Here is a 288,358-nt window from a genome sequence, read left to right as displayed (position 1 = left end):
CTAGCACCAACTGTCAATAGTGCTGAGATTGAGAAGCTGCATTAGAAAGGAAATTCCTGGAGGAAAAGGACTTTGTCTTGTGTGTTGTTATTCCCAGTACTTATAATAGCACCTGGCACATGGTAGGTACTCGATAAGCATTAGTTGAAGGGTTGATCATCATTGAAGTCTTCATTTTTCCAGCCTGAAATAAGAATCAGTTTCTCCTGGCCTCATATATGCTCCCAGCTATAGGTCTGTCTCCAGTCTGGATCAGAGCAGCAACAGAAAACATGTGAAGAGATTCCTTCCCCATGCATCCAGGCCAGGAGGCCTCTTCCACATATTTCTCCCTGAAAATCCCCTCTCTTTACTCTGTACAGATTTCAGCACGGGACTGGGACAGTTAGAAATATTGCAATAAATATCCCACCTACTTAATTTGGAGGTTTGCAAAGAGTTCTATCCATGCTTACCCTTACGTAATTGGGACAAAAGAAGTGCACAGCAAGCATATTGACAACTGACCAAAGCCGTGCCTGCAGTTGGGGCAATGAGTTCTAAAAAGCCTGCAAACACGAACCTCTTGCCCCAAAGCCCTCTAACTACTGACATCCAGCCACAGGCCAAGGTCATATTTCTTCCTTGGCCCCAGGCCATTCTTCTAAGAACACTCCTTGGGGCTGACAGACTTTTTCACTGGCATTAGTAGCAACGTACTACACAGTTCAGCACCATCATGCCTCGCCAACTTTCAAGAAAGCTACAATTTATATTTCAGAATTTCAAGGAACTGTGTCTAAAAGTTAACCTGGAAGGACGTCAGAAAGAGAATCCAACAGTAGAACACAGTCATTTTCAAACTACCCACAGGTACTCTCCCATTTATAAAAGCAATATTATGATGAGAGGAGATAAAAATCTTTGTTTTTCATTTAACGTATGTGGAAAACAGTATGTTAGTTTGGACCAAAGACCAAAGAATTTGACCATAACAACTGAGGAACCATCCCAGGAAACAGCTAGTCCACACAATAATCCAACTTCATTAGCTGAGGTCAGGACATCATCAACTCCCCTTTGGGTTACCTGATTTTCTTGCTGGTCCCACTGAAATAACTGCAGAACCTGACCCAATTCTTGCTGCTGTTGCTTCAGGTCCTTGTCGAGTTGCCGTCTCCTATCTTGTAGAAGCTCAAGAAGGCTGTCAATCTTCAGACAGCTGTTATGAGCTCCCTGAATCAACTCAGGATTCACATTAGGTCCATCACACTTGAATTTTTCTATGAAGTCAGTGAGCTGTTGACTTTTGTTTAAAAGGATTAGAGATCGTTCTAAGAGTTCTAGAAGAAAATTAGAAAGAAAAAAGAATAGTGACATGAGCAAGCTTTTCTGTAGTAATATTCAAACTCTTGTATAATTTAAAACATATATAACCTTTATGTTAACAATAAATTGTACTATAAGGAATCAAAATGTGTAAATAGAAAATGTCTGTGATACATCTGGTCAGATAACATGACCTAACAATTTCTGTAGCATTAACTGCCAAATGATAGGTTGCTGCAGTTTGGTGACAGTGTAATTCAGTAAGGGAGGGGAAAGATCATGGGACTTGAGCACTGTGTCAGTTGGTTTTTAGTGTTGTGAGGCTGGTTAAGGTGCCTGCCACCCTTGATGTGTTCTATGTTCTGAAGTGAATGGACTAATTCTGAAGTTTAAAGGCTATGACCAGGAGTCGTCCATGACACATTCCTCTCCCTTATTACCAATATCTGTCAATTCCACCCTCTATCTCTTGCGTGTGTTTACTGCTCTCTTTCCCTACTACAGAAAACATTATTTGCTGCCTGGACTTGTGCAGCCACCTCTTGCATCCTTCTCCAATCCATTCATCTATTCTCCATATGTTAGCCAGACAGATCTTTTCTAAATACACTACATCATATACATGCACACACACACACACGATGGCTTTCAATTGCCTTAGAATTAAGGACAGACCCCTTGACATGATTTTAGGTCTGGCATGGTCTGGTTCCTATCTTCCCTTTCAGATTATCTCAATCTCTCTACTCTTCATCCCTCTCTTTTTAACTATATCACAAATCTGACATTCCCTTCTGCCCCAGAACTTTTAACTGTGTCCTCTGCCAGGGACATCTTTTTTTTTTTTTTTTTAAGATTTTATTTATTTATTTGACAGAGAGAGAGACAGCGAGAGAGGGAACACAAGCAGGGGGACGGGGAGAGAGAGTAGCAGGCTTCCTGTGGAGCAGGGAGCCCGATGTGGGGCTCGATCCCAGGATCCTGGGATCATGACCTGAGCCAAAGGCAGACGCTTAACGACTGAGCCGCCCAGGTGCCCCCAGGGACACCCTTCTTAATTCCTTCCTTCTCCACCATTACTCTGCTCATACTTTAGGTCTTACTCAACTGCCAATTCCTCAAGGGATAAACCAGACTGAATCAAATCCTATACCAAATCAAATACTATTAATTGTTCTCATTAACAGCTCTTATCACAACTATAGTTTTATACTTATGTGTTGGGTTAGTTGATTAAGGTCTCCCTTTGCCACCAGGCTCCAAGGCAAAATGAAGACAGTGACCATGACAATATCCCCAGCACTTAGCATAGTGATTGGCATGGGACAAATGTCCAATAATTTCTGCAGAATGCTTGAATGAGATCAAATGTATTAAGAAAGAGGGAAGAATTAAGAGAGCTATAAGTGCTAGAGATCAGCAGTTCTCTAGAGATGTGAAAAAGATTTTGAGAAGGCATGAGATTTTGTGATAGGAAAGTGATGGAAACAGAAGCCAAGTTACCAGGTTGAGAAGTGGGGACATAGTTATGAAGTGAAGTCAACAAGACAGGGCAATCTTTGAGACATTTGCTGTTAGAGGGGAGAAAAAAAAAGATAATATCAGCAGGGCTGAATATACTGTTTTTTTTTTATTTTTAGGACAGGGAGAACTATGAAGAACATCCAGAGACTAAGTACCTTACCTAGCATCACACAACTAGAACTGGACTAAGCAGTCCTAAAAGCCACATGTTCTGATTAGAAGCTCAGTGTTCTTTTCACTCTCCCATGGCACTCTGAACAGTTTTCTAACATTCGGCAGTTAACTGCACAGCAATAATGAGGCTGTGGTAGTTGGGCCAGTTATCTCTTTTAACTTGACACTTTTTTTTGGAGAGCTGGAAGAGAGAATGAGATAAGTGAAGATATTGTGAAGAGAGAGTTTGCAATGAAAAGGAAAGAATTTGAAGTAGTTTGTGTCACATGACTTAGATCTGTCCAATGAAGTATTCGATGGTGTTATCTGTTTAGAGTGAGGAAGGTGTGATTATGTGCACTGGGCAATTTTATTGGGAGTTAACGATGCAAAGCAATGAACAACAAAAATAACTTGAACCAAAAAGAGGATGAGATCATTCAAACAGAGTAAGAAAAGGCAGGGATAACATTAGAATAAATCTCTCAAAGAAATGGAAGCAAACATTAACAAGATGGGAGAGGCAGGGGCAGAAAAAAAAACCTACCTATCTAGAGCAAGTTCTTATGTGGAAGGGAAAAAAATAACTTGAAAACAAGCTGAAGATAGGTTATAGAGGGCCTTGTGTAGCAAACTGAAGAGTTTTAATTTGTTCATCTTATGCTAATCAGTATACTGATTCTCTCTATATATGTATACATAATTCCTTTGCGTTGAAGAGTTTGTTATGATATTGTGAAAAGTTACACACACACACAGGAAATGTGGGCAAGTGGCAGGGTTTCCACATAGTACTTCTTTTCTTCCTTTCCATAACTAGTTCTTACACACTAGACTTTTCAAATGAGAGAGGGAAGCATAGCTCTAAGGGCAAGGGCATTGCAGACTGACAGTAGAACAGGCCAACCTGTTCTGGTTCCTACAGAATACATACAATTAGCCAAAATTGCCATTTGCAATCTTTTTCTGGTTCTCTGTTTCACATCTGCCAAAATAATATAACTACTACCATAGTACCACTAGGAATGGAGTCTCTGGCCAAGGCTACTTGTAAACTGTACCCAGGCTAAAATCAGTCTATCACTGCTACCATGATAGTCATTAAAGTGGACAAATATTTCCCTCAGTTTCCTCTGTCAGTCTCCGGTTCTTCCTCTGTTGATTTCTTATACCTTAACTTTTTTATTGTTTGTGATTTCCTAGTAATTTATTCCATCAGTTGATCATACAAAGTGATGTATTTTTCCTCAAAGTTAAACCCTCTAGATAGAATATCATGAACTTCAAGAAATACAAAATCTCTATGGTATGTTTATTTTAAAGATCATATTTTTGCATACATAAAACCCTACTTTCTGACATAATGCCTTGTGATGTGAGGCAAGTAAATATTTAATAAATTTTTGTTATTTGTTTTGATTGTCATTATATCTAAGAAAGTTTATATTAAAGTAGATTTTATACTAATACCTATTGTTTGCCATACTTAAGTATAAATTACAAATTCAAGATGGATAAATGAGGGATGTACATAACTTAAGTGAATTTATAACTTGCTAAGCAATATTTTTAAAAGAGTAATTTCTAAAAAGTATCAAAGTCACAGTCTTGGCATTGAGATCATGGGTGATATTTCTTCCTAAAATTTTTTTAAATATTCTAAATGTTCCTCAGTGGGATGGTGTTTCCTAAACTCATTCAAATATACTTTCAAATATACACAAAAGTAGAGAAAATAGTATAATGGACTCCAATGAACCTATATCTCAGCCACATATAAAATGCATATTTAAGAACATTTAAGAACAAGGAAGTGATAATATGATTGTTCCCGAGCAGAAGCTTCTTAGGTATTATGTTCATTTTAAGAAGACTTTGGAAAACTGGAGGGTTCAGTTGTGATCCTTCAGGGTTTAGAATCAATTTTTTCCTCCTTAATGTCCCTGTAGTGCCTTGTTTATTGCTCCAGTTTATATCATTGTATTGTGTCTTACATTGGAATTAAATACAAATAACACTCAATAAACATACTTCGGGTTGGATGCTATTCTACATCATGGAGATTCAGATTGTACTAATTCCTGCCTTCCAGAGTCTCCCCATCTGGTGATAGAGACAAATATGGAAATGAATTGTTACTACATAGTAAGCTGGGTGGTGTAACAGGGACCCACAGGTAACCCGCCAATAAATGTGTACATGCCCCAACCAAACTGTAGGCTTCCTGAGGAAAAAGTCCACTATCTCCCCCTTTTTTAATAACTATGATAGTGAAAGATGATTTTCCTTATCCAGAGCTGTTATTTAAAGGCTGATCTTCATTTCCTGACCCTGAGAAGGAACATTCACTGAATTCAACAATTTATTCAACCAAGAAATATTTCCTGAGGATCCACCATGTGCCGACACTGCTAGATGCTGAGGATACAAGGAAGAACAAGGTGAGAACGGCCTCTGATCTCAGGAGCTAAAATCTAGCAGACTGAATAACTGACTCTCTGGAGGCTGTTCTCTAACATCCCCTTAGAATCGTTTACAACTATGTCTTTTTTGAAGCAGATGACCAAAAATAAAGCTTTATGTAAACTTTCTTGGAACAATTTGAGGTATAAACAGATAAATTTAAAATACATTGTCACACATGAGCATTCTCACATGAACATATTATAAAACCTTTAAAAACTTATGTGAGGAATAAACATATTTCTTGCCTTTGGTATGATGTTCGTGAAGCTGAAGAAGTGATTTTAAGGACTCAGCACTCTCAAACTCCTGGGTGTTCTGGAGGAAATCTTCAGCTTGGTCTATTTTAATAGCAAACTACAACACAAATACAAGGGAAAGACATTTGAAAAAATGAAAATCAGTGTGCCACTTTGGGTGATTTGTAGATGTTTTTCATGAATTCATGACCTAGCTGACTGTATATGTGTTTGTGTGTTTACATGATGATGTGTGTGCTTGTGTGTGTGTGGGGGGGGGCTGAGGGTGTTTGTATGAGGCCGTGTGTTTACATATAGTCAATTTACAAAGTGCGAAAGAACTTTCTTCTTCCTTTCTATTCCTTTCATACATGGATATATGTCATATATGCAGAAATAATTTAACTTGTTTACTGATAAGTGTCTATTGAAATTTTCAACTAAAATTATTGTGTCTATGTAACAAAGCAGCCACTTCCAGCATATAAAGCAGTTTGTCAAACAATAACCAGAAAGTTTGCTAAAAACAAACAAACAATAAAAGTTTGGTTAACCAGTAACCTATGTAATTATAAGTAAATATAATTTAAGAACCCACTTAGAGGGAAGGTTGAAATACAATTAATGTTTTCTTCTGTGATTAGACCTAGAACCAAAAAATGTAACTTTCAAAATAACACAAGTCTAATCCCCTTACTACACTGATCTTAACAAAAAGGCTAAGAAGTAATGTCTAATACCATTTCTTATACAAAACAAGAAAGTGATCTGAAGAGATACACACCAAGGGATTACCTTTATGAGAAGGAATGAGATTAAGGATGGGGGGGTGAACTTTTACCTTCTAAATCTATAATTTGTAATTTTGTTTGTATTTTTATCAATGATCTTATGCATTCTTTATATAAATAAAAATGAGATTAGATACAGCAAAAATAAAAAAAGGAAAATTTTTCCTCTGTTTAAAAAAAAAAAAAAGAGCTATTTCGCATCCTAAATGGTGAGGAATATGACCCATCTCTCTTTCTCCTTGGAGGAAATAGGAAGAAGAGGTATTTGAAATGCTGGTAAAATTCTCAGGGGAATAATCTTAGAAAAAATTTTAGAAGAGGGTGAAACATATTTGGTTCTACCAGTACAGTACATCCATGGTAGTAGACATACTAGTAGTCTAGCTAGACAGTATTTGCTTTGTTTTAGAACTCAGATTCAAAAGTTTAATCAATAGGTTTACCTTTGTATCAGGTATTGAATAAACTCATAAAGGTAAACTATCAGTGAGAAAGACACAAAAGCTTATCACATGCTTATCTCTTTTTTCAAGTTTTCTCCAAACTATCATCTATGAATTTAATGATTTTTAATATTTTTTATAATTATTCGATTAACAAGTTCTACTACATTTTGATTATTACCATAGCCACATAAAATCCAGTTATAAATGGCATGGAATGATGAGAGAGAGACTAATGAGCATGTTCTCTTTGGAAATATGGAGAAGGCCTCCACTATCGTGTTAGAACAATCTGGTGGATACCAGCCACTGTCGCTTAGGGACAGTGTTCCTAATGTGCAGCATAGTGTCTAATAAGAGAATAACCTGTCTGATGGTTAAGTCAGTGAATCAGAAACAGTTCCGTAATAATTATCAACCATGCAATAAGAAGTCATTTCATATTTTTATGGAACTGCATGCATCATAGTTCAATAAGGGAATCCTATCCACACATCATTTACAACTTTAATTCATTCCATTTCTGATAGCTTATTTTAAGGGTATTCTTCAAAGAGAAGTTTCAAAACAAATAAGCAAACAAACAAAACCAACCCTAGAAGGTGATTTGATTTTTCTCTGTAGAACATTACAAAAAGTTTTGGAGTCACTGTATAACTTATAACATATTTCAACTGTTATTTGAAATTAAAATAAATAAATAAGCAAACAATGTGCTACTCAGAAAAATTTTCCCTAAAGTTCTGTTAACTTTTACCTTATGGATATTTTCTATTGCCCACTTTTCTTTTTGCATCTTGCAGAGGATAGAATTAGCAAGAGTGGAACACTTTGCAAAGACCCTATTCTCATTATTATTATTATTATTGTGAATCAGTGATGAAAATAGTTTGGCAACACAAGGGGCAGGAAAGGAGTTTGCCTTCAGCTTAGTACTAAGTGACCCACAAAACTGGAAGCAGGATAATACAAGAAACCATATCTTTTCTCCAAAAATCAGAGTGATGGGCTGAATTATGAGTTGGCTTAGTATGTCCTTTTACTTCATGCAATATCTGGAAATAATTTCTTATCAGAGAGAAAATCAGCTGGCATTAATGCTACTACCCCATGAGAAACAAATATTGGGCCTAATGTCTGAAGAAAGATAATTTCCTGTGCTCAAATGAGTTGAATTTCAAGGGCAGTTGACATCTATACCCCACTTACTGAGATGGAATGAATCAGATGTATCTACAATTTGACCCTGTAGGTGCATTTCACCTGATTTCTGTTCAGGAAAGAAAACTACATGTGAAATTTTTCCCAAGATGATCTGTAAAATGAACCATAGTTGGGCTTCTTTATGCAAACTGTGGAAAACAAAACTTAAAAGTTACAATAAGGTTTTGGCTCCTTCTTTTTACTTTTAAACGAGTTCATGATGCATGAGATTGTCTACCCCAATTTTTATGTTCTATTACTAATCTTCCTTCCTTCATTATTTTGGGTTTAAGATCTGAATTTTGAGTTTGGAAATGTCATATTTTTCAAAGCTAGTGCTTTATCATAATGAAGCAGTGCTCTCCCATCAAGATGAATGTACTGCCACTTGACAGAGAAGTCAAAAGTGAAATTTCCAATAACTGTCTTACACCAAATACAACACCTCTTTTGATAATGTTCTTTGAATCTTGCATTTTGAAATTGGGAACTGCGAAAACATCTCAGAATTCAAGAAAAGTCACAGGAGGAAATGACCTTCTTAGGTCCAGGAGTTTTCTTTCGTTAAATTTTTAATGAGTTCAAACTATGAATCCAACTATATGCCTTTGGAAAGTACTCTATAAAATGCTATGCAGGGCGCCTGGGTAGCTCAGTCGGTTAAGCGACTGCCTTCAGCTCAGGTCATGATCCCAGGGTCCTGGGATTGAGTCCCGCATCGGGCTCCCCGCTCTGAGGGGAGCCTGCTTCTCCCTCTCCCACTCCCCCTGCTTGTGTTCCCTCTCTCGCTGTGTCTCTCTCTGTCAAATAAATAAATAAAATCTTTAAAAAAAATAAAAAAAATAAAAATAAAAATAAAAAAATAAAATGCTATGCTTACAAGTCAATTATTCTATGGAATATTCCTCAATTGCCTTTTCATAAATAGCAGAAGAAATTCTATCTTCCATCTTTAAGTCAACAAGAACACTTTAGACCAACATTTCCTAATAATGTAAAATTAGGGATAATTGTTTGATTTAGTAACTGTATTACCATTTTCTAAAGAAAGTAATAAATCATAGTGACTTATGGATAAGAGTTTCTATTTTTACTTAATATTTTACTTAATTTTAATTAGCTGTACTTAGGGGTTTTTAAAAATATTTTATTTATTTATTTGAGAGAGAGAAAGCACAAGCGGGGGGGAGGGGCAGAGGGAGAAGAAGACTCTCCACTGAGCAGGGAGCCCGACAATGCTGGATTATATCCCAGGATCCCATGATCAAGACCTGAGCCTAAGGCAGACCCTTAACTGACTGAGCCACCTAGGTGCCCCCTTAGGGTTTTTTTTTGAAGAGCTACATTTAAAATATTAACAATTTTATGTTTTGGCAATCAAAAATTAAATGCATTGTATATAACTTGGTCATTCTGCCATTTTAAAAACTGATTGTAATATCTATTTGTAGAAATAAAACATCTTCAGGAGTGCTATCTATTTGCTCTGATGTGAAAGAAGTTTTTTTAAACACAAACCTCCAAGGCATTTTCAAAAAATTCAGAGCTCAACCTGAGGAGCTCCCTTCTTCTTTCAAGCATGGAGACAAGGGCTGCCCATGCTTCACCCAAGGTGTTGGCCATGGCATCATAGACCTGACTCTGATCCTTGTTCTCTTCAGCTGTCTTGTCTGCTTCCTGCAAGAGTTCCCATACCTGATCTTCCAAAGCCTAAGTGCAGGAAAGAAAAGAGTGTCATTCAATGTAAGAACCTGGAATCATATTTTAAACATTTGGACATTTTAAATTGCATGTGGTCTAAGAAGGTTTAGAAAGAATTTATAAACAAAAACTACAATGCAGGCAGATAGATCAAGTAGACAGAAGGGAGCAATGGAAATTGCGATAAGCTAGAAAGCATGGCCGGGCTAAAGGCATTCACTTTTAAACACTGTTCAAACACTGTAGGGATTTATCAAAGGTACACATTTACATTCCCAGAGGTCCAGAATTCTATGTTGACCTCACATTTCAAAAAAAAGGAAAATTAATTGGAACACATCTGGAAGAGAGTGATAAAGAAAAAAAATTATGAGAAATGAACCTAGTAAAACTCACTTTATTCTAAATAATTATTATTGTTAATATGCTTGTGAAGCTTAATATAAATGCCACAAACAAGTTCTTAAAAGAGAATATTCAAAATATAAAAATTAGAATATCTATAACCGGTAATACAGATTTTTTGAACAAAATATGGAAGATAAAGGGGACCATGTGTTTACATAATTGTTTCATTTAGGGATAGGAGGAGGAGCTCACAGATTCTGTTTCATTCTTAAAGTTGGCACCAAAAAATGGGAAAGGCTTTACAAATATAATAGACTAAAAATAATATGAGTAAATTCTAAAATATCAGCAGAAAAGGGGACTAAAATGGGATAATGCAAAAGAAAACAAAAGACATAAAGAGCATATTTATCAGGATACAAAAAAAAAAATAAAACATAATGACAGGACTATGATTAAATACCAGTTAACACCAAAAAAGTGGATGCATTAGCTTTCTCAATTAAAAGACAAATATTACCAGGTTAAGCTTTAAAAAATGTCAACTAATTTATGTTTGCTAGAGACATCCCTAAAGACATAACTTTAGAAAATAAAAAGATGCGCTATACCAGGCAAAGACAAACAAAAGAAAAGAAGGACTAATGACGTTAATGGCAGACAAAATAGAAATGTAAACAAAAAAACATTGGGATTTAAAACGGCATTTTATTTTGATAAATGGTTCAATCTACAGTAGATATAAGGTACTTGTGAATCTTTATACTTATGGCATCAAAATATTTAAAGTAGATATATCTAGTCACAATGCAATAGGTAGAAATAACAAGAAGTCCAGGTAATAAAACAAATCTCTTAGAAATTTTAAGATAACACTTTAAAGAATAATTCTTAGATCAAATGGAGAATAAAAACTATTGCAGTCTGTTTTGAGAAAAATAAATAATGAGGCTATTATGTTTAATAACTTAAGATATCTAGCTAACTTTAGGCTCATATAAAATTCATAGCATTGAACAACTTTGTTTTTAAAGAAAAAAACTTAATTAATTAAACATTCAAGTCTAAATTATGGAAAAAGAATAAAATAAAATAAGAATTAAGAGACATTAATTAAGTATAAAATTATAAATTAATAAATTAGAGAAAAATATAAGAATTAATTAAAAAGAAGTTGGTTCATTGGAAAGCCAAATGAAATATAAAAATATCTGACAGATGTACATAAAAATAGCAGAGTAGATGGCCCAAATGTTTTATCCCTCTACAAAAACATTGAAAAAGCAAGCAAAAACTGTCTTAATCAACATTATTGGAACTCTGGAAAGTAGTCAAAGGTTTATAGCAACTGGACAAATTTAAAAGAATAGAAGCCAAAGTATGCTTTCATACCTAATGGAATTGAGGTAGAAATCAGTAACAGAAAGTTGGACAATTCTAAAACATGAGTATGTTAAACAACACACTTCTAAATAATCCCTGAGCCAAATAAAAAGTCTCAAGAAAAATTTAAAAATATTTCTAATTATATAAAAATAAAATACAACTTCTCAAAATTTGTGGGGTGCAGCAAAAGCAGTGCTGAGAAGAAAATTTATAGCATTGAATACATATATATGAAAAGAAGAAAGATCTAAAATCAATACTCTGAGCTTCTGTCCTAGAAAACTTGAGAAAAAAAGAGTAAATTAAATATAAAATAAGCAGGAAAAAAGAAGTAATAAAAATTAGAACAAAAATCAATGAAAGCAATAGAGAAAATCAATGAAATCAAAAGCTGGTTCTAAAATCAATAAAATTGTTAAACTTCTAGCCATGCTAAACAAGAAAAAAGAGAGAAGAAACGAATTACTAATATCAGAAATGAAAGAGGGGTCATAATTACTGATCCTATAAACATTAAAAGGATAACAAAGGAATATTACAACTTTGATAACTTAGATGAAATAGACAAATTCCTTGAAAGACATAATCTACCAAAACTTACACAAGGAGAAACAGATAAATAAATAAATTGAATCGATAATTTGTAACTTTTTAAACAAGAAGGCCCTAGGCCCAATGGTTTCACTGGTGAATTCTACTAAAATGTAAAGAAGTTATAGAGCTAATAAATTTAGCAGGGCTGCAGTACACAAAATTAATACACGAAAGTAAGTTGTGTTTCTTTTATACACCAAAAATAAACAATCTAAAAAGGAAATTAAGAAAACAATTCCATTATAATATCATCCAAAAGAATAACATATCTAGGAATAAGTTTAACCAAGGAGGTGAAAGACTTGTATACAGAAAACAAAAACAAAATCATCACTAAAAAAAATTAAAGAAGGCCTAAATAAATGAAAAGACATCCCATGTTCATGGATTAGAAGATTTAATGTTATTAAAATGGCAATACTACTCAAAGCTAACTATAGATTCAATGTATCACTATCAAAAATCTAATAGCCTTTTTTTTTTTTTTTTTTTTTCAGAAATCAAAAAGCTAATCCTCAACTTCATATGAAATTGTAAGGGGATCCTTATAGCCAAAACAATCTTGAAATAGGAGAACAAAGTTGAAGGACTCACACTTTCAGATTTCAAAATTTACAACAAAGCGACAGTAAACAAAACAGTGTTGTACTGTCATAAGGATGTACATATAGATAGATCAATGGACTAGAATTGAGAGTTTAGGAATACACCCATACATCTATGGCCAATTGATTTTCAAGAATGGTGCCAATTCAATCAGGTAAAAACAGTTTCTTTAACAAATAGTACTGAAACTACTGGATATTATGGATATCCATAATTATAAGAATGAAATTGGACCCTTAACTTACACCATATAAAAAATTAACTCAAAATGGATCAATGATTTAAATGTAAGAGCTAAAACTATAAAGTTATGAGAAGAAAACAGGGGTGAATCTTCATCATCTTGAATTTAGCAATGCTTTCTTAGATATGACCCTGGAAGCATAAGCAACAACAAAAAATAGAGAAATTGGACTGCTTCAAAATTAAGAACTTTTGAGTATCAAGGACATTATCAAAGAAGTGGAAAGAAAACTTACAGAATAGAAGAAAATATATGAAAATCATTTCTCTAAAAGGGTCAAATATGCAGAATATATAAAGAACACTTCCAACTTAACAATTAATGAAAAATACCTCAACATCATTAATCATTACGAAAATGCAAACCAAAACCACAATGAGATGACACTTCACACCCACTAGGATGACCACAAATGTTTTTTACAAACAGAAAATGGTAAGTGTCAGCAAATGTGTGGAGAAATTGGAATCCTCATACATTCCTGGTGGGAATGTAAAATAGTGCAGTTGCTAGAAAACATGTTGGCAGATAGATGGTGGAGAGGCTTGGGAGGGGAGAATAAGAAGTCACTGCTTAATGGGTATGGGATTTCATTTTAGTGTGACGGAAATATTTCAGAACTAGATAGAGGTGGTGATTGCACAGCATTCTGAATGTACTAAATGGCACTGAATTGTACACTTTAAAATGATTAATTTTATATTCTATGAACTTCACCTCAATAAGAAAAAATTTTAAAAACTAACAGATTTAAAAAGGAACAAAATGACATATAAATAATAAAATTATATAATATTAAGATTAAGGGATATAAATGCATATAGTAAGTTTTGGATTTATTTTTAGGTATAAAAGAAATATTTTTGTTAATAAATGTCAACTGGGATAAAATGGAAAGTTTCCTTAAAAAAATATGTTAAGAAAATTGTCCTAAGAAAATCTTACCACTATTGCCCTCATCATCACTATCATTACTACCATCACCAAGGAATATATTGAATAATTTCTCAAGAAAGTATGTCCCCAACAGGTACAAATCCCAGAGAGTTTTTGTGCTTTTTCTTTTTTTTTTTTTGGTCTTGCTTTATTTTAAGGCAAATCCCAGCTACCTCCAAGAAACAGAGACAGACATTCTACGCTGCTTAATATTCTTTGGACATAAAAAAGAAACATTCTCATTCATTTAAAAATGCTAGTATGATTCTGATGTCAAAACTTAACAAGACAGTACCAAAAATTATAGATCAATTTTACTTATGATTATATTATTCTAAATAAAATATAAGCAGATTAAATCCCACAGTATATTAAAGTATAATAAACACACAATTGTATGCATTTGTTAAAACTCAACAGCAAACAATGAATCACGGAACACTACATCAAAAACTAATGATATACTGTATGGTGACTGACATAACATAATAAAAAAATAAAACTCAACAAGCCATGTACTTAAAAAAGAGTGAATTTTACTGTACATAAATTATACCTCAATAAAATGGACTTAAAAAAAAAAGAATACACCATGACCAAGTAGGGTTTAGTCCAAAAGAGCAAGGTTGGCTCAATATTTGTAAATTAAATTAGTAATATAATACTTTAATAAAAATAAGAAAACTCGCACTGAAAAAGTCTTGGGAAAAATACAGCATTCATTTCTAATCAAAATTCAACTTGGGAGAAGAAAAAGAATATATTGTTCCTTAATTAAAAAGAATAGTTATTTGATTCCAAGATCAAGTATCTTCCTCACTGGTAAAAATTTTAATCAGTCAAGGGTACCGCCAAGAATCCATTCCTGCCTATTAAATATTGCTTTGGAATTGTCAGTCCATGTGATTAAGTTAAAAAATGTGCAATATGATTGTTTATCTGGCACACCCAAGAAAATCAACTAAATAATTATGTAACTAATTCTAAAGTTCAATAAATAGGCTGGTTACAAGATAACTAAGAATCTCTGATACTTGTCAATAATTCAAAAATTAACTTTAATTTTATAGTTTGCATGTAAGAAAATGTATCATCTCATACTTCTCAAAGAATTTTGGCAAATGCATACATTTAAGTAACCATCACCATAATAATTCTATTACCCCAGAAAGTTTGCTTATAGCCCTTCCCAATCCACCCTGCCCACTTCACGCCCCAGGGTGCCACTGATATACTTTCTGCCACCTTAGATTAGATTTTCCTTTTCTGGAGTTTCGCATAAATGATATCACACAGCATGTAATCTCTCCCATCTGGCTTCTTTCAATCAGCGTAAAGTTTTTGAGATTCATTCATGCTCTTGCACGTATTCTTTTCATTATGGAGTAGTATTCCACTGAATGAATATACCATAATTTATTTAGTTACCTGTTGACATTTGGATATTTCCAATTTTAAGCTACAATGTACAGACCTATTATGAATGTTTATATATAAGTACATATATATGTATATGTATGAATATATTTTTTCATTTTGCTAGGTGTTTACTTAGATGTTTTCTACTGAATTTTACTTTCTTATTTATGCCATCTTGTATGTTTTTAATTTTTTATGAGAATGTTATTTTTATTATTGGGGAAAATGTGATGTTATTTTTGCAACTATATAAAATAGAACTATTCTGAAAAAAGCAAACAAAAAAAGCTATGCCATTGTTTTACTGGAAACAGGGGACCTGAGTTACCTCCAGCTAGAATTCTAGAGGAGTTCTTCTCTTCCTTACACTTTCAAATTATACCCCAAGACACATTATACACTTTAATTGTATTATTGTTCCCAGTTACTTGCTATTTCTCCCTGTAAGAGGATTATATTCTCATGCCTCCTAACATCAGACTTGTTCATGTGATTTGATTAAACTAATGAAATGTGAACAGGAGTTTTGGTGCCACTCCTGAGCAGAACTTTTAAGAACCAACGAGTGAAAAATGAAGGGGGGGAATCAGAGGGGGAGATGAACCATGAGAGACTATGGACTCTGAGAAACAAACTGGGGGTTCTGGAGGGGAGGGAGGTGGGGGGATGGGTTAGCCTGGTAATGGGTATTAATGAGGGCATGTTCTGCATGGAGCACTGGGTGTTATACGCAAACAATAAATCATAGAACGCTACATCAAAAACTAATGATGTAATGTATGGTGATTAACATAACATAAAAAAAAAAAATAGAACCAATAAGTGACTCCACCATTTCTCTTTTCATAGAAGGGAATGCTCCTTCACCCTGGATCTTAAAATAAAGAAGACATGCAAAACTGAACTGTAATTACCATGAAGGCAAGATGTAATATGAGTAAGAAATAAAATCTGTTACTCTGAGCCACTGCTGCTGGGAGGTTGTTTGTACCCTAGCGCTGCCAGATACATTCACAAAGGTAAAATCTTGTATTATACATCCAAGTTTCTCTCATGCTTAATAAAGAAGGAAAATAGAATTCATAATGCAAGAAAAGAAAAAATCTAGGCCAGAGCCTCACAATGTCATCGTTAACCCAAAGTCTCGGGCACACTGTGTTGAACATGCTAATGACCTCTTCAGAGACATGCACTGCAATGTATGTTCTGATCTCCTTGGTGTTTAGGCTAAACCAGACAAATCCTGGTCTAAATTTCCAGAAGAATTAGATGAAATGTGCATACATTCTTATCTAGCTATTAGAAAGCACAGTATCTGGGCATTTTCTTCTTATGTGACAAGTTTTAGATTATCTTGAGGGCTGGTTAGTTTTGTATTGTGCATGATTTTCATTTTATATTTTTTTGTCATTAAAAGGGAATAACTTGGCCTTAATTTCTACTTATAATGGGTATTAGCTCAAGAGTATGTAAGGAGAAGAAATAGATTATATTAGGAATTTTAAATTCAAGATACCTCGTTGGATGACAGACTGTATTAAGAACTGAAAGTAGGAAAACTTGATCATTCCAAGGCAGAGATTCAGGGAAGAATAAGAAATGGGCAATGAATTCATTCTAGACCAAACAAGTGAACACAACCTTTTAGTGATATTTCTCAGGTTTGATAGAAAGGTGATAAGATAAATCTGAAAGTTGGCTATTTCTATATCTAATAGGGTTGTCTTTAGAGGTGTTTTTTTAGCCTTGTTAATTACATATACAATAGTATCTCTTAATACTGTTCTTTTCCCACTGAAGCGATACTTCATAAATCAGTGATGCAGAGGTTTTGGGGACAGTTTGAAGGACTATAATTCTGGCTTCCAATATTTCCTTTGGACTCTCCCATGACCTCCAGTGTGAACCACAAAAATGTTCTATTCACTGTAATCCAAAGGCCAGAACATCCTTGCAGAACCCTCTGGGTTTAATTTGGTACAAGTTGCACTTGGGATTTTCTCCAAAAAAGCCCATAGACAGTCTGCTTTGAGGACTGGCAGAAAACCATCTGCTCCAAATTCTCTTGGAATTTAGAGCACTCTTGGGGTGCTGGGATCAGAGGCCAGGTACAGTTCAATCCTCCCCAGGGCCTCTCAAGCACCATCCAAAATACTGGAGGAGAGGGATCCCAACAGTGAAATAGGCAGGATTTATGGAACAGGGATATTTCTCAGCCAATTCAAGATCTCAAGATAATGATCAGTTGAAGTATATTTCTGTTAGATTCCTGAAATGGATCATGATCTGAATCCAAAGCCAAAAATCCACCATCCAGGTGTTTGATGTTTAGCACTTAGGTCTCTGTCTTCTTCAGCCCTAAAGATCTTAGGAAGGCCATGTGATTCTTTTAGTGTTTTCCAGCTTTCCATGGTTGCCCATGTACATGACACCCTATTAGCCAGCCTTCCCTTCCGAATCTGGTGCTATCTCAGATGCTGCCAGCACTCAGGAAGTACTGTTTATTTTTAATGTAACCCCCCTATGGAGACCACCTCTTTCGTCTCTCTTCTCAAGAAAAGCAGTGCATCAGTTAGGTAGCCTGAAACATAAATCCAAGTAATGTGCTGATGAAGAGGACTAATGAACTGTGCATGCTAATCATAATGATTTCAAGTCTGTAAAGGAGACACAAGAGACCTATGTATGGTCTCATTCATATTTAAAACTCCACCATCTATCATTGGTTCTCAACTAGAATGCCCCAAAGGAGTGTCTGGAAACATGTTGAAGCATTTTTAGTTGTCACAATGTGTTTGTGTGGTGGGGAGTGGTTTGATGAAGTATTTTGCCACCAAATAGAAACCCTACTAAGAAACACTGAATGCCCTGCACATAGTGGGGGCCCAATAAATGTTTGCAGCAGAATGTGTGGGAGAGATCTAAGAGGTTTCTTTCACTTTCTTTTTTTTTTTTTTTAAGATTTTATTTATTTATTTGACAGAGAGACACAGTGAGAAAGGAACATAAGCGGGGGAGTGGGAGAGGGAGAAGCAGGCTTCCCGCAGAGCAGGGAGCCCGATGTGGGGCTCAATCCCAGGACCCTGGGATCATGACCTGAGCCGAAGGCAGATGCTTAACAACTGAGCCACCCAGGCGCACCTCTTTCACTTTCTCTTGAAAATCATTTCACCTTATTCCTTCTAGTTGGGGCGCCTGGTTGGCTCAGTTGGTTAGGCATCTGCCTTCAGCTTAGGTCATCATCTCAGGGTCCTGGGATCCAGCCCCACGTTGGGCTTCCTGCTTATTGGGGAATCTGCTTCTTCCTCTCCCTCTGCCCGCTCGTGCTTTCTCTTTCGTGTTCTTGCTCTCTCTCCAAGTGTTCTTAGACTGGACCAAAATTAATTTGTCCCCTTATTCCCTAAAATGCCACCCCCTCAGCATTTCCAACAGTGGGAAAACCCCTGACAATACACTGCAGGTCTTCTCCATCTCACTTCTTATTTAGACCTGAAGAGTTCCTGTAAAAATGTCATGGGGTTTATTTACTATGCAAGTGAAACCCAGGCAACCCTGAGGATATAATTCTGACACCTGAAGTCAGCCGATGCTGCTCCTACCTTCACCCTATCTCTCTAACTTCCTCTCTCGGTTGCTACTGGCTATAGATGGACTTCTTGTCTAAAGATAGAAATAGCTCTTCCATATTGAATACTATCAAAAACCGTGAGGTAAAAAGATAAATTAGTACCTGAAAATACACCTAAAAGGGGAGAAAACTCATTTTGGCCTGTCTTATTTATCATTGCAGTAGTAATATTGCAATATAAATAATGTTTATATAGTGCTTTATAGTTTAAAGATTTACATATTATCCCTAAGGTACTTATAACATCCTCAGTCAACAGGGCACTGTAGAAAGTAGTTCACTTGAATGGAAAGAGTGCTCTTTATTCTCCATTAAAGCTAAAACCAAACTGTCACTTGTTCAACAACGATACAATAATACTCTCAATGACTCTTATGGTTCAGAGAAGATAATACCTAATGGAACCTGAAGTTATTCAAGAATGTATTCACACATCCATGCTCTCACCCATTCAGCAAGAATTTTCCAAGCATCTCTTAATCAAGTCATACAAACTGTGGTAGCAGATATGAAAGACTGGGGAGGGGACATCCAGTTATGATTGTATTGTTTTCTTTTCTTTGATACTCTAGCTTTTTCTAAATACCCACCCACTTCTCAACTCACCTCTGAGGGGCTTCCATCCCTGCCAACTTACTGAAATATTCTTGTATAGTTCCATGGGGACTTCACATTTGTCAATGCCAACAATCCTCATTTACTTTTTTATGATTAATACTGTTACCTGCTCCTTAAAAATTTTTTTCTTCCATTGGCTACTACTGCACTCAGATTTCCGTCTGTGCTTTGTTTCTCTCTTACAAGTCCACTTTCCCTTCCTAATTTTACATGTCTAGGTGTTTCAGGAGACCGTGGTCTTTACTCTTTTCTTCTCACCACTCAGCAAGTAGGTATCAGGCCTGAGCTGGGGATATTATAACAAAATATTTGTGTGACTTTTCAAACTATACTTAACTTCTTCCAGAACTTAAATGTGGTCTTGTGGACAGAAGGCAAGTGATCCCAAAGTTTGGATGGACTATCACAATGAGTCATAAGTATTGATTAGATTGTGTCTCCATATAATCCATGGGTGGAAGGTAGAAGAGAAAAAGAATCATTGCTCAATACCTCTTTGCAAGTGAATGCATAAGTTCTTATAACAACAACCACTGTTTATATAATTTATTTCTCCTGATTTTTAAACTCTACTGAAAATCTTCACCTAAATATCCAACAACTACCTCAAACTCAAAACATCTAAAACTGAATGAAAAGGCAACCTACTGAATGGGAGAGAATATTTACAAATGACATATCTGATAAGGGGCTAATATCCAAAATATATAAAGAATTCATACAACTCAACACCAAAAATACAAATAATCCAATTAAAAAATAGGCAGAGGATCTGAATAGACATTTTTCCAAAGAAGACATACAGATGGTCAACAGACACATGAAAAGATGCTCAACAACATCATTCATCAGAGAGATGCAAATCAATACCACAATAAGGTATCACTTCACACCAGTCAGAAGAGCTAGTATCAAGAAGACAAGAAATAATGTGTTGGTGAAGATGCAGAGGAAAGGAACTCTCACGCACTGCTGGTGGGAATGTAAACTGGTGCAGCCACTATGGAAAACAGTATGTAGGTTCCTCAAGAAACTAAAAACAGAAACACCGTATAATCTAGTAATTCTACTTCTGGGTATTTACCTGAGAAAAATGAAAACATGAATTTGAAAAGATATATGCACTCCTATGTTCACTGCAGCATTATTTACAATAGTCAAGATATGGAAGCAACCTAAGTGTCCACCAATAGATGAATAGAAAAAGATGTGGTATATAAACATAATGCAATATTATTCAGCCATAAAAAAGAATGATATTCTGCCATTCACAACAACATGGATGGACTTAGAGGTTATTATGCTAAGTGAAATAAGTAAGAGAAAGACAAGTACCATATGATTTCCTTAGATGTAGAATCTAAAATACAAAACAAATGGGGGCGTCTGGGTGGCTCAGTCTGTTAAGCATCTGCCTTTGGCTCAGGTCATGATCTCAGGGTCCTGGGATCGAGCCCCACATTGGGCTCCCTGCTCAGCGGGGAGCCTGCTTCTCCCTCTCTTCCCCACCTGTGCTCTCTCTTGCTATCTCTGTCACTATCTCTGCTCTCTCTCTCAAATAAGTAAATAAAAATAAATAAAAAATCTTTTTAAAAAGGAGCAAACAAAAGAGAAATAGACTCATAAATACAGAGAACAAACTAGTGGTTGTCAGAGAGGAGGAGGGTGGGGGGATGGGCAAAAGAGGTGACGGGAATTAAGAGGTACAAACTTCCTGTTATAAAATGTATAAGCCACAAGGATGCAAAGTACAATAATTTTGTGTAGTGACACATGGTAACTACACTTCTCATGGTGAGCATTTCATAATGTATATAATTGGCAAATCACTATGTTGTACACCTAAAACTAATATACTATTATAGGTCAACTATATCTCAATTGAAAAAAAAAAGAATAATGAATCAATCTTGTCTACATTGTGTCAGCCAGGGGCACTTTAAAAAAAAGAAAATCTAAAACTGATCATGTCATCTTATCCACCAAATCTCCTACTCACCTGGCTTTCAGGAGCAAAAAAAAGGAAGACATCTGTTATTTATTCTTCTCTCCCCCACATGTCCTTCAGTTCCAAGATGTGATCAGTTCCAAAGACCTAGTGAGTCAACCTCTTACATATCAAACGTTCTCCTCCTTCTACTTCTACCCCTCACCTCTGTTTAGTCTCTCATCACTTCTCACCTGAATTTCTACAATAGCCTCTCAGCTTGTCCTTCTGTCTCCAGGTTCGCTCTTAGCCAATCCATTCTCTGTCCTGAGGCCATGCAGATCTTTCTTTTTATTTTTATTTTTTTTTTTTTAAAGATTTTATTTATTTATTTGAGAGAGAGAGAATGAGAGAGAGCACATGAGAGGGGGGAGGGTCAGAGGGAGAAGCAGACTCCCTGCCGAGCAGGGAGCCCGATGCGGGACTCGATCCAGGGACTCCAGGATCATGACCTGAGCCGAAGGCAGTCGCTTAACCAACTGAGCCACCCAGGCGCCCGCAGATCTTTCTTTATCAGAAATATGATCATGTCACTCAGCAACTCATGAAGTTTTCAGTGGCTTCCAACTGATTTTAAGATAAAATTTCAAGTTTAAGCATAGCGTTTAAGACCTTCAGTGCTTGATTCTCTATTTAATCTTGTTTCTGTTCATTCTCTCACACTGCTTTCCAGCTCTCCGAACTTTCTGTGGTTCCCTGATTCTCCCATGTTCTAATCTTCATGTTTCACACTAGAATGCTCTCCCTTCCTGCCTCCACTTTCCCTGCCCACCTCTGTGATTCATCTATGCCTGAGTAATTCTTCATCATCCTTCAATACAACTGCTCAGGGGTTGACTCTTTCAGCAAGCCTTCCCTCACCCCCAACCTCCGTGGGTCTGGGGTATTTGCCCCTTTATTTATTTATTTATTTTTAAAGATTTTACCTATTTATTTGAAAGAGAGAGTGAGTGGGGGGAGGAGCAGAGGGAGAGGGATAAACAGACTCCACACTGAGCATGGAGCCCGATGTGGGGCTCGATCCCATGACCCTCAGATCATGACCCCAGCCAAAATTAAGAGTTGCTCCTCAACCAACTGAACCACCTAGTGCCCTGTATTTGCCCCTTTAAGGGGATTTCCACTGGGGTGCCTTTGTGGCTCAGTCAGTTAAGCATCTAATTCTTAGTATTGGCTCAGGTCATGATCTCAGGGTCATGAGATCGAGCTTTCGCTCAGCCCAGAGTCTGCTTGTCCCTCTCCATTCCCCTCTTCCTTTCTCCCCACTTGTGCTCTCTCTCTCTCTAAAGTAAATAAATAAATGAATAAACAAATAAATAAAAGTGCTTTCTACTAGTATAACAATTATTATACCAAATTATTTTTCTATTTTTCCGATTATGAAAATAATGTAATTTCATATTAAAAATGGGGAAAATAGAAAAAATTTTTAAAAAACATAAATTCCTTATAAACACACTCCAGAGATAACCACCATTAATATTCATATGGCTTTACAAACAAACACACACACACACACACACACACACATATATACATAATTAGAATCATATGGTGTAGATCAGGGAGTAGCAAACTGGCCCCCATCCAAATCCAAGCTGTAATCTGTTTTTGTATGGTCTACAAGCTAAGAATTGTTTCTACATTGTTTTACGTTTACATTTTACATTTACTTTAAGTAGTTTCAAAACAAAATTTCAAAAAATACTATTTCATGATACATGGAAATTACACAAAACTCAAATTTCAGTTTCCATAAATTTTTATTGGGATACAACCATGTTTATTGGAACAAAACCCATTTCTTTATGGATTGTCCTTGGCTGCTTTCACACTACCATAGCAGAGTTTGAATAGTTGCAACTCACATAGTAATATGACCCACAAAGTTTAAAATATTTACTATTTGACCCCTTACCAGAAAGTTTGCTGACCTCTGGTACTGCAGCTGTGCTGTTTTTCAGCTTCACATTATATTATGAATCCTTTCTTTTTCAATATTCTATAGAAATGTTATTTGTAGTGGCTGTTTAATACCCCAGCAATAAGGCCATAATTTATGAAAGTATTCCCCTCTTATAAATATTAATTCTGGGCTCCATTTTTAACTATTATATGTAATACTGGGCTGAGCTAATTCCAACAATTCTCATTTCAGTTGACTTCCTGATCCTTTCATATAAATCTCTGTAGTTCTCTCCATAGAACAAATTCTGAAGAGTAGAATGATTAGGTCAAGTATTAACCCACATTTTCAAGGCTCTTGATGCCAACAGCTAAGTTGTTCTCCTGAAAGTTAGTACCAACTGACTAGCATTATCACAATATATTAAAATTGTCTTTTTATGTATCTGACTTCCCCACTAACCCTTAAAGACAGGAACTTTTTACATTCCCAGTGTGTAGCAGAGTGCGAGGTTCACAGGGATTACAAACACAATTGATGTATGAGGAATGAGTAGCTAGGCCTGAGTGGTTACTCATTTATCCAGGCCCATTTCAGCACAGTAGAGCAGTGTTTCTCAATCTCGAGAATTCAGGAACTCAGGGAACAAGTCTGTGGACTCCCAATTTGAGAAAATACCAGAAAAGTCAAACTGCCCCTCCGTTGGAACCAATGAAATAAAAAACACAAACACAAGTATAAGCTTTGAAATTTGGCCGCTTATATTAAATATTTTAAAATAATTATCAAAAATTTGAAACCAGGGGCACCTGGGTGGCTCAGTCAGTTAAATGTCTGCCTTTGGCTCAGGTCATGACCCCAGGCTTCTGAGATGGAGTCCCTCGTCGGGCTCCCGGCTCAGCGGGAAGTCTGCTTCTCCCTCTCCCTCTCCCACTACCCCTGCTTGTGCTCTCTCATTCACTCTCTCTTTCTCTCTCTCTCAAATAAATAAATAAAATCTTTAAAAAATTTTTTTGAAATTATTTTAGGCATTCATGGATCTCTGACACTATGCTGAAGAACTGTGTAATCAATACACTCCCAGTGATAAGAAATCACTTCCACATTTCCAGCCTCGTGGTTGCACTTCTTGTGGAAGGTAAGAAAACGGGAGTCACTTTGGCTGACAAAAATCACAGGGTTGAACAGAAAAGGTTGGAGAAGGAGGTATAAAGTAAGAAGAGATATGCTGGATTGCAAAACACCTGTAAATGGAGAAGCCTCGGGAAACAGAGGCAGAAACAGGAGAATTAACAGAGCCAGGAAGATGCCAGTCATGCCAGAGTTTGATGCAAGAAGATTGAGACCAGGAAGGGCAGTTGAATGGATAAGGTGAAGCCCCCAGGAAGCATCACAAACACATCAAAATGATACATCTCACAAACACACAGAGTACTTGATATGTTTCTTGTGGAATCACAATAGCTATGAAGTATGGGTTGCCAAGAAATGTAAGTGAACAGTTGAGCAATTACTCAGATAATTTGATTTATGCAGTAAGCCAATCTGGAAAATGGTATAAAAATCTTTCTTGCTCAGTGCTTGCTTCTGGATTGAATTACCCTGGTATTTTTGTCTGTGTATGTTAACATTTCTTGATGAAATTTAAAATTTTTCTTCTCACAAAGAAGAAACAAATTTTGCTTGTGAAAAAGATTTTGAGGTTATGTCTAGTCTTTCCTCTATGTAGATATTTTAACATCAACATGTACATGGAGGTGTTTTGCCAGTGGTGGAGATGAATTTGCCTCAAATGGCTAAATTACAAAACAGTAATAATGTTTCCTTTGTGATGTATGATATACAGTGTAACAGTGATTCAGACACAGAATCTGGGGCCCACATTCTGACTACACTTAGCTCTGCACATTTTACAAGTTACTTTTTCTCAAGTGTCAGCCTATTACAAAATGGGAATAATAGTGATAGCTACCTTATAAGGTTTTGTGAAGATTAAAGGAAATAATCCATGGAAACTCTTAGCACAGTGCCTGGTATACAGTAAGCATTCAATAAATGTTAGCTATTACTTTAATTATGTTTATGTGTACCTTCTTACTGGGATTGTTTTTATGTATTTATTTATTTATTTTTTTTTTTTTTTTTATTTGAGAGAGAGAGAATGAGAGAGAGAGCACATGAGAGGGGGGAGGGTCAGAGGGAGAAGCAGACTCCCCACCGAGCAGGGAGCCCGATGCGGGACTCGATCCAGGGACTCCAGGATCATGACCTGAGCCGAAGGCAGTCGTCTAACCAACTGAGCCACCCAGGCGCCCTGTTTTTATGTATTTAAAACCACTAGATAAACAACATACTGAGGTCCTAGTAGTAATAAAAAAAATGACCCCATATCCCAAATAGGAAACAATCTGATTTGAAGTGGCTACATGACATGTCAATCACTATAGCCTGGAATAATAATTTCAGGATTGATAAAAGTTCAAAACATAAAATATTTTCATCTGAGTTTAAATAATAGTAATGCACCTCAAAGACACATATATGTTAGAATATATTTTATAAAGAATTGTTTTTTCAGAAAAATTTTCAATCACTCATTTTGTCCTTAAATTTTATACTATTTCCTTATGGTGGAAAACTTTTATGTATGCAAACAATTCATTGTATCACACATGCTCGTATCACACATGAGATGGATAATACAAACATTCACTACTTAAAATGAATGTAGAAATGTAGGAAACTTGACAAAAGTCTATGTTACATGAAGTTCAAGTCTTAGCATTTTGGGTTTCATAGTAAATCCAACTACCTTATCAAATTAACTCCATTAGTTTCTGAAATCCATGTTTAAGTAAGAATAAAATGTTGTATTCTGGAATTTGTAGTTCCTTTGAGCAGAGAACTGTATTGGTGACTAGGAAGACATCAACAAACCCCTTTTTATGCATCTCTGGGGCATCCCTCACTAAAACAAAGTAAACATATGTGAAAGCAAACGTGTTCTGTCTTTATTGCAACCACATTGCCAATTCTGATATCAAATGTATTCTAAATCAATGTTTATAGTCATGTTCTGCCATTTCTACTAATGCTAATAATTGTCCTAACAAACTGGTTTCAAAACTTATCATTCATACTAATGACCAATTTTTAAGAATAATAGCCATTTCCTGATAGGTGAACTGTGTTTAAATATAAGTCTTTGAATCAATAACCATTTGAGTTTACTATCAGTCTAATTCTAATTTTACTGCCAAGCATTTCTGTTATTAGTTATACCATCTCAGAGGCAGGATGAAGATGCCAACTGAAATTTCTATTTTACAGATGAAATCTGAATGTTGATTTTCTGAAGTTTTCTTGACACCATACCTTGTCCTATCAGGTAATCTAAAATACCTCTGAAGTAAAGAAGAGCATAAAATTTAGTCTTAAGAGCCACAAAATTTCCTTTGGTTTCTTGAGAGTTTTGAAATTACCAAACTTACCAAAATTCAGAGAAGATTTTAGGGTATTCTATTCAAGCCAGGAATAGAACAAAAGCAAGTTAATCCAAAAGTGGGATGTATTTAGAGATTCATACGTGATTTATCTATGGAAAAATAACAACAAAGTCATATTGCAATGAACAACACATTGTATTCTAACAACCTTTGTTACCAGAGGTAACAAATCATAATGCAAGAGGTATGGGATGTGTGCTTACTATCCCTACACCTACTTCAATACTGTGTGTGTTTCTTAATATAAACTACCTCTCTGAGGTACTTTGTGTCTTCCTACCTTTCACAGGAGGCAGGACCTCATGTTCCTCTCCTCTGTAATCCCGGTGAGGACACACCTCTATCAGCCACGAGGCAGGCGTAGCTTTGGCATAGGTGTCAACTACCCCGTACCACCATTACCGCAGCTCCAACACGCCCTTGAGGGGCTTGTGCCTGAAAGAATGCCCCATGACCTCCTTCTCTGTCTCCCCTCCATCAATTCCTTGGCCAGAATTCTCCCCAAATTTCCCTGAACAAAGGCCAGCTTGCTCATTTGAGTTTCATTGGCAGGTAATAGTACTTGAGACATCATTCAATAGTAATTTGTTACTGGCATCTTACATGCATGGGGGTGGGAGGAGAGAGAAAAGAAAGTAAACAAACAATGTGAATACTTCTTTGTTCAATGTTATCGGCTTCTAATCACTTTATAAGATGTTAGTACAACAAACTCCCTTGAGAGGAAAATGGTGGGGATTTTCATATGCAAGTGTTCAAATAATGGTTCAATAACCACTCTGAGGATATTGTAGGGGAAGTCCATATCCATCTAAGAGATTAACTAGATGATTTCTATGGTCCCACTGAATTCTATGGTTCTGCAGTGCAATAATTCATTAATTTGCTCAACATTTATTGAGTCTCTACCACTTCCAAGGTACAAGAAGTAGCTGAAATCTAGACACTTTGTATGTGAAATGTTTAACTTTATTTTCTACTACATTTCATACAAGGATTTAATATTAAATTTGGGGTTGGTGAGAGTCTTATAATATTTAAGACCTTATTATAATACAGAAATAGAACCACTGTTTATACTATTGAATAAATACATTTTTTTCTCACTTGATAGAGCAAAATCTGTTTTTGCCATTGAATACTGTACTTCTTCCTTTCCTAGACACACAAACACTAATGCGAAAGTTAAGCCACTATAGCGGGCTTTTTGATTCTTTCTTTTTCACCAATAGAATAGACTTTTTCTTCCCTTCAACAGAACCCTTCTTTCTTGTGAAAAATCCATGACATGTGACTTTGGCAAGGGCCAACCTTCTCCTCAGCCATTAAAAAGGGAAGGCAGTGACATAAGGCTAGCCCACAAGAGTTATCTATCCCAGCTGTGGATCGGTTGGTTGGCTCAAGGATCAAAATGTGATTGATCAGGGATGGAAGATGATCCAAGCCTAGAATATCCAACTCCTCCAGAATTTCTGCTGGAGCTTTCTAGAAAGGCTTTTCACCTGAGTTACTAAGTTGGTAGGACATGAGACTGATGTAACTGATTGGCCATCCTACCAGCTGTGTATAGACAGCTTGTCCAAAAGATGGAGAGACAGCTTTAACAGCATTACTGTGTTCCTGATTCCGGCCATGCTTGATTCTCCTACTGACACAAATAAACACATTTAGAAATTTAGTTCACATTTTTCATGGCTTCTCCAAAACAAAATTACTTAATGAATATGTGCACCAAATTAAAATCTTAAAATCACTTCTGTTCTTGAATTGAGAGTTAACAAAAGAACTGTACGTGATCAATATCATTATTTAGCTACTTTAAAATGCATGTTACTCTGGGATATGGATTTTGAACAGATTGAAGTATTAAATCCTGAAGATCAGGTCTGTTCCCAACATCCACTTTTGGACTGCCCATTCAGCCCCTCCCCATATTCACAATGCCTAAATAAGACTTTTCAAGTAGTTGAGGGTTAGAAATGAAAGACTTAAAAATTTTAACATCTAACAAGAATCTTGGTTTTGACATCTGTAATGAAATGTCAGCTAATGATTATGCAGTGATACTACCTCTGCTTTTGCCAAGTAAGATAACATGTTTCATAACACTTATTTCAAAACATTTGAAATAAACATCATGGGATGACTGTCAAGTTTAGTTTTTAAATGATTTTTCCTATCTCCATTACTTAATGTATGTCTGAATTAACTCTCATTATTATCTCTACCTGTCATCACTTAGATTATCTGTTACAATCACACAGTGGTGATAATTGATTCAGAAGGAGTACCAGGGAATACATTTTCTTAGTTTAGCCCATAAAATCTCAGTGTGGCAATGTTCACAAGGCGACTGATGTCATCTCCTATATTCTGTTATTTTTATGAAAGCAGATATTTTATCAAAATGGCTGAGTCTTTTTTTTTTAAATGGCTGAGTCTTGATTTAAAAAAAAAAAAAATTGCTGAAAAGTCCGATTAAATATCTGGGCTTCAGGCTACCTATATCATTTATTTTAATAAATTGATATTTTTAGAATATTTTGGCCAAAGATACACAACCATAGTGCCAGCCATCTCCTTTGCTACCATTAGGGCTAAGCAAAGCTCATTCATTTGTCAGATATTTGTGGAGCCCTTACCTTGTACCTGACTTTGTGATACTTTCCAAGGACACAAAGTGATAAATGACATGGTGACTTGAACAATGAAGGCTTATGCAAAACCATATTCCCCTAGCATTTGGTACAGTTGTCCTGGGCACTGACCAGCCCTTTGCAAAGACCCCTGCTACTGATTCTCCCTGTCTTCTCTCTACAGGTCAGTGATCCCAAACTCCAGGCAGTGAACTGTTTGTACCAGCACCACATGGGGGAGATTTTTAAAATACAGATTCCCAGGTCCCACTTCAGAGGATTCTGACTCAATAGATTTGGAGTTAAAAAACAAAACAAAACAAAAACAAACTGGAAATCTCTGTTTCTTAAAATTTCCTCACCTGATTCTGATGTACAACCATGTTTACAGAGCACATTTCCACATATCCATTCTTCTGGGGATGGAAAATAGGACATCTATTCATGGGTGAGTTATTAAGGCTCTTAAAAGCCCTCCCTTACAGTAGTTTTTCTAACTTTAGACATTTTTTCTATAAAGTTCTGGTAATAGTGCACAAATCAGGTCTCTCCCTGCGTAACACTTGTCAGTGATTATTCATCAACCATAAGGTAAAGAGAAACCTGCTTTCTATGGCATATCTGGCCCTCCTTGATCTGATCATTGCCTACCTGTCCATCCTATCTTTCCCATGACACTTTTTCCAAACCCCTTCCTAGCCCATGGTCCAGCCATTAAAAACTATTTACATCTATCCTAATGCTCCACACTGTGTTGGCCCTGGGACCTTAGTATATGTATGCTTTTCCTATCCACCCCTTATATACCTGGAAAATAATCTTATGAAGAATTTCCTGATTTCCTCTTTTTTCCCTGTAACTATATTTTATATGGGTTTCTGCTGAAGCCCCTCCAAACTTACTGGGCTTACTTGTTTAAATGCCCAACATTTGATATCTGAAACTTACTTTTAAATAGTGCTCTCCCTACCCCAAAAAGAAAAGTGTATATATATATATATATATATATATATTTCTCACGATATAGTGAGAAAAAGAAAGCAAGTATAGTGCAATGTTAACAATTAGTAAATCTAGGTAAAGGATTTTTGTAGGTTTGAAATGTTCCAAAAGGCAAAGTTGTGAAAAAATGGCCCACCTTCATGTATGCTCCCTGAGTACAAGAAGCATGTTGTGTTCATCTTTGTATTGCCCACATATAATCCAGTACCTTCTTTCATTACCTACTGAATGAATCAGTGAGAGGAATGACACATTAATACCTTTTTAAAAAATATCTACCTTCACACCCATTTTCAGAAATACTACCAATTCTTAAATGTTTGGGGTCTTCTCCAGGTTATCTAGGCTGCTTCTCAGCTTTTCTTATCATGTGTTCAGGAAGCCACTTTCTCAAATCTAGGGTTAGGGTTAGATTTAGGGTAGGCATATTAATATCTCTACCTTTTGATGCATGAATTAACTTTTATCTAGTGGAAAAGAGCTTGCATTCTGGCTGAGGTTGGAGGGTGGGGGGTGACATTATGGTGGAGATTCAGGACTAGAATAGGCTGGACTTTACAAGCTGCTGAGACTCTGTGTTTCTAAAGAGTAGAAGGTGACAGAAATGGTAAAGTTTAGGTGAACTGGCTCCCAGGCAAAATTTATGTCAGCCTCCATGCTTCAAGAATTCTCTCTCTCTCTTTTTTTTTTTTTAAGTGAGGGATAGTGTAGATTTTGCACATGCATAACAATGCATCTGTTTATTTATTTGGAATTTTAATTTGCACATAGCAGAAATATCTGTAAGTTAAAATGATCAAGGTTTCAATGTTATCCAGATACTTTCAATTTTTTCATAATTACTTGCAACAAAATTAAGTGCCTACCAGTGGCCTATTAGTCCAACTTTTACCACATCTTACTCTCTTAATTTGTGTGTGAATAGTAGTTGAACTTTGCGGGGGGAAATAACCTCTACTTCTATCTTTTAACCATGTTGGCTGTGCTAAAGAGCCACATCATTCCATTGCAAACTAGAGAAAACCATCTTATAAAATGAGCTTCTACTTATATCTTAATTTGGGAGAAAGATGTTTTATAAGGGTGTGAGGTGGGTGGTAATCCCTCCTTTCTTTTTTTTTTTTTTTAAAGATTTTATCTATTTATTTGAGACAGAGAGAATGAGAGAGAGAGAGCACATGAGAGGGGGGAGGGTCAGAGGGAGAAGCAGGCTCCCCGCCGAGCAGGGAGCCCGATGCGGGACTCGATCCAGGGACTCCAGGATCATGACCTGAGCCGAAGGCAGCCGCTCAACCAACTGAGCCACCCAGGCGCCCGGTAATCCCTCCTTTTTATCCCCTGGGAGTAAAATACACTGTGTCCCTACCTCTCAAGTCTTCTCTATGCCGTTCTTTAGACCCTCATTCTCTGTCACCTGCTTTAGAGCATAATAAAGCCCTCCCTTCACCTTGGTGCCATCTTTAAATCTGAAGAAAATGGCAGTTGGGTTACACAAAAAAAAATCACAAAGAAAAATTAGACACTGTCAGAGGTGCATACATATATACATGCACTTCAATCTATTTTCAAAGTCTAAAAAAAAAAATCAATTTCTTGTCCTTACTTGGAAAAAAACAGATATTTCATATTTAAAAATTCTCAAATTGAAGAATCCTCAGGGCAGTCACCAAATGAAACACAGATTAATTAACAGTAGCAGTAATAACATGTTTTGGTTTTGTTCTGTTTTGTTTTTTAAAAAAAAGCTAGTTGTTAGAAAAAAACGGAATGCCCAGTTTACAGTGTAAGCAGACTTTGTTGACAATGAGATATGGAGCTTCTAAGATGAGCAATCCATGAAAAATGGCTTGCCTCAGGATTCGGTCAAGGCCAGTTTAATTTAAGTTTTCTTCTCCCACTTGGTTAGTCATTAAAGTCAGGAAAGTATTTTGGAATTGCATCTGAGAAGAAAGACACTCTGGCGAACATCATAAAACTGATTATTTAAAGAGATGCTAAAAGACACTACTTTCTCTTTGGGTTCCAAAAGAATAGGGAACCAAGGCTATTCTATGATACTTGAAAAATGCACTCTGTCTTTTTAAGTGTAGCTTTGAAATCACTGGTTTTAAGTACAGCATATTTTATGGACATTACACCACCTCAACTGCCATGCCGAGCACAAAAAGGATTATGGATTTTCTCTTCAGTGGAGGATTAAATGGTCCCCTGAATAGCAATTTTCTAAAAGAGCAAATATATGTGGCATATCCTGCATATGTTTTCCTGACACGGCAGAGTCTATCTATAAAATAGACTGTGGAGTACAGGTAGAGTCTCTAATGCTTAGAAATAATATTTTTGACCACTAAGCTGAGGAGAATTAGCTTAGGATACTGAAAGCAAAGAATGAAAATTTTGGAAACTTTTGAGAATAGGAGATAGGTATTATTTTGGTCAGTCTCTTGTGGGTAACATCACAGATTTGTTCTGGTGTTTGCTGTTCTTTTTAACTAGAATATTCTACATTTTCACTTCTGCCTATCCAAAACCTGTTGGGCTTCAAGTCCCAATTCCATTGCTGCCCCTGCATCAAATCCTTCGATGCACCCCAGCCAAAAGCAATTCCTCCTTCCTCTGGACTCCTTTGTCACTTTATTTCTACCTTTCTAATTTGGATGTTACATTTCACTGTATAGTACAATTGTAAGTGGGCAAGTTTAAAATTCTGTAGATTATAAACTAGGTGAGAGTGAGAACTGTTTTATCCATTTTTGCATCTCCTACAGGACTATATTTCTTTTTTAAAAAAATTCTTTAAGATGAAGTCACTGCAAAAGGTAAATAGCAAGGAGAGTAAAATCAGAGCTTTAAAATTCATGTTCTGAGAAGATGGGCCATTACAATTTTTTCAGAGAGTAATTCCTTAAAAGCAAATTTTAAAAAACAAACATCCAGGTTCCATTAGATTATAAAGTCCCCAAAGCCAGAGCATGCCCCTTCTTCCCTTGGTTTCACACAGCACCACGTCAGTGTTAGTTATTATTTGGTGGTTCAAAAATATACCTGTGTCCACTGAGCTGATATTACACAGTTTAATGGTTCTGTTTACTTACTACTATCAGACAAAGGTCTCTCTGGATCCCAATACTTAATTCAAATCCAAATACAACATGTCCCAAATATTTCTATCAATCTTGATGGGTCTCCCTAGGGACTCCAGGAACCAATAAAATATATTTATGGCTGTACTACTGATAAGTGAAGCACCTTCATATTAAAAAAATAATAATAAATGATTCCTATAGCCTTGACTTCACAATTACAGAATGTTAATGATGACAGAGATGCATTCATCCTAAAGACCTATCAACACTAAGGCCTCACCACTCTATACTTAAATTACTCAATACCACACATTTCTTTTTCCTGTTTCAGTAATTTTTCTGTCAGTTTGACTACATATATATTTCATATAGAAAAGCTTTTAGCAGTGTTCAGTTGGCAAATCTACTCATAAACTATTATATCTTTTCTTTCACTTTCTATTCTCTTTACTTCACACCTTGCTTTGTACCAAAAGTGAAACGATTATTCTACAGTAGGACATTATACTTTAATAATTAATATTGTAGCACGCACCTGAAAGAAGTGTTAAAATAAAAAAAATAATGACAATACTAAATGCTGATAAGGATGCAGAGAAACTGAATCTGTCAACAGTGCTGGTAGGAATGTAAATGGAACAGCCATTCTGGAAAACACATTGGCACTTCTATATAAAAATAAACATGGAACTACCATAAGACTCAGCAGTTGTATTTACCCCAGAGAACTGAAAACTTATGCCCACAGAAAAGTCCATACATGAATGTACAAATAAAACTTTGTAATAGCCAAAACCTGGAAACAACTAAAATGTGCCTCAGTGGGTGAATGGTTAAACAAACTGGTACATTTATACCATTGAATGCTACTTAGCAATAAAAAATAAATGAACTAATGATACACACAACTTGGATAGATCTCAAGGGCATTCTGCTGCTGAGTGAAAAAAAAAAAAAGTCAATTTTAAGAACTCAAAACTGTATGCTTCCATTTCTATAAAATTCTTGAATGATGAGCTAGTAATGCAAAACATACCCTTGGTTGCCAGGAGTTAGGGACTGTGTAGAAGAGAAGGATACATATGACTATAAAGGGGTAGCAAAGGGAGATCTTTGTGTTGAAAGAATACTCTCTATGTTGGTTGCAGAGGTGTTCACAGTAATCTCAACATGTAATAAGATGATATATATGCACAATGTACCAATATAAAATTCCTCATTTTGATATTCTACTCTAATTGTATATGTTGTAACCATTGGAGGAAACCAAGTGAAGGGTACTCATGTCCTTTCTGAACTAACTTTGTAACCTCCTGTGAATGTAAAATTATTTCAAAAAATAATTTAAAAATTAAAAATATATAAAAATGAAAAATAAAATACAATCTTACAAATATGTTAAACTGGATGGAACTCAGTAACAATAAGTATATACTAGGGCTGTCTTGGGCATCTGGGTTTATATCGTCGTCCATATTTATTTTTTATGTGAGTTTCATGTTATTTGTCTTCCTCTACTAGATTGTAAATTTCAGCAGGGCAGTGACTTTTGTCTGTTTTGTTCATTGTTGAATCCCAAGAGCTTAGATCAGTGCTTGCATATGTAACGTATTCAGTCAAAATCTGTTGAATGAGACAAGTAGAACAGTAGATCCATTGCTTTAGCATGTATGGGCAATAACTTATGGTGATAGATGAAATGATGCTCAGTCTCAGATCCCGATTATGAGAATTATCATAATCATACCACAACACCTTTTTATCTGCTACCTTTCCATTTGATCTTGTGTTTCATTTACCCAAATAATTGCAGGCACACGGTTACTCTGTTGCTTTCATAAGTTCTAAGTAAACAAAAAATGCTTTGTTAGAGTTGAAGTATAACAGCAATGTAAAGCACAAAAATAATTTTTAAAATATAAAGTTCTATTGTATTTAAAGAATAATTATATTTATTTTAAAAAGTTGAAACAATGTAGTTCAAATATGTAACTAATATAGCCCTTAATCTATTTCACAGTGATGGGAAGATAATTTAAATAGATAAGACATGAGAAAATAGCCTTCTGTCCATTAGCAAAATGACTTTCTTGTTATTACTATCACTTATAATTCAAAGAGTTCCATAGAAAACACCTGTGTGTGTCAATACAAATATGTATTTTGTTCTATTCAATTATATACGGAGCTTTCCAGCTAAAATCCAAAAGTATAATTTTACCTAATTTTGTCCTTAGCCCTATATGTCAGTTATGTGACATCCCCCACCAGGTGCCACAGTGCTCCTCGGGGCTGATGCACACCACCATCGCCAGGGGACCAAAGGATCCCCACACTAGAAAACTCCACATTGGCACCAGACTACACATAGGTCACACTTCCTCACTGGCGACCAGGACATCCCCATTGTTGGCTGTGAGGTGACAGCACTTTTCATGGAATCAGGTCTGTACTTCTAGATAGAATGAGTCTTGAGTGCTCAGCAAGTGCCAGGAGGCCTCATGATACAGAACAGTGAAAAGATCATGACAAACTGGATTTTAATCAGAGTGGAAGTCCCAGCTCAGCCAGTTACCACCTCTGAGCAAGTTATCAAACTCAGTTTCCCCACCTGTAAAGGGAGTCCATACCACATTGTCAGCAAAAATGAGACAATGTATATGAAAGCAGTTTCCAAAGTAAATATGTACGCTACATGATTATTCTAACCTAGTTGTTGTATTGGTATTTTACGGAACTATATCAGCAGTATAGCCCCGTTATATGCAATACTTGGTTTTATTTCTATAGGCTGCAACGTTTCCTGATGTCAGACAGATTAGCCATAAATGTTGGTGGAATAAATAAGTAAACAGGTAGTGTGATTTCAAGGGTATGAAGAAACCCTGATATTCATGATAAATCTTTGTTCACGTGCTCGCCAATATCAACAACTATATTAGCAGAGAATATTTGTTTTAATTTAAGACTTTTACTTCTGTAAAAAGGTTCATATTATCTCTCCCCCTATTCCCCTATACTTTTTTTTTATTAACATATCATGTATTATTTGTTTCAGGGGTACAGGTCTGTGATTCATCAATCTTACACAATTCACAGTGCTCACCATAGCCCATACCCTCCCCAATGTCCATCACCCAGCCACCCCATCCCACCCACCCCCCTCCACTCCAGCCACCCTCAGTTTGTTTCCTGAGATTGAGTCTCTTATTGTTTGTCTCCCTCTCTGGTTTCATCTTGTTTCATTTTTCTCTCCCTTCCCCTATGATCCTCTGTCTTGTTTCTCAAATTCTTCATATCAGCAAGATCATATGATAATTGTCTTTCTTTGATTGACTTATTTTGCTTAGCATAATACCCTCTAGTTCCATCCACGTCGTTGCAAATGGCAAGATTTCAATTTTTGATGACTGCATTATATATATATATATATATATATGTATGTATGTATATCTCACATCTTCTATATCCATTCATCCATTGATGTACATCTGGGCTCTTTCCATAGTTTGGCTATTGTGGACATTGCTGCTATAAACATTGGGGTGCAGGTGCCCCTTTGGATCACTACCTTTGTACCTTTGGGGCAATTGCTGGGTCGTAGGGTAGCTCTATTTTCAACTTTTTGGGGAACCTCCACACTGTTCTCCAGAGTGGCTGCACCAGCTCACATTCCCACCAACAGTGTAGGATTTCCTACACCTTTAAAGAGCATCTAGCCTAGGTGTCAACCACAGACCAGAAAACCTTTAGGGCCAAAGGAGATAGAGGATGAGGAAAGAGGAAGCCACTGGCAAAATGTACCGGGATGGGAAGGTGCTTGTTCCACTACTTGTATTTGAGTGAAGAACAGTTTATTAATTATTTGAAAGAATGATTCTCTGATGGTAGAATTTTTGGCAGTAGAAACTGCCTGGATGGGAAGGGCATGGATATGTGAGGGCAAAAGTACCCTCTAAGTACCCCCCAAATCGTACTCTCAGTGGGCCCCGTCATTTGCTGTCTGAGATCTTAGGCAACTGCTCTGAGTCTCAGTTTTCACATCTAGAAAATTGGCATGATAAGAATGCTTTCCTCAAAATAGTGCCGTGAGGACAAAATGAGATGATGCATGTAAAGTGCCTGGCCACTGTTCTGTCCTCCATAAAAGTCAGGAACTATTAGCATCATCGTCATTCCTAATGATAATTAAAATGTGAGATAATAAGTGCTCTGGAAAGTACATACCTCCTTTCCAAGCATTCTATCATTATAGGTTATACCCTCTTCTGTAAATCATACTTTGAATTTTAGTTTATACATACAGTATGGAAGCAAAATGGATTTCTGGCTTAAAATATTTTTCTGATGCAAGAGAAATGAACGTGTCACCACCTAATTCTGGCTGTGAACAGCTACCTGCACTTGCCTGTTTCATGGTGTTTTCACCCTGCTCTATTTGTTTGGGCTGCCCCTAATCCAAACCAGGACACAAACGGCAGAACCAGATTCTGGTTGGCTTCCAGTCTGAGAAGGAAGCGGCAGCTAATGGGCTGCTGAAAACCCTGTGGGCCACAGCTGTCCCGAGTGAAAATAGCCTCTAACTAAAAGCTAGACCACAGCCCTCATTTAATGAAGAATTCTTGTGACAACTCTAACTTCCAGGGGTTTCTATGCTAAAACCAAGTCAGTAAAATATCAGATGATTCTGTTGTAACTAGGAAATGTCAGTAACATAAGCAATGACAGAAAGAGGCAAGATTAAGAAAACCAACTTGGGGAATTCTGACATTGTATTGAATCAGTCAATTTGGATTTTAAAAAGTAAGTTTTTTAGGGGGCAAGGGGGGTCACTTTTCAAACCAGAGCCATTTACTAAGTCACCATAAAATCCATTCACAATAAAAATGCCAGAACAACCTTTAGCTTTCAAAGTTACAACTTAGTCTCTTTATAATTAAATGTAAATGAATCCAGATATTTTCTTTCTTTCTTTTTTTTTTAGAGAGAGAGCATGAGCAAATATGGGGCAGGGGGTGAGGGGGGGGAGAGGCAGAAGGTGAGGGGAAGAGAATATTAAACAGGCCCCAAGCCCAGCACACAGCACAATCTCACCACCCTGGGATCATGACCTGAGCAGAAACCAAGAGTCAGATGCCCAACCAACTGAGCCATCCAGGTGCCCTGGAACCAGATATTTTCTTTTCCTTAATTTACTGCCAAACAGCTGTTGAAAAAAAAAGATTTCTTTCTCATAGATGCAATAAAAGATGGCATTTTCAAACAGATGTTTAAGTGCACCCAATAAGTTCTATCACATTATTTTTCGTAACTGTGTTTTCTTAATTTTTCCTTCTTGGGCATTTTGCATATAAATGACTTTTCCATGCCAGCTCTGTGAAATGAAGTAAATAATGTAATTAGAAATAATATACAGGTGCATGGATTAGATTATTAATGGTGGTTTCTGTTGTTTGAGGAAGTTTTCTGTACCCTTGGATTTGTTTAGATTTACTACCTTTCCTTAAGAGCTCTGTGGCCTTTTATGTTACTGAAAAAACAGAGTTCTGAAGGCTTATCGAGAGTGCCATTGTGCGTTTTACTGGGGAACTTGAACTCCACCATGCTTGAGTTAAAAACAAAAACAATAACAAAGAGAATGACACATTCCCTAAAACTTGATGAAAGCTAGAACATTGGGAAGTTTTTGTACCAAACAGGAGGATAAATAAATATGACTATTAAGCTAGCATTTGTACACAGGATGAAGCCAAAGTGGAGGAAAAACAGTTACTTCTGGCTTAAAGAGTCAGTCCTCCCCCGTGTCCCAGAAACTTTTCTTCTCACACTGCTTACTCCCATAGCCCCATATTTCAAGGTTGACCTTAAATTCCACCTTCACCAAGAAACCACTCTAGCTAAATTAATTTCTCTTTTCCCCTGAATTTGCCTATCAACATTTTTCATCTGGGGACTTAATGAATCATCCAGTGCCTTGAGGCTATGATTTCACTGTTCTTTAATTGCTCCATGGATCTACCAGGGTCATACATTATAAATTGCTGGAGGCTGAGGATGTCCCTCACATTTCTTTCATGTCTCTCTACTCCCCAAAGCCAAGCATAGGGTTAGGAACACAGTAGACAGGGAATCTAGCCTGGTAGAGCAGAACCATCTTGATGCTACTGTGACTTGGTTACTGCAAATCCTCTAAGATCCACAGCCATAATGTTGATAAGAAATTATTGAGTGGTTCTTTTCAGTCAGCTGAGAAGTTACTCATACCATCCCTGTAACCCTCCTGAGCGAGTGGGATTTTATGGTACAGCTAACGGCCGACGGCCATGCAGCACACCCAGCATAGGGACAGCACAGAGGCACGCTGCTGGAGTTGGGAGTTCAGCTCCACTGCTTCCTAGCTTTGTAGCAAATGACTTGTGTGTGCATTAGTTTTCTCATCTGTAAAAATAATAATAGTTAACAATCATTCAACACTATGTATGAAGCCCTGTTCTAAATTCTTTCACTGTTTTAACCCCTGAGGTAGGCACTATTATTATCCCCATTTTATAGATGAAGATAATGAGACAGAGAGAGAATAAGTAACTTTCCCAGAGCTACAAAACCAAGCAGGAAAATTGGGATTCATATTCAGGAAAGCTGGGCTTATGCATTCAAGTTCTAAGGTGCACTGCCTCTCATAAAATTTATATCATATGGGGGCACCTGGGTGGCTCAGTCGTCAAGCGTCTGCCTTCGGTTCAGGTCATGATCCCAGGATCCTGGGATCGAGCCCCACGTCAGGCTCCCTGCTCTGTGGGAAGCCTGCTTCTCCCTCTCCCTCTGCTGTGTTCCCTCTCTTGCTGTGCCTCTCTCTGTCAAATAAATAAATAAAATATTTTTAAAAAATTTATATCACATGGTTATGTAAAGGATTAAACTAATTAATACACCTAAAACATTTAATATATTTAATTTGTTAAATATTGAATTTTAAAAAGTGGTTGACACATAGCACACACTCAACAAAAGTTCACTGTATTATGTTTACATCTAGGTCATAATTTCGGCTCTAAAACACTTTTTTTTTTTTTTTTTTGAGAGGAGGAGAGAGAGAGAGAGAGAGGGATACAGGGAGAGAGAGAATCTCAAGCAGGCTCCACGCCCAGTGTGGAGCCTGATGTGGGGCTTGATCCACGACCCTGAGATCATAACCTGAGCAGAAACCAAGAATTGGACACTTCATTGACTGAGCCGCCCAGGCACCCCAAGGCTCCAAAACTCTTACATGAATTTAGACAAAAATTATCCATATAATAACTGAATATGTGCCAACCCAATCTCTGCCTAGAGGGAAGCTTACACTCTAATGAGAACTGCATACATATGTAAAAAAAAATTAAGCAAACCAGTGTTAAAAGTGACACTAAATGATAGGAAGAGCCCAGGAGAGCTGCAGGTAGCAAATTGCCCTATTCACAGGGAGTCTTTTCTCATAGGGGTCTACATAGCTCCTTTTAACAGGTATCTAAGACAACTCTGGTGTAATTTATTCACAAACTACACTTTAACATATTCATTATATAGGCTGTGCTTGAACAAGTACCACATTAGGGTATGAGACTGTACTTGTATAAGTACAGAGGTGCTGAGAAGCACAGTGGAAACACATGGAGAGAGAGAGACGGGCCTAAGATGGGGCCGGAGCTCAGGGAACACTTCTCGGAGGAGGGGGACTTAGCATTCCAAGATGAGGATATCAATAATTTACTCAGAAACTCATCCTCCAGCTCAGTTAAAAAAAGAATAATGACACAAATCAGAAAAACTAACAGTATTAATATTTTATCAGTTCCACTATGTTCTCTAAGGAGCCCAAATGTTCTGTACATTAATAATTGAGTCTCCTTAAAACCTTCAGAACCATTGTGAGCAAGAAGAGCACGGTGTGTGAATACCATTTAAATAATCACTATTCCATTTTTTTTTTTACTCACAGTCCTTTTATGCATGTTTTTTTGTTAGTTCAAAGAGATAAATGGTTCCTGAAGATATGTAATAGATACATGTACTCATTCCTTCCCTGCCTAATTTATTCACTCATTCTATAAATATTTATTGAATATATAATCCAAGCACAGTACTAGGCCCTAGGGACAAAAATATGATCAAAGTCTAATGAAGAAGACAAAAATGAAACATGAAAGGGCTTTCCATGAAGCAGATCCAAAGTAGAGATAGACAGGCTACAAATTACAGAAGGGATTCAGAGGAGGACGTGGTCAATAGCATAAACGGGGAGCACTCCAGAAAGCTTTCAGAGAGCAATAATAATCTCCTCACAGTCAAGTCTAATGGCAAATTCCGCAAATATGCTGCTGCTTCTAAGCACTATTCAATACTTCTGTCTTGAAATTCCCTTTCCCCCAAACTTTTGTTTGCCTGAATATGTTTGCCTCTAACTTTCCACGGCTTTTTCTCAATTCCACTGACAGCACCTCTGTTCAAGCACTTTAATGTGGTTGTTTAACAGTAGTCGTTTCTTCTGATTTGAGCCAGAGCCTCTTATTCCTCATTGTGCCTCAGAATTACTGCAAAAAAACTCAAAAACATACAGGTGTCCCAGCCTTCCTTTGATTCTTCAGCTTTGGGACCTATATGAGTCCTGTGTTTTCTCTTTAAGTCCCCAGTGATTCCAGCCAGGTTTAGAACCAGCTAATGAGGCCTTCCTTCCTCTTACTGTTGCATATGGAGATTGTTCATTTTCACCATTCTCTCTCAATGGCTTCCTGAACTGCCTAGAGTTCTGGGCCTGGAAACAGTCATCAGGCTAACAACTGGAATAGGAAGTGGCCATCCCAGTCTTCTCCATCCAGGATACCCTAAGATCAAATCCACCATGACCATCTGGAATCTCAAAACTGCCTCATACTCCTCTTATCACTCATGTAAGACCTTCTGTTCATCTATCCTCTTTGTAATCTTCCTCTTACTGTGCCCCTATCCTTCCAAACTTCACAATTATATCTCATGGAAATTCAGATTCATAGTAAACAAACTCCACTGATTCTCACACTCCACTACTTACGTGAAAGTTGCCCATTTCTCCCAACCTTGATCCCTCCCATCCTAACAAAAACTTCCCAGTCAGCATCACCTTCTTGCTTCAGTCAAATTTATTGGAGAAATGGCCTATTCTTGCTATTTCTGATTCTTCTCTTCCTATTTGTTTATTAAACAACTGCAAGTTGGTGTCCAGCATCACTATTCCCTGAAACTAACAAATGATATCACTAACTTCCAATCTGTCAAATATAAAGAACATTCTAATTCAAAATGGCACCTCTTTCGCAATTATGAAATAATATCAGTGGGACATCTATTTTTCTTATCCTACAAGTTTTAAGGTTTAGGATTATCACTGACTTTCACCTTATTCTTTATGTAAAATAAATTATCTGATTCTATAATATTTTATAATTTATGAATTCATCAAAGGATAGCCCTACTGTACATAATATATGATGTTATTACAACAAAAACTTTCAAGTTTAATTCTCTTTACTCTTACACTCAGAACTCTATTCTAAGTTCCAATGTCTAGTAAAAGCTTCCATATACGTCTTTTAACTCCAGTGATTTTCCATCTGAGTCCACGCTGCATAATGTTATAAAGGTAACCTTTCTCAGACTAAATTTTTATCAAATCTTTCCCCTGCTCTAAGAACCTTTGCTTGGCCACAATCAAATCTAACTGTGTAGCCCAACATGTACTGCCTTCCAGCCCAATCTTCATCCACTCTACCAGTTTAACCTCATCTCTTGACATTTCCTGGCAGGGTTCTTCACATACATGCATCTCTTTCTTATACTTGTCTCAACAGCTTTGTTAACACCTTTCTCTGATGTGAATGTCATTTTGACTCTCAATTCTTAGCCGTCACTTCCTTCGAGATCCAAATAAATATTCTCAATTGGGCTGATGGAACTCTTGCATGAGTCATCTGTCAGCACTTTGTATAAAGTTTTCCATATATCATCTGTCAATGGCTGTGTTTTGAATATTAATCCTACCTCTTTAAATAAATTGGAGTCCCATTGTGGGACTTGGGCAAAATTTGTTTTATCATGTGTTAAATGTGAATATTTCCTACCTCACAAAGTTGATGCGAGTATTAAATACCTAATGTATCTGTTATGATGGCTGGCACATCATAATCGTTAAATAGTAACCATTACTGCATCTGCAACTGTTTCAAGAGGTAGGAATTTCTCTTCATTTTGTACCATTTCACACCCACAACACTTTGTGCACCCAATTCTGAGATATATACACAAAGGAGGTCCTATAGCTATATATTTGGTTACTAAGTTAATGATAAAAGTTCTAGTAACTATGGGAAAATTCCATTTTCAAATTTAGCTAGTTTTTTGTAGAAGTATAACCTGATCTCTATTGATGAAAATGAACTGGTCAGGATGGAAATTTCAGGATTGAAAATGTCGTTTAGTATTCCTATGTTTACTTAATCTTTTCTGCAAGCCAGTTTTAAGTCTCAGGTAATATAGGAAGTTTTTTTGTTCTTGGAAGAAAAAAAAATCCAGAATGTATAATTCTTTGTCTTCCTAATCTTGATTAATTATTTAACACTTTTTCCAGGTGGGTGGCTTAGTTCTGGAATGTAGGCTTTACCAAAGACTTCAATCTTAAACCTCTTTTATATAAGTAACAATATACAGACCATGATTCTTTCTTTTTCAAGCCCAAAACATTAACTAACAATAGAAATTGGTAGATCATTTGGTTATTAAAGATCAGGGATAGGGAAGCCTGGGTAGCTCAGTCAGTTAAGCGTCTGCCTTCGGCTTAGGTCATGATCCCAGGGTCCTGGGATCGAGCCCCGCATCAGGTTCTATGCTCAGCGGGGAGCCTGCTTCTCCTTCTCCCTCTGCCTGCTGCTCCCCCTGCTTGTGCTCTCTCTCTGTCTGTCAAATAAATAAATAAAATCTTAAAAAAAAATCAGGGATAGCTCTGATGGACATAGATGCAAAAAAGTCTCAACAAAATATTAACAAACTGAATTCAATAATACATTTAATGGATCATACACCATGATCAAGTGGAATCTATTCCAGGGATACAAGGCTGGTTCAACACCCACATATCAGTCATGAAATAGTTTCATGAAAAGATGATCAATATCATTAATCATCAGGGAAATGCAAATCAAAACCAATGAGATAGCACGAGATACCACCTCACACCTGTTAGAATGGCTATTATTAAAGACAAGAAATAAAAAGAGTTGACACAGATGAGGAAAAAAGGGAACACTTGTGCACTGTTGGTGAGCATGTATATTGATATAGCCACTATGGAGGTTCCTCAAAAAGTTGAAAATAGAGCTACCATATGATCCAGCAATTGCACTACTGGGTATTTACCCCAAAGATACAAATGTAGGGATCTGAAGGGGTACATGCACCCCGATGTTTATAGCAGCAATGTCCACAATAGCCAAACTATGGAAAGAGCCAAGATGTCCATCAACAGATGAATGGATAAAGAAGATGTGGTATAGATATACAATGGAATATTATGCAGCCATCAAAAGGAATGAAATCTTGCCATTTGCAACGACATGGATGGAACTGGAGGATATTATGCTGAGCGAAATAAGTCAATCAGAGAAAGACATGTATCATATGACCTCACTGATATGAGGAATTCTTAATCTCAGGAAACAAACTGAGGGTTGCTGGAGTGGTGGGGGGTGGGAGGAATGGGGTGGCTGGGTGATAAACATCAGGGAGAGTATGTGCTATGGTGAGCGCTGTGAATTGTGTAAGACTGTTGAATCACAGACCTGTACCTCTGAAACAAATAATACATTATATGTCAAAAAAAAAAAGAAGAAGAAGAAGATAACAGGAAGGAAAGAATGAAGGGGGGAAATTGGAGGGGGAGACGAACCATGAGAGACTATGGACTCTGAGAAACAAACTGAGGGTTCGAGAGGGGAAGGGGGGTGGGGGAATGGGTTAGCCTGGTGATGGGTATTAAAGAGGGCACGTTCTGCATGGAGCACTGGGTGTTATACGTAAACAATGAATCATGGAACACTACATCAAAAACTAATGATGTAATGTATGGTGATTAACATAACATAAAAAAAAAAAGAACTACCAGGGGCACCTGGGTGGTTCAGTTGGTTAAGCATCTGACTCTCCGTTCCAGCTCAGGTCATGTTTTCAGGGTCATGACCTCAGGGTTGTGAGATTGAGCCCCAAGTCGGGCTCCATGCTCAGCGTGGAGTCTGCTTGTCCCTCTCCCTCCCCTCTACTCTTCCCCTTCTGCTCCTCCCCCAGGCCACATGCTCTCTCGCTCTCAAATAAATAAATAAATAAAATCCTTAAAAATAAATAAAATAAAATAAAATAAAATAGAACTATCATATGATCCAGCAATTTCACTTCTCTTAAGTCTAAAAAGGCCATCATCTACAAACATAAAAGAAAGCTAGTCACAAGTGAAATATTTATAAATGAATTAAGCAGTATAAAGAAAAAATCTTAAGTTAGTCCAAGTTTTACTAATATCCTAATGGAAGCACATTCCTGCTTTGTGCCATATATTCACCACTCAAATACAAAATATATTGCTAACCAACATTAAGCAAAATTAACCGAGGCATAGTAACAGAATCCTTTTGGCTAATTTTAGAATCTGATTGCATTTGGTCTCCCACATTATTTTTTTTTTCACTTTTTTTTTATTGTTATGTTAATCCCCATACATTACATCATTAGTTTTAGATATAGTGTTCCATGATTCATTGTTTGTGCATAACACCCAGTGCTCCATGCAGAACGTGCCCTCCTCAATACCCATCACCAGGCTAACCCATCCTCCCACCCCCCTCCCCTCTAGAACCCTCAGTTTGTTTTTCAGAGTCCATCGTCTCTCATGGTTCGTCTACCCCTCCGATTTCCCCCCCTTCATTCTTCCCCTCCTGCTACATTCTTCTTCTTCCTTTTTTTCTTTCTTAACATATATTGCATTATTTGTTTCAGAGGTACAGATCTGAGATTCATTATCACCATTAAGCAACATAACCATAAGAAGTTCACTGAGCAATATTTGAGCAATGAAAAAACAATGAACAGCAAATTAATCACATATAAAATTATTAATGAAATATGCAATAATGCTTCCAGAACTCACAACCAAACAATTCACAGTTTAATTACTGCCTTCCACTGTCAGCCTTTCAAACTGGATTAATACAAGGTTTTCTTTTCATTGTTTCAAAATGCCTGATGCGGGGCTCCATCCCAGGACCCTGGGATCATGACCCGAGCTGAAGGCAGACGCTTAACCATCTGAGCCACCCAAGCGCCCCACACATTTATATTTTTTAAAATGTTACACTAGGAAAAATATTTCTACTCCCTCCTATGACAGTGTCTAATAATTGCTTTATTAATTGCTTTCAAAAATTTGCTACTGGAAATAAATTGGGCTGGTTTTCTTTCATTTCTTGTCCCTGAAAGAAATCTCATCTCATAATTTTCTTTTTCAGGCCCTACATATATTGGCTTGGTTATAAGCAGACTTCTCCTGAGCTAAAAAGAATAAAATATTTTTATTCCCAGAAGGATTATTCTTCTTTATTCTCCAAATCCACCTTGTACAATATGATATCCACTAGCTATTTGAAATGTGGCTACTTCAGATTGTGATATGTATGAAGTACATACTGGATTTTGAATATTTAATACAAAAAAATTAAAATATCTCATTAATAATTTTTATAATGATTACATGTTATTTGATAATATTTTTGATATATTGGGTTGAATTAAGCATATTATTAAATTAATTTCATTTGTTTCTTTTCACTTTTTACTTAGCTTATTGGGTGAGTTTTGGCAATTTATGGTCTTCAAATAAATGGTCTGTGGGGTTTACAGTGACGCCTCATCCCTCCTGTCTAACACTGGTCATTTTGTTTTCTCTCTTTTTTCCTTTCTCAGTCAGGCTAGAGGCTTATCGATTTCATTGACCTTTTCAAAGAGCCATTCGTTTCCCTGTTGTTTTCCTGCTTACAATTTCATTGATTTCTGCTCTTTATTTTTTCCTTCATTCTGCTTGCTTTGGTTTTAATTTGGTCTTATTTTTCTAATTTCATAAGGTGGAAACTTAGATTGTTGATTTGATACATTTATCCTTTTTTACTATAAGTATTTTATGCTCTAAAATTTATATGGATATGTATTTAAAATTACATATATTGACTTCCATGTGTGGTTAGCATTATATATTTGTATTTATTGCTCCTCTAATAAGTGTAACACACTAGCAAAGTGGGGTTTTTTTTCCCACTACATCAATAAAAGTTTAATAGCCTATGGGATCACTGAACCAAAGAATCTCAGGCTCTCAGAAAGCAGTGAGCAATAGCGTTGGGTGGTTTGGGTTTCTCCAAATTCAATTATGTAAAAACTTTGGATATGTTTTGAGCTGAAAATTAAAGTTTAGAAAAGTGTCCTATTAAACTGAATCTGAGAGCTTATGGTTCTTCAGAGTTCCCTGTTTACTGACAGAGTAATTGAGCTTTTTAAAAAGAAAATCGGAAAGCCATCTATATAAATAAGAGTTATAGAGTTGAAAGGTGAGATTGCTTCTTCTAATTTCATTGGCTTGACTCAGGGCCTGAAATTTGTACCATGGAAACCCCTTTACTGGTCCTCTGGCCCGAAACCTGAAGCTTTGGTTTACTCATTCCGCCATGCAGTTCCCAGCACTATGTCTGCAGGACCAAACAGTGGAGAGAACAGAGGGAGGAAAAAAGTGATGTAATAAAAAAAAAAAAAAGGTGATGTAAATTCACTGCAAGTTCTGAGACCATAATTCCTCTGGTCAGAGACAGGTTTCTCCCTTCTCAGAGGTTCAGGAACCTGCCTGGTTGCCTCCACCTTCTCCATCACAGCTGCCTCTTGGGGACTGCCTGCACTGGGGAAGAGAGAACAAAAAAGCAAAAAGCAAAAACAAAAGCAGGGTATTTCCTCCCTTTCTGTCGACGCATGGAAGCTCTCTTTTTACTGCTTAGATATGAAAGAGTCTTCACTCTTCTGGAGCTGTTTCCGTCTACCTCAGGGCATACTTCAGGGTGTCAACTTGCCTTTGAATCTAAGCTGGGCAACACTGGAGGGAGAAAACAACACTGCTGTTTGGTGGTTTCGGGATTCTGATCTTTCCCTAATCTACCTGCTAGCCCTTAACTTTCAGCGTACTCTGCATACACACATTCTGCCAGGGTTTATAGCTGCCTGTAATGGAGATAGGGTGAAGTTTGTTTATTCCATCTTGCCTGGAACTGGAACCAGTATTCCATTTTCAGACAATTTTTTAAGACAAAAATTCTAATCTCACTTAAGTCCCCGAACCTCAAATATGTGGTAGGAGAGAGATAGAGGATATAGGTGATTTGGAAGACTGGGCTGACCAAAGAATCAGAAGTTTGTCTTATTTTCCTGAGGACTGATAGCTTACTGAACTTGTCATGAGAATGATACAGCTGTGCCGTCTGAAAAACTCTTGAGTTTTACACATTTATACATTATAATATATCTAAGACAAAATCTATATTTAGAAAAGATACATTCTTGGTTAAGTACGATATATACTTGGGTCTTTTCTAGAGCAGAAGGATCTGTTGCCATCTGGATAGAATGCAAAAGGGATATTTCTATCCTAACATGTAAGCTAACTCAGCAGTATTGAAGATTGAGAGTAGAGGTGAGTGAGTCCTCTGCTACCATTTTTATCTGTTAGCCCTCATTTGTATTTCTTAAGCTATCCGAGTTTTGTCCTGTCGGTCCAAATCTCACACCAAGACCCTTTTTGTGATAACTAATAAGGACTCTGGGTTCTACTTTCAATGAAAATTTTTGTTTGTAGATTTATATTTTAAAGAAGCACTGTTTTCTAATTAATAGCTTGGAGACTACAGGCCTATGATCTAAAAAAAAAAAAAAATGCTAGTTATAATCCTGACTTTTGACCCAGATTTCAAATAAGAATGCATTTAGTGACAAATACCATAAACCCAACCAACATTGGGTTAAACATCTAAGAGTTTATCTATGTCACAACAAGAAGCCTGGGACTCAGCTTAATCTTCCAAAGTATGAAAGAAGCATAAATGGTCAATTTATAAACATATTTCCCTATTGTTGGACATTGTTTTGTTTCCAATTAAATTATTCCATTAAAAACATGTGGAAAGATGCTCAGTATCATAGCAAAAGCATTTTCATATCTATATCCTTACTAGTGCTCTCATTTCTAAGGAGAGATTCTGGGAAGTGAGGTTGCTGAGTCATAGAATGTAAGCATTTTACATTTTAATGCTTGCTAGTTTCCAAAATGATTGTGTCAGTCCAAATTCTCACCAACAGTAGGGTAGAATGTACCTTTCCTTGTATTCTCACTGTCATTGGATATTATAAATATCTTGAATTTTTAATGTTGCATTAGGCAAATCATGGGTTTTTTTTTATTATTTATTTTGCTTCTCGGGCTATTACTGATATTGAGCATCCCTTTTATATATTTATTGGTGATTTGCCTGTCTTCTGTGAATCGTGTGTTTTTTATTGATTTGTTTTTTTGTCTTTCTTATCAATACGAAGGATTGTAACTCTTTAACTTTCATATAAACTGCAAATATATTTCTCCCAGTGCATTGTTTGTCCTTTAAATTTGGTCTGTGGTATCTGGAAAACTCCTATTCATCTCCAGGACAGCCAAATATCACTTTCTCTATCAAGCTTCCCCTGAATTCCCTGGCAGGTAGTCATTCTTTCCACACTCTACCTGTAATATTTTGTGCATATCCCTGTGTGCTGAATTATAACTACAAACCTTTTCCTCCTGTTCAAAAAAGTATACTGAAATGAAAGTCAAACAAACATTATAATAGATACATTTTAGAACCTGCTTTTAATTTTCTAAAAGTAAATGATTTACAAACTTCAGAATTTTCTTGTTGCTTCTCATTAGAACAATCACACCATCTTTCATTTTAGAGAATCTTAGTTCCACTTCTCAACTTTTTCCCCATGAAAACTCTTGTTTTCTTCTTTCTGTATCTTTTGTTCATGAGTTCTGACTTCCAAATCCCTTCAAAATCTATTGCTGTGTGACAAACCATTGCAAATTTTAGTGGCCTAAAATACTTATTTACTTTGCTCACAATTGTCAACTTGGGCAGGGCTTGGTGGGGAAGATTTGTCTTTGCTCCACACAGTTAAGCTTAACCCAGCCTGGAGAATCTACTTCTAAGATGGCTCAGATGGCTTACTCACATAACTCGCAAGTTGGTTGGCTGTTACCCAAGACCTCAGCCAGAGCTGTTGCTGGGAGCCTCAGTTCTTCTCCACATGGGCCTCGACAGTGCTACTTGACTTCCTCACAAGTTGGTTAGGTTCCAAGAGTGACTATTTGAAATTACAGAAAGTATAAGCAACCAGTCTTTTGACGTTCGGTCTGGAAACTTTTACAGCATTATCTATGTTGTAATATTTGGGGCAAAGCAGTCCGAGAGTCTGACCAGTTTTAAGAGAATGGACACAGACCTCACTTCACAATGGAAGGAGTACCAAAGAATTTATGGCCATCTTTAATCTACCATAATGTTCCTATATACTGGGTTCTTCTAAAGTTGTCAAAAAAGTTGTCAGTATTTGCTATAACCAAGCCATGCTCTAGTCCCTACAGAAATATGGAAGATGCCTCTCTTTCTTGCCAACTCTTTGTCACTTGGTGTCCCAGGCCAGAGTAATATGGTGAGTGTCTCGTGTTTCCCATAGGCCCTTGAGCTTCTGCCAAGGAGTCAAGTCCAACCTTAACTACTAAGCCAAGACTGGGGATAATATAGTGTCCTCCCCCAATTTTTTACTGTACAATCTCTGTGCATACAAAATGTTCCACTTACAGACTTCCTTCCCCTCTAATAAATCAACCCCATCAACACTTCATTAAGTATAATCACACTCTGAACTGCTGCTTAACCTGAACTACTAACAAATTATTTGTGATATTGACAATATTAATATGCCTTAACTCCATGTCTGAGAAGCCTATTGTCATAGACTCTCTCTTAAACCAACTTCTCTTATAAAAATAATATTTTATCAGATTGTCCATGGCACTCTCCAATCTAAAGAATTTGAATTTTATTTCACTCCACACCTCCACAGTACTCACTGGAGCTGAACATTTCAGAAAAGAAATACCCCGTAGACTAGAAAAGTGCCAAGCGAGGTAGGGAAAATCACCAGGAAGTTTTACTGTTTCATAATTGTAAGAATACTTTTTTTGTTTTTTAATGGAAAAAGTTCTCCATTTTCAAAAGTATAAAAGAAAAATTAAACTGCCTACTATAGCTCCTAGTAGCTCCTACCTTATTTCAGTGATTTTCTTCAAAATAATCAGTGAAAATATGACAGCTCCTTTATATGTTAGAACACTAAGACACAGATCCCTTTGAACCACCGAGAAAAAGCAATTCTTTTGTACTCTTGGTGGGAATGCAAACTGGTGCAGCCACTGTGGAAAACAGTATGGAGTTTCCTCAAAAAGTTAAAAACAGAACTACCCTATAATCCAGTAATCACACAACTAGGTATTTACCCAAAGAATACAAAAACACTAATTCAAAGGGATATATGCACCCCTATGTTTATTGTAGCATTATTTACAATAGCCAATTTATGGGAGTGTTTGGGTGATTCAGTCAGTCAAGTGTCTGACTCTTGAGCTCAGCTCAGGTCTTGATCTCAGGGTCATGAGTTCAAGCCCCACATTGGGCTCCACACTGGGTGTGGAGCCTACTTTAAACAAATTAGTAAGTTAAAAAAATAGCCAACTTATGGAAAGAGCCCAAATGTCCATCAACTGATGAATGGATAAAGAAGATGTGGTATATATATACAATGGAATATTATTCAGCCATTAAAAGAATGAAATTTTGCCATTTGCAACAACATAGATGGAGCTAGAGAGTACAATGCTAAGTGAAATAAGCCAATCAGAGAAAGACAAATGCCATAGGATTTCACTCTTATGTGGAAGTTAAGAAACAAAACAATTGAACAAAGAAAAAAAAAAAAAAGACAAACTAAAACCAGACTCTTAACTATAGAGAACAAACAGATGGTTACCAGAGGGAAGGTTGATGGGGGGATGGGTGAAATAGGTAATGGGGATTGGGATTACACTTATCTTGATGGGCACTGGGTAATATATGGAATTGTTGAATCACTATATTATATACCAGAAACTAATATAACACTGTATGTTAACAGCACTAGAATTAAATTTTTAAAAAAAATTTTTAATATTGGAATTTGGAAGGTACAAATTAATCTTACCCCTCTCCCCTCAAGATTACAAATCAATTGAAAAATTGACATCAAGGTCAGATATGGATCAAAATAGCTGCTCTCATTGCCATAAAACTGGACCAGAGGATGAGCTGATTGGTTTTCTACTTCTAGTCATTGGGACCTGCCTGTGGAAAGAGTTGGGTCTGAGGCACAGACACACATTCAGCTGCCCTAGAGGGTGAGATTGTAGCCTGCCTCTGGCAGGCAGGGATTTCCAACCAGGTCAGCAGCAGCAGAGAGAGTAAAGAACATGTAGCCCATGGGTAGACAGGCTCTGCAGTGAGAAACCTTGAGGTTGGCTTCCCCATGGCAGCTGCTTCTTTCCCTAGTCTCACCAATCAGGTAACACAGCGCCCCTCACTCCTGTAGGGAAGCAGGAGAGATGGGTGAAGGCATCTGAGAGAGTAGCATTTCTAACTCAAGAGAGTTGAATTTTCTAACTTGTGGGTCTATAGGAAAATAGGGAAAGAGAGAAAATGGATTTCCTATATGAAGTAAACATTCAGGGTAAAACACTGCTATGACGCAGATAAGGTAATATAGGTTAGTCTTCTTCCAATACTGTCCTAAAGGGTTCCATCACATTCTCAACACACATGCTATAAAATTTTCTCTAGTGTGGAAATATATACAATTAAGTCATACAGATTTCCCTTATACTTCATTCTTTTTTTTAAAAGATTTTATTTATTTATGTGACAGAGAGAGATACAGGAAAGAGGGAACACAAGCAGGGGGAGCAAGGGAGGGAGAAGCAGGCTTCCCACTGAGCAGGGAGCCTGATACGGGCCTCTATCCCAGGACCCTGGGATCATGACCTGAGCCGAAGGCAGACGCCTAATGACTGAGCCACCCAGGCACCCTTTATTCTTCATTCTTAAAGGACCTTATCAGGAAAGTGAAAAGACAACCCACAGAATGGGAGAAAATGTTAGCAAATCCTACATTTGATAAGGGATTAATATCCAGAATATATAAAGAACTCCTACAACTCCACAACAAAAAACAAACAACCTGATTAAAAAGTGGGCAAAAGACTTGAATAGACATTTCTCCAAAGAAGATACACAATTGTCTAAACACATGAAAATGGGGTTAACATCATTAGTCATTAGGGAAATATAAATCAAAACCTCCATGAGATACCATTCACACACAGTAGGATGGCTATAATCAAAAACACAGAAAATAGCAAGTTTGGGCAAGGATGTAGAGAAACTAGAACACATGTATGTTGCTGGTAGGAATGTAATATGATGCAGCTGCTGTGAAAAACTTTTGGTGTTTCTTCAAAAAATTAAATATACCCAACATAACTGAAAATAGGTACTCTGATACTTGTATGCCAATGTTCATTGCAGAATTATTCATAAGAGTTGAAAAGCAGAAACAACCCAAGGGTCCATCAAAGTATGAATGGATAAATAAAATGTGGTATATCCATACAATAAAGTATTAGTCATTCATAAAAAGGAATGAAGTTCTGATACATACAACAACATGGAGGAACCTTGAAAACATTATATGCTAAGTGAAATAAAGCCCACCATAAAGGACAAGTATATGAGTGAGTCCATTTATACGAAGCACCTAAAATGGACACATTTGTAGAGGCAGAAAGTAGATTTGAGGTTACCAGAGAAGGCAGGAAGAAGAGTCATTGCTTACTAGGTGCAGAGTTTATATCTGAGGTGAAGAAAAAGCTTGGGAAATAGTGGTGATAGCTGCACAACACTGTGAGTGTAATTAATGCCATAGAAATGTACACTTAAAAATGGTTGAAATTGCAAATTTTATGTTATATATATTTTACCGCGGTAAAAAAATTTTAAATACTACACTTTTAGTGAATACTCAAGTTTATAGTAGAAAATCATGCTATTTCTTATGTAAGGCAAGTTTTAATAAGACTTTTAGCTTTACTAGTAATATATTTTGACTATTTCTCATGCATTCATTTTTAGCTAAGTAAATGGAAATAGGAGAAAAATAAGTATTCCCTGAGTCAGAAATTTAGTTGGAATCAGGGAACCAATAGATTTATAAGTCAAATCAGAGGTGAAATTTAGTACTCTATACTCAAAAGGGTCATTCTTCCCTGGATGCTAATATTGTATACGTACCAATACAGGAGCCAGTGGCTGGAAGTTCGTTTGGTCTGTAAATTCCTTTGGACAATTGCAATGTCGTTAGTTACAGGACAGATGCTGAGGAGGATATTCTCAGCAACATCCTTAACGTCCTTCCAATTCCTCTTTCCTCCGAGAACCACTTAGGAATGAAATGTCAAAAGCAGCCATAGGCAAATCTTAAATCTCTCTCCCCTTTCCCAAATTTCTTCCTTCTCGTTAGAAATAATTTGAGTATGGTTTGAGAATCTAGATGCCTTTTGGGAGTTAATGCTTTTTCCACATGATTATGTTTTCACCACTGAAAATAGGGAAATTATTTTTTCTCTGGACATTCCACTGGAATTAAGTACTATACTGCTGAAAGGAAAATAATATCTTCAGGGTATAGACATTACCAACATTAGGAAAATCTCATAAAAGTTCTGTTTCCAGAAATTTCTCTTTTAATCTAAATTACTAGGGTTTGAGATAATTTTCAATGGAGGCAGAACATTGCTTTTCTATCAAATTAAATATCCAAATTCCTCTGACCTATTATTAACAGAACATTTATACCACTTCTTCTTTTAAAAGCAGCAGGTATATACATATATCATTGCATTTTCCCCCCAAATTTCCATTTTTAGGTGTTTGAGGGTAACTGCTTTTATCATAATTTTTCAAATGAAGAACCTGAAACCAGAGAGGCTAACTGCTATGCCCAAATTAGAGTAGACTCGGCGCTGAACCCTACACCCTCTCAAACACCCCTTACACAGCATTTATCTTTATAATTAGAACAAATTGCAGGGCCCTGTGCATAGGAAAAGGACTGGAATGAACATTAAATATTAAATATTATTGGCTTTTTGAACTACTAATGTTCTTATCATTCAAAAAGCTCATATTAAAACTAACTTGGATCCAACAACTTTGTGCTACAGCTTAAGTTGTGCCTACACTGACGGTGTAATAGCTAATAAATTGGTTAAATTCATGATCTATACATCTGCAATATGGAATTTACCTTTTTATTATTTTTTAATCTTTTTTTAAAGATTTTATTTATTTATTTGACAGAGAGAGCCAGAGAGCACAAGCAGAGGGAACAGGAGAGGGAGAGGGAAAAGCAGGCTCCCTGCTGAGCAGGGACCCCCACCCCACCCCCACCCCCACCCCCCGGCCACCATGACCTGAGCCGAAGGTGACTGCTTAACCGACTGAGCCACCCAGGCGCCCCACCTTTTTATTTTAAAAAGTCTTTTGTCAGCAAATCTGGAACAGACTTCAGACTCCTTGATTTCTTTTTTTTAATCAATAACATTGGAGGATGATGCTACTACTTAAAATTTCTTTGGGGGGTGGGTGGCTAAGTTGCTAGTGATAGATGGGGTCAAGGAGGGTATGAGAGATGGACAGAAAGAGGTCATGGCTAGAGGCCTACGTGAAGCCAAAAGGCCTTTTTACCTGAGACCTCATGTTCTTAGATCCATGTACAGAGAAGGAGAATGGCTCCATGATCCCATGGCACCTTATAGTAAGATCCACAATAGATATGGAGCTTTGATCAATCTTCTCCCTTCATTTTACAGTTAAAAAGCCTGAAGTTCAGAAGGCTAGTCCATAGCCAGAAGACCGGCATAAAAGGACAACAGGACTTTACATTCTGAACCACAAGCATCTTCTGAGGATGGATCCTGTTAAATGGAAAGCCCTTTTCCTCCCCCCGCCCCCCACCCCACTGAGCTCCTGGATTGATTTAGGTATGCAAATTTAAGCATTTAAGCATAGTTGCTGTGGAGCCAAAGTGCTTTGCCTGAGACAGCATTCCCCCTGGAGTTGTGTGGCCCTGGACAGGCATAGGGTTGGGAGAAAGAGGGAGCCTGAAAGACCCATACTTCCGTGAGTTTCCCCACCACTCACATTTCATTAGTAGACCTGCAAATGCTGGCTGGGCATGAAGTGTTAGTGGAAACAGGGGAAGGGATGTAGTTTCAAGTCCAAGTTAGCTTCAGCACAAACAGTTGGCAGGTATAGAAGAAGGAGCTGGGGACACAAGAGACCATGAGAAAGTAAACCTCTAGGGATGAGCAGGAATTTTGAGGAAGTATTGAGTTTCCACAATTCATGGAATTCAGTTTATTTGTGTAGCAGCCGCAGTCAGACTTTTGAGTTTTTAGCTGAATTACACTAGTTAATGGTATAATTAGTGCTAAAACATAGATCTTTTGATTCCTGGTTCAATGCTCTTTCACATCATAATGTGTTCTTTTCTTATATACAAAGGACTTCCTGGTGGCCAGGGATTTCTACTTTGAAAGACAGCCCAGAGCCCAGAGCAAGGAGCTGCCCAAACAGGAGAATAAATTCTGGATTCTAATGGCTCCCTCCTTCAGTACTAATTCTTTCTTCAACTTTCCAGTCTGATATACCCAATTACTTTTACTACTGCCCAATCAGAAAACCACTGTCCATATATATCAGATACGGTTTAGATCTGCTTCTAAACCTAGGAAGCAAGTATACAATCCAGCCTAGGATGTTCAAAGAAGCCAGTAATATTAAAGGACTAAAAACAGAGTCATTGCCGGCTGCCTAATCAAACCTCTTTGATCTTAGTGAAGCCATTCATTTACCTACAAGCATTCTTACTCACATGGCTGGCTGCATCCCTGGGCTCTGTTCTTAGAAGGGTTTAAACTTGGGGTTTAAAGTGACTCTGCCTGTCACTGTTTTGAAATTTTTAATAATTTGATTTCTAAATTTGTGTTTTGTAAGTAAAGTCCAATGGGACAACAGAGGAAGTGCTGGGGAATTGGTGCTTTATCTCACATGGAGCCCTGCCTCCCAGAGAGTCTCTGCTATCCTGTCTGCTCCCCTACCCTTGTTCAGTGACCTCTGCCATCTGCCCTGCTGGGGTCAGGGCACAGCTAGGGAAAGGCTGGGGTCAGGCCCACACCCTGTGACTGAGCCATGGCCGGGGCCCAGAGCCTGTGAGGGTGCGCACTCGGCCAGAATGTATCCTAGGCCTGAAGGAACTAGACATTAAATAGCAGATAAAATACAATGTGACAGGTCAAGAAAAAGCTTTTTCTTGCTTTTTAAACAGGAAGCCCACCTTTTTATTTTGCACTAAGCCCCACAAATTATGTAGCTGGCCCTGACTTGATACCTTATCTGGCAATCTCAAGCTAATGTTATTTTTAGATTCTGACTAAATAACCACACTTATATGGAATAATAACTCTGATTTTACTAAAATTATTATTTGGTTTCAAGAACTCTTAATATTAAACACAAAATCAGATGTTTTCAACAGTTCAACAGAGGGAAAATAAGCTTCTATATTATTCTTGCCAGCAGGTATCATTAGCAACAGAAAGTTTGGATCTGTTGTTGTGACTTGACAGTATAATGGATGAAATGGAAAAATGATGGAATTTTTTTTTTCACTGAGGCAGCCAGGAAAAAAAAAAAATTAGTTATTTCTCCACAGTGGAAATATTATCACTCTATATTTTCTATCACATTAGGGGAAGTTTTTAAAAAATCTTGTTACCTCTCTCGAATGCTGGTATTTGCTCATAAATAACTATAGAGCCTTTCCATTATCTATATGGCAGTATATTACAATGGCAATAGGCCAGTGATGTCAGAGAAATCAAGAGGAAGTATAAGAAATAGCTTTTTATTTTCTTTTTAATTTTGTATCTGCTTCACATTTTAATATCTTACCTTGAGCTTGGCCAAAAGAAGTTCATGATCATGAAGAAGTTTTTTGGTTTCATCTTGACTGCTACCAATTTCTAGAAGATTGGGCTGTGATTCAGCCAATTGAAGTTGCACCCACTTGCCACACTATAAATAAAAATGAAATAAAATGCACTTTTAGTTCCTCTTGTTTCTTCCCCTTTACCCTTCTCCTTTTTCTTCTTTCTTTCTGTCTTTCTTTTTTTCTGTTTCAGTTTTACTGTGAACATTTTATTCTTTCTATAGAGATAGGCCTTCCTGAAATTGAAATATAACAGGTTTAATATAAATCCACGCCCTGTCTTTTTTTTCACTCTTAGGGTAAATTCTTTTCTCTTGGCATATGGTATTTAAATTAAAAATTCTCAAATGAAGAATGCATACAATAGATTGTGTATTATTGAATATTATAAAATTACAGAACATGTTACACAATTGTACATTCTCTCTCTCACAAAACTTAATTCCATAAAAAGAGTGAAATTGCATATAGGGGCAAATAGGATGCAAACTTCAGCAAAGGGGAAAGGTTTTATAAATGCTATTTAGGCTGATCAGTGTCTTTACATTGACCTCACTGGTTCAACTGTGAAGAATAAACAGCAGATGAAGCAACAGATTTTTATCTTACAGTAAAGTTAAAAACATAACATTTTCCAACTTTTGTTGTTGAGTAATCAATAAAGTATGTATGAAAATGTCAATAAATTTAGATGCATGTGACAACAGCTGTATGAATGCAGCCAATTTGTTTTCCACACGTAGGACACTTTCACTGCTCGAAGATATAATTCACCATTGCATTTCCTGAGGAATTGCTTTTCTAAGAAGCAACAACTGATTAAGCAAGAGGAACTGCTAAAAGGCACGTGCACATGGATAAGCAAAGTGTTGAAGAGAAACGAAAAATATGTGTGGCTACTCCAGATCATGAGTGCCCTAAGACCATTTGGAAACAAACCCATACAGATCAGACACAGACACTTCTTTAAGATGGACTTTCTACTCTGAATAGCTTGCGGTTTATTTTATTTGGGACAGCAGTAAGTTAAAGAAGCTGTGGAGGGTGGTCAGAGGGAACATTCTTAGAAACACAATCAAGTTAAAATAAGTATTTCCAGCATAATTTTAGGGTTTTTTTCCCCTGCACTGTCAATTGACCTCTGATTCTCCTATAATTTATCCCATACACATTATTCCTCTTCCTGCTCTAAGAAATGTTTTTTATTTGAGGGAAAGAAAAGTTAACTTTTTTAAAACAATGAGTTTGCCTCTTTTCCCTCACTGCTGAAATTTGTAGTTACTCAAAGCATCATAAAATCACATGCAAATTATCAATTTTTGCTACTTCTGCTTCAGGCTTCTTTCCATGCCCACCTACTGCCTTTGAAAGGACTCAAGGGCCGGGGAATCATCAGAGGTGCTGTTTGCATGGGGCTAAGTCTCAAGAGCACTGGGAATCACATCAGTAGGAACACTTTATATTCAGTGCTTCTAGAGTGAATTGTTTTGCATAGTATCAAGTGCTGCTTTCCTGTTACAACTTTTCATATTAACATAAAATTCACAGCAATTAAGTTAAATTAAACAGGCCTCAGTCCAGGCTTCTAACAAAGGCCAGAGAAGTCATTCAGCTCAGGTTTGTGAGGTCCTGAAAGTAACTGGCTGGTGAGCACCAGCTTGTTTGCCTTGTTCACTTCATTAAACACTGAATTCGTGAAGTAGTGACTTGTCTAAATCCAAGCATAATGCTTCAAGGGTTTTTGCAAGACATTTCATAGGGAATAAAATCATGGATGTCTTCTTCAACCTAAAGGTATGTGGCCATCTTTGCAAATCAGCAAATTACTTGACATAAAATATGCAATAGCCCTAAGCCTCAAGTGGCTTCAACTTCCTGGTGATAAGGGCAAATTTGATGCCTGCCCTTTGCACCTTCCCTGGCAGGGTCTTCATTCCCCCAAAATGTGATAAGGATTTACTAGTGTCTTTACCATGTCAAAAGCAGTGCTGCGGAGGGCACATATCAGAGCCTCCTATTAGGTGTTCCCTGCCCTCCATCATGTTCAAAACAGTGCCAGCCCGTATCTACTGGGACCGTCCTCTTCCGTCCTCCATCACATCCACTCTCAAAAATCACAAACATTTTACAGGTCCCCTTGATTCTCCAGCCTGTGAACTTGCAGTCATGAGTACCTTGCCTTTAAAAATCAAATTGAAAGTATATGGTAGAGTTTTTTGTTTTTGTTTTAATTAAGCTGCTGTAGATGTTTTCTGACTAACTGAAAGAGAAACCATAGTAAGTTGCTTAAACTTACAAGTAAGATGTACTTGCTGTGCTATTTTCTATATGCTGAGTGCTGCTGACTATGTGGAACATTCTTTAGGATTATTAACACCCTGCAAAAAGCCAACAGCCACAGAGAAAAAGGAAAGTTGTCTTACCTTTATGACAGCTATCACGATTCTGGAGTCCCCAGCCTGAACAGCTACTGAACTAACTGTCGTCGTTGAAAACTCCACACCAGGACTTCCTTGGCTGGACATGGTACTTTAGAACCAGAATTTATACTCTGGACAGCCTCTGGACAGATGTGTGTCCGCTGGTCATTTCAGAAGGCAATCACTGGGGTTAGCTGGATTCATTCAGGGAAGGAGCTCAGCTCGCACTGATTACTCTGCCAAAAGGAAAGAACAGGAGGTTAAAAATAGACAACCCCATTGAGTTTATCACGAGAGGGGAGAGAGAGAGAAGAGAATGGGAAAGAATAGCCACACCCCTGGTATGGTAACACTAAGTGCCTGATATTTTTGCCATTATCTTAAATGGGGAGGGCAGTTTCTAGCTCTCTGCCTATCAGTTGATGTTTAATAGCAAAGGGAAAAAAAATTACATCCTGACAACCCAAATTAATTTGGCCATTGAATCTATTATAGCTAGGATGGACTTTGAAACCAGCCAATCATGGACCTGGATATCAATCTTTTCAAGATTTTCAAGTCTCCCTTATGCAAAGAAAACCCCACAAAATGTACTTTAAAAATAAGTTCTAGGGGCGCCTGGGTGGCTCAATCGTTAAGTGTCTGCCTTCGGCTCAGGTCATGATCCCAGGGTCCTGGGATCCAGCCCTGCATCGGGCTCCCTGCTCAGCGGGAAGCCTGCTTCTCCCTCTCCCACTCTCCCTGCTTGTGTTCCCTCTCTCGTTGTGTCTCTCTCTGTCAAATAAATAAATAAAATCTTTTTAAAAAAAATAATAAGTTCTAGTATGTATTTTGGAATTAAGCCACAAAATTGCTTATAATTTTAGACTAATTTGCTTTTCTAAAACTTATTGCCTTTTGTCAAGTTTATGTGGCATGGTCACATTTTCTCAGAGCTTCAGATTTCTTAGGGACATGTAAAAAATATTTCAATGAGCAATTATCGATATCTACCATTTCAGGATTTCTTTGTGATTACTTACTCCACTCACTAGCATTTTCAAATTCAATTATCACAACTACCAGGAAGTAATTACCTTGTTATTACCTTTTAATTGCAGCAAGAAAATGTTTTTTTTGTTTGTTTGTTTAATTAAGGGTTAACACTGTATATTTTACTGCAATTTTTTAAAAAGGATAACAATGTACTTCAGGTTTCATTTTTATTCTTCTCCACCCCCTATGCAGGAAAATTATAGACAGCTTCAAATCAGAGCCCAAGATCGTCAGATTAATCCTCTTGCTAGAAACCCAGCGAGTGTCACAAGCTGTCTGTGGTATTAAACAGCAGCTGTTGGATTCCCTGTCAAAGAACAGCTGAAAATAACACTGCGGTTTAGGTCAGAGGTCAGATGCAAATACATCAGAGATACTGACTCCAAATCTGCGAGAGCCATTGGAAACTTCTGGGACAAAGCCAGAATGGAGGATAAAGCAATAAACAGAGTCAAACTAGTCCACTCACCGTTTAAACCCTTAACTCATCTCAAAAGCATGTTCAGATTCAAGCCTAATGTTCAGAAGACTGAGTTAGCACCATTGCTTTGTTTTGCTAAGGTTCATGATAATATTCTTGAGTCAAAGAGGGCAAAGTGCTTTCACATATACTTTGGTGTTCAGCAATTATTTTTGTTTCCCAGAATATGTCACGGCTGCTCGGCAGTTATATAGCTACTACCCAGGTCTCTGGTCTCAGCACCTGCCTGCTGGCCAGCAAGAGGGAAACCATGCCTGGATCCCAGTTCCGGGGACCCACAATCTTTATCTGATGCCATGAAGGGAGAGGTTGGAGCAAGCTCAGGAGAGTAGATACCAAGAGATACCAGGATGTAGAAAATATCATAAATGGTTTCATTTCATGGCAGAGATGGAGAACCAACCTGACCTCCTTGCTGAGTTTGCCTCAGTGTCGAAAGCAAGCTCCTTCTGCTTGAGCAAGTAGTTAGTCCAAACAAACCAAAACAGAAAAACCAGTTTTCTGCTAATTGCCCTCAAGAACAAACCAAGAGTTGACAGCTGTGTCACATAATACCCACACCCTAAACTAAAATGCCCAAAGGAGTATTGCTTAAATCATTGTGTACATTGCCAACCGGAACAGCAAACAGTGACCTGCACCCAAAATACACAGTGCATTTTTTACTCCAAGTTAATCTTACTGTTAGAAACTGAGTGTGTGTCTAAAAAAGAAAAAAAAGAAAGAAAGAAAGAAAAAGAAACTCAGTGTGTGTCATAGTGTCATAGTGTCATAGTTGTATATAAACCTTCAAGAGGCAAAGGGACCTCTGTCAGCAGGCTGCAAAGATGATGGCTAGGAAAAAAGTGGTTCTGTCCATAAAGCCCCACTTAGGATGGATGATTGTGCAAAGGGTGTGGAGGGCAGGCTGGAATGTGTGGCACCGCAGGTCCACACCAAGGAAGAGGACAGAAAATATGTTTGAAAGTCTGAGAATACCAAGGTTTAAGGGCAAAGGCAATTAGAAATATTTAAGACTTTGTTAAAAGATTAATCCAGCTCTTCAGCAGCAAAGGTAGGGCCTTCTTGTGTGCAGATGACCTTTCTCTGTTAATTAGATGGAGCAGGGCTGGGGTGTTGTGTAAAGAAACTGTTTTCTACGTTGGGAGACATGGACAATAATGCAAACTGCATACATGAATTTAAGTGATTTCAGACTAATATTTTTGAATTTAAATTCTTGGCTTTGAAACCTTTAAAAGGCTTAAATCACTTTTTTTCTCCCCGTCCCTTGCTGTCTTTTCGACTTTTTAGTCCTTTCCCCTACAGAAGTTTTGTAGGTCAGATTTCTCTATCCACATATAGCTCATTTTGAACTTTGGCCTGTGTTTCTTCATCTAGCATAATGTTTAATTATAAGTTGTACTGTTAACTCTGGGAAACAACTTGGAGAATAGTTAGTATGAAATATATTGTACTAAGAAAATTGGTACACTATAATTAGATGGATTTTTTTAAAAAGCTTTTTGAGATACAGTTTGCTTATACTCCACCTCCCCTACCATCACAAAACAAAACAAAACAAAACAAAAAACCAACCAACCAAACAAACAAAAAACCCCAAAAAACAAAACAAAACAAAAAACCTTACAGGCATTCTCCTATCCTTTGAAGTTTATGGAGGATCTTACAAAGGTTATTATGCCTTCTTTGTTTATCCCTCTGGGAAATGCCTGTTTTTATACCAGCTGAATTTTAGTGAAGTATCTTCCATGGGGATATATCAAAAAGCTATAACTGGATTCTGTAGAGTTGCAAATAGCACTTCTTTTCCCCAATTTTTTTTATTATGTTAAGATACATATAACATGAAATTTACCACCTTAACTATTTTTAAGTGTACAGTTCAAAGATATTACACACATTAATTATGTTGTGCAACCATTACACCCACCTATCTTCATAACTCTTTTAACCTTGTAAAACTGAAAATCTATACCCATTAAACAATAGTTCTCCTATCCCTCCTCCCCCAAACCCCTGGCAACCACCACTCTGCTTTCTGTCTCTATGATTTTGACTATTCTAAGTATTTCATATAAATGGGATCATACAGTATTTATCTTTCTGTGACTGGCTCATTGAACTTAACATAATGTCTTTGAGGTTCATCCATGTTGCAGCACCTGTCAGAATTTCTTTCCTTTTTAAGGTTAACTAATATTCCATTGTGTGTGTGTGTGTGTGTGTGTGTGTGTGTATACACCACATTTTGCATATCCATTCACCCATCTATGGACACTTGTACCGCTTCCATATTTTAGCTATTGTGAATAATGCTGCTATGAACACAGGTGTGCAAATTATCTGAGATCCTGCTTTTAATTCTTTTGTGTATATACCCAGAAATGGAATCACTGTATCATATGGTAATTCTATTTTTAATTTTTTGAGGAAACATCACACTGTTTTTCATGGTGGCAATAGTACATTTTAATAAAGTATAGGTAGCTAGCAGTTTGGAAACTTTATCATGTCTTTTTTTTTTAAGATTTTATTTATCTATTTGAGAGAGAGAGCATGAGTGGGGGGAGGAGCAGAGGGAGAGGGACAAGCAAACTCCCCGCTGAGTGTGCATCCCGAGGCAGGGCTTGATCCCAGGATCCCAAGATCAAGACTTCAAACCAAAATCAAGTCAGACTCTTAACCTACTGAGCCACCCAGGTACCCTCGTGTGATTATTTTTTAGCTCTGTCTATGGGTATGACATTAAAACAACACATTTTCTTTACTGGAGTATATGTGGGATCTGCCCATTTCTTCATAGAGAATCCCAGTTGTTTGTCTTAATCAATACTATCATTAGTTAAACTTTATAAAGACAAATTAGATAGACCTGACATAAAAAAAAAACAAAAACAAAAACAGAATGAGTCTATTTATCCAGGTTAAAAATTCAAGGCAAAACTTTCTCTGCTATTATTATTATTAGCAGTAATAATAATAGCTACCATTTAGTGATAGTTATTACATGCCAAGAACTGGGACAAGTTCTTTATACTCTATTCCATTTAATCCACATATGGGTGGAAGACTTATTTTCCTGACTTTATAAATCACACACACGCAGTGATTTACTGATACCCACCACCTCCTGTCCAAACCTTTCTGCCTGGGCTTCAAAGCTATCTATGGCCTGCCCCTCCTACCTGCTCAGTGACATATACCATTATTACCAGGTCCCAAGGATCATCCTTGGTCTCTACCTTAATTTAGTTGTTCTTTGCAGGAGTATCATCCCCTTCCTCCCTTCATCTATCTGAATTCCTCCCATCATTTAAGACCAAGATGAATTACCAACTCCTTTTAAAAGTTGAAACACCTGCCTATATTCCTTTTCTCTAAAATTTGACTATTGTCAAAATTTAATATGTTTATATTACAAACTTGCTTTGTTTTCTAACTATTTCATTTCCATTAGTATTATTTCTCAACTAGATTTGAAGCTCCATATGGAAAGGAGCCATGTCTTACCATTTGGGGGGATCTTTACAGACCACCTTGTAGGGTTATTGGAGAGATTAAAAGAGTTGCTTACGTAAAGTGCTTAGAAGAGGGCCTGGTATTTACAAGTGCCATAGACAGAACACCATACTAGGCACAGAATCGATGCTTATAAATATTGGCTGACTGATTAAATCACATTATATATAGAAAAAAATACACTTTTAATACAATTCATTCAGTCAGTATCTATTCATGCAACCAATAGTTACTGAGCATTTGCTATACCAGGCACTTACGCATTAGAAACACAGCAGTGAGTGAAACAGAGGTCTCTACCCTTGAAAAGGTAACATTCCAATGAGAAAAGACAGATTATAAGCAATAAAATAAGCAACCAACCTAAAAATACACTATGATTAAAGCTAGGGGAATAACAACCAGTAGTAGTTTAAGTAGATTGAATCACATATTTAGAATTTGCCAGAGAAATCAGGGGATATTTTCAGGGTATTTCTATGGAATACAGAGATTAACAGGAATAATAAACTTGATTATGATCACAAAACAACAACAAAATAAATCACACAATATGGCAAAGGCAATGGGGTAGGAGCATGGGTTCTGAAGTCCCACTGCCTTAGTCTCTCTGTGCCTCAGTTTCCTCATTGCAAATTGGGGATAATGGGAATACCTACATCATATATGTTTTGGGGGAGGATTAAATAAGATAATATTTGTAAAACACTTAAAACAATGGTACATAGGTGGTATTCTGATAGTCATATATTATTGTTTCTGAGATGACAACAATATCTGTTAAGGGATATCCTAAATCTAGTAAGTGCCAAAAATTTTGAAATAAATTTTTAAAATTAAGGTGAATTAAAACACATGCTCAGCAACCCAAATGGATTAAATATATTAGAAAGACATAAAATATGCATTACCAGGGAGGAAATTATTTTACTATAATCAGATGGTAAAAACATTTCAGTGAGTCATCATGTCTGGAATACCATCTTTAACACTGACTTTAGCCAAAATTTTTCCTACATCATTCTTTATATTCTTTAATACTCCTCCTGGTCCTTCTAGTTTATTTTAGATTATTAGCATTCTCACTTAATTTCCATCTATAAGTAAATGGAAATTGTTCTTTCCCCCTAAAACAGCCTCCATTCTAGCCATCAGCTCATTCTTCTAGGCATGTATTCACTTGTTCATTCGTCGAGTATGATTAAATACCTACTAAGTGTCAGACACTATTCTAGGTACCAGGCACACAGCAATACACAAAGTTCATGCACTGATGGAGCTTGCCTTCTGGTGGAGGGGACAACACCAAACAGGAAACAAAAAGCACATATAAAATTATGTCAGAATATAGTAAGTGTTATGAAAAAAAAATAAGGCAAGGTAAGGAGGAGAGAGTGAACAGGGGAAGAGGGATACTATTTTAGAAGGGAATCAGAAAAGGTGTCTCTAAGAGTAGATGAGATTTGGTTACAGACCAGAATTAACTTGAAAAGAGCAAGACAGATATCTCAGGGAAGAACATTCCAGGCATCTGGGGCAGGGCATGCTTATGTTATATTTGAAAAGCATCCAGTAGGTCAGTATAGCTGGAGCTAAGTGAGGCTTGAGAGAAAAGGACTCTGATGGAAGATGAGCGGTAGTGGTGGCAAGTTCCTATAGGACTTTCTAGGTAGGTGCTTCTATATCCTGGTTTGCTTGGGGCAATCATGGTTTACATCTGTTGCCCCAGCATAATTTCTCTTAAGGGTCCTTTCACTCTCAAGAATCCCATTTGGACAATAATTTTGTGGCTACCTTGCTGTTAAGCCAAAGTAAGGACTGGATTTCCTACTGAGTGAGATGGGATATTATTGCAGGTTTCATAGAAGGAATGACATTGTTTGACTTAACATTGTTAAAAAACAAAAACAAAATTTAAAAAACCCCAAAAACAACAACAAAAAACCTCTTCATGGAGAAGAGGCCGTAGGAGTCAAAGTGAAAGCAGGAAGTAGGAGGAACTCCATAGTACCCAACCCGCAAATAATAACACAATGCTCCTTTGGGATGATTCTTTACGGTCATCTAAGTTTCACTTCAGAAGAATAGCATATCCAAAACATCATGCTCCTTTTGACAGTTTATCTATACATGAACTTCCATAGATTTCCTTACAATTAAACAAGTTTAATGACATAAATCCCTAGCTTCTCTGTAAGACCTGGAAGAATAATTATAAACAAGCAACTTCTATATCCAGCAAATGTCCTTTCTACAAATGGTAAGGAAAATAAAACAAAACTCAGGCAAGTCCAAAGAAAACTTGGTCAAAAGATCAAAGGTGACTGTATTATTATTATTATTAAGCATAGTATACCAAAAATGATGTGCAAAATATCAATACTTATGTACATCTTTTCTTGAAAATTCTCTATATAGAGCAATGTATGACCTGGAAAACTGTCCAATATATATGTAGGCTTTAGTTAAAATGAACAGTAAACATGTGGCTATTACTGATTTGGGAAATCCTTTTTTTGAAAAAGAGAGCTGTATATAACATTTCAAGCCAGAAAATGTTAAAAAAAAAATCACTGAAAAGCTTTCATGTGCAATGTTTATTTTTTAAATTTTAAGTCACCAGATTTCCTACGCGTGTTGAGCGGTGTTCTTAGGCCCCCAATGTAGCAGGGTTCTTTCTCTGATCCAATTCCTTTTAACATAATCAAGTGTCCTAAGAGTTACCCTTCAGAACAGTGGGTGGTTATATGAGAAGATAGGAGTCTTAGTCAACTTGATTTTGGAAAATTAGATTTCTTTTGTTTTTCCTAACTATTGCTAAACTCTAGTTGAGGCTGAGAATTTCCAGCCCAGAGTAATCCCCAGGGAGGCCTGAAGAGCAGAAGTCCTTCCAGCTGCTTGAGAAGCCAGCGGTGACACTGAGGGTGAGCTGCCACTTCTCCCAGCAGTAAGAATTTTTGCCAAGGAAGGAAAAATAATATAAAAATAAATAATAATATAAATAATAATATAAAAAAATATTTAAAAAAATAATATAATGTAAAACCCAAGGACATGAAAATCAAATACCCCACACAGGATGGTATTATCCATGGATTTTAGGCAGGAAGTATGTAAAGAGTTAAAAAGAAAAAAAGTTGCTTTTTAAAATATGAGGTTTTAGTAAGAAACATGAAAACATTAAGAAATTAATGTAAATATATATATTACATATATAATAATATACATATGTGTGCATATATGTATATTGTGTACATATGTAAAAGTAGTGTTAACAATGGGCTTTCTCAGTTATATGGGGTGATGTTTCATAATTTGTTGGCATCGGTTAATGACAAATCCAGTTTTAATAAAATTCTACTGTAGATTATTTTTTTTTAAACTTAACTGAGTTTCTAAAAATTTATTGTATGGACTTTAAGATCTGCATCCTCACTCCAAGTGAGAATGCCTCATACCAGTGTTCACACAGAAGTCCCTTGCTATGAGAATCTCCATTTTTGTTAATACATCACTCACCCAAGTCATCGAATCCAACATGAAAGGCAATGATTACTGAGAATGTCCGGAAGGATAAAGAAGTTACTAACACCTGCAGGAAAAAAGATATTCATATACTTCAGCTTTTAGGAAAAACAGGAAACAAGATGAGAGAAACTCACAGAGTGGAAAATGGAAACAAAAGTAGCAGCTCATTTGTGCCACACCCCACACAACTCACACCACCCTAAGCAAACCAGTTTCCTATCACAAATTCCACACTCATAAAGGAAGGACTTCAAAAGCAAAGTCAATTTACTTTATGTAGAGTTTAGATTCTGCTTCTGGCTTGTCCCTGCCTTAAGCTCCTGCTATCAGGATGAGCCCATGGCCTCACCACAAATGTTTGCTGAGCACCTGCTGTGCATAGGCCCTGATGTCCTTAATTAGCACCATCCTCATCAAATTCCTTTAGATTTGTAAAACTTGTAACCATTGAATCTGGCTGGGCCCCTCAGGAACCTGTGGGCCCCTCAGGAACCTTGCACTTCTGTCATAGGAGTTGGAGAACTGAGGCAAAAGATCAGTGGCTTATTCAAGTTTATGAACCAAGTGAGTCTACAGCCCAGCCACTTCCCTCTTAGTCTCTTGCTCCAGTACCACAGAGAGTAAGTTCTTCTATCCTAATGTGAAGTCAAAAATTATCAGATGTTCGCACACTCCCTTCACTCAGCTAGTTCACACAGTTGAGCACTTCCTGGACAGAGCCCTGAGTCAGAACCTTACAGCAAGCACTCTTACAAGTCAACAACGGACATACAAAACTCCATCTCTGTTCCCAGTTTTCTCCATTAGAAAACTAAAGATAAAATATACACATGAAGCACTTTGACAAGAAGGCTTTTATAACATAGAAAATATACCAAGCCTAATGTCTTGGAAATGACAAAATCCCTCTTAAAGAACTTCCCAAATCAGGGGCGCCTAGGTCTATAAGTCAGTTAAGAATCCAACTCTTGATTTTGGCTCAAGTCATGATCTGGGGGTTGTGAGATCAAGCCTAGCAAGCCTGTTTGGGATTCTCTCTCTCCCTCTCACTCTGTCCCTCTCCCCCATCTCTAAAAAAAGAAGAAAAAATAAGAATTTCCCAAATCAATGTGAGCAATCACAATGCAGAATAGTTTTATACATGGATATAAATTAACAGCATCATAATAAAGCTGCTCTGGATTTGTGTCATAGTTCTTCCTACTTTTTTTTTTTGGTTGTTAAAATGAAATTACATTATTAAGGAATTTATACATAGAAGAATGGAAGTCAATTCTTCTAATAACATTCACTATAGGATTGTTTAGTGATTTTATAAGCATTTGTATAAATTATGCATTGATGTTCATTTTTCCTATACTTCAAACATGAAATAAAAACGTCTGCTGGGGGTGCCTGGGTGGCTCAATCAGTTAAGTGTCTGTCTTTGGCTCAGGTCAGGATCCCAAAGTCCTGGGATCGAGTCCCGCACTGGGCTCCCTGCTCAGCCAGGAGCCTGCTTCTTCCCCTACCTGCTGCTCCCCCTACTTGTGCTGTCTCTCTCTTTCTCTCTGTCAAATAAATAAAACTTAAAAAAAAAAAATCATCTGCTGTACAAATGTCTGCTTAAAATCTATTTCATGGGCTTTTAACTTCTCAGATTCCTAATTTCTCCATACTATGCAGAGGTATGTTTAAATATAAATATTCAAAATAAGATATATGGCTTCCTTGGATTTTCATTTTTTCCATGTACTTCACTGGTATTTAAGAAAAAAAATCCATGGAGAAAGCAAATAGCTATATCTAGCATTCATTTTGAAATTTGCTGCTATGTTGAATATTCAATCTATATTTATTTTGTGATTTTATCAGATTACTATTTATATATTATTTTTATAAATACATATATATTTATAGATAATTTATATATTACATATTTTATATCTATTTCACTTATATTTTATATTTATTTATATTAGTTGATATATATTTCAATATACATATATTTAATATATATAAAGTGTAGAGGCATATAGGAACATGTGTAAACATTGAGTGACTCCCTGAATATCTGAATCCACTAATCTTCACCTTTCCACTTTTTCAATTCATATTTTAATGTAATGATTTCCAACTTTCTTTAAGCTACTACACTCTGTGGTTTAATCTGTGAAATTACTAATCCATTACTTCCCCCTTTTTGCCTATGGTATATCATATACTAAACTGTGTTGTAATATTAATTGGTTTTTTAAAGGTGTTTAAAAAAACATTTAAATTCTTGTGGAGATCATTGAAGATACTTTGAGGCATCACAAACTTTAGACTTAGAAATATTAGTATTCCAATTATTTTTCAGCTTTATTGAGATATAATTGACATAGGACATTGTGTAAGTTTAAGCTGTACAATGTGTTGACTGCAGAACAATTACCACTGTAGGATTAGCTAGCATCTCCATCACACATATATAATATATATTATATTAACATTTTAATAAATATATGTATCTTTTAAATATATATATATTTAGAGTGGGAGATTGGGGGTGAGGGGCAGAGGGAGAGGGAGAGAGAGAACCCCAAGTAGTCTCCAAATGCAGAGCCTGAGGCGGGGCTTGATCTCACAACCCTGAGATCATGACCTGAACCAAAATCAAGAATTGGACGCTTAACCAACTGAGCCAACCAGGCACCCCTGCAGTGAGACTATTTAAGATGTACTTCCTTAGCGACTTTCACTTATGTAATACAGTATTAACTATAATTACCATGCTGTGCATTAAATCCTGAGAACTTATCTTCTAATTGGAAGTTGTACTCCAAATTAGTTTGGAAGTTTGACCAACATCTCCCCATTACTCTGATCTCCCAGCCCCTGGTAAACACCATTCTATTCTGTTCCTATGAATTTGGCTTTTTTTAGATTCCACATGTGAAATCATACACTATTTATCTTGCTCTGACTTATTTCACTTAGCATAATGCTCTCGAGGTCCAACCATGTTCTCACAAATGGCAGGATTTCCTTCTTTTTCATGGCTAAATGATATTCCATTGTATTTATATCATTTCTTTATCCATTCTTCCATTGACAGACACTTTGGTTGTTTTCATAGCTTGGCTATTGTGAATAATGCTGCAATAAACATGGGAGTACAGACATCTCTTCAAGATTCTGTTTTCATTTCCTTTGGATATATACCCAGAAGTGGGATTGCTGGATCATATGGTGGCTCTATTTTTAATTTTTAAAGAAACCTCCATAGTGGCTGCACTGATTTGCATTCCCACCAACAGTGCACAAGGATTCTCTTTTCTCAACATCCTTGCCAACTCTTGTTATCTATTGTCTTTTTGATGACAGCCATTCTAATAGTTGTGAGGTGATATCCCATTGTTTTGATTTGCATTTCTCTTACAATTAGTAGTGGTGAACATCTCTTCATGTACCTATTATCTATCTGTATGCCTTCTTTGGAAAAAATGTCTATTCAGTTCCTCTACCTATTTTTTAAGTGGATTATTTTTTTGCTATTGAAATAGTTGTATGATTGTGCGTTGTTTTTAGTTTGTTTGTTTTGGCTATATACTTTGAATATTAACCACTTTTCAGATAGATATATGCTTTACTAATATTTTCTCCCATTCTGTATGTTGTCTTTTCATTTTGTTGATTGTTTGTTGTTGTTGTTGTTGTTTTGCTGTGCAGAAGCTTTTTAAAAGTTTGATGTAGTCCCACACTACATAAAAAACTAATGATGTAATGTATGGTGATAAACATAAAAAAAAAACACAAAAAAATAAAAATAAAAAAATAAAAGTTTGATGTAGTCCCACTTATTTATTTTTTCTTTCGTTGCTTGTGCTTTTGCTGTCATATCCAAAAATCATTGCTAAGACCAATGTCAAGGAGATTTTTCCCTATGCTTTCTTCTAGGAGTTTTATGGTTTCAGGTCTTATGTTTAAGTCTACAGTCAACTATGAGTTAATTTTTGTGCGTGGTGTAAGATAAGGTCCAATTTCATTTTTCTGCATGTGGTTATCCAGTTTTCCCAACACCATTTATTGAAAAGACTGTTTTTTCCCTGTTGAGTCTTTTTAGCTTCCTTGTTAAGTATTAGTTGACCACGTAGATGGTGGTTTACTTCTGGGTCTCAAATCTGTTCCATTGGTCTATGTGTCTTATGATAGTGCCATACTGTTTTAATTACTATAGCTTTGTATGATAATTTGAAATCAGGAAGTGTGATGCTTTCTTTCCTCAGGATTGTTTTGGCTATTTGGGGTTTTTGGGGTTATATGAATTTTAAGATTTTGTCTTTTTGTGAAAAATGCTATTGGAATTTTGATAGGGATTGTATTACATCTATAGATGACTTTGGGTAGTATGAACATTTTAACAATATTCTTCCAATCCATAAATATGGGATATCCTTCTACTTGTTTGTGTCTTCTTCAATGTCTTTCATCAAAGTCTTGTAGTTTTGAGAGTATAGATCTTTCACTTCCTTGGTTAAAATTGTTCCTGTTTTATTGTTTTTGATGCTATTATGAATGGAATTTTCTTTTTTAGATATTTTGTTGTTAGTGTTTAGAAACACAACTGATTTCTGTATGTTGAGTTTATATACTGCAACTTTACTGAATTCATTGATTAGTTCTTTTTTTTTAAGATTTTATTTATTTTTGAGAGAGAGAGAGCACAAGTGGGGGCGGTAGGGGCAGAGGGAGAAGCAGACTCCCTGCTAAGAAGGGAGCCTGATGCAGGCCTCGATCCCAGGACCATGGGATCATGACCTGAGCCAAAGGCAGACGCTCAACAGTCTGAGCCACCGAGGCACCCTCATTGATTAGTTCGAACAGGTTTTTTTTTGGTAGTCTTTAGGGGTTTCTTTTTTATATATATAAGATCATATCATCTACAAAGATAATTTTACTTCTTTCTTTCCGATTTGGATACCTTTTATTTCTTTATCTTGACTCAATGCTCTAGTACTATGTTGAATGAGAGTGGTGAGAGTGGGAACTTTTGTTTTGTTTCTGATATTAAAGGAAAAGTTTTCAACCCTTCACTGTTGCATATGTTGTTAGCTGTGGGTTTGCCATATATGGCCTTTATTATATTGAGGTATTTTCCTTCTATACCCAATTAGTTGAGAGTTTTTATCATGAAAGGATGTTGTATTTTTCCAAATGCCTTTTCTGCATCTACTGAGATGATCATATCATTTTTATCTTTCATTCTAGTAAAGCAATGTATCACATGTATTGATTTGATATGTTGAACCATCCTTGATTCCCAAGAGATAAATCTCACTTGATCACGATATATGATCCTTCTAATGTGCTATTGAATTCAGTTTGCTAATATTCTGCTAAGAATTTTTGCATCGGTATTCATTGGGAATATTGGCCTATAGTCTTATAATCTTATATATCTGTCTGGGGTATTAGAGTGATGCTAGCCTCGTAGAATGAGTTTGAAACTATTCCCTCACCCTCGACATTTGGAAGAGTTTAAAAAGCATTGGTGTTAATTCTTCCTTAAAAGTTTGGTAGAATTTACCAGTGAAGCCATTTCCTCCTAGAATTTTCCTTGTGTGAGGTTTGATTACTGATTCAATCTGTTTACTTGTTATTGACTGTTCAGATTTTTTATTTCTTCATGATTCAGTCTTGGCACATTCTATTTCCAGAAATTTATCCATTTCTTCTAGATTATCCAGTTTGTTGGTATATAATTGCTCAGAGTAGTCTCTATGATCTTTTGTATATCTGTGGTATCAGTAGTAATGTCTCTTCTTTCACTTGATTTTGAGTCTTCTTTTTTCCTTAATCTAGCCAAAGATTTGTCAGTTTTGTATCTTTTTTTATTTTTTTAAATATATTTTTTTAAGATTTTATTTATTTATCAGAGAGAGAGAGAGAGAGACAGAGGCAGGCAGAGCGAGAAGCAGGCTCCTTGCTGAGCAAGGAGCCCGATGTGGGACTCGATCCCGGGACCCTGGGATCATGACCTGAGCCGAAGGCAGAGGCTTAACCGACTGAGCCACCCAGGCGTCCCTGTTTATCTTTTTTTAAAAAGAGCTCTTAGTTTTGTTGATCTTTTCTATCGTTTTCTGGCCTCTATTTATTTCTGTTCTGATCTTTGCTATTTTCTTCTTTCTCTTAACTTTGGGTTTAGTTTGTTCTTTTTTTAGTTCCTTAAGATATAAAACTAGGTTGTTCAAGATCTGAGATCTTTCCTTTCTCTTAATCTGGGCATTTATTGCTATAAATGTCCTCTTAGAACTGCTTTTGCAGCATTCTATAGATTTTGATATGTTGTGTTTCCATTTTCATTTGTTTCAGGATATTTTTTTCATTTCCCTTTTGATTTCTTCTTGACTCATTGGTTGTTCAGGAGATTCTTCTCTTTACTTTTAAAATCACTTTTGTCTACCTTGGTTGATAGGTACATGGACAGAATGGGAGGGTGATTTGGCCATATCGTCAGTAACCAATGGATCGTGGGTGGATTTGGCTGAGGGTCCAAGCAGGCCAGGTCAAACAGGTAGTAGAACATGTAAACAAATAATATGGCTAAACAGAAAATCTGAGTTACTACTGCTATGTGATACCCCCCCCCCCCATAATTGGCATCCACAGACTCGTTAGGCTTGAGGACATCTGGGTTGTGTAATATTTGGTTAGTTTTCTTAATTTTCTTCTTCACGGCTGTCAGGAGGCTTGGATAAGTAATGTGGCTGAAGCAAAGGTACATTTCCATCAAACCCAAGGATAAATTCAAATTCATTTCTTCAAAAACAAAACCTTGAGACCAAGAAACTGAAAGGAAGCTCTTTGGTTTAGAATGTATGCTCCAGGATAAAGAGAAGTATGCATTTTATTTAGAATCTCTCCACAGAATTCTATCTCCTAACTACATTTGGATTTGCAAAATTTGCAGAATAAAACAGACCAGCTTATGGAGAATTACAAGGTAGAAGTCTGGTTTTGTGTCCTCACACTCTGTTTCCTCTTGGTCTCCTCTGCCAGGGTGCACACCACCTGCCATGAGCCCCTTGTCTCAGTGCCATCCACTCTTTTCCTTACTGGTTGTTAACCAGTCCCCACCAGGGAGCTGTCTCTTACCTAATGTTTTAGTTGATACTGACTTGAAGTGTGGTCTCTTCTAGATGACGCTGCATTTAGGACTCTTGACAAGAGGAGATGTTTTTACATTTGGAGAGTGGACCTTCAAAAAGCAAACTTGTGGTCTTGTCTACTCTCTCCTCTCCTATCATCATACTTGTAACTCTTAAGGACAAGCCCAAAAAGGATCAAATGGGTTAAAAACAAAACAGAACAGAAATTTGATGGCATATTAGATTCCATGCAAATATTTTTTTTCAACAGATACTTACTGAGCATTTCTGATGTTCTGGATATTGATTTAGGCACCAGGGAAACATAAGGGAAGACACACAGGGTCTTTGCCCTCAAGGACCTTGCAGTCTAGGAAGCTCACAGAAAAAAATGCAATATACAACACTGATCATGTGCCAGCTATCCTCCCAAAGATTTGATAATCTCATATAATGACTAGAAAAACACTGAGGTATTTACTATTAATTTCATTTTACTGAGGAAATTGACCTAGATACAGTAAATAACTTATTCAGAATTACAAAGTTAATATGGCTCTACCATGCCAACCCAAAACCAAAAACAGGTAACCACAGATCTAGAATGTAGAGCCAAAGCTTGTATAACTCCGAAGCCTGTATTTTGCTTTCTGTGTCACACTGCCTAAAGTAAATTCAATTTTGACTAGACGTAGAATTATAAACAAATTTACCAAACTGAAAAATTAAACATCTATTAAGAATTTCAGGTATGTCTAAGTAGGCTCTACACTTGTGAATTCTCCTCATCATCAGTCCGACTCTAAGAAAGAATTGGTTGTGGTTTGCTACTCTGAGGAGCTAGGTTCCTGTCTCAGTCTATTTCATCTGTTATTAATGTTGATATATCATTCTGTTGTTGTATGTCTTTGTTTATTCCTTGGGTTAGGCCTTGTGTGCTTGTATTTTATATGTAAATACACTATATACTTTATATATTTGCAGAAATACTATTATAAAAAGCTCTGTGAATGTAATACTATTCATATCATTATTCTCTTATAATAAATCCTCATGTTATTCCTCCATTTTCCCCTTCCTCTCCATTTTTTTTTTGTGTGTTTTCCTGTTTTGTTCTTTTCTCTTCTACTTTTCATTTTCTGCATTCTGCATAGTCTTGTTCTGGCTCTCCATGTTGGCTACTGTGCCCATTCAAGTAATACACTCCACAGCTATTGCTTCTTCACTTCCCCTTTCCTTTGTTTTAACCATCAGTAAGCATGTAACCTTTTTTCTTTACTCCCCTAAAACTGCTGGATTCCATGCTCATCCATGGAGTTTTCTTTATTCACTTATGCCACCAAAAAAAAATTATTTCAGTAGGAAAGAGCTACTTCTACACAATGCTACTACTTTATTTATTTATTTATTTTGCTTTATTTTAAAAGCACTACTAAAAGTAGTGTGGTAGTGGCAAAAGAATAGACACACCAATCAACAGAACAGAATAGCTGGCCCAGAAGCAGGCCCAGGAGGCCCAGGAACTCAATATATTTTCAAAGAAGTATCAAAAACCAATGGGAGAGACAGATTATTCATTAAGTAATGTTGAGAACATTTTGATATTTGAAAAAACCTATCAGATCATCACCTCACATAACACACTAAAACGGCTTCTGGATTTAAGAATTAAAAGTAAAAATAAAACTGCACAAGAGGAACAAAACTTAAGCTAAAGGAGAAGGATTTTTCTAAGCATTAAGGCAATGTAAGAAATAAAAAAGAGGATTGGTTAATAGATTTCACCATAAAAATGAACATACTAACATGACCAAAATTCATAAAAATAAAAAATAATATGCAACTAATGAACCACTAAATTCTACCTATGAAATAATAATGCACTATGTTAAATTGATTTTAAATAATAAACTAGGAATAGTACTGCTATAAGTGTGATAAAGGATTATTATGCTTATTATATAAAGAACTTCTACACACAAATAAGAAAAAATGCTAAGACTCCAAGGGAGAAGTACACAAAAATAATAGCAGATAAGTTTACCAAGTGGAAACACAATGAATAATACTAAATTACTAAATTATTTTCAGCCTCCCTGGCAGTTAAGAAATATAAAATAAACTGCTTGTTTAAAATTTGCAAAAACTTTTTATAAATAACACTTCAAGCTGGAAAGACTGTCATGAAATGAGCACTCTAGCTTTTGATGGAAGCATAACTTTGCCTAACCTTCTGGAAAAAAATTCAACTATTAAAATATGGATAAATTCCAACACAATATTTCCTATTTCAGGAATCAATCTTGAGGATAGATGCTGTCACAATTAAGTACAAAGATGTTCATATTAGCATTGCTTATCACAGCATTAAGAAAGACCAAAAAGAAGAAATAGAATGAAATGTTTTGCCTAATAGTATAATGGTTAAATTATGATATCTATTTGTTGAATATTAACACAGCCATTGGCTTGCACTAAAAAAAAAAAAAAGATTAAATAAAGGGAAAATTTTATGATACAGTGACCATAAAAATCAGGAAATAAAGTTGAATGCTAGTATAATCTTGTTAGGTAAAATATAAATGAAATGCATCAAATATTAACTGTATTTTCTGCATTGATGAATTATGGACAGTTTTTGCTTTCTATATTTTTCTCTATTTTCTAGGGTACTTTTTAAAAACAATAGCTATACTTCTTTCTTAAGTTTAAACAGAATTTTTTTTTTTTTGAGAGGGGGAGAGAGAGAGAGATAGGCAGAGGGAGAGGGAGAAAATCTTAAGCAGGCTCCATGTCCAGGATGGAGCCAGACGTGGGGCTCAATCTCACAATACTGAGATCATGACCTGAGCCAAAATCAAGAATCGGACACTTAACTGACTGAGCCTCCCAGAAACAGAATTTTAAATAATAAAGCAAAAAGGCACAGTGGACCATAATCATCACTCAGTCATGAGATAGAAATTTCAGTTCAGGCTTCACTGTTTTGAGTTTACTAAAATTTACCACATATGGAATGTGCTTATTTTCCTGAACCTGTTGATTTAATAAATATATTTGATTTCCATGGCCTCTGGATGTAACATACTTCCCCAAAATGCCACCTCTGCATTCTTTTATTTAAATTACAGAAATCAGATAATTTGAAAGATGATCAATGACTTTAAAAGGTTCATATACTAAATTTTTTATAAAAGATATTCTAGAATCTTGCAATCCCAAGTGGTCTGTAGACTGGTGTTATCATCAACATCGGCAAACTTGTTGGAAATGCAGAACCTCAGGTCCTACCCAACTTACTGAATCAGAATCTACGTTTTAATAACATCTCCAGTTAATTTATAGGCAGTCAGATTTGATAATTACTGATCTAGAATACATATTCTAGTTCAAACTACATGTCTACAATGTAACTATGTTCCTCCCTTGAAGCTAAATCTATGTTCATGTCCTAAGTACCAAAGAAATATCTTTGTGGTCTATGAGCTCTAAACATTTTCTTAGAACAAAAGCAGTCTCAGAGTGCCTGGGTGGCTCAGTCGGTTAAGCGCTGGACTCCTGATTTAAGTTCAGGTCATGATCTCAGGGTTGTGAGATTGAGCCCCATTGTGGGGTTCTGTGCTTGGTGTGGAGTCTGCTTGTCCCTCTCTCTCTGCTCCTCTCCTGGCTCGCTCTCTCTCTCTCTCAAATTAATAAATAAAATTTTAAGAAAAAAAAAAAAGAACAAAAGCAGTCTCCAACAACTGAATGGGATATGTTCTAAAAATCTATTGGTAGGTAAGTCAATTGTTTACAACTTGCAACATACAGTAATATTATTAATACTAAACGTCTAGGTCACCCTACAGAGTAGCTTGGTTAATCCACAATGTAGCTGAAGTGGGCCAAATTGCATTTTAATCATTGTTTTTGATGGGAAAATTTGTTCCCAGTCCCAACAGAAGAGTCTAGGAAAGGCTGATCCTGCCATCAATACAGCACTTCCCCATAGATTCAACCATGTAGACAACTGGTAGAGCTAATAGTCTAATTCTGAGAGTGTTGTAGATACAAGAATAAAATGGATAGAAACAGGAATGCTAAGTGTTGCTATTGACTCATTCATGTTGTCTCCCACTCTTCATTTTTACTAAGAATAGACATTGGCAAGATTACTTATCTTTAGGGGTTTGGAGGAACCCTCATCCTGGGACTGAGGGATTTAACCTTTCCAAAACTGGTATGGCTTCATTAGTATCAACCTATAACTAAAGAGTTATAACTGAACTCTCATTAAGAGTATTTTCTTTGCTTGTCCACTCTTAAAATGCAGTTTTGGGGCACCTCGGTGGCTCAGTTGGTTAAGCGTCTGCCTTTGGTTCAGGTCATGATCCCAGGGTCCTGGGATCGAGCCCCACATCGGGCTTCCTGCTCAGCAGAGAGCCTGCTTCTCCCTCTCCCTCTGCCTGCCTCTCTGCCTACCTGTACTCTCTGTCAAATAAATATTTTTTTTAAAAATGCAGTTTTGTCTTACACAAAATAATTTGTTTGAAATAGACCTGAAGAGAGGGATGTAAACAAATTTCAGTGCACATTGTTTTCATGAGGTATTTAAACCATGATGTTATATTCTCCATATTTCAGACATTTATGGCTTCATTGAGATTCACTTTCTGTAACATTTTGAAAATAAAAAAGGTACATTGATTTATACTTTTTAAATTATACTCCCCCAGATTTTCTTATATATTCTTATTTCATCTTGAGAATTCTTGTTGCAACAGATATTTCAGGATAAGAATATACTCGGTAGGCATTTTATATTAGAAGTACTTTTAAAACACCTATTTTAATAGAAAAATTAGAAAATAAAAATGTAAGAAAATTATAATGCTCTATTAATTCCATATCCCAAAGGTAACTTACAAAATTCTACAAATAGCTTTTTTTTCTTTAAAAATGGATCATAATATTCCTAGTTTTGGAAACTGCTTTTCACTCAACAATGTATCATGAATATCTTTTTAATAGACTTCTACCTACTTCAATAAAGTTCTAAAACATTTTCAATGGTATCATAATATTCTTAGAGGATACATTTATTAAAACATTTGGGTTGTTTTCCATTTTTTGTTCTCATAAACATTTATAACTAAATCTTTTCAAGACTAGACCCTTTTCATTAAATAAACAAAGTGGAAGATAAACTTCCAAAGACAGCTAAGTTATGATCTGTTGTAGTGCAAGACTATTTAATAAGGGAGTATGTTTTGTTAACCATAACATTTTATTTAATCATGGTCACAAATGAGCTTTTATGCTTATTGTTCACTTCTTTTCCAGTTTTTCCATCTATTTTTCGTTAGATACTTTTTGACTCCTGTATCACGGTAATTCTCTTCCTTTCGGACCTGGCAAAAACTGGGTATTTCTTGTGCTCATTTTGATTTTCACATAAGAGTTTATGATTATTGGGACACCTCGGTGGCTTAGTCAGTTAAGTGTCTGCCTTCGGCTCGGGTCATGATCCCTGGGTTCTTGGATCAAGCCCCACATTGGGCTCCCTGCAGAGCAGAGAGCTTGCTTCTCCCTCTCCCTCTGCTGCTCCCCCTGCTTGTTCTCTCTCTGTGTGTCAAATAAATATTTTTTTAAAAAAAGAGTTTATGATTATCAGAATACTTTTTGGGTAGATTTTACACATTAGGTGGAACAGCCTTGTGGATACACTAAGTGTCTAATGGGAAATCTACAAGATGTGGGTGAATACTGCAACTAGTAAAATGAAAATGTCTATTGAAAATAAAGGCACATTCTTTTTTATATATGTATTTTGCTTGTATGTTGAACTGTCACCCAAATGTACTTAACTTCATTGGACAAGTATAAGGCTTGCCGATTTCCAATTTTGGCAATTCTAAATTCCTGGTAGCCATTCTGGAGCTGCTATTATTTATAGCGTAGTATGATTAATTTTGTTATTTTAAATTTAGCTAAATTTGTTCTAATATGCTTTTCCTCAGTCCAAATACATTTCACCTTTTAAGTCTTAAAAATGGACTTGGTAGGATCAAAACGGTATTTAACCACTACCTATTGTGGTAAGAACCTAACAGTTTCAGGCAATGTAGGATTTAAAGGAAACCCTGAATTTCTGTGCCAAACCTGTGGGTGGGATGGGGGGCTATTGACAGAGAATGAGAAGCACAAGGGAAAGGTATTTAGCCTCTGTCTTCTAGGACTCCAGATTTCAGAATAAAGAAGTCACATTTTGTTTTAATCAAACATTTTAGAAAATAATGTTAGAAAAAATTTAAAGCTTTAGAGAACATAATTCAAATAGATTCAAAGATGCAGAATTCATCAGATTATATTATAGGAACCAGTATGACTTAATTCTCCCTAGATTTTATGAATCTTTATTAAGAGAAACCAAACTTACTGTCCAAAGTGATAACATATCAAAGAAATACATATCAAAATATGCTGCCATTATTAATAGTTCTTAACATCTTTATTGCATTTACAATGTGTGGAACATTATAGGGATTTACAGTAGAGGCCAAATATCCCAGCCCTTAAAAATTGAATAGGAAAGATTGGATGAACCATACATAAATATCTCTGAACACAAGCATTAGAAACATACATATGATTATAATTTTACAGGCTTATACAAGTAACTGCTATATGTAATATAACAGGCAGGAAGGGTAAAACACAGCGAATAAGAAAGTCACTAGGGTGTGAAATAACTATAGCTAGGTGGTACTAAACAAAAAGACAACACAGAAAATATGATTTGTAAAGCCTAAAATGTCCTGCAAAAACATAGCTATCCCCTATCACAACTGTGAGGTAGAATTCTTCCCACCCCGTTTTCTGGTTTCTTGACCACCAATTGGGGGGCTTTCCCATCCAGATGGTTCTCTCTCACATTGTTGTACTCAGAACAGACTAGTAGTACACATTTTTGATTACCCCTTCTACCCCAACTGAACAGAAATAATCTTTTCTGTTTAATTGGTCTTATTTCACCTACTGAAAACGGGTGGCAAAAGTTAGTAAAATAAACAAACCAGTGCTGTTTCTTCTAGCTAATATATCACCATGCTTGGGAAATGCTTTAATCTTTCAGGAAGTGAAACTAATGCTAACATTTCAGGCATAGGAACCCGTTGGGGAGCTGTTTTGGGCAGACAGGTATTTCTTTCCTCAAAGAACACCAACTGCCAACCGTTAACAATGCCATTTCCTATCACAAACCCACTTCTAATATTTCAAATATCAATCATAAAAATAGTTTACACCTTTCTACACATCCAAAATATAGCGAAAATCCGGGACACAGTATAACCACATTGGAAAAGGTATAGCAGTTTCTTTTAAAACTACCTTATGACACAGAAATTCTAATCCTAGGTATTCACCCAAGAGAAATAAAAGCCTATCTTCACACAAGACTTACATTAAGAATAATCATAGCAGCTTTATTTATAACTACTAATGCTGGAAACAGCCCAGGTATTCATAAATAGGAAAATGGATAAACTGCAATATAGTCATACAATGGAATACCACTCAGCAATAAAAAGGAATGAACTACTAAAACACCTAACAACATGGATATATTTCCAAACCATGGTAAGTGAAGAGGCTTCTAGAAAGAGTACATGCTGTGTGGCTCTATTTACATAAATATCTAGAACAGATAAATTTGATTCTGGTAGACAAAAGAACAGTGGTTGCCTTTGGGAGGGTGGAGTGGGGTCAAGGATTGACTAGAAAGGGCCAAAGGGGGATTTTCTGATAACATTTTATATTTTGATAGCACTGTATGCATTTTCCAACACTAAGAGATGCACACTTAAGATTTACGCACTTCATTGTATGCTAATTTTACATAAAAAATGTAGTAAGCACATACTGAGCTCTAGTTAATGATATGTATGCTGCAGTTATTAGTAGGAAAAGTGAAGATGCCTGCAATTGGATGAATTGATGGATGGATATGTGATAATGCAAGCAGAGTTAATGCTAACTAGCATCCAGGTGATTGATACACTGTAAAATTTTAATTTTTTTAGTATGTTTTAAAATTTTTATAAAATGTTGGAAAAAAAATTCCAGGGTGCAACATTTACCAAATAATGCCACCGAGAATTACATTATTGATCTCATGGCAAGATAATCATCAAATTCTTCTTAAGTGTCAATTTAGAAACTTAAGACCTTGTGAGAAGATATTCCTGAGTGTGAGGTGACCAATCAGCTCTCAAATCTATACTGGCTCAAAACTGTCAGTTACATTTTGATCCCCTCACACCTTCAAAAAATACACATATTGATCATATATTTTCAACAAATTTGTTGGCTGTGTAGACTAATGTAAGAGCTAAGATGAAGAAACATTCTTAAGAGAAACATCAAGCACAGAAATTTTTACCTGACTTCTAAACTAAAAAAGAACTACGGCAACTATAGTAAAAGATGTGTAGACCCAAAACACAAGGTGAGGTTTGATCATACTGCACAGGACCCTATGTTCTGAGTGGAAGGACATCTGAATTATCCTCTGTCTCTCCAAGGAGGGACTCATTTGGGGGCGACCTAAAGTGATGGCATGTAACTTGTAAATACTTCTAAGGTGACTCCTTGAGATTCACTAAGACTGGCTTCAGACTTCAATAGCACTTTGTCAGTAGTTTTCCACATGCCTGACTTAAAATCCATTAACAACACTGTGCTTATTATTTAGTGGCTGGTAACTATCTTCAGTTATTTGCTAAGAATTTCTATATAACTATATAGGGATTATATATATATATATATATATAGCACCTCATAAGGGTTCTCTAACAAAAATAATCTTGATTCTTTAAAAATTTTACTCATTGCTTTCAAAATATTTAGTCACAGTTCTGGCTTTCCTTTGATCTCTAAGTGCTTCATGTTCTAGTACAGGCTCTGCTTTTCTTGAAGCACATAGATTAGTGTTGTAAAGTTTTCAAGTTTGCTTTAAAATACTACAGTCATGTTATTTAGGATCGTATCTACAAACCTTTTTCAGTCTTAAAACATTCCCCTGTATTTATGCTATTTCACAGAGCATCCCTAGTTCTAGCAGTCTATTACAGGACCAGTCTTTGTTATTATCACTGCTCAAGTTTATCAAGATTGCTCTTCTCTAACCATAACAGTACTAATGGTAGTCTCAAGTCATGCTTGTTAATTATTAGAATACTTTTAACAGCTTTGTGCTTTTGTTGTTTCCACCAGCTGGTGCTGACTCTCTGAGATCCACTCTGAGTATGACTTTTACTTACTTATTTATTAATGGCACTGTGTCATGTCCTGTCACCCTCAAAGTAGAAGATACTCCTCACTTGTCTTCCATCTCGCTGGTCTATCATCCTGCCATAAAAGAGTTAATCTGTCAGATTTAAAAGTCTTGTTATTTACTAATGAGCTCACTGACTCCACCCTTAGTATTTCCAGTATGTAATTCTGAATGTAAGGGAAATGGAGCTCAGAGAAGTGAGCATAGTGCCATTTCCCCCATGACCCTATGCTCGTCATCTGAGACAAGAGTGACATTAAAGAATGTTCTATTTTTTATTCTGAAAAGATAATTATAATAATAATTCCTTCCACTTTGGATAATATTGTAGTTTTCAACACATTCTTAAATATGATTGTATTTACAAACCCAGAGAAGTTTAGTCATTTTTACAAAGGTCAGTAAATGGCAAAGCCAGATTTTGAGTCAGATATTCAAACTCCAAACTCTTTCCATTATATTCACTACAGTTCTTACTTTGGCTTTTTTATGATCTTTATTATGCTTGCCATTATTTATGCTTCTTAGCTAAACCTAGACGTTTCTATAGCATACACTGAAGACACATAATGTCAGATGTTAAATCAATACTTATTTTTGCCTCATCGAGGTATTTGTTGCCCTCCATATCAGAAGTATATTTTCCACTTCCAACTGAAGCTGTTTATTTTCAGAACTGAAAGTTAACACTGATAAGTTTACTAATTAGGTAACTAACTGGTCAGGTATGTTCCAGCCTATCTTCTTAATTCTAGGGAATTTTTCCTTTGGGGGTTTAACCAAAGATATCTCAACCACGTAACTCTTGTCACTGATGACATTTACTGATGTTAGTTTCCCATACCATTTTCAATAAGCTCAAGATGTGGAGGACTTTAGCAACCACAGCATGTTTAGTTCTTAGGAACCACAGGATTTTACTATGGTCCTGTGAGGATGGGAAGAGTACACAGCAATATCCAATCTCTCTGGCAAGGATCTTAAATGTAGTAGAGAATTCTGAGTTCTTCCTCTGACTGTAGGCCCTATTGTGAGTTACGTTCAGCTAATCTCACAATAATGCCATTGGTTACAACAGGTTTACAACAGAGTATGGTTTGCTCAGCACTATCAGAATGTAATCATCATGTTCACCTTAAAGCGTATGCCACCAACAATAACAACAAACTAAACAGCACACCCCATATTTCAACTGACAGGTAATGAAACAACACATCAATACTAGTTAACACTCAGGAGCGCTGGCCAATTTAAATGCCTACAAAGTGAGAGTAGTATCCAATCTTCTACACAGTAATGAAGCCTAGACCTGCCATCAACATCCTGGCTGGCGGACTGAGCAGTTTCATCACCATCATCAATGAGTCATCCTAGCAGAATAAGGTCGACAACAATGAGGATTGGAATGAAGTTAATTTTATCCAAAATAAAGTTACCATCTTTGCATCTTAACTCTGCTGGGCCAGACGTGTGAAGAACAGATGTCAAAACTGTTATATACTGAGCTTAAAAAGGAGCAAATATACAGTAAGAAGGCAAGAGGAAAAAAAATCCCCCAAATAAGAACGAACAAATAAAAAACAAAACTAGCCCAATTAACACTTCAAGAATTCCCTGAGATGAGCTGAAGTAATGTAGAAAGTTGTGGCATATACCAATAATGGCAGATAGAAACGATGGTTCTTTCTCCATTTGTGGGCCAACATTAATTCTTTGTACAAAGAACTCATGCTTTCAAACAGACTGCAGTCACTTCCTTCACATGTACTCTAAGTAAACTCTAATGCTATGAAAAAAAAACACATTAGGGCATTGTTGGGTTTTCAGTCATCACTGTATGTATACATATAAAAGTAGCAGCAAATTTACAAATGAAGAGCAACAGTATTCTGTCAAAAGCATATTCAGTTTCATCTGAAATCCTCAAATTACAAATAACATTTCCAGATGATGCCTTATTTTACTCTTGCTGTAGGCTGGATAGCTTAAGGCATATTAAAAATTAACTCACTGGACAATAAGTAGTCAAGCTGATGATAAAACTAAGAGTCCCATTACTTACAGTGCAGTTCCTTTCTAGCAAAGTCTTAATAAAAACATTCTTACTATTCTGAAATTCAGAATAGAGTGTAGCTAAATATCTATATTACCTAATATGTAAGTATCTAAAATACCAAATGACTTCCTTATGAATAGATTAATTGATGAGTCAGTCATAATTTTAGGAAATATATTTAAAACACACTTCAGACTAAAAAACAGAGGGAATTATTACTAATGCCTACAACAGACCATTCACATACAGAGGAAGTGAGCAACTATGAGCAAAAGGCTGGGAACAGGAGAGTCCCACAAGATCCCTTCCCTCAACAGAGATTATAATGTAGCAGGCACAGACATCAATAAACAATTTTAGCATGTGGTTAGCACCATTATGAAAACTGAAATGAAGAATCACAAAAGTTCATACTCAGAAGTCCTAAAAGACTGAGAAGATATCAAATATAGAAGGAATTTCCAGAATGTTCTCAGAAGCAGTAGCAGCTTCTGGGAGCAATCAGGTGTTGCTCCCAGATTTTCTGGCATGTTTGACTAGAAAAAAATTAACCAAAATTGCTCAGAGAGAAGAAAGTGAAAAAGAGGATGACTTCATCTAGGCTGTAATGTTAAGTAGGTAGTTGAAAGTATGGGTCTGACATTTTGGACCAGATATGGAACAAAAAACATTGGGATAAAATAGAAACCCCAAGGATGAGATCCCTCCAGAAGCAGTCTGAAGACAGAATCTGAGAGCGCATTTTAGTAGATACACTTTAAGAGTTATGTGACTGCATTCAACAGTTATGGCAGAGGATGACATCTTCAAGGGACAAGACACCATCTAGGAAAGGTTGCTCAATGGTGTAAATGTTGCAGAGACAGAGAAAGATAAGGAATGCATACCAAAAGAAACAATCGTTCAATTCAGTAACTGAGAGCCCACTGAGAAGAGTTTCACTGAAGTGGCTGTGTAAAACCAGATTGTAAGGTGTTGAACAGTGAGCAATGAGGATGCAGGGGGAATGGATATGGATTTCTCCAAGAGGTCTGACAGTGAAGAAGGCTGGAGAAACCAGCAAGTTCAGTGGAAGTTTTTTGCATTGGAGGATACATGAACATTTTTGTGGACATGAGAAAGGAACCAGCATACAATTCTTTGCATAATTTTGTATTGATCACAGACTAAAAGATTTTAATTTTTTTCAAAAACATTTTCTGAAATAAAAATTAACACAAAAAATATGTACTTTACTATTTAAACTTAATATAAACTTAAAAGCATTAACATTTTATAAATTTTATTTCTAAAAGAGTTGTACAATTTTTGTTATTAGACTGCTTCAGAATTTTGCTTCTAGTCTATCATGAGAAATTAAATTTTATTAACATTTGCTATTTTCATTCCAGAAATATTCCTCTGATATAAAGGATTACACTTAAGTAATTATGTATGCCTTCTTCCCCAACCCTCCTCCCCAAAGACAAAGTATCTTCAGGGTAGTTAATAATTTGGATATTTTTCAACTTGAAGAAGAGAACAATTAGAAATAGTATTCCATTATTTTTAAGTTCTTTAAGATCTAAATTGCTCTTCACAATTATTTTTCATAATTAAACATGCTTATTACATACACATGCTTACATATGAATTTCCTGGCTAAAACACATGCAGCCAACATGAAAAAACAAGTATTAAACCATCCTCACAATCCTAAGAATGCCCTTTGAAATAAGGCACTCATGTTTGGAAATAGGATATAACCACCAAATTAAATAAGATGTTTAAAAGAAGCCTTTTATTAAGCACAAACAACTTTTAATACATTATCAATACAAATAGGAAAATGTCTTTTAATGAATATGATATATCAAAGATCTGGAGGTTTTCTTCATACTGACACAATAAAAATAATCAATTTTGAAGAAGAATTACAAAGTAAATTTTTTGAGTACACCACTGTCTATTAATAACAATTTAACTATAGTCTAAATTTACTACATCACCTGGGGAGGAAGGTCAACCATTTTTTTATATAGAGAATTCCTAAACTCTTATTTAGCACCATTCAAAGCTTATTATCAGTTGTTCATCTACAAATTGACAGGTCAGGTAAAGCTTTAAAGCAAGTTTTCAGTGCAATGTTTACAGTTCCTTCTTTTAAGATACTTGGAGTCTATGGTCTCAAAGCAAGTTAAATAATGATGCCTTGGTAGTTGCAAGGTGTTAACATGTAGAAAGAAATGTAAAATGGAAAGAAATGAGGCTTATCCTGGCTGTGAAATGTATCTTAATGTATTGCGGCTAATGCTGTAGTATGCCAACGACATGCGGGATTATGAACTGCAGATTTGTGGGAAGCTGGTAGCTATTAGCTCTCTGTGGTCATCATTTCGGGATGTCTCAGCTGCTGCCTTTTGAGACTAACCAGTTTCATCCTGTCTCTGATGTGTTCTGCAGTGGAAGCCATGTCACTTGGACTCCCAAAATATTGTTCAGTTCTAAAAATCAAAACAAACAGAAAAACCACAATCAGATTAATAGAAATCCACTGATCACAGCAAATGCAAAAGGGAGCAAAGATTACCATAAATATTATATATGTGATATGGCATTAGTTCACTTGCAAACCATACTGTTTATCTTTGAGTAGTAATTCAGTGGGAGAAACATTTTTAAATGGCATAAAATATATTAAGACATGTTGAGAGAAAAACATTAGTGGTATTAAATGTCGTATCATATGTACTTATGATAATCTCAATAGATCAAAAATGCAACCAAACAATGAAACAATAAAGGAAACAATGCAACATTGGAGATATTCTACTTTTCAGTTTTGGGTGCATAAGCATACACAAATATAAAATTTGTATGTGTTCTTCAAGGATAAGGGCTATGTACACAAAATGTCTAATATAGCTGGCAAGTAAAATATCTGATTAATGTTAAGGCATCATTTGGGACTTTAACAGATAAAATCATTTAATGTTATCCCACTTGAAAAGATACTGTATTCAGAGTCACAGAAGCTTTTAGAGCTAGAAGAGTTCTTAAAATTATCTGGTTAAGCTCTGTATTTTTTAAGATCAGAAAACTAAGGCCTAGAAAATTAAATGACTTAACTAGGATCACACAGTGGCAAAACCAACATTTGAACCGGTGTCTTCAAGCAATGAATCCAGAGAGATCATCTAATTTCTTTTATTTTTCCAGGACAACGTTACATAAGATAAATCTGAATAAGCTTGCTGTCAAACAAACTTTATATAGCATCAACAGGTTATCATATAAATGGAACAGAATAACAATTCCAAATATTAAAGGTGGTGGTTATGAAATCTGAATATACAGTACTAACTTATTTCTCAATCTTAAAAACATGAGGAAATGCTATATGGACTATTTGTAGAACACAGGAGAACTCCCAGCAAAAATCCTTGTTATAGATGCTCCTAGGCTGACCTGAGTAGAATGGAGATGGTGTTAACAACTGGTTATGAAGCACAGAAATGGGGGTGGGAACTCCCTAGAATGGAACAACCAGAAGGCACCCTCTAATATTGTTATAAGCCAAATTTATAAATTTTTAGATTTTATTCTTTTAAACACTGCAGATATCTAATATGAATTTAGGCTACTTCTGATGGTTCAATTTTGGCTATGACCAAAGATTATCTAAATGCAGACTATGAATTATATTCTTTCAAGGGAATAAAATTGTATCTTCCCAAAATCAATTCCAAATAATCATTTGAAGTTCATCACACAATAGCAGTGGCACTTATTATGTGTCAGATTGGGTTTTTTTTGTTGTTTTTTTCTTTTTTTTAAGATTTTATTTATTATAGAGAGAGAGTACAAGTGGGAGGAGGGGAGTGAGAGAGAGAATCTCGAGCAGGCTCTGTGCCCAGCACAGAGCCAGACTTTGGGCTGGATCCCACGACCCCGGAGATCATGACCTGAGCTGAAACGAAGAGTATGACACTCAACCGACTGAGCACCCAGGCGCCCCTGTGCCATATTCGTTTTAAGCAATTTATATACATTTAACTCATGTAATTCCCCTGCCCCTGTAACCTGAAAAGGTATGAATAATATGTCCCTATTTTTAGATGACGGAATTGAGGCACAAAAAGGCTGAGTGGCTTGCCCAAGGTGTTACAGCTAGTAAGTGGTAGAGTTGAGATTTAAACCCAAGAAATCTGATTCCAGAGTCCACAATCCTGTCCATTACACTATACTACAGAGTAAGGATAGATGCATCCAATGATTGGTTTCTCTGTCATCTGAATTTAATATCCTCTGGATTACCTCTAAATTATTTTCACTGAGGTTGAGATCCTCAGGGATGAAGCTCCTTCAGATTCATTTACTGGCCCATTTATTTGCATGAGATTACTTCTTACTTTTATTATTAACTTTTGAAATGGAAAGCAATGTGGGAATCAGGATCCCATCATTTTACAAATGAAGAAATTCAGACTCCATATAGCATACAGGAAAGAGAATGCGTTCGGAGTTGGACCATCCTGAGACTGTATCCCAATTCTACTTAGAAGCTGTGAAATCCTGAGTACCTCACACTTAATCTTTCTGAGGTTCAGGTTTCTACATCTGTAAATCAGGAATAATCATACTGGTCTAGCACTGTTTGGTCAAAAATAATGAGGTGAAGTGTTTAACTTGATGTTTGATATAAGCTCACTAAACATTACACCCTGGCATTCCCCTTCCCTGCCCCGGATAAAGCCCAGAGGCATCCTGCTCCCTCCCATGAGAGCCAAGGCTAGAACCCAGGATACCAACCTTCTACAACAAGCTGTCAAGAAGCACCACATTTGACAGCAGCAAGTACCAACTGCTACTGTTGCTAAGAGCTGAGTTTGTATTTCTTTTCATTACAAACCAATTTATTGTGGAACTGAAGATGGGAACCAAAGCTAACTTACTTGGCTTTTTAAAAAATAGATTTTCCTCTCTTGATGATTTCACTTTAAGACCTCACCAATAAAAAGACAAAATTATAAGAACATGTACCATACCCATCAGGATAAACTACAGGAACAGTTAATCTATCCAAAAGTGATTTCCCAACTGCTTCAATTTCATCAAATTGCTCCTCATCATTAATAGCTTCAGGCTCTTCCGGACAGTCTTGCAAAATCTGCAACAAATAAAATGGCAACATCAATCAAGAGATATAGAAAGGCAATCAAGCTCATGTGAATTCAGTAGATTGAAGGTATTTTTGTTTTGTTCTTAGCATCTCCATGTACACCATTGTACAAGATTGATTACTGGTGAAGTTGGCTCAAAAAACTCAAATAAAATGAAATACATAATCCTTACTAATAATATATAATTGGAGTACAAAAAGTCTACAGTGATTTCCAAGAAAAAAATAATACTAGACTACTATTCAGAAAGTAAGTTCAAACTGTGCTTAAGAAATATTCCTTCATTCATTCATTATTTATTGTACTAAATGTTTATTTAGCAGCTTGGGATGTGACTGAGATATAGAATTTGACCTCAAACAGCTTACAGACGTCGAAAATGAAAGAAAATATAAATTCAAAACAACATATACTCAGAGTACAAACACATAACTGATGGGATGACCTATATAGGCATTTTACAGTTATTTTAAAAAACTGATCTGCTGACTTACCTGATGTAAACTGATAACGTTATAATTCAAATACAGGAAGTTCTACAGTCCTTGATAAAATACTATTTTCCTTACCTATTATCATTTAAATTTAACAAGGGGAGGAGAGGAAGAAAGAAACTGCTATAATTTATAACAGCTAAGTCTATAGGTATTGACCCACACTAGTCAATATAGTAGCAAGCCTAGTGAACACCTGAAAGGTGGCTAGTCCCTCAAATTGAGATGTGCTATAAGTCCAAGATACACACTAGATTATAAGAAAAAAACTGAAAAATGTGGGGAGGGGAGAAGAAAAAGAAGTATTTATTTTTGCAACTATTTTTGCATTATACTTAATCTAATCTGTTTATTTCAGCATTACTCATAAATAACTTTATATAAAATTCTAGATTCAACTTAAATATTTTCCCAGTCATTATACTCTATAAGTTGCTTATAGTTATTATGATTATATTTATGCTTACCAGTATAAAACAAAATGCAATAAAGAAGAAAATAATATCTGATAACAAAAAGCTTTACAAAGGTTTGAGCAGTAAAGAACCTTAAATTGTGCTAATTATAAGCATGATAAAGGCCACGTAGCAGAAGAAAAAGGAACATTAATATTCTATGCAAAAAAACTCTCAACCATTTACATTCTTATATGGCCTCATAAAAAAGTCTAGATCTTAAAATCTCCTTGCAGATACATTTTAAGTTTTTACTTAAATTCCAGTCAGTTAACATACAGTTTAATTAGTTTCAGGTGTACAATACAGTGATTCATCACTTACATACACACCTGGTGCTCACAAGTGACCTCCTTAATCCCATCACCTATTAACCCATTGCCCACTCACCTCCCCTCTGATAACATCTCTGTTCTCTATAGTTAAGTCTGTTTCTTGGTTTGACTCTCTTTTCTTCCCCTTTGCTCATTTGTTTTGTTTCTTAAATTCCACACGAGTAAAATCATATGGTATTTATCTTTCTCTGACTGACTTATTTCACTTAGCATAATGCCTTCTAGTTCCATACGTGTGGTGGCCAAATGGCAAGATTTCATTTTTTTCTAGCTGAATAATATTCCATTGTGTATATACCCCACATCTCCTTTATCTATTCATCTATGGATGGGACACTTGGGCTGCTTCCATAACTTGGGTTACTGTAGATAATGCTGTTATCAACATCAGGGTGCATACATCACTTTGAATTAGTATTTTTGTGTTCTTTGGATAAATCCCTAATAGTGGGATTGCTGGATTTAAGGGTAGTTCTATTTTTAAATTTTTGAGGAAACTCCATACTGTTTTCCGGAGTGGCCTTGCAGATACATTTTGAAAGCAGTATCTTAAAAAGTTATCAGTAGTGTTAGAAATTGGGCCAGTAGTCACCCTTGGACAGGAGGCAGGGGCAGCAGGAACAATGTGATTAAAAGAGGGTGGCAGAACTTCTGGGGTGCTGGTAATGTTCTGTTGTTCAAATAGTGCGCTGATTTCACAGGCATGCTCATTTTGTGAAAATTCATTGAGAAGACCGAATTCAACAAACATTTATGATCTGTACACTTTTCTGTGTTAATATACTTCAATAAAAACTTTTCATTAAAACAATCAGTATGGGTGCCTGGGTGGCTCAGTCAGTTAAGCATCTGCCTTCGGCTCAGGTCATGATCTCAGGGTCCTGGGATTGAGCCCCGAGTCGGGCTCCCTGCTCAATGGGGAGTCTGCTTCTCCCTTTCCCTCTGCCCCTCCCCCTGCTTGTGCATGCTCTCTCTAATAAATAAATAAAATCTTTAAAAAAAATGAAACAATGAGTAGATAAACAAGTTTAAGCCATTTTATATACTTTCACCTTCATCATTGTTACGCCTGTTTTAAACCAACCGAAGCACTGACCTATGGAGTTCAGTGACCAGCTCAGCAAGCGTTGACTATAAACAGTTTCCAACAGAAGTACATTAGAACACTGCCCAATTCCTGAGATTCCTGGTCACATCTCTTCTGTTCTACAGACTAGGCTATATCACATTTACATCTTCAGTTTCTCACATTTCATATTGTATTGAACATCCCCTACACAGAAACTTTCATTCTGAGAGATCAAAACAAAGTTAACTACATAACAAAGCTCCTCTTCAGAGTGGAAATGTAAGGATTGGTGCTATAAATTTTCTCTGAGTTAAGAAAAGGGCTCTACTGAAAATTTGCCTAAATAACACTACATATTGCATTTTTGGTTTCCGGGACTAATGAATTCATTAAATAAATTCTAGAATGAATCTTTAAAGATAACACATGAAAAAAAGGTTTTATTTTCATCTTTATTCTCATTATTTTTAGCTGGGTAGTCTCTACTTTAAACCTTATAAAATTACAAAGTGCCCTTTTAAAAAATTTATGACAATTAGTTGCAGAGGCAAAATGTCCTTTCCTTGCATAATGAAAGTGATGGGAGTTGTGACACCCTAAAGATAGCTCATTCAGGGGGTCAGGTTTGGTAAGAAGAGAAGCACTATTGAGAGACGACTCTTAGATGGTTTTGGATTTCTCCAACCATAGTAAGCCAGCACTAGTATGGATTATACTACCCGAGAATTTGATTTGAACTCTCTAAGACAATATATCTAAACAAACTTTAAACAATGGGATTAATATAAGTTGGAAAAAAACACAGGCTAATCACATAATTATAATATTAAAATTAATACATTTTAAACATACACAGTAAATACTACTGAGACTACACTTTTAAAAAAGCGAACCTTTTCAGCATTTGAGTGAAATGCAATAGCCATTTCCAGCCTATGCACTCTCTCTTCAGATGCTATTGTAAATTGTTTCCATACTCTGTTCAGTCGAGGAAGTGTGTCTCCAGATGACCGAGATGTGCAGCGCAGAGACTGACACAACACAACTGTGGCCTGTAGCAACTGTCTTCCATAGTCATAAGTGCTCTAAAAAAGAAAAAGTAAACATGAAATTATAGTAAAAGAATTCTGAAAAGAGAGTCGGGAAAGTGTGCAGGAAGGATTGTGGTTGCAAATAGGTAACACTACTGGAAATCAATCCTGAATGACTCCACGGCACTTACTACAACAAACTAACTGCAGGCATAAAAAAGGATGGGGAAACAATACTTTGAATTTTTTCTTTCTTGTTAGGCTTTGCTCTCTTCTTCTTTTTTTCCCCATCTCATTCTTGTCAATTCCACAGGCCAAAAAGAATGTCTGATCACTCATTAGCCAAAACAAATGGGTGAAGATGGGCTCTTTATAGGTCACTTTTTATCCCATACAGGAAACCACAATTGTTCACTGAGAACTCAATTATTAGGGAAAATAAATTATGATACTTTTCACACACACACACAAAATCTGTATTGTTAAACTAACACTGGTGAGATACAGAAACTGGGGTTTCTACTATACTGATATTAACACATATTTCTTATTAACTTTCATGAATTAACAGTTGGATTGCCTAAAAAATGGCATAATATAAAACATAAATCAGAGGGGAGCATACAGAACCTGTATTCAGGAAAACATAAACCCTCTCAAGTTTATGCAGGCTACTTTTGATGCACCAGCTGACATTTTCTTAGTTCTGTGATATTTCTGGAATAACATAACTAACCTTCTTGGACTTGGAGGGTTAAGTTACATTATAATCATGCAGAAAGCTATTCAAACACTGAGCTTGTAGAAAAGGAAGATAACCAGTTCTGCACCTGTGCAACATCAACAAATTTTCTATGCTTTTCCAGTAAAACTTTCGTTTCCTGAGCATCATCACCCAATCTGATGTGGGTCTTAAGCAGGGCATCCAGAAGTTCACTTAGCCATTCTACTGCCTAAATAAAAATAAAGAACAGTGAAGCTGGATCCATAACTCTTATTATATCAAAACACCATATTTATAAAAAGAAAAATTACTACCATATGATTAATTAATCTATTAGTTATAACCTCAGTGCTTAATAGCTTATTTCATTAAATGAAAGCTATATGAATTAATGACTTTTCCTCCCCCTCAAAATTTTTAAGATCTAAGGACAAGATACATTAAAGAGAAGCACTTTTTTAAAATTAATAGCACATGATTTATATTAATAGATCAAGTATTCTCCTTAATGTCCAAGCACTGGGTATTATAGAAGACTGATGAATCACTGAAATCTACCTCTGAAACTAATAATATAACACTATGTGTTAATTAACTGAATTTAAATTAAAAAAAAAAAGATCATGTGTTTATATAATATGGATCTTACTGGAATCTAATTACAGATTTATGTTACTATTTAAAATCATAAAGTTCCTCTAGGTCAACCTGAAATGATGTTCTCTGATGTTAACTACACAAAGATAGCATATGGCTCATCTAGTTGAAAAACCCTCTTGCAAGTTAAAAAAGCAATGTGCTATACCAGCCTTAATCCTAGCATGTAACTAACAAGTAAGTCAACAATAATAAATAATAAATAATCCCAATTTCTCACTCAATAGAGGATTTCATTGAGAAGATAAGTCAAATGAGACCAGTAAAATAACTGGAAGTAAAAAAACACTTTATTATTTTAATAAGGTAAACTAGAATTTGACTTAATCCATTTACTTTCTAAGAACCATGAAAAGCACACTTTTTTTTTTTTTTTTTTACAGTTAGGTGAAATCAATCTTTTAAGGAAGACAACTACATCATGTGCCTGATTGATCTTTTACCTGGGCAGCATCTTCTTCACATTTAAACAACTGTACCATCTGAAGCATCTTTAACCTTCGCACATCTACCATGTCTTCACATCTAATAAACCCAAACATAAAGGCAGAACATCATTTCAGTTTCATTAATAACTATTTTAACATCATCATCTGGCACACATGTTTTGTAGTATATTAAAATACTTAATCCTATATACCATGGAGACTTCAACTACTTTGTATTGATTTGTAAGAATTTTAAGGATCAAAATACTTCAAAACTTCAAAATACCTGAAAGACACCTAACTACAAACCCTCTTGAGGATAGAATGGATTCTGGGAAATACTGAAGCAAAGCATGAAGTAGTACACTAAAACCCAAAGAAATCTCTGTTGCCAGTTAACATTAAACAAGCTTCAAAGATAAACATATAAAGTTTCTCAAATACTCATTTTGAGGATGATGCTCCAAGGAAATAAAAAAAGTTATGAGGAAGGATACTATATCATAATTAAAGGGTCTATCCAACAAGAAGATCTAACAATCGTAAGTAATTATGCTCCTAATTTGGGAGAAGCCAATTATATAAACCAATAACAAAATTAAAGAAACACATTGATAATAATACAATAATAGTAGGGGACTTCAACAGTCCACTCACTGCAATGGACAGATCATCTAAACAGAAGATCAACAAGGAAACAAGGGCTTTGAATGATACACTGGACCAGATGGACTTCAAAGATATATTCAGAGCATTCCATCCTAAAGCAACAGAATATACATTCTTCTCGAGTGCACATGGAACATTCTCCAGAACAGATCACATACTGGGTCACCAATCAGGTCTCAAATGGTACCAAAAGACTGGGATTATTCCCTGCATATTTTCAGACCACAATGCTTTGAAACTGGAACTCAGTTACAAGAGGAAATTTAGAAAGAACTCAAATACATGGAGGTCAAATACATGGAGGGTAAAGAGCATGGAAGTTAAAGAGCAAGTTAAAATGTGTCAATTAGGAAATTAAAGAATTCAAAAAATTCATGGAAACAAATGAAAATGAAAACACAACTGTTTAAAACCTTTGGGATGCAGCAAAGGTGGTCCTAAGAGAGAAATATATAGCAATACAAGCCTTTCTCAAGAAACAAGAAAGGACTCAAATATACAACCTAACTTTATACCTAAAGAGCTGGAGAAAGAACAGCAAATAAAACCTAAACCCAACAGGAGAAGAGACTTATCAAAAAGAAAAGAGAAAGGACCCAAATGAATAAAATCATGAATGAAAGAAGAGAGACCACACCAACACCAAAGAAATACAAACATTTATAAGAACATATTATGAGCAACTATATGCCAACAAATTAGGCAATCTCGAAGAAATGGATGCATTCCTAGAAACGTATAAACTACCAAAACTGAAACAGGAAGAAATAGAAAACCTGAACAGACCCATAACCAGCAAGGAAATTGAAGCAGCAATCAAAAATCTCCCAAAAACAAGAGTCCAGGGCTGGATGGCTTTCCAGGGGAATTCTACCAAACATTTAAAGAAGAATACCTGTTCTTCTGAAGAAATGGAAGGAAAACTTCCAAACTCTTTCTATGAGGCCAGCATTAACTTGATCCCCAAACCAGACAAAGACCCCACCAAAAAGGAGAATTACAGACTAATATCCCTGATGAACATGGATGCCAAAATTCTCACCAAGATACCAGCCAGTAGGATCCAAATGTACATTAAAAGGATCATTCCGGGGCACCTGGGTGGCTCAGTCAGTTAAGCGTCTGCCTTCGGCTCAGATCATGATCCCAAGGTCCTTGGATTGAGCCCCTCATTGGGCTCCCTGCTCAGTGGGGAGTCTACCTCTCCCCCTCCATCTGCCTATCCCCCAGCTCATGCTCGCTCTCTCTCTCTCAAAAATAAATAAAATCTTTAAAAAAATTAAAATAAAAGGATCATTCACCACGACCAAGTGGGATTTATTCCTGGGCTGCAAGGGTGGTTCAACATCCACAAATCAATCAACGTGATACACTACATTATTAAAAAAAAGGACAAGAACCATATGATCCTCTCAATAGATGCAGAAAAAGCATTTGACAAAGTACAGCATCCTTTCCTGACTGAAACTCTTCACAGCGTAGGGATAGAGGGAACACACTTCAATATCATAAAAGCCATATATGAAAAGCCCATAGTGAATATCATCCTAAATGGGAAAAAACTGAGAGCTTTTCCCCTAAGGTCAGGAACACAACCGGGATGTCCACTCTCACCACTGTTGTTCAACATAGTACTAGAGGTCCTAGCCTCAGCAATCAGACAACAAAAAGAAATAAAAGGTATCCGAATTGGCAAAGAAGAAGTCAAACTCTCACTCTTTGCAGATGACAAATACTCTATGTGGAAAACCTAAAAGACTCCACCCCCAAATTGCTAGAACTCATATAGGAATTCAGCAAAGCGGCAGAATATAAAACCAATGCACAGAAATCAGTTGCATTTCTATACACTAACAATGAGACAGAAGAAAGAGAAAATAAGGAGTCAATCCCATTTACAATTGCACCAAAAACCGTAAGACACCTAGGAATAAACCTAACCAAAGAGGCAAAGGGTCTCTACTCAGAAAACCATAGAACTCTCATGAAAGAAATTGAGGAAGACACAAAGAAATGGAAAAACATCCCATGTTCATGCACTGGAAGAACAAAGATTGTTAAAATGTCTATGCTACCTAGAGCAATCTATACATTCAAAGCAATCCCTATCAAAATACCATCGACATTTTTCAAAGAGCTGGAACAAATAATCCTAAAATTTGTATGGAACAGAAAAGACCCCAAACAGCCAAAGGAATGTTGAAAAAGAAAACCAAAGCTGGTGGCATCACAATTCCAGACTTCAACCTCTATTACAAAGCTATAATCATCAAGACAGTATGGTACTGGCACAAAAACAAACACGTAGATCAATGGAACAGAATAGAGAACCCAAAAATGGACCCTCAACTCTACAGTCAACTAATCTTCAACAAAGAAGGAAAGAATATCCAGTGGAAAAAAGACAGTCTCTTCAACAAATGGTGTTGGGAAACTTGGGACAGCCACATGCAGAAGAATGAAACTGGACCATTTTCTTACACCATACACAAAAACAGAGACTCAAAATGGATGAAAGACCTAAATGTGAGATAGGAATCCATCAAAATCCTAGAGAAGAACACAGGCAGCAACCTCTTCAACCTCGGCTGCAGCAACTTCTTGCTAGATACGTCTCCAAAGGCAAGGGAAGCAAGGGCAAAAATGAACACTGGGATTTGATCAAGATAAAAAGCTTTTGCACAGCAAAGGAAACTGTCAACAAAACCAAAAGACAACTGACAGAATGGGAGAAGGTATTTGCAAATGTCTTATCAGATAAAAGGCTAGTATCCAAAATCTATAAAGAACTTATCAAACTCAACACCCAAAGAACAAATAATCTGATCAAGAAATGGGCAGAAGACATGAACAGATATTTCTCCAAAGACGACATCCAAATGGTCAACAGACACACGAAAAGACGCTCAACATCACTCATCATCAGGGAAATACAAATCAAAACCACAACGAGATACCACCCTCATACCGGTCAGAATGGCTAAAATTAATAAGTCAGGCAATGACAGATGTTGGCGGGGATGCGGAGAAAGGAGAACCCTCTTACACTGTTGGTGGGAATGCAAGCTGGTGTAGCCACTCTGGAGAACAGTATGGAGGTTCCTCAAAAAGTTGAAAATAGAGCTACCATATGATCCAGCAACTGCACTACTAGGTACTTACCCCAAAGATACAAATATAGTGATCTGAAGGGGCACCAGCACCCCAATGTTTATAGCAGCAATGTCCACAACAGCCAAACTATGGAAAGAGCCCAAATGTCCATCTACAGATGAATGGATAAAGAAGATGTAGTATTTATATAGAATGGAATACCACTCAGCCACCAAAAATTGAAATCTTGCCATTTGTAATGACATGGCTGGAACTAAAGGGCATTATGCTAAGCAAAATAAGTCAATCAGAGAAAGACAAGTATCATATGATCTCATTCATATATGGAATTTAAGAAATGAAAGAGAGGATCATAAGAGAAGGGAGGGAAAAATAAAACAAGATGAAATGAGAGAGGGCACAAACAAGAAGAGATTTAATCATAGGAAACAAAATGAGAGTCACTGCAGGCGGGGAGAGGTGATGGGATGGGGTAACTGGGTGATGGACATTAAGGAGGGCATGTGATGTAATGAGCACTGGGTGTTATATATGATGGATGAATCACTGACCTCTACCTCTGAAAATAATAATACACCATATGTTAATTAATTTAATTTAAATTTTAAAAAGACAGTGAACAATGTAAATGTCCAACAGAAAAATGAAAAATTGTGGAATATTCATGGAAAACATATTTTATAGCAGTGAAAAGACTGACCCACTCATGAATTATTGGTTTTAAATCTCTCAAACATAATCTGAGCTTTTTCTTTAAAACGGCATTTTAATAAAGCTTGCAAATAAAAAAAAGTTAACACTTTTCATTATATTACATTACCCAAAGTAATATCTAATTTTGAATTAAAAAAAAAAAAAAAAAAAACACTCCATCTATGTTCCAAAGAAGAAAAAAAACTCTATTGATCTCTGGGTGTAGAGAGACACAATTCAGTGTTTTAAAATTTTACAGTGATGTACAGATTGAACTTTCAAGGTGACTTTAGCTAACTCAGCTCTGATCCATTCCCTTCGTCCTCATGCAATTCCATGTACTTTAGAGGAAGAGGGAACTCACTACAGTCTCAAACACTAATGACCAGTTACCTAGAAGGCACTGAGCTCCACGACAGTCAGTGTTCTTAAAGAAGCTGAATAACAATATAGAAACCATTGTCACAAGGGTATTTTTTATAAGAATGCCCTTTATAAAAGCCCATAACATAGTACTAAAATGAATTTGGTTAAAGTAATTCTAACAAGGGACTAAAAGGAAGTGATGATGAGAAGTACTTTTACAATCTGAAGACATTTTAATGATGAAGATGATATCGTAGATATATTTAATGCGTACTGTCAGGTGTCAGATAATGTGCTTCACGGTCTCAACTATTAGGTTGGTCCCATTTTGGGCAGCAGACTTTTAAACAAACAATGTGGTGAGTGCTACTGCAGAGCTATGTAAAGAGTTCTATGGGAGCAGGGAGGAACAAGTAACTAACATGCCTTACAAATCTGAAAAGCCTTCCAAAAATAAGTATCTCTGAGTCTTGAAAAATAAGTAAGAATCCACCAGGTAGAAAGTGAAGAAAGAAGTATTGTAAGTCATAGATTCATGAAACAGCACGATGCATTCAGGAAAATAAAAACAACTGTGTCTGTATGGGAAAGCTGTAGGAGATAAGATTATGCAGGATTGAGTTATGAAGAGTCTCCTACACTATTTCAAGGAGACTGAACTTCATCTGAGAAAACAGGAAATCACTGAGCGGGGTTTTATGATTAGATATGCACTTTACAAAGATTATTCTCATGTACAACAGACTAGAGAGGATCAAGGCCAGAGGCAGGTAAGAGAGAAGATCTTAAATAGAAAATGTTCAGGATTCAGAGACAGCAAAACTTAAGATATTTGATCAGGCTATACGGGATGAGGAAGAGTATGATTTTAGGATAAATCCCAAATTTGGTAGCTGATGGTAACTTTAACCTAGATAGGAAATTAAAAGAGAACAGCAAGTATCTGGACATACTAGGTTTCAGGAATGTGTGGGGCATCCACCCAAAGATACTAGTAGGCCAAGTGTAATTATGGGTTCAAAGCATAGGACAGGAGTCTGGGTCAGAACCATAAATACTCAATCACAATCAAATAAAAGAAAGTCATTCAAGTAGTGAAACTGTCCAGGGAGAACACATAGAATAAGAGGACTTGGCCTCAAAACAAACCCTGAAAGCAGTGAAATTAGCTAGAGGACAAGAAACCAGTGAAGAAAACTAAGAAGAAACAGAATGCCAGGATCATGAGGGTGTTTTCAAAAGAAGACAAAGTTGTCAGCTAGTTTCAAGAAGAAAAAGTCAGTTGTGTCCAATGCTATTCAGCGTGATCAAGCAACATGAAGACCAAAAGTACTCCCTGGATTTTGAGCAAGATCAAGTATTTATTACATGGTAATTACAAAGTCACTGGTGACATCAGTAAGAGCAAGTTCAGTGAAATGGTGAAGGCAGAAGTCAGACTGAGGAGGGTTGAAAAGTAAATGGGAGGCAGGGAGGAAATAGTATGAGTGTAGATTGACCCTCAAATGACTTAGCTGTCAGGGAGGAGAATTCTAGGGCTAGAAGACAAAGAAAGGGTTGCAGAGAAAAGTATATGCATGTGTGTAATTTTTTTTTTTTTAATGAGAGACTTAAGCATTTAAATGAGAGGCAGAGATCAGAGTAGAGAACGAGAGTAGACAGGGAAGACATGAGGGTAAACTTGGCTTATTAAGAACAGGGCTATAGCATCCTTTGTGATTAGAATAAAATAATGAAATGGGTTAAGTTTGCATGTGAGGTTAGAAGGAATTTCTGCCTAATGAGTATTTTCTCTGTGACGCAGAGATAGTTTGTGAGGTTTTGTTGATACCTTAAAATTTCTAAGTGTGCAAAAATTTCATAAAATCATGCTACACTGTATATACTTTAATATATTAATTTAATCCTTTACTTTGTAACGCTCTCTCAGTTGCTACTGCAAATTGAATTTTCAAAGAATCCTTTAAATTCCTGCCTCTATACAAAATAAAACTAAATAGCCTCTTACCCAGAGTCTATTGTCTAATCCTTTCAGAGCAAATATGAGTACAAAGAATGCGTGACAATTTGTGAGTCAGAAGTTTAGATGAAGAAACTGATCTATGTAGATGACACATTTAATAGCAACTCTAAACCAAATGAAAATGGAAAAGCAAAATTCTCCAAAAAGGAGAAAAAGGGTTTTCTTAAAAGATGAAAGAATCATAGGCTATACTGGAGACATGGAATGCGAAGTACTTGGGTGCAACTGAAATTTTACCACTGAATTAAAAAGGGGAGAGGTATCATTAGTTGAACAAATTGTCATTATTTGTTAGTACAATTATATACAATAATTACACTCACCAAAACCTACTACATGCCTACTATATTAACAGGTTAGAACTTCTATTTTGTATGGAAAACAAATTATATCACTTCTCATTTTATTATGTTATTTTAGCAAAAATTAACATTAACAGTCAAACTTTGCCTTTGTTTCCTAAGCTGCATATCTTCCATCACTCCTTGTATGTGGTCCACATTTTCTTTATTTTCAATGGTTACATCCTTTCCATAGGCCCAGGATGCCTGATTGGAGATCTGATCCAGAAGTCCTTGACCTTTTTCACGCAAACCTTGTAATCCTACATCTAAAACAAAAGTTCCTAGATTTAATCTCTTAAACAAAGGAGGTGCTTTCCCTCCCTCAAGTAAATCCTCTCAGCAGATATTGTACTTGGATTCCAAGCATGACAGCTTTGTACATTAAACTATCTTGGGATGGGGTTCTCTGACCACTTCAAGCAATAAAACCCTTAAATGTGGTTTCAATTGAGCTCCCTTCTCATGCCAAATTCTGCCTAAAGAGAATTTCCTAAAGGTTAATTTCCATTGATGATAATTATTTTTGAAAACTGAAAGCAGGAAGAAAGTGTGAAAATTTCTATTTTGGCTAGTAATATTTTTCAATTTGTTTCCTTTGTGCTTTTATGTAGTTCAATTTTTAGAACAAGGCAAACATTTTGTTCAAAATAACGTATAAGAGTTACAAAACTTCAAAGCATTCAAGCAATGCATTATCACTGAAAAAGGATGCTGAATATTTTAAGTTCAGGCATCTTCCAGCTTACACCTAACGAAAAGCAATATTTAGGATAGATTTACAGTATTCCAAACCAGACAAGCACACAGGAATTCTTCTTTTCTTTTTTAAAGGAGAAGTATGGCTCTAGAAAACTTCTGATGCTTTGAAATAAACTGCATTTGGCAAATTAATTACAAAATACGTATTATGCCTATGTGTTAAAATAACAAAGGCTGCTAACAAGTAAACTACCCATACAAACATGATTTTTCAAATGGATTCCCTCAAATCCTTTTCAATAATTAATTTGGTTCAATCACGTGTTACCACTTTCTACTAAATCTGTCTTAGGTTTCTGCTTCCTGGCCTCCATTCCCCTTTGCCCTCCTATCCTACCCAGAACAACCCTCCGTTCCCATTTGTACATCCACTATCTCCTCTCCAGTCATGACCTAAGGAAATTCACTGTATTTCCTTCCTACTGTAGTAAAATGTAAAAGGCCTTGGTGTCAAGTGAAATGGGATCATCCTCCCCTTGGGAGAGTAGGTAACCTTGGCAATATTCCCAATTTGGAGAAACAAATGCACAGAACCAAACCGACTACTTATTCACAAGGTTAGGATATAGCAACAACAAAAATCATTGCATAAAACACAGTTTGGGGCATACAGGATTTACCACAGAACACTTCACAGCTAATTACAGCTTATGCATGCACTACAAATAACTGTTCATAGTATATGCAAGACATAGCACCTGTAGATATAGCTGGATAAAGAAGAAAGGCTAAAGGCCCAATGAAGGAAGGGTGACTGACCATCAATGAAAAATAAAAATTTTAGCACGTATTACACCCTTCAAGGGAATAAAACCTATTTTATACTAATTTTTCCTGTGTTTCCTATAAATAATTATAATTAGTTCAGTATAAGTTGACTTGTCTAACAATAGTAATGATATTTCTAAAAAAAGAACCCTTATGTTTCAGCATTTTTAAAATCTGCTTACCAACACTTTTCAGCTTCTCTTCAAGCAGTTTTAAAGTCTGCTGAATCGATGCTCCATCAGCTGGTGCTACATCTACGCACAACATCCCTAATAAGCCATCCAACTGCTGAGACAACTAAAGCAGAGGGACACCAAAGAGATAACCCTGATGTAATCAGCATCTAAAGTGTTTAATGATTAATGAGGTTTATATCTAATGAGGTTATCACAATTACACTTGAAAAAGACTATGCTGTTAAAAGACAAGGACTAATAATTAGAATACATGTTATCTGAAAAGACAGAACAAACAGATGCATGCACCAGGAAAACAAAGATTTATATCCAGGTCAGCAGAATATAAGAAAGTACTGAAACTTCCATTTCAATCTATGTTATAAAGCATAAACAGAGAAACAATCAAAATGAAATACATCTACTAGGTTGGTACACTATTTAGACAAAAAAGGTTTAGTTGCATGCAAAATGACTTAAAAATTTGAAAATTAAAAAAAATCAAAGACTTTTATCATCTCCCCACAAGTAAATTATTTTATTGTTCCAGAAAAATAATTAGGAGACATGCAAACCTGCAAAAATTATGTGCAGATAAGTGTTCAGATCATTTGAAGAACAGAAAAGCAATCAGAGTACACTTACATCTTGGGCAACACCATGAAATTCAAGAGCTGCTTGTAAGAGATTCTGCCTAAATTCCAGCTGACTGGCCTGTCGATAGCAAACATCACTAAGTTGTTGCTGCAGTGACTTCAGTTCTACAAGATCTTCCTCATCCCCAGCATTTAAGAGTGCTGCAATTTGCTGATTAAGTTCCACATACACTGCAAACCATTCCTGTAACAGACATGTTGTAAATTAAGGATCAAATTGGCTCCTGAAGAACTACATTACATTTTATAATTCCTCCAGATAAACTAAGTAACATTTATGATAATTTTGTAAGGCAAAAATTACTTAAAGTGAGGATGAGAAGCCCTCAACCCCCAAATCCTTGCACATGACCCCCAGAACTCACTCTTGTCAACGTCAATATCTATTGTATAGCTTCATCCTGGTCTCTAAATGCTTCCTTTCCTTTCTTGTTCTACCTGAAACCTGTCCATCCTCAGAGAAAATTATTACCAGACCATTTCTCCCTCTCTCTCAAAACCCACATCTCCTTTAAAGTGCATGCTCTTGGATGACATCCTTCCAAACCTTTCCCATTAAGCACTCTCTTCCAGGGAGTTTGACAAAGGTCACGGCCCTCCTCTTTGGGCCAGCCTTCCCACCGACCCCCACCATGTACGCATCCACGCAGCACTCTTAACTCTGTACCAATTCCCTCTCTCACTTGCAACCATCCTGTCCCCACCCTACCTCAGCTACCTACTCCAGCACATGTAAATTCTTGTCATAATCATGTATTACTATACAGCTCCCAGATGTTCAAGAATCTCATTCTCCAGTCCCCAGCTACCGACTCTCTCATTCACACACTTTAGGACACTCACTCCTCCAACCCGATAAGATGGCCCAATCCACTGACCTGCTGCTTCATGGTCCAGCACTGAAGAGTCTCACGCCCTCACTTCTATCTTTGGTCAGAGGCTATAATCACCTCTCAGAGCACAACCCATGCTCATGCCCTGCTCTCTTCCTTCCATCCAATCCACCTGTCAAGACCTCAGACCTGGTTTCTCTGCCTACTGTATACCTACACCAGAGTAGCAACATGCTTGGATAATAACAATGACGCAAACAGCTGTCTTTTAAAAGTTATAGTACATATAAATATATAGACTCTCTCCATATAAAAATATATAAAGTGTATATAAATAACCTCAAATAGGCCTTCAGCAATCCTATTACATTTCTCTAGTCAATTCATTTTCCCACTCTCTCATGATTATTTGTTTTCTTCACTCCTTAAATCTCCAACTCCCTTTCCCCCTCTTCATTCTCAGCCAAAAATCTAACTTAATTCAATAGGAAGCAATCAGAAGAGAACTCTCATCTTCTCACCGACAAATCTATGACCCTCCCTCTTTCTGCAGCCCTATGCTTTGCCCTCACCACTAAAATAGCAGATGAACTGTCCCCGTTTCTCAGGCAGCCACGTCACTTGCGCTATCTCTGTCCTCTGTTGCCTACCCAAGGCTTTGCCCTTGCACTTATCTTCTCTCTCACATCATCAATTCATTCTTTTCAATTGGATTATTTCCACCAGCATACAAATAAGCTGCAGTATCTTATATTAAAAAACAAAATATACACTTAAGATGTGTATTTTATGTAACATATATTACTATACATAAATTAAACTTCAATTAAAAAAAAAAAAACTCAAGACCAAGACCATCCCTTAAAGGAGTACCCTATACAAATTCTATCTTCTATTCCCCATTCTCTTTTTAACCCATTCTAATCAGGATTTTGTCCTTCCTGCTCTTAGCAAATTCTCAGTCTTTATCTTATTTGGGCCTTTCAGTTGCGTTTCACAAAAGCAACCACTTCCTCCTTGAAATGCCTTTCTCTATTCTTCCCTCAGACACAACAGCTCTGCTGGCCCTCCTTCTGCTTCTTGACCTCTAAGTTTAGGAGTGACCTGGGGTTCAGCTTTCCAAAGGCTCTTTTCTTCTGAATCAATACTCTTTGGGCTTGGATGAGTTCATCTCGTCTCATGCCTTTAAATAACATCTATATGCTGATAATTCCCACATTAATATCCTCACCTTGTCCCCTTCCCTGAACTCAACAGTGATACCCAAGTGTCTACTCACTATCTCCATTTGTTTGAGTATTAAACATCTAAAATTTAACCTGTCCCCGAAGCTACTAATTCTGTAGCTCCCAAGCTGCTTCTCTCCCAGTGTTCCCCAACTTAAGAGTGGCTAAAGCCAAACACCTGATTTTTCTAAGAGCAAGTCTTGCTGGCTCAACTTCAGGAATCTGACAACTTCTCATTACATCTACTACCTTCATTCTATTAGTCTCCTGTCTTCCTGTTTTGTTGTTTGTCCCTAGTCCTTATTTTCCATATGGTAGCCAGAGACCTTTTAAAAACATAAATCAGTTCTCTGCTCAAAAATCCCTCCAATGATTTCATGTAATTTTAAAATAAATGTCAAGGGGCACCTGGGTGGCTCAGTCAGTTAAGTGTCTGTCTTCAGCTCAGGTCATGATCCCAGGGTCCTGGGATTGAGCCCCACGTTGGGTTCCCTGCTCATCGGGGAGTCTGCTTCTCCCACTGCCTGCCGCTCCCCCCGCTTGTGCTCTCTCTCTCTCTGACAAATAAATATTTTTTTAAAAAATAAAATAAATGTCAACTCCCTTTTGTGGGCTAAGTGGACATGATTTGGCCCCTGACTCTCTCAGAAACGTTGTTTTGTGTGACTCCTTACCTTGCTCACTGCACTGCAACACCACCAACATACCTGCTGTTCCTTTGCAATGGGAAGTAAGCTCCAACCTACACAGAAGTGTTTTTACTTCTGTGTCCTCAATCTGAGCTGCCTTTTGCTTGAATTACTCCTTCATATCATTTCAAGGTTTCTGATTAAATGTGATCTCCTCAGAGAAGCCTTTCCTAAAAGCATTGCCTTACCTGCTCTCCACTCCCTCTTTCCCAATATGAATTTAAGTTCCATATTATAAGACAGTGCTAATATACCAAGAGCCTAGAACAACATGTGACATTTAGTATGTGCTCAGTTAATATGTACTGAATGAACATGTAAAACACTTTACGTCAGACATTGTAGATTAGCTGACATTAAATTAAGTAGGTAACAGGTACTGCTCTAAATGTGGTCTACTCTTGTGCCCTGTACCTAAAACTTGGGTTTCTCTAATTTGTCATATTGTTTTATTGCTTGAACTACTATGAAATCTCTGAATATTATTATACAGACAATGTAGTCAGATGTAGAGAAAAGAACAATGGATTTGAAAGACGAACTCAAGGTCTTTTCTCCTTACAAAGGGTGTCATCTTCATTAAGTCACTTATCTCTCAGAACCTGTTTCTTTATAGCAGTTATTTTCAACTGGGGGCTATTTTGCTTCAGAGGGAATATTTTGCAATATCCAGAGACATTTTTGGCTGTCACAACTGGGAGGGCACAATGCTAATGCATCTAGTGGGTAGAGGCCAGTGATGCAGCTAAATTACCCTATAATGCACAGGACAGCCCCTACACCAAAGATCTATCTGGCCCAAAGTATCATAGGGCCAAGATTGAGAAACCCTGTTCTGTACAACAGTGATGATATTATCTGTCTTATCTATCTTATTGGTTATTGTATAAATTAATCACATAATACTATCTGTAAAATACTTTTGAAACCATAGAGTGATTATAAAGGTTAATGGAGATGGATTTAAAGCAGAAAATACAACTTGAGAAAAATATCACAGTAGTGTTCTAAAATAGAAAGGGATTTCATAGTCTTCCCAAAGTACTTATAAATTTAGTTAATGCTCTAAACAAATAGATCCAATTCTTTGAAGAAGTAACAGTCATGATTCAGAGAAAAATAGCAGACTAAAGGATCAGCATCCTGGGTTACTACGTTTTACAGTGAGAACTATCTATATCATTTTACCAGGGGTGCTTACTAAAAATACCTAAGCTCCACCCCTGACCTACTAAATCAGAGTCTGTGGGCATATGGCTCTGCAACAGGCAGTTTAACAATCACTTCAGGTGACTTCTAGGACCACTAAGGTTTAAGAACAACCATCCTAGAGTTGATTTTTTCCTAATCTGAATCTGTAAAATAAAGGCCCTAGTAACCAGGACAAGGATGCAAACAATTTAAGAACCAGTATTTTTCTTGAAATTAACACTTTAAATTAAAGAAACTCACATTAGGAACTGAGGTTGTCCTAAAGAAATAATCGGTCTCCCTGAGATGTAAGGAAAAAAAAATCTGGCATGCACAGACACACTCACACACACACACACACACACACACACTCTCTCTCTCTCTCTCTCTCTTCAAATTAATCAAAATGTTTCTTCCTAGGAAATAGGAGAATATAAAATTTATAGAACCTTAGGCGAACAGGCTGCATTCAGTTCAGTTTTGGCCATCCTCTGGCCCACCTTTTATGAACATTTAACTGCATAGAAAAAAAAAAATCAATTCCAAGACATGTAATTTAGAATTAGATGGTAGGTAAGATGAGCTTGAATGCTCACATACTAGGACAGAGGTAGTCATCAGGACTGACACTGGAATCATGCGGGAACTGGTGGTGATGCACAGCTGGTGAAGTAATGGGTATTTATGCTTAAACCAAGAAACAGGAATCCCAATCTAGGAGGAAAGAAACACTGCCAGCTCACTTAATTAAAGGTAGTATGTTCGTGAGATAGGTGTTGACTCTTCATGTACATCTGTTTTGCTGCTTACTATTAGGCACAACACAACAGTGTTCTCTTTGAAGACCAAAAGTCAACATTGTGAGATGGGAGATATACGAATGGAATCCTAAAGCTTCAGAGATTTATACTTCTGCACATTCCTATGATGTGTTTTTCCTAACAACACCTACCTCAACCCAAAAGATAAAATAAGATTACTGAACTAAAACACTTTAAAATGTATTTTAAGTATAATCATTTTCTTATACCTTTGATATTTTTTGTTGTGCTTACCTCGTATTAAAAAAACAAACTTTTTGACACTCCTTGACAAAGAACTACATATTACTAAGATTCTCATTTTCTGTATATTAATACTAAATATTCTAATAAATTTGGGTAATTTTTTAGTTTTATGAATTATGCTTTTATGAAGAATCTAAAATTTAATATTTGACAGTGATTTAATATAAAATGGTATGATAATTTCTATCCCTATTAAGCAATCAACACACTAGAAATTTGTCATAATTTCACTAAGACCTGAACAACTCCAACATATGCTTTAAAGTGTTGACTCTTATTTACAAAGAGAAAAGAAAGCTTTTAATAAAATATTAGAACATCATAAGCTAATACACTCATCCTGCATCAACCTATTCTCAAGGTGACAATGTAATGCCACCTATTGGTTAAAATAGTGCAATTCTCATTTGTAAACCTTGTAGAATGAAAAATTTCAAACTATTCAAAAGTGGAAAGAACAGTATAATGAACCCCATGTGTCATCCATCTTCAATAACTATCAACTCATGACCAATTCTGTTTCTTCTATACTCCCATCCAATTTGTCCCCACCTTCCAATTTTGAAACTAACATACATCATTTAAAGAAATGAAATCCGTAAGTCGTCAATGTTTCTTTTCTTTGAGCACTATGTCCCTGAATGCAAACATCCATATATGTGCATATGTCCTCAAGTATTAAGAGAATAGGAATGAAAAAAATGCTGTTATCTTAAGCACATCCATGAAATTTAGCTTTCTCTGAGAGCGAGCTAATAAGCGAGTAAGAGAAAAATATAGAAAGGGAGAGAGAGAGAGAAATACAGAGATATAGAGAGGGGAAAAAGAATTTCATGAGTATGAAGAGACTGGTGTTTCAACCCTTGTCCAGCTATCCAGTGATCGAAAAATGTTCTCTCTCAGTTTGTTCATGTATAAAAATAAGGTGATAGGTGGGGTGCCTGGGTGGCTCAGTCGTTAAGCATCTGCCTTCAGCTCAGGTCATGATCTCAGGGTCCTGGGATCGAGCCCCGCATCAGGCTCCCTGCTCCGCAGGAAGCCTGCTTCTCCCTCTCCCACTCCCCCTGCTTGTGTTCCCTCTCTCGCTGTGTCTCTCTCTGTCACATAAATAAATAAAATCTTTAAAAAAAAAAAAAAATAAGGTGATGGTATTAGAAGAATCTTTAAGATCCTTTCCAATTCAAAAGTTCTGAAATTTTATACTGATTTCACATTACAAGTAAACTTAAGCACACAGAACTTTCCATAAGCTCTTTTTTCCTTTAAATTAATTTTTAGGGGCACCTGGGTGGCCCAGTTGGTTAAGCATCTGCCTTTGGGTCAGGTCATGATTTTAGGGTCCTGGGATGGAGCCCCACATCATCCAGACTCCCTGCTCAGCGGGGAGTCTGCTTCTCCCTCTCCCTCTGCCGCACCCCCGGCTTGTGCTGTCTCTCTTTCGCTCTCTCTCTCAAATAAAAAAAATGTTTAAAAAAATAAGTAAAATAAATTGATTTTTAAACTTTATCAATAAAAATACAAAAATAAAAATCTAAACACAAGAATCTCTATGTATACAATTTGTAATGTCATCCATACTATATGCAATATAAAATGTGCTTTTCTGTACCTCTGAAACAAATAATACATTATATGTTAAAAAAAAAAAAAAGATAGCAGGAAGGGAAAAATGAAGGGGGGGAATCGGACCGGGAGACGAACCATGAGAGACTATGGACTCTGAGAAACAAACTGAGGGTTCTAGAGGGGAAGGGGGTGGGGGGATGGGTTAGCCTGGTGATGGGTATTAAAGAGGGCATGTACTGCATGGAGCACTGGGTGTTATACGCAAACAATGAATCATGGAACACTACATCAAAAACTAACGATGTAATGTACGGTGATTAACATAACATAATAAAAAAAAAAGATTTTAGTCCCTAATATCTGAGCTTATAAAAAAAAAATAAATAAATAAAATGTGCTTTTCAATTCCTTCTGTGAACTTCTTTATAATAGGTATATAATCCAACTTCGAAGTATAATTACTCCTCTTGATATCTTTAAAAAATAGTAAAATATAGATAAATCCTGTCTTTAGGACCCTCATGTGTCACATATCTTTATTTAAAGGACGTTGGGGATACTTTCATAACTAAATCCTCTAGAAAAATCTAGAATGTTTTATAGCAAATACTGTTTCCAAGAACCAAAAAGGGTGGGACGCCTGGGTGGCTCAGTTGATTAAGCGTCTGCCTTCGGCTCAGGTCATGATCCCAGGGTCCTGGCACTGAGTCCCATCCACATCAGGGTCCTTGCTCAGTGTGGAGCCTGCTTCTCCCTCTGCCTGCCACTCCCCTGCTTGTGTACGCTTGTGCACGTTCTCTCTCTCTCATTCTCTCTCTGACAAATAAATAAATAAATACAATCTTTAACAAAAAAAAAAAGGGTACAAAATATAGGATATAGTTATCCTATAGTAACATGCTCCAGAACAATCCACAGGGTTCAAATAAGTCACAGTCAATATCAAAAATATCAACAGAATTAAGTTATTTAAAAAGTACCAAGAGGGGCACCTGGGTGGCTCAGTGGGTTAAACTCCAACTCTCGGTTTTGGTTCAGGTCCTGATCTCAGGGTCGTGAGATGGAGCCCTGTGGCGTGCTGAGCGTGGAGTCTGCTTGAGATCCTCTCCCTCTGCCCCTCTCCGCCCTCCTTATGTGATGTGTGCGCGCGTTCTCACTCAAATGAATAAATAAAATCTTTAAAGATGTTTTTTAAATTTTTTTTAAAGATTTTATTTATTTTTTGACAGAGAAAGACACAGCAAGAGAGGGAACACAAACAGAGGGAGTGGGAGAGGGAGAACAGGCTTCCCGCGGAGCGGGGAGCCTGATGCGGGGCTGGATCCCAGGACCCTGGGATCATGACCTGAGATGAAGGCAAACGCTTAACGACTGAGCCACCCAGGCGCCCCAAAATCTTTAAAGATTTTTTTTAAATTTATTTGACACAGAGAGAGAGAGAGAGAGAGAGGCAAGCAGAAGGAGAGGGAGAAGCAGGCTCCCCACTGAGCAGAGAGCCTGACATGGGGCTTGATTCCAGGGCTCTGGGATCATGACCTGAGCCCAAGGCCTACGTTTAACCGACTGAGCTACCCAGGTGCCCCTTAAATAAAATCTTAAAAAAAAATTCTCTCTCTCCTTTTCCCTCTGCCCCTCCCTTCCCTCTCTAAAAAAATAAATAAAATTAAAATTAAAAAAATAAAAATAAAAAGTATCAAGAACATTGAAAGATTATAACCTCAGAAAAGGGGTTATAAGTTAAATACAAATTATTCAGTATGTTTTTTTTAGCATAAAAGGAAAAAACATTATGTTGGACCCTGTGAAATGAATAAAATATACAGATTTTTTTCAATTACAGGATTTCATTTTTAAACTCTTATAAGTACTGCAGTGCTCGGGTGGCTCAGTCAGTTAAATACCCAACTCTTGATCTCGGCTCAGGTCATGATCTCAGGGTTGTGAGATCAAGCAGCGCATGGGGCTCTGCAGTGGGCATGGAGCCTGCATTAAGATTCTCTCTCCCTCTCCCTTTGCCCTTTGCCCTTTTCCCTTTCCCTTCCCTCTCTATCAATCAATCACTCTCTTACAAGTACTAATTAGGAAAATTGCAGACAATATATACACTATCTTTAGATGATTCCAAATCTAAATCTTGTGATACCTCTTCTATATTATTCTCTCAGCTACCTTAAAAGTCCTATAGAGTACAGTGTATATTTTATTTGCCAATACTGCAATTATTAAAGCTGATTTGGGGAATATTACAAAGAAAACAATGTAAGGAACTAAACAGAACGGTATGTATTAAAGAGGAAAATAATGTCAGATATTGTTAAAATACATCTTTAGTAAAGAGCAAATGATACCTGGTCAACAATTCAAATTTATTCCTGAGAAAAGCAGATTCAACATTTATTCTTTAATCTCATTTAGTTAAAATATACATTTATTAATACTATCCAACTTTTAATTACCACTTCAACTGGGGAAGTTAAAGGGAAAAGAAAAAATTAGATGTTCACATAATCCATAAATCTCATCTGGGCCCAGAGTTTAAAATTATTATTGATCAATTTTTTTCAGTTCTCTATTATTGGGCATTTAGATCCTAGTGATCAGGACGCATGTTATATTCATCCCTGAACACATGATTTCTTTTTCCCCCCAATTAACACATAAATCCAATCAGAGTGTCTTCTGATCACGTGGTGTTGTTTTTTGTTTTTTTGTTTTTTGGAGGGGAAGGCTAGCTTCTTTTATTACCTATTTATGGGAAAGATGTTTTATTCTTCATATTATATGCAAGGTTGAATGCCGTGTGTGTGTGTGTGTGTGTGTAAACTGATCAATTTTTTAAGCCAGATAATCTAAGGAGGTAGAAATTAATGAATTTGTTTCTTTTTCCACTTTTCTAGTCAACCTATTTAAATTACCATCAGAAATAATATGACTTGGGGGAGAAAAAGGATGAACGAATTGATCCACAAAGTGGATGATCACTTTCTCAATAATGAAGAGTTAACTTTAACAAAGCAAGAGCTTATTAACATATATCAACTTCCTCCATACACAAGTTGTTAAATTTTAAGCCCTCTTGAACGATTATTATTTATAATCTGCCTATAGATTATTTTCTAATTTTATAATGGATTTGTTTGATCATCCCCTTCACAGTTACAAGTAGGAGCCCCTAAACACACAAAGAATGGAAAGATATCCTGCACCCTCTACACTCACTCTCCATCAGTTGTGATTAACGCAACAATTCTGGAACTATTCTGACGTTAATTGTACTATACAAGCCCTAATAAAGCAGGGACATCCCAGGCCTCCCTCTGAGGATTTAAGGATCATAATTTCTGTCTCAGGACTACAGATGAAGGTTCTATTTTTGTACTATCACTCTTTATTCTGTCATGGTAATTTTTAAAGTTTCACATGAATTTTGTTTCTATAAAAATATGTAATTAAACTGTTTTGGAGCCAAAAGCAAAACCAAACTTCCAATAAATACATACTAAATGGTCAAAATGTACTTTATGGCCTTTAAATATTAAACATACTACACTTTATGTCCCTATACCAAAGTTTATGGCAACTTATCCCTTAGCACCACAGACGCTACTCATTACGCACAGTAATAACAGCACTGTAACTTGCAGAGGAAACGCACTCACACTGTGCTGGCTCTCAATCTCTTCATGTTTCTGCTGTAGGGCCTGGGAGGCCCGGATGGAGTCTCCAATCCCCCACTGGGCTCGTAGCTGTTCTGATCCAGGCCCTTCAAGCCAGTTCACAACCTATAAATGAAAGTTGAGACCAAAATCTTAAAATAATCAAAAGCTCTTCAAACATTCAGTGTTTTCTCCTCCCCAAGTTCCTCAAATATTTTTTTTAGTTTTTAATTTTAATTTTTATTTATTTGACTCAGAAAGAGCACAAGCAGGGGAAGCAGCAGGCAGAGGGAGAAGCAGGCTCCCCGCTGAGCAGGGAGCCCAATGATATGGGGCCTGATAATGGGGCTCGATCTCAGGACCCCGGAACATGACCTGAGTTGAAGGCAGATGCTTAATCGACTGAGCCACCCAGGTGCCCCAGTTCCTCAAGTATTTTTAATTTAAATTCTTTAAATTCTATTATAAAGGCAATAAATGTTTCTTTTCGAACTACATGGCTATAATCTGACAACTTTTCCAAAAACAAAATTTGAAAGAATGTACACTGTAGCACCTTAAGCTTTCAGCTATCTGATCATCTGTCAGGCTAAAAGAAATCTGGAATGCTCCCATAAAAGAGGATTAAAAATTAACTTATGATAAGAAAATAAGAGAACTATACGATTTTGCGTTGGAAGGGACATCGGAAATGACATTGGTCAAATTTCTTATCTAACACTTAAGAAAACTGAATTCAGAGATTAACTGACTTGCCCAAGGTAATATAATCCATTATGAAAAACCTAGGACTAAAAGTCATGTGTCCGGACTCACAGTCAAATGTTCTTCTCAAAGTACTGATAAAAGGGGGGACTAGGAAAGAAGGCGGAGTAGGGGACCCTATTTCAACTGGTCCCTGGGATTTGAGCTGGATATCTACCAGACCACTCTGAGCACCCATGAAACCAGCCTGAGATGTAAGAAGATCTGGATCTCTACAAAGAGAATATCGCAGGCGGTTGGTTTCGAGGTACGAAGCGGGGAGCCGTGATTCCGCGGGCAGATATCAGAGGATAAATGGCAGCGGGAGGGTGCCTGGCCGTGGGGATCCTACACCGCCAGTGAGTGACAGCCTCGCGTGCTGGGGACGGGCACAGACTCGCAGACCGGTAGTGCAGGGAAAGGACTTCAGGGCAGCCCCCGGGGTGGAAACCCGGAGCCGTGGGGTCGCACCTGCGAACTGGGAACGGCTGGCGGTTTTAGAAGCACAAAGGGCAGAGACGGGCCCCGACCTAGAGGCAGGACTGGGAGCGCTGTGGTTGTCCAGCACAACCCAGGACGCTGCAGTTTATAGCAGCACGGACAGAAACGGAGACAGTGTGGCCTGGAGAGCTCACTGAAGAATAGACTGCGGTCTCTCTGCTCTGAGGCAGAGGGTTGGAAACGGTCTCTTCTGCTCTGACTCACGGAAGAGACGCAGAAAGCCGCCAGGGAAAGCCGCCAGAGAACAAAAGCCCCAAAAACTGATTCCCGCTGAGCCCATCCCCCGCCACAGGGGGGCAGGGCAACTCCGCCCAAACAGGGTTGCCTGAGTAACAGCACGGCAGGCCCCTCTCCCAGAAGACAGGCTGGGAAAACAAGAGGCCAACAACCCTAAGGTCCCAAGAAAACAGGTGCATCTTGCTTGGGTTCTGGTCAATAATTTGGACTCTATACATTCCCTCAAACACCCATCAACAGAATGTCTAGGAGGAGGAGCCCCCAAAATAGAAAAGACGCAGAGATTATGACTTATGCTGCAGATTTACAAATGGATGCAGATATAACCAAGATGTCGGAGATGGAATTCAGGCTAGCAATTGTGAAGACAATGGCTAGAATGGAGAAATCGATTAATGGCAACATAGAGTCTCTAAGGGCAGAAATGAAAGGTGAATTGGCAGAACTTAAAAATGCTATCAATGAGATCCAATCCAATCTAGATAATCTAACAGCTAGGGTAACTGAGGCAGAAGAACGAATAAGGGACCTGGAAGACAATATAATAGATAAAAAGGGAAAAGAGGAGGCCAGGGAAAAACAACTCAGAATCCATGAAAATAGAATCAGAGAAATAAGTGACACCATGAAGCATTCCAATGTCAGAATAATTGGAATCCCGGAGGGAGTGGAGAGAGAGAGAGGACTAGAAAATGTATTTGAGCAAATCGTAGCTGAGAACTTCCCTAATCTGGGGAATGAAACAAACATTCGAGTCCTAGAGGCAGAGAGGACCCCTCCCAAGATCAAGGAAAACAGGCCAACACCCCGGCATGTAATAGTAAAACTTGCAAATCTTAGAACCAAGGAAGCCATCTTAAGGGCAGTTAGGGGGAAGAGATTCCTTACATACAGAGGGAGGAACATCAGAATAACGTCAGACCTATCCACAGAGACCTGGCAAGCCAGAAAGGCCTGGCAAGACATATTCGGGGTACTAAATGCGAAGAACATGCAGCCAAGAATACTTTATCCAGCAAGGTTGTCATTCAGAATGGATGGAGAGATGCAGAGCTTCCACGACCAGCAGAAACTGAAAGAATCTGTGACCACTAAGCCGGCCCTGCAAGAAATATTAAGGGGGGTTCTATAAAAGGAGAAAGACCCCAAGAGTGATATACAACAGAAATTTACAGGGACAATCTATAAAAACAACATCTTCACAGGCAACATGATGACAATTAATTCATATCTTTCAATAATCACTCTCAACATGAATGGCCAAAATGCTCCCATAAAACGGCACAGGGTTGCAGATTGGCTAAAAAGACAAGACCCATCCATATGCTGTCTACAAGAGACTCATTCTGAACTAAAGATACATCCAGACTGAAAGTGAAGGTATGGAGATCCATCTTCCATGCCAGCGGACCTCAAAAGAAAGCTGGGGTAGCAATTCTTATATCAGACAAATTAGATTTTAAACTAAAGTCTGTAATTAGAGACACAGAAGGACACTATATCATTCTTAAAGGGTCTATCCAACAAGAAGATCTAACAATTGTAAATATCTATGTCCCCAACATGAGAGCAGCCATCTACATAAGCCAACTGTTAACCAAAATAAAGAGTCATACTGATAACAATATGTTAATTGGAGGAGACCTCAATACTCCACTCTCAGCAATGGACAGATCATCTAAGCAGAAAATCAACAAGGAAACAAGAGCTTTGAATGATACACTGGATCAGATGGACCTCATAGATATTTACAGAACATTCCACCCTAAAACAACAGAACACTCATTCTTCTCGAGCGCACATGGAACTTTCTCCAGAACAGACCACATACTGGGTCACAAATCAGGTCTCAACCAATACCAAAAGATTGAGATTATTCCCTGCATATTCTCAGACCACAATGCTCTAAAACTGGAACTCAATCACAAGAAAAAATTTGGCAGAAATTCAAACACTCGGAAGCTAAATACCACTCTGCTCAAGAATGTTTGGGTCAACCAGGAAATGAAAGAAGAACTTAAACAATTCATGGAAATCAATGAGAACGAAAACACATCGGTCCAAAACCTATGGGATACTGCAAAGGCGGTCCTAAGGGGGAAATACATAGCCAGCCAAGCCTCACTCAAAAAAAATAGAAAAATCCCGAATTCACCAACTAACTCTACACCTTAAAGAACTAGAGAAAAAGCAACAAACGATGCCTAAGCCACACACTAGAAGAGAAATAATTAAAATTAAAGCAGAGATCAATGAATTAGAAACCAGAAACACAGCAGATCAGATCAACGGAACAAGAAGTTGATTCTTTGAAAGAATTAATAAGACCGATAAACCACTCGCCAGACTTATCCAAAAGAAAAGAGAAAGGACCCAAATTAATAAAATTATGAATGAAAGGGGAGAGATCACGACTAACACCAAGGAAATAGAAACAATTATTAGAAATTATTATCAACAACTATATGCCAATAAACTGAGCAATCTGGATGAAATGGAGGCCTTCCTGGAAACCTGTAAGCTGCCAAGACTGAAACAGGAAGAAATTGACAACCTGAATAGGCCAATAACCAGTAACGAGATTGAAGCAGTGATCAGAAACCTCCCAAAAAACAAGAGTCCAGGGCCTGATGGATTCCCTGGGGAATTCTACCAAACATTCAAAGAAGAAATAATACCTATTCTACTGAAGCTGTTTCAAAAAATAGAAACAGAAGGAATACTTCCAAACTCATTCTATGAGGCCAGCATTACCTTAATTCCCAAACTAGGCAAAGACCCCATCAAAAAGGAGAATTTCAGACCGATATCCCTGATGAATATGGATTCCAAAATCCTCAACAAAATCCTAGCTAATAGGATCCAACAATATATTAAAAGGATCATCCACCACGACCAAGTGGGATTTATCCCCGGGATGTAAGGGTGGTTCAACATTTGCAAATCAATCAATGTGATAGAACACATTAATAAGGGGAGGGAGAAGAACCATATGATCCTCTCAATTGATGCAGAAAAAGCATCTGACAAAATACAACATCCTTTCCTGATTAAAACTCTCCAGAGTATAGGGATAGAGGGAACATTCCTCAAGCTCATAAAATCCATCTATGAAAAACCCACAGCAGTGGGCGCCTGGGTGGCTCAGTTGGTTAAGCGACTGCCTTCGGCTCAGGTCATGATCCTGGAGTCCCAGGATCGAGTCCCGCGTCGGGCTCCTTGCTCAGCGAGGAGTCTACTTCTCCCTCTGACCCTCCCCCCCTCATGCTCTCTCTCTCTCTCATTCTCTCTCTCTCTCAAATAAATAAATAAAATCTTTAAAAAAAAAAAAAAAACCCACAGCGATATCATCCTCAATGGGGAAAAGCTGAGAGCCTTTCCCTTAAGATCAGGAACACGTCAAGGGTGCCCACTCTCACCACTGTTGTTCAACATAGTACTAGAAGTCCTAGCAACAGCAATCAGACAACAAAAAGAAATAAAAGGTATTCAAACTGGCAAAGAAGAAGTCAAACTCTCTCTTTTCGCAGACGACATGGTACTTTATGTGGAAAACCCAAAAGACTCCACCCCCAAATTACTAGAACTCATACAGCAATTCAGTAATGTGGCAGGATACAAAATCAATGCACAGAAATCAGTTGCTTTCTTATACACTAAAAACGCAACTGTAGAAAGAGAAATTAGAGAAACGATTCCATTTACAATAGCACCAAAAACCGTAAGATACCTCGGAATAAACCTAACCAAAGAGGTAAAGGATCTATACTCTAGGAACTACAAAATACTCATGAAAGAAATTGAAGAAGATACAAAAAGATGGAAAAATATTCCATGCTCATGGATCGGAAGAATAAACATTGTTAAAATGTCTATGCTACCCAGAGCAATCTATACCTTCAATGCCATCCCGATCAAAATTCCAATGACATTTTTCAAAGTGCTGGAACAAACAATCCTAAAATATGTATGGAATCAGAAAAGACCCCGAATCGCCAAGGAAATGTTGAAAAAGAAAAACAAAGCTGGGGGCATCACGTTGCCCAATTTCAAGCTATATTACAAAGCTGTGATCACCAAGACAGCATGGTACTGGCACAAAAACAGACATACAGACCAATGGAACAGAACAAAGAACCCAGATATGGACCCACAACTCTATGGTCAAATAATCTTTGACAAAGCAAGAAAAAACATGCAATGTAAAAAAGACAGTCTCTTTAATAAATGGTGCTGGGAAAATTGGACAGCCACATGCAGAAGAATGAAACTCGACCATTCTCTAACACCATTCACAAAGATAAACTCAAAGTGGATGAAAGACCTCAATGTGAGACAGGAATCCATCAAAATCCTAGAGGAGAATATAGGCAGTAACCTCTTTGACATCGGCCACAGCAACTTCTTTCAAGATACATCTCCAAAAGCTAGTGAAACAAAAGCAAAAATGAACTTTTGGGACTTCATCAAGATAAAAAGCTTCTGCACAGCAAAGGAAACAGTCAACAAAACAAAGAGGCAACCCACAGAATGGGAGAAGATATTTGCAAATGACACTACAGATAAAGGGCTGGTATCCAAGATCTATAAAGAACTTCTCAAACTCAACACCCAAAAAACAAATAATCAAGTCAAGAAGTGGGCAGAAGATATGAAAAGACACTTCTCTGAAGAAGACATACAAATGGCTAACAGACACATGAAAAAATGATCATCATCATTAGCCATCAGGGAAATCCAAATCAAAACCATATTGAGATACCACCTTACACCAGTTAGAATGGCAAAAATGGACAGGGAAAGAAACAACAAATGTTGGAAAGGTTGTGGAGAAAGGGGAACCCTCTTACACTGTTGGTGGGAATCCAAGTTGGTACAGCCACTTTGGAAAACAGTGTGGAGGTGCCTCAAAAATTTAAAAATAGAGCTATCCTATGACCCAGCAATTGCACTACTGGGTATTTACCCCAAAGACACAGATGTAGTGAAAAGAAGGGCCATATGCACCCCAATGTTCATAGCAGCAATGTCCACAATAGCCAAACTGTGGAAAGAGCCGAGATACCCTTCAACAGATGAATGGATAAAGAAGATGTGGTCCATATATACAATGGAATATTACTCAGCCATCAGAAAGGATGAATACCCAACTTTTACATCAACATGGATGGGACTGGAGGAGATTATGCTAAGTGAAATAAGTCAAGCAGAGAAAGTCAATTATCATATGGTTTCACTTATTTGTGGAACATAAGGAATAGCATGGAGGACTCTAGGAGAAGGAAGGGAAAAATGGGGGGCGGAATTGGAGGGAGAGATGAACCATGAGAGACTATGGACTCTGAGAAACAAACAGGGTTTTAGAGGGGAGGAGTGGAGGGGGGATGGTTAGCCCGGTGATGGGTATTAAGGAGGGCACGTACTGCACGGAGCACTAAGTGTTATACGAAAACAATGGATCGTGGATCACCACATCAAAAACTAATGATGTATTGTACGGTGACTAACATAACATAATAAAATTAAAAATAATAATAATAAGAAGAAGGTGAATCTTAGAACAAGATTTGAGATAAGAAGATAAAAAAAATACTGATAAAACTAAATGTATTAAGTAATTAACTATTATGAATGCTACTTTTGTCACTTTAAAAATTACAAACTAACTGTAGAATTATACTACTGCAACACCCTCTAGGGGTCTTAGGATGAACTAAAACATGCAGACCCACAGACCATCTGAAGTCCCACTGGCACCACGCAGTAGGGTGTAAGGTGAGGATCTACGGTTTGCCAGAGCAGCATCGAGCATTTTTCTTCTGCCAAGTCTGTGAAGCAGTCTAACAGTTCAGGCATAAGGTGATGAGATCCATATGGGACAGATCTGGGGGAATTAGAATTAGGAATTCAACAGCAGATGTATGGTTATGTCCTAAATGTAAACTTAGGAAAGCTCCTAAGAAGTGAATGAGGGTGTGTCCGTAGCATACTACTACGACCCAGTGGATAGACAGGCTTACCTCAGAACTTTATAACAAAGTATTACAGCCCCATGCTGCATTTCCATTATTATCAGGTTAAAATATATTCCTCTAAAAATCTAACAGTTGGGGCGCCTGGGTGGCTCAGTCGTTAGGCTTCTGCCTTCGGCTCAGGTCATGATCCCGGGGTCCTGGGATTGAGCCCCACATTGGGCTCCCTGCTCCACGGAAAGCCTGCTTCTCCCTCTTCCACTCCCCCTGCTTGTGTTCCCTCTCTCGCTGTGTCTCTCTCTGTCAAATAAATAAAATCTTTAAAATAAATAAATAAATAAATAAAAATCTAATAGTTCACGGAATTTTTAATAGTTATATAAAAGTACCACACCATAGGGAAAAATCATGTGTATTTCTTTCAATTATTTTTTCACATGCATTGCACTTTCATGTTACTCCAGATTTAAGTTGGCTTAAATTGGCTACAGCCAATTCTTATGAGTTCAAGCAATTTCTATCCTGTGTTTTTCACTTAACATTACACTATAAAACTATAATGATTTTCTATGTGGCTACAGTTACAATTTATAATAGTTGCAAACCTCTTTTTTAAGAAAGCTGACCCTGCCTGCCTTCCTCCTGCCCTCATATCTGTCTAACCAACTAACTAATCAACCAACCTATATACATATATATATTCATAAATATACATATACTTTTGTATATATACAATAGCTACTATATATATGTACAATATATATATACACACACGCACATATATACAAATACACACACCCTAAATGTAAACTTAGGATATATGTAGAGACAGAAGTTCCTACATAGTATTTTTTTTCTCTAATTCTGTATTGTTTTCCTAGGAAAGATTTCAGTAGAGATCTTGAATTCAATGACAATGTAATGCTAGTATACTTATAAAATTGTTCTCTAAAACACCTTTTTCTATATGAACATCCAAGTAATGAAAGTTTTAACTGAGAATAACCTCTGCAAAGTATACAAACTGACTACTGCTTTCAAAAAACTTCTTCCAAATTGAAAAACAGAAATCTCTCCAGGTATATTTTTAAATATTAGCAGATCAAATATATTGCAAATGTTTGCTTACTAAAAGTATATGATCTTTAGTAAATTATCTCTTCATGTTCTTTGCCCACTTATCTTCTACTTTCTTAACTATTAATATATTCTCAGCTTCCACTTTCTCTTTTTTCTTTTTTAAAGATTTTATTTATTCATTTGAGACACAGAGATACAGAGAGAGAGAGAGCATGAGCAGGGAGAGAGGCAGAGGGAGAGAGAGAAGCAGGCTCCCCACTGAGCCAGGAGCCCGATGCAGGGCTCGATCCCAGGACCCTGGGATCATGACCTGAGCCGAAGGCAGACGCTTAACCATCCGAGCCACCCAGGCGCCCCAACTTCCACTTTCTCTTTACAAGGTTTTAATAATAGAGTGCAAAATCTTAAAAAAAAAAAAAAATGTCAAAGTATTATTTTGGATTCACTGGAATAGACTTAAGTGCTTTAATTCTCTTGGCTAAACTGTTTTCACAGTCCTAAGTTCATCTGCAACCCCTCGTTGTCAAGTGCTCTTTGGAATACAAGGGTTGGCTCCTCAATATCCCTACTCTTCCTCTATAATCTTTTGTATTAGCTATCTTTGGAGGGGCAGAGTAGTAGGATCCTGTTTCTGTTAGTCTGTGGAAAGTATCACTCTCACAATCATGAGAAAGCACTGGGCATGAGTCCCAATTCTAAATTCTGGTTCTGCTCCTACCAGTTCAAAGACTTTGGTCTGCCCATCTTTAAAATGGTGTCAATGCTACCTACCATACAAAGGTGCTGTGAGGATTATACCAGTCATTATATGTAAGACACTTAGCACAGTGGATAAATATTAGTATTTGTTAGCCTCTTTGCTTTTCCCACTTTTCTGAAGGAAAAAGCATAGCTCCTTCTGTCTATTCACTATTCACTGCTCATCATGGTAAGTGTACCCCTTAATTCCCACCATTTTTTGCACCCCCCCACCCGCCCTGGTAACCATCAGTTTTGTTCTCTACAGTTAAAAGTCTGTTTCTTGACTTGCTTTTTTCTCCTTTGCTCATTTGTTTTGTTTCTTAAATTCCACATACCAGTGAAATCATATGGTATTTGTCTTTCTCTGACTGACTTATTTCGCTTTAGCATTATACTCTCTAGCTCTATCCATGTCGTTGCAAATGGCAAGAGTTCATTCTTTTTGATGGATGAGTAGTAATATATTGTGTATATCTATACACCACACCTTCTTTATACATGCATCAGTTGATGTACATTTGGGCTCTTCCCATAATTTGGCTATTGTAAATAAAGCTACAATCAACATAGGTGTGTATATATTGCTCTGAATTAGCATTTGCATATTCTTTGGATAAATACCCAGGAGTCTTGATTGTTGGACCGTAGGGGTTCCTGATCTTAGGGTAAAAGCACACATACTTGAGTAAGATGTTGGTTATGGGTTTTTAATATGTGGCCTTCATTATGTTGAGGTATATTCCCTCTAGACCTACTTTGTTGAGGATTTTTATCATGAATGGATGTTGTACTTTGTCAAATGCTTTTTCTGCATCTACTGAAATGACCATTTGATTTTTATCCTCTTACTGATGTGTGTCCATTCAGTATTCATAAAGTTTGTCTCACATCTGCATTTTACAGTAAGTAAAAGTTTCTTAAGGAAGTCCCTGAACTGTTTTATTCAACATTTTTTAAAATGGAAATAAAAAGTGAGGGCTCTTGAGTGGCTCAGTCAGTTAAGCATCCGCCTTTGGCTCAGGTTGTGATCTCGGGTCCTGGAATTGAGCCCGTTGTCGCTCAGTGGGGAGTCTGCTTCTCCCTCTCCCTCTCCCTCTGCCCCACCTTGGCTCATAGTTTCTCTCTCTGTCTCTCAAATAAATAAATAAAATCTTTGGGGGAAAAAATGGAAATAAAAAGTATAAGTTTTAAGGAAGCTTATGTAAACATTGTGAAATCATTTTCCATTTCCTTTATGGAACTCAAGTCTCATTTATGGCTATTTATTATGAATACAGATATAAAGACAAATATACAATGGCTTTTAAGTATTTTATTTCTTTTAAAGATTTACTGATTTACATACTTGAGAGAGAGAGCACAACAGTGTGGGGGGGAGGAGCAGAGGGTGAGGGAGAGAAAGTCTTAAGCAGACTCTGGCTCAACATGAAGCCCGACATCTCACAACCCTGAGGTCACAACCTGAGCAGAAACCAAGAGTCAGACACTTAACGGACTGCGCCACTAGACGCACCGGCTTCTAAGTATTTTAAATAATATAATTATTTCACTAGAAATATCTAAATTCTAAAACTAAGGATGGAATAAAAGCATCTCAAAAGTTTTTAATTAATAATGTGTTATATTTTATTTTTTAAAACCTAAAATATTATTTAAACATTTAAGCTCTGACTTCAGAGTATTCTACAAACAAAAGAAGCAGGTTAATATAAATCATGATACCCGGGGAAAAACAACTCATTAGCATGGAACTTTCAAAGAGCCATAAATTGAAAAATAAATTTTCAATAAAGCAAAGACATACTCTTGGTGCAAATAACCAGTTTCATAGTCAAGTACACATATAGTTTTAATGTATGCTGAAAGTAATTTTCCTTAGTGTGCAACATCAGTAATGTAGACACAGTAAATGTATGACTCTTTCTTTTCTTTTTTTTTTTTTTAATTTATTTGACAGAGAGAGACACAGCGAGAGAGGGAACACAAACAGGGGGAGTGGGAGAGGGAGAAGCAGGCTTCCCGCGGAGCAGGGAGCCCGATGTGGGGCTCGATCCCAGGACCCTGGGATCATAACCTGAGCTGAAGGCAGACGCTTAACGACTGAGCCACCCAGGCGCCCCTGTATGACTATTTCTAATAAAAATGATGCAAATTGAGGCTGACGCCCCAGTAAACAAGTCTATTTAAATGCATTAATGATGGTAGTTTGCCAAACTAGGTTATAAAACTTAATTTTAATCAGGACATCTTGCTCAGTCAATCTGAGTATTAACTTACTGCAAAAGCAGTTTCGTGCCCAATCCATATCAATGTGACCCCTCAAATGGCTACATTTATATGCAAAGTATAACCTTGGAGATGGGCTCTTAAAATCTACCATGACAAATATCTGCAGATGCCAAAAATGCATGTGACTATACAACATTGTTTCCTAGCCAGGCTGATTTCTAAAGACTTCATGAGAGAATATCTGGAAGAATGTGGGGTCAAACCAGGCAGAAGGGCATGTTAAGCAAATGTCAAGCGTCTGACCTGAAGAAAGAATCGGGGCAACTGGAAGCACAGCTTCCAGCTGTATCCTTACGCAACTCAGAGTGTATCCTATTTTGCATCTATGATTCCTTTGTACAAAGGAAGAAAAGCACATGGATGATTCTAGAAATAACATCTGTAATGCTGGCTGTAATTACTGCCACAGTAAATAATGAGAATAACGACAGCATATTTCAATGAAGTAGCACTGTCTCCCACCTAGAAATCCATGAAAATCTAATTTTTAAATATAGCAGCTGCAGCATGGAGAACCTCTGCATACCACATAAACTCTAATGCCATTGATTTAAACTGGGAATAAATGGGGAATAAATGATAATTTTAATGGTTATTACTTATCATATAGCTTATCTATTAGAGCTACTGATTTCTTTTCTTTTTTTAAGACTTATTTCTTTGAGAGAAAGAGAGAGAAAATGCGAGCAGGGGGCAGGAGCAGATGGAGAAGGAGAGAGAATCCTCAAGAAGACTCTCCACTGAGCACGGAGCCCAACTCGGGGCTCTATCCCAGGATCCTGAGATCATGACCTGAGCCGAAATCAAGAGTCAGATGCCTAACTGACTGAGCCACCCAGATGCCCCTGATTTCTCTTTCATTATGCTTTCAGTGATAAGACAGTAAAGAAGAAATTTGGAAAAATTCAGTTTTCACTAATTTAACATAAGTCCTGATAACCAACTTTATGATTATCTTTATATAAACAAATTTTTTTCATTTTCCCCAAATTTGCAAGATTAAAGACAGTGCAGTTTATGCTCTGTGGATGCTGACAGGATCAATACACATTCACTATATAGCTAAATTTAAGTAATCATTCTGGCAAGGGAAATAGATCTTTGCCTAAAATGTGACCTGTGAAAAAGAGAGGGCAGGAACCATTATATGATGAAGATTAATGTTCTAACCAACTAACGTGTAACACTCAAAGACAATGAATTGTAATAAAGGTTATTTGTTTTTAACAATAATCTCGTTACCATCATCAACATCACAAATATCATCATTATCTTCTCCCTTCTCTAGTTTCTTTATCCAACTGAGCTGGTCCATCATTTCAAAAATGCATTTGCCATTAACTCCTTTGCCACTTTTTTTTTTAACCATACTCACTGATCCCATGTTGCAAGGCACAAATGCTGGACGAATCCCATCACCCACATCACTTCAACATCCAGCCATTAACTGATAAGGTCACACATGCCAGAAAGTTTCCACCATAAATCCAAGATCAACACTACCTAAAAATACAACTACATTTCTGTGGTATTTTATACTTCCAATCCCCACAAAGAAAACACTGAATCCTCTCTAATTTTAACCTCATCTTCTTCAACCACCACCACCCACCTCACCTTCAAACCTGTACCACTAAGAAGATGACCTTTTCTCTTACTTTATAGAAAAAAGGAACACACCACATAGGAACCCCTTCATCTTCACGTCTGACTTACACATGGAGACACCTGTGGATACATCCTACCCATCATTCCTCCTGTTACGATGGAGTTCTCCCTGTTCCATGCTAACACTAATCCCTTTAACACTGTCCTTTGGAATCGATTCACTTCCGCCTTGTGAGGAACTTGATAGTACTAAATTTCCTTTCTCTCCTGTACATTCAACCCCTCCTTCCAAATAGATATTTCCCACTGGTCTTTAAACTTCTGCAAGTTTTCAGTATTACTTTAAAAAGAAAAACAGAACAAAATTATATCTGAACCCTGTTGTGGGCTGTTGTGTTGTCCTCCTCCAAATCCGTATGTTGAAGTGCTAAGCCTCAGTACTTCAGAATGTAGTCCTATTTATCTGAAGATAGGGTCTTTCTTTTAAGAGGCAATTAGACTGAGGTTGAAAATAAATAAATTAATTAATTAATTAAAAAAATGAGGTTGTTAGAGTTGACCCTAATATGACTGGTGTCCTTAAAAGGAGAGGAAATTTGGACACAGAAAGGTACAGAGGAAAGATAATGTAAAGATACAGAAATAAGATGGAGCATCAACAAGCCAAGAGTCTGGGACAGATTCTTTCCTCAATGCCTTCAGAAGGAATCAACCTTGCTAACACCCTGATCTTAGACTTCTGGCCTTCAGAACCATGGAAAAACAAGTTTCTGTTGTTTAAGCCACCCAGGCTATGGTACTTGATTACAGCAGCCTTAGCAAACTAATACCACCCTTTTCTACCACTTCTAGGCATCCCTATTTCTCATCTTTCCTTCAGAGACAAATTCTCAACAAGTTGTCTATACTCAGTGTCTCCTTCACCACACTTCACTGTCATTCCAAATTCACTCCAATGTGCTTCCAGCCCTGCCACTCCATGCTCAGTGACCTCGATCTTGTACATTCTAATGGACATGTTAAGCTATTCTCTCATTTGATCCTTCAGCAGCATTCTACAGGGTTCCCAACTCCATCCTGAAATGCTTCCCCTGGCTTCCATGACACAGAACTCTTCACACTTTTCTCCTCCATCTCTGGCCAACCCTTCACTGTCTTCTTTTCAGGAGTATCCTCCTCTATCTTGTCATTAAATGCTGGAGTTTCTCAAAGTTCAGTTAAAAAGCCCTCTTTTCACCTACTCTCAGGACTTTCCTTGGTCAATTCTCACCCACATCAATGCTTTTAATTGCCATTCATACATGATGACACACAAGTATGTCACCAGCCCAGACTTCTCCGATTTCTGGACCTGTTTGGGACTACCCTTCCATATTTTCTCTTAGTGTCTCAAAGTCACCTCAAATTCAACATGTCTAAACAACATGCAGAAGAATGAAACTGGACCACTTTCTTACACCATACACAAAAATAAATTCAAAATGGATGAAAAACCTTAATGTGACACAGGAAACCATCAAAATCCTAGAGAACACAGGCAGAAACCTCTTCAACCTTAGACACAGAAACTTCTTACTAGACACATCACCACAGGCAAGGAAACAAAAGCAAAAATGAACTATTGGGACTTCATCAAGATAAAAGGCTTCTACATGGCAAAGGAAACAACAAAACTAAAAGGTGGTCTACAGAATGGGAGAAGATATTTGCAAATGACATATCTGATAAAGGGTTAGTTTCCAAAATCTACAAAGAACTTATCAAACTCAATACCCAAAGAACAAATAATCCTATCAAGACATGGGCAGAAGACATGAATAGGCACTTCTCCAAAAAAGACATCCAGATGGCTAACAGCTACATGAAAAGACGCTCAACATCACTCATCATCAGGGAAATACAAATCAAAACCACGATGAGATACCATCTCACACCTGTCAGGATGGCTAAAATTAACAACACAAGAAACAACACGTGTTGGCAAGAATGCAGAGAAAGGGGAACCCTCTTGCACTGTTGGTGGGAATGCAAACTGGTGTAGCCACTCTGGAGTACAGTATGGAGGTTCCTCAAAAAGTTAAAAATAGAACTACCCTATGACCCAGCAACTGCCCTACTAGGTATTTACCCAAAGGATACAAACATAGTGATCTGAAGGGGTACATGCACCCCAATGTTTATAGCAGCATTATCAACAATAGCCGAACTATGAAGAGAGCCCAAATGTCCATCGACAGATGAATGGATAAAGACGATGTAGTATAGGGGTGCCTGGGTGGCTCAGTTCAGTTAAGCATCTGCCTTTAGCTCAGACCATGATCCCAGGGCTCTCAGCAGGGAGTCTGTTTCTTCCTCTCTCTCCACCCCTCCCTGCTCCTCCCCCCACTGCCGCTTGTGTGCACTCTCTCTCTCTGCTCTCTCTGAAATAAAATCTTAAAAAAAAAAAAAAGATGTGGTATGTGTGTACGTACACACACACACACACACACACACACACACTGGAATATTACTCAGTCATCAAAAAGAATGAAATCTTGCCATTTGCAATGACATGGATGGAACTAGAGTGTATTACGCTAAGTGAAAGATGTCAGAGAAAAGTACCATATGATCTCACTCACATGCAGAATTTAAGAAACAAAACAGATGAACATATGGGGGGGGGGAGGAGAAAGGGAAGCTACCATAAGAGACTCTTAACAATAGAGAACAAACTAAAGGTTGATGGAGGGAAGTGGGTGGGGGATGGGCTAGATGGGGGATGGGTATTAAAGAGGGCACTTGTTGTGATGAGCACTGGGTGTTTTATATAACAGATGAATCACTGAATTCTACTCCAGAAACCAAAATTACACTGTATGTTCATTACCTAAAATTTAAATTAAAAAAAAATTCAACATGTCTAAAACCAAACTCATGATTCTCCATACCCTTTTCCACCCACACCCAAACCCAAATCCTGTCCAGTGTTTCCTAACTGAACAACAAGACCACCCATCAAGTCTTGCAAGTCAGAAAAACGATTCATCTCTGATATTTTCTTTTCTTATTTTTTTAAAGATTTTATTTATTTATTTGACAGAGAGAGACACAGCGAGAGAGGAAACACAAGCAGGGGGAATGGGAGAGGGAGCAGGGAACCCAATGTGGGGCTCGATCTCAGGACCCTGGGACCATGACCTGAGCCCAAGGCAGGTGCTTAACAACTGAGCCACCAGGCGCCCCTCTGATATTTTCTTCTTACCCTTACTCCCACCACTTTTCTTCTTGGGACTTGGCACAACTGCAATTTTACAACTATTTGTGTAATTATGTAATCATGCACCATAAAAGTGAGAACGTAGTCTATTCTTACCATTATATTCTACCTAGCCCAAAGTCCCATTGTAGACATTCATTTTTTGAATGAGTGAGCAAGTAACAGATATTATTTATAGAAAATTCATTATATGCTAAGCATTAAATATTTTATAAACATTATTTTCTTTAATCTTTGTAGCAGCCCTATTAAGTAGGTATTATTATTATTATTATTGTTGTTGTTGTCGTCTTCAGTTTACTGAGGAGGAAGCTAGGGCACTGAGAAGTTATATTTCCTTCCTGAGAAAGTAAACAACTTGGAAATAGTAGAAAAAGGTGGACCCAGATCATGTAAGTGACTTGTATATCACTATGCTATTCTATATTTATGGTTTTCAAAGATACTCTCAAGCTACTTGGCTGAAGTTTACCTGGGTTTAATACTATCTATAACTTATAAATATATTACAAAGAAAAAGTTATCTACAATTAATGTATGCTTAGAAATCTTTAGTGTATATGTGGCTATATCTTTAGTGTATATGTGGCTATCATGAGAAAGACTAAATCTTTTTGCCTGGAATTCAAGATCTTCCATGATCCAACTTCTTCCTTCCTCTGAAGGCTTTTCTACTCTAACACCCTGATGTTCTAGTCAGGGGTCAGCAAACTACTGCCTGTAGGCCAATTCTGACTACCCATTATTTTTGCAAATAAAATTTTATTTTAGCACAGCCACACACACTTGTTTATATGATGTCTACACACTACAACAGCAGAGTTTAACAGCCATAGCTGTAAGAATTGTACCGTCCACAAAGCCTAAACATTTACTATTTGGCCCTATTTTATAGGAAAAGCTAGCCAACAATGGGACCAGACTTATAGACTAGAGCCTAGTACAAAGAATATAAATTGATACCATTAATCAAGCACTGGATTCTTTCAACAAACCTTTCAAAAGAGGTCTTGTTACCCTTGTTTCGGTTAATGAAAGAAGGGAGGAAGGGAAAGAGAGAGATGTTAAAAAAGAAGGAAGTCCGTTGAGGCGCAGATGGGCAAATAAAGTGACCATGATCACAGTAAGTAAGTGGAGGAACTGGGATTTAGATCATACTTGCTGACCATGTTTTATGATTCAAAGGCCAAAAATGTCCCATGGTGCCTTACAGAGCTTGGGATTTCATGCTGCTAGTGTTTATTTATGCTGTTCTTTCTTCTGCATAAAATGCCAATTCTTCTTTAAAACTTAAAAGAGGTTCCTGGTGAAATCTTTACACATTCTTGGAGAAAAAGCTCAACTACTACACCTCCTCTGCTAAATCTTCCTAGATTACCTGCAGCCCGGGGAACAACCCCTCCTGTAAATGCCCACAACACTTCTGTCATCCCCTTTAACACTTAGGACTTTATCCCCTTAGCTTAATGATAGCAAAAACCAAATCTACCTTTATATTCTATAGAAAATCTAGGACAATGTCTTCTACATTTCACTGCTGGATTTCTTAAGTAAAATATTTAATATTTATTTCTTAATTCAACAGAGGAAAATCAGAATGTGGTCTAAGTAACAGAAATGTCGTAGTATTGAGCTTTAGTATTTTTAGCCAACTGTTTTATAAAAATCAACTCTCAAAGGAACTAAAACTTCCTAAGTATTAAATACATTAAAGGTTTCTATCAGCATCAAAAAATAATGAAATTTAATGTTAAAATTCCTTATATTATATGTCATCATTTTGCTAGGAAAGAAAAACTCTTCATAATGCCTAAATTAAAAAAAAAACCTAACAAGTTATTAGAAATTAAGAATAAATCAGTTATCAATAATGAAATTTTATTGCAAGAATACAGAGACCACAGATGATATTTTCCAGCAACTAGTTACTTTTAAAGTTCATAATGATAGAGTGAGATGAATGCTCAATGTCATCACTGTAGAAATAATCCAGTTTTAATGAAAATACTATTTGTAAAAATGTACATAAAATAGTTTTAGTCTGTTTTGATAGGACTCAGATTCTCTATACAGTGTAATAAGGCTTACTATAAAATCAGTCACCCAGTAGAAATTATTTTTTAAAAACCCTAACATTTAGAATTTTTAAAAGTTAAATATATTCAAATCAGACACCTACCTGCATCACCTTCTGCTGAATCTCCTCTAACTGTGTACGCTTACTACGTTGCCTACAAACTTCCTGGTAGCGAGTATACTGTTCTCGCAGCGAATCTAGTAATTTCATAACCTGTGGCTGGGCCAGCAGTTCATCATCCATAGGAGACCATGAGACCCCTCCATCTGAGCCATTAAATCGACGCTGCTGTAATTCGGACAACAATTCATGCCCTTTACGAATGAAAGATACTTATAATTAATATCCATAAAGAAATACAATTCTTACTTCTCAATCTCAATTTTAGTCCCTTATTTTTAGAACCTATCTGCCTATATGTCTGCCTAACTATCTACTAGGTCATAATTACTGAAATGCAATTTTTAAATATATATAGAAATAAATAGGAAATAGCATATTTTAGTATATAACTACGCAGTATATTTAAATGCTATATATCATATATATCATGAATGTATATACTACATATGCTACACTAGTTAGTAAATATACGGCATATTTTTTTTTCTATATCTATCTGTCATCACATTCTTGTTATTGGTGGATTCATTATTTAGGAAATTGTGCCAACCAATCCTCTTTCCCTGTAGAGCACAATTACACTCTGGGATTTCTGTCTAGTATGGTACTAACTAGTATGTTCCATTTGATGGTACTAATCAATACTAAGCAGGATGTTGTAGGATTTCAGTATTAATCCATACCCTTAATCATAGTATCTAAAACAAAAGTTGACAGTGTAACAATGTATGATTAAAGGGAGAAAGTTTTATTACTGGTAAGAAATAAAATTTAAATAGTCTCTATTTAAGGAATCTCTACAAAATATTAAGTGAATCATGAGGGACTACACTAGTCTAAGAACTTCAATGTTACTCATATAGCAAACTCATGTAAGAAAATCCATTCATGCATGAGAAATTAAAATTGCAGAATATGCAACATCTAAAACTGGAATTTTAAAAGTGAATAAATCGCAAACTGTTTTTCCAGGATAATACTATTCCAATTATTACTTAAGGACCAAAAATATATGCAGATACTTAAATTCTCTTCATCTTTATTCAGAAAAATGTCCTAAAGTTAAATGGCTTTCAATATTTAGAAACAGAAGTTTTATCATGATTTGAAGGTAATTCCAATTTCTAAAAAATACCCAAAATCGTTCTAAACCTCTCCATTTGTTTACTCTCTTTTTATCCCTATTCTAAGAGTCAACAGCATCTAAAAAAAGAACTTACTGGCATATAAAGTTAATTTCAAAATACAAATTTAAAAAGCTTCTTAATTCAAGGGCTTCAGTAGCTTTCAAAATGTTAAATATAACCATGGAATTAAATTTTAAACCTACAGCAAGCCATATTTTTACTGACAGTCCACTGTACCTGCTCAACATGTAGGAATTCATAGATTACAATTATTTCTTTGTTCTCTAAGGAAGTAAGATCAATATCATTGAAAACAGTATAATGGAATCAATACAATGAAGATATTCAGAATTCTTCAAATTGAAACAAATACAAGTATTTCAAGGGAGAAATAATTTAACAGTTTATCATTATTAATACTTTCCAAAAATACTGTAAAGTATATTAACACACTGTTAGGTTAAACCAAAGACCAATTTTAAAATTCCCCTTGAGTTTCTACCACATAATACATGTTTAATCAATTTTTATTTCATGAACCAATCAATATATGATTGGCTTATTGGATTATTATCAGTGATAAACACTTTTTTTTACCTTACCTGTCTGAAGAACTGTTTCAGGATCAACTGATGGAAGAAAGTTTAAATCCACAGACCTGCCAAACACCACAAGAATAATTTTTAAAAACTGTATTTTTATCTATACAAAGAAAATCCTTTATGTATGTGCATCAAAACAGGAGCATATGGTGTGGAAATCTGAAGCACACTATTCTACCAGGCTAATGCCCTTAAGCATTAAGAAACCAATTAGAGATAATTAAACACTAGTAGCCAAAAAAAAAAAAAAAAAATATGTGAAAATCACAGATAGTTTATTATTATAGTAGTATTTCAACTATATCGAAGGAATCCATTTTAGTATTTTCCCACTGCATATTTATTCCAAAATGAAATGTGTAACTATATAATAACCCAGAAATGTTAACATTAAAAATGCATGGAGCCATCCTCCAATTAAGCGTTACTTATCTACAGCAACCTTGAGAGCTACGAATAGTCTCTGATATTCATGTGCATGTGCATCCCTAAGCAGTTGTACTCTCCTCCCTGAACTAATTGTGTTTCATTTGCAGTTGGACCATGCTCTGTATTTTTTTAAACACATATGGGAAGTAGAAGATGAAGGAAAGACAGAGCACATGGCAAATCAAAGCCTAGGACCTTGCTGCTGTAATTGACCGGTCCTGCTCTAAATCTTTCACTTTTGTCGATTCATCTGGGCCCTCGCCTCTTGTGTAGCCTGGATGCTTCTGGAGTAATGACATTAAAAAGGTGATGAAAATTTCAAGTGGAGGGACTTTATTATCTGGGATTTAAAAGAGACTAAGTAATAACACTTGAGTTCCTTGGGGAGGAACTGGCAAATACAAGATTTTATTTGATACTTCATGTAGTCATGCAAACCAGCATTTCCCAAAGTGTTTCCCAAAACACTGAACAAGATATTATTAGATGGAGAAAAAGGGGTCCTGCCAGCATGTCAGTACAGGAAACATGTTTCTTTACTGCAATGCTTTCTCAGACCTGTAATCTGTAAATGTTCACAGTCATTCTCAGAGAGGGAAACATGGTAAACAGCATTAAGCTGTGACCATGAACTAATTTTCTACAGGGACCCTCTGAGGATGTCTTTCCTGAGGAAAATGACTTTAAGAAGCATCAAACTTACTCTGCTGGGCTACTCAGAAAGCAAGAGGTTTGGCTAATTTTTGTCAACCAACTTGTGTGACGTTTTCAATTCTTAAACCATAGCATAGAGTGTATGAGTTATCTATACACACATTTACGTGCATGTCAAAATTTTACATTTTATATTTTTATATGGTATCTACAGGACAGTAATGTTCCTAAGTGCTTCCTGTGACTGTAACTTGATTTCATTCAAACCATTTGTTTTCACATTTTCACTTTGCTTTAATCAAGACTTGGTGTTAAACTGTGACCTTCTCATATCCCTCTTACCTTATTATAAACTGGTATGTGACTATATTTGTATTCAAGGAATAACAAGATGCATTTTATCAAGGTTCCATTATATTTTTAAGGTCCGATTCAAAAGACATAGGCAAGGATGAGTGTTGATCCTTTCAAATTTCCTAATGAAAAATTACTGTTCTAGTAACCACTTTGTTGAGAGACCAGAAAGGATTAATTTGCTTCCTAAGGAGCTTTTAACCTGGGGAGAGGGATTTGGCTTACCAACAAAAAACTGAAAATTGTTAAGCTTGTAAAGTTCAATGGAATCCGTTAAAATGATAAATCTAGATAGTTATATTTAGATAATACAACTGAACAATTACTTCATCCAGTGTCATAAACACTAAATTCTCCAAGTTGAACTCATAGATATCACATATTTTATAAGGACCTAGGAGTTCTAGAAGTTAGGCATTTAAGAGATATTTAAATAAGGTTATAATAATTTTATTTCAAGCTGCAATCTTTCCCATAGTCTTCACAAGCAAAGTAGAACTCTAAAAAGAAAACGGTTTCATTTTGAAAACGTGTTCTTGCAAATGAATTTTTAAGGTAAATGCATTTTATTCGTCAAAAAGTCTTTGTAGAGAAACTTTGATTCAAATCAAGAAATTTTACATGTAAAGCAAATTCTCATGAATTAATAAATAAATTTAATTCAACTTTTGTATGTCAATTTTGACTGGAGAATTGCTTACACCTTACTTCTTTTAGCTTGCATTAATAGAGGTATTCTTCATCAGGTTAATCATAGCTTTGCAAAGGTATAACTCCAAGACACCAGCCACCTACCTTTCTTTCTCTTGCTGATTGCCTTTATCACTTCCATTGTTAATCAAAGCAAGTTCATCTAGTAATGATGTAGATTCTTTTGTAAACTTCTCAAAAACCTACAATATGAGATTTTGTTAACATATTAAGAATAATCTTAAAAGTTAATGTTTACATAAGGATTTTCAGTTAAGCAGAATACAATTAGCCAGGCAGAATTCCCTTTTCCTCTCTTGATGTCACTTACTACAATTCAACCACCAGTGCACAACAACTTAAAGGACAGAAGACAAAACCCCCCTTCCAGAACAATGAATAGTTTCAATGGATAAGAAATTTTTAAAATTTAAATAGAATAAGAAATTATTTTTATTCCTCAGACAAGTTTATTTTGATTCCTGTGTTTTATGAAGAAACATCTGCACTAGTAACGGTTTAAACTACATGAACATGATTTAGACCAGTATTAATCTTCTAATTCCCGTTACAGAACATTTCTTTATGTTTTTCTATCACTAATCCACACTGGTTGCATATACTAAAGAGTTTTATATATAAGCATGTAGCATAAAAATAAACTAGTTATAACTTTAACATGGCTTCTTAAAATATTTCTAAAAAGGGATTTGGGCAAGTCTGTTTATAATATAGGGGACACTCATTTGTCTGATATAACTGTCCAAATATGATGAAAATCGGTTATCCATTCTGAAATACCCAAGTTTATTATTCTTCAATAAAGTTAAGCTTATACAGTTGACTCTTGAACATGTTTTTGGGAAGTCAAAAGTTATATACAGATTTTCAGCTCTGGGGAGGGTTAGTGCCCCCAACTCCCATGTCATTCAAAGAATAACTGTAATCTAAGCGGAGTTAATAGAAGTTGTTCTTTTAGTCCCCAGTAGTTCAATTAAACAATGCCATAGCATGCAGAGGAGTTGACTTCAGTCTGGCCAAAGATACATTTTCAGAAATGAAAACCTTAACCTGTCAAACTGCTCTTCAACTCAAACTGATGTTTAAATATCCTCTCTGAAAATGGTACATCAACTAGATTACCTCTCAGGAAATTATGCTACTCTGTCATTCAACTAAAATATTCACAATTTTGACTAGAAATACTGCTACAAATGACAATAGCAAAAGCAAGCACTTACGAGTCTGCAGAGTATTTGCCTTCAAGCATTATGCTATCATGTGGTAGGCACTATATTTTTTTTTTGTAACAAAGAACAATCTACATGTTAGTTAATTAAAATGATAAAGTTACCAAAATATGTCTTATTTGTATGTAATAACATTTTTATCTCACTGTAATATACCAACCAGTCTCTTATTTAACCAGTCCATGTGATCATAGGTGAGACTCCCACCAAAATCTTCTGTTAACTGGCATGGTTCTATATAACGAGTCAATTTATTGGCAGACACTAAAATAACCTATAAAAGTAAAAAGAAAAGAATCATTTAGTAAGCCAATGTTAATGGCCATGAAAGCAATAAGGAGGTAAAATCAGGTTAAAATATGCAACACTGTTTCCAAAATGATGATATATTATCATGTATTTAATTAATACAAGATTTAATACATTAATAGAAGCATTTAAAATCAATTCAAAAATTGTGGATATCTGCTAATAAGCTATTATAAACCATATATAATACCACATTTTAAAAAATGAGACACAGCTGAGATGAAATATTTTCAAAATTTTATCAATATTAATAACTTTTTGATAATAAAAATCAGTTCCTTTGATACAATGTATTCAGCAAAAAAATTAGCCTTAAAATTAGCTAATTATAATAAGAAGATAAGCACAAATAATAATAAATCTGGCAATCAAAAAAGTACACACTTTAAAGTTTCTATAAAATTTTTTGATTATGTATTAACAAAACATGTCCTGTAATAGTAGAGTAAAACTCAGGATAACATATACTAATATTTAATTTGAAAATCAGAACTAAAAAGCAGGGAGGTCAGAGAATTCATAAACTTGAAATTCACATATTAAGGTGATAATCTTTTAACACTGAACTTTAAAATATTTTAAATACAAATTATAGAATGACCTAACAGATCACTGTGCACTAAATAAAATTTCAATGAGGATATACAGGAATATAAAAGAAAATATATGTGTGAGAGAAAGATATTCAAATGGTAATGTTAATGCAAAAATGATACATGGACATTTTAATTCCCCCCCACCCAAAATGTGCTAGTAAAACAACATGTTTAATGTGTCCGGCTGGAAAGAGCACCATTCACATCCTAACAATAACAAAAGCCAGATAATCTATAAAATTTTAACTTCTGTGCAACTTTCTCTGAGAGCCAAGGTCACAGAAAAATCACCTACTCTGAAAACAAAGAAAAGACAGCACCATAGAGAGAATGCTGGAAGGGAAGCCTACAAAGTGGCATGTGCAAAGGTTTGGGGGATGATGGAATTCTTTGGTATCATGACTATGAGGAAGGATTTATATCTATATATGTTGGTCAAATCTCATAACTGCATGTACATTACTGCTCAATAAATCTCACTTTTTAAAAAATTTAAGAGAAAAGACAACAACAAAAACAACATAAGGACTTGTGGGCAAACTACTAGAGAAAGAAAGAAGGAAAAGAAAAATTCAGAAACATTCCCATATGCAAAACTGGGTACATCCATACCATATATGAAGTTATAATATAAACACTAAATGAGGGGAAATTACCAAAACTGCAAACTGCTTTGCTAAAGGGGGAAGGATAAATCATCTTAGTAAGATACCAAAAACATGGTATCAAAAGTTCATAAAACTATCAGTGAAAAATGGATCCATCATAATAAACCTTATAACAAACTGCTATTGATAATAATACATTAAGTCCAAACTAAAAGCCTTAAACATTTATATTAGAAAAGAAAGGGTAATGAATAATGAATTAAGTGACCTACTTAAGAAGTTGGGGTCAGGGAATAGTGGGAGAACAACAGAATAAATCCAAAGAAAATAGAAGGAAGAAGGTGAAAAAATAAGAAATAAAGCCAAAAGTTTTCCCCCAAAAAACTAAAATAAAACGGACAAATTTCTGAGACGATAAAGAAAAGCACAAATAAATAACAGTAAGAGTGAAAAGAACACAGCTACATTGACAGCAGTGGTTTAAAAGATAATACAGACACAGAAAAATCTTGTGTCAATAACTATGCAAATTTAGAAGAAATGGACAAATTCCTGTAAGAAATCATTTATCAAAATTGGCATAAGAAAAAACAAAACACTTATACCAATGAAGTAATCACTAGACTCCATTTTCAGTAATCATACCCTTAGTGATAATTTAGTATTGTTATTCTGAGATCATTTGATGAGGAAGAAAGCAAATGATTAATATAAGACATTCTAATTCTGCCATTCCTGAGATCCTTGAGAAATGGAATTCTTGAGAAGCAAGATGTAGCAGGGGAAAAGTTACCCTTATGCTCTTCAATTTGAGTTGGAAGTATCCATTTAAACTCATGATGTATTTCATCTTAAATAAAAATACACTATTCTCATACACAAATCTAGTTCTCACCACTGACAAGTTTAGAAAGGATGACCAGTTCTGTAGAAATGCACACCTCTAGCATCCAGACTGTTACCTCCAAATACCATTTCCCTCTAAAGGGAATCAGGGCTCCTTGGAGAAATGGCCAATTCCAGATCTTGGGGCTAGAAACATTCATGATGAGCTTAGACCATCTTCTCACCCAGGTATCAACAGAGGTATCAAAGACTACTTGGGTTGTGCCAAAAAGCTTGAAAAGCCTTCCAATGGCCAAAGATGGAAAAATTTGCATATCAATAAAAATAATAAATGCCGTATTTTGAAACATTAAGTATGTTGAATTCAATGAGCTCATACTGATACAAAAGAAATGATCATAACTGGACTATCCTGGGGAATAAATTTACTTTATTGAAAGCTAGCAAATGTAGGGAAATAGGCATTTATCTCACCTTTCATATACAAACTGTACCACTGGGTAAACAAACAATGAAGGTAAGTTTCTCATTATTGATGTGTTCCAGCTAGTGAATGAAAAAAGAATAGAACTAGAACATTATCATTTTAAATCTTTACTAAATCCAGGCACTAAACATAAAGGGCCACTAGCATCACAAAAAAGATAACCATTATGAGTTTCATGATCAAGGAACACATTACCACTAATGAATGACCTTGGAAAAGAAAATTAAACATGAATCTAATCAATTGTCTAAATCCAACTATCAATTTATAGAAATACAGATTCAAAAAGGAAGCAGAATATGTTAAACTACACCACACAGATGCTTGCTGCAATGAAAAACTGTAAGACAAACAACAACCTGGTCTCTTCAAGAAAAAAAATACATAAGAAAGGAGAAAGAAAAATTAATATTAAAAAGCTTTATTTAATGAATTAAATGTAGAATCCCACAACCAATAATAAGAGAATTACATATCCTTTTCAAGCAAGCATTAAATATTTAAAAACTTGACTATGTATCAGGCCATAAAGAAAGCCTTGGTATATTTCAAAGGCACTAACTGAAAATATTCTATCACCACAATGAAATTAAGTTAGAAGTAAATAATCAATCAAATCAAATCAAATTAATAAGATTTTAAGACCCTATCTACTTGGAAAAGGATCTCAACCAATCACAATATGTCAATACTATTTGGATCCTGATTCAAATCAATCAATCAATCTGTGTATATGCATAATTTATATATAAATTTATAAATAAGTTTTAAAATATATTATTTATATATTTTATATATGGCTCAATCTTTTTATGATATTTATTAAATAATTATAAATTTGAAACCAACTAGCTCTTTGATATTAAAAGGAATTGTTTCTTTTAAGGTATAATAATGGTATTGGGTTATACTTTTTTAAAAGAATCTTTATGTTGGGTGCCTGGGTGGCTCAGTTGGTTGGGCAACTGCCTTCAGCTCAGGTCATGATCCTGGAGTCCCTGGATCGAGTCCCGCATCGGGCTCCCTGCTCGGCAGGGAGTCTGCTTCTCCCTCTGACCCTCCCCTGTCTCATGTGCTCTCTCTCATTCTCTCTCTCTCTCAAATAAATAAATAAAATCTTAAAAAAAAAAAAAAAGAATCTTTATGTTTTAGAGACACATAGTAAAATATTTACAAATAAATTCAAATGTCTTCAATTTCCTTCACTATAATAATATCCCCAGTCTTCTTTGAGGTAAATGGATAAGGGTAAGAATGGGGCAGGATGGACCATGGTTTGATAGATGCTGGAATTGGGTATAGGAATGCTTGGAGTTAACTGTAATATTTTGTTTACTTTTTTATGTGTTCATAATTATAATAAAAATACTAAAAACCTAACATACATATATATATAAAAACTCTTTTAAATGAATCTTTTCAGAAAGAATATGCCCAGCCAGTTTACAAGTTTTAAAAATCAAAGAACAGATCATTTCAATCTTTTTTTAAGCGATATATATATATATATATATATATATTTTTTTTTTTTTTAAGATTTTATTTATTTATCTGACAGAGAGAGCACAGCAGGGGCAGCAGCAGAGGGAGAGGGAGAAGCACACTCCCCGCTGAGCAGGGAGCCCGATGTGGGGCTTGATCCCAGGATCCTGGGATCATGACCTGAGCCGAAGGTGGACGCTTAACCAACTGAGCCACTCACGTGCCCCCAGATCATTTCAATCTTAAATAAATGCTTCCAGAGAACAGAAATGCAGGGAACACTCCCAACTCATATTATGAGACTAACACTGATACCCAAGGACAATCTGAGAAAAGAAAAGACCATACAACTTGCAAATATCAAGTATTAGCCAGTATCAGGCAAGGCTGTGGAGCAGTGAAAATTTTAGACACTACAAGTGGATATATAAATTAGAATGCTTTTTTGGAAAGCAGTTTGGCATTATCTTAAAAATCTGAACTGGATAAGCTGCAAACAGAGAAAACCTCATACATGTTTTATCAGGAGACATGTACAAGAATATTTGTAGCATATCATTCATAATGGCAAAAGAATGGAAACAACCCAAATGTCCATCAACAAGAGAATAAGTGGATTGTTTTTATTCACACAGAAGAATAACTTTCCGCAATGAGAATGAAATCAACTACATCTACTGCAAGAATATGCATGAACCTACCTACAATGAGAGAGAAAAAGCAGGTCAGTGAACATTAAAATCATACCATTTTTCAAAAGCTCAAAAACAAGTGAAACTAATACAGTATTTAGTAATAAATTATATCTTTAAATGGCAACTCTAGAGATATAAATATAAAAAATAAAAGATAAACACTCCCTATTTTCTTCTGAAGATTTTGTCTTTCACATTTAAGTTTTTAATACGCACACACACACACACACAATGAGAAAATGAACAAAGGATGGATAAATACAAATAAATGCCTTTATTTCAAGGTATGGCTATTTCGGTTCTTAGGTTGGGTCATGGGTATCCAAGTGTTTGTTTTAGTATTGTTTTGTATATACACACATTTTTAAGAATATGTACCAAATACTATATTTAAAAACTGAAAACAGAATCAAGAAAGAATCAAGAGAAGGGAACAAGTAACAGCGGGGGCACGATGAGATCTCAAGTGCCAACTCAAGAAAGTAACTTCTCTGAGGCAGCACTCAGGGAGGTTACAGGGAGAACAAAGGAAAATCTAGAGATGGTAGTAACAGAAAAGCTGAGGGGGTTTATATGCCTTTTTTTCCCATTTAAAAAGTAAAAGAAAAGATACAGAACATCAAATTACATTTTTGGTTAGTTTAGTAACAGCAAACTATATTATGCCTAAATGGCAATTAATGTAATCTCTCTTCTATGAGTTTAGCATATCTCAATTTCACTGTTTTACTATTTAGGTAACAATAAGAGCTAATTAAAATAAACATCTTAACATTTTTTAAAATAAAATAAACATCTTAGAATAAAAAGAACAGAAAAATATTATTCTTTTATTGAAAAACTTGTCACAGACAGCTTAATCCTCTTGTTCCAATGTAGCTTATTTGGACTAGTTCTCAGAGACAGGCATGACGTTAAACTGTCACTGTAAGTGGAGTCAGGCCACAGGAACGATCTCATCTGCCAGCAAGTCCTTCTGGGATCTAGGCAGGCACGTCCACACAGTCAGCTCCTAGGGAGAGCCTTTTCCTTTCTCCAAAGTGCCTAGCAATCTATTAACTAGATATACACCAACAATGAAACAGAAACATGTATTTACTCTATGAGGAAATAAACTACTTTGCTAAATTGAGCACCAATTCACATCTGAAAAGGTATTTCCAGAACACTCTGTCCTGAAAAGACAACTGAATAGAAAACATAATGAATGTAAAATATAATGAATGATGTCTCTGCTCTTCTACTGTGCCTTATTTGGCACAATAGTCTACTTAAGCACTCAAAAATATCTCTTGAAAAATCTATCATGTCCCTTATATTATAATTTAACTTTTAATGTGTTATTCATTTCTTCAACATTCATTATTTAATAGGAGTTAAATTTATTTATTAGAAGTATTATTAGTAGAAGCCATGTGTTCTAGTGCTGAGAATAGAAGGATAAATAAGGTATGTTTCTACAAAGGAAATGAGCTTTTTATTTCCGCAGTATTCCAGAGAGAGTTGTGCAATGCTTTCACAAAAAGAAGTAGATTAAAGTTTTCTGGTTTATTTCTACAGCCTTTGTTAAAAATACTCTAAATCTAAATGTTGTCATCCCTTTGATGTAATAGCACAGAGGGACAAAGGTTTTACTAGAATATGCCAAATGATTTCCAAATTCCTGTCTTAGGTTAAACACCATTATAATTGAAAGGATACTAAGCTAGGAGCCAATTACTCCAGGTTTGTGCCCTAGCTCTGCCACAAATTCACTGACCTTGTAAGAAGTCAACCTAAACGAAATCACTCCAGGCTTATTTCCCCAAACTGTCAAAGAAGGCATCTGCATTAAACTATCTATGATGTCTCTTTAAGCTCTTAAGAGGATTCTAATGAGTTGTCATCCTATATATTTAATTTGGGCCATTCTCTCTAATATATGACTTAATCTTGCCCAATGAAGAGCATTTGTCACTTTTTACACACACTGGTCTCACACACACAAAAAAAGTTAAAATAAATATTATAAACAAGAATGTAGAAATATGTATTTTACAGTACCTAAATACATTAAAGTCATTGGTAACAGATTTCAAGTTTAATTAAGTCAAAGGGAAAATTTGCAATTTTTCAGTTATATGTAGCAAAAGTTTACTTGTATCCAAATATTTCTTTTAAAACCTTTATTCCTAAAATCAATTTAAATGCAAATAGACAGATTTACTCTTTAATGACATAAAATTTACTTATGCAAAACAGACAATAAACAAGGGAATATCACAATTATAGACACCTGCATAAAACTCACTTTATCATTAGAAAATATTTTGTACAATCTATATTATAAAAGTCACTAATGGCTGTTAAAAGTGAAAATAGATCTGCCACGTAGATATATAGGACTGTATCAACACCAAAGGTACCTCAATGCTAAATAACAGTCTGAACAGTCAGCAGACTGAAAATCACAACCACTTAAAATTAACAACCTAAGGAACTATCTACTGTGATGAAATATCTGTTTCCACTGAAATAATTTCATCTTTACTTAAGAGGGTGAGGGCTAGGAGAAGTGCAGAGGAAGCTGGCAAAACACCAATAACTGATTTCATTTTGTTAGATAATGTTCAAATAGAATGAAGGAAGAAAAATTAAGAAGAGTTTGCAGTAGTAGGAAAGAATCTTTTTGTATGAAATGCCAAATATCTAAGTATCACCATTTTGAAGTGAGTCAGGAGTGGCATCCATAAAAGGAAAGAAAAGCCCTCCTCCCAAAGCATGCATAGCTTAAGTACACTCTGTTTGCAAAGGTGAATTAAGTATCCATTTGCCTTTGGAAAATGACACTATTTGCCAGAACGCAGTGTATAAATTACAACTGTCTCTAAGATGACAAACCAAGTTTCAATGAACAAACAACTCAACTCCACTCCAGCGCCGGCAAGCATCACAGAGAAATGTGATTTCACAAAAAGAGGAAAATCAAATGCACAAGTAAAAGTAAGAAACTGTGTTTTTCTGGGGGTGGAAGGGTGGGGTGTAGGCCTGAAGTAAAATTGGAGTGCTGAGAAAGGAAACTGTAGAGAAGGAGATTTCTGGAAGTTGGAAAAGCACAGAAATAGATTAGAAAGTAAATAACCTACATTAAAAAAAAAGAAAAAGAGAAAACTGACACATATCAAAGTCAATGTGGTGAAACAAATTTGGAATCCCACACTAAGTGATTTTCTCTAAACTATTCATTACAGCTTCTCAAGTTACAAGATACTGGTAAGATTTCTTATATGTCCTTTCTATTAAGTTTTGAAAGAAACCACTAAAACAGCCAACCTTTTTAAAAGTTTAAATATGAAGCAATGCAAAATCAGGGACATTTTATCTTATAGAAAATGTTTTATTTCCTGGCAACAAAGAGCGGAAAAAGAAGAAGAAAAAAAAAAGATAATCAAATTAAAAAAAAAAAAAAAAGTCCAGTCCTCCCCAAAAGTAATCATCACCAAAATTAAAAGCAAAATTAGAAAATAAAGGTCCAAAACATCACTTATGTCTAATCCCTTTCACCCTATGATTCTTAATATGAAAACATGCAAATAATGCCATAATTGCTAAATATTCTAAGGAAATATTTTCCAAAACCACAAAGTTGTGAAAATCTTAAGTGACTATTCAATGAGTAAGAAATAACACTGTAAACTAGAGCAAAAACATTCAAAATTACAAAGAACCAAATGTGCATTATTGTATTAGAATATTAATTTAAGGGGCGCCTGGGTGGCTCAGTCATTAAGCATCTGCCTTCAGCTCAGGTCATGATCCCAGGGTCCTGGGATCGAGCCCTGCATTGGGCTCCCTGCTTGGTGGGAAGCCTGCTTCTCCCTCTCCCACTCCCCCCTGCTTGTGTTCTCTCTCTCGCTGTGTCTCTATTAAATAAATAAATAAAATCTTAAAAAAAAAATTAATTTGAACATACTATAGTCAGTACTTTATTATTTCCTGCAGAACTTTCTTTCATATATATACACACTAACAGTATCACCTATTCTAATCAAGTGATTGTTAGAAAAACTATATTCCACCTTAAAAGCAAACCTCCTTAAAAATCAAACAATCCCAGGGCGCCTGGGTGGCTCAAATGGTCAAGCTCTGCCTTTGGCTCAAGTCTTGATCCCAGGGTCCTGGGATGGAGCCCCGCATATGGCTCCCTGCTCCATGAGAAGCCTGCTTCTCCCTCTCCCACTCCCCCTGCTTGTGTTCCCTCTCTCGCTGGGTCTCTCTGTGTCAAATAAATAAATAAAATCTTAAAAAAAAAAAAAAATCAAACAATCCCTTACCTCAGGAAAAGATGGTACCACAAACTCAAGATTTCATTTCTCAAAAAAAATATTTAAAACAATACATATTCCTAAAGTACTGAGCATTTCTTAAGACTGGCCCACTGGTAATATTTCCCAAAAAGTTATGAAAATCTCATGAACACTGTCCATAGCATTCTATTTTATCCTTTTTCCCAGACTATAATATAGAAGTAGTACATAATGAGCTTGTTTTAAGAAAGGATTTACTAAATTACTAATATTTAAAAATACTGAAGTGAACTTCATTAAACCATTTTAAATAACATATTATATACCAAAGTAAAAAAGACCAATTTTGACTTTTGGCATCTAACAAATGGCATTCATGATCTTTCATTTTAAAATAATTACGACAGGGACACCTGGGTGGCTTAGACATTTAAGCATCTGACCCTTGGTTTCAGCTCAGGTCGTGGTCTCAGGGTCATGAGAACAAGACCCACATCAGGCTCTGCGCTTGGCACAGAGTCTGCTTGAGATTCTTTCACCCTCTTCCCCCTGCTCTCTCTCTCTCTCAAATAAATAAATCTTTAAAGCAGTTATGTAAGACAAAGAGTTGAGTCATTTATAAAATTATCTACTTTCATGTTCAATTTTAAGACTACATATAAATTAAGATGAAAAGTGGTATTATATCTTCAGGGGCACCTGGGTGGCTCAGTCAGTTAAGCATCTGCCTTTGGCTCAGGTCATGATCCCAGGGTTCTGGGATCGAGCCCCACGTCGGGCTCCCTGCTTAGCGGGGAGTCTGTTTCTCCCTCTGTCCCTCCCCACTGCTCATTCTCTCTCTCTCTCAAATAAATTAATAAAATCTTAAAAAAAAAAAAAAAAAAGAAAGAAAGAAAATGATATGAGATCTTCAAAAACAGAGGGGGTAATTATTTTCATAACCTAATTTTTGAAATTTCAACTTTTATACTTTAAAAAAATCGGCTGGTTTGGGGCGCCTAGGTGGTTTCAGTAGGTTAAAGCATCCAACTCTTGGTTTGGGCTCAGGTCATGATCTCAGGGTTGTGAGATCGAGCCCCACATTGGGACTCCGCGCTGGGCATGAAACCTGCTTAAGATTCTCTCCCCCTCTTCCTCTGCCCCTCTGTGTCCCTCTTTAAAAAAAAAAAAATCAGCTAGTTTATTTTTATAATTTTTACATTTCTTTTTAAGCAACTATAAATGAGAAAAGGTTTGCAAGTCTGGCCTGGTAGACTCTTTGAAAGTATAGAAAATCTTTTATTGTTCATAAATGAAAGTTCAAATATAATTTAATCACACTATATACTACGTTTTTTACCGTAATTTTTAGAGTAAGAAAGACATCATCATATGCTAAATAATAATTTTGATGAAATGAGATTCATGTGTTAGAAAATCTATCTAAATCTTAGGAATGGGCAGAAGATATTGTTCCTGCATGCAATGCTGGGCCTGTACCTTTGACTTACTTCCCAGAGACTAACCAGGGACAGAGGTCAACTTATAGATTTTGCTCAGAAAAAAATGCAAATAATTTATTAAAACTGATCAATTTCTGTCTAGTGAAATAAAACAACCTCAAACTTTAGAATTTTTGGATCTGAAGGACATTAACCAGTTCTGTATCTAACTTGGCAATCTTATCTGTCTATAAAAATCCTAAATTCCTCAAAAGCTCTTTGAACGGCACCTCACAAATTACTAATAACCTCATTAGATAATGAGCTGCATATGTTTGATTTGTGTTTATTTTATATTTACATGAGAGTCATGTTTTTACCTTTATGAAAATTACACTATAACATATGCTTTATCTATTCAAGATTGTGGTAGACATCATATTCTGATTCTTACCTAATTTAATTGCTAAATAATTCTGAAGTATTTTTGACTATCCATTTCCATGAATATTGTAATATGTATCGGTACCATTAAATTCTTGAAGAAAAGATTAATCAATTACATTCAAAGTAGCTATCATTTTAAGCAGGAACCTAAACTTCAGATCTACCTCCAAGGAAATCTGAAACCTAGAAAACAAGCACAAAGGGAGCCAGAATAAAACAGTAGAACTATAAAAAGTTAAATAAAAAAGATCACTACCTACATAAAGTTTTTCAAACCTTTGCCAAGTCCTTTCAAAGGAAGTAAAAACCATAAAATTTTTTAACAGTAAATACAACTTTTTTTCTATTTTATATATGTTAGGTTAAGATAAATTAAATGACTAAACCACAATATTTTATTAACTAGCACATACTATTGCTCAGCAAGTTTGAAGAGAAAGATACTTGCCATTTAACCAAAACATTTGTGAAGGTTTTTAGTCTAGAATCTAACTTTTAGAAAGATTTAAAACTTGTTTCTCCTTTATGGTCACTATTCCATCTGTAACTAGAACACTTATCCTTTCCTAATACAACATTCCCAAAGAACCTAACATGGAACCTCTCACTCTGCAGGCACTCAGATGTTTCATATTTCATCTTACTTAATGCTAAGAATGTGGGTGCAAGATGTGAATTAAAAACGCCTATGTATGTCTTTGCGTGCTTACTACAAATTCACGTGTGTATATGTGTTTATATACATATTATTTCAATGTGTATGTCTGCTTGTTATTTGTCAGCTGGGGAATATTTTTTTCACTAAGGGAAAACAGCTTCCTGCAAAAACTGGGAAGAGTCATAATACATGGAGCCAGAGGCACTGACAGAAGAGCATGAAGGAAGTCTTTGGTCTTGGAGCCTAACATTTGTTAGGCCTCAAAAAACAAAAACAAAAAATAAAAAATAAAAACCAGAATCAAACGCAGTATTAAGAAGAGATAAGAAAACAATTTAGAATGGTGGCTGATTATCATCGCCAGTAAATAACACTTTTACTCTCATGAATGACAATAAAGAATAAGGTAGAGATCCTTTTGATTATTAGTCTCCCAATTTGAGGATAAGATTAATGCCAGTACTACTTCAATTTTATCTTGTCATTTGATAGACTATAGATACTATCATCTAAGCAACAAAAGCTTTCAAAGCCACTAGGTATAATGCTGCTGAAGGACAAAAGTACATGAATCTCTGAATTGCTAAAAGGGAAACTGGACAGGTAGATACCTATTTCAGCGATAAGACAATACATAAGGAAATATTTAGGTAAGCAACGAGAGAAGAATATTCAATAGCTAATGAAAAACATTAGAGAAGTGAACAGGAAGAAAGTCATCTAGAAGAAAAAATTCAGGAAAGATGATGAGCAAGGAAATGTGAAATCATGTGGGAAGAACAAGGTGTCATTAAAACTATTATGTGTTTATTTGATGAATGTTGTCGACATCTGGTAATAAATCTTTCTTATGGATAATTCTATGAAGTAAAACATACTCCTGCTTATAGGAACACCAGTATTTATAACAAAGTTATACTTTAAAAATATTTAGAATATAGGGGTGCCTGGGTGGCTCAGTTGGTTAAGTGTCTGCCTTCAGCTCAGGTCATCATCCCAGGACCCTGGGATGGAGCCCTGTGTTGGGCTTCCTGCTCAGTCTGCTTCTCCCTCTCCCTTTGCCTCCCCCCCAACTCGTGCTCTCTCTCACCTCTCTCTCAAATAAAAAAATTTAAAATAAAAAATAAAAATATTCAGAATATATACCAAAACACAAGCTTAATTACAACAGCTCAAATGATCCAAATAACACCAAGGAAAATAATTTTTAATTAAACAAACATCTACATTGAATTTAATTATATATAGCTCTAAGTATCAAAAATAGCTGTGAACTGCACCTTAAAGTTGAATATGTTTGTCAGTATATTAGCCAGCATTTAAAATTACTTACTCTCATCTCATTAGGATATTAGGCTTTTTAATAAGTGCCTAGCGCTTATTTACTTGGGAAAATACTCTAGCTGAATCTCTTCAATGTCTAAAAGAAAACAATATGGTGATAAAAGAAACTTTCACAGTTGAGTTTTAAACATCAATCCATGACATTAGATCTAAGCGGACAGGAAATCTGTCTTCTATTTTACCCTCTAAGATGCAAGGTGTTTAGTCACTATGTATTCATATAGCATGAAACCCAACAAGGCAAAGCATTTCTAAGCAGATGCCTATGCTTAAAGCAGGATGTGATGCGCTCTTTGTAAAAGGGATCTTTTCTCCTACTGAGTGTTCGCAGCTTTAGTTTCTACACCACTGGCCTCTGCTCACTTTGCTTTCTCTCAGAGCAACACTTCCTGTGTGCCCCTGGCATGAACAGCAGACCTCCCTACCAATCAGAAGTACTCACTCACCATGGCAACATTCAGGCCTCCTGCTTTGAAACTTTACTCTCTTCCCTCACTATACTTTTGTTTCTCCTCCTTGGGATGCAGTTTCCCATTCAACTATCAGGTAACACCTTTCCTAATGGAACCCAGCAGCCAGGCTGCCCTCCCCTACAATGCTGGCACAGCTTTTCACTAAGTCTACATCACAGTCAAGTCAACCAATGACAAAAGTGTGTAAGATAAAAGCAGGAGGAAAAGTGCAACTTGTTTCTGCTTAGGATGTAGAAGGCTGGAAAGAACAATGCTCCAACCCTTACACCACCACCACCACTAAAATGATGCAAGTTAATCTGAAAAACAACAACTCTTCTGGAACCCATGAGGGTTAACAGGACAACTAACTAACCTGAAATCTAAGGATAGACCAGTGTCTTCAAGAAAAGATGGGGCTGGAGCACTTGCTTACCTGGGGAAAATGCCAGCCATGATACAAGCCAGGTAAGAATTCAGCTAACATTTTTAACGAATTGCTACAGGCCAAATGTGAACTAATTCAAAAGTACAGAACCCCTGGGAAGCATGGACACAAGAAGAATTCAGTCACTCACGGGCTCTTCTCCATAGACCTCCTGGGAATCATGAGAAAGAATGGGACAGTAAAGATAAAAAACTTCAAAACAGCCTCTCTCAAGAGTACAGGCCTGGGGGAAGCAAACAGCCGCCACTACTGGAGAGGCATGAAGCTGGAAGGACGGCCCAGATTCTTCAACTCTGTCTCCTCTAGAAAATAAAAACCTTCATGTCCTGAGGGAAAAGCAGCAAACCCAGATGACCTTAGAGCACAAATACAGCCCCACTGTTGCTAGAGGGAAGGAAAAGAAAAGCCCTCTATCTACTAGAAACAAGAATATATGATGAGCCCAGGCTATCACAGGCCTCCTAAACCTGGGAGAGAGGGCCCTATTCCCTAGACCCAGCATCACAAAGCCTGCCTAAGACTGAGGTTGAACCAGAACAACAGAAAATGTCCCTCTGACAAACACTGAATAATAAGGAACAGCAGTCTTTTGCTAATGGAGAGTCAATAGTGGAAAAAGACCTTTTCTGAGGCAAGGTGCAAAGGAAAGACCTATAGTTGAGGGTGGAATAAACATTGAAAAAAAAAAAAAACAGTCTCTGGCAAGTTAGCACCATCTTCAACATAAGTAGCTCTAGAGGAATCTGAAGCCTGTGGTGCACTGAAGAAAATAACAGCAACAGCAAAAGCCCAAGTCAATTCAACTCCTGGCTAGGCTAATTCTCCTGCTCCACTAAAAGCCTAGCAAAAACCAAGGTGGGCCCATGTGTAGGCACAATACTATTTACCTCAGTCTTTGCTATCCTAAACAAGATGTCCAACATGCAACAAAAAATAACAAGGCATGCAAAAACCAAGAAAACAACCCACTGTCAGGAAACAAAGCAAACGATATAACTAGAGTAAGACAGACCCAGAGAGCAGAAGTATCAGGTAGGGAATTTAAGATAATATAACACATGCTAAAGGTTCTCACGGAAAAACTGCAAGACAACATGCAAGAACAGATGGGGAATTTCAGCAGAGATAGAAACTATAAGGAAGAATCAAATAGAAATGTTACAAACCAGGAATGCAAGCTGGTGCAGCCACTCTGGAGAACAGTATGGAGGTTCCTCAAAAAAGTTGAAAATAGAGCTACCCTACGACCCAGCAACCGCACTACTGGTTATTTACCCCAAAGATACAAATGTAGTAATCCAAAGAGGCACCTGCACCCCAATGTTTATAGCTGTAATGTCCACCATAGGCAAACTATGGAAAGAGCCCAGATGCCCAACGACAGATGAATGGATGAAGAAGATGTGGTAGATATATACAATGAAATATTATGCAGCCATCAAAAAAATGAAATCTTGCCATTTGCAACAACGGGGATGGAACTAGAGGGGATTATGCTAAGCGAAATAAGTCAATCAGAGAAAGACAATTATCATATGATCTAATTGATATGCAGAATTTAAGTAACAAGGAAGAAGATCATAGGGGAAGACAGGAAAAAATGAAGACGAAACCAGAGAGGGAGACAAACCATAAGAGACTCCTAATCATAGGAAACAAACTGAGGGTTGCTGGCGTGGAGGTGGGTCAGGGGATGAGGAGGCTGGGTGATGGACACTGGGGTGGCTATATGTTGTGGTGAGCGCTGGGTGTTGTGTAAGACTGATGAATCACAGACCTGTACCCTTGAAACAAACATTATATGTTAATTAAAAAAATAAAAAATTAGGGAAGAAAGAAATATTACAAACCAAAAACATGGTAACATAGATGAAGTAAGTCTACAACAAATGGGTCATCAACAACTCAATAAAGACAAAGAAACAAACAGTAAACTTGAAAATGGATAAACAGAAAATACCCAAACTGAAACACAAAGAGATAAAACACTTAAAAAAAATAAATAAATAAAACAGAACACCAACCCAGAATGGTGAGAAATTTTCAAACGGTCTAACATACATACAATTGGAATTCTAGAAGAAATATAAAAAGAAAATGGGGCAAAGAAAATATTTGAAAATATCTAAGAATTTTCCAAAATTGATGGCAGACATCAAACCAGAGATCCAACAAATGCAGAGAACATCAAAGAGAACAAATACCAAATAAAATACATCTAGGCATTATATAATAAAAATGCTGAAAACCCAGAAATAAAGTGAAAATCTTAAATGTGGCCAACAGGGAAAAAATATATATGGCCCACGGCAGACCAAGGATACAAATAATAGAACTCTCCTCAGAAGCTATAGGAATGACAAGTCAATGGTGTGATATACTTAATGTGCTCAAAGAAATTAATGAAACAAAATTCCATACCCACTGAAAATATCTTTTGAAACCATAATAGAAACAATAGGTTTTTTTCAGGAAAACAAAAGCTAAAAAAATTCAATGCCAACAGACCTGCACTGCAAGATATGTTAAAGAAAGTCCTTCAGGCAGAAGGAATATATCAAACAAAAAGATGAATCTCCAAAAAGAAATGAATAACACCAGAAGTGGCATAAAGAAAGATGAAATTCATTTTTTTTATTATTTTAATTGCTGTAAATAAACTATCAATGGCAAAAATAGTAGCCATCTATTGTGTGTTTACAGAATAGTAAAAGTAAAATGTATGACAATAATGGGAAGTACTGGATATACATTGTTTTAAGTAATTTCTACTACATAGTAAGTGGTATATTATTTGAAGGTAACAGTACACTAATTGAAGATGTATACTGTAAACTTAGGGCGTGCACACACAAAAAAATTTAATAAGGGATATAAACTACAATGGAGATAAAATGTAATCATAAAAAATAATCCAAAAGAAGGCAAAAAAAAAAGAACCAAAAAGTACATAAAATCTAGCAAGATGATAGATTTAATCCAGCTGTATCAATAATTATATTAAATATAAATGGCCTTACAAAACACTGCAAAGGACAGATTGTCAGAATGGATATGAAAGCAAGACCTAAGGATACTCTAAGAAATCCACTTTAAATATAAAGAAATAGATAGGTAAACAGATGATAGGTAAATAGGTAATATGGAAAAAGATACAACATGCAAACACTAGTCAAAAGAAAGCTGAACTAACTATACTAATGTCAAGCAAGGTATACTTCAGAACCAGATACAGTATCAAGGATAAAAAAAAACTTTTAACAGGTGTGGCAGGAAAAATATGACAGAATTGTTTAAACTTGTATTCCATCTGGGACTTCTTTCTGATCTACAATAAGATGTATTTTTACACAAGACAAATGAAGAGAATAATGTCAATAGGAAAGGATAGGTAACTTTTTGTCATGGATCAAAACCAAACCAGATACTAAAAATAATTATGACATATCACACAAAATAGACTCCAACTTCAAAATGTCCAGGATTTCCTAGTATTAGCTAAATGCCCTCTTGGTAATGCAATATTTTCTTTTTTTAAATAAAAAGTTCTACTTACTCAAAGTTTATAAAGAGTGATACAAATGAAAACAAGAAAGAATTGTGGTCTTTGACAAAGAATCATAATTTATTCCACAAGTATCTGAATGTCAATTACATACTCATCATTGCTTAGGCACTGACTCATCACTGCATAAGCACAGCTTAGAATCCAACGATGAGCAAACAAAATACCAGCAAAATGCTCTTTTTATTTTTATTTTTTTGCAAAATGCTATTTTTAAAGATACAACGCATTTCTGCTTTTTTATAGAGTGTATTTACCTCAAAGCCAAGTCTATCCTTTTCTTTCCAAAAACAAAAATGTGTTACTTTCTTATCCCAGAATTCATCAGGCTTCACTACACAAACAAGGGACACCTCAGCTGGAACAACATTCTATAAAATACAAAAAAACAATTATAAATTATACATGTAAAATGAATAATTTATTAAAGTTATAAATTACTAGGTTTTCATGGTTGGGCTGAGTAATTAAGAGACCTTTGGAAAAGAATTAAAATAAGAAATACTCCAAACTTCAAAACATACATGGCAATAAAGAAATACTTGGAAAGACAAGTTGATTCAGAAAAGATTTCAAATATACAATGTAATATATGCAGTACATGTGAATTATTTTTGTGTTTTACTGAATCTCTCTAATAGGGATATATTCAGATTAAACTACAAGACAATTTTTAATTGGCCAACTATTACATTTGGTTTTTCTACTATATGAAAAAATTTTTTTCTAACACAATCATCTTGGAGAATTTCTTCAAATAATGTAAAATCAATTTTCTCACAAAATAAATTTCTTACTGGCCATTATACAAAGAAGCCCCGATTCTGCTTGATTATTAACTTGAAGAAGAGGACAAGCTTATCTCTGACAAATACAATTTCACATTTACTAGATTTGGTTATTCATATTACCTAAAGAAGAATGGAAGTTAACATTTACTGAGTTAATAAAATATTCCATATATTTTATCAGCAAACCCCCTACAGTCTATCTTTAAATTAGATCTTAAACCTATCCATTTCTACCACCCACATTGCTAACATCCCCAAACTAGTCAGCTTTTTAAAATATCCTCTTAACAGGCCTCCCTTCTTTTTTCACATTTTCTCATGCTCACAGTAAAATTCAAACTCCTTACCAAGGCCTAGAAAGCCCTCCAAGCTCAGGCCCCCACTGACCCTCAGACCTCACCTCACACCCCTCCCCTCTCAGCTCACTCCCCTACCACAGCCATACTAAGCTTCAAGCTGTTTCTGGACTATAGTAAGTCTGTTTCCACCTGAGGCTTATGCCCTTGATGTTTCCTCTGTGGGGAGTGTTTTTTGCCCTATACACCTAGGAAGAATGCTCCCTCCATTAAGATTCTTAAACATTCCCTTTTTAGAGAGACCGTCCCTCACGACCCTATCTAAAGTAGCACCATCTGACTCAGTCTCCTTTTACGATTGTATTTTTCTTCATAGCATTTATCACTATCTGTTGTTACATTATTTAGTAATTTGCCTAGTTACTTACTGTCTGACTCCTTAAGTAGAACATTAGCTTCCAAATGGCAATTACCTTATCTATCATGTCACTCCTATATCTCCAGCCTATGACAGTGCCTGGCATATAGAAAACACTCCATAAATATCTGTTGAATAAATGAATTCACATTAACAAGTAGATCTCATTCTCCCAATTTTACAGGAAAGCAAACCGAGTTTCAAAGAACTAAAGAAACTTGTCCAACATAACAAAGTTGTTAATTGATGGTGCTAAAACAGAAACCAGGTCTGACTCTAAAGTTCTACCACACCATTTTAAACTTTCTACACCAGGAATAAGTGAATTCTTTCAGAAGGTGTAGATAATAAATATTTCAGGTTTTGTAGGATATGCAGTCTCTACTGCAACTACTTCAAGTCCGTCATTGCCGTATGAAAGCAGCTATAAAAAATGTAAATGAATGCGCATAGTTGAGTTCCAATAAATCTTTATTTACAAACTAGGGGTTAAATACCATTCAAGACCATAAATGGCACAACTGAATACTAATAAATATGGTTATAATTATTATTAATTAGGAGAAAACAGAAATCTTTCAATTTAAGCACATTTCTGGGCATGTAACAGATCTGGTGCCCCCCTGCAATGACCAGGCTATGAATAAGATAAATAAATTCAAAGGTATCAAAAGTTATCCGAGAGGCTGGGAAATTTAGGCTAGATTGAGGTTTATTTATATATTGACTTGTGGAAGACTATTACTTCAAAATCACTGAATATTAAAGTTGTGAGAAACAAGAAAAGCCAAACCACTTATTTTAGAGAATATTAGTTACAAAGCCACCACTAAGCTCTGGGATCCCAAATACTAGTACCTTTTGAAACAAAAGCAATGAATGATTTTTTACGTCAAAACTGTTTGACTAGGAGTAAACAAAAGGCCATTGCAACTTCTGAAAAATTAACTATTAATAAATCCAAAAGTTGTTAAAATACCTATCAAAAAAGAAATCACAAGAGGGGATTAAATCATCCACTGACTGTTCTTCAAAACTGCCACTGATCAAAGTCCAGTTCATACAGCAAGTCCCAAACAGGTCATCTGTGACACAGTTGAATGACAGGATGAAAGGAAGAACACAAGGTCATAATTAATGGAGTTCTCACCTAATAGTTATTTTAACAACTTTTACCAAGAAGAGTTCATCTTCAGGGTTGGGATATAAAAGTGCTAGCAATATATCTGACAGAAAAAGTGATGGGATACCAATCTGTGCTCCCTTAAAAAACTGGTATCCTTTCCAACCCAAAGGAGTGATTCTAATGATAAAGGTTTAGGCCACACATTTAAGAAGGAGGTAATGGGTGGATAATTTGGGGACCACCTCCAAACCCCCCATTGGTAAATATACCCTTTGTAAAAGATAAAGCCAAGACCTGGGGGTTAGGCCATGTTAAGTTCCAACTGCAGCTCTTTCCCTTGTTCATTACAACAACCGGGTTAAGTTATTTAAAATCTTTGAGCCTCGGGGTGCCTGGGTGGCTCAGTCAGTTAAGCATCTGCCTTTGGCTCAGGTCATGATCTCAGGGTCCTGGGATCCAGCCCCGCATCAGGCTCCCTGCTCAGTGGGGAGTCTGCTTCTCCCTCTCTCTGCTCATGATTTTTCTCTCTCTCTCAAATAAACAAAATCTTTTTAAAAAATTAATTAATTAATTAAATCTTTGAGCCTCAGCTGATCTTTTGGGATAATAGAACCTGCTTCCCAAGTTCGTGAGGATAAAATTAAATGAGATTAATTTATAGGAAGTTTAGTACACTACCCGAACCATATTAAGCACTAAAATTACTAGTTCCCATCCCCCAAATCCCTTTTTCCTAATAATCCCAAATAAAAAATAAAACATTAAGAATCATTCTTCTTGGGGCACCTGGGTGGCTCAGTGGTTAAGTGTCTGCCTTCTGCTCAGGTCATGATCCCAGGGTCCTGGGATCGAGCCCTGCATCGGGCTCCCTGCTCGGCGGGAAGCCTGCTTCTCCCTCTCCCACTTCCCCTGCTTGTGTTCCTGCTCTCGCTGTGTCTCTCTCTGTCAAATAAATAAATAAAATCTCTAAAAAAAAAAAAAAAAAGAATCATTCTTCTTAGTTATCATTTAAAATTCCTGGGTGGCTCAGTCAGTTAAATGTCTGCCTTCAGCTTGGGTCATGATCTCAGGGTCCTGGGATGGAGCCAGCGCAGGGCTCCCTACTCAGCAAGGAGTCTGCTTCTCCCTCTGCCTTTGCCACTCCTGCTTGTGCTCTCTCCCTCTCTCCCTCTCTCTCAAATAAATAAAATCTTTAAAAAAATAAATAAAATAAAATTCAAAATTATACTTCTTTCCACAGAACCCAAAAGTAGCTACTAATTATTTGCCAATTCATTTAAAAGTCTTGATCTTTCTTTCAATATCACTGATATTTACCTAACTGAATGTTCACTATCCCATATAACTGTCAACTTCTATTTTCCCCAAACTGAATTGCCATCAACTCCCTTCATTATATTTGCTTCACTTCTGAGCTATCACTAAAGTCAATGTCCCTGCTAGGAATGCCCTTTTCACTTTTTTCATCTAAATTAGATAATCTTTTTTATTTAACTCACTTAACTTCTACACTCTCTTAAAGCCTTTCTAAGGAAACCCAGATACATCAGAGCAATCTGCCACCTTTAAATCACTCGAATGTTTTATTTTTCCGTTTCAGATCACAACATCCTCAATACCCTTATAATAAAACAACGGAAGTTTACTAGGTAGGTACCTAATACAAGGAAAGATCGTGAAATCTTTCTGTGAGGAACACAAGGAAACACAAAGACTAGTATCAGACCAAAGACTTTGCAACTGCAGCTGTTTATTAAATGCTGGTTTGTGGGCTGCTAAAGTTCCCAAGGACACAGCTGTCAAGTACATTTCTTCTGGATGAGAAATAAGTAATAAGAGTACCATAAATCCTGGTACTTTTTAGAGGAAAGTAAGGAACAGCAGGAAATGACTGCTCAGAACCACACGAGAAGCTTTTCCAGACTAGATTTACCCAGTCCTGCTCCCCACCTACAGTAACAGAATGGAGTAGACAGGGGATGATGCAGATATCACAGCATGCAGAAGCTCCCAGGTAAGTCCAACAGTATCTCACACTTTTGGACTCACTGGCCTACTTACTAAATTATTTAAACACGACATACTATTTTTGATCATTTACAAATCTTTAGAATAGGTCTGAAATTTATTTTACTATTCAAAGTCAAACCTCTAAGAATTGAATTTTAAAAAAATCCAGTAGTGTGCATTTCAGAACTCAGTCACTGCTGAGAATTTTGGGCACAGTGAAATAAATGAAATGCATCTGCCATTATCACTTTATCTGTTGCTATAAAATAAAGCCATTTCCTAATAGTCAAAAATAAAATTACCTGTAGCATTAAGACTACTGTTTTCACCACATTCCACTGTGATTTTCTGCCATCCACAATCACGGTAAATCCTCTAGCCTTACACTTTTCACTGAAACAAACAAACAAACAAAATACAAAGTATTAAAACAGGCTTCACACTTTATTCTTTATAATCCTAAATAAAGTCTATAGCTTAATCGTATATGGAGCAGCATTAATCTCACTTGGTTTGGTTTACACTGTCATTAATAAAATTCTTCAGGGTATCCTTTCAGTTTCTTCAAGAAATTTGATTTTTCTCATTTTAGGAAGCATTGACAATTTACAAACTAATTTGGCAAGAAAATTACTCTAAAGGTACAGGAAGTCAATGTCTTAAAAAGAGAAGAAATCAGAGCAACATTCAGTCTCAAGAGCCTTTCAATTTCTTCATTTATAAAATGGGATTCCAGTGAAGTATGTATGTAACTAATGACTGCCAAGTGCATACATACTTCTTGCCTCTCCTTCCTGCCAGAAGTAGAAGTGATAGTTTAAAACAGGTAGAAAATAGGGGCACCTGTGTGGCTTAGTTGGTTAGACATCTGCCTTTGGCTCAGGTCATGATCCTGGGGTCCTGGCATCGAGCCCCGCATTGGGCTCTCTGCTCAGTGGTGAGTCTGCTTCTCCCTCTCCCTCTGTGATCTCTCTCACTTTCACTCTCTCTCAAATAAATAAAATCTTTAAAAAAAAAAAAAAAACAGGTAGAAAATAGAGTAAGCTATTACTAAACCTTTGGAAATGGATTTCTTGGTGTTCTTTTGGGAAAATTTAATGAAATGAGGTAGTACTTGGTCTATATAGTAGTTGAAAACTTGAATACACCATGTCTGAACATACACCCCCCTCATCTTTGCATTCTCAGTTCCTTGACCAGCAAAATATTATCTTGAGTGTCAGAATATGTTATTACTACACATTACATCCAATTATTCAAGTATTAACTAAACACTTCCCAGAAGCCTACCCTAGTAAAATACAGCAACTACACTAAAAAACTCCATGCTAAAGACCAAACTCCATAACTACTTTATGATTATTATTTTTTTACTTATAAAATGAATTCAATGCAAGGATCTCAAGTGCTCTCTCTCCAATACAGAAGAAACTGCAGTTTTACTTAGCAGAGCAAGGATTTGGTAGTGAAACCTCTCCACACTCAAAGTTCTATCAATCGCATACATTATAGGAAAGGTAATCAGCAAACCGTTTCCTAAGATTTAAATCCAACAATCCTGAGGATTTTACTAATCCTGCTTTACTTCCTCCAAGTTTTCACATCAGCCTCAAGAGGGTTCTTGGAGAAGTGATGTCTAAATCTACCAAGCAACAGTAAAGTTACAAGTATGAGGATGGTACTGCTAAAGATTTATAAGAACAGGGGCCTCTGTAGGCAGGGATAGAAGCTGAGCTTCCAAAGAAAAAGGGAACTGTTCAAAAGATGACACAAACTGAAATATATGTTCATACAAAAAACGTGCACACAAATGTTCACAGCAGCATAATTCCTAACAGCCAAAAGTAGAAACAACTCAAATGTCCATCAATGATGAACAGAAAAACAAAATATGGTAATCTATATATAATGGAATATTATTCACTATAAAAATGAATGAAGTACTGGGGCGCTGGGAGGCTCAGTCAGTTAAGTGTCTGCCTTCAGCTCAGGTCATCTCAGGGTCCTGGGATTGAACCCCACGGCAGGCTCCCTGCTCAGCAGGGAGTCTGCTTCTCCCCCTCCCCCGTGCTCCTGCTGTGGATCTTTCTCTCTCTCTTACATAAATAAATAAAATCTTTTTTTTTTCAAACAATCTTTTTTTTTTTTAAAGATTTTATTTACTTATTTATTTGACAGAGACAGCGAGAGAGGGAACACAAGCAGTGGGAGTGGGAGGGGGAGAAGCAGGCTTCCCACTGAGCAGGGAGCCCGATGTGGGGGGTTCGATCCCAGGACCCTGGGATCATGACCTGAGCCGAAGGCAGACGCTTAACGACTGAGCCACCCAGGCACCCCATAAATAAAATCTTAAAAAAAAAAAAGGGTACTGATATATGTTACAACATGGATAAACCTTGAAAACATTATGCTAAGTGAAAGAAGTCAGACACAAAAGCCCACATATTGTACGATTACATTTATATGAAATGTCCTGAATAAACAAATACACAGAGACAGATCATACAGATCAGTAGCTGCCAAGGGCTAGGAGGAGAAAAGAATGGGGAGTGACTGCTAATGGGTGCAGCATTTCTTTTTGGCCCAATGGATGAGTGTGTGTAATGGTCACACAACCTTGTCAATATACTGAAAACCACTAAACTGTACAATTTAAAAAGTTGATGTTTAAAGTATGTGAATTATAACTCAATAAAAAAATGCTGAAGTACTCCATTTTTGGATTTTGCATTTTAAAATAAAGGACTAAGTATTCTTTGGTGGGGGGAATGTGAGGCAATACAATGATCACTTTGGATTAGCAAGAGCATATAAAGACTTGCTTGGGGAAGGCAAATCTGACATCTAATTGCAAACTATAGGATCAGGTAAGGAGGAAATTCTTGGAGTTCCTCACCAACAAGACATCTAGGAAGACCACTATAACTTAGGTAGGATACAAGTAACTTAGGTAAGGATACCTCACCAAAAGAGACCAACCTAGGTAAGGCAGCTGGCTATTGGGTGGTCTTCAGAGAAGTAAAAGCAACTCAGGGTCTCTACCAATGCCTTATGGAAATTTGCAGGAGGGGAAGATAAGACACACAGAGTTGTCCAGTAGAAGGCTTCCCTTTCTGGTACTACAGCCAAGAGAAGTGTGCCATCCCCATAATTTGGTACTTTCTTCTCAATTGGCATCTGCTTCTCAGAGATACAGGTTACACGACCATTTTGTTAAAAGAAGTTTTACACGAATAACACATTTTTATTTCAAAGCACACTCTAAATTAATCTGTATATTAAGAGAAAGAAAATAATGAAGCTTGCAAATACCATCTGCAGTGATCTTAAGGGCATAAAGTACTCTAAATTTATCTTTTAGGGTACTTAAAAACAGCCTTAATCATAATTTTCTCACATTTTACTAAGATAATGAAAATACATACACAACTGAGAGATACTATTTGAAAACTGCAAGACCAAATGATCTTTCAACTACATGAAAGGATTGTTTTACTTTTTTTTTTTTTACTTCATTCCTATAAGTGGAATGATAGTTTCAAGTATTTTTTTTTTTAAAGATTTTATTTATTTATTTGACAGAGAGAGAGAGCACAAGCAGGGGGAGCAGGCAGAGGGAGGACCCTGGGATCCCAGGGCCCTGGGGTCACGACCTGAGCCAAAGGAAGATGCTTAACCGACTGAGCCACCCAGGCGCCCCTCAAGTATTTTTTAACATTCTTAATTTAGAAGCATGTTCTGTCCTTTATAAAAGGGTATGTGAGAGGAGCTGCAGTACTAGTATTAATGAAAACTCCTATTGCTTTTAACATGTTTATAATTACATCTAAAGAACAATAACAAAAAAATCTATTAATACCTATCTCCTTGTTCCTCCCCCATTAGAGCCTTTCAAGGGTGAGGTGGCTGAGTTTAAAACTACTATTAAAAGAGGAGAGGCTCCTTAACAAGCCCACTCACTTTGATTAGAAACAGACTGTCAATGGATTTCTCGGGTTCAGTACACTGTAGCTCTTCACTAATTTCTTTGATTACAACTAAGGGTTCCTTCTTTTCCACTCATACAGCTCTGCTTACACTTATATTATGGCAACTAATTTCACTTATGCTTTTCTTGTAATTACTTGTTTACAATTTATCTTCATTGGATAACATGCTTCCAGAAAGTGAGGATGTTATCTTACTGATATCCTGGCAGCTTTTAGCACAGTGCATTAAACAGAGATGGCCTTTAGAAATGTTAGAGGGAGGGCGCCTGGGTGGCTCAGCTGTTAAGCGTCTGCCTTCAGCTCAGGTCATGATCCCAGGGTCCTAGGATCGAGCCCCACATCGGGCTCCTTGCTCGGCGGGGAGCCTGCTTCTCCCTCTCCCACTCCCCTTGCTTGTGTTCCCTCTCTCGCTGTCTCTCTCTGTTAAATAAATAAATAAAATCTTTAAAAAAAAAAAAAAAAAGAAGAAATGTTAGAGGGTGCACTACACATCACTCCCTAGTCAGAAAGCAACAATGGCTTTCCTTCTCCTTCAGAACTGAAGCCTTTACCATGGCCTACCAGGTCCTCTAAGATCTGATTCTGGCCTCTCTCATCTGACCACAGTTCTACAACTCTGGACCTCTCTCAAACTGCTCCCACCATACTACCTCCTTGCTGATCTCACAATGTGTTGAGTCTGCTCCTGCCTCAGGTTCTTTGCACTAACTGCTCTCTCTGTCATAAATGCTCTTTTTAAGCTTAAATGCTCTTCCATTTGATATATGTACGGCTTGCCCCTCACTTCCATTATTTCTGGTAAAACATCATCCTATCATTTTGTAAAATATTGCCACACATGCCATCTCTCTTAACTCTTTACATGCTTTGTCTTTATAGCATTCATGAACATCCAATATATTGTGAATTTATTTGTAATATTAGTTGGATCATTACGTATCCGTGCATAATAAGGGCGGGGACTGGGTGTCCTTTGTTCACCCATTTCCTCAGCACCTGGAACAATGAGGAGCTCATTATACGGTCTCACATATTTACTGAGTGACTAAAGACTTATGATCTTAATGTCTATGTGATTTTTGGCAAATTATTAAACCTCTGCATTCTAATGTTTATTCTGTAACATAAATGAGTTTTTCTACAATTAGGAAGAACTGACTTAAGATTCAAGTTTGAATTTTAAAAAAATCAAAACTTGAAAAAAATGGAAAGGTAACTTTAGATTTTGAATCATTACAGAATCAACAGTAATCTAATCAAGATTAATCTGGGCAAGTACTTGGCATATTTCTAGAAAAAATTTAAGAATGGAGAAAGTGGTTAGTCTAGATGATTGTTAACGTACTTTCCAATCCTGATGATGTTCCATGATTCTACAATTGGATGATCAATAAGCTAGAAAATATTGATTTTAAATACAGGTATTTTATTTTTATTGTACTTTGCTTTACTGCACTTCACAGATAACTACATTTTCTACAAATTGAAGGTTTGTGGCAACCCTGCATCCATCAACTCTATAGGCGGCATTGTCCCAACAGCATTTGCTCACTTTATGTCTCTGTGTCACATTTTAGTAATTCCCGTAATATTTCAAACTTCAAATTATTATATTTGTTGTGGTGATCTGTGATCTTTGATGTTCCTATTATAATTCTTTTGGGGTGCCACAATCCATACCCATGTAAGATGGAGAACTTACTAAGTGTTACGTGTTCTGACTGTTCTACCTACTGGTTGTTCCCCCGTCTCTCCCTCTCTTTTGGCCTCCCTAGTCCCTGAGACACAATAATACTGAAATTAGGCCAATTAATAACCCTTCAGTGGCTTCTCACTGTTCAAGTGAAATGAAGAGTCTCATGTCTTTTACTCTGAAACAAAAGCTAAAAATGATTAACCTTAGTGAGGAAGACATGAGGAAAGCTAACACAGGCTAAAAGCTAGGTTTCCTGCACTAGTCAGCCAAGTTGTAAATACAAAGGAGATATTTATGGAAGGAAATTAAAAGTGCTACTCCTGTGAACAAATGAACAATAAGAAAGAAAAACATTCCTATTGCTAATATGGAGAGAGTCTGAGTGGTCTGGATAGAAAACCAAACCGGCCACAACATTCCCTTAAGTCAAAGCCTAATCCAGAGCAAGGCCCTAACTCTCTTCAATTCTAGGAAGGCTGAGAGAGGTGAGGAAGCTGCAGGAGAAAGTCTGAAGCTAGCAGAGGTTGGCTCATGAGGCTTACGGAAAGCTGTCTCTATAATGTAAAAGTGCAAGGTAAAGCAGCAAGTGCTGATATAGAAGCTGCAGAAGTTCTCCACCAAAACATCTAGCTAGGATCATTACTGAAAAGTGGCTACACTCTACAACAGATTTTCAAGGTAGACAAACAACCTTCTATTGGAAAAATATGCCATCTAGAACTTGTACAGCTAGAGAGGAGAAGTCAAGCCTGGCTTCAAAACTTCAAAGGACAGGGGCGCCTGGGTGGCACAGTCAGGTAAGTGACTCTTGGCTTTGGCTCAGGCTGTGATCACAGGGTCGTGAGATTAAGCCCCATGTCTGGCTCCATAATCAGCATAGAGTCTGCTTAAGAAAAACTCTCTCCCTCTCCCTCTGTCCCCCACCACCAAGGGAAGGGGCATGCTCTCTCATGTGCACTCTCTCTCTCTAAAATAATTAAATCTTTAAAAAAAAAAAAACGGACAGACTGACTCTCTTGTCAGAGGCTAATGCCGCTGGTGACTAAATTGAAGCCAACGCTCATTTACCATTCCAACAATCCTAGGGCCCTTCAGAATTATGATAAATCAGGGCACCTGGGTGGCTCAGTTAGGCGATTGACTCTTGATATCAACTCAGGTCTTGATCTCAGAGTCGTGAGTTCAAGCCCCAGTGGGCATGGAGACTACTTAAAAAAAATTAAAAAATAGAAAAGGATTATGCTAAATCTACCCTGCCTACACTCTATAAATGAAACAACAAACTCTGGATGAAACTACATCTGTTTACAACATGGTTTACTGAAAAGGTTTAAGCTCACTATAGAAATCTACTACTCAGAAAAAAAAAAAGATACCTTACCTTTTAAACTATTACTGCTCATTGACAATGCATCTGGTCACCTAAGAGCTCTGATGGAGATGTACAGTGAGATTAATGTTGTTTTCATGCTTGCTAACATGACATCCATTCTGCAGCCCATGGGTCAAGGAGTAATTCTGACTTTCAAGTCTTATTATTTGAGAATATTTCATTAATCTATAGCTGCCAGAGACAGTGATTCTTCTGATGGATCTGGGCAAAGTAAATTGAAAGCCTTCTGGAAAGGATTCACCATTCTAGATGTTATTAAGAACATTCATTGATTTATGGGAAAAGATCAAAATATCAATATTAACAGAAGTTTGGGAGAAGTTGATTCCAACCCTCACGAATGACTTAGGGATTCAAGACTTCAGTGGAGGAAGTAAATGCAAATATGGCTTTTCTGTGATATTCACTTCATTGCAGTGGTCTAGAACTGAACCTGCAATTATCTCCAAGATTTGCCTGTATATACTGAATATACTGTTGAAAGAAAGTGTTAAGACAAAGTTTTCAGTATTTCTTTTATAATACTGTATTATTTCATATGTTAATTATCAACTGTGCTAGATTTAGGTTAAATATGAATAAATACTAACACTTATCAATAGATACTGCGCTGTGATTACAGCACAGGTGGCTGCAAAGCAGAATTAGAAACACAGGCTAGCAGCCCAACTGCCAGGTTCTAAAACCCCCTCTAGCCCTGATTTACCACATGCTCTTGGTCAAGATACCTAAATTGCCAACTCTTTCTGTCTCAGATCCCTCATACACAAAACAGGGATAATGATGACTGTACTCATAAGTTTGTTATGAGAATTATATGACTTAACGTTATTTGTTACTTCCTTAAATATAAGATATTCTTTTCATATATGCCTCCCACTCATCATCCATAAGTAAATCCTCAGGTCCATTTGAATCTAAAGTCCTAAAAAGGAAAGTAAGACCAGCCTAGACAAACTTCTTATCCATCAAAATAGTTTCTACTGAGCCACCAACTTCAGTATGCTTATTTGCTTTTCCAAAAAATGTAAGCTGTTCTGAGAATGGTCAGTTACTAGGTCCAGTCAGCCCACATTTGAGAAACTGAAGTAGTAAAATAAAAAGCAGAAACCCATACTCATAAGCTATACTGACCACTGACTGAAGAATGAGGTAGTACACTGAGCTATGAAAAATACAAATTATAGTTTCTCCCCTCAAGGAGTTCAGAATCACTTAGTGCCTACTTTATACTCATAGACATTACATTATTTAATGTTACTAGGGAAACAATATATGCTTTTGAAATTTAAAAAAAAGTAATACAAATAATAAATGTAAAAATAAATAAAAATTTGGGTGCCTGGGTGGCTCAGTCACAGTTAAGTATCTGCCTTCGGCTCAGGTCATGATCCCGGGGTGCTGGGATTGAACCCCACATTGGGCTCCTTGCTCAGCGGGGAGCCTGCTTCTCCTCTCCCTCTGCCCCCCACTCATGCTCGCTCTCTCGCTCTCTATCTCAAATTAATAAAATCTTTAAAAATAAATAAATAAATAATAAAAATTTCAGAACCATCATTAAACACATCATGGTTAAACTCCTAAAGAATCAGAAACAGCAAGGGCTGTAAGTTTAGATAACAGCAGAATCTGGAAAAGATCTACATAAAGGAGCTAATAAAATTTAGTGTGAAAGGAGCACCTTAAAGAGCCTAAGGAATACAGAGCATAAAGAATATGAGCAAAGGCACCACATATTAATTTGAGAAAGTTTCTTAATTTCTCTGCCCTTTTTCATCTATGAAATAGAAATAATATTATCTTATTATTTTGAAAACTGAGTTAATACAAGTACTTAAAACTAAGTGCTTTGCATAATAAGTGTTCAAGAAATATTAACTGGAAAGGTGAGTCGAATCATGTAAGGTTTTGGCATAGCAGTTAAGAAGGCTGAAAGACTGCTTTTGAGAGCAAAGACCTGTCTTTCCTGCCTTCACAATGCACGACGTACAAAATAAATGTCTACCGAATTGAATTCACCGTGCAGTAAGAAGAGGAGGAGGTCATAGAAAACTGGGAAGGAAGAAATTGTTGTTTCAGTGAAATTAATCCTGTTTTATGTGCAAAGTGGTAAGAGAATAGGGACAGAGAAGTTAGCTTGGCTATTGTTGTACTAGTCCAGCTTGACAACTTAGCCATCCCTTGACGTGAACTTAAGCATATGAAAAGAAAGAGAAAGGAAAGAAAAATAAAAACTACATGGCAAAGAAAGTGAATACTGGCTTAGCAGTTCCATTTTAAAACAGCACATTATAAATTTTCAATACATATATGTTGAATGAGTGAGATGACTATTAAAAAAAAAAACACTCATCAAGAGCATAAAGGGGCACCTGGGTGGCTCAGTCAGTTAAACGGCTGCCTTCAGCTCAGGTCACGATCTCAGGGTTCTGGGATCGAGCCCCACATCAGGCTCCATGTTCAGAGGGAAGCCTGCTTCTCCCCTGCCTGCCGTTCCCCCTGCTTGTACTTGCTCGCTCTCTCTCACTCTTTCTGTGTCAAATAAATAAATAAAATCTTAAAAAAAAAAAAAAAAAAGGAGCATAAAGCATGTTAAGGGACACCAGGGTGGCTCAGTCAGTTAAGTGTCCTACTCTTGATTTCAGTCCAGGTCAAGTCCTGTGTCAGATTCTGTGCTGTATGTGGAGTCTGCTTAAGATTCTCTCTCTCCCTCTGCCCCTCCCCAGCCCCTCCTTGCTCACTTTCCCTCTCTAAAAAATAAAAAAATCTAAAAATTAAAAACAAAACAAAAAGCATGTTCAAAGCACTTAACCACAGTACTTTGAAGTAACTCTAAGGTCAATACAATTATAACCCCATTTGCTAAAAGTACATTTCTTAAGGAGGAAAAGGGAAGGTGCTGGCTCAAACCTCCTTGGAAGCAAGTCCCATTAAAAAAATATATATATTAAATAAAGGGGGGGGAGCCATCCCAGTCACACTCTCACAGACTATACTGAACATTCCAAAATCTAAGAAGACAAATCCATGATCAATTAAGGGTGTTAGACTCATATTCAAATTATCTTTTAATTGCTCTGCAGAGTCCTATAAGCTCCAAGAAGGCTCCTTAAAAGTGAGGGAGGGGGCAATGCAGTGGAAGTGGAGTTTGAGAAGGGAAGATGATGAGCAGAAACAGCTGTGGACCTCCATTTCTATCTGTTTTATAAATTTGGCTTCTGTGTCAGATTTTCTTTGAAGAAAAATGTCCATAGTTAGATCTTTTATAAATTCTGAACATACAGAATATATACCTTACAGAATACTAGTAGTTACATAGTCCAGAAGGGAGTGGCATGATATATTTCAAGTGCTGAAAGGAAAAAAAAAGAACCTACAACCAAGAATACCCTACCTAGCAAGACTATCACTTAGAATTGAAATATAAAGAGTTTCCCAGACAAACAAAGTTAAAGGAGTTCATCACCACCAAAACAGTTTTATGAGAAATGTCAAAGGGCATTCTTTAAGTCAAAAACAAGACAGCATAACTAGAAGAAAATTATGAGAAAAGTTCACAGGTAAAAGTAAACATATAGTAAAACTAGCAGATTATACTTACTTATAAAGCCACTATCAAGATTAAAACACAAAAGTAGTAAAATCAATTATATCCACAAAAATTCCAAGGAATACACAAAATAAACGGATATAAAATATGACATCATATACATAAAATATGGGGGGGGTAGTAAAAATTTAGCGCTTTTAGAATGTGTTCTAACTTAAGCAATTATCAACATAGACTGCTATACATAGGGGATGTTACATATAAACTCAATGATAACCACAAATCAAAAACCTATAATAGATAAACAAAAGAATAAAGAGAAAGGATTCCAAGCAGAACACTACAGAAAGCCATCAAATCACAAGAGAGCAGAAGAAAGGAACAGACAAGAACTACAAAAACAGGGCGCCTGGGTGGCTCAGTTGGTTAAGCGACTGCCTTCGGCTCAGGTCATGATCCTGGAGTCCCTGGATCGAGTCCCGCATTGGGCTCCCTGCTTGGCAAGGAGTCTGCTTCTCCCTCTGACCCTAACCCCTCTCATGTGCTCTCTCTCATTCTCTCTCTCTCAAATAAATAAAATCTCTAAAAAAAAATTAAAAAAAATAAAAATAAAAAAAAGAACTACAAAAACCATCAGAAAACAATTAACAAAATGGCAATTAAGTACATACCTATCAGAATTACTCTAAATATAAATTGACTAAATGCTCCAATCAAAAGACACTGGGTGACTAAATTGATTTAAAAAAAAAAAAAAAAGCTGCCTACAAAAGACTCACTTCTGACCTAGACACATACAGACTGAAAGTAAAGGGATGGAAAAGGTTATTCCAAGCAGAAGGAAGCAAAAAAGAAAAAAAACACTGGGATAGCAATACTTACATCAGACAAAATAGACTTTATTTATTTATTTATTTTTAAATGTTTTATTTATTTATTCATGAGAGTCAGAAAGAGAGAGAAAGGCAGAGACAGAGGGAGAAGCTGGCTCCCCGCCTAGCAGGGAGCCCGATGCGGGACTCGATCCCAGGACCCTGGGATCATGACCTGAGCCAAAGGCAGACGCTTAACCATCTGAGCCACCCAGACGCCCAGACAATATAGACTTTAAAAGAAAGACTGTAGCAAGAGACAAACACTGGCCATTACATAATGATAAAAGGATCCATCCAACAAGAGAATGTAACAATTGTAAATATCTAGGTACCCAACATAAGAGCATCTAAGTACATATAACAAATTTTAACAGACATAAAGGGAGAAAATGACAGTGATGCAATAATAGTAGAGGACTTTAACAACCCACTTACATCAATGGATAGATCATCTGAACATAATTACTAACAAGGAAACAATGGCTTTGAATGACACATTAGGCCAGATGGACCTCAAAAATATATACAGAACAATCCATCCAAAAACAGCAGAATACATATTCTTTTCAAATGCACATGGAACATTCTCCAGGATAGATCACATGTTAGGTCACAAAACAAGTCTCAATAAATTTAAGAAGACTGACATATAAAGCATCTTTTCCTACCACAACAGTATGAAACTAGAAATCAATTACAAGAAAAAAACTAGAAAAAACACAAACACACAGAAGCCAAGCATGCTACTAAACAACCAATGGGTCAACGAAGAAATCAGAGAAAATAAAAAAATACATGAAGACAAATAAAAACAAAAACACAACAGTACAAAATCTTTGGGATGCAGCAAAAGCAGTTCTAAAACGGAAGTTCTTAATGATACAAACCTACCTCAAGAAACATGAAAAATCTCAAATAAACAATCCAATCTTACACGTAAAGGAATCAGAAAAAGAACAAACAAAACCCAATGTCAGAAGGAAGAAAATGATAAAGATGAGGGTGGAAATAAATAAAATAGAGACTATAAAAAAAATTAGAAAAGGTCAAAGAAAACAAAGAGCTGATTCTTTAAAAAGATAAACAAAATTGATAAACCTTTAGCTGGACTAATCAACAAAAAAAGGGAACTCAAATAAAATCAGAAAGGATAAAGGAGGACAACTGACACCACAGAAATATGAAGAATTAGGGGGCGCCTGGGTGGCTCAGATGGTTAAGCGTCTGCCTTCGGCTCAGGTCATGATCCCAGGGTCCTGGGGTCGAGCCAAACATCGGGCTCCTGGCTCAGCAGGGAGCCTGCTTCTCCCTCTCCCTCTGCCTCTCTCCCTGCTCATGCTCCCTCTCTCTCTGTATCTCTGTGTCTCAAATGAATAAATTAAAAAAAAAAAAATATGAAGAATTAGGAGATAACGCTATAAATAATTATATGCCAACAAATTAAACAACCTAGATGAAATGGATCAACTCCTAGAAACAAACAATTTTCTAAAACTGCATCAGGAAGAAATAGAAAATTTGGACATACTGATTACTAGTAACAAAACTGAATTGGTAATCAAAAAACTCCCAAACAAACAAAAGTCCAGGACAAGATGGCTTCGCAGGTAAATTCAACCAAATATCTAAAGAGTTAATACCCATTCTTATCAAACTATTCTGAAAAATATAAGAGGAAGGAAAACTTCCAAATTCATTCTGTAAGGCCAACATTATCCTGATACCAAAACCAGATAAAGATAATACAGAAAAAGAAAAATATAGGCCAATATACCTAAAGAACGTGGATGCAAAAATCCTCAACAAAATATAAGCAAAGCACATTTAATAATACATTAAAAGGATTATTCACCATGACCAAGTAAGATTTATTCCAGGGATGAAAGGATGGTTTGATATTTGCAAATCAATCGATGTTATACCATGACATTAACAAGAGAAAGGATAAAAACTGCATGATTATGTCAATAGATGCAGAAAAAGCATCTGACAAAACACAACATCTGTTCATGATAAACATTATCAACAAAGTGGATTTAGAGGGAACATACCTCAACATAATAAAGGCCATATAAGAAAAACCCACAGCTAAAATCATATTCAATGGTGAAAAATGGAAAGCATTTCCTTTAAGATCAGGAACAAGACAAGGATGTCTACTCTCACCACTTTTGTTCAGCATAGTACTGGAAGTCAGCAATCAAACAAGAAAAAGAAATAAAAGACATCCAAACTGTTAAGAAAGAAGTAAAACTGTCATTATCTGAAGATGTCATATACAGAAAATTCTAAAGATGCCACCAAAAAACTATTTGAAGTAATACATGAAATCAGTAAAGTTGTAAGATACAAATTAATATAAAGAAATCGGTTGATTTTCTATACACTAATAACAACACAGAAGAAAGAGAAATTTAAAAAACAATCTTGTACATTGGCTTTAGCAACATACTTATGGATATGTCTTCTCAGGCCAGGGAAACAAGAGCAAAAATAAACTACTCGGACTATGTCAAAATAAAAAGCTTTTGCACAGCAAAGGAAATCATCAACAAAACAAAAAGGCAACCTAGGGGAAACTATTTGCAAGGGATATATCCAATAAGGGGTTAATATCAAAAATATATAAAGAACTTCTATAACTCAACACCAAAAAAAAGTAATATGATTAAAAAACAGGCAGAAGACCGGAACAGACTGAGCCACCCAGGCACCCCATAAGCATGCATTTTTTTATTACAAACTTAATCACAAGCTGAATGTGTCTTCTGGAACTTAGCCTCAATGACATGTTCCTCCAGTGTCACTAGAGGAAAACCTAGCATGTTCATGAAAAAAGTTTGTTAAGTCTCTAACCTCTAATTCTTGCTTAAGCATTTTTCATGGATAATTCTATCAGTAATTTGTGCAGTATATTCCAACTTCAGAACCTCACCTCACCTAAGATTCAACTATACTAAACTCTATTCATTTGAAATATGAAGATCTCTGGATTGGTGTCAGCAATGATAGATTCTAGTCCCAGCTCTACTACTAACTAGCTGTATAATCCTGGGCAAGTAACTATAACCTGAGTCTCAATTCCCTCATCTACATAATAAGGCAGTTGGTTCAGATGGCCTCTAAGTTCACTAATCACATGTAACCATCTATGAATTATGCATACTTTTTCAGAATTTGTTAGCTGTATGTCTAGCTGGTATCATTTACCTAGAAACAGTTTGTTATCTAATGGTGAATAATACAAATTAGCATTCAGCTCAGAGGATGAGGAAGGTTATTCAATACTAACACAGCACACTGTCAGTTCTGCTAACTTTCCTTCCCAGAAAGTAAAAAAAAATTTGAAAATTCTCACTTGAAGACCTCTATTTCCCCAATACAGGAAAAAAAACAATCAGCAAGAGAATCATTAAATTACAAGCCAATATTGGAAGCAGGTATGATTTAAAGTCAGTGGTTCTAAAATATAGTTTTAACCCTATACTCTGCAAGGTGGTTTAAAACGAAATAATCCATTTTATCAATAATGCAAATAAAGGAAGAATACAAAGAACTGTTCGACTAAAATGTTTAAAATTCATTATCTGGAGCTCAAGAGCATTAAATAAGAGAGAATTTTGTTCCAAAACCACCTCTATATTTTACAAACAAAAGGTCTGTCCTCATTCGCATTCTTTATTACAGCGGATTGCAAATCTGACTGCAAATAAGAATTATCTGGGAAGCTTAAAGGATTATAAAGGATTTTTTTAAGATTTTATTCACTTATTAGAGAGAGCAAGAAGAGGGGGGGGGGGGGGGGGGTGAGGGAGAAAGAGAAAGAGAATCCCAAGCAGACTCCACACTGAGCATGGAGCCCGACACAGGGCTTGATCCCAGGACCCCAAGATTATGACCCAAGCCAAAATCAACAGTCGGACGTTTAACCAACTGAGGCACCCAGAAGCCCGAAGGATGTACTTTTTAAAGATTTTAAGTAATCTCTACACCCAGTGTGGGGCTCGAACTCACAACCCCAAGATCAAGAGTTATATGCTCCACCAACTGAGCCAGCCAGGCACCCCATTAAAAGACTTTTTTAAAAAAACATCTGATGAGCAGACCTCCCAAGAACAACTCGATCAGAATCTCTGGAGAGCATTAGAATTTTGAAAAAAAAAAATCTCCAGATGATTCCAACATGCAGTAAGACTTCAGCCTCCAAATATCACATATGGAAGAGGAAATTGGGGAGGGAGCTTATTTTTGTTGTTGAAGTGATGGGGAGGCTCAAGCAAAAAGCAAAGTTTGTTTTGTCTTCACCCAAGAAATACAAAATCCAAGGATCTTCAATTAAAACATAAACATTTTTTGCATTTTTAAAAATAAAAATGTTTTGAATTCCTAATAGCCTTTACTCAGTATATTAAAACCTACAGGTTTATATCTATATAGTGAAATAGTTATTTAAATAAAAGACGCTTTCTACTAAATTCACTTCTCTGTGTTTTCTCAAGTTGCATGGTACAGAGATGCTCAGTCTTTGTGTTCCTTAGAAGTTGACAATGCATACGTTTTGGAAATCTGTATCACATTATCCAGTGCATTAAGAGCATATAATAATTCTTTCATCTGCTGTTGTATCAGAAATGATTGATTCTAGTGTTTTTAATTATAATTTCACTAATAAAAGCAGGTGACATAGCAACATACACCTTAATAACAGGAAACATTAGTAAGTGAATGACAACATATCAAAATTTTTAAAAAGACACCTTTAGAGTCACCTTGGAATGCTGAGTAGATAGTCTAAGGTAACACTCAGCTCATCCATATTTGTCTGTTCCAGGCATAATGGAATTGTCAGAATGAGGCCACTCCGTCTGTCCTTTCCTCCTATTAGAAAAAAAAGATATAAATACAACATGTAATAGATATTAAAGCACTAAATAAATATGTTTGGGTCCAATGTTATAAAGCAAATAGTACTTAAGATATAAGTAAAAAGAACTATCTAATAGCTGCTTATTTTATATATTATAAATGTTTATAGTAGTATAGCAAAATTATACCAAATTTAGAAAGAATAAGAGAAAAAAATTCACCCATGAAATCTTCACTTAAACACAGCAATTATCATTCTGTTTAATTTTCTTCCATTTAGGCTGCTTCTTAATGTAATCAATTCATCAAGCACCTACTGTACACCTAGCACTATAAGCATTTACAAGTAAAGTAAATTTCCAATCAACCCAGGAAGAAAGGCTTTACATCCTAAGAAATAACAGTTATGAAATATGAGTTTATCTGCTAGGGTGTGTTGTATATATATAAAGTATTACAAAAAAGGATTTAGAAAAATTAGAAAATGATAAGAGCTGTGATAAAGGTGAAAAGCTTTGTAGAAAAGTTAAGACTTAAAAAAATAGGTAGAATTTATAAACCAAGTTAAAAGAGTATTAGAGTATTCTGTGATGAGGAATGATCTGAGTGAACTCACAGAGGTCAGACAGGACTTCTATTCACAAGGCAAGAAAAAGACCTGCCCAGCTAAGAAGAGCACATGGGACCTGGTTGTAGAAGCCTGAAAGCTGGGCAGTGGAACATACTCGCATTTCGTGGATGCTCAAGCCCTCTTCAATCTCCCATAAGCATTAAAATCTAACTAATACTTTTATACACACATATCTTCTTTGAAAGTTCCCCATGTGACTGACTTTGACACTGAAGTCCATTCTCTGACACAACTGACATTTACGGCAATTTTAGAAGCTTAAAAAACAGCAAATATTAAAGGTAAAAATTCTATATGATCTCTAGAAATCTATCACTAAAAACTGAAAGCTGTGAAGTGAAAAAAACAACTACTATGAATGACATGAGGGCAATTCATGATGGACCAACCACAAATGATTTTCTTTTATTAGGTTAACCATATAAATTAATAATATTCAACCAGTTTGTTTAATCTGAATAAATATAATTTCAAATGGTTGAACTTAAGAGATAATCAATAGTGACTTCAACTACTCATGGTTTTTGTTCAGGTTTTATTTTTTTTTAATGAATTGCACCCATGGTTTTCAAGCTGAACCCCCCAAATGATTTTGGTTTGAAAAGTTTTTCTCTATTACTAAAAAAAGCTGAAAACTATTGGTTGAAATAATTAATAGTCAATAGAGAAAGTCAAGAAGGGTGGGCTAAGGGAAATTTCATTTGCTCCTCAAAAACTGGTAAGCTTTACGCCTGCATTAAACCAAATGTGCAAAAAGGTTCATATCTGAACTGTAGCATTCTGACCCACTGTGGACTTGTCTTCAGAGGACAGTTCCAACATTCAGGACTACATTTAACCTCATGTCCTCAGCTTTCACCAAGGAACAATAAAATAATTACTAGAGTAAATGAAAAAGAGGGCAGAAGCCAAGAGAAAAAAAAACCTTCAAGATAGATATGGCTGGGGCGCCTGGGTGGCTCAGTCGGTTAAGCAACTGACTCTTGGTTTCAGCTCAGGTCATGAACTCAGGGTCTTGAGATCAAGCCCCAAGACTGGCTCCATGCTCAACGGGGAGTGTGCTCAAGGATTCTCTCCCCCCGCCCTTGCACACACCCACACCCTCTCTGTAAATAAATAAAATCTTTTTTAAAAAAGTAAATATGGCCAACAGAGTGAAATGCTGCACATAGATAAGTGTCATAAAGATGCAAAAATGTCACTGATAAAGATTACAGAAGAATAATAATATCCACTCTTGGCAACAGTGTGGGCAAACAGATATTTTCTTACACTGGTGGGAGAAACAGAAATTGAAACAATATTCTTAGAGGGTAATCCAACAAAACCTAACACAAATTTAAATGTAAATTCTCTTTAACAGCTCCACTTACGAGAATTTATACTGCTGAACTTGTACAAAGTACACGAACAATGAATAAGAATGTTTCCTGTAACGCCATTAATATCAGAAAAGAATGGAGAAAACATAAGCGTCAACTGGTACGGAAAGAAGTTGTATTTGAAAAAAGGAAATACATTAAATAAGGAAACAAGAATACTAGTGGAATTCAATATCTTATTTTGTCCTTTATAATCTACACTAGAAAAACATACCAATTCAAAGAGAGATACAAGGGCACCTGGGTGGTTCAGTTGGTTAAGCAACTGCCTTTGGCTTAGGTCATGATCCTGGAGTCCCAGGATAGAGTCATGCATCGGGCTCCCTGCTCAGCAGGGAGTCTGCTACTCCCTCTGACCCTTCCCCCTCTCATGCTCTCTATCATTCTCTCAAATAAATAAAAATCTTTAAAATAAAATAAAATAAAAACAAAGAGAGATACAATATACTTTTAAAAAAGGATGCTGGTAGCTTAATGATCAAGACAATTACGAAAGGATCTAAAGAAAAAAAGAAATAAAAAGCAAGATAAAAAAAGTCCAAGTAACCCTAAACAGGCAGGCCATAATACCTATTCCAAAGCATGTGCAAATTTACTCAATGATCCTTAATTCCAGAAAATCGCTATACCCAATGTACCATGTCCCTGCTCTCACACTAATAAAGTATCTTGCAGCTTCTCTTTGATTCTTAGCTGATACATACTTTAGGTTAATAACCAGATAAATTCAAGCCTATATAACCCAGTTTGAACAGTAAAAAGTGAAAACCATGTAACTGGTATTTCCTAATTCCTGCAAGTGCACTGAAACTATCTCACAGGAAGATGGAAGACAAAAGCTAGGATGCAAGATATCATAAAAACTAATTCTATATTTCAAAAACAATTATTTAGGTGCTGGTTAGTCAATTATTCTTGGCCCGTATTATTTCATTTTTATATAAAAAGATATGACATCTACCTTGTACAGGTCATTTTAATCAATTTACAGAATAAATATTGGCCTGCCAAGTACCAACAGTGAGAGGTGGCTCGCACAGCTATCCATTCTGACTAAAAGAGGTCTCAGAAATAAAAGGTCTCTGAAATGAAACCTTCACAGAAAAATGCATTTCTGTCAAACTTATCAAAGAAAAAAGTTTAAACAAAACTATACATCAAACACTTCCAATTTTAAGAAGAAAGCATACCTGAAAGGAACGCAAGTTTTTTCTTCAGGATGGGTAATATTACTGAGGCCTCCATTTTACTCCAGTAAACTTTCTCACTTCTGAAAACAAAGAAAGTTAAATGTTAACTACAAGATAATAATTATTCTGTGAAATACATACTTATGATGGCTTATCCCAGGGGGTCTCAATTTCAGCATTACTGACATTTTGAGTCAGATTATTTATTTTTTTAAGAATTATTCTGTGCATTGCATTTAGCAGCATCCCTGGCCTCTACTCATTAGAATACAAATAGCACTCCCCCTTTCAAGCTGTGACAACCAAAATGTCTCTAAACATTGCCAAATATTCTCTGGTAGGCAAAAATCACAGCTGGTTGAGAATCACTAGCTTAACTGTTTTTGTTTGTTATTGTTTTGTTTTGTTTTTTTAAGTAGGCTCCACGCCCAACATGGCACTCTAACTCAGGACCCTCAGATCAAGAGGCACATGCTCTACCAACTGAGCCAGCCAGGCGCCCCACTGGCTTAACTCTTTTCCGGAGCAGTACTCTTGGGGTAGAACAGTGTCTGGTACATAGCAGTAAGTAATTCAATAAATTCTTGTTAAATAAAGGATTGAATCAATTACTCAAAGAGGCAATCTTTTCTCTAGTGCTCTCCTTATTAATTATACAGCTTAATTCCAAATATCTGACTCTTTCGGTTCCACTATTATTAAATGGCTATCTCTAATTTCTCATATTTTTGCTTCTCCATATCACATGGTAACACATCTTATGTTTACCTCAATATATTTCCTAATAGACCGTTTCAATTTTTGTCCCCACTGTTACCGTCTCCATCTCTCCACATTCTGAATTTTTTTTTAAATCTCCAGGGAAAAATTTGATTAACCCAGCTGATGATCTCTTCCTATCAAGCTATAATTAACTGTTCTTGGTTTAGTTTTCTAGTGTTCACTTGGCCACAGCCAGGGGTTATGCCTAAATACAAAATACAATAAATATTCATACAGCAAGGCCTAAGGACAAGACAGTTTCTTGTCTTGTGCAGGCATCTGGAGGCTTAGCCAGCCCGGTATACTAATAAAACAGGATTTTGAGGAGAGCAGGACATTTAAAACAAAACAAAACAAAAAAATCAAAGGTTCAATTATATTATCCACCTATACTTAGCTGCATGTCTGAGAGTATTCTCCAGCACATTTTATCCTTCCCTTCCCCATCCCACCTCACAGTGACCCACCATCGCAATATACTGTGACAGCTCCTTGCAATACCCCACGACTTTGCATTGTATTTAGTGAAGCCATACTCATTTTTTTAACAGCCTCCTTTTTTAATTGAGATATTAACTGACATGTGTACAATATGATTCACTATTTGCATACATTGCAAAGTGATCACAGTAAGTCTAGTTAACATCCCTCACCATAATTACAAAATTTTTTTATGACAACTTTTAAGACCTACTCTCTTAGCAATTTCAAATATGCAATAAAGTATTATAAACTATAGTCACCACAAAGCATACTTTTGAAAATAATTTTCAAGCAGAGTAGAAAATGTGACTCCATATGAAAATATATTACTTATTCAGCAAAAATTAGCTATGAATGTATCCCATTTCAGATACTGTGTTATCAGCTGGAACTAAAAACTCAAGTCATAGCCCTGCCCTAAAAAAAAAAAAAAGTCTTTTAAGGAAAAAAACTCAGGTATTAACAAAAAAAGATGTGGTCTTAATATTTGTCAAATAATGACTAAACAAGATTACTTAAAGAAATATATTATTTTACAGCTTCTGTGTATACAAAAAAAAATTACCATTATTTGTACCTGTCTACAAAGAAAAAATCACTATCAAACTAAATAGGATATATTTTTCAAGTTTTATTCTTGAATATTTGTTTGCAATTTGTTCATTTTTGTTCTACATTGGCCCCGGCTGACATACAACTAGTAGGAAACATGATGGAAAAGCTCACATTATACATTTTAAATCTAAAACCAGTAGCAAGAGCGCCTGGATGGCTCCGTCGGTTGAGTGTCTGCCTTTGGCTCAGGTCATGATCTCGGGATCCTGGGATGGAGCCCCACAGCAGGCTCCCTGCTCAGTGGAGAGCCTGCTTCTCCCTCTCCCTCTGCCCTCCCCCCAACTTGTGCTCTCTCACTCTTTCTCACTCTATCTCAGGTATATAAAATCTTAAAAAATAATAATAGGGGCGCCTGGGTGGCTCAGTCGTTAAGCGTCTGCCTTTGGCTCAGGTCATGATCCCAGGGTCCTGGGATCGAGCCCCGCATCGGGCTCCCTGATCAGCAGGTAGCCTGCCTTCTCCCTCTCCTACTCCCCCTGCTGTGTTCCCTCTCTTGCTGTCTCTCTCTCCGTCAAATAAATAAATAAAATCTTAATAAACAAACAAATAATAATAAATAAAACCAGTAGTTCATACTTCCAGATCAATTATCTTAACCTGATGAATCAGTTACCCAGCTCTACAAAAACCAAACAGCTCAGATTCATATCTATGGTCCCTTCTCTTGTGACCACCTTGTCAGAGACCAGATTTGAAAACTTGATAATGTGGGGGTTCAGAGTGAATTAGTTGTCCCCAGATACGCCACTTGGACATTCAGATTATTTTGAGCTAAAAACAAAAATAATCAAGGCCCAAAAGACACAGAAACTCTGACCTTCCCCCTAAATGCCTAAAAGAACTTAGATTAAAGGGTCTGCTCCAGGAAGAGAGCTATCACTATAGAAAACCACATTATAATATGAACTCAGAGCAGTAGACAGGGAGGAACTTAAGCAAACTTTGATCTTTGATTAAAGTCCTCTCTATAACTTATTGTTCCTATTGTTTCTATAGGGCCCAACATTTGTTTACCAAACATTTACTCTTTTTCATCTTCCTGTGAATTGCTTTCCTACCCCTTTTCCTAAGTTCAGGATGACCCATATACCTCATTTTGCCCGGCTGTCTTTAGAATCTCATAATTATGTGGATTCCCTATAGGTAATTAATTTGATTTTCTCCTGTCAATCTGTCTCATGTCAATTTAATTCTCAGACCAGCTCCAAGGCACTTGGGTGGCTTAGTCAGTTAAGCATCTGCCTTTGTTCAGGTCATGATACCAGGGTCCTGGGATCAAGCCCCAAATCCGGCTCCCTTCTTATCGGGGAGCCTGCTTCTCCGTCTTTCTCTGCCACTCCCCCTGCTTGTGCTCTCTTTCTCTTTCTCTCAAATAAATAAATAAAAGCTTTAAAAAAAAAAAAAATTCTTAGACTAAAGAATCTTCAAAGGCAGAGAAAAATTTTTCCTCCCCAACAATAATTATAATAATGAAAATTAACATTTACTAAATATTTATTATAAGCCATACATTGTTCTAAATTATTTATTTGTATTAACTTATTTAATCCTCCTCTGGAGCTTAGACAGGTTAAACATTGCCCAGCATCTCACAGCTAGTTAAGTGGGGAAGTTAGGATTCATACCCAGGCAATATATTCCAGTAATGATATTCTCACACTACATTATCAACTTACTGATAAAACAGCTCTGAAAATATCCAGTGACATCTGGCCAAATGAACAAGATGGAGCTCTAAACTATATACAAAATTAATATATATATATATATATATATATATATATATATAACATATATACACACACAAATATATATATATATGAGATATACATATGTGCTATTGCCTTAATCCATGCTAAGGCACCATAACTTTTGTCTACCATTGCTTCTACAATCAACAGTGCAAATGGCAAGTGATATAAGAATCGTTATAAACAGTTTTGACCTAAGAGACCACCCTATAAGCTGGAAACAAGAGAACTTCTGCTCTAGGTTGTCAATAGGATACTGCCACAAAGGAATTTCAACCTTGAAGGGGTAATACAGATACAGGAACAACTTAATCATAGAAACAGAACTGGCTTCCTAATTAAACTTTTCCTTTGGCATGAGCACAGACCAATTCTCAATTGCCTTTGGTTCCTTCCTATTTTCTGAGCCTATTTCTCCATCCTTATTATCAATTCTGTGAGCTATATAACATCCTTCCAATAAATCCCTTTTCTGTTTAAGTTAGCTAGAATATCCTTCTCATTTAGTCAATAGAGAAACTTGTTTGGTATAGGAACAAAACCGTAATTCAGAGTTTAGTAGATGGTGTCTGCAATCATTTAATGCTTTTTTTTTAATTTTTTGCCATGTATTCTGAATGAAAATGTCCATCAATACTAAGGTTTAAACCACTGCCACACTAAAACCCAATTAACCAGTACCCAAGAGAAAAGACCATCTGGAATTCCAAAGATCCCACAAGGCATAAGAAATGATGACTGCAGCTGACCCTTAAAGTAGTATCTGTGTTATCCAAGCTTTACAAGTCATGTTATTGATTGTATACCGACAATGCCAAATTTTTCACCATTGTATTATTCTCCATATATTCAAAGTGAAAAAGATAGATGGTCTGAGTCTCCAGTCTAGATTTACCTTGACACACTATGATATCTAGAAGCAGTCTTACTTTTTTGTCACTGTCTCCTGAGAGATGGATGTTTTATCCAAACTTTCCATTACTTTACAGAACCATCCAAGCATGACAAAATACTAAGACTTTTTTTAAATCAAACAGCTTTTTTTTAAGAATATGTTGAAAGTGATGAAAAAGTAGCTTAATGAGAAATATAGGCCATTTCAAATGACCTCATGGATAAAATGTAAAGCAGCCAAGAAATGAAAGCTGCTGGGGCACCTACCCGGGTGGCTCAGTCGGTTAAGTGTCTGACTCTTGATTTCGGCTCAGGTCATGAGATCATGCCCCGCATCAGGCTCCACACTAAGTGTGGAGCCTGCTTAAGATTATGGCTAACAGACACATGAAAAAATGCTCAACATCACTGAGCATCAGGGAAATACAAATCAAAACCAAAATGAGATACCGCCTCACTCCAGTCAGAATAGCTAAAATTAGTAAGTCAGGAAACAACAGATGTTGGTGAGGATGCAGAATAAGGGGAACCCTTTTACACTGTTAATGGGAATGCAAACTGGTGCACCCACTCTGGAAAACAGTATGGAGTTTCCTCCAAAAGTTAAAAATAGAACTACCATATGACCCAGCAATTGAACTACTAGGTATTTATCCAAAGGATACAAACACAGTGATTCTAAGGGGCACATGCACCCCAATGCTTATAGCAGCAATGTCCACAATACCAAACTATGGAAAGAGCCCAGATGTCCACTGACACATGAATGGATAAATAAGACGTGGTATGTATGTGTATATATATATATATATTTATTCACACACACACATATACATACAATGGAATATTATGCAGTCATCAAAAAGAATGAAATCTTGCCACTTGCAATGACATGGATAGAACTAGAGGGTATTGTGCTAAGTGAAGTCAGTCAAAGAAAGACAAATACCATATGATTTCACTCATATGTGGAATTTAAGAAACAAAACAGATCAACAGAGGGGAAGGGAAGGAAAATAAATAAATAAAATAAAATAAACAGAGAGGGAGGAAAACCATAAGAAACTCTAACTGTAGTTAACAAACTGAGGGTTGCTGGAGGGAAGGTGGGTGGGGGATGGGGTAATTGAGCGATGAGCATTAAAGAGGGCACTTGAGGTGGTGAGCACTAGGAGTTGTATGCAACTGATAAATCACTAAAGTCTACCCCTGAAACTAATAATACAGTATATATTACCTAAATTGAATTTAAATAAAAAAATTTTTAAAAAGATTCTCTCACTCCCTCTCCCCCCACTTGCACTCACTCTAAAAAAAAAAACTTTAAAAAATTAAAAAAAAGAAAGCTGTGATGTTTACCCTTCTAGAGTCTCCTTTCCACCAATCTTTCATTGCCATCACAAAAGAGATGGGTAATGAAAAATGATTACTGTACTACTAGTTCCAATTAAATAGTTTTTCCAAAGTTATTTGCTTTAGATTTTTCAACTCATTAGCACAGCCATAAAAAAAATTTGCCTATCTCTGGTTATCTCCTATATCTCACAGAATAGTTAAAATAATGTACAAAACACAAAAATAAAGGAAAATCTTGCAAAATACAACCATCCACTACCATCACCACAATAAAATGCTACATAATACAAAGGTCATGCTCTTCTCCAGTAAGACAGAGATAAACCATTATTATTCACAAGAAGCTTATTCAACCTAAATATATTTGAGTGGATCATATTCTCAAACAAGAAAAGAAGGCAATGATGAACATTTACCTGATATTAATTAATTAATAAAGCAAGGAAAATAATTTTCTTAAAAACTTGCTACATGAAGCAAGTTAAGAAATGGAAGAATTAGGGGCGCCTGGGTGGCTCAGTCATTAAGCATCTGCCTTCGGCTCAGGTCATGATCCCGGGGTCCTGGGATTGAGCCCCACCCGCATCAGGCTCCCTGCTCAGCAGGAAGCCTGATTCTCCCTCTCTCACTCCCTCTGCTTGTGTTCCCTCTCTCGCTGTGTCTCTCTCTGTCAAATAAATAAATAAAATCTTAAAAAAAAAAAAGAAGAAATGGAAGAATTAAACAATTCACAACATGCTTAACAAAAACATGTCATATTTCACATATGGTCATTTAAAATGACCCATTTTATTACAATTTATTAAATATAAAAGAGGCAGAAAGTCAGAGTTTATAGCAGATGAGATGCCTTGGAGTCAAGTGAATATAAAGAAAAATGTGCAACCATGACTGCATGTTATCTTCAACCAAAAGCAAGAAACACTGAAGTCAATTATTACCACTCCTGGCTACAAAATAATCCTACCTAAAACAGAGCCCTTATAAAGTACATTCACACTGTTGTGCAGTCATCACCCCAACCAACTCCAGAACTTTTTTCACCTTGCAAAACTGAAACTCTGTTCCCATTAAACAACTCTTCATTTTCCCATGCCTCAACCCACCTTCCCCACCCCGCAACCATTCTCTTCTGTCTCTATGAATTTCACTACTCTAAGTACATCATACAAGTGGGAAAATAAATAACAGATCTTTAGAATTAGAGATGACAAATTCTAAGAACTAGATATGTAAAGGAGACTAAGTTTCAACTAATATTTGTATCCATCTTCTACTTTGAACATCTCCCAAGATCTTGGAGCATTAAAAGAGGAAAATTTGGACAGCCAAATAGGTAAATTGGTATCTTGTCTCCCCAAGGCCAGAGATCATCTCTGATTTATCTTTGTATTTACTCATTCATTCATTCCTCATTTAACAAAACTATAATAAGCACCTAACAGGTCTAGGCAACGTTAGGTGCTAGCTAGACAGACTTGGCATTCAAAAAAATCTAATAAATGAATGTATAAATAAACAAATGAAGAAATATATGAAACAAACACCCTATAAATCCTAACATTATTCCAAGTGTGGGGCAATCATAGGATCATATGTGCATGCTTTTCCTTCAAAGCAGCTCCTCCCAGTTTCTTTCTACTGGGACAGTCTCCCACAGATCCAGCAGGTACATGAACTGCTGGATGCTAGAGAAAGGCAGGTCCGTGGTGGTGGTTAGATGGACATCAATGGTACTACCTATGGGCAGCCATTAGAGGGCAGCAGAGGATGCGCTGAGCATGAGGAAAAGAGAATTGCAAGCCTTTTAATCAAGACTGGGCAAATTACACTTCCTAACAGATTGTAATTGATATGAGTGGGTGCACTGGAACTCCTCTCTCAATAAGTATAAATCAACCAGTTTATTTGGAAAATTTAGTTAGATTCTTCAAAGAGCTTTAACAACCAGTGAAAACCCATTAGGATAGCCTAAGGCTAACTAAATCATCTCTAATAAGTCTACATCATGTAGACACATAATGGCAATGAACAAAATCAGAATACTGGCTCCTTAGCCTGCATTTCCAGAAGAAATACTACAGCTGTCCTTAAATTCAGATTAGAAATACCTTCAACTGTTATGAAGTAAAAGCAATCTTGGAGATGAAAACAAGCACACATATAGATACTATAACTGGGTTCATCACTCTACATAGCCATATATAAAATTATGCAGAAATAAACATTATCCAACTTTACAATAATACAACAGTGAAGCAGATCAAGAGTTGAAAATTTACGTAATTTTTCGTTATGCCAGTGTATGATTATTAATCTGGTTTTACAATAACATTGACAATTCTAAATGAATGAACAATCCTTTTGAATAGATTTTAAATAAAAGTGATAAAATAATGGTTAACTTTGGTTAACCATAATACACATCTAGCCAAAACTATAATTTCTCTAAATAAAACTGAAAGCTAAAATATCATTGTATAGTATCATTTTTACAAATGCATCAGAACCTAGTTTATTCAGTAAGGGAGGGAGAAAGGAAGAAAGGAAAGGAAAAAGGAAGAAAGGTTAGAAAGAGAAATATTTTGAGTTTGCTATGAAAATATCAATAATCTACCTCAAAAGACAGAAAAAAAATCTGTATTAAGTTCAGTGGGACATTAAAAGTCCTATACTATAACTAAACTTCAAAAATTCAAGTCTACTGTTAATGGTAATAATAGGACACCACTTTACTCTCCTCAAAAACAATACAAGCAACTACTCCTACACCACCCTTCTTGCCCTGCCCCTTTTCCAAAGCAGCCAGTGACACTGTTATCTACAAGGTCAGAAACATAGGGAAGTCAGTTCCTTAAGGATTTCTCCACAACTCTAGCTATTCTACCAAACCCCTAGCAGATGCAAACCTCCATTTTTTGAAAGCCCAACTATAAAAATTCCTTAACTTTATAAACTTTTCAAATCTTTGGTTCTTCTTGTCTGTATAGTGATAAATTCTCAGGAGTTTGGCTGCTTCTTCACCAAAAGTGGGGAAGAGCAAGAAAAGGAAATACTGTTTTAGCAAAGTGAATCAGGCTTGAAGAATTCCAGGAAGGTAAAGGTATTTCTGGCATCCGCAGCTATAGAGAATCCCATGGCTAAAGCCTCTTTATAGGTTTCCAAAGCTCTCAGATGAGCTCTCTACCTGCATGGTTTCTGCATCTCAGTCTTCCTGAGCTCCAAGAAGCCTGGACCACTTCCTTCTCCAGGGCAATGAATATGCCCATCGAGTCCACCTGGCTGGGTAGGTCTCCCTCTATCACCAGAGGAAGAAGCATGTCCAGCCATAATAACTTTACAAACTCTCATTTCTAGATTCCAATCCCTCTTCAGCTTGCTATAGATCTCCTGCCCTTCTCTTCATCTCAGAATTTCTCTGGGTAATCACCAAACCTCTTCTCTCCTAACCTTTACCCTAGAAAGACGTGTTCTTCCTCTATCCTTGGCAAAGACATACATGCCTTCCACTGAGCTGATCTCAGACAAAATCCAGTATCTATCCCAGATATTAACAGTCTAATGGGTTTGAACAAAGGTTCAATGTATCATCAGATTCCTAATTCCAAAGAATTGGCATAAAAATTAATTTTTAGTATCCAATTGTTTATATGTTGGATACCACACATTCACAAGAGAACTTTTGTTCAACTGAAATATACATATAACACGAACTGAGATTTTGGCACTATCACATTTTTTTGTTTATATAATATCAATATAAGGCACATACCAAACACCACACTGGAAAAAAGTAAAAAATCATACTAAAAAATGTTTAAAAGTATTTAAGTTAACTACTCAAGTATTTAAGTTAACTACTCAAAAATGGAATTACAGTATTACCCGGCAGAAAGAAGCCAGTGGAACATGTAAAAGAGTTATTTTCCATCATACTAAAAATCTCATTTAAAAAAACAATGTACACTGTAATGTATTTTTTTTTAAACTACAAAACCACAAAAGCAGTATTGAACATACTGCAAATCCTTTAACTTGTTCACTAAAATGTCACTTCACCATCAATGGAACAAAGTAATATAAGACACATGAAAAACTATTCATAAAATGATCACCTCTTTTATACCTCATAAGGACTGTTAATAATACTACCTACCTTTCCCCAAGCAAAGACCTCCCCCGCTGAAAACTTCTCTGCCATGGGATTCTGTTCCAAAGAGCTGTTCTTTCTAAAAGGCAGTTTAGTGCAGTGGTAAATAAAGATCATGGCCTTGGAGACAAGGTGTGACTCCAAAGCAGTCATTTACTAACTAGGTGGCTTAGGCAATTACTTTAATTTCACTTACAAGCATAATCCTTAAACTAACTCACAGGACTGAGAATTCGGTGAGCTAATATATGTATTTAATATACTCCAGGATGGTAGGCACTCAATAAATCTATTATTAGCAGGTAAATTTTCCTTCCTCCACTAATCACTGATTTACCACCACTGATTCTCCAAGGCCACAGCCAAAGCATTCCCTCCTAAGGCTTTCTTGGCCCAACACACTAAAATAGCCACAACTTTAGGTAACTCAATACATCTTGGCATTTTTTTTATGCTCAAGAATATTATTTCATCCTCACAACAACATACTATTTTGCTAGTAACCCCATTTTTTCTGATGAGAAAAGTGAGGCAAAGAGAATTTCCCCAAGATCATACAGAAATTAACAGATTTATAAATCACAGACTAAGAATCATAGACAGCATCTACTCCAACTTTTTCATTATATTGATAAGGAAACTGTCTTAGTCTGTTTGGGCTGCTATAACAAAAATACCAAAAGAAATTTATTTCTCATGGTTCTGGTCAGGCTGCTATAACAAAATACCATAAAGTGGGTATCTTATAAATAACAGAAATTTATTTCTCACATTTATGGAGGTTGAGAAGTCCAAGATCAATATGGAGGTGTCTGGTGAAGGCCCACTTCCTGACCCACAAGAGATCCATCCTCTATGTGTGTCCTTGCATGGTGGGAAGGGCAAGGGAGCATTCTGGGGTCTCTTTTATAAGAGCACACTAATCACCTCCCAAGGCCCACCTCCAAATACCATCACAATGGGGATTAGTTTTCAACATATGAATTTTGCGGGGGGACAAAAACATCCAATCTAGAGGACATAGATTTACCCTCCTTAGGCTGCACAGCAAATAACATTAACCCCAATTTCATGAAACCCTAAAACCCTGCACAGTGCTTCTCTCCACTATATTATCACAAAATAAAATCTAAATTAAAAACACACAAATAGGGGCACCTGGATGGCTCAGTTGGTTAAGTGTCTGCCTTCGGCTCCCAGGGTCCTGGGTTCAAGCCCCACATCAGGTTCCCTGCTCAGCAGGAAGCCTGCTTCTCCCTCTCCCTCTGCCCCTCCCTGCTGCTTGTGCTCTCTCTCTCTCAAATAAATAAATCTTAAAAAAATAAATAAATAAAGGGATGCCTGGGTGGCTCAGTTGGTTAAGCGTCTGCCTTCGGCTCAGGTCGTGATCCCAGGGTCCTGGGATCGAGTCCCGCATCGGGCTCCCTGCTCAGTGGGAAGCCTGCTTCTCCCGCTCCCACTCCCCCTGCTTGTGTTCCCTTTCTCGCTGTGTCTCTCTCTGTCAAATAAATAAATAAAATCTTTTAATAAAAAAAAAATAAATAAATAAATAACACAAATAGCAGAGAACCATTATTTCATAAATGTTAATAATTTTTTAAATAGGGGCGCCTGGGTGGCTCAGTTGGTTAAGCGACTGCCTTCGGCTCAGGTCGTGATCCTGGTGTCTCGGGATCGAGTCCCGCATCGGACTCCCTGCTCAGCAGGGAGTCTGCTTCTCCCTCTGATCCTCCCCCCTCTCATGTTCTCTCTGTCTCATTCTCTCTCTCAAATAAATAAATAAAATCTTTAAAAAAAAAAAAAAAGAAAAAAAAAATAATTTTTTAAATAAATAAATACATCCCCACAAGAACACATAAATGTTCATAGCAGTACTATTCATAACACTCAAGACATGGAAACACACATCTATTCTGAATGGATAAACAAAATGTGGTACATCCATATAATGGATAATTGGGAAGAAAAAGGAATGAAGTAATGATACATGGTATAACATAAATGAACCTTAAAAACATATTAAGTGAAAGAAGCCAAACACAAAAGGTCATATATTACATGATTCCATTTATATGAAATATCCAAAGTTGGCAAATTCATAGAGACAGAAAGTAAATTAGTGGTTGCCTAGGGCTGGAGGAGGTAGGGGGAATTACTGGTAATGGGCATGAGGATTCTTTCTTCACGGATGAAAGTGTAAAATCAAATTGTAGTGATAATTCCACAAATCTACTAAAAAAAAAAAATCACTGAATTGTACACTTAAAATGTATGAATTCTATGGCATGTAAATTTTATCTCAATAAAGCTGTCAAAAAATAACTTAAAACATAAACAGAATTGCCCATTTTGTAGATTAGGGAAATCTGGATGAAAATAATATACAGTTTAAGTATTAAAAAGTAAATACTAAAAATAGGTAAGCAGTATGTTCCAGGAAGTCTGTAAAATGAATTGAATATGCTGAGCAATTTATCCCCAACTTCCACTATAAATAAAACACATTGCTATGAAAGAACTTTAGCTGCAGAGACAAATTTTGTTCAACACTGTATATTCTGGCTGGGTCAAACAGTAAGAATAAAGATTAAGTGGATTAACCAGAGAGAAGAAAGAAGAGTATAAGCAATAATGTTGATACCACTTTTATGTTCATAGATACCCAAACTTCCTATTACCCTAAATAAATTGGTACTAAAAAGGGGACTGAGATTTGCTTTTTACTTTTAACCTACAAGGAGAGATTTATAAATTAATGTCTTACCTCTTAGGGTATCTCAAAGTTTTCATACCAACACACATAAAGACATCCAAGGTTTGATTAAAGGTTAAATAATTATTCCTTTCAATGGTATCATGTTTTAAAACAAATCAAGACTGCTTTTTTTTTTTTTTAAAGATTTTATTTATTTATTTGCGAGAGAGAGAATGAGAGACAGAGAGCACGAGAGGGAGGAGGGTCAGAGGGAGAAGCAGACTCCCCACTGAGCAGGGAGCCCGATGCGGGACTCGATCCCGGGACTCCAGGATCATGACCTGAGCCGAAGGCAGTCGCTTAACCGACTGAGCCACCCAGGCGCCCTCAAGACTGCTTTTGAGAAAAGTATAAAACGTGCCTTTGAACGAAACCAATACTAAGACTGTTCTGTAGGCCCTAAATACCAAAGGCTTAAAATTGAATGCAAGTCACTTTAAAATAACACCTATCCTGAAAGGTAGAATCTTAAATTAGTTGCCTATGTATTTCCTTATACCTCCAAATAAAAATAACAATGAGTAACATTACTAGAATGTTCTGTAAAGCAGTATCCTAATCACTTTGCATTCATTGCTTCATTTCTAACTCACAACAATCCTGTTAGAAGTAGTGTTTTCACCATTTAACAGCTGAGGAAACTAGGCTTAGTGAGATGAAGAGAGAGGTTACCCTGCCCAAAGTCATGTAGCTCACAAATAGCAAAACTAGCATTTAAACCTAAGGCTGGGTCCAAGGCCTAAGTACATTACTTCTCATGCTCTTGTTTAATGTAGTAACCTTTATTATAATATGAATAAAGGTCTTTAACAGCTCTCAAACAGAATTGCTCATATTTTAAATATAATGACATGAAGATTATATTTGCTAAGAATCTCTTCTAAGTGCGCCTGGGTGGCTCAGTTGGTTAAGCGACTGCCTTTGGCTCAGGTCATGATCCTGGAGTCACAGGATCAAGTCCCGCATCAGGTTCCCTGCTCAGCGGGGAGTCTGCTTCTCCCTCTGACCCTCCTCCCTCTTGTGCTCTCTGTCTCTCATTCTCTCTCTCAAATAAATAAATAAAATCTGGGCGCCTGGGTGGCTCAGTCGATTAAGCGTCTGCCTTCGGCTCGGGTCGTGGTCCCGGGGTCCTGGGATCGAGTCCCGCATCGGGCTCCCTGCTCTGTGGGGAGCCTGCTTCTCCCTCTCCTCCCCACTTGTGCTCTCTCTCTCACTATCTCTGTCTCTCTCTCTCAGATAAATAAAATCTAAAAAAGAAAATAAATAAATTAAAAATAAATAAATAAAATCTTTAAAAAAAGAAAAAAGAATCTCGTCTAATAACATACTTCAATATCTGCAAATGAAATATGTCTGGGATTTACGTCGATAATGGGGGGGCATACATGGAACAAAATTGGCCATGTGTTGATAACTGTTGAAAGCAGAGGATACATAAACAGTGGTTCACTTTTCTATTCTCTGTTTTTGTATGCTTGAAAATGCCTACAATAAAATTAAAAAGACTCAATTTAACATGCCAATACCATAAAAAGAGGAAGCTACAATCCTTTAAAAATTTTTTGCATTTAGCAATATTTCATTTCAAAATCAAGAAGACACAGAAAATAGACTACACATAATCTTAAAATATTCACATATTCATCATCATATTCTAAAAACCCTTTATGGAGAAAGATCTGAGTATTTGATCCTCATGTAAAACTGCTGAGGAGGAGGAGACCAATTCTGCCAGAGGCAGAACCAGAAGATAAAAGAAGCAGGCAGGAAGGCAGAATCCTTGCTTCTGCTGCTTTGTTGGCACTGGAGGACTTTTGCTCCCGGTCTCTTCAGGTCTTTCTTACTTTGTGACTGGGGTCATTTCCTCAGCAGTCTCCCCCTCCCTCTACCACCATCACCATATCATACTCTTTTTGAAGTGAATAAATTACTAAGAAAAGCATATGTCCACAATAGGCATTCACTGTAATGTGTGAAGAGCAGTGGCTGGTCAAAGACAGGCAGATCTCTTAGGTGAAGAATCAATTAAATATCATATTGTTTAACCCTAAAACAGAGTCCAAAGGTTTCGCATGTAACACATTTCAACAGTCAAAAGTACGGTTCCAATTTAATAACAATTTATTTTAGCTACACAGTCAAAAGAACCAAAAAGGTTATTTCTGAAATCTAAAGTATGTGTTGGATTTGACGAATGCACAATATTTGCTGAATTAACTCCCTTCTCCTGATCCCACCATGGCTTTCTCATTTAGGAGTCACTGGGCAGAATAATTAGGAAACAGGAGAAAGAGTAAGAAAACAAGCTTACATAATCTTAAACTTGACAAAGCACTATGAATAGAGCATGCATTTACTTTGAGCAGAATATTAAATTACATAGTTCAGGAACCTTTACTGAAACATCTTGGGACCTGGCCCATCAGGATCATGAATGGAGAGAGGCACTTTATAAAGCCTTCTTTATGCTACAACCCATTCTAACTTCTGGCTTTTAGAACCGACTTATTTAACTTTACTACCTTTAGATCCTAAGTGAGTTTTCATTATCTATATTTCAACACTTGGAAAAAAAATCACTAAATATAACATGAACATTTTTCCATTTTCTGAATTACATCTTCACTTTTATTATAATATTCACCATCATCCCCTCCTCCAACTCACTCACTTTCTCACTTTATCTATAAATACTTTCCAGCTCCTAGCTCTTTCTTGCAATATTTAGATGGCTACTGATTCTAGTACCCACATCTCACTGAGCAGATTATCTGATTTGTAAAATTCACGAAAGAACCATAGAGGAAACTCTCGGATTCCTCTAGACAGTCAAAAAGAAGTTTTTGCTAGCAAATATTTCTTTCTTTCTTTCTTTTTTTAAGATTTCATTTATTTATTTTAGAGAGAAAGAGAGAGAGCGCAAGCAGGGGGGAGGAGCAGAGGGAAAGAATCTCAAACAGGCTCCACACTGAGTGCAGAGCCCTATATGGGGCTCAATCCCACAACCTGAGCTGAAACCAAAAGTCGGATGCTTAACTGACTGAGCCACCCAGGCGCCCCTTTACTAGCAAATATTCCTAATAATTGAGGCAATGTAATTTCTGCCATCATCTAATATTATACTCTAGATATGAGATTGTGACAACAGCAACTAAACAAATCAAAATTTTTAAAATGAGAAAGAATGGCGATTGTTTAAAAAATGACTGAAGTTTAAAAGGGCTTTCGTAAAGTGACCAGTGCTTCTAGTACAAAGCATACCACTTAGGTAGGAGGCACAAAGCAGCACTTCTCATTTTTAATGACTTCAATACTGTTTATGAAGCGCCTGAAAACAAGCAGAGGAAGCAGGGAGGGTGTCATGATTAAGACTAAAGTCAAATTGACAAGGGGTTAAATCCTGACTCTGTCCCTTATTATCTGTGACAAGTTGCTTTACCTCTCACCGTGGTTTCAGTACCTCAAGAGGGCCCAGCTGCAGTTCTGTGTCCGGTGATATGCCAGAATTCTTTCTTTAAATCCCCCTTTTAATTTAAGCTCATTACACAGGCTTCAACACTTAAAATTAAAGGGACCACACCTATCACCCATCCAGAGCCCTTTCCTAGGATTGATTCTTACACCTCCCAGCAATCTACCACTAAGGCAAACTGAGAGACACACAATCCTTTCCCCTATAAGAAGAAATAAAGATGTCTAACAAACTATATTTTGCTACAGTGACAGAGAGGGTACTCTTGATTTAGTATTCTTTTTATAAGATCCCCCTAAAACATGAGCCTTGCTCACAGAAATGCAGAGGCATAAGCAATCTTAATCTAAACAAAACTACTATAAAAAATGAAATCGGGGTGCCTGGGTGGCTCAGTCGTTAAGCGTCTACCTTGGGCTCAGGTCATGATCCCAGGGTCCTAAGATCGAGCCCCGCATCGGGCTCCCTACTCAGGGGGAGCCTGCTTCTCCCTCTCCCACTCCCCCTACTTGTGTTCCTGCTCTCGCTCTTGCTCTGTCAAATAAATAAAATCTTTAAAAAAAAAAAAAATGAAATCAGAAAAATTAAGCTGATGAAAAGTACCCCCCAAACAACAACAAAGCAGAAAACTTTAATAAACATCCCAAACTGAATTATATCTCTTTAAATGGGCATTTGGAATATGAAAAAACACTCTGAATCAGAAATTTTTAAAAGACCTAAAAAAAAAAAATGACAAAAGCAAAAGATATGAAAAAAGAGATGACTAAACTCAGTTAAGAAACAAAAGAGAAAGGGGTGCCTGGGTGGCTTAGTCAGTTAAGCGTCTACCTCCGGCTCAGCCCATGATCCCAGGGTCCTGAGATGGAGCCCCACATCAGGCTCCCTACTCAGCAGGGAGTCTGCTTCTCCCTCTACCCCTCCCCTCCCCCTGCTCATGCACACACACTTGCTTTCTCTCTCTCTCTCCCCCCAAATAAATAAATAAAATCTTAAAAAAAAAAAAGAAAGAAAAGAAAAAGGAAATCACATCAGGATTGAAGACAAAATTATACAGTGCTTCACAATAAATTCAAATAAAAATTTAATAAAACACACTAGAGCAAACAGTAAAAGAAACAAGAGAATGAAAATAAGATAATAAAGTAAAAATAGAAAGTTTCTGATATGTAAGATAGACAAAGAAGATATAATTATGCATAACTGAAGCCCCTAAAGAAGAAAAACAAAACACTGGAATGGAACTAATATTTAAAACTATAATCCAAAATACTTCAGAAACAAAAGACCCACTAGATGGCAGGGAGAAATGACTTGCCACAATAAACTCTAAGATAAATTCCAGTAAAACTATTAGACTTTAAAAATAAAACGAAAGGGACACATGAGTGGCTCCATCAGTTGAGCGTCCAACACTTGATGCTGGCTCAGGTCATAATCTCAAAGTCCTGAGACAGAGCCCTGTATTGGACTCTGCGCTAAGTGTGGAGCTGCTGGGGATTCTCTCTACTCTTCTCCCTCTGCCCCTCCCCCCATTCATGCTCTTGTAAGTGTGCATGCTCTCTCAATAAATAAATAAATAAATACATACATATATACATAAATAAGACTTAAAAAAATAGAAGGAAAAATAAGACCAGGTATTCCAAGCAAAGAGGTGAAATAACTTACAAGGACAAGAAAATTAAGACTGGTAGGAGCCCCCGGGGTGGCTCAGTTGGTTAAGCGTCTGACTCTTGATCTCAGCCCCGGTCTTGATCTCAGTTGGACTCCACACTGAGTGTGAAGCCTACTTTAAAAAAAAAAAAAAGGAAAAAGGAAATTAAGGCTGGCAACAGACTTCTCAAAAACAATACACACTGCAAGACCACATTGTAAACGTGGTGAGTGTGAACCAAGGATTTTATTTCTGGCCAAGCTGTCCTTCTAGTATCAAGGCTACTAAAAAACTTTAAATATGCAAGAACTAGGGAAAACTGTGCCCATGAGCTCTTCTTAAGAAATCTACTAGAAATTGAGCTATATTAACCAGTGGGTGACTGGGAAACTGGAGTAAAGAACTGATGAAGGCTTAATATATTTATTTATAAAACTAAAAGCAAAACAAAGCTGCAGTTAAAGTTTGAAGGCAAAGTAGATAAAATGCAACTAAAAATGGAAGAGAAAAAAAGTAAAATAAACTCACTGACGAAATAAGAGTAAGAATCAAAACATGCCATTAAAAACTAACAAAGAATCGTAGAAAAAACAAGGAAATAAACAAAATACACAAGTAGCTGCTGTACCAATAACAAAAAACAACAAATCCAAAATATCCAAAAATTTCCTTAAATGAAAGCACATCATAAAGAAACAAAGAAAAACATAACATAATGTACAGTTTTTATAACATAAAATAATTTGACAACTGAGATCATATTCATCATTAAAAGAAAATGATTTTTAATATGGCTCATATAAAAAAATGATCTAATTGCTCTATACAAGAGATAACTGATAACCTAAAACAAAGCAAATCAGAAAGACTAAAATATAAAAGGATAGACAAAGGCATATCAAGCAAATAGAAATAAGAAACCAGGAAGAGCGATCTTGATACTAAGGAATTCAAGCCAAGAAGCATTAAATGTGACAGAGAAACTGTTTAATGTTAAGAGCCATAATACACAATGAAGATGCATAACAAGTAAGAATATGTATCCATCAAAAAACAACTTATTAAACTCAACACCCAAAGAACAAAGGATCCAATCAAGAAATGGGCAGAAGACATGAACGGACATTTTTCCAAAGAAGACATCCAAATGGCCAACAGACACATGAAAAAGTACTCAACATCGCTCGGCATCAGGGAAATCCAAATCAAAAACTCAATGAGATACCACCTCACACCAGTCAGAATGGCTAAAATTAACAAGTCAGGAAACGACAGATGTTGGCGGGGATGCGGAGAAAGGGGAACCCTCCTACACTGTTGGTGGGAATGCAAGCTGGTGCAGCCACTCTGGAAAACAGTATGGAGCTTCCTCAAAAAGTTGAAAATAGAGCTACCATACGATCCAGCAATTGCACTACTGGGTATTTACCCCAAAAATACATATGTAGGGATCCGAAAGGGTACATGCACCCCGACTGTTTATAGCAGCAACGTCCACAACAGCCAAACTATGGAAAGAGCCAAAATGTCCATCAACAAATGAATGGATAAAGATGTGGTAGGGGCGCCTGGGTGGCTCAGTTGTTAAGCGTCTGCTTAACTGTTAAGTGAAAAAAGTAGTGCAAAATAAGGTCTGCAGTGTGTTACTTCTTATGTAATAAAGAGAAAAAAGAATATATACATTTATCTGTTCATTCTGCGCAAAGAGAAACAAAGGATAAATGAGAAACTAGAGTAGCTGCCTACAGAGAACAGGGGAGATTGGGTGCCAAACATGGGAGGTTCAAAAGCAGAAGCGATGATTCTGTGTAGTTCTGACTTTTGGAACCATGCTAATGTTTCACATACTCAAAAAAATATAACAAGATCAACAAGGATGAGAGGAAAAATAAACCCCAAAACAGAAATCAAAAAGAAAAAAAATGTCTCTAATAGTATTTCAAATGACAAACATACTACACTGAATGGGGGAAGGAGGGGGAAAACTAACCCAAATAACTTCTGAACACAGTATTTTTACTACATACTCTTCTCAGGCTGTAAACAAAACAAAACTGTAAATAAATACTGAACTCCAATAAATGAGTTTGTTTGGTTTTACGGTGTTAAGGACTAGCAATTCTGAATTACTTTCTGTGTTTTCTGGGATTGAGCAAATAAGTAAGTAATGAGAGTCAGACTTCTCACTGTCAAATGGAGTTACAAATATGGAACGGGGGAGGGAGCCTAGAATGAACCGCATAATAATGGCTGGAATACAAAAATTAATATGTAATCACAGCTTTTAAAACATTTAGATATAGAGGTGTGTGTGTACATGTTCCTTAGCTCTGTCCACTGAGAAGGTTCTGATGATTAATTTTCTGTGTCAATTTGACTAGGCCACAGAGTGCCCAGATATTTGATTAAATATTATTCTGAATGTTTCTGCAAGGGTGTTTTTGACGAGATTAACATTTTAATCATAAAGCAGACTGCCCTCTGTGTTGTGGGTGCCCCTCATCCAATCAGCTGAAGGCCTGAATAAAACAAATAGACTGACCATTCCCTAACAGGACAGAATTCCCTAATAGACTGCCTTCGGACTTAATCTGCAACATCAGCTCTTCCTGCCTGATGGCTTTTGAACTGGATCATCCTTCTCCCTTGGTCTCCAGAGACAGCCACCCTACTCAGCAGGCTAGGTCTTCAGTCTCCATAGTCACATGAGCCAATTTTTTATGATAAATCTCCTTATGCATATGTCCTACTGGTTCTGTTTCTCTGGAGAGCCCTAATACAAAGGCCTAAAATCAATAACATCTCAGTAGCAATGAGCACAGGTGCCTGGATCATGATTTCTAAATGCTATTCCCATTAAAAAAATCAGGACTCCTTGAAAAAATGGCATATTCCAAGGCCAGGTAGAGAAAATATAAGATGACTCTGGGAAAATCTTGTTGCCAGAATATAAAGTGCTCCAAGATTTACAGGTACATGTCAGAACAACACAGAGTAATTCAGGTAAGAATTGTCATTGTATGGTAAAACTCATGGGTAAAAAATTTATGAAAAATAAAATATTCAGAGATTCTCAAGGCGTCTCCCCTAAAGATACTTATTAGTTACAAAGGGGGGGTAAAAGTAAGTTTACAGTGGGGAAACATGGAAGACACCACCATATCCACGTGATAAGAATTTACATCACCAGTAATGGAACGACAATAACATGGGCCTCCAGATAAGATATACAGATACACTTCTGTAGTATTCCAGCCAAAACTGTATAACCTAAATCTAATCAAGAGGAAACATCAGAAAGACCCAAATGGTGCAATATTTCTACAAAACAACTGACATATATTCTTCAAAAATGTCCTATCGTGAAACACAGAGAAAGACCAAGGAAGTGTTTTAAATTAAAGATTTAAAAGGTATGACATGTGAAAATAATACACGATCCTAGACTGGAACCTATGCCAGGAAAAAAAAAAGTTTCTTATTTACTCAAAAGGATGTTATAAAATACAGCAAAATTCGAATAAAACCAGTAGACTGTTGTATCAATGTTAATTTCCTGATCCTGATTACAGTACTGTGGTTATATAAGAAATATCCTTGGTTTTTGGGAATGCACCCTGAAGTATTTAGGGGCAAAAGGACATAATGTCTGCAATTGCTCTCAAATGGCTCAGAAAAAATAATATATATTCATTGCTTTATAAAAAGCAAATGTGATAAAAAGTCAACATTTGGTGAATTTGGGCTAAAGAGTATATAGAATTCTTTGAATTACTTTTGCAATTTTTCTGTATGTCTGAAGTTACTTCAAAATTTATTTATTTTTAAAGATTTTATTTATTTATTTGACAGATAGACATAGCGAGAGAGGGAACACAAGCAGGGGGAGTGGGAGAGGGAGAAGCAGGCCTCCCACCGAGCAGGGAGCCCAATGTGGGGCTCGATCCCAGGACCCTGGGACCATGACTCAAGCCGAAGGCAGACACTTAACAACTGAGCCACCCAGGCACCCCTGAAGTTATTTCAAAATTTAAAAACTGGGTAAAATTAAGTATTTGATAATAAGCCTTCCTACATCATTCCCCAACATGTGTGCACACCCACACACACATTATTATAAAAACCAAAACCAAAAACCAAAGAGAGACGTTTAAGTTATTCTTTTCCTATACCCTCTATACAAATGGCCATATAATCTGCCAACTCTACCCTCTTCTCTTCAACAGCACTATTGGTTCAATTACTGTACAACTTCTGAAAGATTTCCCTACTTCAGAATCTCGTCTTTCGCACACTTGCAAAATTAACCACCTCACTACCCTACTAGAAAATCTTGAACAGTCCTCCACGGCCAACTCTTCTGCCAGCCTTAAGTCTTTGCAGATCATGGCCCTGACTCTCTCCACCTAATGTCCTTTTCATCAGCAAGAAACCAAGTGCAGTTCTCTGAACTTGCAATGCTGTTTCATTGTTTGTGCTCTAGCATATGCGGCTCTCTCTGATGAAATACCCTTCTCTATCTAGTCAAAGAAATGCCCATTTATTCTTTAAATCTTACCTTAGCTTCACCTAGTCTGTGAAAGCTTCCCTGACACAACACTCAATGTGATGATAAGTAACCATTCTCTCCCTTCTTAGTGTTACTATTTTATCTTCCTCCATCTCTATTATCTTATCACACAGTATAACTATCTCCCATTCTAGGGTGAATGGGGACTCAGTGACAGACGGGATTAAGTTATGCTCATTTGTTGAATTAACTTAGAATACAATAGGTCCTCAAACAGTGTTTATTAACAGGAGTAATTACATATACAAATACACACAATATGAGAATACAGGGTTAAAAAAAAAAAGTTAAAAAAGACTCAATCTATATGTTGTGAAGTAAAAGCTAAGAAAATAAAAAAATAATCATAAAACTAATAAATATTTCACAGGGGAGATGACATGTGCTTTTGCTTGCTATTTAATATAAATTAGAACAAGCCCTAGATGTAAGGTTTTTTTTGCATTTATCTCTGGAAAACTAATACCTGATGTAGTTTTTTAAATTTTTGTTTTCTATAGTTTGATGATTAAGAACACTTTGTTGTTCATAGGTCTTTAAATCATGAACTGAAACTAAAGTAAATTTATGTAAATGAAATAATAGGAAACCCAAAGTAATTTTACTTCCTAATAATTAAAGAATCACCCTTTTGGACAAAGTACTTTAAAAGCAGTAACTCCTGATTTAAATTCAACCCCATAAAAAATCTAAAAACTTCTTAGATTATATAATCTATCACAAAGAAGTTTAAAAAAAAATACTACAAATGTTACACTTGCACTCCTTACAGTATACACATTACAGGGATAAATGAAACCGCTTTCTAATTTTGAGAGAGAGATGCTCAAATTATTAATGACATAACAATCCATGTTAAAGCTTCCATGAAAAAAATCTGTCACATACAAATATGCAAAGTCATAACTATAGAAATTAGTACTGTTGATGACATCCTTGATGTCTCCTTCTGGTCTTGATAAAAACCTTCCGGTTTTTCTAATAGTCACTCTCTGTCTTAGCATTATGAGGACCAAGCATGATCTGACCTTTGCTTACCTGGCCCTTCCTACATGTTTCTTCCATAGCCTATATTTCCAAGCACAAAATTTAGCATCTGTTATTAAAAGTATATGCTCCAGAAGTTCAGGGACTGGGCCAATTTTACTTTCCTTTGACGTTTACCCTTTCCCTACAAACAACAAGCACAGTGTGTGGAGCATAGAAGGAACTCAATAAGTATAAGAGAAATGGTTGAATTAGTTTGAAGATATTTTAAGTGGTAATTTTCATAAAGATTTAGTTTATTTTCTTTAGTAATAAGGAAGGCGATTATTTTCCAGAATAAGCACTGATAATCAGACATGTGTGCCAAATATGGCAAAAGGCCTACTTTCAGTAGTAATAAAGGGTACTTCAAAATCTCCCCTCAATGTCTGTAGAGACTTCCTCTACAACTGGTCACCAAAGACAAGAGTCCATGCGGGTTGCTACCTCTATTGCCTACTAGAAGGACAGATACAACCATGGCAACAAATTTTGAAATGATTCTGTAAGTATAATGACACTAATACACCCATAGGAAAGTGTTGGCATACTGAAAATGAATGCCTTCTCCTGACCTTCCCTCAAGAGTCCTATGATCATGAGGCACCTAGGCGGCTCAGTGGGTTGGGCATCCGACTCTTGATTTCAGCTCAGGTCATGATCTCAAGGTAGTGGGATCGAGCCCCTCATCAGGCTCCACGTTGAGCGCAGAGTCTGCTTATCCCTCTCTGCTTCTACCCTTGCTCATCTGCATGTACATTCTCTCTCTCTCTAGTAAGTAAAAAAATCTTAAAAAAAAAAAAAGTCCTATGATCATGAATTAAATTCCTTCAAAATTCTTATATTCCATAAAAATATATATTAAATAAAACATTATACCTACAGCATACACTATATTTAGAAAAACAGAAAATCTAGGGCGCCTGGGTGGCTCAGTTGGTTAAGCGACTGCCATCGGCTCAGGTCATGATCCTGGAGTCCCTGGATCGAGTCCCACATTGGGCTCCCTGCTCGGCAGGGAGTCTGCTTCGCCCTCTGACCCTCCCCCCTCTCATGTGCTCTCTCCCTCTCATTCTCTCTCTCTCAAATAAATAAATAAATAAATCTTTAAAAAAAAAAAAAAGAAAAAAAGAAAAAAAGAAAATCTAACAAGTAATTTGACAATAATCCAATAACACTCTCACCATAATGCATTAAAATTTTCTTAATATAAACTACAGCTCTTGAAATAGTCCCCTCACAGTCATGCAAGTTTCTATACGAAACTAGAAATTTATTAGCAAATTACTAACTGTAGAACAAAGTCAGTGTCATCTTATAATTCTTTGTGTATCTTGCTTATAAAGGTCATATATAACAAAGTAAACTAAGTGTCCCAAAAATAAAGAACAAACTGGAGCACCTAATTTCTTCTTCCTCAGAGGAAAGGCTTTGTTGTCATAAAAGTTAATTGAATTCTTGTCTTTGATCCTATTTTTTTCTCTAGTGTTCTCTATTAACTGACCTCTTTTTTCTTTCTTCCTCTAACTTGTGTTTTTTCCTTAGCCCTAACTGCTTTTATTATTGAAACTTAAAGTCCTGTCAACCTCTCAAGTTAAATACACTAACAACTTAGATGCTACATGTCTACCAAATTTATCATAAGACATTTAAGAGTGCCACATTTACTAATCACTGCCAATGTCTGATTGCTCTAGTAGCACATTCCTTTTTTACAACTAGTTAAGGTACTATATTTTTACTGTGAATCTCAGTGCTTGACAAAAAAATAAATACTCAGGGGCGCCTGGGTGGTTCAGTCGTTAAGCGTCTGCCTTCGGCTCAGGTTATGGTCCCAGGGTTCGGGGATCGAGCCCTGCATTGGGCTCCCTGCTCCACGGGAAGCCTGCTTCTCCCTCTCCCACACCCCTGCTTGTGTTCCCTCTCTCGCTGTGTCTCTCTCTGTCAAATAAATAAATAAAATCTTTAAAATAAATAAATAATACTCAAAGTCAGATTAGTACTATAAATTAACAATCTATTTAAATAGACTATATAATAGAATGTTGTATTATCTGCAGTGTCCCTACAACCTCTTGTAAAAAAAAAAAAATCAATAATTTTTTAGTAATTTTAAGTTACCTAAAGAAATACTTTTTTCATAAAATGTCTTCTCTTTGCAAATCAGATCATATTTCATGCAATGCTTTATACTACAATCACAAGGGTGAGTCATTTGTAGCATGTACAATAGGGTTTTTAAAAATCCGCTAAGGTAAAAACACTGAAAGACAAAGTTCAAAACTGCACAGCTGGACGCATTCCAGAATAGAACCTTAAAAGTGACTGAAACCACTGATGCTCACTTGTATTTTTTGATAGTATCATTCTAGACCTGTGGTTCTCAATCTGGCTACATATTAGAATCACTTGGGGAACTTTTAAAAAAATATCCACTCCAGGTCAACTGAATCAGAATCTCTAGGGTTTGAACCTAGGCATAGGAACTGTTTCAAAGCTGCCCAGCTGACTATAATGTACAATTAAAATTCAAAACCATTAGTCAGGACTCCATAATTATTAACAGAATAAAATATTAAGGTATCATTTAGGACTAACAACATTTTATTCTTAAAGAACTATCATTCAACAAATTTAAGTCTTTAAATTAATCTAGCAGTATGACAACGCTTAAGTCCATTACTCAACAAAAAGGAGGTCCTCCACTATCATTTGCTGGTGATGCAGATATTTTAACAATTAAAACGATGATGATTATTTTAGAAGGAATATGGGGCTACTATAATACAAATATATTATTTCAGTATTTTACAGTAATTCTAGGTCCAAATTCTCCGGAATAGTTGATGAGTCAAATACCTAACAGCCTGCAAGTTACAAGGTTATAGGAAATACCTTGAGAGGAAGAACTGGGGCATTTCAGGCAGAATAAATTGATCAAGGCCACGATACAAAGACAGTACAAGTGTAGAATCTGTACAGAACAGAGGAGGAAGTTCAGTGTGATGGAGACGAATAAGAATAGTTACATATGGAAGAAAAGCTAAAACTGTGTACAGACTGAGAAGTCTCTGAATGACAGACTGATTTGTCTGTCCCTGTTGGACTAACTAAAAAAGAATGACAGGGTGTTCCACTTCTGACAAGATGGAGTACTTTTCTCATTCCTCCCACTAGGTACAATTGAAAACCCTTATACATAAAACAAACCTAAGAAGTCTGTGAAAGGTGGAAAGAGGAAGGCAGACTGGCTAGGGACCTAAGGACCTGAGGAACAACTCAGTGGTGAATTCCCTGGGTTTTCTTTTGTCTTCATGTACCTCACGGCTGGAGCTAAAATGCTGGCTACCTGCAAACACCAACAGATCAAAATTAAAAAGGCCCCAACAAAGGCTTGCTCTTTTCAGTCAAAAAGACCAGGAAAGGGCAGTCTAGCAAGATACAAAACTTTTAGATAATAACTGCACTACTCTAGCTAAACACCACACAAAAAAGTGACCCCACTCTTACCCATGTCAGCAAAGCCTGAGTAAGGAGGCTAGACGTCCACCCTCAGGAGTATGTAACGAAGTGGACCTAGACCCCCAAAGCAGGGTGGTGTCACAGATAGCCAAGAAGGGATCCCGGACTTTCATCTGAGAATAAGCCCTCACCCTCCAGTACCTGCCATCCCCGTATGTAAGGGAAAACCACATAGAAAGCTGTTAGAATTAATTATCTGATAAAGATTTTAAAGCAGCCATAATAAAAATATTTCGATGAGCAATTATGAACATGCTTGAAACAAATAAAAAACTAGCATCAACAAACAAAATCTCAGCAAACAAATAGAAGATATAAGAACCAGATGGAAACTTTTGAACTAAAAGATACAGTAACTGAATGAAAAAGCTCTTTAGATGGACTCAAAGCAGAATGGTGGGGACAGAGGAAATATCTCTGAACGAGAAAAGAAAGAATATAAATTATGCAATATTAACAACAGAAAGAAAACAGACTGAAAAATAAATGAAGAAATCCTCAGGGAGCCATGAGACAACAAAAGACCTATCATTTACATCACTGGAGGGGGTGGGAGGGTGAGGAACAACTGAAAAAGTACTTAAATATGGCAAGAGACATAAACCTATAGGTTCAAGAAGTTTAGTGAACGTGAAATTTGATAAACCCAAAGAAATCTATGCCAAGTTACAACATAATTAAACTTCTGAAGACTAAGGACAAAGAAACCATTCAGAAAAAAAACAAAACCTTACCCACGGGAGAAAACTCAAATGAGAGCAATTTTTCATCAGAAACAATGAAGGCCAGAAGGAAGTAGCCCAATATTATTCAAGTGCTAAAAGAAAAGAGTGTCAACCCAGAATCCCATACTCAGCAAAAATATCCTTCAATCAGGGAGAAATCAAGACCTTCTCAAATGAAGAAAAATTGAGTGAATGTTACCCGTAGACATACTTTAAATTAATGACCAAAATAAGTCCTCCAAACAGAAAAATAATGAGAACTTTACAGTATCAGGAAAGAAGAAAACAGTAAACAAAAATATGGGTAAACACACTTTCCTTTTCCTCTTGAGTTTTCTAAATTATGTTTGAGAGTTGAAGCAAAAGTTGTAACTGATATGGTTCTAAATGTATGTACAGGAAACATTTTTAGACAATTATAAACAGGAAAGAATAAAGGACCATAAAAGGAGGTAAGATTTCCACAGTTCACTCAAACTGGTAACATGATGAAAACAATAGACTGTAATAAGTCATGTGTATACAATGAAATACCTAGAGCAAACACCAAAAATGATACACAAAGAGGTATGTCCAAAACACAACATATAAATCAAAATGGATTTCTAAAATATTCTCAAGTAATCCAGAGAAAGAAAACAGAAAAATGAAAAACAGAGAAACAGAAAAAAAAATTAAATGGCACACTTTAGCCCTAACACATCTGTAACTACATTAAATATAAAATCTAAACACCTTCAGACATATTAGCACAGTGAATTAAAAATCATGACCCAACTATATGATGTCTATAAGAAATTCACTTCAAGGGGTGCCTGGGTGGCTCAGTCAGTTAAGCGTCTGCCTTAGGCTCAGGTCATGATCCCAGGGTCCTGGGATAGAGCCCCACAACAGGCTCCCTGCTCAGTGGGGAGTCTGCTTCTCCCTCTGTCCCTCCCCCTCAACTTGTGCTCACTCTCTCTCTGTCTGAAATAAATAAAATCTTAAAAAAAAGAAAGAAAGAAATTCACTTCAAATATTATAAAGGCAAGTTGAAAGTAAAAGAATGGAAAAAGATAAATTATGTAAACATTAGCCAAAGGAAAGGAGTGACTATATTAATATCATATAAAGTAGACTTCAGAACAAAAAAATTTACCAGAGACAGAGAAGTATATTATAGAATGACAAAACGGTCAATCCATCAAAAAGACATAGCAATCCTAAATGTTCAGGTGCCAACTCCACAGAAATTAGAAGGATATAGAACTCAAGAACACTATCAACCAACAGAATCTAGTCAACATTTATAGAACACTCCACCAATCAACATCAGAATACTTATTTTTCTCCAAATGCTCAGGGAACATATACTAACATAGATCACATATCAAAAAAGACCCTGGACCATAAAGCAAAACTCACCAAATTTAAAATAATTTAAATTATACAAAGTACACAACAGAACAACAGAAACAAACTCAATAAGGGAAAGATAAGGGGCGCCTGGGTGGCTCAGTCATTGAGCATCTGCCTTCGGCTCAGGTCATGTTCCCGTCGTCCTGGGATCGGGCCCCACGTCGGGCTCCTCGCTCAGAGGGGAGCCTGCTTCTCCCTCTCCCACTCCCCCTGCTTGTGTTCCCTCTCTCGCTGGGTCTCTCTCTGTCAAATAAATAAATAAAACCTTAAAAAAAAAAAATAAATATATAAGGGAAAGATAAAAGGAAAATCTTCAACCACTTAGAAACTAACACACTTCTTATCTGACCCAGGGCTTATTTAAAAGTCTCTAGGGAGGGGCGCCTGGGTGGCTCAGTCGTTAAGTGTCTGCCTTCGGCTCAGGTCATGATCCCAGGGTCCTGGGATGGAGCCCCACATCGGGCTCCTGGGTCAGCGGGGAGCCTCTTTCTCCCTCTGCCTCTCTCCCTGCTCATGCTCTCTCTCTCTCTCTCCCTCTGTATCTCTGTGTCTCAAATGAATAAATAAAATCTTTTAAAAAAAAAGTCTCTAGGGAAATTTAAAAATACACTTAACTAAAAATAGTAATAATAAAAACACATTCAACTGAATGTACAGTTGAAATATACAGTACAAAGAAATATACAGTACAGTTGTCCCTTGAACAATGTTAGGGTTATGGGCACCAACCCCCTACACAGCAGAAAATCCACCCGTAACTTTGGACTCTCCAAAAACTTTACTAACAGACTACTGTTGACCAAAAACCTTACAGATAACATAAAGTCAATGAACACAGGTTTTATATTATATGTGTCATATGTTTTATTCTTAGCATAAAGTAAGCTAGAGAAAAGGTTAAAATCCTAAGGAAAATATATTTACAGTTCTGAACTGCATTTACTGATACTATAAGATTATATTGTCTGTTTTTACAAGATAATTTGTTTGTACTGACAAATCTACATCAATATTGTCTTATAGGATACAGAACTGTAGATGCTATGCAGATTACCAACACTAGACATCAGAAATTAAGATAATGTGAAACAAAGTGGCTTCAAAATTATTACAGTAGCACAGTATGTACTACCGTTAATGCAGTTATGATTTAATACTGCATCTTTCAATTTGCTTACATTTCTCACAACTGCAAATGGTGCCACCAATGGTGCCATGTATGGTCTGGAAATCTTTGTGTGTGTAAATTTAATAAATTTTAACTTTTTATAAAAGATTTGTGTTCATTTTATGATAGTAAGTGATAAAACAGGCTCGTATCAACAAATTATTTTATGCATTCATTACATACCTCTTTAATTTTTTTGATATTTCTAGGCTACACAGTTGTCCACAAGTTTTTTCACACTGTCACAAATCTCCAAAAAATTTTCCAATATATTTACTGAAAAAAAACCCATATATAAGTGGACCCATACAGTTCAAACCCAAGTTGTTCAAGGCTTAACTGTATATCAAAAAATATCAAAAAACTGTGTATCAAAACTAAAGCAGTGCTTAAGGGAAATTTTAACACTACATACTAAATACATACACTAAATACATTAAAAGAAGAAAAATCTCAAATCAATAATATAAGCTCCTAACTCAAGAGAACAAAATACACCCAAAACAAGGAGAAAAGAGGAGTAAAGAAAAAAAAAAGAGCAAGAAGACACAAATTACCAATATCAGGAACAAAACAGGAATATCACTACAGGCTACAGACAGCAAAAGGATAAGGAAACACTATGAACACCTCTACCCACTCTGATTTGACAACTCAGACTAAATGGGCCACTCCCTCAAATACAAACTACCACAAGTCACTTAATGTAAAACAGATAATATGAATAGCTCTTTAAACATTATCAAGGGAAATGAATTTGTAATTTACAAAACCAAAAAAAAAAAAAAATCTCAGCCCAGATGATTTACACCGGAGAAGTCTATCAAATGTTTATATGGGAATTAATAACAATTCTAAACAACTGCTCCAGAAAATAGAGACAAGGGAACACTTTCCAATTCATTTTATGAAGACACTATTGCACAATGATACCAAAATCAGACAAAGACATGAATGTAAATGTAAGAATTGTTAACAAAATAATAAATACTATTCAACAATATATATAAAGATGACACAAAATAACAAAGTGGGGTTTATGCCATGTGAAGTAGGTTCAATATTTCAAAATCAATCAGTGTAATCTACCATATTGCCATGGTAAAAGAGAAAAATCTCATAATCGTATCAGTTGTTGCAGAAACACAACTCACAAAATTCAACACCCATTCATAATAGAAAAATATCTCAACAGGGGGGAACTCTCTCAAACTGATAAAGACCTTGTGCAAAAAAAGTGCAGTTAACATCATCCTTAATGGTGAAAGACTAAATGCTTTTCCCTAAGATAAGGAACAAGGCAAGTATGTCCATTTCACCAATCTTATTCAACACAATGCTGAGAGTTCTAATCATTGCAGTCAGAAAAGAAAAGAAAGAGGGGTGCCTGGGTGGCTCAGTCGTTGAGTGACTGCCTTCAGCTCAGGTCATGATCCCATGGTCCTGGGATCGAGCCCCGCTTCGGGCTCCCTGCTCAGAGGGAAGCCTGCTTCTCCCTCTCCCACTCCCCCTGCTTGTGTTCCCTCTCTCACTGTGTCTCTCTCTGTCAAATAAATAAATAAAATCTTTAAAAAAGAAAAAGGCATACAGATCAATAAACAAGAAATGAGATTCGCCCCTCTTTCAGATGACTCATTTGTCTATGTAGGAAATCTTAAGGAATCTATCAAAAAACTTTTAGAATAAATGAGTTCAGCAAGGTTGCAGGATAAAAGATATCATACAAAAATCAACTGTATTTCTATATACTAATAAGTCTGTGAACACAAAATACATCACCATTTATAATCACTCTAAATAACAGATTGCTTAGGTATTAATCTAATAAAATATATACAATACTTCCACACTAAAAACTACAAAATTGCTGATGAGAGTAATCAAAGAAACATGGAGAAAGATACCATGTTTATAGACTGGAAGACGCAATATAATAAAGATGTCAATTCTCCTCAAATTGATACATGGGTTTCATGCAAGTCCTAGCAAAATCCCTCTCATCGAGATCCTTTGTAGATACAGAGAAGATTATTCTAAAATTTATATAAAAAGACAAAGGAACTAGAATAGCTAGAATTTGGAAAAGAATAAAGTAGGAGGAATCACTCTACCAGATGTCAAGACTTATTAGATACCTATGGTAATCAATACTGTGGTGCTGGCAGAAGAATAAACATATAGGTCAATGGAACAGAACAAAGGACCCAGAAATAAAATTATAAATACATCCAATTGTTTTTTGACAAAGGTACAAAATCAATTCAAAGCAGAAAGACTGCCTTTCTCACAAATGGTACTAAAGCAACTGGATATACATGGGGAGAAAAAAAAAGAAACACAAAAATTAACTCAAAATGGATCATGGTCTTAAATGTAAAAGAAAACTCTAAAACTTTCACAAAAAGTTTTCTAAAATCTTAGGAGTCAATTTTCAGGATCTATAGCTAGGCTAGATTTCACACCAAATGCACAATCCATTAAAAAAATTAAAAACTAGACTTCATCAAAATTAAAAACTTTTGCTCTGTGAAAGACTATGTTGAGAGTGAAAAAAAAAGGTACAGAGTGGGAAAAAATATTTTCAAACTACCTATCTGACAAAGAATTAGTATCTAGAATATATAAAACAATACTTGAAACTCCCAACAGTTAAAAAAAAATCCAAACAGAAAATGGGCAAAAAACATGAAGAGTTTCACCAAAGAGGATGTACAGATGACAAATAAGCACATGAAAAGATGTTCAATATCATCCAGCCACCAAGAAAATACAAATTACACCAACAGTGAGACCTCACAACGCACCTATCAGAATGGCTAAAATTAAAAGTCAAAAACCAAATGTTGCCAAGAATGCAGAAAAATAAAGGATCACTCACTGTATTAGTCTGCTGGGGCTGCTATAACAAAATACCACACAGACTGAGTGGCTTAAACAACAGAAATGTATTTTCTCACAGTTCCAGAGGCTGGAAGTCCAAGATCAAGGTGTCAGCAGGTTTGGTTTCTTTGAAGGCCTAAGGCCTCTTTTTTTGGCTTGCAGATGGCCACCTTCTCACTGCATCCTGACATGGTCTTTCCTCTGTGAATCCATATCCCTCAAGGATGTGTGTCCACATTTCTTCTTATAAGGACATCACTCAGATTGGGTTAGGGCCCACTCTAAAGGCCTCATTTCAACATAAATTGCCTCTTTAAAGGCCCTACCTCCAAACACAATCACATTGTGAGATACTAAAGGTTAGGACTTCTACATATCAACTCTGGAGGGAACAAAATCCAGTCCATAATATTCATACACTGCTACTGGGAATTAAATGGTACAGCCACTGTGGAAAATAGTTTGGCAATTTCTAAAAAAAAAAAAAAAAGAAACCAGAAACTAAACAGGCAACCATACAACCCAGCAAGTGCACTCCCGCCTGATCACTTACCACAGAAAAATGAAGACTCATGTTCACACAAAAACCTATACAAAAATGTTTGTAGCAGCATTAGTCATAATAGCCAATAACTTAAAACAACCTAGATGTCCTTCAATGGGTGAATGTTTAAATAAACTGTGGTACAACCATAGTGTGAAAAAGTACTCAGCAATTAAAAAGGAACAAACTATTTAAATACAAAGTAAGTTAAATGAATATCCAGAGGATTACACAGAATGAAAAAAATCCACTCCCAAAAGGTTTACATACTGAGGATTCCATTTACATAGCATTCTTGAAATGACAAAATTATAGAAAAAGAGAATAGATGAATAGTTGGCAGGTATTAAAGAGAAAGGGTAGGTAAGTGGAAAGAAGTAGGTATGGCTGAAAAAACAAACGAAACAAAAACAAAAAAACAAAACTCTTTGTATCTTATTACAAATGGGTGGGAAATTTCACTGAAACCTTTTGCATTTTCTGATATTCAAATGACGTGCCCTAAAAGTAAATTATAAGAATAATAATGATCAAATAGCGGTGGATGGGGAGATACTAGTTACCATACGTGGAATGATTAATGAGGGCCAGGCTCTATGCTAAGCCAGACTTATCCCGGCTCCAACACCTAATGCTTCCCTTCACCAGGCTACATTCAATTCTCCACTGTCATGGAAAGTTAAAAACCAGTGTCCAGCATGATCCTGAACAAAAGATGTAAATTATAAAATTACCTCTCCTCTTCTACCAACATTCTTATCTCCTTAGTACCTTATCTCAGCCACGTATTAAGGATAAAAGCAATAATTATCTGCTTAAATGATTCACACTAAGATATAAGTAACTGATAGGCTTAAATATTCTCACAATTTACAAAAGCAGGTTAATTCAAATGGCATTTAAACAGAAATTGTATTTTTAAGATAGAATTAACTGTATTCCAAGTGTTCTCATCTGTTTAATTCAGGTGCCCCAAAGCATCCATTCTCCATTTCTGATCTTGGAGTTCTAGGTATTTTAAAGTAAATTGAATACAAAGGCCAAATTACAAAGCAGCAGTAATAATTTCCATCTCATTACAACTCAAGATGTCTTTCTGGTTAGCCGCCTGTCCTACAGAGAGGAAATATTTGGAATAGAGCTTTTATTTGTCTGAGTAAAGACAATCCAGAATCTGGTGAAAATTGTAAAAATCCACATTTGTCTTCTTAGCTTCCTCTGTGCTTCCCTTTCCCCTGCCTTCTGGGTTCTCTACCACCCCCAGGGCATCCTTTATGCTTCTAGCCCCCAGGTGGCAGCTGTCTTCCAGCTTACCCTATCAAAACAGAAAAGGACTTAAAAAGGACTGAACTCCATCTTAACAGACTTGTTCCGTAATTTAAGGCATCTAGGAGAAATGTTCGCCTTTTGGTTTGATTTGGTTTAATTGAGGGAGTAGGAGCTGTTTGTTTTTATTTTGCGGAGTCCTTTAGAATTGCTTTCATACTGCTTCATGCCTGGGGGAACTGGGTCAAAAGAGTTCATAGGTTACATGAGCTCTACTTTGCCCTCTCCACGCTTTTAACCTTATTCGGAAGCCAAGAATCTCAAATTCTAAGGACCCAGATTCCATTTTCATGGGTGTTTACTTACTTCTCGTTTGAAATCCCTTTCTTTTTTTCAGAATGGTGGTCATTTTGTACCTGCCCCTCCCCTTCAATCCCCCACAATCTGTTCTCATGCATCAGAGTTCTTGGAGCCTCCAGTGTGTAAGGGGGGACTATCTGGGGGAAAGAGTGTGTGTAGTTCATGAGGGGCTAGGTTAAGCTCATGAACTCACAAACAAGAAACTTGACTAAGGAAAAGAGCAAAGGGCCATCAAGCCGACTACCGCGCCCATCCAGGTGATGTAAGTAAGATTCAGCACTTTTGTTTTTTACACTGTAGCTGGGGGTGGGGGTGGGGGGATTAGAGGGGGACAGTTAACCATAACCACTGAACAGTACACAGTACATGATATCAGAAAAAAAACTACCAACCGGCAATGATTATACATACTGGAGAATGCAATGCTAAAGAAAAACTCCTAAAACTGGATGTTAAAATTAATTACAAATATATATACAACTAATTACAATATATTTTAATTTCTACCTAATTATTATGCAACATAAAAATATGAGTATCATAAAAAATGTGTCAGGCTTGATTAACTTTCAGTTTTACTTTAATGCAACTGCAACCTTTCCTTCCAACCTGCACCCCTGCAGCTTCCTTCATTGCTGGCTGCAAATGTAGGATGGTGGCAACTCCTCCTAAAACTTTTTTAAAAAACAGCGATGCCTGGATGGCTCAGTTGGTTAAGCGTCTGCCTTTGACTCAGGTCATGATCTCAGGGTCCTGGGATTGAGCCCCGCATGGGGCTCCCTGCTCAGCAGGGAGGCTGCTTCTCCCTTTATGCTCTCCCCACCCCTCGAATAAATAAAAAAATCTTTAAAAAAAAAAAACTTTTTAAAAAACAATTACCAAGACACCACACTACCACACCAGAAGAGAGGCCAGAAACTTAGTGACCCACTTCTTGCAACCATAGTACTATAGTGTTAATCTTTCCCAGATCCAAACTATTCCTTATCTAGTTATTGTAATTATTTTCCCCAACATTTTTTATCACTTTCCAGCAGATGAAGTCCAGGTTACTTCACAAGCAGCATCAAAATCTAAACTCTTAAATGGCTCAATAAAAAGATGCTCAAATTAATTCATAATAAAAGTAGGCACCAATCGAATGGCAAAGATCAAATAATTTGGTAACATGGATACAGAAACACAGATGCTCTCATATATCTTTGATGAATATGCAAAATGCTACAACCCCTATGGAAGGCAAATTTGGCAGTATCTATCAAAATTACAAAGGCAAGTAACCATTTCTAGAAATTTATCTTATGGTATACCTACCTGCCCCACCACTATGTATGAAATAACATATACAAACTTATTCATTGCAGTATTATTGTAAGGACAAAAAAGTGAATAATAGCAAACACTTATCTAGCACTTAATATAACGTCAGACACTGTTTTAAGCACTTACATATTTTCTCATTAAATCCTCCCAACAATCCTATAAGGTATGTGCTATTAACACCCCCATTTTACAGATGAAGAAACTGAGGAGCCAAGTAAAAACAGCCCAAGATCACATAACTAATGTAGAGCCAAGATTTGAACCTAGGTAGTGTTAGCTCTGGAGCCTGTTTTCTTAACTGATATGTTAAATCATCTGATTTAATATATTATGATTTAATATATTAAATATACATATATTTAATATATCATGATTTAATATATTAAATCAATTAATATATTAATCTATATTGATTAATAAGAAAATAGCTGAATAAAATATATGGTACATCCATCTTAAGGAATACTACACTTTATTTTTTTAAAAAGATTTTATTTATTTATTTGTCAGGCGGGGGGAAGCACAAACAGGGGGAGCAGCAGCAGAGGGAGAAGCAGACTCCCTGCTGAGCAAGGAGCCCAACGCGGGACTTGATCCCAGGATCCTGGGATCATGACCTGAGCTGAAGGCAGACGCTTCACTGACTGAGCCACCCAGGTGTCCCAGGAGATTTACATTTTAATCTCTACACCCAACGTGGAGCTCGAACTCACCACCCTAAGATCAAGAGTCGCATGCTCTTCCCAGAGTCAGCCAGACCCCCCCCAGGAGTACTACATTTTTAAAAAGAAAGTCCTTTAATTCTCCCTCCAATTTTGAAGGTAGACTGAACTCAGTGACTCACTTTGAAAAATGAAGTGCAGAAAGGGAAAAATAGTAACACTACATTGAAGAAAACTGGCAAACACTACCTTAACCAAGTGATCCAGGTTAACATAACCAGTGATGTCACGGAAATATCAAGTACTCCCTCACATGACATGATGAGAAGGGCAACTCAACTTTCTGTATTATTCCCAGAAAGCCAAAGCCCCATTCTAATCATGAGGAAAACATCAGACAAACCCAAGTTGAGAGATATTCTATAGAATATCTGCCCAGCACTCCTCAAAAAAAAGGACTGAGAAACTGTCAGAGGAGACTAGGGAGACAAGATAACTAAATGCAATGTGGTATTCTGGGTGAAATCCTGGAACAGAAAGAAGACATTAATGGAAAAACTGGGTGATATCCATATAAAGTCTACAGTGTAGTTAATAATGTACTGATGTTCAGTTTCCCATTTTGACAAATGCACCACAGTAAGACAATAACATTTGAGGAAACTGAAACTGGGTGAGGTATATATAGGAACTTTCTGTACTATTTTGTGCAACTTTCCTGTAAATCTAAAATTATTCCAAAGAAAAATATTTATTTTTTTTAAGATTTATTTATTTTAGAGAAAGAGAGCTGGGGGGGGGGGCGGTAGAGATGGGCAGGGGGAGGGGCAGGAGAGGGAGAGAGAGTCCTAAGCAGACTCTGAGCTGAGCATGGAGCCTGACTCAGGGCTCGATCCCACAACCCTGAGATCACGACCTGAGCTGAAACCAAGAGTGGGAGGCTTAACCAACTGTGCCACCCATGTGCCCCAAAAGGTTTATTTTTTAAAAAGAATAAAGTTCCTTGTGTATTGATATGAAAAAAATCTCTAAGAATGAAAAATGTAAGGTGCAGAATACTGTATATAGTATGGAAGAAGCAGTTTTACATACATAGGTACAGAAATATTTATTTGTGTAAAATGGACTGGAAAACACAAATGTATACATAAAATATTTCTGTAATGATACAAATCTGATGACACTGGCTGACTCTGTGGAGGAGAAAACTCAGTAGTTGAGAAACAGGAATAAAAGGAAGACTTTTTAATGTGTCTTTTGGTACCTTTTTAATTTTGAAATATATGAATGTATTAGCTACTCAAAAAATAATTTAACTTTTAAAATGAAAAGGATGACAAAGACCTGACCTAAAGCAAAACCACTGGAAATCATATAAGGAATTAATTAGAATTTTAGGAGATAAAAAAGTCTGATCACCTCCATCTATCTGTTAAGACTATCACATTCCCTTCCTCACTTTTTCCAACAACCTAATTTTTCCTTAATGCACTGAAGACATTTTATTCTAGATGAACCAATCTGACTGCCAACTTCAACAATTTACCAACTTGTTCCTCAAATCTACATCTCTCCCAGCCAAACCTAGCTCTAAACTTAAAAAGCCACCTACCTATTGTGCTATTCAGCATCCTGTGTGTTTTTTTTCTATAAAAGGGATGGCAAATACAGGCACCCGTGCCATCACCACTCCTACACCCATAACAACACTGCTCAGTGATCACAGTGGTCTTTCCCACTAAATCTGCATGCTGCCTCCAACTACTCCTTAATGTAATGTTCCACAAAGCCACCATCAATCAAAGCTAGCCCATGAATAAAACCTATTTGCCACATCTGGTCTCTACTATATTAATCTGTTTACCTTGATATGTTCCTCCATGAATTTCATGTATATTTATTTTTGTATACACCACTATTTTGTTCTGAAAATGATTAATGAGACTTACAAGAATACGTGAACTATAAAAAGTTAATAAATTTAAAAAATTAATAGGAAAAAGAATAAAGAAAACACCAAAAGTCGTGCCAAGAGAAAGACCAAAATAAATGTACAGCATAAAATCACTATGCCTGCTCTGGAGTGGGCCACAAATCTGGCTTTGGCTTTCTCGTAGCCATCACAAAAAGGAAAACCCAGTCCACAGTCCAGGAGATAGAACAGAAAAGTACTCAGAAGAGGAACTATTCTGTGTACTCAGACCAAAGAGTAATTTTTATAAAACAAAGAGACCACTATAGAATGAACAAGATATACAAGATACACAACTACCAGTTTTCAAAGAATTTGGATGTTTGTGATAGCACCCATCAGGAGATACCTAGGGTATCTTACCAAAGCCCAATGCAGCAAAATTGATTTTACAAAGAGCAGGCACAAGCTTTAAGAACTCACTCTGTCCTTTTACTTTGTTTCTTCCTTCAGTGCCTCCCTAAGTATAAACTCTTTGAAGACAAGAACCATATTTTCTAACACTTACATATAGTTCATGACACTTTGTACTGGGTTCTGCCAAAAAGAAGCATTCAATATCAGTGAGAATTTACATAGCACAATTCAAACCTACTCTGATAAAAATTCTCTTAGTAGGAATTCCCACTCCTACCAAATAGAATAAAAATGATAACTGAAGCTTCAATAGACAGAATTTCTATACTGTTATTCAATCACAATTTAATTCGTAATGTCCCAACAGCATTTTTTTTTTTTTGCATATCCCTAGCACAAAGCTAACAAAAAAGCCAAATCAATATCACTGACTCTGATCAAATAAAATGAAACTCATAGCAAAAGCTTTGGCAACCCCTATCAAAGGAAATACAATATTACTACCTTTCAAGAACATAATAGCTCTTTATAAACCAGCTGACAAAGGCAGGTTCATTTTTTAAATGACTCTGCAAGTCTGCAAGTAGACAATGAATTATAATGCAGATTTTCTCTACTTCTTTCCAAGAATCTGTAGTTCCTGTAAATGCCAAACTGCCAGAGAACTGTATTTCCCAGCTCTCCCATACACACACACACACACACCACTATCAAACAGGCTTATAGTTCCTGTATGACCATTACCTACCCCTTCCCCTTTACCTGGTCAAATTGGAAATGCAATGAAACCTAATGAATTATTTAGGTAAAATGATTACGAACAACACACGTATTAAAAAACTTAAATTACTACTCTCAAGTATAGGCATTAGGATACATTAACCATCCTATATTTGTATTTTATTAATGGAAATCATTAATAAATAAGTAGTCTCATCCTATACTAGCTGAAATTTTTTTTAATACATTCGGTATTTCAGTTTGCAGTATGCTCCTCATTTGGAATTTTCTGTACACAGGAGCACACCCTATCATCCCCAAGAGAGGATAGCTGTACCAAGTGAAAGAACATGGACAGGTGTGGAGGGTGGGGAGTACCTTCAAATGGATGTCAGAAAATCCAATTCCTGCACCTTCGTTTCATCTGTTAAGTTGGGAAACGACCATCATCTCTATTTGATAGAATTATTGGAAGGATTAAATGAGGTTAAGATTTGTAAACTCCCTACTAAATGCATATAAAATAGATGCTCAACAAGTGTTAGTTTTCCTGCTGTTTTTTTATAGGTAAGGAAACAGAAGCTGAGCAGACTTGTCCAAAGCCAATGGCTAGTAATTGTGAAACAAAGGCTGAAACTCTAGGGCCTAATGTTTTTTCCAGTACACCAAGCAGCATTCAAATAGCAGAACCCAACACCTCATGTTTGTCACAGATGGTCATACAAAGAAAAAAATTAACAGTTTGAACACCTATTAGATGCTGAACGCTATACTAATCTCTTTCCTAATACCTACCTTATAAAGTGAGTGTATTTATCCCATTTTAATGAGAGAAATTATTAACTTGTCCAAAGTCACAAACTTAGTAAGTGATAAGGCAGGATTAAATCAAGCGTGTTTACACCATTACTTTTCCCTACTAAGCTGCCTCAAAACCGTGCCAAGTATTTACAAATCACGGTCTACCAAATCAAATTCTAAATGGCCTGGAAATTTTTACAGAGCCTTCTTTTTTTTCCCCAAGATTTATTTATTTATTTGAGGGGGGGCAGAGGGAGAGGGAGAGAATCTCAAGCAGACTCCCTGCTGATGTAGCCTGCCTGCCCCATGGCCCCAACGCGGGGCTCAATCCCAAGATCCTGAGATCATGACCTAAGCTGAACCCAAGAGTCAGATGCTTAACCGACTGAGCCACCCAGGTGCCCCTAGATCCTTCTAATTTATTAGTGGAAACCATGCTAGCTCCACCATTCCTTCTCCTTAAATTTGTTCTTCACTGGCTAAAACAATTTATGATAACTTCAGTGGCAAATTTACATTTATATAGCATGTTACAGTTTAGTATTACAGATTTGTAAATTTTTATTAGATACAGCTACTGAGGTTTTTCACATATTAGCTCACATCTCATTTAATACTTTCAAGACTCTAATGAGGTAGGGATTATTACATTTCACAGAAAAGAAAAAAAAGTTTGAAGAGGATAGGTAACTTGTCTAAGGTTATACAACTAGTAAGTGTAGGGCTTTACCCTGGATCATTCTAAGAGAAAAGTACATATACTCCTGCATCCACTGATCCAGCTAATCATTTGCTTTTCTCAACTTACTCATCAGAGCTGGGGGAAGGGAAGTGTGTGTTTGTGTGTGTGGAAGGATTCTTTCACCAAAAATGTAATAGAAAATACGAACCAAAACTTGATAGAATAAATAAAAAAAGGAAAAATTTGAAAGGTTGCCTCAGATCTCATCCCTCCCCCAAGGTTATCAGGGAATTTCTAATAAATGCTTACAGGGCAGACATTTTTACACTATTCTAGAACACAGGGGGAAAAAAGGAGTATTTCCCAATTCATTCTTAGAGGCTGGCTTAATCCTGACATCAAAACCAGGCAAGAATAATAAATATGACATTTATCGTTTGTGACTATAAATGCTAAAGTCTTAATACATTTAAGTTAAAAACAAAGGAAATGTGTAGTATGATCCCATTTGTAAAGGAAAAACCATTGTGAATGTATGTATATAAGTATGGTCGGATATGTAAACGCATATTTATACATACGTATACATAAATCAAAGATACAGATGGAAATATAAACCCTAAACTTAATAATGGTTACCTGGGACAGGAATGATCTTGGGGGTAAAGGAAGGGAAGGGGACAAGAAGTAAAGGGAGATTTTCAGCTTGTATTGAATATACCCACATATTATTTGAATTTTTATAACGAACATGTATCATGTTTGCTATTAAGATATACAAATGAAAAGCACAGCCTAAATACTCATTTGCTGTTATCTCCACTATTTGTTATAATGAAAACTAATCCTTTTATTCACTCAATGGACATTCATTTATTTAACAAACATTCAGGGTGTCACTCCTAAGTAAGGGCACTGAGCTAATAAGCACTTGTGCCAGCCACCACGTACTTTTTTTTTTTTAAGTAAACTCTACCCCCAACATGGGGCTTGAATTCACGACCCCGAGATCAAGATGCTCTACCAACAGAGCCAGTCAGCCGTCCCTAGAGCCTATTTTTTTTTCAAAGATTTATTTATTTGAGAGAGAGAGACAGACAGAAAGAGAGAGAGAGCGTGTGTGCACAGGGGGAGAGGCAGAGGGTTAGAGAGAGTCTTAAGCAGCTGAGCATGGAGCCCAACGCAGGGCTGTATCTCACGACCCTGAGGATCACGACCTAAGCCAAAACCAAGAGTTGGACTCTTAACCAACTGTGCCACCCAGGCGCCCTGTCTACAGCCTATTTTTTAAAACACAGGATGGAACAACAGTTACTTCCTTCCATAAGATAGAGTGTTGAATTTTAAATTAAGTTCTAATTTTTATCATTTATTTTTTTTTTAGGTCATGTGTCGGAGTAAGAAATATTCTCTTTTTCTGGAATGTGTACTGCCTTTCTTCTAAAAAAGAGTAACAGATAATTTTTACTGGGTTTTTTTGGGGGGGCTGTTAAAAAAATTCATTTGTATTCATCGTGCTGGGCACTATGTTGGACAATGGACATGCAAAGATGAATAAATAACATATGGCCTCTACCTACCCTCTAAGGAGCTGATAATTTTGCATACCTATGTCTGATACAGAGTTCCACATAAAAACTGAAATATGTACCTTAGTAATCCTGCACTTCAAAATGAAAACTGGCAAACTGCCCTGCTCAAAAATAAAAGTTAATTTCAGTTTCATTCAGAATTTTAATGTTTATGAAAAATGTGAAATTATTCAATTATTTTAAGATAAAGGGAATAAATTAGTGGGAAAATAGAGAACATGGAAGCTGCAGGGTAATATAAAACGCAATGTCTCAGTGAAGGGTGGGTTCTAGGATTAGCGAGCTATGCCACCAAGAAGGTGTGTTACTAGGTTTAATCGTTCTGACTGCTTCCCTAGAGGAAATATGAAAATCATATCTACCTTATTAGGACAGGAGAAAACAAAGAATTTATTTTAAAAAGAATAACAAAGTCTGGTGAATATGAGGCAGTATGGCCACCTGCTTTTTGTTGTTTGGTTTGCTTTTTATTTATTTTCCCCCACTTTGTCAATGATTAGCCAAGTAAATTTGCAAACACAATTTAACTTCTTTATTTCTTTGGGGGTGAAAAGAATGCAGGAAGCAGAGTTAGAAGACCTGAGTTTATATTTAAACCCTGCTACTAACTCTGTAAGGTTAAAAAACAAGCAAATCATTTAACCTCTTTGCACCTTAGCTTCCCAGCAGTAAAATAGGGATAAACCTAACTTATAGAATTATTTCAATGAGAAAATACACGTGAAAACTAAGTTAGAAACTATTATAAATTAGACATTTTTCTGAAGATAAACAAATGACCAATAAGAACATGAAAGCATACTCAACATCATTAGACATTGGTGAAATGCAAATGAAAACCACAATGAGATACCACTTCACACCCACTAGGATGGCTCTCATCAAAAAGACAACATTAACAAGTACTGGAGAAAATGGAACCCTCATACTTTGCTAGTGGAAATGTAAAATGCTACAGCAGCTATGGAAAATAGTTTGGCAATTCCTCAAGAAGTTAAACAGAGTTATCATATGACCCAGCAATACCACACCTCAGTATACGCCCAAGAGAACTGAAAACATATGTCCACACAAAAACTTGTAAATAAGTGTTCATAGCAGCACCACTCATAATAGCCAGAAAGTGGAGAGAACCCAAATGTCCATCAACTGATGAAAGGATAATCAAAATGTGGCATATCAATCCAAGAAAGATTATTCAGCCATAAAAAGGAATGAAGTAGTGATACATGCATAATATGAACCCTAAAACTACTATGCTAAGTAAAAGACACAAAGGGCCACCTATTTGTATGGTTCCATTTATATGAAATGTCCAGAACAGGCAAATCTCTAGACAGAAACTATATCAATGGTTGCCAAGTGCAGGGGAAGAGGAATGAGAGTGACAGGTAAATGGGTATTGGGGTTTCTTTTCAGCATGATGGAAATGTTCTTGAACTGGTGATGTTTGCACTACCCTGTAAATATACTAAAACCACTGAATTATACATGTTGTAAGAGTGAATTCTACAGTATATGAATTATACCTCAATAAAAGAAAATTATTATAGAAATGTAAGTTTCTGCTCCTTTTCATTAGTCAAAATGCTACTTTTCTCAAGAGGTTGTTCCTATAGCCTGTAACAGCTATAAAAGCTCTTTGAAGTTAGATGTTACCAGGATAAATGGTATTCTGGGTAAAGTAAAACTACTAATCATGTTAGAGAAACTTTCTATGGATCAGATTAATTTGGTATAATTTTATTTCTTCAAAAGAAAAGTCCCTATTAATAGCAAGTTTGTTTTTAAGGACTAGAAAGAGCTTCAAGGAGTCTTTACAGAGTACACCGAGGGAAAAAAAAAATAGGCCAGGATGTAACACTTTTTTCTGCTTTTTTAATTAGTGGACATTTACTTTTCAGATATGGCCTTGCCCACTGATCAACTAAAACCCAAGTAGGTGGAACTTTGCAACCTCTACCACATTCCATGTTCCAATCTGCGGTCATTCTGCTAAATCCACCACCAGCTCCTATCTCCACTACTCTTTCCTATTACTATTTTCAGGGCTTACAATGCTTAACAAACTCTAAAAGTAATCAATTCATTCCCTAATATTGGGGAATTTATAGAGTAAGGCCCAAATTTTAAGATTAAATTTAGTCTAGATTACTTGATTAAATACATAGCAAAATGATTTCCTGGAGTTTGGGATAGAAAAACAATCTATAGAGTTGTGTAATGCTTTCTAAGTCATTTGGGAATTTTTTCATGTATTGGGTCATGGGGTAAAGACAGTCACCAACTTTTGTCCACAGAAATTATGATGTATAAAAGCTTCCTGGTTCTAGAACAAAGAAGCATTTTATTGCTCAAAGCAAAAGATATTTTCCTTCCATTTAGTATTGTTATACTAAAATAGCATACCAATGAAACCAACTAGGTAACAGCATGACCAAGGTATGTGAACAAAAATAAATTGTTCTTTGTTATGTATTCTTCCTTGCGGGGGGAGGGGGGGAGAAAAAAGTTTTTCACACCTAAGAAAATAAGCCAAAATCAAGCCAAAGAAAACCATATGGATTAATGTTTTCCAAAATGGGGGGTATTTTGAGTGGCAATTTTGAGAGTTTGCCAACCTATGCCAGGATGTGTAGCGGGTATATTTGGCACGGACAAAATGTGCAGAAAGAGGTGACCTGCCAAACAGCTGCTACAGAGTTACTCCCTCAACAGCACTTCCAACTTCTGGGCTGGTATCTGTGTATGAAAGATGTCAACGCACCAAGAAAACCACTTGCTGTCAGAGCAGCAGCAAGTCCAAACCGTGCATCCCAGGGTGAAATCCCACCCGCACCCTCATGAGCCGGCCAGACTGCGGCTCTTTTCTACTATCAGTCTACCTAACATATAAAAAATAAATACATAACCACAAATCCTTGCCAACCCTCTCTTCCTTCCCTTTGTGACTCCTCCAAAGGCTGGAGGGATGTTAACATCCTGCAGGCCCGGGGGGAAGCCAAGCCCCAAGCCGCGAGGGAGGCATCCAGGAGCCTCCCCGCAGCCCGGGGGCCTCGGACGGGCGTCCCCCACCCAACGGGCAAGGCTGGTCACCGGCCACACAAAGAAGCCCGCCGCCGGAGCTGGACGCTGGGCTCGCCCGGGGGCCGGGCACCGCCGCATGTGGTGCCCGCACGCCCGGAGGACGAGACCCGCCGGAAAATAAGGATTAACGCCCAAACCTGTTGCATTATGCGGGTCCCTTTCACCCAGAAATGAACAAGGGCGCTCAGGGGTAAAAACCAGAGCAGCCCGGGCTCTGCGGGCCGCGGCCGCACCCGGCAGGCAGCGCGGAGGCAGAGGCCGCCCGCGGGGCTCCCACCTCAGGCGCTTTGTCTGCGGTGGCGGCTGCAGCGGGGCGCGGGCGCCCCTCCCTCAGCCGTGCGGCTCCACAGCCCCGCGGCCCGCGCCCAGGAAGAAAGCCGGGCCCGCCGCCGCCGCCGCCTCCGCCTCCGCGTCCACCCGCCCGCGCTCGCCACCCGGCCGCGGGGCCTGCGCGCTCCTCCCGCCCGGGCCGCCTGGGCCGCGCGGCGGCCACACTCACCTGGCTGGCGCTGGCGCGGGCGGCCGGCACCTCCGGGGTTGGTGGGGAGGACGCGGGGACGCGAGCGAAGCGCGGACGGAGGCGGAGGGCGAGGCGGGAGGAAGGCGGGCTGGGGGCGGAGCGGGCCTGGACGGCGGCGGCGGCGGCGACTCCAGCCACTCGCGGCAAATCGCGTCCCGGCCCCTCCGTGCGTCAGGGAAGGGGCGGCGGCGCGGGCGGCCCGGCGACCTCCCCGCACCCGCGGCCCGACCCCGCGTCCGCGCGACCCCGCGCGCGCGCGAGTAGCGGCGGCGCAGCGACCCCGCCTGGCGCGGGAAGGGGGCGGCCCGGGGAGTTCCACAGGGGCTGCGGTGGGGGGCGGGGCGAGGAAGGGGCCTTCAACTCACCCCTGGCAGATCCTGCGAACCTCGGCACGCGCTGCCCAGCCCGCAGCGGTGTGGGTAAAGAAAGGAGCACCGGACCTGAAGTCAGGAAGCCCGGGCTTAAGGAAAGACCCCGCTACTTGACGTCTTGCAAGTCGTTTGTTTTCTCTGTCCTCATCCTGAAATACGTAGGTTTGAGTACATGGTCTTCAGGATTTTCAAAATTCTGACCCCCACAGTCTGAAGAATGAAGGCAGCTACTGGGGAATTGGTCGTAGTGAGGAAGGGCTGGATTCAGGGCATTTGGTTTTCTTCGGGGATCTTTCCATTGGACAGACCAAAATTTATTCACAAATGGCCCTCTGATAATGGCTACTTCCCCATCTTCACCAACCCTAGTTATTTTTCTACAAATGTACCGACTTCAGAGTCCTCCTTCTTCTAATTTTATTGCGCAAATCATTTTTATGTCATTTCTTGAATTCAGTTCAAAAGAGTCATCAGCTAATACACACAAGCTCAGGACAACCATATGGTCTCAATCCCAGGCCTTCCGTATTACCCACTGTGCCGCTCACTTCGGTATCACCTAGTTCCATTGATAAAATCTTGCCATTCTAACAACTAGGCAATCAAATTTCTCCCCACTAAAGTTCTCTGATTTGAAATCCCATGGATGAATTCTTCCTCTTAATCCTGTGACTAATAATCTGTCTCCACTATTTCAACTTTTTGCCACTCTCTAGGTCAAGCCTTTCTAATTTCACTTCTGCTTCTGTTCCACTGACTGTCAGAGAATGCGCCAAAACCAAAGAGCCTCCCTCTTTAAAATTCTTCAGAGGCTGTCCACCTAGGACAATCAGGTTCAAGCTAATTACCTGGTATACAAGGCCATTTATAACGCCATCCCTAGACCTCTTCAGCTCCAGCTCTGACTCCCACCACATTTCACGCACAGATGCAAAAGCCTGTCTCAATATCTCTGGACATTTTCCCCCATCTGAAATCCATTCTTCATTTAACCAGGTGAACTCCTACTCTCCTTCAAGAGGATAAATGCATCACTTTCTCTTTGGAATCTTCCCTGACATCCCCTCTTTCCTCCACACCCACATGCTCACCCTATGCACTTACACTGAATTAAATACTCTTTCCTTTATGCCTTCATGGAATCTTTTATCTCTTCTCTATGATTATCCTTAGTACTTTTTTCTTTTTTCTCATTGCTTTGCTTGGTGGTCTTTTGTTACTAGACTGAGTTCCTTAAAAGGATAGATATTTTTGTCTAGTTCATTTTTGGTTCCCAGACATAGCAAAGTGCTCAGCACTAAGAAGTTTCCCTTTAAATATTTGTTGAGGGTTGACGTCATTCCTTCCAGCAAATAGATGTTGAGCATCTACTCATCAGGAGGGAAAGAACAGTACACTCCACAGTCCCTGCCTTGCTTAACCTTCCACAGTATTTTGTTCTTCCTTTACTAGGTGGCATTCTCTGCTTATCATTTAAAACCCTCTCCTACTACCACTCACATTCTTTGCTTGTTTTAATAAAGCAAGAGCATGCCAAACAATCCATTACAATAATTCCCAAACATCTCTGCCTTTCCTCTTTCCATATCCTCTAGTTCCACACTGTATTACCCAGTTAGTGGATAAGGGATAACTGCTGTAACAGAAAACAAACAAACAAACAAAAACAAAAATTAGATCGTAAATCCAGAGAATGAAGTTGGAATGCCATATTTTCCAATAACTACTGAATTAATGAACATAGCTCAATCACTTAAGTTCACTAGGCCTCGCTTATTATGTTCCTTTGGCTCTATGATTAGCCTTCATTTTTAACATTTTGTTATTAAGGTAAGTAAGTCCTTCTTTATACAGTACATGTATAAATTGAGGGACTACCAGATCCTTGGAAAGTAGCTGTCCAGCATATGCTTGAACTCCAAGTGATAGGGAACCACTCACTACCTCACAACAGTATTCATCTTTGAACCGTCCTTCTAGTCCTTTCATTGAACTGAAATGTGTCTCCTTATAAATTTGTAGGTAGTTATGGTATTGGTAGGAAATACCACTGGATTTAAGTTCCAAAGTGGTGTAGTCAGATCCCAGTTATAATACTTCCTAGCTGTATAAACTTGGACTAGCACAAAACCACTCCAAGGATGTTTGTTCAACTCTAAAAGGGAAAAACAATACTACCTTAAACCATTATTATAAATATGAATGCAATGTGTATTAAAGTGCCCAGTGAATCGGAATCTAGTACCATGTATTGAGTACAGAACGGTCCCATTCCCCCTCCATATATAGCCTTGTAAATGTTTGAAGCCAGCAACCACAGCCCATGCCTTCCCACACCATGCTTCCCTCTCATGCTCCTTTCGTCTTCATACACTCTCATCTAAACATACCCTACTGCCTCTTAAAATGTGGCATCTGGAATTGAGTCCAATGATCCAGGTATGAAGAGAGGAATAGTAAAGTACACTCTTCTACAATTTTATAATTCAAAATTCAGTTTGATATCACAATAACATTTTTCTACTACCGCACACTGTTCATAAATAGCATGTTTTTGCCAACCAAATACAAACAGAAATACCCCCAAATCTTTTAGAAGTCTTTAATACATCTATAGCTATAGAACCATATCTCCTTCAGCCTGTATTTGTGCAATTTGTTTTTGAAGACTGAGTGCAGATCTTTGCATTTATTCCTCTTAAATATCACTTTGGAAGTTATGTACCAGGAGCCCCTGCCAAAATAGAAATCAGTGAAAGGAGAATAACATTTAAAAAAAACTTTCAGTGGTGGGGGCAAAAGAATCCCAAAGGCACTTTAAGCAACAAATTCCTAAATTCCTAATTTCTCCCCTTTAATTTCCCTCAGGCTTTTTATTAAAAGCCACATTTAAATGTTATCTAAAATTAAATAACTTTTCATACTCATCTTGTTTTATTTTTTATAATAAATGAATGTTGAAAACACCTTTTATGTGCATGTGTTTCCCACACATTATTCACTGGAACTTCTGAAGAATTCACTGAGGTAAGGCAGACCAAGGCACCATTTTACTGAAGCTCAGTAGGCTTAGGGAATTTGCTGAACAGTCACTCTGCACCAAAATTGGCTTCTTGGAGAAACTGTCCCACCCACAGCCCATGCTGAAGGGGAGGCCCCAGGCAGTACTATTGCACTGTGTAATCCCTGAATCACTGTTGATTACCCCTGACATATGAACAGCCAGGTAGCACCCATTCAAAAATGACCTGGAGGGGTGAGGAAAAAGCACTCAATCCCAAAAAGCTGGTCCAGTCAGGCCAGCTGAATCCAAAAGGAGACACACAGGGTGCCCATGGGTGAGTAGGGCTCTGAGAGAATAATGTCAGCCAATGACTAAACAGAAAACATCTATTCATTACATATTCAACTCATGTAGTCAACAAATACTTATTAAGCATCTCTGGTTCAGGTGCCAGGGATACAGTATGGACAAATGACACAAAAATTCTGCCCCTTCGATCTTGCATTCTGGTGGATGGGACAGGCAATAAACACAATAAGTAGGTAAATCAAAGAGTATATTAGAAAGGGGTAAGCGTTGGATAAAAATTAGGCAGGAAAGGGGACTAGAAAGTGTAAGGGGTATGGTACAGTTTTTAATCATAGGACTAGAAAAGGCTTCACTGGGAAGGTAGTATTTGAGCTAAGGCTTGAAGGAGATGAAGCACTGACCCTGTGATAAAGAAGACACACATAGTTGAAGCTAGGGAACCAACCGGTAGTGGGCTGATCACGAAGCAGACAATGAAACAATAGCAAAATCAGGCAATGCAGAGAGCAGGGCATTCAAAATTCATGTGGAAGATTTTTAACAACAAAGTGATCAGGGCACTGCCGCATATGGACTAGACCAAAGCCTTTGCTGATGGGGTCTCACTATCTATCTACCTATCGTCTATCTATCATCTATCTATCTATCTATCTATCTATCTATCTATCTATCTATCCATCTATCATCTCTCTTTCTATCTATATTTTTAAGTAAACTCTACACCACATGTGGGGCTCAAATTCATACCCCAGGATCAAGAATCACATGCTCTATGGACTGAGCCAGCCAGGCACCCCCCACAATCTATATATTTTTGTTTTGTTTTGGGGTTTTTTGATATTGTTTTATTTTGTTTTAGGTTTTTGGTTTTGGATTTGTTTAGTTTTCACACAATCTATAATTTTTTTCATTAGTTTCAGAGGTAGAATTTAGTGATTCATCAGCTGCATATAACACCCAGCGCTCCTTACATCAAGTGCCCTCCTTAATGCCCATCACTCAATTATCCCTTCCCCCTACCCACCTCTCCTCCAGCAACCCTCAGTTTTTTAAAACACTCCCCGGGTGATTGGGATGTTCAGTAGGATGGGAACCCCTGCTCTAAAGAAAAGATCCACCAACTGATGCCTTGGGTTCTGAAAACCCTTCAGATTCTATGTTCCAGAAAGCCCAACCCAGGGTGCATCCCTCTTCTCCTAGGACACTTGGTTGTTCAACTTTTCTGTTATTCCTGGGAAGCCTGATATCCGCAGCTGAGATTTCAGTTTTTCTAATTTGCATACGTATTCTTTACCAAAGGAACAAGAACCAAATCCCAACCCTATTCCCTGAGGGCACATGTTTGAGTCCGTATCTTGCAATGCAAAATTGCCTAACATGCCGCAGTCACAAAGCTAAGACATGGTGGTGCTGAAACCGTAGCTCTGAGTTACTCTTCTCCATGCTGCAACTCCCACCTTTAGGGGCAGAACAAAAATGGAAATTTGGGGGTATTTCTTTAACATTTCAATATCAACATTTGAAAAATTGCCAAAATGTTATATTTTAAAATCTAAAGGTGTAGAATATTTGTTCTAGGAATGTACATGTAATACATTACAGAATTTTTAAGAAAAATATTTAATAATTTTATTTAAAAAATAGTTTGAGGACTCAGTTTACCAGTTTTTAACGTTTGACATTGTAATTCAAAGCTCAAATTTTCTCTCTTTCACTAAGGAAGTTAAAAAGACCTGTTTTGGTTTTGTTTTTAATATACTTTCATGGCCCTGAAGTTATATAAATAACATTTTTAAGGTTTGTTGTTGTTGTTGTTGGTCTTGAGCACCTGTTAGTTCATCATCTAGGCCAATGTATTTGGGGTCCTTTATACAACAAAACTTTTTCCAAGGCCAACATAGTTTGCATTCACTTGTGTCACATAGGTTTCATTTCCCCCAGGCACATTTTCACAAAATGTTTTTGGTAAACAGGCCAAAAGAAAGAGTAAAACGTAGCATTTGATTTTTTGTAAAATCAGCAAAAGCCTTTCCTAACAAAACTGACTTATTTTTCTAGTCGTCGAGTCATAAAGTTTTAAAGCTGGAAGAGACCCCCATCTATTCCAACATCTTCATTTTCCTGTGGCCCAGAGAAGTTAAGCAACATACCTGACTCTACAGTTAGTTAACAAAACATCAAAGACTAGAATTTAGGCCTCCTGACCTAGAGTAGTTAATATAAGCTGAAAGCATTTGAATATTTGCAGGATCATCTGTCTGTGTGTAAGTACATGTGGTGTATAATTTAGGCATAACACAAGTTTATCTCTTAAACATCAGTAGTGCTTGAAAACTATTAGAAATAATAAAAAATGAAATAAAATTTCAGACTAAGGAAAGGTTCTAATTTCAGCAATTTATTATCACTCTTAATTAACAAGCTTTGTAATAGAGATTAGCAAAGGAGGCCAAGTTAAAAGCAAATTGCTTAAGTAAATTGTTTTAAATGCGTCTGGCAACATATAATACATTACATAATAAAATACAGTAAACGAACTATGCCAATTTTTGTAGTTCTCTCCAATAAATTTTCTTCCAATAAGTACCATTAAGTGTCACTATATTATATTCTCAAATATGTGTTCCTGAGTCAGAACTCTTTGGTTGCAAATACCAAAGCCAATTTCAACTGGACTGGGATGAAGGGGTGATGGATTTTCTGGAACAGTACTGTGGATTTTCTGGAATAAGAGTGAGGTAGCTCAAGCACACTAAAGGAAGAATTGCATTGCTGGGTGTTCGAGTAGGCAGTTAGTTAGGTTCTAACAGGATTCATGGAGGCCAGCAACGAGGAAACAATGGCCAGCTATCAGGAAGGTCAGAGGCCTGTCCTGGCAGCACTTTACAAGAAGCCAGATCAAACCAGACAGGCCCAAGATGGTGGGTACCATGACAGGAAACCCCTGCCCAAATAAAGAAGAAAAAGTACAGAACCCTTGCTTCCAAGAAATCCCAGCCCCAAGTAATGAATATTCTACCTGCTAATTAACAACCTTCAGTAAAATATAGAATCCCAACCCCCAAGGTGTGCAGCTCTCTCTCTCTCTCTCTCTCTAGAGCTTGTGGGCTCTCACATCTCCAAAGTGTACTTTTGCTTTAATAAACTTTCCCATTTGTGTCACTCGTCTGCTGTATTATATGTCTGTCCTTGAATTCTTTCTCATGACAAGACCAAGAACCTTCCATGATATCTTTGGGGTGGGCTGGGTTGAGGCCTCAGAACCCGGGGGGTCTCCCCAGTTCACCTGGCAACATGGGGACCTTAGAGACCAGAGCAGAGAGCCAAGCAAAGTCAGTATCTTTCTCAGCCCCTTCTGTGAAACCTGTTTCTCTGTGACTTGCCTTCCATCTGTCCAGCAGCAAACCAGTCTGTTTTCGACCACGTGGAGAAGAGCCCCAGGTGGCACTGGGTGTAACAGCCTCCAGCTTCCAGAGAGTTCTTGTAGAAAACTCTCAGGAGCAGCTGATATTTTGGGTCACATGAATGTTCAAACCCTGAACAGTAGAACTGGTTTGGCCTATGAGGTAGAGGGCTGGGCATCATTAATGGGCAGCTTCCTTTAGGTGAGGAAGTCTCCTAAGAAGATAGGGGCATTACCAGGACAAGGGAGAAAGGAATACCAGGCCAACCGAATAATAGGTATTCGCTGCAAAATGTGTGCTTCTCTAAAGCTCACACTAGAAAGATGATTTTTTTTTTTAAAGATTTTATTTATTTATTAGAAAGAGGGTGAGAGAGAGAGAGTGTGCATGAGCAGGGGGAAGGGCAGAGGGAGAGGGAGAAGCAGACTCCCCGCTGGGCAGGGAGGTGGATGCGGGACTTGATCCCAGGAATCTGGGATCATGACCTGAGTTGAAGGCAGACGACTAACCAACTGAGCCACTCAGGCACCCCTAGAAAGATGATTTTTATGAAAATTTTTTACCTACTCAAATATTAAAATTGTAATGTAAATTACTTCAAGTCTCATTTAATATTAAAAACCTACACTCAAGTACCCTTTTTCTGGTTTGTTGATGCTTCTTTAAAACCCTAGCCTAGAAAAATCCTTCATTTTATTCATGATTATGGTAGGAAAATACAGTTTTGCTTGATGGGAGCATTTTTACTTACTACTCGCATTATAAGTCAAAAAAATTTAGATCTAAAAATATTTTATTCAAAGCTGAAGAGGTAAAAGCACTTGATTGTCAAATTCAATCAGCATAGTGAAATAGTCAGGTCTCATTCAAAGAGTATTAGTTAAGTTACAGAGAGAGTTCTTCAGTTTCTGTTACATGGTGTTTCAGTACAGGGCTAGGTCCTAGTTATTAGTAAGACAGAAAAGAATGTTAAAAACAAGCTTGGTCCAAGTCATAAGGTTTATTTTGTTTTTCTAATGTGTTCTAGTCATCAGCCTGAATACAAAGGTCAAGAACATTTACCTCAGCCATTAAGCAATGTATTCTGCTCCAGGCTCTAAAATCAGAGGCCAGGGACGAAAGTCTTCCCTCCTAGCTTCAATCCTCTTGTGGTCAGAAGTGGCTCTCTTGTTGATCTACACGTAAAAAAAATCCCATGTTCTTGAACAAAACAGGGACAAACCACATTTAAAAATAATCTCCGCCCATTGTCAGGCTCCCCCCACTCTCTCACTGTCTCCAGCTGCTGTGGGGAGGTGTGTGGAACTGGTCTGTGACTCCAGCAGCTGAATGGAAGGAAGCTCAGGAGATGTCCCACCGCACCAAGTCGGAGGAGGCCCTACCAACACAAAAGTAAAGAATTGATTTGGTTGTGGGATAAAGTGGAAAATGGAAAGAATTGCCTTTTGTATCGGTCCAACTTTTCCTCTCCTTCTGAATAAAACATTCTTATGTAACAAAGGGCCTTTAAACCATTTCTTTCTTTGTTGAATTGGCAATTTGACAAATACAGATTGTGTCATCCTGGGTTAGAGCCACTTCTTAGGGTGTGGAGTGACTTGATTCCGGCACTGTGGATCAGTGTACTCAAAGCATGTGACACAAGCTAGGTCCACGGCTCACTGATATTATCTGAAATTTAGGCGAAAAAAGGAAAACTTGTCTCCCTTTGGAAACTTGAAGAAAGGGAACCGCAGAGCGGGCCCTCGTTGATCCTTTTATTCCAAAACCTTAACTTCTGTATACAAATTATACAAACAAACCAAGAAATATATTCTATCATCATTCCTAAAGTGGGGAAAATAATAGTCTGGAGTTCTCCATTTAAAGCATGGCAGATTTGGGGCAAGAGCCGTTGCTGCTGCTCAACTTACCCTCCCGAAAGATGATCCTAGATGTCACATCTGTACAGAAATTGTGCCTAGATCCTTCTGAGGGAGAGTGTTCTGCTCTGGAACAGCATTTGGAGATTGTGTTCCTGGTTGTATCCAGCTGCATCCTTTTAATATCATATGACCACCTTTCAAGCATTTAACTCGGAAAAAAAGGTGAGAGTGAACACAAACATGGGAAACGATGTTCAAGGATTAATTTGTTCATGAAATAAGAATGTAGTGCCAGCACTGTTTTAGGGACCTGGAGACAATGACGAGGACACTGTGAGTTTGCTCTTGGTCTGATTGGGAGACGGGAAACCAACCAAACACTCAGAGCAACATGGTACATACCAGAGTTGTCATTAAGTTCTACGCAAAATGCTACCAAGAGCCAGAGGACTCACTGCCAAGGTTTCTTGTGAAGGCTTCATGGGGGCTTTGATGCTTAAACTGAGGCTAGTAGAATCAGCGCTGTCTAGGCCAAGGGAAGGGAGAAGAAGCAGAAGAGTGTGTACAGTGGCTGCGAGGCTCTGAAAAAAAAACATGCTACTTGGAGGAGAATTTCGAGTATTCTTGAGGTGGCTGCATGAGCAGAGAGAGGATCACCTAAGGCATGGAAATGTGGGCCGGGGTGGAAAATTCAATAGCCTGCGAGACCAGGTAGGTAATGTAAATGACTGAAGAAGGCCAGCAGGTCTGGGTGCAAATGCATTTGCTGTGAGTGCCTGAGAAGAAGGCTCTAGTACTAGAGGACACAAAACCTCTAAAAAATATTGCACGGAATTATACTTACCTCCCCAAATGTGAGAGATTGCCTCTTTCCATAGCCTTGCCAAGATGAGTATCTAGAGTAATACTTTTCATTCATTAAACAAATATTTACTAAGTGCCTTCTATTGTGAGCTATTTGTATTAAGAATTGAGGATACAAGAGTGAATAAAACAAAAATTCCTATTCTCATGGGACTTACATTCTAGTGAGGGGGACACAGACAAAATAGATAAAGAAGTAAAAGGTGTAGCTGTCAGATAAATGCTGTGGAGAAAAAGAAAAGAGGGACAACCTATAAAGAATGGGAGGTAGGTTGAATTTTAGATATTATAATCAGGAAAACCTCACCGAGAAGGTAGCCATTAAACAAAGACTAGAGGATCTGAAAGAGGGAGCTAGGCAGACATCTATAGGAAGAGCATTTCAAGCAGAGGAAACCACAGATCAAAGGACCTGAGGTGAGATCACACCTGCCTGGGAAGGGTGGTTAAGGGGGATGGGGTGAGAGGGAAAGAGATTGTATAGGATCTTTTAGGGAATTGGAAAGACTAAGGCTTTTGTTCTGAGCAAACTGAAAAAGCTCTCAGTGTTTTTGAGCAGAGGAGTGAGAGGTGGGCTTTGTATTTTTAAAGACTCACTCTGGCTGCCGTGTGCAGAGCTGAATGCCTTGGGGGAAAGGTAGAAGCAGGGCACGGCTGGAAGTTGAGAGCTCTGGCTCCAGACAGATAGAGGGTGGCTTGGCCCAGGGAGGGGGCAGCAGGAATGGTAGGAAGTGGTTGGATTCTGGTTATATGTTAAAGGTAGAGCAACAGGACTTCCTGACAGATTGGATGTGGGTGTCAGAGAAAAAGAGGGATCCAGGGCTAAATATGGTGTTTTTGGTCTAAGCAATTAGAACAATAATACTCCACATACTTTGGGGAAAACTGCAAGGATAAGCAGTTTGGGCTGGGGGGATGGGAAGGGCGGCTTAATAATTTGGTTTTGGAAATGTTACTTTAAAATATTTAATCAGACAATAAGAATAGATTTAGAATAAGCAGCTGGATATGAGTCTGGAGTTAAAGGAAGAGGTCTGAACTAGAAATATACATTTGGAATTTGTTGGTGTGACCTCTCCAGCCAATGAGGGTGGAGAAAAACCAGGATAGTGTGTTATCCTGGAAATCAAGTAAAAGTGTCTCAAAAAGGAGGGAGTGATTGGGACACCTGGGTGATGCAGTCAGTTGAGTGTCCAGCTTTCAGTTTCAGCTCAGGTCCTGATCTCAGGGACATGAGATAGAGCCTGGCATCAGGCTCCACACTGAGCATGGAGTCTGCTTGAGTTTCTCTCTCCCTCTCCCTCTGCCCCTTCCCCCCCATCTCTCTCATAAATAAATAAATATTAAAAGAAAGAGAGAGAGTGATCAATATTGTCAAATGCTACTAATAGGGCAAGTTTATTAGTCAGGGTTCCCTGAGAAATAGAACCAATAGAATGGATTGATATATAGATAGATAGATAGATATTGTATTACATCTAATGTTGGGGGAAATGTCAGTCCTTTGTTCCATTCAGGCCTTTAACTAAACGGATGAGGCCCACCCACATTATGGAGGGCAATATGTTTTATTCAAAGTCCACCAATTTATTTATTTATGTATCTATCTACCTATTTATTTATTTATTTATTTAAGTAGGCTCCATGCCCAACGTGGGGGTCGAACTCACAAAACTAAGATCAAGAGTCGCATGCTCAATGACTGAGCCAGCCAGGCACCCCCAAAGTCTACCAATTTAAATGTAAATCTCATCCAAAAACACTTTCACCAAACATACAGAAAAATGTTTGACCAAATAGCTGGGCACTGTAGCCCAGCAAAGCTGACACATAAAATTAACTGTCACAGCAAGTGAGATAAATCTGAGAAGTAGCTATTGCATTTAGCAACATGGGGGTTATTGGCAACCTTAGGAAGCAGATTTGATGGAATGGTGGGAGAAGAAAACTTGACTGAAAGGAGTTCACAAGAAAATGAGAGGAGGTCCTCTTCTGGTACAAACCAAAAATGCCATGTATTTCTGGGTGCATAGGACCTGGGAGAAGGAAAACACAGCGGGCTGTGAGCCCCTGGGGCAGACTGACTTGGTGCTGGTTGGCAGCACCCAGAGAGAGAGCCTACGGGCAAGAAGGACAACTAATGGAAAGCAGTTCTCTCGTGAAGCTAGAGATCTAGAAGGGTAACAGTTGTCCCAGGTTACTAGTGGGGTATTTGGCTCCACAGAGAAGAGAAGCTTTGGAAAAACACATCCTCAATTTATTAATATCAGCTAAATGAGAGTTATTAATCACTGGGTATAAAAAATACATAAGCAAGCAAATTTTGAGCGTATCAGAAACAACAAACATCAGATCTACCCCCAGGGGTTTCAGATACTGGACTTAGCAGACAAAGAATATGAAAAAAAAAAACATAATGAAATGTTTACAGAAATAATAGATGAGCAAGTAATAAGAGGCCCTCCTATAAGACCAGACATATTTGAAAACAAACCAATAAGGCTTTCAGAAATAAAAAATAGAATTGTTAAACAATCTTGATTGGTTAAAACACCTATTAGCCACAGCCGAATAAAAATATTGATAAATTAGATGCCACATCTGAAGAAATGATATAGAACACAGTACAGAAGATAAGCAGATGGCAAATATGAAAGATTAAGAGCTATGGAAATAGTCATATGAAGTTCCTAGGGAAAGAGAGAGAGAAAGCCCATTTGCTCCCTATGCCTAGCACCAAGCAGGCAAGCAGAAGATAAAACCCACGTAGTTCAAACACACCAGCACTGAGCCACCAAATTTTATTTTATTTATTTATTTATTTTATTTTTTTTTTTAAAGATTTTATTTATTTATTTGACAGAGAAAGACACAGTGAGAGAGGGAACACAAGCAGGGGGGAGTGGGAGAGGGAGAAGCAGGCTCCACGCTGAGCAGGGAGCCCGATGTGGGGCTCAATCCCAGGACCCTGGGATCATGACCTGAGCCGAAGGCAGACGCTTAACGACTGAGCCACCCAGGCGCCCCGAGCCACCAAATTGTAGATTGATCTGATTTATATTTCGTTTTTAGGGGGAAGTTGGTAGGGGGTTGAGAAAATGGCGGAGCCAACAGAAGTTCCTTATCCCAGTTACCAGTGATAAATGTGATGCGTAAACAGTGGAACCACTTACAATGTGCACGTTTTAAGAAGGGACTACAATCTTCCTGTACGACTAATCTTGCCATGTAACATCAGAACTGTCTTGTGGGTAGTTTCTTCTTCTGTGCCTACAAACATACTTAAGTTTCTATCTATTTATAAAAACCAAAATTCAAAGAATTCTTTCAAGCTGTTATCTTCGCTTTCCCCTTCCATTCAGTGACAAATTTCTTGGGGAAAAAAATCAACTAGACTTGAAATGATTATTTGTTCACCATTCATTACTTCTGCCTCCCCACTTAACCAACTGAAACAGTTCTTTCAAAGTTAACAACGACTACTTATCATATTCAATGAATTTTCTTCCTCTCTCTCCTTTCTGTAGTACTTGATACTGTTAAGCACTCATTTCCTTTTTTTAATCAACAAACATTTACTCAGTTTTTACTAATCTCTAACCTAGGCCCTTGGAGACAAAAAGATCAAATGGTTCTCTGATGTCAAGTGGTTTACTGTCCACTTATCAAAGAAGACAAGTGCACAATGAAGTGAAATAAAACACAAAGAAAAATTGCAACCTCAAATGAGGGAGTGTTCATTTCCACCCGAGGGGAGTCAGGACAGGCTTCACAACTGAATCTTCTTGAAAGAAGGTGTGTTGCCAGGTGGATGGACGAAGACTATGGCATCATTTGAGGCAGAGGAAGCACATGAGCAAAGGCATAGAGGCATAAAGCATCCAGGTTTGTTGCTGGGACCACAAAAAGCTCAATGTACTTAGGACAAAAGAACCAAAATTGGCATTAAGCTAGAATGATAGGGGATGAAAAATCAGGGAAGGCTTTGAACCCATTCAAAGGAGCATTGACTTTATCTTATGGGCATTAAGGGGGATGCTAAGGGGATTCTTATTTTTCTTTTTACTGTATTTGCAATTTAGAAATAACCCTCTTACAGGAGATATAGGCTGGATTGGAAGGTTATAAAGCTGGAGGAAGGAGACCATTTAGGAAACTTTTCAGTTCTGAGTGAGAGAGGGTAAGGGTCTGAACTAAGATGGGTCAGGCAAGTGTGAGAGATGGTGAACTGAGTGAATGACAGTCCCATCAGGAGAGAGAGGAGCAGGTTTTAAGAAGATTCTCTCAGAGATAAGGAGTGTGGGCTGGTTGACATCCCAAAAGGTGTCTACTCCAATTGATGACCATGTATTACTTTTTGGCTCTCTTGTTTTTGTTGTTTTTATAATACTGATTATTTTCCTCATTATAAAATACATAACTTTCATTGCAGATGATTTGAAACATCTTGCAAAGTAAGAAAAGCCACCAGATCTGATATAATATCTACATCTGATAATCTAGATATTATAAAACATTCTAAAAGTATGAGCTATGCATATTGTACATTCTTCAAAAACTGTTTAATATTCTATATAGAATGCTATACCCTATTTTAAAATTTAATTATATACTAAAAGCACTATTCTGCATGAGATAATCTTTGAATATATCACTTTAATGACTGCACGGTGTTTTATCCTATGAATGAACTATATTTACCTATTGATGAACATTAAGATTAACTTCTGTTTTGCTATCAGATACAATGTTGTGATGAACATACTTGCATATAACATTAGATTACTCTGATTATTTCCTTGGTAGAAACTCCTGGGAGCACCTGGGTGGTTCAGTCAGTGAAGTGTCTGCCTTCGGTTCAGGTCATGATCCCAGGGCTCCCTGCTCAGTGGGGAGTCTGCTTCTCCCTCTCCCTCTGCCTGCCACTCCCCCTGCTTGTACTCTCTCTCTCTGCCTCTCTCTCTGTTAAGTAAATAAATAAAATTTTTAAAAAATTCTTGGAAGTGAAATTACAGTGTTAAATTTATGAACAATAATAAAGTATCTTGATACATATTGACAAACTGTTTTTCAAATATACTGTCCCAATTGATGTTCCCATTAGCACTGAGAATTGCATTAAATTTTTTTTTCTTTTCTAGGTGTACAGACAAAGGCTCCTCCTTTCAATTTGCATTTCCAGAATTACAAGTTAATATATTTATTGTACATTTGTATTTTCTTGTTTTGTGAATTGTTCCTTTACGTTCTTTATTTTTCTATTAGAATTTTTTTCTTGAGTTGTATTAGTTCTTTTTTTTTTTTTTTAAAAGATTTCATTTATTTATTTATTGAGGGGGGTGAAAAGAACAGAGGGAGAAGGACAAGCAGACTCCACACTGAGCACAGAGCCGCATGCGGGGCTTCATCCCCCAACCCTGAGATCATGACTTGAGGCGAAATCAAGAGTTGGCTGCTTAAGCGACTGAACCACCCAGGTGCCCCTAATTCTTTATATATTAAGTATATTGATCTTTTTTGTCTGACATGCTTTTTTACAAATATTGATATATATAGTTTTAGAATTATTTTATAGCTATATGTATTTATTTTTTCCTTTGGAACCTTTGCTTTCTTCTCAAACACTTCTCTTTTGGTGTCTGTAATACTGTTTTATCCTGGTTTCCTATTTCTTGGTCTAGTTCTCTGTGGTGTCTAGCTGGCATTTCTCTCTTCTTCAAATAGAGACATTTGTCATGGTCTTTGGCCTTTTTCACTCATTGTCCTTATGCTCAGAAAGCTCATCTATTCCAAATGTTTCAGTCTTTATAAATATCAACTCTCTTAATCTAAACAGTTTTTCTGAATATGTACATAGCATCAAATTCAAAAGTACAAAATAGTATACAGTGAAAAATAAGTCTTTTTTTCTCCTTGATCCCCAGCCTTTTTATTTCTCTCCTAGGAGGCAACCACTACTGCAGTGTCTTGTGGAGCCATCTAAGAATATTCTATGCACTTACAAATATTCATACAAATATTAGCAAGCAACCTATATACAGTGTTCTACATATTACTATTTTGACTTCACAATAGATTTTGGAGCTCTTTTCCTACCAGTACACATGAGACAGCATTGTATTTCATCATGTGAATATATCATAACATTTTAAACCAGTTTTCTAATGCTAAATAAATATTTAGTCTGCTTCAAATCTATTGCAATCAATTATAAACATTATTTTGTACTTGTAGGATAAGTAGTTAGGGCTAGAATTGCTAGATAAAAAAGTATGTACATTTGTTATTTTAATTAATTGTTGTAAAATTTCCTTTCATTAAGGTTGTACCAATTCACAGCCCCTCTATCGATACTTGGTAATTGTGTTATAAAATTTGGGGGGTTTGCCATTCTGATAGGTGAGAGAATCTCATTGTGGTGTATATTAGGTGAGGTTTGCTGTCTTTTTTTATACATCTAAGAGAGATTTGCATTTCCTTTTTAGTAAACTATTTTTGATATCCCTTTCCCCTTTCTATTTTGCCTTGAATAGTTGGTGTTTTTTCTTAGTAATTTATAGAAATTTGCTTCTGATATGTTGTATACATTATGCCTCAATTTTTACATAGGATGATTTTGTTGTGTTTTATTTTCTGCAGATCTTCTGTAGTTATTATGTAAACAAATATACCATTTCTTATGGTTTCTGAGTTTGTGTTATACTTAGAAAGGTCTTCCCGTACTGTTTGTTATTACTTAAGACAAAAATTTCCAATGTTTCATTCTTATACTTATATGGAGTTATTTTTATATCTAGATCTTTGATCTATCTGGAATTCATTTACATGCAAAGTACAAGGTAGGAATCAAAAAAAAATTTTTTTTACTAAGTGCTATCCACTCTCTGCAACACCATTTGTTGAATAATTATACTTTCCTTCCCAATTTGAAGTGCTATTTTTATCACCTTCTTATGTTTTGCAGTCCATTTCTGGATATTTTATTATGTCATATTGATGAACGTGCTCCAACCTAGTTTAATTACTCTAGTTTTATATTATATAGTAGGCAGTCCCTTTTCATTTCTCTGTTCTGAATTTTTCATGGCTTCCTTGTTTATGTATTTTTACATACGAACTTTAGAATCAGCTTGTCTAGTTCTAAATCTTAAGAATTCTTACTGTAATGTTGATTGCAGTCAGGTTCAATTTACAGATTAATTTGGGAAGAATCAACATCTTTATGATGCGGAGTCTTCCAATCCAAGAACATACATGTTTTTGATTTGTTTGGGTCTCCTGTTGGGTCCTTCAGTAGTGCTTTTCTTACATAGATGATGAACATTTATTTTAAAGTTTATTCTCATATTTCATCTTTTTGTTCTAACATCTATGATGTCTGTGCAAATCACTTTCAAATTGATATCTCTACCTTAAAGTCTTTTAGAAGCACCACACATATGTGTCCAGCTATATTTTAGATATTTCCACTTGAAAGTTCTGCTGTTATTTTATTTTATTATTATTTTTTTAATAGACTCTATGCCCCATGTGGAGCCCAGTGCAGGGCTTGAACTCGTGACTCTGATATCAAGACCTGACCTGAAATTAAAAGAGTCAGATGCTTACCCAACTGAGCCACCCAGGCACCCCTGCTGTTATTTTAAACTCATCAAGTTTCAAATTTGAATTATCATTCTCCACTAGCCAAAGTGTAATCTGCCTTCTTCAGTTCTGTATCTCACCAGTGCCTGGTAGAGGGCCATGTGCCTGGCACATAGTGAGCTTATATATGTCTTCTGAGTTGAAACCCTTGGGTGTGTGCCTTCTCTCTCTTTTCCTCTACTTCTCTCTCTCTGCAGGATCTGAGGATCAGATACATCACTTGTGGAACCTAGTGCAAAGAAGGAGAAGGAGGAGAAGGAGAAGAAGAAGAAGAAGAAGAAGGAGGAGGAGGAGGAGGAGGCCCTGGTTTGAAAAGCAGGAAAAAGTGTTATTATTAAAAACAGTATCTGCTGTAGGCCAACATCTTCCTGTCTTGCAGCCTTAAGAAAAATATGCATTTCATTTTTCTATTAAAAACAGTAGAAAAAGTGTTATTAAAGGTGTTATTAAAGGTACTAAAATAACAAAGCTTCTTCTTTGTGGGTTCGGGACCTGGTAAATATCCTCTTCCTTGACAACTTCTTATCTGATGATTTTAGTGTCTCATTAATGATCATTTCCTGATCACTATTACATTTGAGGTAACAAAATGGTATTCTTTCACCTTTAGACAACAAAAACTAAATGAAACTTTTCAGAAGCTCCAATAACAAAAATGCATTGTCCTTTCTGAAGAGAATGGGAAATTGGCACTCGGGTTTAAACCCAGAACTGAGATTTCGGTAGAAAAGCAAAGAAAAGGCTGTGAAGTGGGCGCCTGGGTGGCTCAGTCGGTTAAGTGACTGCCTTCGGCTCAGGTCATGATCCTGGAGTCCCGGGATCGAGTCCCGCATCGGGCTCCCTGCTCAGTGGGGAGTCTGCTTCTCCCTCTGACCCTCCTCAATCTCGTGCTCTCTGTCTCTCATTCTCTCTCTCGCAAATAAATAAATAAAATCTTTAAAAAAAAAAAAAAAGGCTGTGAAGTAAGAAACATACCAAGAAGGGGTCTCTTTCTTCTAAGAGCTGTCTGTGCATGCCAGCAAGAATAGTAGCCATTTCCTGCTAAACTAAAGCTTGAACATACTCTTGAACAGTTGGAAGGCCTTGGGCAAATAAAAAAGAGTAAAGATTTAGGACGGGAGTGGAGTGCCTGGGTGACTCAGTTGTTAAGCGTCTGCCTTTGGCTCAGGTCATGATCCCAGGGTCCTGTGATCAAGCCCCTCACTGGGTTCCCTGCTTGTTGGGAGGCCTGCTTCTCTGTCTCCCACTCCCCCTGCTTGTGTTCCCTCTCTCGCTATGTCCCTTTCTCTCTCTGTCAAATAAATAAATAAAATCTTAAAAAAAAAAAAAAGGATTTAGGACAGGAGTCAGCAAACTATGACCCTTGGGCCAAGTCTGGCCCACAGCCAGCTTTTATAAATAAAGTTATATTGAAATAAAGTCATGTTTGTTTGTTTACATTGTTTATGCTGCTTTCTCACTGTAACACCACATTTGAGTAGGTTCTCACAGTGATTGAATAACCCACAAAGCCTAAACTATTTACTATCTGGTCCTTTACAGAAAAAGTTTACAGACCCCTGGTAAAGACTCTTTTGCAAGTGTGTGTTTGGTAAGATGTGATATTTTTCCAGGCTTATAGGAAGAGGCCCCAAGCAAGTGAAGGATGACATACTCAATTGAGAAGATGAAGGCCTGTCAATGAGAAGCAATAAAATCGGTGGCTTAGTACAGGCTCTGGAGCCAGTCTGCCTGGGTTCAACTCATGATGCTATCACTTACTAGCTGTGTGACCTTGGGCACGATTCCGTGTCTTTGTTTGTTGTATAATGAGGATAAGAATCATACCTACCTCATAGCATTGCTGTGAAGGTTAAGTTAACACATATAAGCCTCCTGGACTACTGTCTGGGACACAGGAAGTTTGATTAACAGCTATTATTATGTTAAGCAATGCTGACATAATTTTGTATTTCCTAAAGCGTTTAAGACAATAAAATGGAGAACTGTTTATGGAATTAGTGCTCTGATAATCAAGATAAAGTGGAATATGTCTGACGATGGCCCGGGTGTAAGGAGAGATTGTGATGTACTTGGAAGACCATGGGCAGAGATCTGTCTGGTTCTGGATAGGTAAGAGGACAACCGTCAAATGTCACCAATCTCTGAAGCAGAAGGAAAACTACAAATTCCATAACTGAGTGTTTATTTGTATTGCTAAGGTAATGTGTGACTGTTATACTTAGTAATTCTTTTGATCTTTTTCAAAGAATTATCATTTGCTAATTTAAATAGTATCTGATATTTGGTTGAAATTGCTGGATGAGTCCAGGTTTCTGTTTATAAAGCTAAATCTATGAAATTTAAATATAACTATAAAAACTAAAATCCATTAATAGTTTGTGGGTATTACTGGCTTTAAAACATTAGAAAAATATTTTCCCATGACTTAATATGATAGATGGGCTAATCCTCTGTTGTTTTTCAGCCTTATTCATTAACCTAAAATGTGCTGCAGTCTGCACGTTACAGGATTCTGTTAACTGGTTTATTTATGTGTGTGCGTGTGTAATTGCATCTGACCTTTTATGAATATAAAATTTTTTTTTTAAGATTTTATTTATTTATTTGATAGAGAGGGAGAGACAGTGAGAGAGGGAACACAAGCAGGGAGAGTGGGAGAGGGAGAAGCAGGCTTCCCGCTGAATAGGGAGCCCAATGTGGGGCTCGATCCCAGGACCCTGGCATGAGCTGAAGGCAGATGCTTAACGACTGAGCCACCCAGGCGCCCCTAAAATGTTTTTTAAAGAGCTAAAAGCACTTTACATACATACTGCATCAGTTAATTTCAAAACTACATTCTAATATGGGGAGAGAATTTGTGGCTTTTATTTCCATTAAAAAATTTTAAAAATGAAAACTAACACCTTGTTCTTTCTAGTTTCCAAATCATGGTCGCAGCTATTAATGCATGTAATCAGTTCTGAGATAGAGTAGGTTCCAATCCTATCTAATTGATAAGGAAGGCAAGGTTCTGAAGGATTAAGGGATTTACTGGAGGTTGTGAAACTGTTTAGTGAGTCCCAGAATCCAGAGCTGGGTGCGAGGTCCACTGTCCACTGTCTACTTTTTAAGTCAAATTTGGGTAGAATTCTCTCTTTGAATCTCATCATCCTAGAGGATCGTTCCTTCCAAGGTGTGTCACTCCAGCCCACATGTGAATCGGTTTTAGAGTCAGGAATAAGTTCAGATCTGCTTACTCTCAAACCACTGTCCTTGCCACAGCCTTATAAATATGTTATCAAGCAAAAGATGGTTTTTTCTATTTTCAAATCCGAACAGCTATGGCTATACACACAAACCATATACACAGTTAACTGTATTACTCTCTAGGAATTTTTGATCCTATAGAAAATTCATGTATACTCAGAAAAAACTCTTATGTCAGGGAGATTTTTACACAGAAAGTTTGTGAAAAACACAACTGTGAACTGAGAGACAAAGGGCCTCTTCATGAGTATAATAAAGAATCGACCTGCCACCTACTTCATATTTTCCTGTGCATCCTTTTCCTAAGTAATATGAATTTGGAGCCCACTCTTTGCCTAGAAACTCTTTGGTGAAGTCTGGAGGATGAAAATGCTGGACATTTTATTTTATTTATTTATTTTTTTAAAAGATTTTATTTATTTATTTGACAGAGAGAGACACAGCGAGAGAGGGAACACAAGCAGGGGGAGTGGGAGAGGGAGAAGCAGGCTTCCCGTGGAGCAGGGAGCCCGATGGCGGGGCTCAATCCCAGGACCCTGGGATCATGACCTGAGCTGAAGGCAGACGCTTAATGACTGAGCCACGCAGGTGCCCCAATGCTGGACATTTTAAATGCAGCTAAAATACATCCATGGTGGCTGGATATTTAAGTTGGTGTGTGTGACTCGAAAGGAGATATTTTCCCATTTGACATTGCCTCATCCCCCTGACCCCTAGCTACAAATGCTGGTTCCACAGGAAATTAAGGTCCTGAGGTATGCTGTAGTAAGCCATTTATTATGGAACATTTTCAATAAAATGGCTCATAGAAGAGTAGAATAAAATCCTCGACAGCAAGGATTTCCTTGTGCTTGTTGCACTTTGATGTACCTACTTTATTTATTTACCTGTTTTATGTAAAACAACTGGAGCCCCCAAAACAATGGAATTCAACATGGGATGTGATCCATCCGGTAACAGCCTCAGCTGAAGAGCTGGTCTACCCACTGACCACGTTGGAAGACGCAAGGGGAAATTCCAACTATTCAGCAAACTTACAGTTTCCAGTTGGGTTAGAGCCCAGTTCTCCCCTCCTATGCAATCACTGCAGTGAAGTTCAGAAGAATAATCTGAACTAAACAACTAAGAAAGTTCTATATTTTTCTCCGCCTAAAAGGAGAGAGAGAGAGAAAGAGAAACTATTTCAGGGTTCAGTTTCTTTCAAAATGCTTCAAAGGCTTCACATCCCTCTCAAAATTACCTTCAAGCCCTCTCTAACTTTGGGCTCCCTAGATACAGATATTAAGGTGGAGAGTTGCATCTGGAAAGTTTATTGGGGGAGTGATCTCAGGAAATATACCTGTAAAGAAGAAAGGCAGAGGAAAAAAACTGAACGGCAGTTGGTTACAAATGAGGTCTCAGCCAGTTTGAAGGGGAGGTCTACACTGGGTGGACCAAGCTGACAGAAGGGGCCTTGGCCTAGCCATTGTATTCCCACATTAGCCAGTCATTAGTCATGGGCTGCTCCCTAAAAGGGATGCAAATCTGGGGGAGGCAGTTCTCTGCAGCCAAGGGCAAAGAACATGGAAAGACACACCACAAGCCCACTGGCAGCAGCTAGGGATGGGTGCATCAAACCTGAAAAGAAAGACTGGGTAGAGGGCCATTGCATCTACTATGAGGCCCTACATGATGTGACCTCTTTGTATCACTGACCTCATGCCCTCTCTAGCTGCACTGGTCTCCTTACTAGGTCCTGAAACTACCAGGCATGCTTCCCTCTCAGGACCCATGTTCTTCCTGTTTCCTCAACCTGGAACACTTTTAAGGGGATCAATTGTTTTGGTTTGCTGGGCTGGGACCACACTGCTTTTAATATGGGAAGGCCTACAATCTGGAAACCCTCTTAGTCCCAGACAAGTTGGAATGGTTGGTCACCCAACTTCTTCCAGATATCCACATACTTTACTCCTGCACTTCCTTCAAGATAAGATTGCATCTTATCTGACCATCCTATTTAAAATTGTACCCTCTTACCCTCACACACATGCTCTCAATTACCTTTTCCTGCATTTGCTTTTTTCCTGTGGCACTTAATATCTTCTAATATGCTATATCACTTATTTGTTTTATTTAGTTTACAAATAAGAATTCCACCATGACCGTTTCTGGCACATAGGAGGCACTTGATGAAATAAATAAATATTTCTAATATTTTATAGAAAGCATATAGAAACCTCCTGGTTCATATGCAGCGTATGCTGCCCTTTAATGATTAGTTAAAAATATCAGATTGTAATCATTTATCATGGTTAATTATTTGGCAATTATGCTGGTAAAAGGTCAAATTGATCACAGAATCATTTCTTTGGTAAGCGAATGGAGAAAGGATTTTATTTTATTTTATTTTATTTTTTAAAGATTTTTATTTATTTGTCAGAGAGAGAGAGAGCACAAGCAGGGGGAGCAGCAGAAGGAGAGGGAGAAGCAGGCTCCTCACTGAGCAAGGAGCCCGATGTGGGGCTCGATCCCAGGACCCTGGGATCATGACCTGAGCCGAAGGCAGACACTTAACGACTGAGCCACCCAGGCGTCCCTTGAGAAAGGATTTTAAATGAAATCATTCTACTTCGTGGTTGATGGTAATGATATGCTATTTTTAAATTTTGTGAAATAACAGATTACTCATTTAGAATTTGCAACTTGAAAAAATAGGCTGGAAAAAAATGGGGCAATCTGACTGACTGACAGCTTTGGCCACCGGGAAACGAATACCTAGTAGGAGCCATTTCCTACACACATTTGTATAAGCAAATGTTTACACTGGACACGGGACAGCTTGAGACTAAAATGCCAGCAGCTGTGAAGTAAAAGCATTAGCTTTTGCTTTCTCATCAGTGATTCATATTTTCTTCGAAAACAAGGGCAGAAGAAGAAAAATGGGTATCGTTTGGAGAGATAAATATTTATTTGCACTTGAAAGAAAATTTTTTAGAAAATATAATATTCAAACACACGTTTTCATTTCCATAAAATGTAATAGATGTTTTGACTCCAATTTTTGAGAACTTTGCCCAACTATAGTTCCCTCTGCTCCACAAAGACTGAAATATGATAAGAAATATGAAGTGGTCTCTCATAATATTTTAAGTGAAATTTTTTGCTTTCAGTTCTAGTAGAGAATTAGCATCCCTCCAAACTCTTCTATCAGCCAACTTTGAATTTGGGCAAATAACTATTATTCTCAAGCCCATGAAGTATTTTAAAAACCAAAATGTAGAAAATTATCCTTTAATTTTATTTCTGAAATGTTTTATCCTAAGAAAATACAATAAATGAAACCCAACTGAACATACTGCCTCATGATAGGAATTATGCACTTAGCTTTCCATTATTTATTCAAGGAGTCAGACACAATATTGTTGAGTTAAAATAGATCCTATATCTTTGTTCTGTTTACAAAACAATAGAAAGAGTTAATTAACCTAGGTTCTTTACCTGAAAAAGCCTATGGTTTTAACATATAGCCAGAAGGCTCACTTTGCTAATCAAACTTTTGTCTCCTAATATCAAAAAGGCAATAAATTCAAATCACATTTATTGTATCTTTATTGCAATTCTAATAAATTGCAATTCTTCATTGCAGTTCTACTAAAAATGTTCCATTAAAAAGTTTGCATTCTGGGATGCCTGGGTGGCTCAGTCGTTTGGGAGTCTGCCTTCGGCTCAGGTCATGATCCCGGGGTCCTGGGATCAAGTCCAGCATCGGGCTCCCTGCTCAGTGGGGAATTTGCTTCTCCCTCTGCCTGCCTCTCCCCCTGCTTGTGCTCTCTCTCTGTCAAATAAATAAATAAATAAAATCTTAAAAAAATAAGTTTACATTCTCTAAAGCTATGAAACTCCAACGTGGACTCAAGGAATATATAAAGCTTTTTTTAAATTAAATGAAATTGGTTAGGTACTGTTATGCACTCAATTGTGTCTCTGCCCACCCCCAATCTCCAAATTCATGTTTTTGTTTTTTTTTTTAAAGATTTTATTTATTTATTTGAGAGAGAATGAGAGACAGCATGAGAGGGAAGAGGGTCAGAGGGAGAAGCAGACCCCCTGCTGAGCAGGGAGCCCGATGCGGGACTCGATCCCGGGACTCCAGGATCATGACCTGAGCTGAAGGCAGTCGCTTAACCAACTGAGCCACCCAGGCGCCCCTCCAAATTCATGTTTTGAAGTAACACCCAGTACCTCAGTATGTGACTGTATTTGGAGATAGGGCCGTTAGAGAGGTTATTAAGTTAAAATGAGGCCTTTAGAATAAGCCCTAATCCAACCTGACTAGTGTCCTTATATGAAAAGGAGATGTGGACAAGCAGAGAGACAGCAGGGATGTACCAGAACAGAAGAAACACCATGTGAGGACACAGTGAAGGTGGCCATTTGCAAGCCAACATCCTGATCTTAGACTTCCAGCCTCCAGAGCTGTGAGAAAATAAATGTCTGTTGTTTAAGTCAACAGTCTATGGTATTTTGTTATGGCAGCCCTAACAGATTAATACAATGTGCTTCTTAAAGTGTAGTAGTTGTTAACCCTAATTGTAACTGTTAAGCCACTTTCCACTTATTTATTTATTTATTTATATTTATTTGTTTTGGAGCCCAAAGTGGGGCTTGAACTCACGACCATGAGATCAAGACCTGAGCTGAGATCAAGAGTTAGACGGTTAACCGACTGAGCCACCAGATGTCCCTACTATCCTTTTAGCCTTTGGTTAAATACAATTCAAAGTTTTTTGTTTGTTTCTTTGTTTGTTTTGTGGACCCTGGCATGGGGGCTGGAAAAATTTTGTTGCCTCTTACCCTCACCACACATCTTTTGTTCCTTCCTTTTATCCATTCTTCCCTCCTTTATGTCTTGCCCTTTGCTCGCCTTCAGCTCTTCACCTTCTAGTGCTTCTGAAATGACCCACATGCTGCATCCAGATGTCTTAAAATAGATGGGAAGGGAAAAATGTCGTTTTATTTTAAATGGAACAAATAGAGAAGCTGAAAAGTTAAGGGGAAATAGGTGGTACCAGAGCTCTTGAAAATAATTGGGATGGCATCCTTCCTTGTCAAATTCTATGATATTTTGATAGACTTCTAGTTAAATTATCATTTTTCCTAACCATTTAATGATTTTACATTTCACCACCTTTGTACACCTTTCTCTTATTTTCTTCTCTTTGAAGAAAAAAGTTCTCCCAGTTTCTCTTTTTTTCTACAACCTTCCTTTTCTACTTTGAATCTTTCTATTCACATTCTTGACCGATTTTTCTCCATTAGCCATCATGACTTGACAAATAGCAGGTACATAAGAAATGCTTCCTTGATGAATATATAAATATCAAAATGCATCCTGCCATTCTCCACCTCTCATCATCCCACCAGCTGTGGCCCTGCTCTGAGCTTCATCATCTTCTCCTGGGTCCTGGCAGTGGCTCTTCGTTGGTCTCTCTGCTCCCTTTGCTTCTGAAGGTCTATTCTCAACACGGTAGCCAGTGACTTTTATTTATTTATTTTTTTTCGAGTGGGCTCCACTCTGGGCTTGAACTCACCACCCTGAGAGCAAGACCTGAGCTGGGATCAAGAGTCGGACGTTCAACCAAGTGAGCCACCCAGGTGCCCCTCAGCCAGTGACTTTTAAAATATAAGGCAGATATATCACTGCCCTACTAAAGCTTGGCCACGGTTCACCATTTTATTCAGAATAATACATCAAGATCTTATGACGATCTACAAGGCCCCCTGTGATCTGCCCTCACTCTGCTATCTCACCCATCCCTTCCATACTGGCACCTGCTGTTCCTCAAAAACCTGTAGAAAAGTCTTACTTAAGGGCCTCTCCCTGTTTCCCACCAACTCCAGAGTTGCACCTTTTCCCCTTATATTTCTTCCATCTCCATTTTCTTCTTCTCCTGTTCATTTCTCAACCCCTGAGCTCCCAGTTGATAAATCCCACAGACATGTCGGCTTTCATCTTCCTTTACTCCTACCTCTTGGACCATTCTTGGGTCTTCTTGGTTGATTCCCTCTCCTTTCCCTGACCTCAATATTCTGTGTCTTGAGCCTTCTCTTTTCTTCTGTGCATGTTCTCCAGAGAGAGAATCTCATCCATTTCATGACTGTAAATACAACATCTGTGTTATGTGCTGCAGATTTCCAGATTAAAATCTCTAGCCCGAACCTCTCCTCTGCGCTCAACACTTGGATATCCAGTTATGAACCTGTCATTCTCTGAATGTCGCCCTTACCATATGCAGAACATGTTTTCTCCCAGTCCTGCTTATCTCCTAGCTCTGTAGCTCAGAACAGGGCACCACCATCTACCTAGATGTTTATGCCAACAACTTGGAAATCATCCTCCATTCCGTCCTCTCCCTGTCTATACTCATCCCAGGTAGTCTAATAGCAAGCCTTGCAATATTACCTCCTTAATAAATCCTAAACCAATCCACTCTCCACCTTTGCTTTCTTCTCTTGCTTCTAGGCCACATCTTCAGATGAGAGGTCCCTGCTTCTCTTTTTCCTCCCACGTCATGTTCCAGGCCTCATCAATTTCCTTTGGACCACTGCCATAGCCTCTTGCTTTCTGGCACAATCTAATCCCTTCCCCACATTGCTGCCAGTTGGGTCTTTTTAACACGTGAGATCCAGAATCTTTAGTATTGCATACAAGGCCTTTTGTAATCTGGTGTTTCTCTGTGTCTCCAAATTTATCTCCCTGTTGCCTGTCACATACACTACACCTTTCCCTGCTTCTATGCTTTTGCTGTGCTGGTCATGACAACCCCCATTATTCATCTGCCTTACTCCTCTTTGCCCTTCAGGTGCTCCATTCAGATTTTATCCCTTCTAGAAAACCTCCCTTGATTTCTCACATTTCAAGAAATATGGCCCTTGAGTTCCTTAACTTCTGCCATGGCACTTATCACAGAATATTCTCTCTCTCCTGCCAGACTGAGAGATCTGACAGCAGGGACTCAAACTGTGTATAACTGGCACAGAGTCAGTGCTCACTTAATATTTGTTGAATAAACTAAGAGATGCATAACACATCTTGAATAAAGTTAGAGAAGTACAGATATCTGGGCACAAAATAAAAAGGCAGCAAAACTGTTAACTCTGGAGAGAATTGTGAGATGGAAGGTCAACTAAGGAAGAATTTTCATTTTCCTCTTTATGCACTTAATTAAAAAAATAATAACTGGCCTGTTGTATAGGAGTTATGAGACCAAGAGAGCCTGACATGAGAGTTGTCAGAACTGGGGCTTTGCCCTTCTTTTTTTTTTTTTTTAAAGATTTTATTTATTTATTTTTGCACGCACGTGAGAGAACACAGAGGAACTGGGGGGGAGGGGGAAGGCCAGAGGGAGAAGCAGATTCCCTGCTGAGCAGGGAGCCTGATGTGGGGCTCCATCCCAGTCCTGGAGATCATGACCCAAGCCGAAGGCAGACGCTCAACTGACTGAGCCTCCCAGGCGCCCCGCCTTGCCCTTCTCTAGACTCACAACCTAGTGAATAACCCCAGACAAACCTCTTAACTGATCTGGGCCTCAAGGTCTCCATGTAAAATAAGGATTGGCTAAACTGGCTGTTCTTTTAAAATCTTTCCCAACTCTAAAATTCTACTATTTTACAAATGGAACAAATTAACAACTTCATAGTGGAACTTGGAGTCCCCTCTTCTGTTTTCAGACAATTTTTATATGCTCTTTGGATGTTAAAGAACGCTATTCCACAATTGTCTAGGACCCATTTAATATCTCAGGGTGGCACCACAGCTGATTCCCGAGTTTTCCGTCTGCAGGATATCAAAGAAAGTGTTCATTTGCTCTCTTGGCGTGCCTGACTTTTTGGGGGGAAAAAAGTCTGAACAATAACATGTTTCTTCCGAGTTGTATTCTCCAAACCAGTATTCCAGGAGATGGAAATAGGTCATCTCAGCGGAGGTCAAGTAAATTTGGGAACTTACTGCTTTCAAAAGTCCTTTTTGGAGGTGTGCAACCTATTTTGGTTTATTGAAGGCTCAGAGAAGTCTAGCGGTATAGAAACGTGCTTAATCCAGCATTTCCAGAACCAACGTGAACGTGGAACACTTTTATCGTGACACATGTATTCATATTCTGTGGCAATTTGTTATGATGGCACCAACTTGGGAAACTCTGAGAGCAACCTTTCTACTGTTCCCTGTAGTTTTTGGTCATTCATAAATTTCCTTGTATAAGCAGCTTGATTTAAGCTAGGACTATTTCACGGCTTGATAAGTGCCCTGGATGGTTCCTTTCCAAACAGATCATTATCTCCACCTAATCCTTTTTTCTGTTTTAGACTGCCCCAATGTAAGAATTGATTTCTATGGCATTTCTTAAAGCTATATACACACCTCCTTACAAGACTTCCATTTTACTTTCTTGCTACTGATTACAGTGGCTATAACTTTTACTTTATAACATTTTAAGACACATTTGTATAGCTACATAGTTATAGAAATTTTCCAGCTGATCTGGTTGGCACTTAAGCTTTTCTAAAAAATACCTTATCTTAGAAATTGCTTGAATTTCTTGTTCTATCACAACTGAACCATACTTTATTGGTAGTTAGACCACTTAAAGTACAGAAGATTATATTCTTTCCTAACGCTTTGCACATAACAGACACTATTCGGAGAGGTCAGTTGATCTCTGAGTGTGGTATATCATCCTGTTGTCAACAGTACACATTGAAAATCTGTAAAATGTCTCTCTCGTGTTTTATTATTCGGACAGCAGCTTCTCACCCCTCTTCTAAGCAGATCTACTAATGCTTCATCAACTTAAGATCAGAGTTGAGGCCTCGAGCTGGAAAATTACAAAGCTTCAATTACTTGTCCTACTTTATAGGGGTTTATTTTTAAAGCAGGCAGAGAACAGTGTTTGGATGGTCTGTCCTGCTGGACCTCACATGCTCAGCATGCTTGCAGACAGCTGCAACCAAAGTTAGCAAGAGGCTAACGGGCTTTGACCTGACTGCGGAACGCCATCAATGATCTGCAGGGAAAGCTGGGGCTGAAGCCAAAGGAGTTGACAGTTGTCTCCTAAGAAGCATTTCAGAACAATTTCAGTGAGCTTGATTGTAACCTCTTTTTAAAATCTTCTGGTTTCAAATTTTGGAGACCAAGTAGTTGAATGAAGCTAATCTGAATAATGTCATAATAGTTCCATTTAGAACTTGAACAAAACAATACATTTAAAGGAGCTGTGAAATGAATGCTGTTTAGAAAAAAACAAAGTATCATTATTACTGGCATTGTTTTTAAATAACAGACCCAGATCTAAAAAGGAAATTGTGGTTATAAGACATATGGATAAAATTGACTGACCCAAGTTAAAAAAAAACAAAAGTCGTAAGTATTTTAACATATCATTTGTAGTTAGGCCATTTTATAGGTATGATAATTTAAAAAGATAGAGTATTGGCCTAAGAATAGATCGATTAATGGAAGAGAATAAATAAACCAGAAATTAATGGTACAAGAATTTAATATCAGATAACAGCAGTAATACAAATCAAAAGGGGATGAGAACATTATTGCATAGTGTCATGGTAACTGGATAGCCACAAAAATAATTATCCCCATCTTGTACTATATACTAGTGTTTCTAGGACGGATTTGTATATTAGAACTAGGGTGCTTTTAGAGCTAAATAAATAAATAAATAAATTTCAACTCAAACATTCAATAATAGGGAATTGCTTATGTAAATTATGGCACATTTATGAGATGAGATTGTAAACAGCTATTAAAATTATGATTCCTGTCTTAATCTGTTTAGGCTGCTATAGCAGAATATGATACATTGAGTGGCTTATAAACAACAGAAATCTATTTCTCACAATTCTGGATGCTGCCCAGGTGAAGGCACTGTTACTGCCTCTGTGTCTGGGGAACACCCACTTCCTGATTCATAAATGGCCAACTTCTCACAGTGTCCTCACGTAGGGGAAGGGGTGTGGGAGCTCTCTGGGGTCTCTTTTATAAAGGCACTAGTTCCATTCATGAGGGTCCCTATGACATAATCCCCTCCCAAAGGCCTCCTCTCTTAATACCATCACATTAGGGGTTAAGATTTCAACATATGAATCTTGGGGAACACAAACAATCAGCCTATAGCAATTACAAAGAGTATTTGGCAGTAAAAAAATATATGGACATAGTGTTAAGTGAAAAGGGTGGACTATAGCACAATTCATGCACTTACATCACTTAAGAAAATCCTTGCAGAAAATCCTAAATAACAATGGTTTAAAGTAGATAGAAGCTTATTTCTCTGCTAAAGTAACATCCATTTGGCTGTCCAGTGCTCGTATGGTACTAGCCCACAGATATTAATCATGTTGTTCCACTATGCATGGACTCAACCTCAAAGCTGAATATGAAAACATCTGTGTTTCAGGCAGAAGGAGGAAGGGAGATGAAGGAAAAAAGTCAAAAAGTACTTGTGCTGTCTTTAAAGGACGATTCTCAGATTCTGCCACAGGACCATTCTGCTTAGTTCCCTCTGGCCTGAGCTTAGTCAAGTGCCCGCTCCTAGTTGTAAGGAAAGCTGGGAAATGTAGTCTCCAATCTGAATGGTCATCTGTGTTGCCAACAGTCAGAGGCTCTGTCATCATAGAAAGGGAGAAGGGATTTTGGAGGACGACCAAAAATCTCTGTTTTAACACCATTTTATAACCATGTAAAAAAGCAAAAAGGGAAAAGAATGGAAGGAAATAAACCTCTGGAAGAGAGTATGTCATGGAAGGAAAGATACTCAATTCCTATATTTTCTTGTTTGTTGATTTTAAAGTCCCTTCCTGGGTTGTACCACCAAGAAGAGTTCCTTTTTTCCTGGCCTCTCCTCTTCACATTGTCCTCACTTTCTCTAGCTCCTGTCTTCTGGGTTTCCCTCTGCAAATACCTAAATCCTATATGTCTTTCCTCTTTTTGTTATGCAGAGCAGTTAAGTTCTGCCTCAGTTTATATAGGTGCTGAACAACAAAAAACTCCTTAAAGGGTAAGGAGATCCACTCTTCTTCAAGGCAATAATATTTTGTTATTTCGGCTTATAGGCCATATTTTCCACAAAAGGAAGCCATAGCAAGTCACGGGGATAGTATTACACCAGTTAATCACTGTGCCCAGCTTGCCCAAAAACTGTTAGAGGAAAATCAGCTCTACTCATAACCTGGAGCTGAGGCAGCAGCCCGAAGGTCTTTGGCCCCATTTTCTCCAAGGTGTTGCTGGTTGGGCCAGAGATAAGCATCTGATTCAAGAATAGCCTGGAGAAAGGAGCGTAGCCAAAAGATGTAATAATGAAGGTGAGCTGGGCCATTTAGAGAATATATTCTGAAGGCAAGGAGAGAGATGTGAGGTGTCATGAGGCCCAATAAAAATGCACCAATAGAGGGGGGCGGCCATCGTGTTTCCTTGTGGAGATTCCAGAATTTCTCAGGAAATTTGTGTGTGTTTTCTCAAAGTTGATTCCCTAGAATAATAAGTTGAGAAATTGAGAAACCAGGGACAAGTATTATAACTCTCCTGTGAGAATTAAAGCTCAACAATCAACATGGGCACACTGCTGGATCCACGGGAGGTACTGAGGTCAAGTTGAAAGAAAGAACGAGAAGCATTGATACGTGGAGTCCAAGGTTAAGGTTGCCATTTCCAGGAACAGGACAGGAGCATGTAGAAGCAAAGTGGTCACAATCCAACCAGTGAGTCCTGCTTATAGCTGTGGCTGCATTTTAAGTATATTTTTGTGGCCCCATCTCTTGTTAATGATAAATTATTGTTGCAAATAAAAAAATTAACTTTATATACATAGTATGATCTATACAAATCCTATGAGTAGTATTCCAAGAAATATGTTTTGGAAGCAAAACAAGTCCTTAAATAGCGATTCTCATGCACCATTCTATGAAGTGTTATAAACATTGCTAGGATATCTGAATGTTAAATTACTTGCATATTGCCTAATAATGTTCGCTGGTGTTTCACTGTGTGAATATTCACTGTAGGCTACAGATCTTTGTAAATATTATAACAGAAAAATACAGAGAGAAAAAGAAGTGTATGCTGTGGAGTACTATCGTATGAAATCAGAAAAAAAAGATTCAAGATCTGAATTATCCAAAACAATATCGATTTCAATAGCAAAACCACAATCAGGTCTAGCAGATAAAATATTTTCAAAAGTCCAACTTTTGGACTTTTAGCAATGTGACCAACATCAATGCAAAAGGAAAGAAAATTTTCTATGTTGAACAGGCAACTAATTACAGGTAAACTTTCAAGTTTTACTCTAAGAATAATTTTAAATACTAAATATTTGTGGCATTCTCTTTTAAAGTTATTTTTATTTGACATTTATTTTGTGTCATTCTTGCTTTCTTCTAGTGTTTTTTTATAATCAGATAGAGATTATTTTTACATGTTTTATATATTTACATGTTAATATATACATCTTAGATGTCATACATATTTACATGTTAATATATCAAGGCCATAATAATAATAACCTTAGGGGCACCTGGCTGGCTCAGTCTGTAGAGCATGCGACTCTTGACCTCAGGGGCGTGAATTCAACCCCCATGTTGTGCATGGAGCCTACTTAAATAAACAAAATAAAATAAAATAAAAAATAACCTTAATTTAATATTATATCATTTTTATAGAAAAGCCTCTGAAAATTTTTGTATATCACAGAAAAGTGATTCATTGCTTATTAGTGAACAACACATAAATAAAGCACTGTCAACATTTGATTTCAGAATTCCTGGGAATTTCAAGGAATTCTGATTTCTTGTTTCTGAATGCTAAAGATGAATAATTGTTGGGGATTTAGTAGGTCATGGCGAGAGCCACAGAAACAAGGACAAAAGGCAATAAGCCACCATGGCGGTGGGAGGCGGAGCACATCTTGTGGCCCCTGCAGTGCGTCTTGCCCCACACCCCGGAGTTGCTGTGGGCGTTCTGGTCAACCAGGAGGCGTTCCTGTGTCCTTGAACCCCACACCACGTGTAATGAACTTCCTGTTCCTTTCATAAGAATCCTCTTATCTTTATCATGACATGTCACCTTATTGTAAATTACTGGAGGTAATCACCCGTGTCAAAAGGGTGTCAAAAGACCCTAACTTGCACAGAAATTTAGAATTAAAGGATCAATCAGGGCGTGATTGAAGAGCATCAGCATTGATTTTCAAGGAGGTACAATCGATGAACAAGAAATGATCTTATTTCCCCCTCCTGATTGAATAGCTTTACTTACATGAAAATACGGTATAATCCTAGGTTCTGCTAGGTCAGAACACTAAGCTACCTTGGAGGCCCAGTTCTGGCCTCTGCCCGATGTCAGCATTGTTCAACAGGCTGCGCGACGGCACTGATTTTCCAGGTAGCACTGGAATACAAAATTCCAGTGGAATACAAAATTATTTCTTTGGTGTGGAGTCATTGTCAGAGAGAATGCCGGCACTTCCAAAACAGAACTAAATACTGAAAAAGCACGCGATGTCTGGAACTCAGGAAGGGTTTGACCACGGCACCACGCACCTTTCTTCTATTACAACTCACACGCTGCGTTACTCTTTGTGTTATCATGCATCTCTCCGTAGTCTGAATGAGTTATTTCTTTACTCATTTTTTTCTGTCCCTTGCTCTTTTGAGTCACGGCCAAAAGAAATTTTGTATCATAGATCAAAGTGCCCCCAAATGAAAATGATGTATTCGTTTCCACGTCTATTTATAATTATTTTTCTTTTATTGAAAGGGCAATGAAGTTCATTTTAAAATCACCTATGCCTCAACATGACTATTTTCTCTTTGCAGCATTAGACCCTACATGCCCACAAAATTTGTATGTATGTCAATCTCAGACAACTTTGTTATATTTTAGTATTTTGTTTTATTTAAATATGAATACCATTCTTCATTTTTAGGTTATTTACCATTGGGATGCAAAACTACCCTATACATTAAAAGTTAGGTTTCACCAAACTTTTTCTGTAAAGGGCCAGCTAGTAAATATTTTAGGTTTTGCAGGTCATACAGTTTCTGTCAGAATTATTCGACTCTGCTTTTGTAGCATGAAAGCAGCCACAGATGATATATAAATGGAAGAGTGTGGCTATATTCTAATAAAAATTTGCTCATGGACACTGAAATTTAAACTTCATGTCATTTTTATGTGTCACAAAATATTCTTCTGTTGAATTTTTTTCAAGCATTTAAAAATGTAAAAACCACATATGTGGGCCGTACAAAAACAAATCGTGGGCTGGATTTGACCCAAGGACCGTAGTTCGATGCCCTACGTACTATGCCAGATTCATACATACTATAAATACTTTCAACATGATGGCTTCTATCCACTTTTACTGGTAAAGAACGAATATTACAGTGTTAGTTAGTAGTACCAGAAATCCAGTTTCATAGGTAAATCTCTGACAGTTTTGAATTCACTTATTTATATACTCTGCTACTGTGTATCAGGATGATAGGGAGATAATAACTAGCTTTCATTTGAGTCAAAGTGGCTTAGTTAATCAGATACAGAAATAAAATTGGATTAATAATGCTTCCCTCTCATTCTCAAAGGAGAATTGAAAGAAGTAATTAGTGATTTTACATCATATGAGAAGTAAAATTGCTATATAAATATGGAATTTAATAAGGCATGTGGACCTGGCTTTAATCAAACCCAATTATGAATGTCTAGATTCACACAAAGGAGACTGCAGGGTGATTGCTTACTTTACCAAGAGGACATGCTTGTATCCCTTTATTCAACAGGCTCAATGAGTATATTTAAAATATAATTTGGTTTGCACACAGCTTTCCTATAATTTATCACATAAAATGAAGAACTTTAAAATGATACAAAAATATCTATAAAATTTTCACCCACCCACTCTCTACCATGCACATGCAAAAGCACAAATTAAAATCTAAAAAAAAAATCTATCATCTGGTTCCTACTTCAAAATGATCAGCGGAGCCCTGGAAGGCCTCTAGCTGTCACCCTACAAAGATGTTTTTCCATGCATCAAAGAAGCCATTTGGTATACATGAAGCAGAGTTTATTTGCATATTGAATGTTTACATTTAGAAAATTTCAAAATGCCAGAAAACAATCCTTTTAGCCTCATTCCTTCCTAAGTCTGCCTTCTGGACCAGCCTTTCCCTCTTCTGCTCTCCACTTCAGCCATCGTTGAACCCAAAAACCTTTCCAGCCTGGCTTTAACTGCGAACCGGGACTGAACTTCTAGCCACGGATGATTTGCTCCCTTTGCCTTTGGCAACATGAGGTTTGCGGCAGCCTCTAGATAACATATGTCGGTGCTTGCTGTGAACTGGATGCTTTCTCAGTGGTGGCAAAACCTTTGCTTCTCTTGCATGTTTTTAACATGAATTGTAAAGTGGAAACTCCTACACGTATCAAGTGAGAATAAAGGGACTAGTCTAAATTTGGGCTGGATTCCACTTGCTCCTATGTGGTAGTGGAGCCATTAGGGGTGACGTGGGGGTTTTGGAGCCAAATTCTGCCACATATCTTAAGGGTGTAATTCTGGTAGAAAAATCTCAATCTTCATAAATCTCCTTCCATGCTTCCAATTAGATATTTTGTATTTGCTCTGTTGAGTCTGACCCTTTGAATTCTCTTCATTTCTGGCTTAGCTAGAACTAGATCATGCCAACACAAAACTGATCCAGGCTCAAGTGGGATATTCATTTACTTTCTAAAGGAAAATTAGACTTTAACATTCCAGATTTCCATAGTTTTCCACAGAGCACTTTATCTGACATTAAAGCTTACCCTTATTAAAGTCCTTACTGGCAAACAATTTTACAGATGTGGAAAGTACTACAGACAAGTAATTTTCCTAAAAGTTGTCAGAGAATCCTGGATGCCTTGAATTTGAGTATCTTGCTTATCCTTTTGAGTTACTCCTCATCTTAGATTAAAAAAAAAAAAAGTAAAGTTAAATAGATTTTCCTTAAGGCTGACAAATCTCTTTGGACATTCCAGAACATTCCAAAAAACACTGTTAGAAATAGCACAGCTTTTTTTTTTTTTCCTCTTGAAATTTCTATACCGAGTTTTCATTTTTTACCTTAAAACATAAAATAGCCTCTTAAGTATAATTTCCCTAACTGTAATTTAACTTTTTTTCTTATCTTCTATTTAAAGTGATATTTCAGATGATTTCTCAAAAGTTCACTTTTACATCAAGTATTTAACAGGACTCACTTTTCACTTTCCAGGTGAAGCTACTTCTATAGAGTGAGTTTCAGAAACAGACATAAAAGTTTAGATCTTGTATTCAAGGCTTAGACCATTGAACCATACGATCTCTGAAAAGGGTATAGGAAATGATGCACACAATAATATTTCCTTTAAGTAATACTTTGTATGTTTCTATAATACCCACAGAAATTTTTAATTCATAGTATTAACACCCTATATATATATCTCCAGATTCATAAAATGATTAAATGTTGAGATTCTTACTAGACAAAACCAGAGAGGGTAATAAATAGACATGTAGCTTTACAAATTCTTAGGGAAGAAAGGAAACTGTTATGTAGAATTCACCAGAAACATGGGGATGAACAATATAACCTAGAATATTAAGGTGATAATTGTTCATTGGAAGTCTAAACTATCACTGAACTCTACCTCTGAAACTAATAATACACTATATGTTAATTGAGTTTAAATAAAATAAAAATAAAAAAAGAAATTAAAAAAAGAAGACTAAACTAAAGAAAGGCAGGCAAGAACCAGAATTGTGAGTCCTAATTACAGTGACATCTTCTAAGAAGTAAGACTGAGCAGCCACTCTTCTGTTCATGCTTTCCATCAATAAATAAGAATTTCTTAGACATCTACTATGATCAAGGCATCGTAACATGCACTGGAAATTCACTCAGATCTCGGCCTTCTCTGAAGTCAGGATCTAATGAGAGCTCCTAATCTGTAAGAACAAAGCATGTCCTACCATTTGTAATAAAGTATTCCTCATTGCCCAGTTCAAAATTTCAAAGGATTTCTTCAATATATTAGTAAAGTTATATCAACTGTTCGTAGAAATTGCATTGGATATGGTATGAAATGGTTTAACTTTCACATCTCAGTGGTTAAGGGTGAGATGCTTTATTGCATTCAGGTGTGCAGGTTGCTACATCTGGGATTGGAAAGTGTTCAGACGTATTGAGGTAAATTCAAGAGGAGAAATGTGTCTTGTCAGATAATAAAAATATTGATTATATTTCTGGATCCATCACTGAGGCACTGTATTTGTTTTCTTATGTTTCAGTTTTTTCATCTATAAAATACTTGAATTAAATCTCTAAAATCTCTTCTAGAATTTAATTCAATATATTTTGAGAATTTAAAAATGGGAAGAAGTTGGTTTATTCATCAGGTGTCAGGACTGATATGAATTGAACAACTGCAGGTTCTACAGTTAAAATGACCAAGAAACTACAAGTACAAAAAGAGGACACATAGAAAGAAAGAATATTTGTTTCCAAGGACTAGGAGCCAGGCAGAAAACATTAATAGCAATCCATAACAAATTGGCTAGAGTGTGCTTGACCTGAGTTTGTAGGACATGTATCTTAACAAAACAAAACTCTTTTGACAACCTATCCCCTTCCTGCCTCAACCCCCTTTCCTTGCTTCTCATTCGCAGCAAATATGCTGAAAAGAGAAATCTTTATTTGCTAGCTCCATAATCTTATTGCCACTGGGTTGCTGACACACTCAACAACTCCCTCCTTCCTCCTTGTGTCCTCTTTTTTTTTTTTCCAAGGATTTTATTTATTTATTTGTCAGAAAGAAAGAGAGAACACAAGCAGGGGGAGCGGCAGGCAGAGGGAGAAGCAGTCCCCCCACTGAGCAGGGAGCCTGATGCAGGACTAGATCCCAGGACCCTGGGATCATGACCTGAGCCAAAGGCAGATGCTTAACTGACTGAGCCACCCAGGCGGCCCTCCTTGTGTCTTCTTGAGCCCAGTTCTCTTGTGCTGCCTGCCTCAATATCTGCAGTTCCCATCTCTGGTTCCTTCTCCTCTTCCTGTTCTCTCAGTCCTGGAGTGGGATGGAATTCTGTCTTCTCTACCTACGCTACTCTCTGTTCCTACATGATCTCATTTGCCCCATGGCTTTAAAAAGCATTTATGTTCTAATGACTTCCAAAGATTTATCTTCAGATCTGACCTCCCAGAAGTTCCACATTTGTAGCAGTCACTGCACATGTGCCCTCTCCCCCCCAGATGCCAGTTAGTATATTATTAGACTCAACATGTCTAAAGAGAATGCTGGAAACTATCTTCCGTGACCATCTCTAGGAAAGCTGTTCCTCAAGCAAGCTTCCTTGTTTTAGAAAATGGTACCCACAAACCTATGGTTGCGAAGTTCAAAGATCTGGGTATGTCTTGATATTTCTCTCATTACCCCCATCCTCACTCCTGCCCCTGCCACCTGATCTTTCCAATAGTCCTGTCAGCTCTACCTCCAAAAAAATCCCAAATTCCCAGACTTCATTTTCCCTGCAATCACCCAATTCAAACCACCACATCCTCTACACAGGACACTGATCTAACTGGTCCTAACAACCGAAGTGATTTTTTTTTTTTCCACGAACAGGTCAAATTTCTATTAGTTTTAAAAATGTGGATCATACTCAGCATATTTTAATTTCTCTATGCCACATTATCAGGAAATAAGTGAAAAGTCATCTTTTAAAAACTTATTTTGAAATAATTTTTGATTTACAGATGAGTTGCAGAGGGAGTATAGAGTTCCCATATACCCTCAGCTTCCCCTAATGTTAGCATCTTATACATAATCCTAGTGCATTATCAAAACTAAGAAATTAACCTTGGTACGGGGCTACTAACTAAACTGTGCACTTTATTCAGATTTCACCAATTTTCCCACTAGTGTCTTTTTTCTGTCCCAGGATCGCACCCAGAATATCACCTTGCATTTAGTCACATGTCTCTTTAGTCTCCTCAAATCTATCGTATTTTCTCAGTCTTGCCTTATTTTTTAGGACTCTGGCCGGCACTTTTGAAGAGTACTCGTCAGACATTTGGAATAATGTCCTATGCCTCTCAATTTGGGTTTGTTTCATGTTTTCTCATGATTCGACTGGAGTCACAGGTTTGGGGAGAGAATACCATAGAGGCGAAGTACTGTTGTCATTGCAGCCTAAGTTATCCTTTTAAACATATAAAGAACCCTTGCTTTTTGCTTTACCTCACAATGGCTTCCCATCACACTTAAAATCCAAGCGCCTTCCCATGGCCCGTGAGGTTCCTGCCTGTCTCATGAGCTGCCACCTGCACTATTCTCCTCCTAGTCACGATGACTCAGCCACACTGCCCTTCCTGTTCCGCAAACAGACCAAGCTCAGTCCTACCTCAGGGCTTTCCAACCAGCTGTCTCTTCAGCCTGCTGCGTTTATTCCTTTAAATCTTTGCATGGCTGATTCTTGCTTGTCATTCATATAACAGCTCGAATGTCATCTCCCAAGAGACTTTTTTCCTTAGCTCTCTGTTTAAGACTGCCTCCCTTTTTGTCCCTCCCTATCGCATTATTTTTTCATCTCACCTGTTACTACTTGAAAAAAATTGATTTGTATTTAAGTTGTTTATTGTCGGTTCTCCCTCTAGAAGGCAGAAGAGAAGCTCATTTGTTTGTTACTAAGAGAAGCTTAGTTGTTTGTTACTACAACTCTAGTGTTTTAAACAGTGCTTGGGACATATTGATAATCAGTAAATACTTGTTAAACAAACACATGAATATTGCAAGGAAGGAATCCCAGATTTCAGATTGGAGAACCCTAAGAGGCTTCAAGATAAACCATTTCTACTTTCTCACTTTATAGATGCACTGAGTTCTAGAAAGGTGAAGGACAGGGAAGCTGGTCATTTAAACTAGTTATTACATAGCAGTTAGTGGCAGAATCAGTGACTAGCACCTACATCATTTGCTCCTCCCTCAAGCTTTAAAATAGATCCCATCCTTCCTGGATACTTTTGAATAGGATTTCAGGTATGACTTTGGCTATCGTTAGTTTCTGATAAATCTTTTAAAGTCCTTGTGTTATAAGTGAGGATGAATTCATTCTAATGTCTCCCTGCTCCTCTGCGCACCTGGGCTGCTAGACGAACTTGTCTACATAAACTGGTGCCATTACAATTTGTACTTTCCAGCCTCACCTGGGTTCTCAAAGCCCTCTAAAATACTCCTGCTTCTTCCTACTTGCTTCTCTTCTCCATCTGCACAGCAGCTGTTGCAAACTTTCATAATTCGCCTCATTTATATATATCAAGTGACTTTACCTTCAATTTCTCATGAAAAGAGAAGTGACTTAGTCAACAATTTCCTCAACTTCCCACAATCCTAACTGTAAACTTCCCTTTACTTTCTGTGATACATCTTTTCTTTGTAGTCTCAACTTGAATCTGCTATAAATGAAATTTTCTACCCGAAAAATGCTTTGATAAGGTGGACCCCTTCTTCCTTCTGGAAAATCTGTTTTCCCTTGAGTTCCATCCACTCAATATCTTTGCATAACACCTGTAGATATGATCTATATTTCCAGTAGGGATGTGAAGGTGACCTACCTGTATTTTCAACTCCTGTATTTTATCTGAACTTCATATTTATATTTATATGGGAGAGATTTGCATATCACATGGTGATGGGGTGCCCCAAGCACTATTTTCATACCACATCTTACTGAGATTTACCTGGAGATATAAATTTTCAATTACTGCCATCAAACTAATCAGCAGATGCTTATTAAGAATCTACCATAGTCCAGGCATTATGCTAGGCCCTTCATTTTCTGCTTTGAACAACTCCAGCAGGATCTGCTTGACTTCGCTCAAACAAAATTAGTCAGAATTCTGATGAAGTTGATCTAGAGGAAAAGATCAGATGGATCTTTTAATTAAATGTTAGAAATATTTGTTTTTTTTCCATCAGAATTTATTATGCATGAAAACTGACATGCTCTGTATTGAGGCAAATGAACACAGTAGAAAAAGTATCAGAGGGACAATGCTGTGCTATTGTAGGAATCCAAAATTCATATTTGGCCTGTAGAAGCTGGTCACTTCTGACTGGCTGTGTCTATTTTAGGCAATATGGGAGAAAAAGTGTATATTCTGGACATTAATGATAAATACTGCATTTCTGATTTGATGGATTTAAAAATGTTCTAAGAGGGGTGCCTGGGTGGCTCAGTCGATTAAACATCTGACTCTTAATTTCAACTCAGGTCATGATCTCAGAGTCATTAGATCAGGCCCCGCACTCAGCATGGAGCCTGCTTGGGATTCTCTCTCTCCCTCACCCTCTGCCCCTCCCACTCACCTGCTCTCTCTTCCCCTCTCTTAAAAAGAAAAAAATATGTTCGAAGAATGCTTGAAGCAGATATACAAAAAAGGTACAAAGATCTAAAATTACACGTTTACCTTGTGATTCCAATTCTATGTCTTCACTTACAAAGTCCTAGATTTTTTTGCCCATTTCTGTCAGATACAGTGCAAAGCAAACCTTAAGATGAGAATTCCTAGGGTGCCAGGCTGGCTCTGTTGGTAGAACATGCAACTCTTGATCTTAGGATTGTGAGTTCAAGCCCCATGTTGGCCCTAGAACTTATTTAAAAAAAAAAGAGAGATTAGAATTCTTGTTGGAAGGGTTTTTTCCTCCATGAAGGATCCTCCTTGTATCATGTTATAATTCAAAAGAAAAATATATTGAGGTAGGAGAACATGTGATCAGGTAGAAAAGGAACAAGTTAGTTTAGTAGCACAGTACTTGCCATAATTCAAGAAAATGAAGGGGATAGATTAATGTCTAGTGTAGATTGGCAAAAAAGTTTTTTCTTTTTTTCTTTTTTTAAAGATTTTATTTATTTATTTGACAGAGAGAGACACAGCAAGAGAGGGAACACGAGCAGGGGGAGTGGGAGAGGGAGAAGCAGGCTTCCCGCGAGCAGGGAGCCTGGTGCAGGGCTCGATCCCAGGACCCTGGGATCATGACCTGAGCCGAAGGCAGACGCTTAACGACTGAGTCACCCAGGAGCCCCTGGCAAAAAAGTTTTATGCTGAGATAGCTTTAGTAGTGGAGGTCTGAGGTGTGGCATTGGATCCCAAGTGTAAGTACAGGCTAAACAGGGAAGATCAATGAGTGATACTTGCCTTGGGTGTGGAGTTGGGGAACGATAGCACTCACAGGGTACTTGCCCGCCTGAGTATGGTATTAACATCATGCCAAAAAAGTGTCCAGAGTGTGAGATGAAAATAGCATTCCTAAAAATGAAAGGAAACCTGACTTTTAGCCCCCACAAAGTATGTAAAACATTGATTAGATAAAAGATGAGGTCTGTTATGGGAAGAGATAACTAATAGCTCTTGAAGGAAATTCTACAGTCTAGTAATATTTGAAATTTGTGAACTTTGATATAGTTGAAATAGCATGATACAAGAGGCTAATCATCAAATAAGTAATGAGATACACATAAATCAAAACAGGGAAAGTATATTCCTATTTTCCAGAGATGTGTAAACCAACCATCACTGATTAGTTTTGCTAAATCCAAGGTTTAAAATCTTGAATGCAAACACCGTATAAGCCTAGGGTTTGAACAAATAATGCCCAGGCTCTTTTCCCATTTGTCTTTTGTTTTTATGCTGATTCCAAGTAGAGCTTTTTCCATAACTTGCAGGTCAGAAAATCTCTCTACCTCTCTCTTTCAGTTTAGTTTCTTTTATAAAACAATTCTGAGATGAGATGTAATAGGAAACAAAGAGAAGGTAAATGAAATTAAATGACTAATCACCTAACTAAATTAGAGGCTTATCTCTCTGACTGGCTGAATCTATTTTAGGCAACATTCCCTTCTAGTTGGTTAATATCTATGCATTTATGAGGAGTTCAGTGTGTTTTGCAAAAGAGCAGTGCCACAATTAAACTTAATCTATTTATTTCACAGCTAGCTAAGTAAAAACATTTAAGAAATAGATGTCCTTTACCATATTTTATGCTTTATGCGCTTAAACTGGCTATTTTCTTAAGATGAGGAGATTATAAATGTGTATGCACATTACACAACATATGATGAATAACGTTTCCAATCATCTCTAAGACTCAGACAGAATTTGTTCTATTTGTTCTGTGAAACTTTTTAAAAAGTCAGCTTACAAAAGATGACAAGATATCCAAGCCTAGTAAAATTACTTCTGTGCTCAACCTTCTCTCTGCATCATTCATTTCTTGAAGGGAGAAGGCACACATCCAACTTTTGAGAAGTTTTAGTTTTATTGTGGAAAGTATGTTATTTCAGCTTCTTGAAGCAAGGAAAGCCTCAAGGAACAAATGAAAGCACAGCTCTGAGATGCTGTTTCTTAGGGAAGAAATGGAGATGAGTTCTCCTCAAATAACTACTTCTCATAGTATCAGCATACTGTAGCTAACTTAGGAAAAAATGTATTAATGAATTTGATTAAATAAATATTTATTGAATATGTACCTCAGTATGTTCAAGGTACCAGGCTAAGTACAGTAGAGGAATACCAGGATAAACAAAAGACAGACTTTGCCATCAAAGATGTCACAGGCTGGTGGGGGACTTAGACATTTATATAAATCTGTCTCTCCTCCAAAAATGTGATTAGGGTAAACAAAATAACCAGAGAAGTAGGATCAGAGAATCATCTTACTCGAGATAAATTTATCTAATGGGAGGCAGATGTGGACTTCGACCCCAGGTTTTCAATTTCAGAGGTACATTTTCACAAATCAGAAAATACTTTTTAGGCATGTATTAGTGTTGAAAGGAGCCCCATTAAATGGGAGTGGGGAGATGAGGGTTAAGCTGTGGAGGAGGGAAACAATGGAATTAGAAAACATTATTCCAGTTCCATTGTTTACTGGGAACTATAATTAAAGAACAACTCCAATTTAAAGTTTATTTATTGGGGTCCTTGGGTGACTTAGGCAGTTAAGTGTCTGACTTCAGCTCAGGTCATGATTTTGGGGTCCTGGAATGGAGCCCCATGATGGGCTCTGTCCTCAGTGTGGAGTCTGTTCGTCTCTCTCCCTCTTCTCTCTGCCCCTCCCCCTGCTCATGCTCTTTCTCAAATAAATAAAATCTTTTAAAAAAAAGTTTATTTATTTATTTTTAAGTAATCTCTACTCCCAACGTGGGGCTCCAACTCACGTCTTAGATCAAGAGTCACGTGCTCAGGGTGCCTGGGTGGCTCAGAGTCGTCAAGCGTCTGCCTGCGGCTCAAGTCGTGATCCCAGAGTCCTGGGATTGAGCCCCACGTCGGGCTCCTTGCTCAGTGGGAAGCCTGCTTCTCCCTCTCCCACTCCCCCTGCTTGTGTTCTCTCTCTCGCTGTCTCTCTCTCTGTCAAATAAATAAAAATAAAAAATAAAAAAAGAGTCACATGCTCTTCAGACTGAGCCAGCAGGCACCCAGGGAATAATTCCAATTTATAAGCAAGAAAGTGGTAGCAGGCTATATACTTATAGTATTTTGTCATTCTAAGGTGTATTTTTGCATGGTTTATTATTTCTGAATTCAAGATTCATCTTACAATTAACACTTATATTTAATGTAAAGCTGTTATTAAATTGATGTTACTTCTTAGAATCAATGCCATTTTTAAAAAAAGATTTTATTTATTTGTCAGAGAGAGCTGCAGGCAGAGGGAGATGCAGGCTCCCCACTGATCAGGGACCCCGATGCGGGGCTCGATCCCAGGACCCTGAGATTATCACCTGAGCCGAAGGCAGACGCTTAACCAACTGAGTCACCCAGGCGTCCCACAATGACATCTTTTTTTATAAAGACTTATTTATTCATTTTAGAGAGAGCGCGCACACACATGCAAACGGGGAGAGGGGCAGAGGAAGAGGGAGAATCCCAAAGCAGACTCCACGCTGAGTGTGGGGAGCCCACTGCGGGGCTCGATCCCAGGACCCTGACCGTAACCTGAGCTGAAATCAAGAGCCGGCCGCTCAACCGACTACACCACCCAGGGGCCCCTATAAATACTGGCAACTTAGATGAAGAAACCTTGCTTCTGTTGCCCACTGACCATATGATCTGGGCTCTTTGAGGCTTATCTCAACTTTCTCATCTATAAAATGGGAGTGAGAGTACCTCAGAGTTTATGAAGACTAAATGAGATAATGTATGTAAGTCACTTAACAGTGCCTGCTACACGCTAGATCCGTGGCTAAATGTAGTCATAATTATTATCGTTTTTCTTGCTGTTGAGCTTTACCTGTTCACACAGTGAGCATCTTTCATGGTGAAGCACCTGTAACTTAACTCTCTGTCAGAATTTCATCATCATACACAAACCATGACCATATTTCAGTCACAAGCCTAATTCTTGAAAGAAAAGGAAAGATGAGGCAAATTAGAGCAAAGGGTTGCCAAATGTTGAAAACCTTCTTTGGGAATGTAACCTCTAAGAGAGGAGCTACCCTGAAAGCACACAGGTGCATCATGAAAACCCATCAATTTTCTATTCTGTGGAAGGGTGAGCAAATTGTGGCTTCTCATCACTGAATTCAATAATGACAATAATATGATGACAGTTATCTGATGACAATGGCAGCCATGAATGGGGAGAAAGTCTTCAGAAGAAAAACAATTATAATTAGACCACAAGAAGGAGGGTGGAAGAATGCAGAAAGTAGAGGGCTACATACAGTATTGTCGAGGTTACCTAGCAACAGGGTAACATTTTTTTGTTGTTGTTAGAAAATGGCAAAATAGAATATCAAGAATAGGATGCAACACTGAGCTCAGGAGGGCTAAAATGCATGACTATTATCAGTGAGGTTATAATTACATTCACAGCAACATCAATATAAATGATGATTTGCGGCACATGCTGCAGGGAATTGTTGCATAAACAGATGTGTGTGTGTGTGATAATTTTATAGCCATGTCCATAGGAAGGAGGAATAACCCAAATATAAAGAATGCAGATGGTATGGGGAAAAATTTCAGGTACCACCCCCAACTGGAATGTGCAAGACAAAAACCTTAACTCAAGGAGACATTCTATATAAACCAGATGTGAGTTGGCTAAATATGAGGCTTTTCCTGGTCATATTTACATTTTAGGAGGCGACTCCTGAAATGAATTCTGTGAAGTTGTAAGGTAGAGGGGTAGGGATTTCGGCACCTGCAAGACAGATATTTTTGAAGTAGAGACTCTGCAGCTGCTGAGATGAATTTACAGCATGCACACCATCTGTTCTCCTGTCCAAGGTCAGTGTGCACAGATGACAAAGTGCCCTCCTTCAGAACAGGCTACTGCAATCTGCGGCAGCGTCTAGAGAACAGCATCCGCTCTCTGTCAATCCAAACCAGCACGAGGAAAATTATTCAAATCAATCAATTAAAAAACAAACTTACATAATGTATTTGCCACCTAGCTTTGTTCTGTTTTCCTGGCTGGGTTCATAACCAAGGGAGTTAACGTTCTTTAAAATGCAAATATTCATGTTTTTAATCTTTGAAGACCTTGCTAAATAGACGATAAGTTCTACCAGGTGTGTAGTTCATGAAAGCTTTTAGAAGGGAAGCGTTTGACAAATTCCAGAGTTAAGTCAAAAGGAGATCATGAAGAGGATGACCCCCTCGCCTCCATAGGTACCACGAGAGCTTTGACAGCGCCAAACCAACATTCACTGATGGGTTCCCAAGCCTCTCACATTCAGGCGCAGTAGAAATAAGCAAATGGCCAAATCATTCAGGAAGAAAGTGAACTATGTCACCTCAATTTCAGCCTGGGGCTGAGCCCCAGGGTCTCCTGAGTCTTAAAACCTTCACCTTCATTATTCTTTGGCTCTTTCTTCACTGTGTTAAAACAAATACAACTGAATTCTCTTAATTCTTGTCTAGAAGGGCACTAGGCACACACCCTCTTCAGTCAGCCGGGATAAATAGCCACCCTGTCTTCCCCAAACAGGTCTAGCTCACTGAGTCTCTCCATCTGGAAAATATTGTTCACTGCTTAAAGTATCCCTCCAACTGTGCACGACTGGCAGGAATTCCTGCTGCTCAGACCTTTGGTATTTATTGGGAGAACACCGAATCCTGGTGTAAGGATGTCCAGAGGGAGTCCTGGAAAATCCTTTTGAGCTTCACAGCTGGGCTCCCTTTCCAGACTTCGCAGCTGGCTTTCTACTTGGGCAGTGTGCCTTACTTACCTTCTGTCTGTCGGGATGGAGAAGCCAACTCCTCTGGGTGGTCTTCGGATCTTCAAGTTCTTCTGCCAGCTTCTACCTTCATGAGAAGAATTCTTGAGTTGATCTGTTCTTAAAAGCTTTCAAGTTGCTATCAATTCATTAATGCTCCATCCTAAAAAAAAAAAAAATGCATTAAATGGTTATCGTCTAACTCCAAGAAAGTGGCATTGTTAAATTTAAAACAATTCTATTTGTAGGAGCTATGGAAAAAGAATTAAAATTAGATTTTTTTGAGCATTTAACTGAAATTTTAGTGGACCTTAAATGCATTCCTAAAACTCTTCCTGGTGTCAAAGTTCTGAAAGGTAGTTAGATTTTATAAGAGACAGCAGAGTTGTCTTTCCAACATCTTCCCTAACTCCTTCATACTATTCTGAGTATTCTTGCATTTCCAGGTCCAGGGCTTAGCCATGGTATATCTAAACCAATTAAGGTAATTGGATACCCTTGACACCTTTATTGGTGCAGGTAACTCAGGCCTAAGTAATCAGCACATGGAATTTTCCTTGTTAGGTGGTTGGGGGAAGCATGTCTCTTCTCTAGTTTTAGATGTGAATGCGGAGCAGGTGGCTCCGGTTGATGTTGGCAGCCATCATGGGAAGCCAACCTGAGGGCAAAGCGCATGATTGAGGCAAGGTAGATGCAAAGCACCATTTCTCACAGGGTGTGTACCCTGACTGAATGTCGCCTCAACCCCCACACAATTGCTGAACTTTTGAGTCAAAAAATTCCCATTTATTGTTTAATTCAGTTTGGGTTGAGTTTTTTGATACTTGCATCCAAAAGAATTTCAGCTGACATAAATTAAGCTGAGTATCCACAAATTTCTTCAGCCTTCTGGGGTAATTCTTTCTTTTAAAACCATAATTCAGGCTCTCATCCTGGGAGACAGGTAGAAGTACTATGAGTTTTCCAACTGCCTTGAGGATGGCCAGGGTGTGATTCTTTCTGTGGTTCTCTGTTACCTTTTCTCGTGGCTGGGCCCACTCTCATCATCTAAGTTTTATTTCTCTTTTCCTCTTTAGCTTCAAGATGACAACTCTGCTGTTTCTTACAACTACAATCCTAACCCGGAAGTTCCAAATTAGTGATTATAATTACCTCTACATTTAGGGAAGGCAGACTTTTATTTAATTATGGAGAGAATTATTGTCTCTCCATAACACCTCATTGCCTGAATATTCTCCCACTCCACCCAACCACCATTCCAGCAGCAAGTTTTGGGCCTTATCTTGCCTAAGCAGAAATTCATTAAAATATTTTTCCAGAGAAATGGACAATTGTCCCCAAAGAAGTTGCTGCCATTCCCACTAATAAAGAACACACTTCAGTTTTCTACGCTATTATATATATAAATACTAGGCAAGAAATAATGAATATGGCTGAAATTTTTCTAATGCCTAAAACTGCTTTCTTCATTTTAAATAATAATAAAATTTGGGAAAACTAGTAGAAGGTATGAACTATGTCTTGTTGCCTAACTGACAGCACAGTGCAATGAATACTCAGAGGTTTAATAAATATTATTTACTATTTAGGTATGAAGTCAGTAAAACAAATTTCTTATTTTATTGGAATCCTCTTCTGGATATAATTTAGCAGACAATTCTTTCTATACTTTCTATTATGTTATTTTTTTTATTAAGAAAGGCTTTAGTTAAATCTCCCTACTCATCAAAAGCTTCTTCATTTGATTTATTTTGCATTTCATCAGTGAAGGTCTAGGCAAGTAAACATCATTGGGGAAGTATTTGAGTGTGGAAGATATGATTAATATTATGTTTTAATTAAGTTACATTGACATTCATAATAGATCTCTATCTGGCTAGTAAGAACTAATATTTTCTTGGATAAAGAGCAATATAAACTATAGACAGACAGTGATCAACTACTAGTGCTTGGTTTTTGCACTTCAGATAAAATGGATCATATTCTATGGGGAAATTATAGAACTAATTGTGAAGAGTAATGATGCTCTGGAAAAAAAAAAGATTCTCAGCCAGCAGTAATTATAATGGTTACCGATAGATCTAGAATTTTTAAAACCTAAAACTTTCCATGAGTGGGTTGCATTTTTACATTATGATTTTCTCTTCAGGAGCCATCATGATTAAGCAGCTTCCAAAATAATTCAATGTACAACAAAGGACGTAAAGTGAGAGGATCAGACGCCATTTCTGCTCATGGTGGAGATCATTCTAATACGTCTACTTTTAAGCATCAACAGAACTCAACTCAACCCAGCCCCAATATACAGAGCATCTTCTTTCCCTACAGCCATTAATTAATTATAGGCAGTACAAACAAGTGGAATTGCAGGACAGCCACACTGTGCTCTCATGTCATCTCTGTCTTTCCCACACCCGCCACCGCACACAAATTCATTGAATCTTTGCTAACATATTTTCATGCATACACTCTCTACCTTGATCAATTAGTTACAGACACATGGCTATTTTTTGTTCCTCAAACATACCAAACTTGGCCTTGCTTAAGGGCCTTTTTGTAGCTGTCTGCCCCCTGGAAGTCTTCCTGCAAGGTTTGTAAGGCTAACTCCTATTCAGGTCTTGGAGCAAAGACCACAACCCTGGAGAGCCTGTGCCTGATAATTCATTCTCAGGTTACTCACTTTCCCCACTGACAATTACATCATCCTCTTTTTTCTTTTTCTGTAATTAACCAAAATCATCTTTGCTTGTTGTTAATTGTCTCCTCTCTTACATTCTAGAAGTCAGTTTCCCCAAAGCAGAGACCTTATTTGTTCTTTTTCCTTCTATATCCCTACCCTCTAGAAGGTACTGAAAAATATTTGATGAATAAATTTAAAAAATGAATGAATGAATGAATGAATGAATGGAGGTAAAAATGAAATTATGGAGAGAAAAATCACAAAAGTGCATCTTTAGAAAGAAGGAAAGGGTATCCCAGCACTTAGTCTTTAGTGATAATGAAAGCTTTATAAACTGGTTTTATGTCTGGGATTATAAGAACCTCCTTCTCCCCTCCCTCAATGCTGCTTTCTGCCCCCCCCGCCCCCCCAACCCTGCTGCTTTCTTGAGTTACTGACCAGTTACCTTGTTGCAAGGATGGAGCCTGGGAGATTCACCCTAGCCCAAGAAAAACCCCATCAATTGGATTTCTCTTTCCCCTCAATATATTCTGGCACCAGAACAAATGGTGGAACTACTCAACCGTAAATCGATTTGTAGTGGGCAAATGATCGGAAAACACACAAAGCTTACAAAGCGGTAGGCCTCCCATTTAAGACTTCTGGAGCATTCTACTGCTTTTGCAATCTCCTGCATTTGTACTTTTTTTTTTTTTTTTTTCCATGTTGAACGACTCTGTTTCTTTATTCCTTGGTTCTCTCATTCTACAAGTGCATAGGTTATGTTTTCTGTAGATCTGGGGAAAATGGGCCAGGGGTGGGTGGTCCATCCAGGCCAGACACAGTGAACGGTCCATGACTGTTCAGTACAGAAGGAAACTGGAAGAGTGTGTTAGCACCTTGCAGTCTGGCTGGACTCAGGGGAGCAACAGGGCTGAGAGTACTCCAGAAGTGGATGCTGGAGAGCAAGGGGCTCGGCGTCAGTAAGATGGGTGTTTGTTTCTCAACATCACACCAGTTGGTTTTCTTAAGGTTCTCAGGATTTATTGTTTTCTAGCTTTTGACGTTATCACTATTTTTGTATAAGATACCAATGAGTTTTATAAGACCCCCCCCCCCCCAGAAAAAAAGAGAGAGAGAGAGAGCTGCATTTGTACTTTTTAAAAGGGAATATATTGGAGTATTCTTTTTGGCTGTTAGCTCCACTCCTTGAGGCATGTAAGTCATTTTTAATATTTGTCTAGAATACCTATTGATTTTTAGGCAAGGAAACATAAGTGTGTTTTGCTCTTTTACCTTGATTTCCTTAAGTCCTAGATGTTGTAACACCAAGGAAATGATCAGATGTGAGTGCTTGCTTGCACAAATCACTTCTCTCTACCTGTACATGCTTTGCACACTCAGGGTTTATGTGAGTAGGAACAGGCACCAGAATATGGGGACAACCCTGGGAAAGCTCACCAGAATGTGGCGGGAATAGTTGAACATGTATGTGCATATGTAGAAACATTTATTTTCTGTCTTATTACAAAAAGATTTAAAGCAGTTGATACTAAAAGGCACAAACAAACTCTCATCTTCCATTAGACCACCAAAATAAAGGATGGCGGGAACATAGAACGTTGTCAGGAAATGTGATTTTCTGTGTCTGAGTGATTCATCCATTTACCCATCCACCATCTGTTTATCAAAGCAATGCTCTAAGCATTGGAAATGCAGTTTCTTGCCCACGTCATACTGTTGGAAGAAGAACTGGGAATGAAAACTAACTAGTGTGACTGTAGAATCCATGAACAAAGATACTTCTTCGAAACTGTCAGCCCCGTTCACAAAGAGGACCTCAAAAGTAGCCAAAGAGAACCCCAAGGGCTCCGAGTCTACATCAGCGTTTCTCAAACTTTAATGTGCATAAGCATTCCGTAGAGACTGTGGATTCTGATTCAGTAGTCAGGGGTGCGGCCGGAGATGCTGCCTTTCTTACATGCTCTCCATAATGCTGACGCTGCTGGTCTGCGCACACTTTGAAGAACAAGGGCTTCAGTAAGGAAGACCTGCTCTGACCAAATTGGCTTTGTAGTCACTGATATGCTGTCCTCTTGTGGCTCCTGAAGTAATTGCCCCCTGTGTTAGCATTTTTTTTTTTTTTTTAAGATTTTATTTTTAAGCAATCTCTACACCCAATGTGGGGCTTGAACTCACCCCGAGATCAAGGGTGGCATGTTCTACTGACTGAGCCAGCCAGGCCACCTAGCATTTTTATCTTGAATCAAAGATCTGCCATCATTATGTAACTACCCCAAGTAAATGCTTTTCAAACCTTGGTTTTAACACTTTCAGATTTTTTTCCATATTCACATACCACTACACACCCCTTCATAATTTCTAACATATCCATGTGTAGTCTCTTCTTCAAGCTAATTATTTTAATTGGTTTTCTTTTCTTTAAATAGATTTGTTTTCAAAGGGAACTTATGTCATCACCTCAAATGGAAAGACCAATATTGTTTATCACAAATACATGGTAACTATAAAAATAATTGAAAGGAAAAGAAATCAAAACAAAACAAAACGACGCTTAAAAGTTCAGATAGATGTCCTTCAAAGCTCCAAGCCTAAGTCTTTGTTAAAAGGAGATTATAACAAGTGTTAGAAAGTGTTAAAGACTCCTAGCACTAAACTGGCGTTTGCTTTGATAGTATCACGAGGATTGAAAAGGAGCTGAATAGAGATTAAGTCCTATGTGATTCAGTGTGGATATGCACCACCTAAATAATTTCTTAGGGAACTTGCTGTAGATAATGTGTAAGAGTCTTGTTTATTTCCTGCACATTCATGTCCTTTGTACTTGAGAAGTGCATTTATAGATCGATGTTAATTGGTGTCACAACAGGATTGGTCTAAGGCCAAGTATGCATGTGTGGGCTTCTCTTACCACCCCTTTCTGCATAACCAACGGGGGTGGAGGCACTGTGGGCTCTGAAATCAGAAAGACATGGTTATTTCTGTGCCATTTCACTGTCAATTTTCTGGATGTTCCTAGAATTTCCACCTATAGTCATAAATAAGCTTGTTCCATTTCAGAAGTAGTAATTGAGCTCTAAAGTATAAAGCTTTGAAGAGGGTAGTAGACAAACTACCCTTTCCCTTCAGATTAATCAAATTAATTCTGAAAATCCTTTCCCTTTACCAGTGAATTGGTCAGGGTGGGCAAGCTAAAGCCAACATGGGTCAATGAGATGCAAGGGGAGACTAGCTGATAATAAAAGATAAGATTTTTGTCCTTAATAGAACGCAGGAGGTAGCTTTCCTCTCCTTTCAGACATAAATGAAGTGTGATTGCTACGGTAATGTGACCATAGCCTTCCTTCACCAGTAAGGGTATCATGGCCTAGGGTGAAGCAGATCCTGTGGATGGTAGAGCAGAGAGAAAGAATCTAGGTCCTTAAGGACATTGTTGACTGCTGAACGAACCACTCCTCAAGCCTGCTCTGGCCATCCTCCTGTGTGAGGTAATTGATTTCCTTCCTGTTTAACCCAGTATAAATTTGGTTTCCAGAATATGTAATCAATAGCATTCTAATTGACACAAAGAGGATACAGTAAAAGTATGAGCCATAGGCTTTTCAATCCAGCTAGGCAACCTAGCATACACTAAAAAAGGGTAAATATCAGAACATTTCAGTATAGGTAAATGATGGTATAATCATGTTCTGATACTTATGAAGCACCTACTATGAGCCAGGCATTGTGCTCATGTTTTATATACATTATCTCATTTAATGGTTTTAACATATGAATAGGTAGACATTGCTATCCCAATTTTAGAGCTGAGGCAATTAAGGCTCAGACAACCGTGTACCATGACCAATGACACAGTGAGGGAATAGAGGATGTGATTCTAAATTTTATGCCTTGTCCATAATGCAGCTGAGAGAGGGAAGTTAGGTAGAAGTTGATGTAGCAGATTGGTTGGCCAAGCAGTGGAAATAGAGTGGCTTTGAGATAGGCCAGGCATCTACTTCTTACTGTAGTATAATCTCGGATAAATTACCTAATTTCTGAGTCTCAGTTTTCTTATTTGAAATATGAGATAATTATATGTACCTCACATGGTTCTTGCTAATACATTTTTTAGATAATGTATTTATAATGAGACCTTTTGAATAGTAGCTGCATGTGATTGAGATTTAGGAAGAGTTTAAAGAAGAGGCTGTTGAAATACTACACTTACATGTTATTTCATGGGAAGCCCGTCCGTGTTTGGGTAGAACTGATACTCATTTTTAAATTGTTTTTATTTTGAAATATTGTTGATTCACAAGAAACTGCCTCCAATACCCACTTTTTTTTTAGAAGGGGGGAGGGACAGAGGGAGAGGGAGAGAACCTTAAGCAGGCTCCATGCCCAGCACAGAACCCAGCTTGGGGCTGAGATCATGACCTGAGCTGAAATCAAGAGTTGGATGCTTAACTGACTGAGCCCCCTGGGTGTCCCCTGCCAATACCTATTTTTAAAGGCTTGTGATGTCAAGTTTTACCTGCGTATCCTGCTACATGTCATTCTTTTGCTTAAAAACTTTACTTTTAATTGAATGACCTTTGTAAAATGGAAATGGAAAATGGGAAATTCACATGTACTTAGATGCTGATTTTGAAACAGTAAATATTTGAAAAGCAATAGTTAAATCAAGGTGGCCAAATCTCAGAACTCTCATACATTCATGCTCTCACTACTCTCCTATTATATATATATATAAATATGTGTGTGTGTGTATATATATATATATATATATATATTTTTTTTTTTTTTTTTTTTTTTTTTTAATCTCTACACTCCACCCAATGCGGGGCTCTAACTCACGACCCGGAGATCAAGGGTCACATGCTCTTCTGACTGAGCCAGCCAGGTGCCCCTCTGTACTCTTCTATCACAGGCAGAGCAGAGGTCTTCTCATTTAACTGGTCAGAAACCTGAAGGCAGAGTCCAGTAGGAAAGGATGCAAACTCAACAGAACTCTCTGCGGTCCCAGCCCAGAGCTGATGCATTACCTCCCCGCTGGTAAATAAAGGAATTTTCCACTCATACCATTTTCCACAAACCGTATAAGAAATAGACTTTGTGCATTTTACCTTGCAGGAACTTCTCACCCACTCTCCTGATCCTCCTGAATTTGCCCACTCTTGAAAGTAAACTTTTAAGTCCTGGGAAATTATTCTGTTTTCTCAATTAACTACCGCTGCCCACAGAATATGTGTTGCTCCCTTCAGTGACTCAGCACCTTGGGGAGAAAAACTGTTCTGGAGGGAATGTTAAGACAGGCCACACTGCTGTTTACAGGAAAGACAGAGATCAAACACTGACTACAGGGAAAGCTGAAACACCGAACTCAAATACTGAATGGAAAAAACAACAGATGGTGGAAATCCTGTGAGGACAAGGTAAAGGAGAAAAGAATTCTCTTAGGTATGCACAGGGCAGGCACTGCTTTGTAAATCTACTGGTACCATGAGCAAGGGGGCCCTGAGTGAATGATTACACTGCTCTTGGGGGACAGGCCCACATGCCTTTGTTCTGATTTCTGGCTATGTCTTCACTTTTATGAAGTTGAAAGTTTCTAAGTAGTCTGTGTAAAGAATGGATGCAATGTCGAATTTGAACTTGAATAATTGCAGAGAAATAAAGAAAAAAGTCATTCTTCCCAGCCTCTCCGATTCATCCACATGAACCCAAAGCTGCTGGCCTGTTCCCTGAGAAAATAGTCCATTTTAGGTTATTTGTATTGTCATAGTGGATCTTGTCAGAGCCTGGGACTTGGACTCTGTCATTCTTCTTGAACACAAGTAAGGTGGGGGAATCCTCCATTTATCATGTTTTCATCATGTCAGCAGCTCTTGAATCACTGTAGATTGCTCTAGAAAAACAGATGAAGCAATAAAACTCTCCTCCTTATTGTCTTAATTTGAAATCATAGCCATCAGTTCTCACCACGAAATTGGTTCCATTTATTTGTTCATTCATTCATTCATTCCTCCTTTCTCCCTCTTTATATGCTTTGAAGGAGAATCTAAAAATGAAAAAAAAAGGAGGAAATCAGTGCAGAAGAAAATTAGATATCAGCACCCCAAATACACATCTGGACATTTGCAGATTTGGCCCGGAGCTTTACAGCAGCTAAGACAGAGGGGTGGGTTCGACCTGTAATTTTTAAGTTGGTAATACAAATTACAGTGTCCGTGAGATTAAAACAAAACTGTTGCTTAGAAAGATCATGGTGATTTTTGACTTGGGAGAAATTCCCTCCTAAAGTGTAATAATGTGGTGAGTAACTGTTCCAACAGCACTTCTACACTGAATGTAATAACGGGTTTCACAG

At 37.1% G+C, this 288,358-nt stretch overlaps 2 protein-coding genes across 9 annotated transcripts in view; both read right to left on the bottom strand.

Annotated features, from left to right (window-relative positions):
- CCDC141 (coiled-coil domain containing 141) overlaps positions 1-70,092 on the bottom strand; it is a 219,990-nt gene extending 149,898 nt beyond the window's left edge. For both annotated transcript variants that reach the window (XM_032407144.1, XM_032407134.1), the window contains exons 1-6: positions 70,022-70,092; positions 61,468-61,700; positions 59,008-59,130; positions 9,643-9,834; positions 5,697-5,805; positions 1,069-1,322 (exon numbers count right to left, since the gene is read on the bottom strand). In XM_032407144.1, the coding sequence (XP_032263035.1) occupies positions 1,069-1,322; positions 5,697-5,805; positions 9,643-9,834; positions 59,008-59,130; positions 61,468-61,569 (780 nt within the window). In that variant the 5' untranslated portion in view covers positions 61,570-61,700; positions 70,022-70,092. The remainder of the gene's footprint in view (positions 1-1,068; positions 1,323-5,696; positions 5,806-9,642; positions 9,835-59,007; positions 59,131-61,467; positions 61,701-70,021) is intronic.
- A 13,475-nt stretch (positions 70,093-83,567) lies between these two features.
- Positions 83,568-231,960, bottom strand: SESTD1 (SEC14 and spectrin domain containing 1). Of its 7 annotated transcripts, none has more exons than XM_032407202.1 (19): positions 202,169-202,286; positions 184,260-184,339; positions 180,960-181,068; positions 164,990-165,080; positions 160,304-160,417; positions 142,563-142,676; positions 141,258-141,355; positions 139,026-139,081; positions 137,276-137,487; positions 118,669-118,791; positions 108,427-108,621; positions 107,788-107,902; positions 106,185-106,344; positions 98,885-98,966; positions 97,891-98,013; positions 96,923-97,114; positions 93,537-93,663; positions 90,925-90,997; positions 83,573-86,532 (listed from the first exon to the last, which is right to left on the bottom strand). In XM_032407202.1, the coding sequence occupies exons 2-18, from the start codon at positions 184,312-184,314 to the stop codon at positions 90,930-90,932; spliced, it is 2,034 nt and encodes a 677-aa protein (XP_032263093.1). In that variant the 5' UTR covers positions 184,315-184,339; positions 202,169-202,286; the 3' UTR covers positions 83,573-86,532; positions 90,925-90,929. The 7 variants fall into 7 exon arrangements, with proteins under 7 accessions (XP_032263084.1, XP_032263103.1, XP_032263065.1 ...); XM_032407182.1 differs by having other exon boundaries at positions 93,542-93,663; XM_032407193.1 differs by having other exon boundaries at positions 83,568-90,997.
- Positions 231,961-288,358: the final 56,398 nt, after the last annotated feature.

Source organism: Phoca vitulina, unplaced genomic scaffold (genome assembly GCF_004348235.1).
Source record: "Phoca vitulina isolate PV1807 unplaced genomic scaffold, GSC_HSeal_1.0 scaffold1, whole genome shotgun sequence".
Classification (NCBI taxonomy): domain Eukaryota; kingdom Metazoa; phylum Chordata; class Mammalia; order Carnivora; family Phocidae; genus Phoca; species Phoca vitulina.
The sequence above is the reverse complement of the archived record's forward strand: the minus strand, read 5'-3'. Positions and strand labels throughout refer to the sequence as shown.

Coding starts and splice junctions, on each gene's coding strand:
- SESTD1 (XM_032407174.1), bottom strand. CDS start 184,314: ATGGAGGCCTCAGTAATATTACCCATCCTGAAGAAAAAACTTGCGTTC. Junction 107,903..108,426: donor TTCATGGTGTTGCCCAAGAT/GTAAGTGTACTC, acceptor CCTCTGCTTTAG/TTGTCTCAGCAGTTGGATGG. Junction 106,345..107,787: donor AGAGAAGCTGAAAAGTGTTG/GTAAGCAGATTT, acceptor CTTTTGTTTTAG/ATGTAGGATTACAAGGTTTG.